This window comes from Bufo bufo, chromosome 4 (assembly GCF_905171765.1).
Source record: "Bufo bufo chromosome 4, aBufBuf1.1, whole genome shotgun sequence".
Lineage (NCBI taxonomy): Eukaryota > Metazoa > Chordata > Amphibia > Anura > Bufonidae > Bufo > Bufo bufo.
The window spans coordinates 399,831,651-400,110,990 of NC_053392.1; the positions used below are offsets into that span (position 1 = coordinate 399,831,651).

General features: G+C 44.8%; 1 protein-coding gene and 1 long non-coding RNA gene across 2 annotated transcripts; one reads left to right on the forward strand and one right to left on the reverse strand.

Annotated features, from left to right (window-relative positions):
- The first annotated feature begins 46,658 nt into the window (after positions 1 to 46,658).
- Positions 46,659 to 234,793, forward strand: MAP3K4 (mitogen-activated protein kinase kinase kinase 4). Its single transcript, XM_040429284.1, has 26 exons — positions 46,659 to 47,031; positions 115,164 to 115,354; positions 122,821 to 124,202; positions 128,561 to 128,815; positions 129,822 to 129,968; positions 148,660 to 148,817; positions 159,166 to 159,282; positions 164,631 to 164,730; positions 167,336 to 167,419; positions 171,522 to 171,788; positions 172,170 to 172,319; positions 172,655 to 172,816; positions 178,952 to 179,085; positions 183,642 to 183,720; positions 184,384 to 184,462; positions 194,229 to 194,325; positions 215,971 to 216,071; positions 216,850 to 216,930; positions 217,322 to 217,513; positions 217,681 to 217,751; positions 223,739 to 223,855; positions 225,717 to 225,876; positions 227,561 to 227,683; positions 228,224 to 228,330; positions 230,850 to 231,029; positions 234,122 to 234,793. Exons 1-26 carry the CDS (start codon positions 47,027 to 47,029, stop codon positions 234,140 to 234,142), a joined length of 4,560 nt encoding a protein of 1,519 aa, XP_040285218.1. The 5' UTR covers positions 46,659 to 47,026; the 3' UTR covers positions 234,143 to 234,793.
- Positions 215,247 to 229,036, reverse strand: LOC120998573. Its single transcript, XR_005778432.1, has 3 exons — positions 228,573 to 229,036; positions 226,103 to 226,108; positions 215,247 to 215,276 (listed from the first exon to the last, which is right to left on the reverse strand). It is a non-coding gene; the product is annotated as an uncharacterized LOC120998573 (long non-coding RNA).
- Positions 234,794 to 279,340: the final 44,547 nt, after the last annotated feature.

Consider the following 279,340-nt stretch of genomic DNA (forward strand, 5'->3'; position numbering starts at 1 on the left):
GGCCCACATTCCAAAGAGCACCTTTCGGATTTCACAGGTCATTTTTTACTGAATTTGATTTCAAACTCCTTACCACACATTTGGGCCCCTAGAATGCCAGGGCAGTATAACTACCCCACAAGTGACCCCATTTTGGAAAGAAGAGACCCCAAGGTATTCGCTGATGGGCATAGTGAGTTCATAGAACTTTTTATTTTTTGTCACAAGTTAGTGGAATATGAGACTTTGTAAGAAAAAAAAAAATAATAAAAAATCATCATTTTCCGCTAACTTGTGACAAAAAATAAAAAGTTCTATGAACTCACTATGCCCATCAGCGAATACCTTAGGGTGTGTACTTTCCGAAATGGGGTCATTTGTGGGGTGTTTGTACTGTCTGGGCATTTTAGAACCTCAGGAAACATGACAGGTGCTCAGAAAGTCAGAGCTGCTTCAAAAAGCGGAAATTCACATTTTTGTACCATAGTTTGTAAATGCTATAACTTTTACCCAAACCATTTTTTTTTTACCAAAATTTTTTTTTTTTTATCAAAGACATGTAGAACAATAAATTTAGAGCAAAATTTATATATGGATGTCGTTTTTTTTGCAAAATTTTACAACTGAAAGTGAAAAATGTAATTTTTTTGCAAAAAAATCGTTAAATTTCGATTAATAACAAAAAAAGTAAAAATGCCAGCAGCAAAGAAATACCACCAAATGAAAGCTCTATTAGTGAGAAGAAAAGGAGGTAAAATTCATTTGGGTGGTAAGTTGCATGACCGAGCAATAAACGGTGAAAGTAGTGTAGGTCAGAAGTGTAAAAAGTGGCCTGGTCTTTCAGGGTGTTTAAGCACTGGGGGCTGAGGTGGTTAAGACGTCCGTATGTGTTTTGCGGATCCACGGATCCGCAAAACACGGACACCGCGGGTCCTCAAAACACGGACACCGGCAATGTGCTTTCCGCATTTTGCGGATCTGCACATTGCCAGAACTATATAGAAAATGCCTTTTCTTGTTTGCAATTGCAGACAAGAATAGGACATGTTCTATAGGCTCTACAAAAAACGCAGTGTTCGTCCGATCAGGCCTGATCTTGTGCGCACACTTGCGTTCAGTCCGCCCCACCGCAGTGACAGAATTTTTTTTTTTCTGATCACTGCAAAAACACCGTAAAATCGCTGCGGCGCTATAAAGATCACTTTTGAGGGGCATGGCGAGTTCATAGAAGATACATTTTTTTTGCCACAAGTTTGCGGAAATTGATTTATTTTATTTTTCTTCTTACAAAGTCTCATATTCCACTAACTTGTGACAAAAAATAAAATCTCACATGAACTCACCATACCCCTCACGGAATCCAAATGCGTAAAAATTTTTAGACATTTATATTCCAGACTTTTTCTCACACTTTAGGTCCCCTAAAATGCCAGGGCAGTATAAATACCCCACAAGTGACCCCAAGGTATTTCGTGAGGGGCATGGCGAGTTCATGTAAAATTTTATTTTTCGTCACAAGTTAGTGGAAAATGAGACTGTAACGGGGTTCCGAAGGTGCACTCGGTCCCCCATTGCCCGCAGAATTGTTGCTTAGCTTTGGGAATGAGGATCTGTGTTTGACCTCATTCCCAGGGCGGCTTTACTGCTGGGTGGCTCCCTGCTCCTAAGTCTGCCTTGAGCGCTGAGCTGATCACTCGGTGCTCACTTGGTTGGTCTGTCAGTCATGTGACGCTGGCCACGTCACATGACCCTCACTCCCCACTATAAATACAGGCAGCCTGCTAGCCACAGGTTGCCTGTTAATTTCTAGGTTCCTGGCTATTTGTTGGACTACTGAATACTCACCTGATTCCGTTCCCTGACGATCCTTTGCCTGCTCCTCCTGTACTGCACATCCGTCCTGGTATTGTGACCTCAGCTCCCACCTGACTACTCTCTTAGGACTCCTCTTGTACTTCTCTACTCTCCTGGTATTTGACCCCGGCTTCTCCTGACCATTCTTTGCTTAACCCTTTGTACTGCGTAGCTCTCTTGGTTCTGACCCGGTCCGTTCATGTTCCGTATTTTGTCTTGTCTGTCTTCCCTGCACGTATCCTAAGTTAGGGACTGTCGTCCAGTTGTCCCCTGTCATCAGGACTCGTGAGGCAAGTAGGCAGGGCCAGGGGTGAGGGTGGAGCGCAGTGGTCACTATCCTTCCCCCTGTGTGTGTGTGTGGACGTGACAGTTACAGATTAACAGGCCCAATAACCACTGTATCATGAATCCTCTTACTACCCTGACTGACCATATCTCTAACTTGACACAGATGGTGCAGGAGCTAGGAGAGAAACTCCGTTCTTGTGAGTTAGGGCAAGGTTCTTCCACTCCTCTGTCCTCCAGTCCACATTTTGAACCCCAGATCAAGCTCCCAGAACCCTTTTCTGGAGACCGGAAGAGGTTTCTCTCCTTTAAGGAGAATTGCAAACTCTACTTCCGTTTGCGCCCCGTGTCCTCCGGTCCCGAGAGCCAACGCGTGGGGATTATCATTTCTCTACTACAGGGTGATCCCCAGGACTGGGCATTTTCGTTACCTCCTGGGGCCAGTTGTCTAACTTCTGTGGAGGTTTTTTTTCAGGCCCTGGGTACCCTCTATGACGAACCAGACAGGGCCCTGGAAGCCGAGACGGCTCTTAGGGCACTGGTTCAGGGCCATCTCCCTGCGGAGGAGTATTGCACCCAATTCAGACGGTGGTGTGTCCCCTCAGGATGGAATGAACCAGCCCTGAAGAGTCAGTTTAGGTCTGGTCTATCTGATAATTTAAAAGATCTATTAGTCAATTACCAAATTCCTGAGACCTTAGAGGAGATGATGACCCTAGTTGTCCGACTTGACAGACGAGTTAGAGAGAGACGACAAGAACGACAGTTCTGTTCTCAGATGGTGGTCCAGCCAGAGGCCTTTTCCAGGGACAACACTGAGGTCTCCACCGAGGGACCCATGCAGGTTGGCATGACCCGGGGTAATCTTCGTCGCAGACGCGGAGAGTGCTTCTACTGTGGAGATCCTGGCCATTGGATCAACAAGTGTCCTAAGAGGGTCCTCTCTGACAAGTCTCCTAAGGCAAGACAACCTAAAGACCAGGTACACCCTGATTTTTCTAAAGGTAAGCTTTTGGTACCCATAACAATTTCTCTGGGGGTTAATAAGTGGCCGGGTAAGGCCTTTATTGATTCCGGTTCAGCGGCCAGCTTTATTGACTTTGAGTTTGCTAGTAAATTGGGTATTCCTATGTTTGCTTTACCTACACCTATCCATGTCATGGCTATTGATGCTACTCCCCTGATTGGTGGTACGGTGAGGTCATGTACCTCTGAAATTTCTCTGTCCGTGGGTGTGTGCCACTCTGAGAGATGTTCTCTTCTAGTCCTGGAGAACCTACCGGTTGAGGTGGTACTAGGGTTGCCTTGGCTCCGTTTACATAACCCCACAATTGATTGGTCCAAAGGAGAGTTGGTAAAATGGGGACCTAAGTGTGACTCATGCTTGTCCGTGGTCCAGGCTGGGGTTTCAGTAAGGTCTAATACATTACCCTCTGTTATTAAGGAATATTCTAATGTGTTCTCGTCCCTTACTCCAGAGGTTCTACCCCCCCATAGACCTTATGATTGCGCCATAGAGCTAATTGAGGGTGCCGAATTTCCTAAAGGTCGAATTTATAATCTTTCAGGGCCCGAACGCAAGGCTATGGAAGATTATATTAAGGAGAGCCTTGCTAAAGGGCATATTAGACCTTCAGTCTCTCCTATGGGAGCAGGGTTTTTCTTTGTTAAAGGGTTTCTATCACTTTGTATCACATAATTAGCTGTCAGACACTAGCGATCTGCTAGTGTCTGCTCTGGCCAACCATCCTACTATAATCGCTTGTGGGGCAGCGGTTTTGCTAAAAAACGAACTTTTATAAATATGCTAATGAGCCTCTAGGTCTACCTTCATAAACAGCCGCCGCCCAGCGCGTCCCTCCAGCCCGCCCATGTCCTCCTCCGTGTGAAGCAGCGGACGAATGCGCATGCGCAAGAATTCGTCCGCTGCGTCACACGGAGGAGGACATGGGCGGGCTGGAGGGACGCGCTGGGCGGCGGCTGTTTATGAAGGTAGACGGAGCCTCTAGGTGCTAATGACGCCCACATAGCACCTAGAGGCTCATTAGCATATTTATAAAAGTTCGTTTTTTAGCAAAACCGCTGCCCCACAAGCGATTATAGTAGGATGGTTGGCCAGAGCAGACACTAGCAGATCGCTAGTGTCTGACAGTTAATTATGTGATACAAAGTGATAGAAACCCTTTAAAAAGAAGGATGGTGGTCTTAGGCCTTGTATTGATTACTGGAGATTGAATAAAATCACTGTCCAAAATAGATACTCTCTCCCATTGATTCCGGATTTATTTAACCAGGTTTTGGGGGCAACCTGGTTTTCCAAGATTGACCTGAAAGGGCCATACAATTTAATCCGAATCAAGGAGGGAGAGATAGGACACTTTGAATATCAGATGATGCCTTTTGGACTCAGAAATGCCCCAGCTGTGTTCCAAAACTTAATGAACGATATTCTTAGGGAGTTCTTAGGTAAATTTATTATTGTCTATCTTGACGACATTTTGATATTCTCTCCTGATTTCGAATCTCATGTGTCTCATGTCAAACAAGTATTAGAGGTGTTGAGGGAGAACCAGCTATCCGCTAAGCAAGAGAAATGTGTTTTTGGTGTACAGGAGATACTGTTTCTAGGGCATGTTTGGACTCCTCACGCCTTTTAAGATGGATCTTGGTAAGGTTTTAGCAATTAAGGAATGGGTAAGGCCTTCATCCTTAAAGGCTTTACAAAGGTTTTTGGGTTTCGCTAATTACTACCGTAAATTTATCATGAATTTTTCTGTAATTGCTAAGCCATTGACCGACCTTACTAAGAAAGGGGCGGATTTGGAGAATTGGTCTACCAAGGCCATTTCTTCATTTGAAACATTAAAAAAGGCATTCAGTAGCGCTCCCATTCTGATCCAGCCTGATCAGGAGAAACCTTTTATTGTGGAGGTGGATGCATCCGAGGACGGCGCAGGAGCAGTCCTTTCACAAGGTCCTGCTAGCCTCACTAACCTGAGACCGTGGGCCTTCTTCTCTAGGAAATTCTCTCCCACGGAGAGAAACTACGACATAGGGAATAGGGAGCTGCTGGCTATTAAATGGGCATTTGAGGAGTGGAGACATTTTTTGGAGGGGGCAAGGCATCGAGTAACGGTTGTCACTGATCATAAAAACCTAATGTTTCTCGAGTCTGCTAAGAGGTTGAATCCCCGACAAGCCCGATGGGCTCTGTTTTTTACCCGTTTTGATTTCTCCATTACGTTCAGGCCGGGAAGTAAAAATGTGAAGGCAGACAAATTATCTCGGAGCTTCCATGCTTTTCAACCCACTGAGACTCCGCCTGAATCCATCCTACCAGCAAACATCTTCTTAGCGGCTCTAACCCAGGATATCTCGGCTCGCATTAGGTCTGAACAACATCTGGCACCGGCATCCACCCCAACAGATAAGTTGTTTGTTCCTGTACAATCTCCAGCTGTTGGGTGAGTGTCATGATTCTGCCTTTTGTGGACATCCGGGTGTTGAGGGCACTAAGGATCTGGTTTCTAGATCTTATTGGTGGCCCACTCTGACCAGGGATGTCAAGTCCTACGTGTCAGCCTGTGAGGTTTGTGCCAGGTCTAAGACACCTAGGACTCGCCCTGCTGGTAACCCACGACCCCTACCCATTCCCAGTAGACCCTAGTCCCATATCTTGATGGACTTTATAACTGACCTACCGCTGGTGGAGGGTAAGACTGTGGTTTGGGTAGTGGTCGATAGGTTTAGCAAGATGGTTCATTTCATTCCCTTGTCTAAACTTCCGAATGCTAAAACCCTGGCGTCTATTTTTGTGAGAGAGATTGTTCGTTTACATGGCATCCCGGAAAATATTGTTTCGGACAGGGGTGTGCAGTTTGTGTCCAAATTCTGGAGGGCCTTCTGTCAAAGATGTAAAATTTTGTTGTCTTTTTCTTCCGCCTACCATCCTGAGAGTAATGGGAAGACTGAACGCCTTAATCAGTCTGTGGAACAATTCCTGAGGTTGTAAGTTGCTGATGACCAGCAATTATGGGTCAAATTCTTTCCGTTGGCTGAATTTGCTTTGAATAACCATGTCAATTCTTCTGCTGGGGTCTCCCCTTTCTTTTGTAACCATGGTTTTCATCCCCGTTTTCATTCTGGGTCGTCCGTCTCCTCCTCTAACCCTGAATCTGATAAACTCTCCTCCGAACTGTGCACAGTTTGGGCCCGGGTTCAATCGAACCTAGAAAAGGCTCAAAGTTCTCAAAAACTCAAGGCCGATAGGAGACGTTCAAGGGGGGTGAACTTTCAGGTTGGGGATAAAGTATGGTTGTCCTCCAAGAATCTATCTCTCAAGGTAGCTTCTAGAAAATTTGCTCCTCGTTTTATTGGACCATATAAGATCACGGAGGTGATTAACCCGGTATCATTTAGGTTGGAGCTGCCCGAGTCATTCCACATTCATAATGTGTTCCATAAATCTCTACTTAAAAAATATTTTGAACCGGTAGTACCATCAAAAGCCTCGCCTCCGCCGGTTCTTGTTAATTATGCTGTCGAGTATGTAGTGTCTAAAATAGTGGATGTCAGGAAGGTGCGTAACTCCTTGCAGTACCTGATTCACTGGAAGGGGTATGGACCCGAAGAGAGATCTTGGGTACCTGCCAGGGAGGTTCATGCTCCTAGACTGGTTCGTAAATTTCATTTAGAACACCCTGAAAAGCCATCGCTTGAAGTCTTGGGTGGCCCCTCGTAAAAGGGGGGGTACTGTAACGGGCTTCCGAAAGTGCACTCGGTCCCCCATTGCCCGCAGAACTGTTGCTTAGCTTTGGGAATGAGGATCTGTGTTTGACCTCATTCCCAGGGCGGCTTTACTGCTGGGTGGCTCCCTGCTCCTAAGTCTGCCTTGAGCGCCGAGCTGATCACTCGGTGCTCAACTGGTTGGTCTGTCGGTCATGTGACGCTGGCCATGTCACATGACCCTCACTCCCCACTATAAATACAGGCAGCCTGCTAGCCACAGGTTGCCTGGTAATTTCTAGGTTCCTGGCTATTTGTTGGACTACTGAATACTCACCTGATTCCGTTCCCTGACGATCCTTTGCCTGCTCCTCCTGTACTGCACATCCGTCCTGGTATTGTGACCTCAGCTCCCACCTGACTACTCTCTTAGGACTCCTCTTGTACTTCTCTACTCTCCTGGTATTTGACCCCGGCTTCTCCTGACCATTCTTTGCTTAACCCTTTGTACTGCGTAGCTCTCTTGGTTCTGACCCGGTCCGTTCATGTTCCGTATTTTGTCTTGTCTGTCTTCCCTGCACGTATCCTAAGTTAGAGACTGTGATCCAGTTGTCCCCTGTCATCAGGACTCGTGAGGCAAGTAGGCAGGGCCAGGGGTGAGGGTGGAGCGCAGTGGTCACTATCCTTCCCCCTGTGTGTGTGTGGACGTGACCGTTACAGAGACTTTGTAAGAGAAAAAATAAATAAAAGAATTTCCCCTAACTTGTGCCAAAAAAAAAATATTCTAGGAACTCGCCATGCCCCTCACGGAATACCTTGGGGTGTCTTCTTTCCAAAATGGAGTCACTTGTGGGGTATTTATACTGCCCTGGAATTTTAGGGGCCCTAAAGCGTGAGAAGTAGTTTGGAATCCAAATGCGTAAAAAATGCCCTGTGAAATTTTAAAGATACTCATTGGAATTTGGGCCCCTTTGTGCACCTAGGCTGCAAAAAAGTGTCACACATGTGGTATCGCCGTACTTAGGAGAAGTAGGGTAATGTGTTTTGGGGTGTATTTTTACATATACCCATACTGTGTGTGAGAAATATCTCTGTAAAATGACAACTTTGTATAAAAAAAATGGGAAAAGTTTTCTTTTACAGAGATATATCTCTCACCCAGAATGGGTATATGTAAAAATACACCTCAAAACACATTGCCCTACTTCTTCTGAGTACGGCGATACCACATGTGTGACACTTTTTTGCAGCCTAGGTGCGCAAAGGGGCCCAAATTCCAATGAGAATCTTTACGATTTCACAGGGCATTTTTTACGCATTTGGATTCCAAACTACTTATCACGCTTTAGGTCCCCTAAAATGCAACCACAGTATAAATACCCCAAAAGTGACCCCATTTTAGAAAGAAGGCACCCCTAGGTATTCCATGAGGGGTATGGTGAGTTCATGTAAAATTTTATTTTTGTCACAAGTTAGTGGAATATGAGACTTTGTAAGAAAAAAAAAATAATAATCATTTTCCGCTAACTTGTGACAAAAAATAAAAACTTCCATAAACTCACTATGCCCATCGGCGAATACCTTAGGGTGTCTACTTTCCGAAATGGGGTCATTTGTGGGGTGTTTCTACTGTCTGGGCATTGTAGAACCTCAGGAAACATGACAGGTGCTCAGAAAGTCAAAGTGCGTAAATTCACATTTTTGCACCATAGTTTGTAAACGCTATAACTTTTACCCAAACCAATAAATATACACTTATTGCATTTTTTTTTTATTAAAGACATGTACAACAATAAATTTAGAGAAAATTTTTATATAGAAATGTAGTTATATTTGAAAAACAGAAAGTGAAAAATGTCATTTTTTGCTAAAATTTCGGTCAATTTCGATTAATATTAAAAAAATGTTAAAATGTCAGCAGCAATGAAATACCACCAAATGAAAGCTCTATTAGTGAGAAGAAAAGGAGGTAAAATTCATTTGGGTGGTAAGTTGTATGACCGAGCAATAAACCATGAAAGTAGTGTAGTGCAGAATTGTAAAAAGTTGTCTGGTCATTAAGGGGGTTTAAGCTAGGGGAGCTGAGGTGGTTAAGGTAGGTATTGATGCCAGGATCTCTTCCCTTGGAGTCCCTGCCACCAGGTGTTCTTCAAGCTGTGTAAGGCTACTTTCACACTAGCGTTCGGAGCGGATCCGTCTGATGTTTCATCAGACGGATCCGCTCCGATAATGCAGACGTTTGCATCCGTTCAGAACGGATCCGTCTGCATTATAACTTAGAAAATTTTCTAAGTCTGAAAGTAGCCTGAGCGGATCCGTTCAGACTTTACATTGAAAGTCAATGGGGAACGGATCCGCTTGAAGATTGAGCCATATGGCGTCATCTTCAATCGGATCCGTCCCCATTGACTTCCATTATAAGTCTGGATGGATCCGCTCGCCTCCGCACGGCCAGGCGGACACCCGAACGCTGCAAGCAGCGTTCAGGTGTCCGCTCACTGAGCGGAGCGGAGGCTGAGCGCTGGCAGGCGGATGCATTCTCAGTGGATCCGCCTCCACTGAGAATGCATTGGGGCCGGACGGCTGCGTTCAGGACCGCTCGTGAGCCCCTTCAAACGGAGCTCACAAGCGGACACCTGAACGCAGGTGTGAAAGTAGCCTTAGCCATACTGACAAGGATCTTGACGTGCAGGTAGCGGCTATACTGGGCCTAAGCATGGCTGTGTTTGTCTCCCATGCACGTTTTAACAGACCCTCGCATTTCTTATCCATAGGATCTTTTAAAGGCCCATGTCTTCGAAAGGAAGAGAAGTTTTCTTAGATATCCTGGCGACAGGCGCATCAATCTTAGGCGTCTTGTCCCACAGAACTGAATCCTCCTCAGTAAATGGATATTTCCTTTTAAAGGAGGCAGGGATTAAATTATTTTTCTCTGGATCTTTCCATTCCTTTTTAATCAACATTTTAATGTTACTATGAACAGGAAAGACCTTCCTCTTCTTTTCTCCCAGCCCCTGGAACATTCTGTCCTGCACGGACTGAGGCTCCTTAGTCTCTTCTATTTTCATTGTAGCCCTAATGGTCCTTAACAGCCTTTCTATATCTTCTGGGCTACAAAGGGGTCTCCCTGATTCCTCATCAGAGGATTCAGTTTCCTCAAGGGATAATACTTCTCCCTCCTCAGAGTCAGGCTCCAGCTGACGGTCTGACAACTGAGATCTTTGAGAGGTAGAGGGCTGAGGAGAACACGGAGGGAGCCTTGTGTCAATTGCTGATTTAACCTCTTCCTTAATCATGTCTCGGATTGATTCAAGGAAAGAGGGCGATTCCTCTGAAACTATTTTGTCCGTACATTTTGGACATAGTGACTTCTTTGATTTAGAGGGCAGGGATTTTCTACATATTGCACATCTTTTCTTAGATAATGACTCCTCAGATCTTCTGGTGCTGGTGTCCTTGCCCTGTAAGATAATATTTGAATCTTTTCAGGGCTCTGTAATAGGGCTACACTATTAACACCAGCACCACACCAGTGAGGGAAATAGTAATGTGCTCCCCCCCCCCCCCCCAGCAGGGTCAGTATCAGACACGAAGGAGGCTTACCGGGCTCTGGGCGGCAGGATCCACAGGCTTACGGGACGCGGGAGCTTCCACAGGAGCCAACATGTCAACGGTCAGCGATGCAGGACGCCGAACTCCGCGCTCCCAGCCCTATATCCGCCAGTCCTCTGACGTCACCCGCCACCGGAAGTGACGCCGAGAACTGGCAACTTAACTTCCGGCCTGTGCGCACACGCACGATCCCTCGTTCCCGCAATGAGGCTGGGAACGGAAGCCCGGGGCTGCCGTCACCGAAGGACTTATGCCAAAGGAACGGGGACAGGACCTGTCAACTCCCGACCTCTGCACGACCCTCCCGGATGGGGCAACTTATCTAGGCCGTGCGTCGATGAACCCATGACGTAGCAGGAGCGGTTTCCACGCGATCCAGAGGACAGGAAACAACAAACTGAAGCAGGTAAGGGGAGGGGGCCTTTTAAGTCTGAGCTTCTACGTTGTTTCCTGTCCTGGGGAGGCGGAGACACCCTCCTGAAGTGCCGTTGTGGAGGCGCCGGGGAAAATGTTCTTAAAGCTTATGTCTTACCCAAGATCCTATACGTAATGCAAATGGTACCAATACATCTGCCAAACATTTTTCTTGATATCAGGAGGATGTTCTCTAGATATCTGTGGAACGGGAAGAGACCTCGAATCTCACATAACATTCTGGTTAGGCATAGGGAAAAGGGAGAACTGGGAGTCCCAGACGTGACCAGATACTACCAAGCAATACACTGCGTGCAGAATTATTAGGCAAATGAGTATTTTGACCACATCATCCTCTTTATGCATGTTGTCTTACTCCAAGCTGTATAGGCTCGAAAGCCTACTACCAATTAAGCATATTAGGTGATGTGCATCTCTGTAATGAGAAGGGGTGTGGTCTAATGACATCAACACCCTATATTAGGTGTGCATAATTATTAGGCAACTACCTTTCCTTTGGCAAAATGGGTCAAAAGAAGGACTTGACAGGCTCAGAAAAGTCAAAAATAGTGAGATATCTTGCAGAGGGGTGCAGCACTCTTAAAATTGCAAAGCTTCTGAAGCGTGATCATCGAACAATCAAGCGTTTCATTCAAAATAGTCAACAGGGTCGCAAGAAGCGTGTGGAAAAACCAAGGCGCAAAATAACTGCCCATGAACTGAGAAAAGTCAAGCGTGCAGCTGCCAAGATGCCACTTGCCACCAGTTTGGCCATATTTCAGAGCTGCAACATCACTGGAGTGCCCAAAAGCACAAGGTGTGCAATACCCAGAGACATGGCCAAGGTAAGAAAGGCTGAAAGACGACCACCACTGAACAAGACACACAAGCTGAAACGTCAAGACTGGGCCAAGAAATATCTCAAGACTGATTTTTCTAAGGTTTTATGGACTGATGAAATGAGAGTGAGTCTTGATGGGCCAGATGGATGGGCCCGTGGCTGGATTGGTAAAGGGCAGAGAGCTCCAGTCCGACTCAGACGCCAGCAAGGTGGAGGTGGAGTACTGGTTTGGGCTGGTATCATCAAAGATGAGCTTGTGGGGCCTTTTCGGGTTGAGGATGGAGTCAAGCTCAACTCCCAGTCCTACTGCCAGTTTCTGGAAGACACCTTCTTCAAGCAGTGGTACAGGAAGAAGTCTGCATCCTTCAAGAAAAACATGATTTTCATGCAGGACAATGCTCCATCACACGCGTCCAAGTACTCCACAGCGTGGCTGGCAAGAAAGGGTATAAAAGAAGAAAATCTAATGACATGGCCTCCTTGTTCACCTGATCTGAACCCCATTGAGAACCTGTGGTCCATCATCAAATGTGAGATTTACAAGGAGGGAAAACAGTACACCTCTCTGAACAGTGTCTGGGAGGCTGTGGTTGCTGCTGCACGCAATGTTGATGGTGAACAGATCAAAACACTGACAGAATCCATGGATGGCAGGCTTTTGAGTGTCCTTGCAAAGAAAGGTGGCTATATTGGTCACTGATTTGTTTTTGTTTTGTTTTTGAATGTCAGAAATGTATATTTGTGAATGTTGAGATGTTATATTGGTTTCACTGGTAAAAATAAATAATTGAAATGGGTATATATTTGTTTTTTGTTAAGTTGCCTAATAATTATGCACAGTAATAGTCACCTGCACACACAGATATCCCCCTAAAATAGCTAAAACTAAAAACAAACTAAAAACTACTTCCAAAAATATTCAGCTTTGATATTAATGAGTTTTTTGGGTTCATTGAGAACATGGTTGTTGTTCAATAATAAAATTAATCCTCAAAAATACAACTTGCCTAATAATTCTGCACTCCCTGTACAATTGAACAGATGGTTAGAGTTGGTTGACCCCAAAAGACAACCGGATGTAAAAGAGATATGCGAATACAGCGTAGTCCCCTCACTCCAAAGATACATATGGCTTCCTGATATAAGCTTAAATAAAAGCAAAGATCTAGATCCCATGTTAAAGGGGATACGAGAGACCTGGGTAGAATTCAGTAAAGAACTAGCCCCCGCCCCATCCCCCCTAATGCCTGCAAGTCTCATCCCTGATTATCTGGGAAACAACAGGGATATCTTCCCGGAGGTATGGTCTTCATTATCTCAGGCTAGAATTGAGGAATTAACTCCTGATATAGAATCCTCAATAATGGATAGGGTGCCCGAGCAAACAAAGAATTCCCCAGGTTTTTTCCTTAAAAGATCATATATTAGAGCTGTGTGCGGTGGGATGAAGGAGAAATGCAGTTCCCGGAGACCCTTGACAGATTCGAAAAGATAATACTATCTCCACTACCCAAACAAAGGAAAATTGCAGCATTATACCATCTGGTAGGAAGTGAGGGTGAGGCGAAAAAAGCACTATACTTTCGAGAATGGGAGACAGAGCTAAATATCGTTTTCACGGATCAGGAAACCAAAAAACTATTAGCATTCTCACATGGGTTCTCACCATGTGTTCGTCTCCAAGAAAACCACTTCAAACTTCTCTCCAGATAGTACAGAACCCCTGAGTTCCTTTTTAGAAGAGGACTGTCCCCTGATCGGCGGTGCTGGAGATGTAGAGAAGGAGTAGGCTCACTATCCCACATTTGGTGGACATGCCCCTTGATTATACCATACTGGGAGGGTGTAAATGCGGTAATAAATAAAGTATCAGCCTCTGAACTTAAAATCACAATAGAAGTGGTAGTCTTTTCTAAAGCAACTGACCTCTATCACCCGTCAAAGCGAAATCTAGTAACCCATCTTATCTCGGCTGCTAAAGCCATTATACCTCTTCACTGGCTTGAGGCTGATCCACCCTCAGTACAAGAATGGAAGGCGAAAGTAAGTGCAGCATACGGGTAGGTTACCCGACACTGCTATATCATAACGTGTATTTCCCTTTAAGAGAGTTAGGCCTGCAGCAGGCAATTCATATTTCAGCCAGCAGAGGGAGCCCCCTGGTTAGTATAAATAGGCTAGGGCCTAGCCTAGGAAGTTAGTTCAGAAGCTTCCAGAGTGAGTTCAGAAGTTTCTAGAGGCTGAGGAAGCTGAGAGGGAGACAGAGGCAAAGCGCAGAAAAGCAAGAGGTACTCAAGATAACAGAGGAGGTACTTTATAAAGAGAGAACCAAGGATATACGCCAGAGTTAAGGTATTGGGCCTTGGAGAAGATTTTCTATGTCCCAGGATCAGTCAGGAATAGAGTGCAAGCTCCTGTACTGCAAGTCCTGTGTTTCACACTCTGAAGTCACCTTGCTTAATCTGTATTGCCTGCATCGACCGTATTGAAAAATCAACTGTATGCAAAGGAACTGTGCTTCCGTTAGTGTCTCTATATGGAAACTACTAAAGTTGGAGTTTTGTTTTAACATCACGTGGTTCCTCAGTTATTCCTGCTATCAGCAAACGGCGTGCCACCGTTTAATTGGCACTGGCGTCACGAACATTTTCCTACCATCACCTGCCTATGCAGAGAGTCAGCCGTCTCAGGTTAGTGTCTATTGCACTACTACACCCAGGAACACATTTCTACACACAACTTGAGTACGCTGCACCTCTCTTTTGGCGTCACGAACAGGATACGCACGCTTTCTAGTGCAAGAAGCGTGAACTTTGTGCCTTATACAGTTGCCCTGTGACCAAAGTGACAAATTGCCTGTTTATTTAAAGTGGACTTTGTGGACTGAAAATCCTACCCAAAGTGTTCCTAAAATCTCCAAAACGCACTGTGCAGTGTTGCGCTATCAAGAGGAAGGAAATCGCCACACCGGAGTGTGGTTTTATGGACTTTTCAACAACCCTGCTTGCTGTCAGGGAATGGTGACCAAGATGGCCACCGGCCGCCTGGAGTAAAGTTTCCCGCGCTGCTGAGGACCTTCGTGGGCGGATCCCTGCAAAGACACAGAGAATCCCGCCCCTCGTCATCATCGCACCGCCGCGGCCCTGCTTCTTCTACGTCACCGCGTACTCAGGACGTCCGGAATCTCTCGAGACTTGGACTGCGCAAACCCGGCGATACCGGTAAGAACTTGTAACCGGAGGGAAGGGGATTGTTACGGCCCCTTTAGTCACCAGCGGCCACATCGCAATAAGCTACAATGTCAGAACCGGGAGTGCCTGAGCAGCCGGCCCCGGGAGAGCTTGCGGCTCCTAATCATCCTACAGCCCCCAGCATGATGCCCTTTACCATGCCTTACTATTTCGGGGCCCCATGGTTCCCCCGCTACAGAGGAGAGACCCATACCCTAAGGGACTTTAAAGAAAAGTTGCTGGCATTATTCAAACTGTACCCCATAAATGCCGACCAGCAAATGGAAATCCTGCTAGCGCAGCTGGAGGGAGCTGCCCGCAGGGAGGTATTATCCTGGCCTGCTACTGAGCGGAGTACTCTAGAACAGATATTCACCCGCCTCAGGGCCACTTTTGAAACTAGGACTGCCTCAGAGATAAAGATGCACTTCTTTGGCAAGAAACAGAAGTCCGGTGAGTCCCTCCGTGACTATGCCCTATCACTTCAGGAGGCTTTAGGGGCTGTAATTCAGATAGATCCCAAAGAGGCTGATAACCAGGACCAGACCCTGAGGGAACAATTTATCAACGGGGTGTCTAGTGAACAAATAAGGACCCAATTAAAGATGCTGTCCGCCCAGCACCCTAACAGTACCTTTCTGGACTTTAAAGAACTGGCTATAAAAATTCTGGGGTCCGCAGTATCTCCTGAGTTGAGCACCCCACCTGAGTCACCAGCCTGCAGGCCAAAACCGCTTATCACTAACCGAGCTGAGGCCGGCCAAGCTGTTCAAGTGTCAGCTACCGATACTATTGCCATGCTGACAGAGCAAGTAAATCACCTCACTAAAAGTCTAGAGAAAGTGTGCAGAAAAATAGAGGAATGGGAAAAACCCATAATGCTAGAAGAAGAATTCCTGTCACCTCCTAGGCCGTTCCTACCTCCTTACCAAGAGACTCACCCCAGGGATCCTGGGAGGCGTAATAGAGATCGCAATGCGGCCCGTGTGTACATACTGCAAAAAGCTGGGACACACAGAATCCACGTGCTGGCAGTTAAACGGGCAACCCCTGAGGCTGAGGACCACCCCTCGGGAGGTAGAACACTAGGTCCAGAGGATCCAAATTGGATGCCACGTTATGTAGGATCCCATCCTAAAATCAATATAGAGATCAACGGGGTCCCCTTTGAAGCCCTATTAGATACTGGGTCTCAGGTCACTACTATTCAGCTGCCTGCATTTGAAAAGTTCTGGGACACCAACCAGTTGACCCAACCGCCTGAATCCCGGGTGGAAATTATCGCCAGCAATGGCAAACCAGTAAAGATTCATGGATACTGGGAACCCACCCTGCAGGTGGGAGAAGTAACCCTGCCTCAACAGGGAGTGATCGTAGTACAGGCCGGTGACAGAGGAGGACATCCTGTCATTCTAGGCACCAATGTCTTCAAAAACTGTTATTCAGAAATACTTGCTGTATTACATCAGACTTTGCCCACTGCTTCCTCTGCATCCAGGAGGGTGATTCAAAAGACTATTACTGTGTTAAGTGCCCAACAGAGGTTTGCTAATGGGAAAGGAGAAATTTGTACTGCCAGGATTAGTGATATTAAGCCTGTGACTTTGCCTCCTAATTCTCAAACTCTTTTATGGTGTCGTGCTGTCCTGGGAGTCCAAGGCCGAGATTATCCAGCCCTGGTGGAACCAATCCAGATGGAGGATTACCCTTATGTGAGAGCTGCCAAGTGCTTGGTGAACGTCTCCCAAGGTAAAGTACCTGTCCGTCTGATTAACCTGAGTGATCATCCTGTTGCGCTTACTAAGCATTGCCGTGTTGCCCAGCTGTCCCAGGTGTCCTTCCAAGACATCATTCGTCTTCCAGTGACAGAAAAGCCGCCAGCTGCAGTCAGCGGACGTCCGTCGGTGACCCAGCCACAAGTGCCCTGGTGGGAAGAGCTCCATGTGGGGGACGAGACTACCCCCCAACATCAACAAGAAGGGATCCTACAGCTGGTCAAAGAGTACCACCAGGCGTTCAGTAAGCATGCTACTGATTATGGGGAGGTGAGTGCCATACAACACACCATACCTACTGGCTCTCATCCTCCTATCAAGGAGAGATACAGACCCTTACCACCTACTTCATATCAGACTGTAAAAGAAATGATCCAAGAGATGAAAGACTCTAATGTAATCCGGGACAGCCGTAGTCCGTGGGCTGCACCCCTGGTCCTTGTAAAGAAGAAGGATGGTGGTATCCGTTTCTGTGTGGATTATAGGAAAATTAATCAAATAACCCACAAAGATGCATACCCACTGCCCCGCATTGAGGAGTCACTAACTGCTCTGGGCTCCTCTGCCTATTTCTCCACATTGGACTTGACCAGTGGCTACTGGCAAGTACCCATGGCCCCTGCAGATAGGGAAAAGACTGCTTTCACTACTCCCATGGGCCTGTTCGAATTCAATTGTATGCCGTTCGGGCTATGTAATGCCCCAGGAACTTTTCAGAGACTAATGGAACGGTGTTTGGGTCACAAAAACTTCGAAACAGTGCTGCTGTATCTAGATGACGTCATTGTGTACTCAAAAACGTATGAAGACCATCTGAAACATTTGGCAGAAGTATTTGAAATCCTTAGGCCTGGGAGCTGTGTTAGCCCAAATCCAAGAGGGAAAAGAGAGAGTGATAGCATATGCAAGCCGCTCCCTGAAAGGAGCTGAGAAAAATGACCAGAATTATAGTTCCTTCAAACTAGAGTTCCTGGCATTAGTGTGGGCAGTGACAGAAAAATTCAAGGATTATCTAGCCGCCACCCCGTTCATTGCATTCACTGACAATAACCCTCTGGCACATCTAAATACAGCTAGGGGCCTCGGAGCAGAGATGGGCCTCTCGCCTCGCCAACTATGATTTCTCTGTAAAATATCGTGCTGGACGTACTAATGATAATGCTGATGCTTTATCCAGGCTTCCCACAGAGACAGCTCCTGATGATGTGCGAGATGCTTGGGAAGATGTAGAGATGCCGGCTTTCTATAACAAATTTGCTCAACAGGATCAGGCTCGAGCTACCAATGACAGAGCTGCAGTTCCTTCACCCTCCAGTAGGCCTGATCCTAAAGAAGAAAGGTGGGTGAAACTACAGTCTGAAAGTAGAGTGCTGGGTGAGTTGTTGGACTTCATTACTAGTGGCAGAGCCCCTGAGAGGATTCGGCGTAAGAGTGCAGATCCTGAGCTCATCAAACTGTGGAGACAGCGCCATCAACTCTTCATACAAAAGGGCCTATTGCTACGGAGAAGCCTAGACCCAGTGTCCAACGAGAGAGTGCACCAGATTCTCATACCCCGACGAGATGCAGGTATGGTGTTGGAGATGTACCACAATCAATCCGGTCACTTTGGGGTCCAAAAGACTGAGGCTACTATCCGCCAGCGGTTTTACTGGGTGGGCATGAGAGAAGACATGGAGAAGTGGTGTCGGGAGTGTGTAGCCTGTGCCTTAAAACAAAGTGAGCACCATGATCAGAGGGCACCACTGAGACCCATTGTAAGTACTCGTCCTCTTGAACTTGTCGCCATCGACCATGTGAAACTGGAGCCTAGTCGCTCAGGGTATGCTTATGCCATGACTATTATTGACCATTTCACTAAGTTTGTTGTAGCGGTGCCTGTGAGAGACCAGACAGCCAAGACTACCGCCGAACTGTTCTGGAAGCACTTCCTCCTGCCCTATGGATGTCCAGAAAAGATCCTCACCGACCAAGGACCTGCTTTTGAGTTCCATCTGTTCCATGAACTGTGCCGCTTACACAACTGTAAGAAGATCCGGACAACGGCCTACCATCCTCAAGGTAATGGATTATGTGAAAAAATGAATCAGACCTTGATAGAGATGCTGAGGGCCGTGCCTCCTGAAAACAGAGGAGATTGGCCTAATCTGTTGCCACAGCTCATGTTCACATACAATCATACCATACATTGTTCCACCGGGTATACCCCTTTTTACTTGATGTTTGGGCGCCAAGGGACATTGCCTGCTGATCATTCATTGGACATACACGTTCCTGATTGCATTAACCCATTACCTAACACCGACTGGGTTGCTGAACATCAAAGGCGATTGAATACAGCCAAAGCCATTGTTCAGGAACGTATGGACTATGCTAGGGACCGACAGCAGAGAGACTATGATCAAGCAGCCCATGCAGAACCCTTGACAATAGGGGCCGTGGTATGGTTAAAGAATAACCGCCGTACCAGTAAACTGGACAGTAAATGGGAGCGAAGTCCCTATGTTGTCACTGCAATCCCAAATGTTGGAACTTACACTTATGAGATCACCCGGGAAGACAAGGGATCCCAAATTGTACATCGAAACTGGTTGAAGCTCTGCCTGACACCAGAACCTAGTGCCGAGAGTTCTGGATCTGAATATCCTGTGTCAGAGTCAGCAATACCGCCCGAGGATCCTATGCTGGCTGTCAGTAATCTCAGGTATGACGCTGATCCCATGCATTGGCTTCTGACACCATGGTTGAACTTGCTGGTGCCTGCTCCGGCACCTACTGTAGCTTCACCTCCAGAAGAGCCGGTTCAAGATGCCCTGGATCCAGTTCCCCCTCTAGTGGATCTAGTTGTTCCTGTTGTTCCAGTTGTTCCTGTTGTTCCAGTTGTTCCTGACCAAGGTCTCCCTGATGGAGACCCTCCTGTTGCGCCTCTTTCTTCTACCTCGTTGCTAAGGGAAGAAGAGACCCCTATATTGAGAAGGTCTACCCGGATGACCAGGGGACGCCCGCCAGTCCGTTTAGGAGACTTTGACTATTCTGGTGGTGTCTCCTCCCAAACAGTTGCTACTGGTAATGCCTTGCTGGACATTTGTGCGCAAGAATGGACTCCTCCACGTGAGCCCTTGCCTGTGATACACCCACAGGATACTCCTGGGTAGTTCTGTTATTATACTGTCACCAAAGACAATGGACTAACCTGGTTCACCCTAAGTCCGCTGTGCCAGGTCAGCGGCCGTGCCTAAGAAGCAAGAAGACGCCCCTTTCCCTTGTGTCATTTGTTCATGAAGTTACTAATGTTATGTTTTTCTGTGTGAAACAATTATTTATTGTATTTGTAATGTAATGCATATGTTATGTACCATGTTATGCCGGTTCAGGAAGGTGTGTGAGTACGAGGCCTTACTCATGTTAAAGTCTGGGGGTGTGCAGCATACGGGTAGGTTACCCGACACTGCTATATCATAACGTGTATTTCCCTTTAAGAGAGTTAGGCCTGCAGCAGGCAATTCATATTTCAGCCAGCAGAGGGAGCCCCCTGGTTAGTATAAATAGGCTAGGGCCTAGCCTAGGAAGTTAGTTCAGAAGCTTCCAGAGTGAGTTCAGAAGTTTCTAGAGGCTGAGGAAGCTGAGAGGGAGACAGAGGCAAAGCGCAGAAAAGCAAGAGGTACTCAAGATAACAGAGGAGGTACTTTATAAAGAGAGAACCAAGGATATACGCCAGAGTTAAGGTATTGGGCCTTGGAGAAGATTTTCTATGTCCCAGGATCAGTCAGGAATAGAGTGCAAGCTCCTGTACTGCAAGTCCTGTGTTTCACACTCTGAAGTCACCTTGCTTAATCTGTATTGCCTGCATCGACCGTATTGAAAAATCAACTGTATGCAAAGGAACTGTGCTTCCGTTAATGTCTCTATATGGAAACTACTAAAGTTGGAGTTTTGTTTTAACATCACGTGGTTCCTCAGTTATTCCTGCTATCAGCAAACGGCGTGCCACCGTTTAATTGGCACTGGCGTCACGAACATTTTCCTACCATCACCTGACTATGCAGAGAGTCAGCCGTCTCAGGTTAGTGTCTATTGCACTACTACACCCAGGAACACATTTCTACACACAACTTGAGTACGCTGCATAAGTCAGATTTGCCAATTTGAAGAAATGACGAGCTGGATCAACAGGTGTCTCACAACAGATTCCTAAAAGTATGGCAACCTTGGAAGATAGAGGGCTTTAAATCAGATTGAGTGGCGGGCCGATAGTAGGCCTCATTGGCTGCGGCTTCTCAAGCACAGAATCTACCCCCCCCCCTCCTTTTCTTCTCTCTCTCTTTTTCCTTTATCTTTATGGGTCCAAAATTATGTTTAATAGTTTTTCTTGATCACTCCAGTATTGTGTATCCTGCGATAAATAATTGAGTTTATGGAGTGTCTGAGGAGACCTTACCTGTTGAAATGTCTGTGGCTTGTAAACAATAAAAGTTCTTCTATGTTATTTCTGATAACTTGTACAACTCCCTATATATTACTTCAGACTCTGGCCATCAGGCTCTTTTCAGTCTGTTTGAAAATTTGAAAATAAAGAATTAATAATACAAATCAAGTAGCAAAGTTATTCAACGAAGTGTTGCGTGAATTCGTGAATAATTAATCGCCTCATTTTAATGAAGCACAGATCTCCATACAGCATTAAAAAAAGTCTTAGCGAAGCGACTTCAGATGTAGCATCCCAAGCTTGCTTCACTCATCACAAGGTTTTTTTTTTGTGTTTTTGTAACATTTTGTTTTTTATGCATTTTTTGTGCTGTTTTTATTTAATTTTAATTGTTTTGTTAGGCAAAAAATGCCAGCTCCAGATATTACATGGAAGCCTATGGGAAGAATGAAATGCAGAACACACATGTGAGGAAAAGAATAAAGGCATCCATTTTGTATATGTATGTGATACAGTGAAGGGTCTGCTGGTAGACGGGAGGTATTTTCCTCCCAACTGATTGCAGCAAAGTAAGGTCAAGCACCAAACTGGATCTCACATGCCGATCCGGGCTTTGCACCGACACCCAACTGTCATAAAAGCCAGCTAAGAGTGTGGGCAAGGGTGTTGCTGTGTTAATGTGCTTCTGGCTGATCCCCCCATGCTGATAATTAATTTTCTTATCTCAAATTGAACATAGTAACTCAAAGCTTGTCTACACTTTGACACTTTTAATGCGTGTTTTTGTGTATAAATATGTGCACTGGTCATTATAATTAGAGATGAGCGAAGTTTTAAAAAATTCGATTCGGCCGGTTCGCCGACTATTTCGAAAAAATGCGGTATGATACAAATTTATTTGCGGCAAATCGCGTTAACAAACGGCTATTTACTGGCTGCAGAGAGCCTTTATAGTGGTTTAGAACACTGTGCCTTGCAGTAACACACATAGGGAGTCTGCTGTGGTAGTGAAATAATACTGTGAGTCAATATGACATGCAGATGACAGGCGTCGCTCTTAGAATCACTGCACACTTCACTTATTTGGGCAGTCATGGGACCGAAACTGACCAAATAACTCAAGTATGAACTCAGCCTTACAGGACGATGTAAGCGCCAAAAAGAAGCGCACTCCTTTTACACCGTCGTCAGCTGATTCCACATATGGATGTCTACAGAACCAGTTCTGTTAAACGCTTATACAAGTAGAGCCCCCCGACAGAGTGGAGAGACCGTCAGCAGTAAGTTTGTGTTGACGTTGCTGATTATTTTGCCCTTCCTCTGATCCGTATGAACAATAACCCCAAAAAAACGGATCAAATCACAAGCCAATTCTGATGGGACCATACAGGCCTTACAGCTGCTATACAGACAGGATCTGTTGTGCGTCTCATTTTTCCTTCCTTCTGACAGATCAAAAGAAGGGTCAAATAAATGATGATGTCAGCCAGGCTGAAAGGCAAAATAGTGGCCCAGTCATAAAGTGGGGAGGGTAGGAACAGCATGAGAAGTCCACAGAGTGACCCTATGACATAGTGGTGAGGAGGAAGCAGCATGAGGAGAGGCCACAGAGTGGCACAATGACAGAGTCTGGAGGTGGAAGTAGTATGAGGAGGCCACCGAGTGGCACAATGACAGAGTCTGGAGGTGGCAGCAGTATGAGGAGGCCACCGAGTGACACAATGACACAGTCTGGAGTTGGCAGCATCAAGAGAAGGCCACCGAGTGGCACAATGACAAGGTCTGGAGTTGGCAGCAGTATGAGGAATCCACCGAGTGGCACAATGACACAGTCTGGAGGTGGCAGCAGTATGAGGAGGCCACAGAGTGGCACAATGGCAGAGTCTGGAGGTGGCTCCACTAGCTGCTCTTGTTCCTTCTCTCCTGTCACCTGTGTGTAAAAAAACACCCATTTTGCTACACATTCCGTTTGCTCCAATGTCCTCCTCCTCCAGTTCAGCCCCCCAGGATTTGATTTCTTGATGAAGGACACAGAGCTGTTTCTCCCCTGTGTGACTCCGTTCACCCAGGCAAATAAGGTGTAGAACAGCGTGACACCGCCGTGCCCTGCACATGGGGTATGCTGGAGAAGCACTGTGAATTGTCCCTGCATTGGAGGCTGAGGACACGGTGGAGGATGAGGAGGTACAGGCAGACATTGTCGCAGGAACCAATGGCTGGGCAGGAACCACATCTACCCAGTGGGCCGTAAAGGAAATATATTGTCCTTGACCATAGTTACAGCTACTGACCAATTTTCCCCAAAAAAACTGTATCACAAACAAATTTCACCACTGAATGGCTAATCTATGCAATTCGGTTCATACAGAAGAAAGTCAACAATCACCCATCTATTTTCCCCATAAAGGCTGTTTCACAAAAAAATTTCACAAATGAATGACTAATTAACGTAATTCGGTTCATACAGAAGAAAGTCACCCATCAATTTTCCCGTATTCTTTTTTCTATTAATACACCCCAAAAAAATAAATATAACAATCACAATTCACCACAGAACGGCTAATAGGATGTATGTATCTATCCTATTAATACACCCTATAAATGGCTGTAGTACAATGGAACTTCACCGCTCAATGGCAAATATATATTTTTTTGCCACTAAAACACGCCAAAAAGGGCTTTAGAACATATAACTGCACCGCTGAACAGCAAATATATTTTCCTTTTTCCACTATTACACGCCAAAAAGGGCTTTAGAACATATAACTGCACAGGTGAACGGCAAATAGGCCCTTATTTTTTTCCACTTATACACACCACAAAAGGCTTTAGAATGTATAACTGCACCGATGAATGGCAAATATATTTTTCTTTTGCCACTAATAAACGACAAAAAGGGCTTTAGAACATATAACTGCACCGCTGAACGGCAAATATATTTTTCTTTTGCCACTAATACACACCAAAAAGGGTTGCAATTTTCGCACTTCACCACACAACGGCTAATAAGCCCTTTTTTCCACTAATACAAGCCAAAAAATGCTTTAGAACATATAAATGCACCGCACAAGGGCAAATAAGACGTAGAAATATTTCCTTGTAATAAACCCTGTTAATGGCTGTATCAAACAGCACTTGCACCCCAATAATAAGAATGGTTTTCTGGAATTACAGAGCTGTATAATGGTAATTTGGGTCCCCCAGTCAGTGCAGCAAGGTGTAATAGGATTATTCCTATTACCCAGGCTGTAACCTCCCCTACTGAACCATGTTCTACATAAATGCTGTGGAATGATTCCTCCCTATCCTTTCCGTACACCTTAAATAATAATCTTTCCCTGAACTTGTAAATAGCTTTTTTAGCACAATGACGTTTTTTTTTCTAGCACTGTCCCTAGCGCCTGCAGACGTCTCTCCCTGCACTAAGTACACTGGTAAATGGCAGAATCTAAGATGGCTGCCGCTATTTATAGGGCTGTGACATCACAGGGCTGGCTGGCTGCTGATTGGCTGCATGCATGGCTTTATGGGTGATCCCACCTTCCCAAAGTTCCTTGCTCCATGTCCTCACACATGCAGCAGCCATTTTACGAAAAAATGCAATTTGTTACCACGAAGCATGAGGAAATTCGGAGCAAATCAAATTTTTCCTGAAATTTGGATCGAATTCCACTTCGTCAACTTAGATTCACTCATCTCTAATTATATTAAAGGAAGGCATTACAAGGAACACATCTTGTATGTGTTTCTGTGTCGTGACCTCGAGTTGGCTCACTCAACTTCAGAACTATTAGGAGACCGCATCACATCAGAAGGTCGTTTTGCGACCACAGAAAATGGGGCCCAACGTGGGGCAGGACATAGGCCTAAACATAGTAATGTCAGTAGGGAATTGTTCATCTTGTTAGTGGGTTGCAGTGTGATAATAAGGTCAGGTAATTTATGAAGTAATTCTCGATTTGACTGAATATTGTTTCATGAGAATCTCTGAATGAGAAGGTTAAAGAGTGTGAGTGATCTATGAGGGACAAATGAATAAGTCCCTGATTGATGAGGGATTCCAGTAAGTGTTACGTCTTGCATGTGACAAGACGAGTCTGTCGCCCTTAGGCTACTTTCACACCTGCGTTAGGTGCGGATCCGTCTGGTATCTGGCACCTATAATGCAAACGCTTGTATCCGTTCAGAACGGATCCGTTTGAATTATTCTTTTAAATATAAGTCTAAGTCAAAACGGATCCGTCCTGACTTCCGCTGAAAGTCAATGGGGGACGGATCTGTTTTCAACTGCACCATATTGTGTCAGTTAAAACGGATCCGTCCCCATTGACTTACATTGTAAGTCAGGACGGATCCGTTTGGCTCCACGTCAGGCGGACACCAAAACGCTGCTTGCAGAGTTTTGGTGTCTGCATCAAGAGTGGAATGGAGGTGGAACGGAGCCAAACTGATGCATTATGGACGGATCCTTATCCATTCATGATTTGGGGCTGAACTGATCCGTTTTGAAAGGTTTGTGAGATGCCTGAAACGGATCTCACAAACGGAATTCAAAACGCCAGTGTGAAAGTAGCCTAAAGGAGACAGAAGAAAAGGGATGTATGTGAGGAATATACCCATCACGTTGCGTATGAATGAATGAAGCCAGGGGATCACATCATAGCAGTGACTTTTAAACAACAGTCAGGGAAAAGCCAAGGTAATTGGAGTCAAAGTGTGGTTGTCCCACATCTATTGGAGCCCAGCCGCGCCCATCGATCCGGAGCCCAGCACCGCCTACTACTTTATTCACTCCACTATCCCTGACGTCAATTCTTCTCAGTGCCGTAATCTCGTGCATGCACAGTTGACTCGTCGAAGCCGGTGCCAGTAGTCCGCACAAGCGCAGACTACAGTGTCCACTGCGCCTGTGGGAGATTACGGCACTGAGAAGAACTGACGTCAGGGATAGTAATAAGTGAATAAATTAAGTGGTAGGCGGTGCTGGGCTCCGGATCGATGGGCGCGGCTGGGCTCCAACAGATGTGGGGCAACCCCTTGGGCTCCTGACCAAGGTAATTTACATATCAATAAGATCGGTTTTTATAAGAATCTAACACACACAGAGCAGTAACAGTGGGATCATTTTAAACACTGCATGGAGACTAATGGGCACATATAAATATCGCTATAGCGTTAATCCTGGTGACAGAATCCCTTTAAGAAAATGTGAGAAAAATAGCTTGAAGAGCATGGTGGGGGAATACATTTTCATTTCTAAATCCAACAAACTGGTTTTGAAGTCTTGGCGGGTGGTTTATAGGAATTTTACATGATATAGTACAAGTAGTGATAGTTGTATTAAAAATAGGTTTTTAGGATCATGAGAAAATTGTGCAAGAAGAAAAGGAAAACTGTTACAATCAGATACTTCCAGCCAAATACATTTTGTATATGTATTATTTTCTATCTATGTATAACCTGCACTTAGATAGGAAGGGGATTTATTCTTGGAAGGAGTACAAATTCCACAGTGCCCCCCCTCCATGCTGATCATTTTCTTATCTCAAATTAAACATAGTAAATCAAAGCTTGTCTACACTATGAAACTTTTAATGAAGTGGGAGGAGCGTGACTGACTGAGTGATGTCACGCCCCGGCCGGACCGCTACATTCGTAGAGTGAGTACTGTTTCAGGCGATTAGGCTAGTTTATCAAAGGAGAGCGATTGCTTCAGCATTAAAGAAATAGACTTTACATACAAAGAGACTGCTGTGCTCAGAGTGTAATGGGACACATATCAATAAAGTAATGCTGTGAAACATAGGGCCATGAGGGAGACCAGCATAAGATGCTATATGTGTGTCATCCACACATATAGCATCTTATGCTGGTCCCCCTCATGGCCCTATGTGTCACAGCACACATCCCCCATAACAGTGCATTATCCACAGATCCCCCATAACAGTGTGTCATCCAGAGATCCCCATAACAGTGTGACATCCACAGATCCCCCATAACAGTTTGTCATCCACAGGTCCCCCATAACAGTGCGCCAGCCACAGGTCCCCCATAACAGTGCGTCAGCCACAGGTCCCCCATAACAGTGCGTCAGCCACAGGTCCCCCATAACAGTGCGTCAGCCACAGGTCCCCCATAACAGTGCGTCACCCACAGGTCCTCCATAACATTGTCATCCACAGATCCCCCATAACAGTGCGTTATCCACAGGTCCCCCATAACAATGTCATCCCCAGACCACCATTAGTTCAAAATTCACCAAAAGCACACCTTTTGGTTCAAAATATTTTTTTTCTTATTTTCCTCCTCAAAAACCTAGGTGCGTCTTATAAATCAGGTGCATCTTATAAAGCGAAAAATACAGTATTTTGCAAACGACTTTATTAAATTTTGAGCCCTTTTCTCTCTACAGCCTTGAGAGTTTTTTTGTATCATACTGTCTGTTTTCACTCTGTTCCGTCAAGCAGCTCAACTGACGGCTCCTTATCTCTGATCTCCTAAACACTCATTATAGCTCCATTCTTACCTTACTCAAAAGAATGTGGATTAGGGAGAAGGTGAGCTGTTTTTTTCTCCCTGGCTGTGACGCTCTCATGGGATAGCGCTACAGCCAGGGAGAAGGAGACTCCCATTGAGAAACAGGGCAGTCTTCTCCTCCCTGTACCGATGCTAAAATCAGAATACCAGGCGGGAGAATACAACGGGGGTCACAGCGGGCAAACGGAGTGGTGCCCAGAAAAATAGTAAGTGCAGTTAGATCTCTGCACTATGCCCTACATATCCTGATACTTAGTTTATAATGTCTGGACCCATGAAAGGTCCTCTTTAAATAAGTACCAGATAATAATAAATACCAGAAATCCATGCCGGGTTTCAGGTGGGTTTTTGATAGCCGGAATATAAAAAGAGTAGGGGGTAGTAGTACTCGCATTATAGCCACTGAGGAAGAGGGTGAACCCTCAAAACGCGTCTGGCTGGTCCTGCGAGTGATAACTACCCACCTGAACTCGAGAAAAGACCTACTAAATACAGTACGGGTCATTATAAGATAAGGATTTCCATACAGATCCAAGCGCAAGCAAAAGAGAATCTGGTTTGGTCTATCGCGAGACAATGCAAATTCTGCTGAGTGCTTCCTGGACGGTGACACGCAAAGAGGAAACCACGTAGAACGCCGAGAGACCAGAGAGCAGCGAGCAGAAAGAACCAAGTATCGGATCCCGTGTGTTACTTCGGGAGATACGAAGAATACTACAATCACAGGAGCAGTGACCCTAGTGAAGATAGTTACCGCAGTAGAAAATCTACCTCAAAGGGCAAGGTAAGAGGGTTTGCATTAGGGGGACGCCCCAACTGCAAAACCCGACCGTCTTTAATATCCACTACCTAACCCTTAGAGGCATATTAACTTTTAACTGTTACATTGCGGACTCTGAATTGAATTGAGACACAGAATATCAACAGAGAAGTCTCCTTGATCTGTATCATTTAAATCTATATGCACATCGCATACTGACTTATAATTTGCTACAACAGTGTCACGTTGGACGGATACATTGTGGATACTACATCTATTAATACTTCTTCATAAGAAATAGCTGTCACAAGTTTTTCTACAGGATTTTTTCTACAAGATATTTTCTTCACAGGATATTTGTTTGCACAGAACACTTTAATTTGAATAATAACTTGCACTCCTCGAAAAAGTTTTTTCGCACAGGATATTTGTATGAAAAAATTTTTTGCACACAAAATTTTCTCGCACAGGACACTTTAAATAGGTTAATAGGAATCCAGTATGAAATATACCTTATGATCCATCCTGATATCATAATATGCAGTGAGTGGGAATTGTTGAACATATACGTGTCATTTTAAGATATTGCAGCGCAGTGTATTTTATTTCATTATTGTATTTTATATAAATGTATATTTTATGTGTAATTTTACCATTATATTGAGTAAAGATACCAACCGCAAATATACCAGGTGGTGAGTGCCTGTTTCTATTTAGTATTGGATTACACTTGTTATATAGGATGAATAGGTGAATCATCCGAAAAACAGAGCACCTTAACCATATTAGAGATACGGGTGAGCAGCGATACACATACTCTTTAAATAAGTGTTTATGACCTTTTAGTAATGTAGAGATAAGGGTTATTAGATGACGGGCACAAAGTAAAAGTACAATTCTCACAGTTACACTATTAATTGGTTCCAGGATGACCATTGTATGTTGAAACCATTGTAAGTTGAGTCATTTATTCTAATGCCACAAAATGTCATCCAAGATAAGAGAAAATTAAGATTTAAGAAAAATAAGCAGATAACTAAGACATATAAAACAAGTCCTTACATATAAGTTAAGAATAGCTGCTAACTAGCAACTAATACAACAATTTTACCAGAGAAATGGACTTGATTGGTGGGATCTGAGTCTGAGAAATTGTATGTTGAGTCTAGTTTTGTCTCAGCCAGACAGCTGAGAAGCGCTCACAGGAGCTTCTCAGATCCTCCTCCTTGAATTTCTTTGTTTTGGTTTAGTTTCTCATCTCGTTAGTCTATCTCAGCTGTCATGCAGTTGGACTGATTGCTACCCTTTAAGTTCCTCCCCATAATGCAGTAGTGTGCGGCTGATACAACTTCCTGGAGTGTGTGTGCATGCTGTTCCCAGTTCCCAGTCCTCAGTCGTCTGCAAGATAAGTGCTGTTTATGTATTTATGATTTTGTCTTTTCTGGATCCAGGTGACCCTGACTCCCTCCGTGTCAGTGTAGGGAGCCGGTGGTCGTGTCCCTTCACTATTGTAGGGTCTTCAGGTAATAGTTAGCCGAGGAACGTGGATATGCGGCCATCCACCTTTGGGGTGTTCGCATAGGCTGAGCAGTGAGGGAGAGCGGCAGGTCTATTGCAGGGGTCTCCCTTTGTTCCTTAGTTGTGGATCCAGAGAGACATTGTTTATATGGTATTGTCTTGTTTCCTGTACACCATCCGTGACATTATCAGCCGCCAAAACCGTCTCAAGCATGGATCCGGTTTCACTTTTGGCTGAACGCTTTCAGGGTCTTTCTTTGGAGGTAGCTGATCTCCGTAAGACTTTTTCTCAGTTTCAAGTGACCGGTTCAGCTTGCGTTCATGGAGTTTGTGCTGAGCCTAAGATCTCGCTCCCGGATACGTTCTCCGGGGGTAGTGAGAATTTTGTGCGTTTTAGAGAGGCTTGCAAACTCCATTTTCGCCTTCTTCCCCATTCTTCTGGTGATGAAGAACGGAGGGTGGGGATCATTATATCGCTGCTCAGGGGTAACGCTCAGTCCTGGGCCTTTTCGCTGCCGGAGGGGGCACGGCCCCTTCGTTCAGTGGATGAATTATTTTTAGCCCTGGGTCAGATATATGATGATCCGGATCGTATTGCTCTGGCTGAGTCTAGACTACGTCTGTTATGCCAGGGTAAACAATCCGCAGAGATATACTGTTCAGAATTTCGGAGATGGGCAGCAGATACTGGTTGGAATGATGCTGCACTCCGAAGTCAATTTTGCTATGGTCTTTCAGAGGGATTGAAAGATGCATTTGCCTTTCATGAAAGACCTACCTCCTTGGATTCTGCTATGTCTCAGGCTGTTCGTATTGACAGGCGTCTTAGAGAGAGAGGAGAGATCTCTCCTTCCTGTCATACTCAGTTCCGGGACAGTGCAGCGGTCTCATTCTGTGCACAGGGGTCTCAGTCGCTGTCAGCCCCTTCTGAGCAGGAGTCCATGCAGCTGGGGTTGATTGCCTCTGACAATAGAAGATTCAGCCCGCAGGTGAGGGTTTGTTTTTGTTGTGGAGGTATAAATCATCTGGCAAATGTTTGTCCCTCTAGGAGATTCAGGCAGTTTTCTGGGAGTAATAAAGAGACAAAAAGGAAAAAATCTTTTAAAAATGTTCCGTCTGTTACTATTGGCAGGGTTGAGGCGGAAATTTAAGGTTTTCCGTTTGCTTGTAGTTCCCGTTTTGTCCTGCCTGCTAGGGTGGCGCTAGAGAGCAAGAGCATTTTTTGTGAGATTTTTGTGGATAGTGGAGCAGCTGTCAACCTCATTGATAATCAATTTGCAATAACTCATGGTTTCCAGGTATGCACTTTGGGAAAGGATATTCCTGTTTTTGCTATTGATTCAGCTCCACTTTCTCAGAAATCATTAAAGGGCATAGTTAACAATATCCGTTTAATTGTGAGTGATGCTCATGTTGAGGATGTGTCATGTTTCGTCCTTAGCGGTTTGCCTACTCCTCTAGTGTTGGGGCTACCCTGGCTCACTAAACATAACCCCACCATTGATTGGCAAGCGAGGCAAATAAATGGTTGGAGTAACTTTTGCAGAGAGAATTGCCTCATAACATCTGTTTCTGAGGTTTCTACTAAGACTGTACCACCTTTCCTCTCTGAATTTTTGGATGTCTTCTCTAAAAGTGGAGTTCAGGGTTTACCTCCGCACAGGGAGTATGATTGCCCTATTAATCTCATCCCAGGCGCCAAGCTGCCTAAATCTCGTTTATACAATCTCTCCCAACCTGAGAGGGTCGCTATGCGGGCTTATATCTCTGAGAGTCTGAGAAAAGGACACATACGACCCTCGAAGTCACCTGTTGCCGCTGGTTTTTTCTTTGTTAAGAAAAAAGATGGTTCTTTAAGACCTTGTCTGGATTTCAGGGAGCTGAACAGTATCACTATTCGTGATCCTTATCCGCTTCCTCTGATCCCGGACCTGTTTAACCAGGTTGTTGGGGCTAAAGTCTTTTCCAAATTAGACCTAAGAGGGGCATACAACCTGGTTAGGGTCAGCGAAGGAGACGAATGGAAGACGGCTTTCAATACCCCTGAGGGCCATTTTGAGAATTTGGTTATGCCTTTTGGTTTGATGAATGCCCCAGCCGTTTTTCAGCATTTCGTCAACAGCATTTTTTATCATTTAATGGGAAAATTTGTATTAGTGTATTTGGATGACATTTTGATTTTTTCTCCTGATTTCAAGACTCATAAGGAACACTTACGTCAGGTCTTGCTCATCCTGCGGGAGAATAAATTATACGCGAAACTGGAAAAATGTGTGTTTGCGGTTCCAGAAATCCAATTTCTGGGGTTTCTTGTCTTCGCTTCTGGTTTTCGCATGGACCCCGAGAAGGTCCGCGCTGTGCTTGAGTGGGAGCTTCCTGAGAATCAGAAGGCGCTGATGCGTTTTTTGGGCTTTGCCAATTATTACAGGAAATTTATTTTGAATTATTCCTCTGTTGTTAAACCACTCACTGATATGACCAGAAAGGGGGTAGATTTTTCTTCCTGGTCGGTCGAGGCGCGTAAGGCCTTTTCTAATATCAAGGAGAGTTTTGCTTCTGCTCCCATCCTAGTACAACCTGATATTTCGTTACCCTTCATAGTTGAGGTTGATGCTTCTGAGGTAGGGGTGGGTGCGGTCTTGTCTCAGGGTTCCTCTCCTGCCAAATGGCAACCGTGTGCCTTTTTCTCAAAGAAACTCTCCTCCACAGAGAGAAATTATGATGTGGGAGATAGGGAATTGTTGGCCATCAAGTTGGCTTTTGAGGAATGGCGCCATTGGCTAGAGGGAGCCAGACGCCCTATTACCGTGTTTACTGACCATAAAAATCTGGCCTACTTGGAGTCAGCCAAGCGTCTGAACCCGAGACAGGCCAGATGGTCTTTGTTCTTTTCAAGGTTTAATTTTGTTGTTACGTTCCGCCCTGGGGTTAAGAATGTGAAGGCAGATGCCCTGTCACGTTGTTTTCCAGGAGGTGGGAATTTTGAAGACCCGGGTCCCATTTTGGCTGAAGGTGTGGTGGTCTCTGCTCTTTTTCCTGAATTGGAGGCAGAGGTGCAGGCAGCCCAGTCAGAAGCTCCTGATCTTTGTCCTCCTGGGAGGTTGTTTGTGCCTCTCGCTTTGAGACACAAGATTTTTAAAGAACATCACGACACGGTCCTTGCTGGGCACCCGGGGGCAAGAGCCACACTGGATCTCATCGCTCGGAGATTCTGGTGGCCTGCGCTTCGTAAGTCGGTTGAGGGTTTTGTGGCAGCTTGCGAGACTTGCGCTCGTGCCAAGGTCCCTCATTCACGGCCATCAGGTCCTCTCCTTCCTTTGCCCATTCCTTCCCGTCCTTGGACACATCTGTCTATGGACTTCATAACGGACTTGCCTCGTTCCTCGGGGAAGTCTGTGATTCTGGTGGTGGTGGACAGTTTTAGCAAAATGGTGCATTTTATCCCTTTTCCTGGTTTGCCCAATGCTAAGACGCTGGCGCAGGCATTTATTGACCACATTGTCAAATTGCATGGGATTCCTTCAGACATAGTCTCTGATAGGGGCACGCAGTTTGTTTCCAGATTCTGGAAGGCTTTCTGTTCTCGCTTGGGGGTTCGGTTGTCATTCTCTTCTGCTTTCCATCCGCAGTCGAATGGCCAGACAGAGCGCGTCAATCAGAATCTGGAGACATATCTGCGCTGTTTTGTGGCGGAGAATCAGGAGGATTGGTGTTCTTTTTTGTCCCTTGCTGAGTTTGCTTTAAATAACCGTCGTCAGGAGTCCTCTGATAAGTCACCATTTTTTGGTGCATATGGGTTCCATCCGCAGTTTGGGACTTTCTCGGGAGAGGGCTCTTCTGGTTTGCCTGATGAGGACAGATTCTCCTTGTCTTTGTCATCTATTTGGCAAAAGATTCAGGATAATCTAAAGAGCATGAGTGAGAGATATAAGCGTGTGGCGGATAAGAGACGTGTGCCTGGTCCGGACCTGAATGTTGGTGATCTGGTGTGGTTGTCTACCAAGAATATCAAATTGAAGGTTCCCTCCTGGAAGTTGGGTCCTAGGTTTATTGGGCCTTACAAGATCCTGTCTGTCATCAATCCTGTTGCCTACCGTCTTGATCTTCCTCAGACTTGGAAGATCCATAATGTTTTTCATAAGTCCTTATTGAAACCTTATGTTCAACCTATTGTACCCTCGACTTTGCCTCCTCCTCCGATTATGGTTGATGGAAATCTTGAATTTCAGGTCTCTAGGATTGTGGATTCTCGTCTTGTCCACGGTTCCCTCCAGTACCTCGTTCATTGGGAGGGTTATGGTCCTGAGGAGAGGATGTGGGTCCCAGTGACGGACATTAAGGCCTCTCGTCTCATCAGGGCTTTCCATAGGTCCCATCCTGAGAAGGTGGGCTCACAGGAGCTTCTCAGATCCTCCTCCTTGAATTTCTTTGTTTTGGTTTAGTTTCTCATCTCGTTAGTCTATCTCAGCTGTCATGCAGTTGGACTGATTGCTACCCTTTAAGTTCCTCCCCATAATGCAGTAGTGTGCGGCTGATACAACTTCCTGGAGTGTGTGTGCATGCTGTTCCCAGTTCCCAGTCCTCAGTCGTCTGCAAGATAAGTGCTGTTTATGTATTTATGATTTTGTCTTTTCTGGATCCAGGTGACCCTGACTCCCTCCGTGTCAGTGTAGGGAGCCGGTGGTCGTGTCCCTTCACTATTGTAGGGTCTTCAGGTAATAAAATAGAATAGAACCGGCACTCAAACAGTTTGGAATACACGTAGGATTCAGATAAAATTATTTATTAAACAATCAAAGTCGTGTCCTGTGTGCACCAGGATAAAATCCTAAAATTCACATAAAACGTATATATAGCATATATATAAGCCAGAGATAGGTATCTCTAATATATCAAGTTCTGACCGCTAACCGCAGCAGGCTGCATCCGTGTCCCCTCCGTCAGGTAGGGCTATTGGATCGCAGTCGTCTGCGTAGCAAACAGAAACCGATATTTGCTGTGCTGAAAATAAATCCAATAATAGTTATCTGGTACAAATGTATTCAACACTTTGAGATGTTATATAGGCAAGAGATGGATATCTCTAATGTGTCAAATTCTGACTGCTGACCGCAGCAGGCTGCATCCTTGTCCCTCCTATCAGGTAGGGCTATTGGATCACAGTCATCTGCAGGGCAAACAGAAGCCGACAGATACTGTGTTGCAGATAAATCCAATAATACTTATCTGATACAAATATATCAACACTTCATATATGAAGGCACACAGTCCTAAATGTATCAATTGAGATCTTGTGACGTCTTCTAGAATACAAAATATTGAGTGGTCTAAGATGAAATGTTATTTGAGACCAGGAACAGATTGTCCATTATCTGTGGCGGTATCGGAGTCTCAGTACGTTAAATACACAGAGTTAATTATCCAGCACGTTTGGAATCTCAGTGCTGATACCGCTTTTCTTGTAGCGGTTCGGTATATTTCCACTTATCTTTAATGTTACTCACTGCGTCCTCTATGGGCTCACTCAGGTCTGCGGAAGGACTTCTGCCGTGGCGTCCCACGCTTCAGCCTTTCTCCGCTGCGCTTGTTCCGGGTCCGGTCTTTGCTGGAATCCCGTCTCAACTCTCGTGAGAGACCTGAATTGGCTGCTGCGCTTGCGTGAGTCTCCCAACACTCCGTTTATCTTTCGTGGGTAAGTGGATATCGTCTCCGTCCTTTAGTACATGGCCATGTACCGCTGTTATATTTTTCTTTCACAGGTAATACGCCCAGACGCGTTTCGAGATACCTTATCTCTTCCTCAGTGGGTATGACCTGTGAATGTTCGTCTCGTATCTTATATATTCTTTTCTCAATTAGCTAATTGGATACACCTGTTTCGAAGTTTCTGTGGGAGAGTGAGCCTCTTTGTTTTTCATTAACCTATTCTTTACCATATAGTGTTTCTATTTTATAACACAGCCTCTTTCAAAGGAAGGTTATAGTGCTTCCAGATATCTTATAATAGATATATATGCACTTATAATAGCCACATATTCGATTATAAATAATTACACAAGTTTATTACATAATATTTAAAACGTAAATATAAATATGGATCTAAAAAATAATAAAAATAATAGTATGTCGATCCCGACATATACCATTAATATTAAAAATATATTGGCAGACATTTGACACCCTATAATCCAGGGGGATATCTTTCTATCAATCTTCTAGAATGAAGAGCAGTCTACATGTTCCATTATATCTATACCAGGTCTCCAATTCTAAGGTATAACTATCCACAGTCATCTCATCAGAGATCTGTTGCATGTCAGTACTATGGGTTTGTATCGTTCACTGTCCTCTTGAGGGCTGATTATCTCAACTTTAAACAGCTGTGACGATCTTAACGATTTTCTTTCATATATATTTCTTTTACCGTAACTATTTTCTTAATTTCAATATGATTTGTATATGCAACTACTCCGCAATTTTTATACATATCGTATTTTAATTGCGGTTTTTTTCTGCGGTTTTTTTCTTACGGTTTTTTTTTAGATGCGGTTTTTTTTGGGATGCGTTTTTTTGAGAAAGATTATTCCAAAATTATTTTAAAAATTATTTTAAAAATTTTTTCAAAAAATAAATAAGTTCATTAGTTATCTTCTTTCAATATATTGGATATTTTTATATTCTATTTCTCTATTTTTCTTTTTCTCATTGTCCAGATCTTTATTAACTTTCCAACCTGTTTTATTATTTTTTATTTTTATCTATCCTCTTGAAGGGAAACTTCAACCTAACAGTTTAAATAAAACCAAAAATTTCCAAATCTGAATTTAGCCCTGCAGGGAGAAGACTGCCAAAATCGTAAATTCTTCTGGACTCAGCCCGCGACATCTTCATAATGTGATTCCCTCCCCTCCAGTGTACATCCACCTTTTCCAGGGCCACAAAAGAGAAACCCCTAGGGTCACTATTATGTGACACTTTAAAGTGTTTGGATAGAGAGTGGTTTTCATATCCTTTTCTGATATTATTTAGATGTTCCGTAATTCTCACTCTCAGGGGTCTCTTGGTTCTGCCAATGTACTGTTTTTGGCAGGGGCACTGGAAAAGGTAGATGACACTGGAGGAGTCACATGTCAGGCAACCCTTAATATCTAAAGTAAATTGATTTTGAGTAGATTGGACCCTATTCGTCTTTTTTGGGAATGTTGAGTTTTTACACCCCGAACACCTCCCACATCTATAGAAACCATCCATATTCAGCCATTTTTGAAGTGTGGGTGCTTCTTTTTTCTTTTGATTCTTTATTGAAGGTGCTATTTTTATACTTAAATTAGGTGCCTTGGTAAAGGTGATTAGTGGAGAAGTGTGTAACATAGGTCCAATGATCTTGTCCCTTAATAAAAAGTGCCAATGTTGATTAATAATGTGGCGTATTTGTTTAGATTGTGAATTATAGGGTAAAATTAATCTTAATTCACCCTCCTTGTTTGTGTTTTTGTGAGTATTTGGCTGAAAAAAGGTCTCTCTCTCTGTTCCTCTAATTTTCACTAGAGCATCTGTAAGGACTTTTTCGGGGTACCCTTTACATTCAAATTGTTCTTTCATTTTCAGGGCCTCAATTTCAAAATCGGCTTCCTCGGTACAGTTTCGCTTTATACGGCGAAACTGGCCAGAGGGGATATTCAACAGCCACTGAGGTAAGTGACAGCTCATGAATGGAATAAAGCTATTCTTTGCTGTTGGTTTGTAATAAGTGCTGCACTTATATTTCTCATCCCGCTGTACAATCTCGATGTCCAGGAACTCTATAGATGCTCCCTTGATTTTGGACAGAAAAATCAAATTTTTATCATTGTGATTCAGGGCCTTCAAGAATTCTTGCAGTTGGCTCTCATCTTTTGTCCATATAAATAAAACATCATCTATGTAGCGACGCCATAGGGCCAGGTCCGTCCCCAGTTTGGGGGTGATGGTTTCGTGCTCCCACTGTGCCAAAAACAAATTTGCATAACTGGGGGCGAACCTGGTCCCCATGGCCGTCCCACACAGCTGTAGATAATGGTCGCCTTCAAAATAAAAATGATTATGATGAAGTATGAATTGGATTCCTTCCATCAGGAATTCAATCTGCTTGGTACATAGGGTCCCATCCATTTCTAGTTGTAGTTTAACTGCTGCTATACCTTGGTCATGTCTTATACTGGTATAGAGGGACTGGACATCCAATGTCCCTATAATCCAGCCTGGTTCTACATCAAGACCTTCCAACGTCCCAATTATATCTGTAGTGTCTCGAATGTATGAGCCCGTCTTCCTCACCACAGGCTGTAATAATGTATCGATATACTGGGAGAGGTTTGAGGTCAATGACCCTATCCCAGATATTATGGGACGTCCAGGTGGTTGTTCTAAATTTTTGTGGATTTTGGGCAGGCAGTAGAAGACCGGAAGTCTTCCCTGCGTGCCCAAAATAAAGTTACGTTCCTGATCCGACAATATCTTATCCCTTACCCCTTCATCACAATATTTTGTAAGGCTTTTATTAAATTCTTGTCTTGGATCCACTTTTAATTTCTTGTATGTTGTGATGTCTCCCAATTGTCTGAGGCATTCATCAACATACTGAGTGGTATTCATGACCACTATAGCCCCCCCCTTGTCTGCGGGGCGTATTGTGATATTTTCCTGTTTTTGCAATTCTTTGATGGCCCGAATTTCCCCCCCTGTTAGGTTATTTCTCTGGCTATTCCTCTCCTTAATTTTTCTCAGATCGTTCTCAACTGATCTTTGGAATGTTGCCATATCATGACCAATCTCATTTCTTGGAAATTTTCGTGATTTATTCTTCAAGTTGGTATGTTGTATTCTATCCCTACTCTCATTACCATCTTGTATTGGAGGTTCCATTGTTATAGGGTTTTTTTGGAAATATTTCCTCAAACATAGCTTCCTCATAAATTTTTGAAGACCTATATAGGTATCAAATTTGTTGAGTTTGGATGTGGGTGCGAATTTCAGTCCTTTATCTAGAAGTCTCATCTGTGTGTTCGTGAGTGCTGTGGAACTTATATTTACTATGGAATCCAGTGCAATTGCTAATTTCTCCTTCTGTCTCTCCCCCTTCCTCCTCTGTCCTCTTCTTGTCTTTCTTTCTCTGATTTTGTGTATTGGTGTTGGTGATGGTGTCCCCTGTATGGTCGTTTGTATGATTGTTGATGATATATTGGAGATGGATTCCGCTGTCTCAGATTGTATGAGTGACCTGGTGGAGTTTGACGTGTATGGTTCCTTATTGGTGTCTGTGGGTATTGATTTGGTTTTGGTGAAAGTGATCTGTGTCTTATCCGTGGTTTGTGATGTGGTGGAGTCCTGTCTAAAAAATATTTGTCTTGTAAGGTTTCATATCTATTATGTGTTGATATGTTATAACCTTCCTGACTGTGGTTGTTATTCAGCCGCCCCTCCACTCCTCTCTCTTGTGCATATGGTTCTCTTTCTATATTTGATACCTCCACCTGTGTCTGTTGAGAATCAAAGTGAGGTTTAGGGTAATTCTTATATTTCTTTGTTTTTTTGTTCATTATTTCCAATTCTGTCCTATCAAGGCCTTTACACAATTTTTCTTCCCATTCATGAAATAGGCTGTCTTTGGGGAATTTTTCAAGCAGCTGTTTATATTTCGCTATTTCAAGGTTTAAATTCTCCAATATTTCCATTCTTCTTTTTATTATTAGGTGTATCAATGAAATGGAGTGTGAAAATAATAGGCTCTCCCATTCTTTATTGAAAGATTCACAGCAAAGGTCTTGTGCTGGAGTTTTATTGAGCATCAGCCCTCTAGGGATTTTCCCTTGTTCTATAAATTGTCTCAGTGATCGTACCTCCCAATATTGCCGTAGCTGCTTTTGTAATAGATATTCTAATTCCTTAAATGTGCCCACTACTGTGGGTTTGTTGGAATGTTCATTATTAGTATTTCCCTCAAAATTATAGGCTTCAGCCGTCTGTCGTTTTAGTTCCACGTGATTCCAAAAGTCCATGACTAAATCAGAGGGGCTCTAACTGCTTAGATGGGGGTATAAAGCAATATACAAGAAATTATAAGCAGGTGGCTCACTCTGATTTGTCACGTAGGTGCGCAGGTTCAAAAAACACCCCTAGGTTCTGGTAGATATAGTAAAATAGAATAGAACCGGCACTCAAACAGTTTGGAATACACGTAGGATTCAGATAAAATTATTTATTAAACAATCAAAGTCGTGTCCTGTGTGCACCAGGATAAAATCCTAAAATTCACATAAAACGTATATATAGCATATATATAAGCCAGAGATAGGTATCTCTAATATATCAAGTTCTGACCGCTAACCGCAGCAGGCTGCATCCGTGTCCCCTCCGTCAGGTAGGGCTATTGGATCGCAGTCGTCTGCGTAGCAAACAGAAACCGATATTTGCTGTGCTGAAAATAAATCCAATAATAGTTATCTGGTACAAATGTATTCAACACTTTGAGATGTTATATAGGCAAGAGATGGATATCTCTAATGTGTCAAATTCTGACTGCTGACCGCAGCAGGCTGCATCCGTGTCCCTCCTATCAGGTAGGGCTATTGGATCACAGTCATCTGCAGGGCAAACAGAAGCCGACAGATACTGTGTTGCAGATAAATCCAATAATACTTATCTGATACAAATATATCAACACTTCATATATGAAGGCACACAGTCCTAAATGTATCAATTGAGATCTTGTGACGTCTTCTAGAATACAAAATATTGAGTGGTCTAAGATGAAATGTTATTTGAGACCAGGAACAGATTGTCCATTATCTGTGGCGGTATCGGAGTCTCAGTACGTTAAATACACAGAGTTAATTATCCAGCACGTTTGGAATCTCAGTGCTGATACCGCTTTTCTTGTAGCGGTTCGGTATATTTCCACTTATCTTTAATGTTACTCACTGCGTCCTCTATGGGCTCACTCAGGTCTGCGGAAGGACTTCTGCCGTGGCGTCCCACGCTTCAGCCTTTCTCCGCTGCGCTTGTTCCGGGTCCGGTCTTTGCTGGAATCCCGTCTCAACTCTCGTGAGAGACCTGAATTGGCTGCTGCGCTTGCGTGAGTCTCCCAACACTCCGTTTATCTTTCGTGGGTAAGTGGATATCGTCTCCGTCCTTTAGTACATGGCCATGTACCGCTGTTATATTTTTCTTTCACAGGTAATACGCCCAGACGCGTTTCGAGATACCTTATCTCTTCCTCAGTGGGTATGACCTGTGAATGTTCGTCTCGTATCTTATATATTCTTTTCTCAATTAGCTAATTGGATACACCTGTTTCGAAGTTTCTGTGGGAGAGTGAGCCTCTTTGTTTTTCATTAACCTATTCTTTACCATATAGTGTTTCTATTTTATAACACAGCCTCTTTCAAAGGAAGGTTATAGTGCTTCCAGATATCTTATAATAGATATATATGCACTTATAATAGCCACATATTCGATTATAAATAATTACACAAGTTTATTACATAATATTTAAAACGTAAATATAAATATGGATCTAAAAAATAATAAAAATAATAAAAATAATAGTATGTCGACACGGATGCAGCCTGCTGCGGTTAGCGGTCAGAACTTGATATATTAGAGATACCTATCTCTGGCTTATATATATGCTATATATACGTTTTATGTGAATTTTAGGATTTTATCCTGGTGCACACAGGACACGACTTTGATTGTTTAATAAATAATTTTATCTGAATCCTACGTGTATTCCAAACTGTTTGAGTGCCGGTTCTATTCTATTTTACTATATCTACCAGAACCTAGGGGTGTTTTTTGAACCTGCGCACCTACGTGACAAATCAGAGTGAGCCACCTGCTTATAATTTCTTCAGGTAATAGTTAGCCGAGGAACGTGGATATGCGGCCATCCACCTTTGGGGTGTTCGCATAGGCTGAGCAGTGAGGGAGAGCGGCAGGTCTATTGCAGGGGTCTCCCTTTGTTCCTTAGTTGTGGATCCAGAGAGACACTGTTTATATGGTATTGTCTTGTTTCCTGTACACCATCCGTGACAAGTTTCAACTTACGATGGGTCAGAAACGACCATTGTATGTTGAAAATATTGTATCCTGAGGCCATTGTATCTTGAGGGATCACTGTATTTTAATAAAGACCAATTGAATAAACAGATTTTTAGCACCAAATGAGTAAAATTCAATCATAAAAAATTGCCCCCTTTAAATTGAAAAAATAGCAAAAAGTCATATTCCCACGACATATTTGATATCGCTATGTCCATGACGACCCGCACTACACAATTATCATGTCACTAAAAAAATATACACAAATTAATTTTTTTTCCTTGTCATAACTAAATATAATAAAAAGTGATCAAAAAGTGTTAGGGCTCTTTCACAATTGCGTTCTTTTCTTCCGGCATAGAGTTCCGTCGTCGGGGCTCTATGCCGGAAGAATCCTGATCAGGATTATCCCCATGAATTCTGAATGGAGAGAAATCCGTTCAGGATGCATCAGGATGCCTTCAGTTCCGGAACGAAACGTTTTTTGGCCGGAGAAAATACCGCAGCATGCTGCGCTTTTTGCTCCAGCCAAAAATCCAGAACACTTGCCGCAAGGCCGGATCCGGAATTAATGCCCATTGAAAGGCATTAATCCGGATCCGGCCTTAAGCTAAACGTCGTTTCGGCGCATTGCCGGATCCGACGTTTAGCTTTTTCTGAATGGTTACCATGGCTGCCAAGACGCTAAAGTCCTGGCAGCCATGGTAGAGTGTAGTGGGGAGCGGGGGAGCAGTATACTTACCGTCCGTGCGGCTCCCCGGGCGCTCCAGAGTGACGTCAGGGCGCCCCACGCTCATGGATGACGTGATCGCATGGACACGTCATCCATGCGCATGGGGCGCTCTGAAGTCATTCTGGAGCGCCCCGGGAGCCGCACGGACTGTAAGTATACTGCTCCCCCGCTCCCCACTACTACTATGGCAACCAGGACTTTAATAGCGTCCTGGGTGCCATAGTAACACTGAACGCATTTTGAAGACGGATCCGTCTTCAAATGCTTTCAGTTCACTTGCGTTTTTCCGGATCCGGCGTGTAATTCCGGCAAATGGAGTACACGCCGGATCCGGACAACGCAAGTGTGAAAGGGCCCTTAGTGGCGAGATCTCCAGCTTTGGTACGACTGCGCCTGGAGAGACGTGCTCATAAGCCACGCCCCCTGGAGATGCGACAGCATCCTTAGCAACAGTATGCAATGCTCTGTTTCTCCCCACAGCAGGCGTGTGCTGGAGGAGACTAGCAATGGGTTGATTGCTCAGATGCTCTGTTCCTGTGTGCTAGTGTTCTGACTAATGGAGCGCTGAGTCATGACCTATCAGGTTCTTATCCTGGGACTCGGTGCTCTACTTAAACCCCTTTCTGGCCTTATACCAGTGCCAGTGATAGTCTCTGACTCACTAGCTAAGTTCCTGTGCTTTTTGGATTGCTCGTTCCTCTGACCCCAGCTTGTCTTCTGACTACTCTCTTATTAATGCCAAAAAATGAACGCTGAAAAAAATAAAAGTTCATCATGAATGCCATAATGGAAAAAAAATAATAATGGAATAATGGAAAAAAAATTATTGGATTATGTGCTGTTTTTGGTAACCTCAAAATTGCGGGTGTTCCCGCAACGCACCCGCACATTTTCCCGCAACGCCCGTGTGAAACCAGCCTAATTGTATTGACCCACAAACATTTTTAGTGGAGACTGAACGCCATAAAAACAAAACCCAAAAACCTTCCAATTTCACCCCACAAAAATGTTTTCCCATTTTCCTATACAAGCTATGGCAAACTAAACGGTGCCATTTAAAAATACAATTAGTCCTGCAAAAAACATGCCCCTATATGGCTATGTGAACAGAAAACAAAAAAAATATGGCTCTTTGAAGGGCGAAGAAAAAATGAAAACAAAAAATAAAAATAGGTTGTTTTCGAAAAGGGTTAAGGACTTATACACTTGTACAATACACAGACAATATACAGTATGTATGCCCTCTGAGCACCGCCTTACAGGCTTAGGACGTATGCACAAGAACATATTGTTTGGGGGTTGGATGCAGACCCATTTACTTTAATGGGGGCCGCAAAAGATGCAGAAAGCTCACCATGTGCTGTCCGCATTTGTATGTCCGTTCCATGGCAAAAATATAGAACATGTCCTATTTCTATCCCCATTACGGAAAAGGATAGGACTGTTCTATTATGACCTGGACGTTCCATATGTTACGCAAAATGGGATGGTATTTGTGATTTGCAGATCCGCAATTTGTGGACCGCAAAACAGGCAATGGTTGTGTGCATGAGCCCTTTAGTCAGGTGCAGCATCTACAGACATATTTTCTTGCAGAAGCAAAGTTTTTTTTCTTTACCTGTGACACCAAAGAAAAAACTTTGTATATGTCTGTGAGTACAGCACAGGTCCAATGTACATCTTTGATGGTCCTCCCCTATGCACTGCCCTTTGCACAAGCCAAAAGTCCAGATTTTGTGCAGCACATAGCACTAATACCCATTGAAAAGGGTGAAATCTGCAGCTAAAACCGCAAACATAATTGTTGTGCTGCGGATTTGGAAAAAATCTACAAAGGGTGCATGAGATTTCTGTAACTTCCTACACTTTGCTGGTTCTGTAATACGATGCGGTTTGTCGGCACTGGAATCTGCACAGAAAAACTGCACATATTCAGCAACAGGTGCAGGTGGCTGCACACGGTGCAGACTTGTGTGCAGAAAATCTGCTCCAAAAGCACACAAAAAAAGCTAATAAATTCAGTTTTGCCACAGATCTCACCCTTCCATTAAAAAGGGTGAAATTGCAAAAACAATTGACATGCTTTGGATTTCAAAAACTGAACAAGACATTTGTCTAATCTCATACACAAAATCCACGTGTGTAATCTGCACCATGTGCAGGCACCCTTAGGCCTCTTTCACATGGGCGTCATGTTTTTAGCCCGGATAAGATGCGGGTGCGTCGCGGGAAAATGTGCGATTTGTGGAACGGGTGGCCAGATCCAGAAAAAAATGCAGATGTGTGCTTGGTCTCATAGGAAGATTTGGTTGTGTGCATGAGTCCTAAGGGCAGCTGCACACAGTGCAGATTTGTGTGCCGAAAATCTGCACCACAAAAAGCTGCACTATATATGGTGTGGTTTTTAGTCTGAATATGCTACAGATCTCTCCCTTCCACTGAAAAGGATGAAATCCACGCAAGAAAAATGCTACAATTAACATGGTGCAGATTTCTAAATCTTGTTGTAGTAATCTGATGCGTACCTCTGCTCTGCAAAAGACAGGTGAAATCCTATGTTTGGTCATATGTTGCAGACTGCGGACCCATTCAAGTTTACAGGCCACAATCCTGAGCCAGTACGCTTGTGGGCATGAGCCCTTAGGGTAGGTTCACAGAGTTTTCTACGTGCTGAAAAAGATGGATTTAGAATCTATTTCAGTATTTCTTGTGTTTTTTTTGGATGCATTTTGTGATTGCAAGTTTAGATATGAATTTGGAGTGGAATCTGCACCAAGAATTAACATGTAACTTTTTTTTTTTTTTTACACGCTACGTCTTTTAAAACCGTAAGGCCCAGTTCACACTTCAGTAATTTTATCAGTGGTTTCTATTAGTTATTGTGAGGCAAAATTAAAGGGATTCTGTCATGAGATTTTACCCCTCTAACCTAAACATATGCTCATGTCCGGAGTAATAAGAAGAATCCTAAGCTGGCCTTATTAAACCTCACTGTGGCTCTATTTGCCCAAAAAAATGGTTTTTATAACCTGTCAATCACTCACTTAAGGTGCCCAAGGGGAGGTCTGTTAATACAGGGTGCCCGGCCGCACCCCTCGCCGTCCGCTGCCCAACGCCGCCTTCCCTGTCTTCAGCGCCGCCTCCGCAATACTCCCCGTTCCTCTGCCAGATCAACTTTAATTATCTTTAGTAACATGATAAGCATCGCGGCCTTTATTAACCAACAAATATTTAATAAAGAATTTTGTTTTAACGATTCGATTGCGTTGTGGTTCATATAATACGAATTGGTTTATATAAATGGGGAATATGGCATCATTTGCGGATGCTGACCGCATTGGTCTGTCTGCAAGATCCATGTCTCTGCTCCGCAAAAGATAAGTGAAGTCCTATCTTATGTTCCAAATTGTGGCCCTATTTAAGTCAATGGGTCCGCATCCGCACCACAGCCGGTGTCCTTATATTGCAGACCGGTCGTTTAGGGTCCGCAATACACGCACTGAGCCGGTACGCTGGTGTGCATGAGCTCTTGTGGTTTCTGAGGAAGACGGGCACCATTCCAGTCATGCTATGGTGCCCCATAACCACACATTGGTAGGTAACAGAGGAGTCACTTTTTACTTCTCTCTCTATGGACTATTGCTCCATTTCACCTCTGGTTTTCAGAATGCGTGGACATGTTTATGCTGGTGAGGCCATTGTAGTGCAATTACAATGAGAGACACTTGAGGGCAATGTGTGTTTATGAGCCTTTATCTGCCTCAGCTCCACTGAGTCACAGCCGCCATGCAGGCCTCAGCGGAGTAATCTACCCGTGACCCGCCGCCGCACTCGGTGACATTATACAACCCTGCCGTCATCTCTGGAATGTAATGCGCCCTATCAACCTCATCCTGCACAGAACTGACCAAACTCTACCCTCCTTCATATGCAAACCAGTGCCTGCTACAGAGCCTCCCCTCTGCTCTGCAGCTGCCTAATAGTGAGCCAACGCTTGTGAATGGGGAAAGGCGCCTGCGCGGGAGGATCCGGCTCCCTTCCTGGCAAAAAGTGAGCCGCTCAGTACTTGTCGCTTGCAGCTTGCAGCTGGAAGGGGCGAGGGGGGCAAAAAGCCGCCGGAGCTGTGGATATACAGTGTGCATGTTGACTTGCTCGTGCATCCGGGCACTGTGGGCAAAATGCATGTGGCGCTAATCTCTATGGGCTCCCGTGGGATGCTGTAACCAGAAAAGACGTTGGCCGCGAATTGTGTTCCTATGAGGTAGGTGCCGTAAGTTGGTGAATGTGACCAGGGACGTAGTGCACCTCTGTAATGGAAACCTCCTATCCTGCTCGGAGGGTTCCCTCCTTGGATCCCGGGAGCTGCTGCTGATCCTCATCATCCCATGGATATAGCTGCTGATCTTCTTCCCCATAGACATGGCTTATAGCCTTCGCTGGCACTTGTGTAATGGGCAGCCACCAGGGAGGGCACTAGTTGGTTATAGTCATGTGTGAGGGAGATTTAGCAAAGCAGTTACGTCATGTTCTTGTGGCAGTGCCCTGAAGAAATCGGGCAGTATCATATGCCAGAACAAGGGGGCATGGTTGTCATGCCATGGTCTTCTTCTTTTCAAAGTGGGACGAGCCACTGTAGTGACTTGGTGCATCCTGGCATTCCTTGGCTGTCCCTGAAAACTGCACTTCTTGCTACTGGTTTGCACAGTGTCCATTGATGGCTGTGTGATGCTGTGGCACAATCTGGGCAGTGCAGTGTGGTATGTGCCTCCCTGGTTCATACAAGGATGCCAGCGACTTGGGACGCATCCTACTAGAATTGGTGCGGTAGCAGTAGTCCCTCTAGGACAGGGCTGGGCTGGCCAACCTGCGGCTCTCCAGCTGTTGCAGAGCTACAACTCCCAGTCTGCCTACAGCAGGGCATGGTGGGAGTTGTAGTTCTACAACAGCTGGAGAGCCGCAGGTTGGCCAGCCCTGCTCTAGGTGAACAGCCAGCTATCTTCTGGCCACCTGCACACGCTGCGGAATATGTGCGTATACATGCAAAAAAAACCAACCTGCAACGTATTACAGTATCAGCAAAGTGTATGAGGTTACACAAATCTCATATAGACTTTGCAGAAAAAGCCTTGCCGCGCGGATTTCAAAATAAACAGCGTGTCAATTATGTTTGTTGTTTTAGCTACCGAATTTTCAATGCAAGGGTGAGATGTGAGAAAAAAAAACGCATCAAATTTGCAAAAAAAAATAAAATAATCACAATTAGATATGCAGCAGAAATGCAAATAAGGCTACTTTCACACTAGCGTTCTGCTGTCCGCTCGTGAGCTCCGTTTGAAGGGGCTCACGAGCGGAGCAGAACGCTTCCGTCCAGCCCTGATGCAGTCTGAATGGATGCGGATCCGCTCAGACTGCATCAGTCTGGCGGCGTTCAGCCTCCGCTCCGCTCGCCTCCGCACGGCCAGGCGGACAGCTGAACGCTGCTTGCAGCGTTCGGGTGTCCGCCTGGCCGTGCGGAGGCGAGCGGATCCGTCCACACTTACAATGTAAGTCAATGGGGACGGATCCGCTTGAAGATGACACAATGTGGCTCAATCTTCAAGCGGATCCGTTCCCCATTGACTTTCAATGTAAAGTCTGAACGGATCCGCTCAGGCTACTTTCACACTTAGAACGCTCCGAACGCTAGTGTGAAAGTAGCCTAACTCCGTACAGAAAATCCAGCAGATCCTTCAAATATCAGGTGTCCCTCCACATGCTCCCTTGGTGCTTTGAAGTGGACACTTTGGATGAGACTGTCCACTGTTGCCTACTGGCTTTCTTTTCCAGATCGGCTCTCGTGAAAGGTGAAAGAAGCTTTTCACACACTTGGAAAGGATATACGGGAGGTTGCATCAACTGTTTCATTCTCTGCAGTTCTTGTGCATAACCTTCAGCATGACAGGAAGATGCGCATTAAGGAATTCAATGTATGGCTTGGTGAATGGTGTCTGAACCAAGGGTTTGGCTTTGTGTCTCATGTTAGCTCTTGTTGGAATGGAAAAGAACTGTACAAGGAAGATGGTTTGCATCTTTCTCTCAAAGGAACGAATGTCCTCGGTGAACAGTTCCAAGTATTTGCTAAGAAGCATTTAAACTAGGAAAGGGGGGCAAAAGAGTGATAATCCAGCAGTCCAACTGCCCCCCGGAACAATGCCAGAAGAGGCAAGTAGCACAAAGGTTAAGAAATGACAAGCTCAGAGTCTTGTCTACAAATGCTCGCAGTCTAGGGAATAAGATCAATGAACTTGAGGCTATAATGGCATCTGAGAATATAGATGTAGTGGCTGTTACTGAGACGTGGTTCAAGGGGAGTAATGACTGGGATATATCAATACCAGGGTTCTCTCTATACAGGAAAGACAGAGAAGGCAAGAAGAGGGGAGGGGTGGCCCTGTATGTGAAAGATAGCATAAAATCTAATTTGATACAAGTTAGCGAGAACAATTTAGAGTCAGTTTGGGTTACCGTGCAGCTTGATAATCATAAGGTAACTCGTGTAGGTGTGATATATAGACCACCTAGCCAAGTCAAAGAATTAGATGATCTACTAGTTGAGGAAATAGCTTAAATGACATTGAAGGGGGAAGTTATCATTATGGGAGACTTCAATCTTCCAGATGTAAACTGGAAAACCAAAATAGCTAGTTCTGTCAGGATATTCTAAATTCCCTACTGGGATTATCTCTACAGCAAGTAGTGGAGGAGCCAACCCGGAAGGAGGTCATTTTAGATTTACTATTGACAAATGGGAATTTGGTATCTGATATTACTGTAGAGGAAAGCTTGGGATCTAGTGATCACCAGTCAGTGTGGTTTACTATAAGTACAGTGACTGAGTCAGACCACACAAAAACAAAAGTTTTAGAAAAACCGACTTTTCTAAAATTAGATTAGTGGTATACGAGTCCCTATCAGACTGGAAACGTTTCATTGGAGTCCAGGAGAAATGGGACTACTTAAAAGTGGCACTATTGAAGGTAACAGAAAATTGCATTAGGCTTGTCAGTAAAAGCAATAAAAGGAAGAGACCACTGTGTGGTACTCAGCAGAAGTGGCCAAAATCATTAAAAACAAAAAGATAGCTTTTAGGAATTATATAAAAAAAAAAAAAAAAAACGAGGATGAAAGACAAATTTATAAGATTAGGCAGAGAGAGGCCAAACAAGTTATAAGAGCTTCCAAAGCACAGGCAGAAGAGAAATTAGCTCAGTCAGGGAAAAAAGGCGATAAGGCATCCTTCAGATACATAAATGAAAAAAGGAAACTAAAACAAGGAATTACAAAATTAAAAACTAAAGAAGGAAGGTATATGGAAGATGATAAAGAACTAGCTGACTGCCTCAATGAATACTTCTGTTCAGTTTTTACAAAGGAAAATGAAGGAGAAGGACCTCAGTTAGGAAAGAAGACTAATGAATCTTTTGATGCATGTGTCTTTACAGAGGAAGAGGTTCTAAGTCAGCTGTCTAAAATTAATACAAATAAGTCACAGGGGCCTGATGGGATACACCTAAAGCTATTAAAAGAGCTCAGCGGTGAACTAGCAAAACCATTAACAGATTTATTTAACCAATCACTGGCAACAGGAGTCGTCCCAGAAGATTGGAAATTAGCAAATGTTGTGCCCATTCACAAGAAAGGTAGTAGGGAGGAATCGGGCAACTATAGGCCAGTAAGGCCTCTTTCACACTTGCGTTGTTGGGATCCGGCATGCACTTCCGTTGCCGGAGGTGCCTGCCGGATCCGTAACAACGCAAGTGTACTGAAAGCATTTGAAGACGGAACCGTCTTCCAAATGCTTTCAGTGTTACTATGGCACCCAGGACGCTATTAAAGTCCTGGTTGCCATAGTAGGAGCGGGGAGCGGGGGAGCGGTATACTTACAGTCCGTGCGGCTCCCCGGGCGCTCCAGAATGACGTCAGAGCGCCCCATGCGCATGGATGACGTGATCCATGTGATCACGTGATCCATGCGCTTGGGGCGCCCTGACGTCACTCTGGAGCGCCCGGGGAGCCGCACGGACGGTAAGTATGCTGCTCCCCTGCTCCCCGCTACACTTACCATGGCTGTCAGGACTTTAGCGTCCCGGCAGCCATGGTAACTATTCAGAAAAAGCTAAACGTCGGATGCGGCAATGCGCCGAAACGACGTTTAGCTTAAGGCCGGATCCGGATCAATGCCTTTCAATGGGCATTGATCCCGGATCCGGCCTTGCGGCAAGTCTTCAGGATTTTTGGCCGGAGCAAAAAGCGCAGCATGCTGCGGTATTTTCTCCGGCCAAAAAACGTTCCGTACCGGAACTGAAGACATCCTGATGCATCCTGAACGGATTACTCTCCATTCAGAATGCATTAGGATAATCCTGATCAGTATTCTTCCGGCATAGAGTCCCGACGACGGAACTCTATGCCGGAAGACAAGAACGCAAGTGTGAAAGAGCCCTAAGCCTGACATCAATAGTGGGGAAATTAATGGATACCATACTTAAGGAGAGGATTGTGGAACATCTAAAATCCCATGGATTGAAAGATGAAAAACAGCATGGGTTTACTTCAGGGAGATTATGTCAAACTAATCTTATTGATTTTTTTGATTGGGTGACTAAAATAATAGATGGAGGAGGTGCAGTAGGCATCGCTTATCTAGACTTCAGTAAGGCTTTTGATACTGTCCCACACAGAAGGCTTATCAATAAATTGCAGTCTTTGGGCTTGGACTCCCATATTGTTGAATGGATTAGGCAGTGGCTGAGGGACAGGCAACAGAGGGTTGTAGTCAATGGAGTATATTCAGACCAAGGTCTTGTTACCAGTGGGGTACCTCAGGGATCTGTTCTGGGACCCATATTGTTTAATATCTTTATCAGCAAAATTGCAGAAGGCCTCGATGGTAAGGTGTGTCTTTTTGCTAAAGACACAAAGATTTGTAACAGGGTTAATGTTCCTGGAGGGATACACCAAATGGAAAAGGATTTAGGAAAACTAGAGGAATGGTCAAAAATCTGGCAACTAAAATTTAACCTGGGGCATAAAAACCCAAGGGCAGAATATAAAATCATTGATACAGTCCTAAAATCAGTATCTGAGGAAAGGGATTTAGGGGTCGTTATTTCAGAAGACTTAAAGGTAGGCAGACAATGTCATAGAGCAGCAGGAAATGCTAGCAGAATGCTTGGGTGTATAGGGAGAGGCATTACCAGTAGAAAGAGGGATGTAAGAGTAGTGGATGCATGGAATAGCCTTCCTGCCGAAGTGGTAGCTGCAAATACAGTGAAGGAGTTTAAGCATGCATGGGATAGGCATAAGGCCATCCTTCATATAAGATAGGGCCAGGGGCTATCCATAGTATTTAGTATATTGGGCAGACTAGATGGGCCAAATGGTTCTTATCTGCCGACACATTCTATGTTTCTATATGTAAGCATGGGTTTGCTTGGTACTGGAAACCACCTCAACTTTCCATTGCAGTAGTTCCGACTACATCTGTAATATGGCATCCAGTGGACAAGCAAAGACTTTTTTTTTTTTTTCTGTCAGATTTTGCATGGATGTGAGGAAAAAAAATCTGTCTTTGTGTGGATTGGTTGCATGTGGAGTTCCAATGTCGAGTTGTATGATTTTAAGTCAGGAACTTTAAAGGCTATGTACACCTTTTGGGAGCATTTTTTTAAATTATTGCATTGTTCTCATTTTGAGCTAAAATGATTTTTCCAATTGATCTTTATTACAAATATGGAACCTTTTTTTCCTGCACAGAGCTGAGATGCTCTAGCATGCCTCTGTATTTTCTCTCTTCCGTCAGTTGGGGAGCTGACAGGCTCCTTATCTCTGCTCTCTGACGTTATAAACTAGGGATCGACCGATATTGATTTTTTAGGGCCGATACCGATAATTTGTGAACTTTCAGGCCGATAGCCGATAATTTATACCGATATTCTGGGAATTTTCATTTTTGAGAAAAAAAAAAATTCCTACACAAATCTGCTGAAAATTAATATGTTTATTGTTAATGTGTATTTTTTTTTGTTTATAGTTAATGTGTATTTTTTTTTTATAAATCTTTTTCATTTATACTTAATATTTTTGTGTTTTTTTTTTACTAACTTTTAACCCCCTTAGGGACTAGAACCCTTGTCCTATTCCCCCTGATAGATCTCTATCAGGGTGAATAGGATCTCACACTGTCCCTGCTGCTCTGTGCTCTGTGCACACAGCAGCATGGAGCTGAACATGGCAGCCAGGGCTTCAATAGCGTCCTGGCTGCCATGGCAACCGATCGGAGCCCTAGGCTTACACAGCTGGGGCTCCGATCGGAGGAGCAGGGGAGAGGGGATCCTGTGGCCACTGCCACCAATGATTAATACTGGGGGGGGGGGGGGGGGCGCACTGCGCCACCAATGTTTTTACTATTGGCCGGGATGGGGGTGGGGGGCGCACTGCGCCACCAATGATTAATACTGGGGGGCTTGGGGGGGCGCACTGCGCCACCAATGAAGATAAGTCTATCGATCATTCATATACAGGAGGCGGGAGCTGGCTGCAGAATCACATAGCCGGCTCCCGACCTCTATCAGCGGTAGCTGCGATCCGCGGCACCTGAGGAGTTAACTACCGCGGACCGCAGCTATTGCTCATAGAGGTCGGGAGCCGGCTATGTGATTCTGCAGCCAGCTCCCGCCTCCTGTATATATGAATGAATGAAAGGCTTATCTTCATTGGTGGCGCAGCGGCCACAGCCCCGCCCCTCCTCTTATGTTCTATCCCCTCATTGGCGGCAGCGGCAGCAGCAGCACAGGGGGAGGAGACACGGCTTCCTTCTCCCCTGTGCTGTGGAGGGAACACAGAGAGCGCTGTCAGCAGCGCGTTCTGTGTTCCCCATACGTTATCGGTATATCGGCAAAATAGATGCCGATACCGATAACGTTCAAAATCCTCAATATCGGCCGATAATATCGGCCAAACCGATAATCGGTCGATCCCTATTATAAACACTAATTATAAGAATGTAGCTTAAGTAAGTGTGTCCGTATTTTGTGGATCCGTGGTTTGCGGTCTGCAATATGGACACGATTGTGTGCATTAGACCTTAGATCTCCTAAAAATCTGAATGTGTTAAACTTTTTTGCATTCTGATGCAGGTCCCTAACACAATCTACATATTTCATTGTCGCAGAAGGGATTGTCAGGGAACAGACTGGATGGAAAAGTAGTGCGTATAGCAAGTATGCCTGCCTGCCAGTTGGAAAGGATTATTCTTGCATATTATGTGAAAAGTGTCTGAACATGCTAATTCACTCGGACATACCATCTGGTGTAAAGCACAGAAACAAATATGTGGTTTTTGTACTGTATAGAACGGTCGTATTTAAGAATTTAAGACGCTGTGTCACAGGGCATGGCTGCTTAACTTGGGACATCTATAATGTGTCTTTATTGAGTTCACTCACACACAGCAGTGTTTTTTGGAAAAATTAATTTTATTTTTTTTTCCCCTTTTTATTATCAGCATAAAAATTCAGTTGTTTGCAGAAAGGGAATTGTGAAATATAAAATATAAAACGCCTACAATAAATGCTTTTTTTTTTGGCATTTTTATTATTTTTTTTCACTTCAGTATGTCAAGAAATGTTTGGAAAAACACGTGTGAACTTCTTAATTATTTTATTTTATAGAAGACAAAGCCACAAACACTGTCAAATTTACTAATCCTAAAAATGGCGTAAGCTCAGACAGGCTGTGTAGACCTGCACACAGATTTTTATGCCAGAATTGTGGTGCAATTTTGGCTCAAAATGGCGCATCTTAGGCCCCTTTCGCGCGGGTGCAATGCGTGAGGTGAACGCATTGCACCCGCGCTGAATCGACCCAATCATTTCTATGGGGCTGTGCACATGAGCGGTGATTTTCACGCATCACTTGTGCGTTGCGTGAAAATCGCAGCATGCTCCTCTGTGTGTTCTCCACGCAACGCAGGCCCCATAGAAGTGAATGGGGCTGCCTAAAAATCGCAAGCAAGTGCGGATGCGGTGCGATTTTTCATGCACGGTTGCTAGTAAACGATCATGGACCCAATCTTTATTATTTTCCCCCATGACATGGTTATAAGGGAAAATAATAGCATTCTTAATACATAATTGCATAGTACAATAGGGCTGGAGGGGTTAAAAAATAAAATAAAAAGATTTAACTCTCCTTAGTCCACTTGCTCGCGCAGCCTGGCTTCTCTTCTGTCTTCATCTTTGGCTACTTTCACACTGCTGTTTCTGGGTCCGCCTGTGAGATCCGTTTCAAGGCTCTCACAAGCGGCCCAAAACGGATCAGTTCAGCCCCAGTGCATTCTGAATGTAAAAGTTCAGAATGCATCAGTTTGGCTCCGTTCCGCCTCTATTCCGCTCTGGAGGCAGACACCAAAACTCTGCTTGCAGCGTTTTGATGTCCGCCTGACGATGTGGAGCCAAACGAATACAAGCGTTTGCATTATAGGTGTGGATCCGTCTGTGCAGATACCAGACGGATCCGCACCTAAACGCATGTGTGAAAGTAGCCTTTGCTGTACACAGGAAAAGGACCTGTGGTGATGTCACTGTGGTCATCACATGGTCCGTCACATGATCCATCACCATGGTGATGGACCATGTGATGAGCGCAGTGACGTCATCAAAGGTCCTATTCCTCGAAGAAGACAGATTATAATTTTTTTTTTAAATCATTGATTTTTATCCACCCTGCCATCAGATCTCCCTACCCGAGTGCGCACACGCGGACACATCATCTTGAGCAGTTTAGGGCTCTTTCACACCTGCGTTTTTGTCTTCCGGCATAGAGTTCCGTCGTCGGGGCTCTATGCCGGAAGAATCCTGATCAGGATTATCCTAATGCATTCTGAATGGAGAGAAATCCGTTCAGGATGCATCAGGATGCCTTCAGTTCCGGTACGGAACGTATTTTGGCTGGAGAAAATACCGCAGCATGCTGCGCTTTTTGCTCCGGCCAAAAATCCGGAACACTTGCCGCAAGGCCGGATCCGGGATTAATGCCCATTGAAAAGCATTGATCCGGATCCGGCCTTAAGCTAAACGTCGTTTCGGCGCATTGCCGGAGCCGACATTTAGCTTTTTCAGAGTGGTTACCATGGCTGCCGGGACGCTAAAGTCCTGGCAGCCATGGTAAAGTGTAGCGGGGAGCGGGGGAGCAGCATACTTACCGTCCGTGCGGCTCCCCGGGCGCTCCAGAGTGACGTCAGGGCGCCCCAAGCGCATGGATCATGTGATCGCATGGATCACGTCATCCATGCGCATGGGGCGCTCTGACGTCATTCTGGAGCGCCCCGGGAGCCGCACGGACTGTAAGTATACCGCTCCTCCGCTCCCCGCTCCTACTATGGCAACCAGGACCTTAATAGCGTCCTGGCTGCCATAGTAACACTGTAAGCATTTGGAAGACGGTTCCGTCTTCAAATGCTTTCAGTACACTTGCGTTTTTCCGGATCCGGAGTGTAATTCCGGCAAGTGGAGTACACGCCGTATCCGGACAACGCAAGTGTGAAAGAGGCCTTAGCCTCACCACATGGCAGAGCTGAGTGCAGGATATTGGGGACCCTACATAGCAGAGGTGATTGCAGGATATTGGGGACACCACATAGCAGAGCTGAGTGCAGGATATTGGGGTCACCCTGAGTGCGCACGCGCGGTGTACGGTTTCGCGCATACAAATGAAGTAGGTGCTTCTCCCACGGCGGTGCAATCATTTCTACGAATCCAGTGGATACACACACCCTCCTCCAGCTGATTCCAGTGCGGCTGCGTCACTTCCGGGTATAGTATTCTGCCAAGGTATAGGAATCTGGCAGAACACCATCACTGGCCTAGGGTGTTTTTTTTTTTGGCCTTTTTAAAAAAGCTAGAATAGCCACAGGTATTTTCTTGGCCACCTTATGTTTTTATGGCAATTTTTGCACTCAGTGGGGTTCATTTATCATAGACTGGTGTTTTACGCTGGTCTATGATAGCCCCTGCACTGCTGAAGGATGCTCCTAATCTCTCATATGCCTTGTCATCAATTAGGTGCATCTTCAGGCAATCCATATGCCTAGATTGAAAACTACTCCAGTCCCTGACTAGAGTAGTTTTCGATAGTCATTTTTGCTCATTTCCAGGTGTAAATGTTGGTGAATGGGGCAGAGTGATGACCCTGCCCAGGCTTGGCTCCTATGGTGTCCTGAAAAATGCCAAAAGCTCCAGCATGCTACATTTTTTTTAAATAAATGGGGGGAAAAAACAAAACAAAAAAATAACACCTAAGGAACAAACATGTCAGTAGCAAAAGAAAAAAAGTTTATGTCCTGCGTTTACAATAGTCCTGCAGCTGTGCTGGAGTTTTTACAGCAAAAGGTCTCATGCACATGACCGTTCCGTTTTTTGCAGTCCGCAAACTGCCGATCCGCAAAAAACGGAAGCCGCCCGTGTGTCTTCCGCAATTTGTAGAAATGCCTATTCTTTTCCGGAGTGCTGTCCGCATCTTTTGCGGCCCCATTGAAGTGAATGGGTCCGCATCCGAGCCGCAAAAACTGCAGCTCGGATGCGGACCAAAATAACGGTTGTGTGCATGAGGCCAAAGTAGGATGCTAAAGACACCGGTGCAAAAAATGCAACAGAAAACGCAAAAGTCCAGAAAAACGCCAGAGAAAATCTACGTGTAAAAGCAGCCTTGGGCTACATGCACACAAACGTTTTTCGTTTCCGTGTCCGTTGTGTTTTTTTTTTTTCTTTTAGCGGATAGGGTGTGGACCCATTCATTTCAATGGGTCCGCAAAAAAATGCGGACAACAGTGTCCTGTACGCATCAGTATGTCCGTTCCGTAGCCCTGCAAAAAAATATAGAACATGTCCTATTCTTGTCCGTTTTAGGCATTGTTACTATGGATCTGCAAAAAAAAAAATGGCATATGGATGTCATCCCCCTATTTATTTATTTTTAATTTTTTTCCATTTTGTATGGGAGCTGTCAAAAATGAAAGATGGAATCTGGTTGCTATGGGCAACTAAGCCAGTTCTACTTTCCACCAGTTTGATAAATGACCCCTTTATTCCTTACTTTTGACGAGGGTCCCTAATAAGGCCTGTTATGATATTGTTTACTGGCTGTACACATAACTATTGTCTGATGCCAGCTGCTGACGATCTTCTCTCACACTGCCGTAAACTTGTACGTTGAGCCAAGTGACCATGTTTATTGAGAAGCAGAGAGAAGACAATGGATTATCTAATGTATCCTGGCAGATTTTGGCAAGGCGGCAAATTTTCCACCTGCCAGTTATTTCCGCTGTATGAGAGACCACTGATTTAAAGGGTTGAGTGAGAGAATTAAAAATCTTGGACAAGCCCAAAAAAGGGGTTTAAAGGGGTATTCCGGTAGGTACAAGTTATCCCCTAACCCCTAGGGCAGTGGTGGCGAACCTATGGCACTGGTGCCGGAGGCGGCACTCAGAGCCCTCTCTGTGGGCACCTGCACCCTGGAAAAAGTCTATGGTGTACCAATATGCCTTAGGCTGAGTTCACACGGGCGAGTATTCTGCGCGGATGCGATGCGTGAGGTGAACGCATTGCACCCGCACTGAATCCGGACCCATTCACTTCTATGGGGCTGTGCACATGAGCGGTGATTTTCACGCATCACTTATGTGTTGTGTGAAAATCGCAGCATGCTCTATATTGTGCGTTTTCCATGCAAGGCAGGCCCCATACAAGTGAATGGGGCTGCGTGAAAATCGCAGGCATCCGCAATTAAGTATGGATGTGGTGTGATTTTTTCACGCATGGTTGCTAAGATAACAGTCTATTCACTGTATTATTTTCCCTTATAACATGGTTATAAGGGAAAATAATAGCATTCTTTAATACAGAATGGTTAGTAGGTGGTCAATTGAGGGTTAAAAAAATAATTAACTCACCTTCTCCTATTTGATCACGTAGCTGCCGGTCTCTTCTTACTTCTTTAATCATGAGCTGCCAGCTAAAGGACCTGTGGTGACATCACATCACATGGTCCAATACCGTGGTGATGGATCATGTAATTGGACCATGTGATCTGACGTCACCACAGGTCCTTTAGTCGGCAGCTCATGATTAAAGGGGTTCTGCACTTTCATTTAACTGATGATCTATCCTCTGGATAGATCATCAGCTTCTGATCGGCGGGGGTCCGACACCCGGGACCCCTGCCGACCAGCTGCTTGAGAAGGCATCGGCGCTCCAGCAGCGCCGCGGTCTTCTCACGGTTTACTGCCGGCCCAGTTACGTCACGACTAGTATCAACTAGCGTGGGCAGGGCTAAGCTCTGTTCACTTGAATGGAGCTTAGCCGCGCCCACGCTAGTTTATACTAGTCGTGACGTCAGTGGGCCGGTGGCCCGGCTGTAAACAGCGAGAAGCCCGCGGCGCTGCTGGAGTGCCGCTGCCTTCTGAAACAGCTGATCGGCGGGGGTCCTGGTTGTCGGACCCCCGCCGATCAGAAGCTGATGATCTATTCAGAGGATAGATCATCAGTTAAATGAAAGTGCAGAACCCCTTTAAAGAAGTAAGAAGAGACCGGCACCTACGCGATCAAGAGGAGAAGGGGAGTTAATTATTTATTCTTTTTTTAACCCTTAATTGACCACCTACTAAGCATTCTGTATTTAGAATGCTATTCTTTACCCTTATAACCATGTTATAAGGGAAAATAATAACATCTACACAACACCGAACCCAAACCTGAAACTCAGTGAAGAAGTTCGGGTCTGGGTACCACAGTCAGTTTTTTATCACGCGCGTGCAAAACGCATTGCACCCGCGCGATAAAAACTGAAAAACGGAACGCAATCGCAGTCAAAACTGACTGCAATTGGGTACCTACTCGCGCGGGTTTGCCGCAACGCATCCGGACCTTATCCGGACATGCTCATGTGAACTCAGCCTTAGACTTTTCCTGCCATTCATCATCGCAGGGCTCACTATGAACAGCAGGCAGCGCACTGAATGTAGGCAGGCTATTATAGCTAAATGATACAGTACATGGAAGATATACTATACTGGACTGTAGGATTCAGGTTTAACTGCCATGTTGGCACTTTGCGATAAAGAGCTGGGTTTTGGGTTGCAGTTTGGGCACTCGGTCTGTAAAAGGTTTGCCATCACTGCCCTAGGGGATATCTCCAAACTCCCATAGAAATGAATGGAGCGGCCTATCTTGCAGAACAGATGTACAGATGCAGAAAGCAAACTGATGACATCTCATTGCTTTCCGAATCCCTATGTCCATTCTTCAAAATTTAAACGGTGTCCTATACCCAATGAAGTCAATGGATGTGCAGAAAATACGGATGGCACACAGACCGTTTCCATATTTTGCAGATTCTCGGTTTGCAGACCTCAAAATGATTACGGTCGTGTGCTTGAGGCCTTTTAGTTTTAAAGGGAACCTGTCACTGGGATTTTGTGTATAGAGCTGAGGACATGGGTTGCTAGAAGGCCACTAGCACATCTGCAATATCCAGTCCCCATAGCTCTGTGTGCTTTTATTGTGTAAAAAAAAAAATCGATTTGATACATATGCAAATTAACCTGAGATGAGTCCTATACGTGAGATGAGTCAGTTTATTGTGTATCGTTTGTTTTTTTCCCACAATAAAAGCACACAGAGCTATGGGGACTGAGTATTGCGGATGTGCTAGCGGCCATCTAGCAACCCATGTCCTCAGCTCTATACACAAAATCCCGGTGACAGGTTCTCTTTAAGCCATTTTAGGGCCTGTCAAAGATTTTTAATGATCTCACACAACCCCTTTAAGCTTGTTAATGTATATGCTGTTCAGTTTATGTGAACCTGTGAAAAGTTCATAGACTAGCTTGCTGTCATATAAAAGGCTGCTCTGTGCTAGTAGTGCTGTTCCGTACAAAATAATTGATGCTTTTGTTAACATTCATTAAATACAAATAATACAGGATCGGTCTGGAGTACTAAGCTACAGTACAGGAATAACACATCTGCTGTTCTTAAAGGGGTTATGCAGTGCTACAACATTGATGACCTATCCTCAGGATAGGTCATCAATATCAGATTGGCGGGGGTCCAACACCCAGAACCCCCACAATCAGCTGTTTGATCGCTGCTTCTTCAAAATTACCTGTGCACCGTATTCTTTGTGGTGGTGCAGTGTAATCACAGCTGCTCGTCACCAAGCGCTACTATATTTTTAAACTGCTGATTGGCATGGGTGCGACCCCAGCTGATCTAAGATCCAGGGAATAGGTCCTCAATATTGTAGCACAGTATAACCCCTTTAACGGTCCATTCACACGTCCGTGGTGTATTGCGGATCCACAATACACCCGGTCGGCACCCCCCATAGAACTGCCTATTCTTGCCCACAATTGCGGATAACAATAGGACATGTTCTATTTTGTAGCGGAGAATGAGTGGAGCACCCGTTCCCGATATTGCGGACCCATTTGTGGACGTGTGAATGGACCCTAAAGCGGCTTTAAAGGGTTATCTGGGAATTTATATTGGATGACCTATCCTGTAGATAGCGCATCAATATCAGATCTGTTATGGGTCCGACACATAGCACCCCCGCCAATCAGCTGTTAGAAAAGGCTGGAGTTCTGTGAGAGAAGTGACTCCTTCCTAGGCCATGTCACATCACCACACATGGCCTAGTGGTGCTACGTTTGGCTAACGTGTATAAGCTCCTTTAGACCATTCTGCCCCATAGGTTTTGGCAGTAGGGCATGAGTTGTTAAAGGGTGTTCTGGTTTCAGCAAGTCAGTGATATTTTCTTTATAATGTTATACAGTTTACATTCCTCTTGCGGTTCAGGATCTCCATTTGCTACCGCAGGGCTCGACAAATTCCAGGCGCCAGGTCGCCACGGCGACCAGGAATTTGGTCCTGGCATTTGGGTATTTGTCAGCCCGTTTTCAAAGATGCACTCTCGGCGCGCACCATGGTTTCCTGAGCCAGCACAGTGGAGAAGGAGAGGAGTCCCTCCATCCCCACTGTGCTCGGCTGCCGCTGACCACCAATGAGAACAGAGTAGGAGGAGGAGGGGAGGGACTGTGGCCACTGCACCACCAATGAATGCCTGAATACCAATGTGCCGGCCATATCCCGGCCCCTATGACTGCACGCTGTGATCCGCGCGATTAACCCCTCAGTTGAGGGGTTAATCGCGCGGATCACAGCGTCCTGTCAGAGGTCGGGTGCCGGGAATGTTTGTCTGCATTGTCTGTAATGCTGGGGCTCCGATCGGTTACCATGGCAGCCAGCAGTCACGCTACTGAAGTCCTGGCTACGATAGTATGTTAGTGAGCAGCATTATACTCACGTGCGCCGTGGCCGCCGGGCGCTCCTTCTTCTGTCTGTGCGGCTCATTGCTAATGCTTATAGCATTAGCAATGCGCCGCACAGACCTATGAGAAGAAGGCGCTCCCGGCGATCACGGCGCACGTGAGTATAATGCTGCTCACTAACATACCATCGCAGCCAGGACTTCAGTAGCGTCCTGGCTGCCATGGTAACAGATCGGAGCCCCAGCATTACACTGCTGGGACTCCGATCGGAACTGCCCACTGCCACCAATGATGAGGAGGAGGAGGGGGACCCTGTGGCCACTGCCACCAATGATTAATACTGGGGAGGGAGGGGGAGTGGGTTTGTTACCAGAGGGGGCTGATAAGAGGGAGAGGCTGGAGGGGGCTGATCAGAGGCTGGAGGGGCACATGATAGGCTGGCTGCCATGGTCAGCTCCCCGCTGTTGTGTGCACAAAGCACAGGGCAGCAGGGAGAGTGTAAAGTCCTATTCACCCTAATAGAGCTCTATTAGGGTGAATATGACAAGGGTTCTAGCCCTTAAGGAGGCTAATAGTTATTAAATAAAAAGTAAAAAAAAAAAAAAGTTTAAACAGCGCCCCCCCCCCCAAATATAGAAAACAATATATCGCTATATAGATCGCATATCGCACATGCTTAAAAAGATATTGCAATATAGATTTTATGACGCGGCTCCACCTGGCTCCTAACTTTTTTAGCTGGCTCCTAGATTCCAAGGAAATTTGTCAAGCCCTGTGCTACCGTTCAATATAACCCTTTAATGTTTACCTTTAGCGGGCAAAACCTGTTCTGGTTGTGTGACGGACGAACGGGTGCAGAACCGGTTACTGTTGTGTGTTGCACTGAGGTGTCTAGAGCCCACCACTGTACAGCTATATGCAGATATTATCTGACTGCATTTCATAGTGACAGGTTCCCTTTATTGCTTAGGCTACTTTCACACTTGCAGCATAGTGATCCGGCAAGCAGTTCCATCGCCAGAACTGGTTGCCGGATCCTGAAATCTGCATGCAAACAGACAGCATTTGTAGACTGATCCGGATGTGGATCCGTCTTACAAATGCATTGCAAGAACAGATCCGTCTCTCCGGGTGTCATCCGGAGAAACGGATCAGTTATATATTTTTTCCACATTTTTACTGGTCTGCGCATGCATAGACCGGAAGGACAGATCCGACATTGCGGTATTTTTAATGCCTGATCCGGCACTAATACATTTCAATGTAAATTAATGCTGGATCCGGCATTCCGGCAACTGATCCGGAATTTTGGACAGAGTATTTCCTCCGTCCAAAACGCCGTTCAGTGGCTGAACTGAAGTCATCCTGAACGGATTGCTCTCCATTCAGAATGCATTAGGATAAAACTGATCAGTTCTTTTCCGGTATAGAGCCCCTGGGACGGAACTCTGTGCCGGAAAAGAAAAACGCAAGTGTGAAAGTACCCTTAGGCCTCTTTCAGACGTGCGTTGCAGAAAAATGTGCGGGTGCGTTGCGGGAACATGCACGATTTTTCCGTGCGAGTGCAAAACATTGTAATACGTTTTGCACTCGCGTGAGAAAAATCGCGCATGTTTGGTACCCGAACTTCTTCACAGAAGTTCGGGCTTGGGATCGGTGTTCTGTAGATTGTATTATTTTGCCTTATAACATGGTTATAATGGAAAATAATAGCATTCTGAATACAGAATGCATAGTAAAATAGCGCTGGAGGGGTTAAAAAAAAAAAAAATAACAATAATTTAACTCGCCTTAGTCCACTTGATCCTGAAGCCCGGCATCATCTTCTGTCTTCATCTTAGCTGTGTGCAGGAAAAGGACCTGTGGTGACATCACTCCGGTCATCACATTATCCATCACATGATCTTTTACCATGGTGATGGCCGGACTGATGTCACCACAGGTCCTGTTGCTGCACACAGCTAAGATAAAGACAGAAGGAGATGCCGGGCTTCGCGATCAAGTGAATTAAGGTGAGTTAAAAATTATTATTATTTTTTAACCCCTCCAGCGCTATTTTACTATGCATTCTGTATTCAGAATGCTATTATTTTCCATTTATAACCATGTTATAAGGGAAAATAATAATGACCGGGTCGCCATCCCGATCGTCTCCTAGCAACCGTGCGTGAAAATCGCACCGCATCCGCACTTGCTTGCGATTTTCACGCAACCCCATTCACTTCTATGGGGCCTGTGTTGCGTGAAAAACGCTGAATATAGAGCATGCTGCGATTTTCACGCAACGCACAAGTGATGCGTGAAAATCACCGCTCATGTGAACAGCCCCTTAGAAATGAATGGGTCGGGATTCAGTGCGGGTGCAATGCGTTCAACTCACGCATCGCATCCGCGCGGAATACTCGCCCGTGTGAAAGGGGCCTTAGTGTTGGGACGTTACACTGGGCAGACACAGTCCATGTGTCTCTTCCACCCCCTCTGGTATTGTACATGTGTGGTGCAAGGCGGGAGGAAACATGAAAACCTAGAATAAGGTGATCTTGTTAATAGCAGTGATGCATAGAACTGCTCACTATCACATAAATGTATGGAATAAATGCTGCGGCCGAGGAGGCGAGCGCTGAGCACACCTTATCTCTTTCATAAAGTGAGGCAACTTCGCAGTTGGTGTGTGATTCAGGTTTGACCTTTGGATGCAGACTGGATACAGGTTGGCTTCCCGGTATCTGCTGACGGCAAGCATCGGCGGGTGTGGCTTCATTACTGTGGAAAATTGTTCCCAGCAACTGGAAGTGCAGAGCACTGGGTGTTCCTCCAAACAGTCAACTCACATGAACCTTATCGTATAGTCAAGCTTTTCTCATTACATAATACAATGTACTTTACATGACTGTGGCTGCTTGCTCTGCTATTATGTAATGTCAGTTTTGTTTTAACTCTGCATTTATTTTTTTGAGTTCATTTTCTGTAATTTCAAAAATTATTTCACCTAAGCCATATTTACTGTCACAACTTGGAACTAGGTGTACTATTAACACCTTTTGTGCGTTATGCCTGGGGTTTTCCTCACTACATTGAGTATCTATTTGTCAGTGGGTTTGGTTGGCGTGTGGCGAGCTGCAATTTGAAACATACTGAACAGATTACAAGACCTTACAACTTGGCACCTGTCTTCCCCCATTTAGGTCTTGGAGCAGTTCACCTTGTGCTTGCATTCTGATATTTGCTAGCGTTACCCTGTTAATAGTTTATCAGTTAACAGCATGCAAAATGAATGAACAAAAGAGAAATCTAAATTAAATCAGTATTAGGTTTGACCACTTTCAAAAGGACCTAGAATGTTTTAAGTACACTTGCACACAGTGTTTGAAGGAATTCGGCAGGGAGATTGTTCCAGACATCTTGTAGAACTAACCACTAGGGTTGTTGCGATACCAAAATTTTTATTCGATTTCGATACCATAAAAAAGTATTGCGATTAGGGTTGTTTCGGGTATTGAATTTTTGATACCCAATTGATAATTTGATACGATACCGGGATTTACCTTTTATTGATACTAGGCTGTGCTACTGCTCTCAGCGCGGCCGTGTTCCCTCCGCAGCACGGGGAGAAGGAAGCAGTCTCTCTTTCCCCCCCTGTGCCGCTGCCACCAATGGGAACGAAGAGGAGGGGCTGTGGCCACTGCGCCACCAATAATAACTAACGTTCAATACATTACAGCCGGCAGAAACACATTGCCGGCACCCGACCTCTGACATGGCGCTGCGTCCGCGGCAATTAACCCCATCAGGTGCCGCATCTGAGGGGTTAACTGCTGCTGATCGAGCTCCCTGTCATAGAGGTCGGGTGCCGGCAATGTGTTTCTGCCGCTGGCTGTATTTGTATTAAACGTCAATTATCATTGGTGGCGCACTGTCCCCTCACCTCCTCTCATTGGCAGCAGTGGCAGCTTCTGATCAGAGCCCCAGCAGTGTAATCCTGGGGCTCCGATTGGTTACCATGGCAGCCAGGATGCTACTGAAGCCCTGGCTGCCATAGTCAGCTCCCTGCTGCTGTGTGCACTATGCACAGGGCGGCAGGGAGACTGTAAATCCTATTCTCCATAAGAGAGCTCTATAGGGTGAATAGGACATGGGATTAAAAGATCCCAGGTTCTAGCCCCTAAGTAAAAAAAAAAAACAAAAAAAAAACACACACATATCGCCACGTCCGAAAAGTCCAAACTATTAAAATATTAAAAAAATCTCCTATGCGGTGAACGCCGTAAAAGAAAAACCGCGCGATTCGCCATTTTTTTTTTTCACCTTGTCCACCCCCAAAAATAGAATAGGACTGTTCGATTATGGGCCGGACGTTCCATAAAATGCGGAATGTACGCAGCTTTTTTTGGCGGTTTTTATTTTTTTTGCGTGGAATAGAGTATCGCAATACTTTTTTATGGTATCGAAACCGAATCAAAATTTTGGTATCGAAACAACACTAATTGCGATACTCGATACCATTCTATACCACGCGAAAAAAAGCAGCCTGCTTTCCGCATTTTATGGAACGTCCGGCCCATAATCGAACAGTCCCATCCTATTTTCTGGGGGGACAAGGTGACAGAAAAATTGTGAATCACGCATTTATTTTTATTTTTTAATACAAATACAGGTGTGGCACCTGAGGGGTTAACTGCCGTGGATCGCAGCGCCCTATCATAGAGGTCGGGTGCCAGCTATATGATTCTGCAGCCGGCACCCGCCTCTTGTATTTGTATTAATGGTTTAGTTATCATCATTGGTGGCGCAGTGGCCAGAGCCCCTCCCCTCCTGCACCCCTCTCTTCTCATTGGTGGCAGCAGGGGCACAGGGGGGAGGGAGGGAGAGAGACTCCTTCTCCCCTGTGCTACTGAGGAGAACATGGAGCGTGCTGAGAGCAGCATGCGCCATGTTCTGTGATACTAGGCTGTGCAGTAGCGCAGCCTAGTATTGGTAAATGTAAAATCCCGGTATCGAATCGATACCGGTACAAAGGTATTGATAATTTGATACCCGCAAGTCCGCAACAACACTACTAACAACAGATCTGAAGGCTTGCTCGGATCCTTCAGTCTCTTCATGTAATCACAGACTGGATGGTGTTGAGGTCAGGGCTCTGTGGGTGCTAGACCATTACTTCCAAGACTCCTTGTTCTTTATGCTGCATATAGTTCAACAAGAAGCAAGGTAGTTATACTGCATTAGCAAGGTTTCTCCAAGGCAAAAATTTCAAGGTAGACTGGGGTGTCAAGATGTGTTGTTCAAGCTCTTTTGAAGAAGCACAAAGGAGCGGGCAACCTTGAGGACCATAGAGGCAATGATTGGCTAAGGAAACTTAGTGAAGCTAACTTTGCTTGTAAATCAGAAGATGCCCAGTAGTGCCACCAGATCTGAACTGACAGAAACCAGTGGGACCCAGGTATACCCATCTACTGTTAGAAGTGTGGCCAGAAGTAGTCTTCATGGAAGAATTGCATCCAAAAAGCCATGCTGTCTATATGGAAACAAGGCCATGCAGTATAACTTTGCAGGAATACATAGGAACTGGGGTGTAGAAAAATGGCAGCAGATGCTCTGGAGTCAAACTCTTAAAACATTTGCCTGCCATAGAAGGCAGTTGGTTTGCCGAAGGGCTGTTGAGCGGTACCATATTTTAATATCTGCACGCAACAGTGAAGCATGGTGGACATTCCTTGCAAGTTTGGGGCTATATTTCAGCAAATGGAGTTGGCATTTAGTCAGGTTTGATGGTTTTCTGCATGCTGAGAAATACAAGCAGATACTTTATATTATACTTTACCCAAAAGAAGGATTTGAGCAAGCTTACATCCACTGAAGATCTGTGGTTAGTTCTCCAAGATATTTGGAACAACCTCTGTGCTGAGTTCCTTTAAAAACTGTGTGAAAGTGTACCTAAAATAATTGATGCTGTTTTGAAGTCAATTGATTTCAATGGAGCTCCTCTGCCAGCAGGGAATTGAACACTTGCCCGGTTTTACTGCATGTTGTAGCTAATAGCTAGCATTTCTATGTGGGGGGAACCCTCATATCAGCTTATTGTCAATGGACGGTTTAGCAAAAAGGGATCTTCCAAAACCATCCTCCCTTTTAATGTTAGCGAAGTGTTTGGCTCCACAAACCTCCAGCTAGCTAAGTAGCTAATTTTTTAATTGGCTTTTGTGGCAGCATTTGCCCCCATAATACTGTTTTTCCAGCGATGACTTCACATTGTTGCTAGGGGTACATTCAGTACAAGTAGAGCATGCTGTATAGGTGTTCCTGGAATTACCTCAAGTACAGCGAATTCATCGACAATTCTCCTTGTGGGCTGCAAGGCCTACCCACATGAAGAATGCTCTGTTTCATCTTACGTTGGCATGTGATTACAGCAAGCATGTAAAAGGGTGATCTGAGATCAGCTCATGCTCCTCTGTCGTTTGGCACTTTGCAGTCCATAGATTACAGTAAGTAGAGACTATATAGGTACACGCCGTGTTGAATATTCTGGACTTATATCCCAGCTAAAGTACATGTGTATGCCGTATTTTTCACACATTTTACCGGAATTGTGTTACCTGTTGTTGGCTGAGATCACATGATAGCTGCAGTGGAACTCATCTTCTGTATGTGTGTATATGGCCGCATCCCTCATGCTGAAAGCTGTTCCAAACAACTACATCATTTTTTCTAACTAAATATTGCAGGAATATTCAACCACGCAAAGTACTCTGCTTAGACCGATGGAATCCTGACAGGGTCCCTCATGCCAGAGAGCTGTGTTTAACTCTGAAATGCCGGAAGAGGGGATTTATGAGGACACGATAGTCTTAGCAAAAGTCCACTGAAGACCTGTACTACAAATTGTCTAAACAATCAAAAGTTGCAGACGTCACAAATTAGGCATGGGGGATAATTTGTGACTTATATTTTGACCAGAGACATGCTGTCACGGCACGGTGTAGGTGGTAAACTCCACACCGAACACAGGGGGGAAGGCATGGAAACTAGGGAAACATCACCACCTAGTGAATCCCTAAACCAAACCCAACCCTGACTACTATCAGTATGAACAGACCTCGATGGTAGGAATGTTCATATTAGGGCTGCAGTAAACGATTATTTTAGTAATCAAGTATTTTATCGATAATTTTTTTTATGATTAATCGAGAGCCAGCAGCTCCCTCCCACCCCTGCTCCTCCTGACACCGGGAGTGCACAGCGTCATTGGTTGCTTTGACGCTGTGCACTCCGGGCGCCCAGCCTTAGTCGCACCAACTTACCTTTCCAGCAGGGGCGCTGCCGACACGCCATCGTTCCGCGCTGCTCTGCGTCTGCGTACGCCGTACTGCAAACGTGGGCCCATTGATTTGAAGCCGGAAGATACGGTCAAAGATAGGATATGTCTTATGTTTTGCAGTGCGGAGGCTCGGACCGGAAATCCCATGGAAGTTTTTTGTAATGTTTCCGTGGGCTCCTGATCTGTGCCTCCGCTCAGGAAAAGATAGGACATGTCCTATCTTTAGCAGTATCTTGCGGATCCTGGACCCATTCAAGTCAATCAGTCTGCATTCGCAGCATGGAGTGCACACGGCCAGTGCCTGTATATTGCAGACCTGTCGTTTGCAGTCTGCAATACGGGCACTTAACCTTTACATTCATCAGCATGAGCCCTTACAGGTGAAATAAAAAGCCAGAGCCACACTCATGTCTGTAAGGACCTAGTAATCAGTAATTTTGAGTGTCTCCCAAACCCTTTAACTCCTTCACGCCCAGCGTACATGTACAGCGCTGGGCGGGTGTTTAAAGATGGCGCCTGCCCGCTGCGGGCGCCATAGGCGCAGGTGGCCACCTGCTTCTTTTAGCAGACACCCGCGGCTCATGTCCATAACCTGCAGTAATGCCGATCGCGGACATTTAACCCCTCAGATGCCGTGGTCAATCCTGACCATGGCATCTGAGCGCGCGTGAAACCGAAAGTGCGCACTTTCGGTTATGCTCTGGCTCCCCTGTGTGGCGATCGGAGGAGCCGAAGTGTGTATGCAGTTACCCCTGTCTTTATGAATGACAGGAGGCTGCTGCATAGTATTTCTTATGGAACCCTTGCCTGTAATAGGGCTCCATAGGAAAGTAGTAAAATCATCATAGATTCCAATGCAAGTGCATTGGAGTGTATTATAATAGCAATCAGATAATTGATTGTTATAGTTCCCTATAGAAACTATAACAAAGTGTTAACAAAAAAAAGTAAAAAAATATCAAAATTCAAATCGCCCCCCTTTTCCCAAAATAAAAATAAAAGAACTAAAAAAATATAATCATGGGTGTCTCAATGGGCAAAACGGCCATAGTATAAATATATAAAAATATATTCCCCATGTGGCAAACGGCAAAACGGGGGAAAAAGCGTCCAAAAGGAAAAGTTCAGATCGCCCTGCAAAAAATAAGCCCCCATACAGCTCCGTACACATAATTACAAAAAAGTTATAGGGGTCAAAATATGCTGACACATTTTCATTTTTTTTTTAGCACTATCAAAACGCTAGAAAAACTATACATATCAGGGCTCCAGATGGCGACCAAAATGGCGACTTAGAATTGCTAAATGGCGACAAGACTTTGTAGTCTTGTCGCTATTTGCGCCTAGACCCGCTGCTGCTCTGCCGCTTTCACAAACTGACATGGCACGCACTGCTGTCAGCGTGTGCCATGTTCTCCTCAGCAGCACACGGGAGAAGGAGGCAGTCCCTCCCCTGCCACCAATGGGCTGATAGCGGGGAGGAGGGGCTGTGGCCACTGCACCACCAATGAATATAGTTTATGCTTAATACAAACGCAGGCTGCTCTGCGGGTGCCGGACATATCCCATACCCGGCACCCAGCCTCTATGACTGCTCGCTGCGATCTGCACCTGACGGGATGTGTCCGGCAACCGCAGCGCAGCCTGCGTTTGTATTAAGCATTAACACACCCCCCCCTCCCCACCCCAGTATTATAAAGTAGAATCATTGGTGGCGCCCCCACTTCCCCCCCCCCCCCTTTCCTCAAGTATTATAATTATTGGTGGCAGTGGCAGTTCCGATCGGAGCCCCAGCAGTGTACACCTGGGGCTCCAATCGGTTACCATGGCAGCCAGGACGCTACTGAAGCCCTGGCTGCCATAGTCTGCTCCCTGCTGCTGTGTGCACGAAGCACAGGGCAGCAGGGACAGTGTAATATCCTATTCACCCTGATAGAGATCTATCAGGGTGAATAGGACAGGGGATAAAGATCCCAGGTTCTAGCCCCTAAGGCCCCTTTCACACGAGCGAGTATTCCGCGCGGATGCGATGTGGGAGGTGAACGAATTGCACCCGCACTGAATACTGACCCATTCATTTCTATGGGGCTGTTCACATGAGCGGTGATTTTTCACGCATCACTTGTGCGTTGCGTGAAAATCGCAGCATGCTCCTCTTTGTGCGTTTTTCACGCAACGCAGGCCCCATAGAAGTGAATGGGGTTGCGTGAAAATCGCAAGCATCCGCAAGCAAGTGCAGATGCGGTGCGATTATCACGCACGGTTGCTAGGAGATGATCGGGATGGAGACCGATCATTATTATTTTCCCTTTTATAACATGGTTATAAGGGAAAATAATAGCATTCTGAATACAGAATGCATAGTAAAATAGCGCTGGAGGGGTTAAAAAAAATATATATATTTTTAACTCACCTTAGTCCACTTGATCGCGTAGCCCGGCATCTCCTTCTGTCTCGTTTGTTGAATAGGACCTGTGGTGAGCATTAAGTACAGTTACAGGACCTTTGATGACGTCACTCCGGTCATCACATGGTACGTCACATGATCTTTTACCATGGTGATGGATCATGTGATGACCGGAGTGACGTCATCAAAGGTCCTGGTATGAATGCTCACCACAGGTCCTGTTCAGCACAGAAGGAGACAGACGAGATGCCGGCAGCGCCAGCAAGTGGATTAAAGGGCTTCTGTCACCCCACTAAAGTGATTTTTTTTTTTGGGGCTAGTTAAATTAGTTATATAGCGATATATGAAAATATAATTGTGTTCCTTACTTTGATCCAGCAGTTTATTCAAAAAACGAAGTTTTATCATATGCAAATTCGGTCTCTACCAGCAAGTAGGGCGTCTACTTGCTGGTAGCTGCTGCAGAAATCCGCCCCCTCCTCTTGTTGATTGACAGGGCCAGCCGGGATCTCCTCCTCCGGCCAGCCCTGTCGGCGTTTCAAAAATCGCGCGCCTGTGTTGAATCGGCGCAGGCGCTCTGAGATGAGGAGGCTCGTCTCCTCAGAACTCCCTCAGTGCGCCTGCGCCGATGACATCACCGAAATGGAAGACGTCATCTGCGCAGGCGCACTGAGGGAGTTCTGAGGAGACGAGCCTCCTCATCTCAGAGCGCCTGCGCCGATTCAACACAGGCGCGCGATTTTTGAAACGCCGACAGGGCTGGCCGGAGGAGGAGATCCCGGCTGGCCCTGTCAATCAACAAGAGGAGGGGGCGGATTTCTGCAGCAGCTACCAGCAAGTAGACGCCCTACTTGCTGGTAGAGACCGAATTTGCATATGATAAAACTTCGTTTTTTGAATAAACTGCTGGATCAAAGTAAGGAACACAATTATATTTTCATATATCGCTATATAACTAATTTAACTAGCCCCAAAAAAAAAAATCACTTTAGTGGGGTGACAGAAGCCCTTTAAGGTGAGTTAAATTATTTTTCATATTTTTTTTTAACCCCTCCAGCGCTATTTTACTATGCATTCTGTATTCAGAATGCTATTATTTTCCCTTTATAACCATGTTATAAGGGAAAATAATTCAATCTACAGAACACCGATTTGGGTACCAAACATGCGCGATTTTTCTCACGTGAGTGCAAAACGCATTACAATGTTTTGCACTCGCGCGGAAAAATCGCGGGTGTTCCCGTAACGCACCCTCACATTTTCCCCCAACGCCCGTGTGAAAGAGTCCTAAGGGGGGAAATAGTTATTAAATAAAAAGTTAAAAAAAATAATTAATTACAAAAACAAACACCAAAATATTAAGTTTAAATCACCCCTTTGCCCAATTTTACATAGAAAATATATAAAACAGTGTCACACGTTTCTGTAACGAATCTGTGTGCACAACCCTAAATGTTCATTATTAAGTATGTTAATGACATTAGTTTAAAGGGAGTCAACATGAAATTCGCTGTTAAAGGGGTTGTCCGGGTTCAGAGCTGAACCCGGACATCCCTCCATTTTCACCCCGACAGCCCTCCTGACATGAGCATCGGAGCAGTTTATGCTCCGATGCTCTCCTTTGCCTTGCGCTAAATCGCGCAGGGCAAAGGCATTTTTAGAAGTTCCGGTGACGTACCGGGGCTCTCCATAAGGCTGACAGGAACCCCGGTGACGTCTCCGACACTGATGGGCGGGATTTAGCTCTGCCCTAGCCAGTAAAACGGCTAGGGCAGAGCTAAAGCCTGCCCCTCAGAGCCGGTGACGTCACCGAACACACTGCCGGGCGGAAGTTACCGCCCGGCAGTGTGTTATTGAAAACAAAAAAGCCTGTACCCTCCGTGATTTAGCGCAGGGCATGGGAGCGCATCGGAGCATGAGATGCTCCGATGCTAGCCTCAGGGGGGCTGTGTGGGTGAAAATAAGGTTATGTCCGGGTTCAGCTCTGAACCCGGACAACCCCTTTAAGTCAGGCACAATGCCTTGTAAGACTAACTCAGCTGAATGTAATGATACCTTTTTACTCAGTAATCCTTTGCTTTATTCTGGAAAAAATGATACTTGTAACGGATCTCCTGGCACTCCGACTGGGTACCTCTGTTGATGGATGCTCCTAGTGCTTCCTGAGGGCTCCAAACACTCCACTTGACACCGTAAGCACTGCAGACACCACGAACCGCCGCAGCTTGGTTGGGGTCTCGACCTCTCCTACCCACCCTGAACCTACGACAAGGCTCCAAGGTCCAGTGAGTGAACCTCTCTTCCTTCAGAGAGCGATGCAGGAACAAGCACTTAAAAGAGCTCAGTGATTATAGCCAGGGGAGTATACAGCATAAAAATCACATGCATTTAAAGTATTGAAACCTTCTCGGCAAATGTCCGCAACCCCCCCCCCCCCCCACCCCCTTTGTCTGTGACGCAATCAACACATTACAATGGGCATTGTCTGTGATGCAATCAACAAAATACAATGGGCATTGCCTGTGATACAATTACCAAACATAATGGGCTAACTTAATCGCTCACAGGCAGAAAACACACATTTTTCCCAAGACACAGAATTTGCTTAAAAAGCCCACATATCCCCATAATTTTATACATCCGTGGATAGCTCTGATCTGGGCGAACAACATATCCAAAAATCACCCAGATCCGAGCAAGGGGTTCCGGAATTTCATGGAAGTCACACATGGCTTTCCTGCCCAAAACAGTTCCACAGATTTAGGCTGTGCAGCTGGTCTATCTTCTGCTTCAACGTTGGTCTATGGGCCATAATCCTGAGGCAAGAGGCTGGCAAACAGGCCCCTCCAAAACCCAGTGGCAAGGTTAGTTTCGCCTCATGGCATATACGCCCATCAATTACGCAAACCCAAACATTTATAAATGGACACAAATAAATACACAGACTGGAGAGTGGAGGCAAAATTGGCCATGGCCTGTTTATTAAAACCAAACTTCAGTCAAAATTTTACTAAACCATTAATGAGCCTAGTCATAAACTCCGACTCAATTAAACCATAACCATACATCAGATTCCATCCCATCACGAGATGACTATCCTTAAACCACCCTTCACAAAACCCATGGCCAAATCCAACAAGAAAAAGGGGTGGGTGGGAGGGGGCACAACGTTTTCGGCTCCACGGGCAGGTGCAATCAAAAGGCAAACCAGCCCGCGGAGCTCGGACACTTATAGCTCGCTCACTAGACCACTCCACCAATTAGACCCTTGTTACCAGGATCCGGGTAACCCTACCCGGAACCCTGGGACACAATAGGTCATACCAGTTGACCAATTAAAGGAAATCACTGGGCAGGATCAGACTTCTGCCCAGTGATCCTGGCAGAAAGATGGAAAATTTTCCCTCCAAAACCTTAGGCTAAAAATAGCCTATCATCACTTGGCAGAAAACCTCTCACCCAGTGATAAACCCCTAGAGCTTAACAGGCAATGCAAATATTGCCATGTGTACCCCTCCTTAATGTCCGGGTTCCCTCCATTCACACATCAGTGTTCGTTCAGTGATTTCCATCAGTGATTCTAAGTCAAAACCCAGGTGCAGCTCTAAACACAGAACAGGTGCAGATCTTTCTCTTATACCTTATGTCTGTAGAGGCTCCAATCCTGGTTTTGGCTCACAATCACTGATGGAAATCACTGACTTGTGAATAAAGCTTTACTCTCTGAACCTTTGCTTCTCCTGATTCCTCTGCCAGACCTTCCTCTTCTTCTTGATTTAACTCGGCCCGGTGAACTGACCTTTTCGGAGCTTGACCCTGCCAATCGAGGAAAGAGGGGCTAGCAGAGAAAGCAATAGAATCAAGGGTACACAGAGTGGCTTGGACCCACCCCTGTGCACTTAACTGCTCATTTGCATATAGTTGAAACTTTTTTTTTTTTTTTTTAAACAGAAATCCTGACCCAATGCTGGATCCATCAAACAGCAGTCCAATTTACCTTTAATGGAGTCTGTCATTTTGATGTGAAGAATAGCACTGCAAGCTGCACTGTTATTTTTGTCCATTATGAGGGAATCTGCAACAGAGACTTACTGGGTTCTCCATAGGGACTGCTAGGCGGAGGCTTCCGCCCAGAAGTGAGCCCGGTGACGTCACCAGCACTGATAGGCGGGCTTTAGCGCTGCCCTGGCCTGTAAAGCAGCTAGGGTAGCGCTGAAGCCGGCTCATCAGAGCCCTTGATGTCATCGGGAATGCTGCTGGGCGGAAGCCTCCGCCTAGCAGTGTGCAGAGGTAAACAAACAAGCTCTTGCCCTGCGCTGGATCGGGCAGTGTAAGGTAGAGTATCCGAGAATGAAATGCTCTGATGCTCATATCGCAGGGGTTGCCAGGGTGAAAATGTGGGTATGTCCAGGTTCAGTCCTGAACCTGGATAACCCCTTTAACATATACATCACGTGTAGATGTTAATCACTAGATAAAATGTGGATGCAGTCTTGCTGAGTAATATACAGTGGCTCTTAAAAGTTTTGTGAACCCTTAGTTTTTTTCATAAATGTAACATAAAAATACATGAGATTTTCACACGAGCCCTAAAAGTAGATAGAGTCCAAATATTAGGCTTGGTCACTTTTTTTTATTTTTTGGAAAATTATCCATTATTACCTGTCGGGTGTTTACAACCTGTGGGATGACAATCGGGTGCGAGTGGGCGACCTGTTTTATTTAACCCCTTAAGGACTCGGCCCTATTTCACCAAACGCTTTGACTTATCCAGGCCATTCTGAGATAGTTTTTTCGTCACATATTGTACTTCATGACACTGGTAAAATTAAGTTAAAAAAAATCAAAATTGCAAATTTCCAAGTTTCAATTTCTCTACTTCTATAATACATAGTAATACCTCCAAAAATAGTTATTACTTTACATTCCCCATATGTCTACTTCATGTTTGGATCATTTTGGGAATGATATATTTTTTTTTTTTTGGGGATGTTACAAGGCTTAGAAGTTTAGAAGCAAATCTTGAAATTTTTTAGAAATTTTCAAAAACCCATTTTTAGGGACCAGTTCAGGTCTGAAGTCACTTTGCGAGGCTTACGTAATAGAAACCACCCAAAAATGACCCCATTCTATAAACTACACCCCTCAAGGTATTCAAAACTGATTTTACAAACTTTTTTAACCCTTTAGGTGTTCCACAAGAATTACGGAAAATAGAGATACAATTTCAAAATTTCACTTTTTTGGCAGATTTTCCATTTGAATATTTTTTTTTTCCAGTTACAAAGCAAGGGTTAACAGCCAAACCAAACTCAATATTTATGGCCCTGATTCTGTAGTTTACAGAAACACCCCATATATGGTCGTAAACTACTGTACGGGCACACGGCAGGGCGCAGAAGGAAAGGAATGCCATACGGTTTTTGGAAGGCCGATTTTGCCGACTGTTTTTTTTTGACACCATGTCCCATTTGAAGCCCCCCTGATGCGCCCCTAGAGTAGAAACTCCAAAAAAGTGGCCCCATTTTAGAAACTACGGGATAGGGTGGCAGTATTGTTGGTACTAGTTTAGGGTACATATGATTTTTGGTTGCTCTATATTACACTTTTTGTGAGGCAAGATAACAAGAAATAGCTGTTTTGGCACCGTTTTTATTTGTTATTTACAACATTCATCTGACAGGTTAGATCATGTGATATTTTTATAGACCAGGTTGTCACGGATGCGGCGATACCTAATATGTATACTTTTTCATTTATGTAAGTTTTACACAATGATTTCTTTTTTGAAGCAAAAAAATCATGTTTTAGTGTTTCCAGAGTCTGAGAGCCATAATTTTTTCAGTTTTTTGGCGATTACCTTAGGTAGGGTATGATTTTTGCGGGATGAGATGACGGTTTTATTGGCACTATTTTGGGGTGCGTGTGACTTTTTGATAGCTTGCTATTGCACTTTTTGTGATGTAAGGTGACAAAAGATGGTTTATTTAGCCGTTTTTATTTTTTACGGTGTTCATCTGAGGGGTTAGGTCGTGTGATATTTTTATAGAGCCAGTCGATACGGACGCGGCGATGCCTAATATGTATACTTTTTTTTTATATATGTAAGTTTTACACAATAACAGCTTTTTTAAAACAAAAAAGTGTCTCGATATTCTGAGCCATATTTTTTTTAATTTTTTGGGCGATTTGTCTCAGGTAGGGGCTCATTTTTTGCGGGATGAGGTGACGGTGAGATTGGTACTATTTTGGTGGGCAAACGCCTTTTTGATCGCTTGCTGTTGTACTTTTTGTGATGGAAGGTGACAAAAAAATGGTTTATTTAGCACAGTTTTTTTTTTTTTACGGTGTTCATCTGAGGGGTTAGGTCATGTGATATGTTTATAGAGCCGGTCGATACGGACGCGGCGATACCTAATATGTATACTTTTTTTTTTTTTTTATATATTTTTTTTTTCCTTTTTTGGATAAAATTACGTTTTTGTTGATTTTTTTTTTTTTTTTTTTACTTGAAACTTACATTTTTTGGGGGGGAAAACTTTATTTTTTCATATTTTTTTTCCCCACTATTTTTTGTCCCACTTAGCCCCATTTTTTGTCCCACTTTGGGACTTGAACTTTTGGGTGTCTAATCCTTTACAATGCATTCCATACTTCTGTATTGGAATGCATTGGCTGTATGAGTAATACTGTGTGTATTACTCGTACAGCTTCCGGCCTGTGAGATCCATGGGGGTGGATCTCACAGGCTTTTCACCGGAAGGCAGCGCGATGCCTCAGGAAGGCATCGGTGCTGCCTTCCATGCCATCGGGCCCCTTTCCCCCACAGCCCCATGGGGACCCGATGGTGCCGCCGCACCAGGTAAAAGCCACAAACCTGGTCTGATTTGAGCAGGCACTGGGTTCCGATCGCCGGGCGGCGGTGATCGGAACTATACATGACGTATCAGTACGTCATGGGTCCTAAAGGACTTGGGAACCATGCCGTACCGGTACGTCATGGGTCCCTAAGGGGTTAAAGAACAGGGATCTAGTCTGATCTTCACAAAACATGTTTGTTGAAGTGTATTATGGCTCAAACAAAGGAGATTTCTGAGGATCTTCGAAATGGAGTTGTTGATGGTCATCAGGCTGTAAGCGGTTACAAAACCATCTCTAAAGAGTTTGGACTTCACCAGTCCACAGTCAGACTGTGTACTAATAGAGGAAATTCATGATTACCCTCTCCAGGAGTGGTCAGCCGACAACGATCACACTGAGAACAAAGGTCTATGAGATGACAAAGGTATCCCAGGGTAACCTTAAAGCAGCTAAAGGCCTTTCTCATATTGCTGATGTTAATGTTCAAGTCCATCATCAGGAGGACATCGAACAGCAATGGTGTGTATGCCAGGATTTCAAAGATCACCTGGACAAGCCAGAAGGCTATTGGAACAATGTTTTGCGACAGATGCAGCTAAGGGCTCTTTCACACTTGCGTTCTTTTCTTCCGGCATAGAGTTCCGTCGTCGGGGCTCTATGCCGGAAGAATCCTGATCAGTTTTATCCTAATGCATTCTGAATGGAGAGAAATCCGTTCAGGTTGCATCAGGATGTCTTCAGTTCAGGACCGGAACGTTTTTTGGCCGGAGAAAATACTGCAGCATGCTGCGCTTTTTGCTTCGGCCAAAAATCCTGAACACTTGCCGCAAGGCCGGATCCGGAATTAATGCCCATTGAAAGGCGCATTGCCGTCATTTCGGCGCATTGCCGGATCCGACGTTTAGCTTTTTCTGAATGGTTACCATGGCTGCCAAGACGCTAAAGTCCTGGCAGCCATGGTAAAGTGTAGTGGGGAGCGGGGAGCAGTGTACTTACCGTCCGTGCGGCTCCCCGGGCGCTTCAGAATGACGTCAGGGCGCCCCACGCTCATGGATGACGTGATCGCATGGAACACGTCATCCATGCGCATGGGGCGCCCTGACGTCATTCTGGAGCGCCCCGGGAGCCGCACGGACTGTAAGTATACTGCTCCCCCGCTCCCCACTACTACTATGGCAACCAGGACTTTAATAGCGTCCTGGGTGCCATAGTAACACTGAACGCATTTTGAAGATGGATCCGTCTTCAAATGCTTTCAGTTCACTTGAGTTTTTCAGGATCCGGCGGGCACCACCGGCAAATGGAGTACACGCCGGATCCGGACAACGCAAGTGTGAAAGAGGCCTAAAATAGAACTTTTTGGTTTGAATGAGAAGTGTTCTGTTTGGAGACAGAAAAATGCTGCATTCCAGCACACAAACCTCATCCCATCTGTGAAACACAGTGGTGGTTTTATCATGGTTTGGACTTCTTTACTGCATTTGGGCTAGTACGGCTTGTCATCATTGATTAAAAAATGAATTCTCAGTTATACCAGCAATTTCTAAATGAATCTGTTCGAACATCTGTCTGCGAGCTGAATCTCAAGATGGGTCATGCAGCAAAATGACGAACCTAAGCATACAAATTTTTTCTACCAAAGAATGTTAGAAGAATAAAGTTTTGGAATGGCCATGTCAAAGTCCTGAGCTTAATCCTATAGGCATTTTATGGAAGGACCTGAAGCAGCCACAAACATAACAGAGCTGAAGCTGCTTTGTACGGAGGAATTGGCTAAACTTCTTGCTGATTAGTTCTGCTCATCGGCTTGCAATTATTGGACTGACTTTAGACTGCGTTCACATCTTCAGCAGCCTGATCCGATGCAAATGATGCCTGTTAGCCGGACAAAAAAACATTGCACGCAACAGTTTTTGCCTGGCTGAAACCCGGCATTTATGCCAGAAATCCAACGGATCACCGCTGCACGTCATTGCAGTCAATGGGGATCTGGTGGTGAAGGAGAGGATTCGGCAAGCTGCTCTTTGCTGGGACAGCCTGTTGGATCTCCAAAAGGAGATGTAAATGAGACCTCAGTTGTTGCTGGACAAGGAGGTTACACCAGATACTGAAAGCAAAGGTTCACCTACTATTGCCATTTCCTCAATAAATAAATGACCAAGTCAAATTTTTTTTATTTTATTAATTTGTTTGATTTGGTTATCTTTATCTACTGTTAAGAAAGTCTGATGTAGTTTTTGATCAAATTTATGCAGAAATAGGAAAAATTCTGAAGGTTTCACAAACTTTTAAACACAACTGTGTCTGGAATTGCAGGGTCAGCATTGTTTTAGCAATTAAATAAGGTTCTATTTTAGGTGTGTGAATATTTATGTCATTCTCTCAAGGGTTTCTTTCAGTTGCTTGGTTCCTAATTTTACTGCATGATGTCTTGTCAGAGCATGTTTGCACTGCGGTATTCCTTCAACACCCCTGTGTTTTGCAGTCTGTGCAAGTTCTTGCTTGGGGTAGATCATTTGACCTTAATTTGGTCTGAAGGAAATTACCTTTGCAACTGTCAGTAGCACCATGTGTTAAACCTGTTGGGACAGAGTCTTTGGCCAGTGATGAACATGCATTTTTCTTCACTGACACTGAATCCTAATTATGCTCTGTTAAAATGTCACTTGCTGGGGCCACTAGAATATGAAATTGCTTAGGTAGTTTCTGACAGTACTGGATGTAAATGGGACATGTAATTGCTGAATTCAAACAAATAAAAACCGAAAATACACTGGAACCAGCCTTTTATATATATATTTTTTTTTCTTCCAGAACTGAGATATTGATCTATCCTCAGGATAAGGGCTCATGCACACTAACGTATTTTCTTTCCGTGTCCGCTCCATTTTTTTTGTTTTTTTTGCGGACTGTATGCAGAACCATTCACTTCAATGGTTCAGCAGAAAAAAGTTACTCCGTGTGCATTCCGCTTCTGTATGTCCGTTTTTCCGTTCTGCAAAAAATAGAACATGTCCTATTATTGTCTGCATTACGGACAAGGATAGGACTGTTCTATTAGGGGCCAGCTGTTCAATTCCGCAAAATCCATATTTTTTGCAGATCCATTTTTTGCGCACTGCAAAATACATACGGTCGTGTGCATGAGCACTAAGGCTACATTCACACAACTTTATCCGTTTTGCGGTCAGCATATCGCGATTCGCAAAATAGATGCTGTCTGTGTACTTTTTGCAGGCCCTATTTTAAAAATGCCTATTCTTGTCTTCAAAATGGACAAGAAAAAAAACATGTTCTGTAATTTGCGGAACTGCCACACGGTTACGGACAGCACACAAATGACCAGAGTTCGGGAAAAGGTTTTTAACAGTAGAAATTCATTTTTGAAGTTATAAGGCTACTTTCACACTAGCGTTCGGGTGTCCGCTTGTGAGCTCCGTTTGAAGGGGCTCACAAGCGGCCCCGAACGCATCCGTACTGCCCTAATGCATTCTGAGTGAACTCGGATCCGCTCAGAATGCATCAGTCTGGCAGCGTTCAGCCTCCGCTCCGCTCAGCAAGCGGACACCTGAACGCTGCTTGCAGCGTTCGGGTGTCCGCCTGGCCGTGCGGAGGGAAGCGGATCCGTCCAGACTTACAATGTAAATCAATGGGGTCGGATCCGTTTGAAGATGACACTATATGGCTCAATTTCAAACGGATCCGTCCCCCATTGACTTTCAATGTAAAGTCTGGACGGATCCGTTCAGGCTACTTTCACACTTAGAATTTTTTTTAAACTATAATGCAGACGGATCCGTTCTGAACGGATCCAAACGTCTGCATTATAGGAGCGGATCCGTCTGTGCAGACAGCAGACGGATCCGCTCTGAACGCTAGTGTGAAAGTAGCCTTACCCGAAGTCTCGCGAGACTTTGCGAAGTAATAACTTTTGGCTCATCTGAGCCAATACATTGTAATACTGTACGGAGCGTACACAGTATAGCCTGGCAGTGATAGGCTTCATGCACACAACAGTTTTTCAGGTCCGCATCAGAGCCGCAGTTTTTGCTGCTCGGGTGCGGACCCATTCACTTCAATGGGGCCGCAAAAGATGCGGACAGCACTCCGTGTGCTTGACCGCCTCCGTTGCTCCATTCCGTGGCCCCGCTAAAAAAATTTAACATGTCCTATTCTTGTCCGTTTTGCGGACACAAATAGGCATTTCTACAATGGGCCGCCCGAAGGCCGAAGGCACACGGGCGTCTTCTGTTTTTTTGCGGATCCGCGGTTTGCGGACCGCAAAAAACAGAACGGTCGTGTGCATGAGGCCATACATTATGGGTGCTGACACACAGCGCAGTTTGACGCAGTCACTGCATTAACAAACATGCATTTTTAACACTTAGGATACCGGAAGTTTTTTGTTTTTGCGGTTTCATTTTTCTTCCCTATTTTCCTTGAGCCATAGCGCTTTTTATTTTTCCGCATACATACCTGTATGAGGGCTTATTTTTTTGCTGGTGAAGTTGTACTTTGTACAAGTCTATAATTAGGTACTAAACTGTCTAAATTCTATAACTGCATTGTGAATGCATGTTTGTTGGCGCAGTAACTGCATGCCGCTTTCACCTGCATCAGAACTGCGCTGTGTGCCAGCAACCTATTTGGCCATGCCACTGGCATGGTCTGTTAAGCAGGTACTGGTGGAAAGCTTAGGGCCTCTGTAAGACAAATGTACCCAGCAGCCATAGTAGTGTATCCAGTTATTGAGCAGTACCCACAAGATCGTCATTAAAGATATATCCATCATGGTGTGGGATCTAGAACCTGCCACTGACGAATATACTTTGTTGGGTTGTTAATGGGTTAAGTATTGACCTATCCTCATTATCTAAATGGTGATTGTCTGACTACCAGCACCCCCACTGATCAGCTGTTGTGCGGCTGATGAGCGATGCCGCCTCTTCATAGTGTACCAAGCACAACACTTTAAATTGTATAGCGGATGTGCTTGGTATTGCAGCTCAACCTCATTCATTCGTTTTAAAGAGACTGAGCTGCACAAAGGTCAATGGACATGACGTCACAGGGGGGAGAAGGCCGCAGCACTTTCAAGCATCAGACCCGGTGGGGTCCCAAGCATCAGACCCACACTGATTAGATTTTGATGATCTGTCCTTAGGATAGGTCATCAGCATTTAACCCCTTACTAACATCCAATGTACATGTACAGTAGAGTTTGGGTCTTTAAAAGATAGTGTCTGCTCAGAAGCGGAACAGGTGCCAGGTTTTCTTCCGTTTTGGGCCTTCTGCACACGACTGTATTTGTTTTGCAGTCTGCAGATCATGGATCCACAAAATACAGGTGTGGTCTGTGTGCATCCTGCAATTTTCACAGGACCCACTGTAAAAAAGCCTACTTTTGTCTGCAAAAAATAGGACGGGTTTTATGATCAAGTCAATGGATCCGCATCTCTATCACCGAGTTCACACTGCCAGTGCCTGTCTATTGCGGACCCACTGTTTGCGTTCTGCAACACGGGCGTGGCGACCATGAGGTTATGTAAATGAGCCCTTATTCACACGGTCAATGTTCGGTCAGTGTTTTCCATCAGTGATTTTGATCCAAAACCAGGTGCGGCTCTGAAAACAAAAGGGGTACAGATCTTTTCTTTATTCCTTATGTCTGTGGAGGCTCCAGTCCTGGTTTTGGCTCACAATCACTGATGGAACTTGCTGACCAAAACACTGACACTGTGAATAAGGCCTCATGCACGCGACCGTTGTTTTGGTCCGCATCCGAGCCGCAGTTTTTGCGGCTTGGATGCGGACCCATTCACTTCAATGGGGCTGAAAAGATGCGGCACAAAATATAACCTGTCCTCTTTTTGTCTGTTTTGCGGACAAGAATAGGCAGTTATATCAATGGCTGTCCGTGCCATTCCGCAATTTGTGGAATGCACACCGACTCCATCCGTGTTTTGCAGATCCGCAATTTGCGGACCACAAATCACACAATGGTCGTGTGCATGAGGCCTAATTATTATTACCTTATAGTGTGGCCCCCACTGATGTCTTGGCACTTTTTTCTTCTTCTAAAGAACCCACCCCCCCCCCCTTCTTCCGCTGTGGTTCCCGTATCTTTTGGTGCCTCATGCTAATGAGGCGACTTGGTAGTACTAGGCGTGGACTTGTATTTCTCCTGGGGACGGTTATCTTCTCCCTGGCTGCGAGCGCATCCAATCAGAGCACCCCCCTCTTAGCCAGGGAGAAGGAGCTCAAGTTCTTGCGGAGAAGGAGGTGCGATTCTCGCGAGAACTTGAGCTGTAAACCCTCCCCTGTCCCTCCTCCTGCTTTAATATTAGCCAGACATTCATTGGTGGCAGTAGTGCGGGCAGCTCCAGAGCCCGCTCATTTTATTGGGCTCTGTGACAGTTTCCGTCCCTCCCTCCTTCTCCACTGCCTCTGGCCACGGAACATGGCTGCGCGCGCCATCGCCATGTTTTCTCATAAGCGAGTAGCGCTGGACGCATTATTGGCATATCGGCAAGGTTAGATGCCGATACCGATAACTTAGAAAATCATGAATATCGGCCGATAATATCGGTAAATCCGATAATCGGTCGATCCTTATAAAATACAATATCTCCTTATTCGTGGACCATTTTTAGAAAGTTTTCATGGAGTTGTATAAAACTGTTGAAGCCTGATTTTGAGGTAATAATAAGTTTGACCTTTATTTCTAGGCCTCTCAGTCATGTACTTGTCAGTTTGTAGGGTCCGGCTGCATGATGACACTGGTCACGTGACAGCTGTTGCAGCCTGGAAAGTAGAGTAGCGGTGATCCCATAGAAATGAATAGGATCTCCACCTGTATCGCAAGAAAACCAACAGTCAGAGGTCGCGCTACATTTTTTCTGGAAGAGTAAAAATACTTCTCTTACCATTTTTGAGGAGTATTTTCAGCCGATGAGTACGAAAGTTACAGTAATTCAAATAATGTTATACAGGCCTTCGTATTAACTAAGGGGTTGCTATTTATGCAGGGAAACCATTACTAGTATCTAGAACTGTCTTCCATGCATAAATAGCAAATTTAGACAATTTTTAATTTAGCTGAGGTCACTGTTGGGCTGAGGGGGTCGGCACCACTAAGGACACTGTTGGGCTGAGGTGGTCGGCACCACTAAGGACACTGTTGGGCTGAGGTGGTCGGCACCACTAAGGACACTGTTGGGCTGAGGGGGTCGGCACCACTGAGGACACTGTTGGGCTGAGGGGGTCGGCACCACTAAGGACACTGTTGGGCTGAGGGGGTCGGCACCACTGAGGACACTGTTGGGCTGAGGGGGTCGGCACCACTGAGGACACTTTTAGGCTGAGGGGGTCGGCACCACTGAGGACGCTGTTAGGCTGAGGGGGTCGGCACCACTGAGGACGCTGTTGGGCTGAGGGGGTCGGCACCACTGAGGACGCTGTTGGGCTGAGGGGGTCGGCACCACGGAGGACGCTGTTGGGCTGAGGGGGTCGGCACCACGGAGGACGCTGTTGGGCTGAGGGGGTCGGCACCACGGAGGACGCTGTTGGGCTGAGGGGGTCGGCACCACGGAGGACGCTGTTGGGCTGAGGGGGTCGGCACCACGGAGGACGCTGTTGGGCTGAGGGGGTCGGCACCACTGAGGACGCTGTTGGGCTGAGGGGGTCGGCACCACTGAGGACGCTGTTGGGCTGAGGGGGTCGGCACCACTGAGGACGCTGTTGGGCTGAGGGGGTCGGCACCACTGAGGACGCTGTTGGGCTGAGGGGGTCGGCACCACTGAGGACGCTGTTGGGCTGAGGGGGTCGGCACCACTGAGGACGCTGTTGGGCTGAGGGGGTCGGCACCACTGAGGACGCTGTTGGGCTGAGGGGGTCGGCACCACTGAGGACGCTGTTGGGCTGAGGGGGTCGGCACCACTGAGGACGCTGTTGGGCTGAGGGGGTCGGCACCACTGAGGACGCTGTTGGGCTGAGGGGGTCGGCACCACTGAGGACGCTGTTGGGCTGAGGGGGTCGGCACCACTGAGGACGCTGTTGCAGTGATTTTATGAGGTTTAAAGGGTTTGTCCTAAGATCGATATTTAAAGAGGACCCCGCACCTCTCCGGATTTTTCTGTTTTGGAAACTACTTGCACCCCCCATTAAATAACAATCCTGGAGCATCTCTTCTTATGACTTTGTTGCACAATTCCTCTTATTTCTGCTATTAGTTATGAATGACTTGCTAGCAGTTTGCAGTGAAGGTCCAGATGGGGGTGTCACTGCACAGCCTGATATTCAATCAGTGCTGTCAACTGGTAACCCCCCGCTGGACCTTTATTGCAGACTACTCACAATTTGTTCATAAGTTCTAGTAGGAATAATAGAGGAATGGTACAATATAGAGTAACAAGAATTGATTCCCCAGAATTGTTATTGCATGGGAAATGCAAGTCGTTACTAAAACAGACCTGTCCCCTTCAAGTACATGATCGCTGGGGGCCCCACCTTGGTTACCATGTTCTAGTGTTCTCTGGGTCAAGTATGGATAGGTAAATAGTGTTGATCTTGGGACAATCCCTTAAATATTTGCTGCTGTTTGTGTCGCTGGTCACTGGAGTTTGCCATCCATCACGTGGCCATTGCTGCCCACCAAAGTTACATCCTTGTAGAGGAGCTCTCAGGTGGGTATGTCGGTGCCACCGGGGCTATTGGTAGACTCTGAAGAGACCTGAATCACTGGCAGAGCAGGACACAGGCACAATGGATGGTGGTGCATGCTGGTGCCAAGGACACAAGCGAAAGACCTGGGCACATACCTCTGGTGCCAGGTGATCGCACCGCCACAGTCACATGTTGTGGATCTGGATGATGACATCACGCAGTGATAACCACCAGACTTGCCTGTAGATCTAGGGAGCAGCAACCTTCGGCACTCCCAGCTGCTGTGAAACTACAACTCCCAGCATGCACACTTGCTCAGTTGTTCTTGTAACTCCTAAAGAAGTGAAAGGAGGATACTGGGAGTTGTAGTTTCAGCACAGCTGGAGTGGCGGAGGTTGCTGATCCCTGATCCAGAGGCTGTCATTTTGTGTTGTGCTTGATCTTGCTATGAAGAGGAGTTTGTCTTCCATGACCCATTGCATCTCATGGATTCATAGGAAAGCTGACAGGTGACCTAGGTAGAGGTCTACGGGTGACAGGTCGGTCCGTTATGGAGGTCTCTTGTTGGTGTATCCAGCGCTGGGACCCTCGCTGACTTCTATGAGCAGGAGTATGAAGCGCTCAGTCACTTTTCCTCACTGCTGAGCGCGGTAGTGAAGACGGTCCCCTAGACCTTCTATTGAGGCTGTCTTCAGTACTGCACTCAGCAGGGAGGAGAGACGGCGCTCGGCTGAGCGCTTCAGACTCATCACTATAGGGTAAAAACAAGGCGCTCAGACACCACTAAATTTCCCAGCAAGGCCACTTACCCCGTCAGTGAGGATCGCGCGCCTCCTTCCTCACTTAAGAGCGGTGTGCCATAAGCTCCGGCAGCCGCTCAAACTGACCAATAACAAAGCTCCTCACTGTAAGGAGCCTTGTTATTGGTTGTTTCAGGTAGCAGCAGAGATGTAAGATGGCTCACAAGGGTGGCTGCAATCCAGAGCAAAACCACAGAAACCCACACTTTAGGGTTCGTGCACTCCGTCATAGAATTACGTTATGGTCCGTGGTAACTGAATCCATAACGCAATTCTGCTTTTACCACCAAATGAAAGGCAAACTAATTTCAAAGTATGAAATTCGCTCATATCTAATGCCAATGCCCATGATGTTTTTTTTTTTTATTGATTTGGGGTAAAGGGGTGTGGTTTTCATATTTCTCTCTCTCTCTCTCTCTCTCTCTCTCTCTCTCTCTCTATATATATATATATATATATATATATATATATATATATATATATATATATATATATATATATATATATATAATTTACATATTTACTTAGGTCCCCAATTGGACCCCAACTTTTATTCTATACAAATCTGATGTTTGCATTTGCTCCATTAGGACTCATGCACACTAATATATATTTTTTCATGTCTGTTCCATTTTTTTTATTATAATTTTTCGGCCCATAACCATTCACTTCAATGGGGCTGCAAGAAAAAAAATGATTCCATGTGCATTCCGTTTCCATATGTCTGTTCCACAATTTTTTTTTTTTATAGTCCTATCCATGCAAAATACGGATGCAAACGCCAGTATCCATGTTTCGCGGATCCCAGATTTACAGACTGCAAAACATCCAATAGTTGTTTGCATGAGCCCTTATTCGGTACAGAAATCGGCCATATTACAGTTCAGTGCTGCCACCTGCTGGCCTGAACTGATTTATACAAGTAATGAGCCTGAAAGCCTAGTACAGGCTGAGGCTCATTACTGTAAAAATAAGATAATACTTTAATAGTCCCACGATTTCTGCCGGAGGAGGCGTTCCTTACCTGGAAGTGCATGATGTATGAAACAGCTGGCGCCCAGCTGCTATGGCACTTGCTCCGCAGGCTCCATCTTTAAAGACCCGACATCCGTCATACATGAACAGTGAATGTCATGAAGGGGTTAATCATACACTTTGCTGATACTGTATTTTACTGCATTTTTCTGCACGAAATCTGCACAGGAGACGCGCGTCATCTGCCTTGTGTGCACTTACACGCTGTGGATTGTGTTGCAGAAATCTCCTCAACTGAAAATGAGTTCCATTCACAAATCCATGTTCTCGCCACTCCATTCATATGCACTCTTACTGTAGTAGGCCTCATGCACACAGCTTTAAGTGCATTGTGGTCCGCAAAACACGTAAGCTGGCTGTGAGCATGCCGTCTTTTCTTGTCTCCCCCCCCCATCTACAGAAAAGTTCTATTCTTGTCTGCAAAACTGGGTTCAAAGGAGGGACATATGAATGCAGATAGCAACACGATGTGCTGTCCGCATCTTTTGCTGCCCCGTTGCAAAAAATCACGGTAATGTGCATGAGGCCTTTGTTCATAATTCTCTCCGCTCAGTACAGTGATGCCTCAGGATACAATATTCTGAACATACAATGGTATTTTCTGACCCATCGTAAGTTGAAACTAGATTCAGCATACAATGTCTCAGACTCAGATCCAACCATTTCTCTGGTAAAGCTATATTAGTTGCTAGTCATCAGCTATTCCTGTGCTGTTATATGTAAGGACTTGTATCTGTCTTGAGCCTCTTTCACACGGGCGAGATTTCCGCGCGGGTGCAATGCGTGAGGTGAACTCATTGCACTAGCACTAAATTCATACCTATTCATTTCTATGGGGCTATGCACATGAGCGGTGATTTTCACGCATCACTTGTGCGTTGCGTGACAATCGCAGCATGCTCTATATTCTGCGTTTTTCACGCAACGCAGGCGAAGTGAATGCGTCTGTGTGAAAATCGCAAGCAAGTGCGGATGCGGTGCGATTTTCAAGCACGGTTGCTAGGAGATGATCGGGATGGGGACCCGATCATTATTATTTTCCCTATAACATGGTTATAAGGGAAAATAATAGCATTCTTAATACAGAATGCTAAGTAAAATAGGGCTGGAGGGGTTAAAAATAAAATCTAAAATAATTTAACTCTCCTTAACCCACTTGTTCGCGCAGCCCGGCTTCTCTTCTCTTTGCTGTGCAGGAGGAAAAGGACCTGTGGTGACGTCACTGCGCTCATCACATGGTCCATCACATGATCCATCACCATGGTGATGGATCATGTGATGTCATCAAAGGTCTCTTACCCAGGTCCAAAGAAGAAAAGAGAAGCTGGGCTGCGTGAACAAGTGGATTAAGGTGAGTTAAATTATATATTTTTTTTTTTTTTTTTTTAACCCCTCCAGCCCTATTTTACTAAGCATTCTGTATTAAGAATGCTATTATTTTCCCTTTATAACCATGTTATAAGGGAAAATAATACAATCTACACAACACCTAACCCTGGGTACCAAACATGCATATTTTTCTCACGCGCGTGCAAAACGCATTAAAATGTTGTTTTGCACTCGCGTGGAAAAATTGCGCACCCGCATCTTATCCGGCCCAAATCAATGACGCCTTAGGGTACTTTCACACTTGCGGCAGGACGAATCCGACAGGCTGTTCACTATGTCGGATCCGTCCTTTCGCTATTTCGCCGGACCGCCGCTCCGTCCCCATTGACTGACTATAATGGGGACGGGGGCGGAGCTCCGGCGCAGCATGGCGGCGCACGGCGAGAGTCGCCGGACTAAAGAGTCGGACATGCAGGACTTTTAATTTGGCGGCCTTTCGCCGTGCACCACCATGCGGCGCCGGAGCTCCGCCCCCGTCCCCATTATAGTCAATGGGGACGGAGTGGCGGTCCGGCGGCAGGACGGATCCGACATGGTGAACAGCCTGTCGGATCCGTCCTGCCGCAAGTGTGAAAGTAGCCTTAGTTATCTGCTTATTTTTCTTAAAACTTCATTTTCTCTCATCTTGGATGACGTTTTGGGGCTTTGGAACTGATTACTCAACTTACAATGGTTTCAACATACAGGTGAAACTCAAAGAAATTTGAATATCGTGCAAAGTTCATTTATTTCAGTAATGCAACTTAAACGGTGAAACTAACATATGAGATAGACTAATCACATGCAAAGCAAGATATTTCAAGCCTTTGTTATAATTTGGAGGATTATGGTTTACAGCTTATGAAACCCCAAAGTCACAATTTCAGGTACCCTTTGCTTAGGGGCATGGATTAATTAGCGGACTAGAGTGTGACACTTTGAGCCTAGAATATTGAACCTTTTCACAATATTCTAATTTTAAGCTGCATTAATGCAATTCCTTTTAAGTTGCATTACTGAAATAAATGGACTTTTGCACAATATTAAAAAATTTTGAGTTTCACCTGTACAATGGTCATCCTGGAACCAATTAATATTGTAACTTGAGGGGCCACTGTATTTTAGTCAGTATGTGTACTTTATTATTTTCTGCAGATTTCTGAAATAACTTGACCATGCAGAATGTGTATTTCTATTCAGACCAGTATTATTACGTAATTACTTCCCTTTTACACTTACAAGTACGGGCGGCCATGTGAAAGTGAGGAGGTCTGGCTAAGTAGGAAATGGTTGTGAAAGATTTTGGTTTGTGTTCTCATCCCACTGAACTGATTCTACTTCTAACAAAATTAGTAAGGATGTAATCATTCTAAAAACATTTAGGCCTTATTCGCACAGTCAGTGTTTGGTCAGTGATTTCCATCAGTGATTTTGAGCCAAAACACAGAACAGGTGCAGATCTTTCCCTTCTACCTTATGTCTGTGTAGGATCCACTCCTGGTTTTGGCTCACAATCACTGATGGAAATCACTGACCAAACACTGACTGTGTGAATGAAGACTTACCAAGAGTTCTCCCTCAAGTGGTTTGGGAGTATGCTCAAATGTAAAAATCTCATGTGCTGATGTACAGTATACTGCACCTGAAGAAGACAACAAGGGGGGAATTTATCATCTGTTTTGCTTCAGTCTGCGTTGGAGAACTTTATGCCACGTTTCTCAAATGTCTGATGTTACTCGATAAATTTGTCTTATCCTTAGGGCTCATGCACAGGGCCGTATGTATTTTGTGGTCCGTACAAAATACACATGACTTCCGCCTGTGTTCTGTATTTTGCGGAACAGAACAGCTGGCCCCTAATAGAACAGTCCTATCCTTGTACATAATGCAGACAATTATAGAACATGTTCTATTTCTTTGCGGAACGGACATACGGAAACAGAATGCACACGGAGCAACTTACGTTTTTTTTTTTTTTTTTGGTGGACCCAATAAAATGAATGGTTCCACATACGGTCCGCAAAAACGGACACGGAAAGAAAATAAGTTTGTGTGCATAAGCCCTTAGGCCTAACACTTTTGTCTAGAGAAGCTACACCAGTTTTTCTACTCCACCCTCCTGAAGTGAGATTGTGACTTTTTTTTAAATTTTTTTTTTTTTTAAGTCTCAATGATAAATCTGGAGTTAAACTAGTTAACATGGCTAGCCACACCCACTTTTCCATCCACATTACAAAACTGAAGTGAGTGGTGTAAAGATACAAACAGTCACAATCGCTTAAATTTTGCTCAAGCAAGTGCCAAAAGTCACCAAAAGCCCTATTTTTTTACTCCAGAATTCTGGAGTGAAGGTATGATAAATCAGGGCCCATAGCTTTAAGAGCTTTTCTGTTAACCGACATACATGCCAAGATGCAGAATGTATTGGCCTTGGCTATATTCACCTTTGAACACAATTTCACAGTTTCTATATGAAACTTATTTGCATAAAAATTTGAGGAACTTTGTAAAAATCTTCAGTTCTGTGTTTCCACCACATGCGGATTTGGTGTCGAAACGGTCAACGCCACACATAATTTTAATTTTGAAATCCACACTCGTGTGCAGCCACCCTTAGGCCTCTTTCACACGGGCGTTGCGGGAAAATGTCCGGGTGTGTTGCGGGAACACCCACGATTTTTCCGCGCGAGTGCAAACATTGTAATGCGTTTTGCACTTGCGTGAGAAAAATCACGCATGTTTGGTACCCAAACTTCTTCACAGAAGTTCGGGCTTGGGATCGGTGTTCTGTAGATTGTATTATTTTCCCTTATAACATGGTTATAATGGAAAATAATAGCATTCTTAATACAGAATGCTTAGTAGGTGATCAATTGAGGGATAAAAAAATTAACTCACCTTCTCCTCTTGTTCGCGTAGTTCCCGGTCTCTTCTTTACTTCTTTAATGATGAGCTGTAGGCTATAAAGGACCTTTGGTGACGTTGGAGCATGTGATCTGACGTCACCAAAGGTCCTTTAGCCCACAGCTCATCATTAAAGAAGTAAAGAAGAGACCGGGAACTACGCGAACAAGAGGAGAAGGTGAATTAATTTTTTTTCTTTTTTTTTAACCCTCAATTGATCACCTACTAAGCATTCTGTATTCAGAATGCTGCTATTTTCCCTTATAACCATGTTATAAGGGAAAATAATACAGTGAATAGACTGTCACCTAGCAACCATGCGTGAAAATTGCACCGCATCCGCACTTGCTTGCGGATGCTTGCGATTTTCACGCAACCCCATTCACTTCTATGGGGCCTGCGTTGCGTGAAAAACGCAGAATATAGAGCATGCTGCGATTTTCATGCAATGCACAAGTGATGTGTGAAAATCACCGCTCATGTGAAAGGGGCCTAATGAGGCCAGCACTGCGTGTTCCTTCTGCATCCAACCAATGCATGAAGCTATACCCAGCAGTTGGCTGTAGGTGGCTTATATGGCCTCCTGTCAACAGAGGGCGCATTGCAGGAGTTCATGAGTGTCAGTACAGGGTGTTCACAGGTTGCTTGTTAGTACATAAAAGGGATTGGTTTGGAGGGGGTTGAGGTAGGTTTTTTGGCTGGGATTTCAGAAGGGGTTGCAGTCTTTGGTGAAGGGACAAGGCCAAATTCAGCGGTATACAGATATTACCAAATAATTAAATAAGAATGAATACGCTTTTATTTTTTTTGTTCTATCAAACGTGAAAACCAAAATAAGGCTAAGGCCCCTTTCACACGGGCGAGTATTCCGCGCGGATGCGATGCGCGAGTTGAACGCATTGCACCCGCACTGAATACCGACCCATTCATTTCTATGGGGCTGTTCACATGAGCAGTGATTTTCACGCATCACTTGTGCGTTGCGTGAAAATCGCAGCATGCTCTATATTCTGCAACGCAGGCCCCATAGAAGTGAATGGGGTTGTGTGAAAATCGCAAGCATCCGCAAGCAAGTGCGGATGCGGTGCGATTTTCACGCATGGTTGCTAGGTGACAGTCTATTCACTGTATTATTTTCCCTTATAACATGGTTATAAGGGAAAATAATAGCATTCTGAATACAGAATGGTTAGTAGGTGGTCAATTGAGGGTTAAAAAAAAATAAAAAAATTAACTCGCCTTCTCTTGTTCGCGTAGTTCCCGGTCTCTTCTTTACTTCTTAAAAGATGAAGTACCGGCTAGGACCTGTGGTGACGTTTTAAGAAGTAAAGAAGAGACCGGGAACTACGCGAACAAGAGGAGAAGGTGAGTTAATTATTTTTTTTTAACCTTCAATTGACCACCTACTAACCATTCTGTATTCAGAATGCTATTATTTTCCCTTCTAACCATGTTATAAGGGAAAATAATAACATCTACACAACACCTAACCCAAGCCCGAACTTCTGTGAAGAAGTTCGGGTTTGGGTACCAAACATGCGTGATTTTTCTCACGCGAGTGCAAAACGCATTACAATGTTTTGCACTCGCGCAGAAAAATCGCGGGTGTTCCCGCAACGCACCCGCACATTTTCCCGCAACGCCTGTGTGAAAGAGGCCTAAAATGCATAAGTATAAGAGGATTGTGGCAAGAGAAGATATGTACAATGTTTAAGTCCATCATCTGCACTTTCACTATGCTGGGTAACACCAGTACATTTGTGTATTTACAGGAGCTCTTTGATCTTAACCCGTACAGTAGCAGCACAGTACATGTACGGCGCTGGCTACTTTGTCCAAAATCCCAACTCCGTAGTACTACGGCGTGCTGATCGGGTGGGTGCAGGAGCTGCGCCCGCCTGATCAGCTGTAGGGGTCCGGCAGTCACTGGTAGCTGGACCCCAGCTGTATGCGCCGGCATCGGTGAAAACACAGATGCCGGGGCATTGACCCTAGATGTGTCGTGGTCAGAGCTGACCTCAGCATGTGCGCGGTATCCTGTCGGGTCGACCGTGTCCATCGGGTCCCCGTGCTGCTGTGACGGGGACCCAATGGCTGGGAAGGCAGCCTGATGCCTTCCTTAGGCATCATGACTGCCTTGCCTCTTAGCCTGTGAGATCCAGCCCCCTGGATCTCACAGGCAAGCTGGCTGAAGTGTATTACACAGTGTAATACACTTACAGCCAATGCATTACAATACAGAAGTATTGTGATGCATTGTAAAGGGGATCAGACCCCCAAAAGGTGAAGTCCCAGAGTGGGACAAAAAATAAAGTGAAAAAGAAGTTTAAAAAAATGAAGTTGTACAAAAATTAAGTTTCAAGTAAAAAAAACAAAAAAAAAGTCGTTTCCCAAAATTAATTAAAAAAATTATTTTTTTAAATAGGCAAAAGAAAAGTAGACATATTGGGTATCGCTGCGTCCGTATCGCTCTATAAAAATATCACATGATCCACTCTGAATGACGTAAAAAATAATCTGTGCCAAAACAGCCATTTTTCTGGTTACCTTGCCTTGCAAAAAGTGTAATACCAAGCGATCAAAAAGGCGTATTTAGGCCAAAATTTTACCAATCAAACCGTCATCTCATCCCTCAAAAAAGAGTCCCTACCTAAGACAATCGCCCACAAAATAATAAAAAATATGGCTCTCACATGACAATGAAAATGGCAACCTAAAAACCAGTTTATTCTGTTCAAAAAGGCTTTCACTGTGTAAAATAAAAATAATACACATTTGGTATCGCCGTGTCCATAGCAACCTCCTCTATAAAAATATCACATGAGATGGCCCCTCAGGTGAATGCTGTAATAAATAAAATAAAATGCTATAACAGCCATTTTTTTTGTCACCTTGCCTCAGAAAAAGTGCAACACCAAGCGATCAAAAAGTCATATATACCCCAAAATGGTACCAATGTAACAGTTACCTCATCTTGCAAAAAAATGAACCGCCACATAACGCAATTACTCAAAAAATAAAAACCAATGGCACCCGTAAACCAATCCATCAAAAGCAATATGGCTCTCCTGCAGTTTATGAATACATATGGGGTATTGCCATATTCAGGAGAAAATGGGTAACAAATTATGGGGTGCTTTTTCTCCTGTTACCCCTTGTGAAAATTAAAAAATTGGGGCTAAAGAAATCTTTTTTCGGAACAAAAGTGTTTCCAAATTCTGTAAAACGTTTAGGGGGTCAAAGTGCTCAGTAGTTTCCCAAATCGGGTCCCTTTTTGAGGGTTTCCACTGTAGGGATACGTCAGGGTCTCTTCAAATACAAAATTGTGCCTAAAAACCATTCTTGCAAAATCTGCCTCCAAAATCCATATGGCGCTCCTTTCCTTCTGACTACTGCAATGTGCCCATAGATTAGTTTACTACCACATATGGGGTATTTCTGTAAACTGCAGAATCAGATTAATGTATATTGAGGTTTATTTTGCTGTTAACCCTTGCTGTGTTGCAAGAAAAAATTGATTAACATGAAAAATCTGCAAAAAAATGAAATTTAGAAATTTCACCTCCATTTTCCTCTAATTCTTGTGGAACACCTCAAGGGTTAACAAAGTTTGTAACATCAGTTTTGAATAATTTGACGGGTGTAGTTTCTAAAATGGGGTTATTTTATAGTTGTTGCTAACTGTTTTATGAGATTTTACTATCTGTCTTAAGAGTAGAGATATTAAAATTTAGAAAATTGTGTGAATTTTTCCAAATTTTTTGTAAATTTTGGATTCCTTTATAAATATAGGTGAAATATGTCGACTCTAATTTACCACTGTCATGAAGTACAATGTGTCGCGAGAAAACAGTCTCTGAATGGCTTGGATAAGTAAAAGCGTACCAAAGTTATTACCAAATAAAGTGACACATGTCAGATTTGCAAAATTCGGCCTGGGATTTAAGGTGAAAAGTGGCTCTGTTAAAGAGGTTGTCCATGTTTAATAAAAATCCAGCTAGCAACAGTAAGTGTGATTTAAAAAAATAAATAAATTACCATTTTCTCCCCTGGTTCTCCTAGTATCTTAGGCTTCATTCACATCACCGTTCAGCCTTTCTGTTCTCCTGCTCCGTTTAGAACAAAAAAGGACGGAGAAGGCACATAATTGAGGCAAACGTAGCCCTAAGGACCCCATGCTCAACTTTTGTCTCCACTCCAAAGTAATCTTCTGAGCGGAAATATGACGGACCCCATTATAGTCTATGGGGTCCTTAGGCTCCGTTTGGCTCAGTTATGTGCCTTCTCCGTCCTTTCCGTTCTCCTGCTCCTAAACAGAGTAGGAGAACGGAAAGGCTGACCGGTGATGTGAACAAAGCCTTAGGCTGGTTTTGGAGTTCTTACATCATCTTCCTGGCTGCAGCAGTGTTGTCCCATTCACATCAGATCACTGTACAGTCAAACACTGGCCTCAGCAGTATACAGCACATAACTGCTGAGGCCGGTGATTGGCTACAGTGGTGACATGGTGTGTATGGGATGTCATCTCTGAAGCCAGGGAAGCAAATAATGATGGGTTAGGTCCCTGGAGAATGTTGGAGCAAGTGACGGAGAAGAAATATGGTAAGTATCACTTGTTATTCTGGAGAATCGTTTCTTATGACTGTGTTGTGGTGTTCTTTTATTCCTGCTAGAAATTTACGGGTAAAGGTACATATAGGTTGTACCAGGTAGGGGTTTGTCCCTTGCACAGTATGAAACTGGCAGCACTAATAAGAGAAGGATGGTAAAACCTAGAGTAATAAGAATAAATGCTGCAGAATCGTCACTTCATGTAGAATACATTTTATTTCATAAAACAGACTTGACAGGTCCTCTTTTTAACTTTGGCAACTCCATTTATGAGATTTAAAAATGCAGTATTTGGCCCAGAGTTTTTAAAGGTTTTATGCAACAAAGGTGGTGTAAATAAGTTGCAAATTAAGGCGCATGCCATGTTAGTGTTATCATTTGTGACTTTTTTAACTTTTTAAAATATCTTGTAGATTGTAAGTCCTCGCAGGCAGGGCCCTCTCTCATATCTGTACCATTTTATAACTTGTCTTGTTCATGCTTGGTGCAATTGTCTGTATTATGTATGTGCACCCCTTATTATATGTGCAGCGCTATGGAATGACGCTTTAATAATTAAATCCTGGAGTAAATTGTAGCTGAAATCAGGGTGGATTTGATTTAAATCAAACTGCTTTAAATCACTAGTCAGTAAGGCTTGATTTAAATCATCGTTTTCTACATAAAGACTAATTCTTGCTGGTATAACTTATAATATGCAAGTAGATGAAGATTGTAGAATAACAACTTTTCATATTAGTTTGATTAGGTTGATTCTGTATTCATAGGTTTGTAGAAGTTAGGATTAAGGTCTTTTTCTCAACTGTGTTCATGTTATAACATTTGTGCTGTGAAGAAGAGGCATGTGATCTCTGCTGAGTCAAATTCAGTTTTGAGAACTGCAAAAGTAAACCAAGCATCTGGAATAATATCTTGTAGGCAGAAAAACTGCCCAATAATCTTACAAAAACCTCTGTTAAGAGCATGACATTGTAAATGGACAAAGGGGGAAACTAACTCTTCTTAGGGAGAGAGCACCTTTATCAGTGAGGAGACTTTTAGGCCATACATGCTCCTCTGGAATTCTGGGAGGGAAGAAATGCAAATGAGCTCTTAACAAGCTTTGCCTCTAATGCCACCAGATGTAAGGCAGCTATCCTAGAAGTCAATATTCAGCTCTTAAAATAAGCCTTGAGACATGACTTGGATATTAAATAAGCCAGCACCTCATCTGCAGACAGCTGTTTCGGACACAGGCCTCCTACCCAGTTAAGCCAGTACTCTCTGCTCTGCACTGATGAGGGGCAATCGCCCCGAAACAGCTGTCTGCAGATGAGGTGCTGGCTTATTTAATATCCAAGTCATGTCTCAAGGCTTATTTTAAGAGCTGAATATTGACTTATAGGATAGCTGCCTTACATCTGGTGGCATTAGAGAGAGGCAAAGCTTGTTAAAAGCTCATTTGCATTTCTTCCCTCCCATTGTGAATGGATTAATGGAATTTATTTACCCAAAAAATTCAACATATACAGCCTTATTCTACATAATTAAAAAACGAATCTTTATTTCATGATGGAATAACCTTTGGATGGTAATATATTTTCCTCAAAAAGCATTTTAAATAAAAAAAATCTTTTTTTTTTTTTTTTTTTTTAATCATAGATTTATATCCAATTTATGTAATTTTCTGGCACACAGCCAGAAGTTGTGCAAAATTAGTTGAGGCAAATATGTGACACATCTAACTTCAGCTTTTCGATAAGACTCTCAGAAAAAATACTTGTCTTACTAAGGCCACCTGCACACAATGAGGATTACGCACGTTTTTTCCATGCAGATTCCAGTATGTAATACAGTACCAGTAAAGGGAATGAGATTAAACAAATCTCGCGTATGCTTTGCTTCTTTGGCCTCCTGCACACGAACATGTGCGCCCCGTGGCTGTGCTGTGGCCCGCAAAATGCGGGCCGCAATGCACAAACACCCACAGTGGGGCAGCTGCAGCGGATCGTGGACCCATTCATTTAATGAGTCCGCGATCCGGCCAGTCCACAAAAAGATAGGACATCTATCTTTTTGCAGAACGGAAGTACGGGACGAAACCCCATGGAAGCACTCCGTAATGCTTCCGTTCCGCACCATTCAGCATCTCCGGATTTGCGGACCTATTGAAGTGAATGGGTCCAAATCCGTGATGCAGAATGCACACTGTCTGCAATACGGCAGGAGGCCTTTCCATGCAGAAATTGACATGCTGTGCAAATTTAGAAATCTACAGCATGCCAATTCCGATGCACCCTGATTTTAGAGGAGAAAAATAAGAAAAAAATATTTTTCATCAGACTTCAGAATAGACCCCCATATCGGATTTCAGATCAGACCTCCATATTAGATCAGACCCCCATCAGAGAAAAAATAAATTCACTTACCTTTTCTGCTCTGCCACTACTATCCCCCAATTTTTTGGCCGAAAACCCCCCCACATCTTATAAAGCAGAAATTATAATTATGTTTGCGGATATTTTGTGCGGATTTCACAGTTTTGCAAGCTAGTGTAACATCTGTGGCAAAACCACATTAAATCTGCACCACATAAAATCTGCACCTTAAAGGGAACCTGTCACCAGTTTTATGGTGTCCTAACTAAGGGTAACATAAATAAGTGACTGATTCTCTTAGCAAAATGCTGGGTCACTTTCTTTAATTGACCCAGTCAATCTGCCAACATCTTGTATTGAAAAGCTCCAACTCATAATGATGAGTCCTGAATATTCATGAGCTCCTGGCTCTCCCTTTAAACTTCATCTATGTTCAACTTTTTTCCGGAGCAGAGGTTTGGACTGAAATCCTGCGAAAGCTCGTTATAGTGCTTCCAATCCGTGCCTCCGCCCCGTATCTTGAGGATTACGGACCCATTCAAGTCAGGGGTCTGCAAGGCTTGGAGCAGACACACTCATGCGCATGAGCCCTTATGTGAATGCTACATCACTCCTGATTAGGTAGCATCACTTTGCATGCCTCTGGTTTAGGAATCTGAGAGTCTGTGTGATCAACAGATACGTGTTTTTCTAGAGTAAGCGATTTCCTCTTGTGGTGGATCAGTATCTATGAGGTGGCTGGTAGACTTGCTGCTAGCAGTTTTATGAGAAAAGAATTGCTCAGGGTGGAGACATGGGTGACTCATTGGTGTAGGAAGTTTACTCCAAGATGAAACTGCTGTGTAAAAGGTGGCGCTGGAACACTTATTACTTTGCACATCTATGGCTGACATCACAAGCAAGAATTTGGAGCATCAGAAACCGTGTCTTCAGCTACGCTATGTATTGTGATCTATAGTAATGCATCATTCTGTTGATGGGAGTATTTTAGTTAGTCACCACCAATACGCCTTTTTACTGACTTAGGCCTCTTTCACACGACCGTTGTGTGCACCCGTGGCCGTTTTCCGTTTTTTTTCGCGGACCCCTTGACTTTCAATGGGTCCGTGGAAAAAACGGAAAATGCACCGTTTTGCAGCCGCATCCGAGATCCGTGTTTCCTGGCCGTGAAAAAAATATGACCTGTCCTATTTTTTTCACGGCCAACGGTTCACGGACCCATTCAAGTCAATGGGTCCGTGAAAGAACACGGATGCACACAAGATTGGCATCCGTGTCCGTGATCCGTGGCCGTAGGTTACTTTTTATACAGACGGATCCGAAGATCCGTCTGCATAAAAGCTTTTTCATAGCTGAGTTTTCACTTCGTGAAAACTCAGAACCGACAGTATATTCTAACACAGAGGCATCCCCATGGTGATGGGGACGCTTCTAGTTAGAATACACTACAAACTGTGTACAAGACTGCCCCCTGCTGCCTGGCAGCACCCGATCTCTTACAGGGGGCCGTGATCAGCACAATTAACCCCTTCAGGTGCGGCACCTGAAGGGGTCAATTGTACTATCATATCCGCCTGTAAGAGATCAGGGGTGCCAGGCAGCAGGGGGCAGACCCTCCCCCCCTCCCCAGTTTGAATATCATTGGTGGCCAGTGCGGCCCCCCCCTCTATTGTAATAATAGGTTGGTGGCCAGTGCGGCCCCCCCTCCCTCTATTGTAATTATTCGTTGGTGGCACAGTGTGCGCCACCCCCCCTCCCTCTATTGTAATAATTCGTTGGTGGCACAGTGTGCGCCACCCCCCTTCCCTCCCTCTATTGTAATAATTTGTTGGTGGCACAGTGTGCGCCCCCCATCGGCCCCCCCCTCCCTCTATAGCATTAACAACATTGGTGGCCAGTGTGCGGCCTCCCATCTCCCCCCCCCCATCATTGGTGGCAGCGGAGTTCCGATCGGAGTCCCAGTTTAATCGCTGGGGCTCCGATCGGTAACCATGGCAACCAGGACGCTACTACAGTCCTGGTTGCCATGGTTACTTAGCAATAGTACAATAGTAGAAGATTCATACTTACCTGCTGGTGGCTGCTGCGATGTTCGTGTCCGGCCGGGAGCTCCACCTACTGGTAAGTGACAGGTCTGTGCGGCGCATTGCTAAATGAACTGTCACTTACCAGTAGGAGGAGCTCCCGGCCGGACACAGACATCGCAGCTCCCAGGTAAGTATGAATCTTTTACTATTGTACTATTGCTAGTAACCCGCTGCCACCAATGATCGGAGGGGGGGGGGGGGGGGGGAAAGAGATGGAGGCCGCACACTGGCCACCAATGTTGTTAATGCTATAAAAGGAGGGGGGGCCGATGGGGGGCGCACACTGTGCCACCAACGATTTATTACAATAGAGGGAGGAAGGGGGGGGGGGCGCACACTGTGCCACCAACGAATTATTACAATAGAGGGAGGAAGGGGGAGGCGCACACTGTGCCACCAACAAATTATTACAATAGAGGGAGGAAGGGGGGGGGGGGGCGCACACTGTGCCACCAACAAATTATTACAATAGAGGGAGGAAGGGGGGGGGGGGGGCGCACACTGTGCCACCAACAAATTGTTACAATAGAGGGAGGAAGGGGGGGGGGGGGGCGCACACTGTGCCACCAACGAATAATTACAATAGAGGGAGGGGGGGGGGCCGCACTGGCCACCAATGATATTCAAACTGGGGAGGGGGGGGGTGTGGTCTGCCCCCTGCTGCCTGGCAGCCCTGATCTCTTACAGGGGGATATGATAGTACAAATAACCCCTTCAGGTGCGGCACCTGAGGGGTTAATTGTGCTGATCACGGCCCCCTGTAAGAGATCGGATGCTGCTAGGCAGCAGGGGGCGGTCATGTACACAGTTTGTAGTATATTCTAACTTGAAGCGTCCCCATCACCATGGGAACGCCTCTGTGTTAGAATATACTGTCGGAAATGAGGTTTCACGATCTAACTCATATCCGACAGTATATTCTAACATAGAGGCGTTCCCATGGTGATGGGGACGCTTCAAGTTAAAATATACCATCGGATTGGAGAAAACTCCGATCCGATGGTATAGGACTCCAGACTTTACATTGAAAGTCAATAGGGACGGATCCGTTTGAAATGGCACCATATTGTGTCAACGTCAAACGGATCCATCCCCATTGACTTGCATTGTAATTCAGGACGGATCCGTTTGGCTCCGCACGGCCAGGCGGACACCAAAACGACTTTTTTTTCATGTCCGTGGATCCTCCAAAAATCAAGGAAGACCCACGGACGAAAAAACGGTCACGGAAAAACGGGACCCCGTTTTGCGGACCGTGAAAATATACTGTCGTGTGCAATAAGCCTTAAACAAAGGAGGTTTAGACTAGACCCCTGGCTTTAATCAATGAGCATATGTAGTCAAAATGGTGCATTAAAAACTATAACTTGTCCTGCAAAAAAAAAAAACGTATGAAGCCCATGTTGTGGGCCGCAAATTGCGGTCCACAATGCACGGGCACCGGCTGTGGGGCAGGCCCATGGGGATCGCAGACCCATTCACTTGAATGGGTCTGCGATCCTTCCATACCGCAAAAAGAGAGATCTTTTTTTGCAGTGCGTAAACACTGAACGGAACCACAGAAAGCACTCCGTAGTGTTCCGTTCCGTTCTTCCGTTCCGCATCTCCAGATTTGCGGGCCCATTGAAATTAATGGGTCCGCATCCATGATGCGGAATGGCCACGGAATGGTGCACGTGTATTGCGGATACGCAAATGCGGTCTGCAATACGGCAACGGGCATCACACATGTGAACGAACCCTAAGACTGGTGTATCTGCACATTGTATGTGTGTGGTGCCTGTGTAGTAAGGGTATATTCACGCTGCATTTGCAGGGTATGTGGCAGTCAACCTCCAGGTGTATTAATCTTATCTATAGGCCCTAATTCACCCAATTTTTAGTACTCAGTACTTCTGTATGGAACAGGTATACTGATGTATACAGACCTGACGGGCCCGGTTGTGATCACGTTTACACTGCCTGGGTCTATCAATCAAAGTGCAGAGGCCGCGGCAGTTGCAGAGAGAGCAGAGCCTCCAGGAGTAACGGCAATGCCCCCATTGCTCCTAGATGCTCATTTGCATAGAACTTAAATTTGCATGTATGCGGGCACATATGAACATTGGACCAACACACATGCCTTTAGCTGCCAATCGCGCATGTAGCAGGTCAGCCAGTTTCATATGTCCAAATCTGCTGACAGATGCCCTTAGGCCCCTTTCACACAAACGAGTTTTCCATACAGGTACAATGTGTGAATTGAATCCTGGCCCATTAATTTTAATGGTTCTGTGTACATAAGCATTATTTTTCACGCATCATCTCTGCGTTACGTGAAAAATCTCAGCATGTTCTACAAACCGGATTCCAAAAAAGTTGGGACACTATACAAATCGTGAATAAAAACTGAATGCAATGATGTGGAGGTGCCAACTTCTAATATTTTATTCAGAATAGAACATAAATCACGGAACAAAAGTTTAAACTGAGAAAATGTACCATTTTAAGGGAAAAATATGTTGAATCTGAATTTCATGGTGTCAACAAATCCCCAAAAAGTTGGGACAAGGCCATTTTCACCACTGTGTGGCATCTCCCCTTCACTTACCAGTAGGAGGAGCTCCCGACCGGACGCAGAGATCGCAGCTCGCAGGTAAGTATAATGGTTCTACAAATTGCTAAGTAACCATGGCAACCGGGACTGGAGTGGCGTCCTGGTTGCCATGGTTACCTATCGGAGCCCCAGCGATTAAACTGGGACTCCGATCGGTACACTCCGCTGCCACCTATGATAGGGGGGGAGATTTTAATTAGGAGGGGGAGGGAGGGGAGAAGGCCCACTGGCCACCAACGAGTTAACTACAGGGGAGGGAGGGGGGCCGGCCGCACTGGCCACCAATGAGTTAACTACAGGGGAGGGAGGGGGGCCCACTGGCCACCAACGAGTTAACTACAGGGGAGGGAGGGGGGCCGGCCGCACTGGCCACCAATGAGTTAACTACAGGGGAGGGAGGGGGGCCCACTGGCCACCAACGAGTTAACTACAGGGGAGGGAGGGGGGCCCACTGGCCTCCAACGAGTTAACTACAGGGGAGGGGGGGGGCCCACTGGCCACCAATGTGTTAACTACAGGGGGAGGGCTGCCCCCTGCTGCCTGGCAGCACCTGCCAGGCAGCAGGGGGCAGTCATGTACACAGTTCTTTTAGTATATTCTAACCTGAAGCGTCCCCATCACCATGGGAACGCCTCTGTGTTAGAATATACTGTCGGTTCTGAGTTTTCACGAAGTGAAAACTCAGCTATGAAAAAGCTTTTATGCAGACGGATCTTCGGATCCGTCTGTATAAAAAGTAACCTACGGCCACGGATCACGGACACGGATGCCAATCTTGTGTGCATCCGTGTTCTTTCACTGACCCATTGACTTGAATGGGTCCGTGAACCGTTGGCCGTGAAAAAAATAGGACAGGTCATATTTTTTTTCACGGTCAGGAAACACGGATCACGGATGCGGCTGCAAAATGGTGCATTTTCCGTTTTTTCCACGGATCCGGAAAACGGCACAACGGCCACGGGTGCACACAACGGTCGTGTGCAGGAGGCCTTACTCGGATTAAACGTTTGATCTGTCATCTACGTTCTATTACAAATAAAATATTGACATTTGCCACCTCCACATCATTGCATTCAGTTTTTATTCACAATTTGTTTAGTGTCCCAACTTTTTTGGAATCCGGTTTGTAAGTTCTGCATTTTTCACGCATCCCTGGTCCCATAGAAGTGAATGGGGCTTCCATCAAAAATGCATTGCATACGGATGCAAAGTTTTTTTAACTGATGGTTGCTAGGAGATGTAGATTGTTCAGTTTTTTTTCATGCGCGTGAGAAATGTATCAAAACTGATAGCATCCGTGTTAAAATCGCAGTAAACACTGACTGCACTTTTGTGTTAAACTATGTGTTTATCACACGAACCCCATTCACTTCTATGGGACCAGGGCTGCGTGAAAATTGTAGAATACAGAACATGCTGTGATTTTTCCTGAATGCAGAAACGTTGCGTTAAAAACGACGCTCATATGCACAGACCCATTGAAATGAATAAGTCAAGATTCAGTCCGGATGCTATGCGTTTGCTTCACTCGTCGCACCCTGAAGGAAAACTCGCTCTTGTGAAAGAGTCCTTATGGCAAGCAGATACAGAGAGCTCCATACTGAAAGCATCTCCCAGGCTGGGTTCTAGGTGGAAGGGGTTTGTTCCTCTTTGTAGATGTTTCCAAATGTCAGTCCTGAAGCTCTACTCCCTAAAGTGTCCCAAATGTCAGTGTTCAAAGACCTTTAAAGGTAAATGAATACCTCTACTTCTGTCATAAGGCCCTTTAATTCTGAAATAGAACCTCTGTTGCAGTTAACATGAACAGCATTTAGTGATGCATGGGTTAATAAACCGGAAATAAATGCATAATTACAGAATGGCGAGATTGTGACACACTGAGACGCACTTCACCCTTTTTGTAGTAAAAGTTCTGTAGTGGATAGCAATTATTTTTAATAGAGGTAACTGAATATTTGATAGTAGCAGTCATTTGTGTATTTCTTCCATAAATAGATAATGGCATGTAATGGCAGCGTTCACTTTCTCCCTCTCACACGTTTCTCAGATGTTACACTCCAAGTCATCATAGGTGATGCCCTCCCCTTAAATTATGGTGTGTCTGATCCCCCAAATTCTTTTATCCAGAATGGCTGCTGGAGCCTTAAAGGCTGTGTACACTTTTGGGGGCATTCATTTTTTTAATTATTGCATTGTACTCCATTTGAGGTAAAACGTACTTTTCAATTTGTCTTTATTAAACATTTTAAACCGCTGTCTTTGTGCAGCCTCAAGTTTCTCTAGTAGCAGGATCTGAACTTTCACTCTGTTCCATCAGGCACCTCAGCTGACTGCTCCTTACCTCTGACCATAAACGCTCATTATAGCTCAGATCTTATCTTACTGATAAGAATGTGGCTTAAAAAAGTGTTTATGACCATTTAGTAATTTAGAGATAAGATTTATTAGATGACCGGCACAAAGTGAAAGTAAAAAGTACATTCACGCAGCTAGAAAAACTGTTAAAGGGGTCATCAAGCCCTTATAATGACCCCCCTCCCCAAATGCCCAGGCCCCTCACACACATTGTACTTACCTCTGTCAATGTGTAATAGAATGTTGGTAAAATTGCTGTTTACAGCAGTACAGTGACATAAGGGCACTAATAAAAAAAACTGGAATAAAGCTTCTGCAAATATAAAATATATTTAAAAAAAATTCCCATTTCTCATGAAAATGCCTGAAATATTAAAATATTTAATTGTTATAGAAGGAAAATCCTCAATGCCAGAATGAATATATATATATATATATATATATATATATATATATATATATATAATATATATATATATTTTTTTTTTTTTCCCCTGCATGCCTGCCCCAAAAAAATTTCGGATAAAAAGTCACATATCCCAAAATTGGTTTCAATAAAAAATAAAAAAAATACAGATTGCCCGGCAAGAAATGAGCCCTAATGCAACTGTCAGTAGGAAAAAAAAGATCTAGTTATCAGAACATGGTGACACAAAACTGTTTGAAAAAAATATATAAAAAATGCGGGCAGCACACCCTGTGCTGTCTGTGTCCGTACGTCTATTCCGCTTCTCCACAAAAAAGATAGAACATGTTCTGTTCTTGTCCATTATGGAGACAAGGATAGGCATTGTTACAACACGGACGTCACATGGATGTCATCTGTATTTTTTGCAGATCCGCATTTTGTGGAGTGCAAAATACATACGGTTGTGTGAATGTAGTCTAACCTTTTATTACAATGTGAACACCTTAAAAACGAAACCAAGTGCAATATACTTTTTAAATTGATCCATCTAATGGTTTATAAAGTACTACTCACATCGCAAAAATGTACTGGTAGGATTATAGTTCTGAGTCTTTGAAGGCAGGGTGCTCCAATGTATGCACAGTTCCTGTACAGATCTCATTCTGTGCTATCTGGACTATTATTCTGATGCAGCCATTCAATTACAAAAAGTGATCTGAAAGAGGTCTCAGGCTCCCTTAGGCCTCTTGCACACGAATGATACGGATTAGGGCCGGTGTGTTCCGGAACACTCGCACCATTTCGCAACCAAGTTCAGTCAGTTTGGTCTGCGATTGCGTCCAGTTCAGTATTTTTTCCGCGCGGATGAAATGCGCACTGATTGAGAATATAGAACAAGTGATGCGTAAAAAACAACGCCCAAGCACACAGACCCTTTGAAATGAATAAGTCCGGATTCAGTGCGGGCGCAATTTGTTCGCATCACGCATTGCACCCGTGCGAAAAACTCGCTCGTCTGAAAGGGGCCTTAGAGGCCTTTGTTGCAGACTTCTTAAAAAAAAAAAAAAAAAAAAAAAAAGGAAGACAGTCGTACTACATGTGTCAGTAAAATGAGACCCTTTATCCATTTGGTGCCATTGTTGTCCGATGTGTCAGATCCATTTTTGGCTTCATGTGACTAAGGCTACTTGCGGATCCGTCATGGATCTGCACAAACGCATCCGTTCAGAATGGATCCGTTTGTATTATCTTTAACCCCTTAAGGACTTAGGACGTATCGGTACGGCATGGGTCCCGAGTCCTTAAGGACCCATGACGTACCGGTACGTCATGAGTTTAAAATAGGATTGCGGCGCCCCGGGGGTTTATCAGAACGGGATGCCGGCTGGCATCCCGTAACAACGATCGCAGCAAACCGCAGGTCAATTCAGACCTGCAGTTTGCTGCGTTTTTAGCCGATTCTGATCGCGGGGATCAAACTTTAAAACGCCCAAAATTAAGTTTTATTAACCCCCCCTGCACCCCTGAATAATATTATGTGGGCGGGTGGTGCAGGGGGGGTGTCGCGGGAGGCGGGCGGTGCGGCAGGCGGGATCGCGATCCCCCGCCCGCCTCCCCTTGAATAATCGTTGGCTTCTAGTGGGTATACCAGGGTGCCAGCACATTGCTGGCACCCTGGTATAAACGGCTGACATCGGTGATGCGATGTCAACCGTTTAACCCTTTCCATACAGTGGTCTGTACGGACCGCTGTATGGAAAAGGTTAGCAGCTCAGGGAGCTCCCTCCCTCTCCATCGGGGGGCTGCTGTGCCTTTGCAGCCCCCCGATGGGAGAGGGAGAGAGCCCCCCGACACCCCCGTCCTTACCCTTCCCCGTGCGCTCAGTTCTGATCACTACTGAGCAGACTGGGAAGGTTCCCATGGCAACAGGACGCCTCTCAGGCGCCCTGCTGTCCATGGTGCTGAACAGATCTGAGCTAAAAGGCATAGATCTGTTCAGACAAGTGTAAAATACAGTACAGTTCAATATATATTGTACTGTACTGTATTATACAGACATCAGACCCACTGGATCTTCAAGAACCAAGTGGGTCTGGGTCAAAAAAATGAAGAAAAAAAAGTGAAAAAAGTTAAGATTAAAAAAAAAACCACATTTATCACTGAATAAAAAAAATACACTACACATATTAGGTATCGCCGCGTCCGTAACGACCTGATCTATAAAACGGTCATGTTACTTTCCCCGCACGGTGAACGCCAAAAAAATAAAAACTATGAGAAAATTTTAATTTTGCCCACCTTACTTCCCAAAAAAGGTAATAAAAGTGATCAAAAAAGTCGCATGTACGTCAAAATAGTACCAATCAAACCGTCATCTCATCCCGCAAAAATCATACCCTACCCAAGATAATCGCCCAAAAACTGAAAAAACTAGGGCTCTTAGACTATGGAAACACTAAAACATGATTTTTTTTTTGTTTCAAAAATGAAATCATTGTGTAAAACTTAAATAAATAAAAAAAAGTATACATATTAGGTATCGCCGCGTCCGTATGGACCGGCTCTATAAAAATATCACATGACCTAACCCCTCAGGTGACCACCGTAAAAAAATAAAAATAAAAACTGTGTAAAAAAAGCAATTTTTTGTCATCTTACGTCACAAAAGTGTAATAGCAAGCGATCAAAAAGTCATATGCACCCCAAAATAGTGGCAATCAAACCGTCATCTCATCCCGCAAAAAATGAGACCCTACTTAAGATAATCGCCCAAAAACTGAAAAAACTATGGCTCTTAGACTATGGAGACACTAAAACATTTTTTTTGTTTTAAAAATGAAATCATTGTGTAAAACTTACATAAATAAAAAAAATTGTATACATATTAGGTATCGCCGCGTCTGTGACATCCTGCTCTATAAAATTATCACATGTTCTAACCTGTCAGATGAATGTTGTAAATAACAAAAAATAAAAACGTGCCAAAAAATCTATTTCTTGTTACCTTGCCGCACAAAAAAGTGTAATATAGAGCAACCAAAAATCATATGTACCCTAAACTAGTACCAACAAAACTGCCACCCTATCCCGTAGTTTCTAAAATGGGGTCACTTTTTTGGAGTTTCTACTCTAGGGGTGCGTCAGGGGGGCTTCAAATGGGACATGGTGTCAAAATAACCAGTCCAGCTAAATCTGCCTTCCAAAAACCGTATGGCATTCCTTTCCTTCTGCGCCCTGCCGTGTGCCCGTACAGTAGTTTACGACCACATATGGGGTGTTTCTGTAAACTACAGAATCAGGGCCATAAATAATGAGTTTTGTTTGTCTGTTAACCCTTGCTTTGTAACTGGAAAAAAAATATTAAAATGGAAAATCTGCCAAAAAAGTGAAATTTTGAAATTGTATCTCTATTTTCCATTAAATCTTCTGCAACACCTAAAGGGTTAATAAAGTTTGTTAAATCAGTTTTGAATACCTTGAGGGGTGTAGTTTCTTAGATGGGGTCACTTTTATGGAGTTTCTACTCTAGGGGTGCATCAGGGGGGCTTCAAATGGGACATGGTGTCAAAAAACCAGTCCAGCAAAATCTGGCTTCCAAAAACCATACGGCGCACCTTTCCCTCTACGCCCTGCCGTGTGCCCGTACAGCAGTTTACGGCCACATATGGGGTGTTTCTGTAAACGGCAGAGTCAGGGCAATAAAGATACAGTCTTGTTTGGCTGTTAACCCTTGCTTTGTTAGTGGAAAAAATGGGTTAAAATGGAAAATTAGGCAAAAAAATGAAATTCTCAAATTTCATCCCCATTTGCCAATAACTCTTGTGCAACACCTAAAGGGTTAACGAAGTTTGTAAAATCAGTTTTGAATACCTTGAGGGGTGTAGTTTATAGAATGGGGTCATTTTTGGGTGGTTTCTATTATGTAAGCCTCGCAAAGTGACTTCAGACCTGGTCCCTAAAAATTGGGTTTTTGTAAATTTCTGAAAAATTTCAAGATTTGCTTCTAAACTTCTAAGCCTTGTAAAATCCCCCAAAAAATAAAATATCATTCCCAAAATGCTACAAACATGAAGTAGACATATGGGGAATGTAAAGTCATCACAATTTTTGGGGGTATTACTATGTATTACAGAAGTAGAGAAACTGAAACTTTGAAATTTGCACATTTTTCCAAATTTTTGGTAAATATGGTATTTTTTTTATGCAAAAAAAATTAACTTTTTTTGACCCAATTTTAGCAGTGTCATGAAGTACAATATGTGACGAAAAAACAATCTCAGAACGGCCTGGATAAGTCAAAGCGTTTTAAAGTTATCAGCACTTAAAGTGACACTGGTCAGATTTGCAAAAAATGGCCAAGTCCTTAAGGTGAAAAAGGGCTGAGTCCTTAAGGGGTTAAGATGGCCAAAACGGATCCGTCTTGAACACCATTGAAAGTCAATGGGGGACGGATCCATTTTCTATTGTGTCAGTGAAAACTGATCCGTCCGCATTGACTTACATTGTGTGTCAGAACGCATCTGTTTGGCTCCGTTTCATCAGATGGACAACAATACGCTGCAAGCAGAGTTTTGGTGTCCACCTCCAGAGCGGAATGGAGACGGATCGGAGCCAAACTGTTACATTTTGAGCGGATCCTTTTCCATTCAGAATGCATTAGAATGCAACCTGATCCGTTTTGGACCGCTTGCAAGAGCCCTGAACGGATCTCACAAACAGAAAGCCAAAACACCAGTGTGAAAGTAGCCTTAACAGAAGAACAAAGTGGATATGAATGAAGCCTACATGTGACATTTGTTTGCCTCTTCTGTCTTATTTCTTCTGTTTTGTATCTTTTTATTTTATTTAACCAAGAAACAAAACTAATATTCCACACTAGGGTGAGTTTACATGGATTCTGCACCCAAAATCCACACAGAAAACGCATGCATTTGTCCCCCTGCTTTTGAAATGGGAACTATCAAAAACCGCATGGAATTAAGGCTCTATTCACACGTCTGCAAATGGGTCCGCATCCGTTCCGCAAACGGACCCATTCATTCTCTATGGGGACGGAATGGATGCAAACAGCACACAGTGTGCTATCCGCATTTGCGGAGCGCGGCCCCGATCTCCGGGTCCGCAGCTCCGCAAAAGATAGAACATGTCCTATTCTTGTCTGCAGCGGCGGACAAGAATAGGCATTTCTATAGGGGTGCCGGGGCGGGTGTGTTGCGTATCCGCAATTTGCGGGTCCGCAACACACCACAGACGTGTGAATGGAGATGAAGAAGTAGTTTCCACAATGCTTTTTTCAGCACAGGTTCTGTGGAAACTCAGTGGGGGTTCTCCAGGATTTACCTATTGATGACCTATCCAGCAGGGGTCCTATACCCCACCCCCCGTCAATCTGCTATTTGGGGGTATCTCCGACACCATAACTACACAGTTCTGTCTCTTATGTACTGGATGGAGTTTGCTACTGCAGTGCTGCCCAAATTGAAGGTATGGCTGTGTTTTGGGGAAGCTACCCTACATGGCGGTATGCTTGTTTTGAAGATGTTTTTTTGAGGTGACAGACTCTCTTTAATATGTGCAGGGTTTAAGGCGGCAAAAACGTCATGGAAACTTAATAAAAGATGCGATAAAATCTGCACTTGTGAGTATACTGGTGATGTCATTGCAGGTCTACATGGAAGGGACCTCTTGCCTAGGTGTTCCACAAAGTGGCACTAGTGAGATGGCTCTCTTACCTTGGGAGATAACTGTGCATTTCCCCATGGAGCATTGCTAATAAGTCTCCATACAGAGCTGGTCTCTTTAAGGGGAGCCAGTACCCCATGTAAGTTGTAAGGATAATGTCCTTTCAGCATGACAATATTTTTGTGTGGAAAATATATTTTATTGTCAGACTCCTTGTTCTGATAGGAGCAGCGTGTCAGGCCTGGTAGATCTTTCCAAGAGCACTGGATACCAGTGAGTTTACAGTTACTGTATTGTCCAACCTGGGTTGACCCTTTCTTACTGCGGTGGGGGAGGTTACTTTTCAAGCATAACAGATGTTTCCAATGACAAAGGCTTGTGCTTTGGAAAGAACTAAAACAAAATTGGTTGATTAGCTTTGTGTTACAGGATTGATTTGGATCCTTGAAAGTTGTCTGCTCTGATAACAATTAGCCCCTAAAGCAACTTTAGAAGTTTGATTGTACATTTGAAATCAGAGACGAGTCCTCTACCACATGTGACCCCTGAGGGCACCGAGTGGCTGCAGTGATCAGGGCTCCGAGCCACTTTCGGTCTGAAGAGGAGCCGAAGCTGCTGGGAACAAGGCTGTGGCACAAGAACAAGGACTGCTGACAAGTTTTTCTTGTTATTTTGGGCACAAGTTCTGAGGTTTGGGTTGTTTGGCGCCCAGGCTTCCTTTGGGGTGGCTTCACACACAGCTTTTGGTTTACACTTCTTCTGTTGTTTTTTATTTATTTTTTACAGTAAAAACGCCAGCTCCAGGTTAAAGCCTATAGAAAATATAAAGTGCAGGACAAACAAATGTTTTTGTTAATTATTGACCCGCAAATATTTGTGTAGGGGTCGTAAATCTAACCTGGCTCACGTTTAGGTTTGTGGGAGCCATATTCTGCAGTACACAGAATGTATCCTGCTCTCTTCAACAGGCATCTGAGATTTTACAAGTATGTTCAAGGATGCTCTACTGAAAACCTGTGTATTAGAAAAACACGCCAAATAATTTGCGCTTCTGTCTTGTAAGAACGTAATTGGATAGGTACACCTTTTATAATGCATTTGCACGTTATAGCGAAATAGCTCATCTTTTAGAAGAGACATCTGGAGTTCAGCATGACACATCTGTCCTGATTCAGACTGGATTGATGTTTCCTAGCAGGTATGTTTTGTGTTGTGCTGACAGTAAACAGGTTGAATCCTCCTTTAGCTGTAAACCCTTTCATACACCTTTATGATTCAATGTCTGTTTACTACACTTATGTCAGGGTTAGACAATGTTGTCCAGCCTCTATGAGCTGTTCTGAAATCTCAAATGTATCAACAGGTTAATTGACAAAAAATATTTTCTTTAAAAAAAAAATCCTGCAATCAATAACTAAAGTCATACAGCAACGTTCTTACACAAAACAAACTCTAGGGAGCAGTTATGGTAAGGAGATGTATGACAAAAATGTGTTTAAGCTGACTGCTCTGCCCTTTTATACCTCTTCTTGCTTTATCAGTCCTATTTAAGTTGTCCTCCGTGTTTCAGGCACATGCGCAAAACAGAAAATGCCGCTGGAGACAGTCTGGGTTGTGAAGCTGATGAGTTTTCAGATGAAGCAAATGCCGAAACCTTCTATGGCACCTCTCCTCCCAGCACTCCCCGACAGATGAAACGTATGTCAACCAAACATCAGCGGAACGGCACGGGGAGGCAAGTCAATCGAACTTTATGTAAAGGTCAGTAATTCTAATAAAGCCCTACACTAATCTATTCTTCATGAAGCAGTTCACATAATAGCCACTGTAACTATCTAAGAATTATTAATACATGTGTTTTTCTTGCTCATTGCTCTCTCATTTTGAAATGTGCCTTTTTGGGGGTGAAACTTCCTTTGTAATACAATTTGCTTTCTTGTATCAATAAGGCCAGTTTAACATATGCATTTTGGCTTCCAGTTTTAACATACAGCAGAGGATCTCAAAACGTATCTGTTTTGATTTCACATCAGGATGCATCCGTTACGTTAGGATGAGGTTGTGTGAAATCAAAATGGACCAAACTGAAATGGACCAAACTGAATGGAAAGTCAATGGGTGACCCGTTTTTTTTTTAGGATCGCAGCTTGTAGCGGTTTTACGTCCAGACACAAAACAGAATGCTCACAAAATGGAAGGTATCCTGGTGGATTCTGAAGGATCTCTTTCCATTCAGAATGCATGGGGACAAAACAGAACCGTTTTGGCCTGGTTGCCAAAACGTAAAAGCAGCCTGAAGAGTGAACGACAGTGTCAGAAACATTACAGGAAAAAAGGCTCATGATTCAGAATTCATGGTGCAGCACTTATTTGAAGTCAGGGGCAGCATGAAAATTTTACTTCCCGATTCTGTTCATAGGGGGTGGCGGGAGGGGGAAGCTGCTAATGAAATCCAGAAAGATTACAGCCTCTTCAGAAATCCAGCGCCGTTCACAAGATTCGCTGCGCACGTCATTTCTCATTATGGGCAGAGGCACAAGGCCGGCTAGATGTACGGGCCGGCACATGCGCATTAAACGCTCTTGTGCCTCTGCCCATAATGAGGAATGAAGTGCGCAGGCGCTGGATTTCTGAAGAACCTAGGGCGGGTAGAGGGATGAAAGGGGAGGGGTGTCATATGAAAAGCGATAAGGGGCCCGGGCACCGGCCGCTTGCAGGCCGCCCCTAGGCACCTTCAGAACCTAATTTACATATTGAATAAAAATGTTTTTTAGTGAAAATAAGCGATGGACAGCTATACGGTAAGGAGCATTCCAATATGGGGACTATAATGCAGATCATGGGGTTAGTGTTCTATAATGGTCCGTTTAGGTGAAAGACTCCCTTGCTATGTGTATGTGATTGAAAGAGCGTGCAGTATTAGTGTCTTGTCTTTGTCAGCATTATGTGTAGTGCCAGATAAATAAGGTATATGGGAATAGCAGTATGGCTGTCCAACAGATTTTTAGTATTTTTTTTTATTTTTTTTAAACGGGGGCAGGGTGTAAGAATGGGATTAAACTAAACCAGTGGGGGGCCCAATAATTAAAAACAATGATTGGCTGGACAACCACTTTAAGGCTACATTCACACGTCAGTATTTTTCTATAATCCGATTTTCTGTCCGTTTTTTGCGGATCCGTTGTTCCTGAAAATGTTTCCGTATGTCATCCGTTTTTTGCGGATCCGCAAAAAACGGAAACATGTATAAATTTCAATAAGCAAATAAAGTTGTTTGGATTTCTTGAAAAAAATAAAATAAATTAAAATGTAATTTCCAGGAACGGATTCCGTATAAAACGTATGACATACGGAATGACATCCGTATGTCTTCCGTTTTTTGCGGATCCATTGACTTTGTATTGTACCAGGATCCGATTTTTCAGGAAAAGAATAGGACATGTTTTATATTTAAACGGACATGCAGAATGGAACAACGGAAACGGACAGCACACATTGTGCTGTCCGTTTTTTTCCAGGACCCATTGAAAATGAATGGGTCCAGATCTGTTCCAGAAAAAACGGAACAGATCAGGAAAGAAAAAACGGACGTGTGAATGGACCCTAAAGGGAACTTGTCAGCACCAAAATGGATCCTAAACTGCCAGCAGTACCTTAAAGGATAACTGTCACATTTAGACCCTAATTTCAATTTTCATATATGTAGTTACTAATAACATGATATTTCAGAATCAGTTACTATTAGACTGACTTACCCCATATTTAATAAGATTCAGCCCTTAGCAACCAGTCTGCATAAAACTGCAATCTCACTATTCAGTTAAGATGGCCGCCACTGCCCTCACCCTGAGGCTAATCCTGCCTGCCCTCACTAGCCAGTAACAATAGCCTCCCAAAAGTGTCAGTAACCAAAGCCCTCCCCCCTAAAGGGTTAATCTCCTGCAGCACAAAGGGGTCCTCTTACCACATGTTGCTTTCATTTATACACTGAGCAGATGGCAGATCTCCCTTCCCTGGTCTGCGCTGCTTCAACTCTGCATTCTCCAGCTCTGCTGAGTTAGGGAGCGTCTGCCAAGCGCAGGGACAGGGAGAAGTGCACACAGCCCAGGCACTGTTATCAGCTGCTGGGGAGGACCTGGCTTTAATCATTTACTTACAGTCTCTGGCTGTCAGTAATGTGACCTTACACGCAGCCTGCTTCTGCGTCCTCCGTCCTTCAACAGATAGACGGACCATACCTAGCAACCCTATTTTAAGCACAGGTAAAAGTAGGCAGTACAGGGAACAAAAATGTGGAATTAAGGGGTAATTGAATACACAGTGAAAAGTTGAAATAGGGCCACCAAGGAGATATTAGTCACCACAATCCATTACTCCAAAAAAAATAAAGAATACGACAGTTATACTTTAAAGCTGTTAACTTTAGGCTTCTATGTTTTTCTTTTTTTATTTATTCTGTTTTCTGTATGTAATTATGAGGGAATGAGGGAAGCCATCTTGTCTGAGCTGTTAACAGCATTTTCAGATATGCTTTACAGCAGGCACATGGGCCATAGACACAATAGTCTAGGGGGGACTTATTGACTTCTGTGTGAGAATTTTCTCGGCATGCTCTGTGACCTGTGCAGAGGTCATTGCTCAGGGAGGGAGTAGATAAGCCTCAGACAATCAACTATTGTGGTGGCTCCTGTGTTATCTATACTAGTTTTAGCTCATTGTGTTCCTTCCTGTGATGATAATGATTTGAATACCGAAAAGTGATCTGTACAGAACCGGAAGTGTCCGCTTATTAGGCCAGTGTGAAAACTGTTTTTTTATGTTTAACATAAAAACTTGATGTAAGCAATCATTTCATGATGACACGTTCCCTTTAATGTTGGAGTCAACCCAAGATATCCTGCAAAAATAGCTAAATATTAAACGTCATTCTCTTAACAAAGGTTCAACTTCAACATAGGTTGTTTTTTTTTCCATTGGTCATGTTTGTCATTAGTGGGTCATAAAATGTTAAGGGGGTAATTTGCTGCAGGGTGAGAATTTACAGCAACATATTATTCAGTTCTGTATGTGCTGATTCATTATGAGTTATAAATCAGTTATAAGCCGCTATGGAGCATGTCTTCCGCCCGCTAATGATCTCGTTGGGGCAGTTGCTTTTCCTGTATAATGTGTAATACTGTTGTTATATAGCAGCATTTTTCAAATCTGTATGTGTGAAATTTCCATTACCAAGGTGATATTTTTACACTTGTGAAATCTAATTTTGTTTTCCTGTTTTACATCTTAAATTCTCTTGCTAATAAGTCTTTATGAAAAATAGACTGCATGTTCATTCTTAGACAGTTCCCTGTTATGGCTGACAGATACAAATGGATGCAATCTTTAGGTTATGAACCATTCTGGGCTACTACAAACACCAGTTTGTATTGTAATTTCTATGGAACTCTAAGCAACACACAAAATGTTCTGTTTATTTGAGTCTCTTACCTTGCATAGCGCCATGTATGGTTAGCTTACTGGATGTAGCGCTATGGGCAGTGTCATTTCCTGTAGGAGAGTAGCGCAGTTTCTGAATTAAAGGACATCTGTCAGCAGATTTCTACCTAGGACACTGGCTGACCTGTTGTATGTGCACTTGGCAGCTGAAGGCATCTGTGTTGGTCCCATGTTCATAGCTGCCTGCATTGCTGAGAAAATCATGTTTTAACATGCAACTGAGCCTCTAGGATAGGGATGGCCAACCTGCAGCTCTCCAGCTGTTGCAAAACTACAACTCCCAGCATGCCCAGACTGCCTACAGCTATCAGCCTACAGCAGGGCATGGTGGGAGTTGTAGTTTTACAACAGCTGGAGGGTCACAGGTTGGCCATTTCTGCTCTAGGAGCAACCGGGGAGTTGTCATTACACCTAGAAGCTTCGCTTTGTCAGCCACTGCCGTGCCCTCTGTACTTGGACAGGGTCAGGGCCGCTGACAGGGCTAGTGCCTGGCCTTGTCAATGAAAGTGCAGATGGGGCGGCAGTTGCAGAGAGAGCAGAGCCTGTAGGACTAACTGCAACGCCCCCGTTGTTTTTCTCTGCAATGCCTTCAGCTGCCAAGCGCACATACAACAGATCAGCCAGTGTCATAGCTACAAATCTGCTGATAGATGTCCTTTTAAGGGCAAAAAAAAATTCTGAGGATTTCTGTAAATATGTATACCTCATGAAATAACAGGGCTGGAGCAACTGTGCATTGTGCCATCCTGCGTTATTCATCTTGTAAATGTAATAAATTGACATCTGGTTATTACCATTTCCCTTGATTATCGGTTTGTCTCTACACAGTCTGACACTGTCGGCAATAATTCCACAGAGCCGGGGGTTTATAGACCAATCCCATTGAATAGGGGAATAGTAATGCCTAGTGGCTTAGGGCTCTTTCACACCTGCGTTATTGTCTTCCGGCATAGAGTTCCGTCGTCGGGGCTCTATGCCGGAAGAATCCTGATCAGGATTATCCTAATGCATTCTGAATGGAGAGTAATCCGTTCAGGATGCATCAGGATGTCTTCAGTTCCGGTACGGAACGTTTGTTGGCCGGAGAAAATACCGCAGCATGCTGCGCTTTTTGCTCCGGCCAAAAATCCGGAACACTTGCCGCAAGGCCGGATCCGGAATTAATGCCCATTGGAAGGCATTGATCCGGATCCGGCCTTAAGCTAAACGTCGTTTCGGCGCATTGCCGGAGCCGACATTTAGCTTTTTCAGAGTGGTTACCATGGCTGCCGGGACGCTAAAGTCCTGGCAGCCATGGTAAAGTGTAGTGGGGAGCGGGGGAGCAGTATACTTACCGTCCGTGCGGCTCCCGGGGCGCTTCAGAGTGACGTCAGGGCGCCCCAAGCGCATGGATCATGTGATCACATGGCACGTCATCCATGCACATGGGGCGCTCTGGAGCGCCCCGGGAGCCGCACGGACTGTAAGTATACCGCTCCCCCGCTCCCCGCTCCTACTATGGCAACCAGGACTTTAATAGCGTCCTGGGTGCCATAGTAACACTGAACGCATTTGGAAGACGGTTCCGTCTTCAAATGCTTTCAGTACACTTGCGTTTTTCCGGATCCGGAGTGTAATTCCGGCAAGTGGAGTACACGCCGGATCCGGACAACGCAAGTGTGAAAGAGGCCTTACTCACACATTTCCAGGAGGAATAACAGCACAATGTGGAAATTTTAATTTCAGTGATTGAGTACTGTTATTTCATGACAAATTTAAGTATTTAATCAATAGAGCAGATGGATCCACTCAGATGGGATACATGAGGGTATCCTGCCTCTGCATTGTAACTGATACACACAGAGAGTGCAGGCTCATAACTGTTGGTGCTGTGTTGTGGGTTTGTAATCCATCTAAAATCCATGTACAGCATTGGTAGATTTAGGATGGGTTTATAGGTGTTCTGCTATGATTACAGATGTAAAAACGAAACCCCTGTTCCCAGTGACCTCTACATGTAGCCCATGATCATTTGGCAGAGAGATTTTATGGCAAATAGGAGAGATTTGCATAGGCTTCCTGCACACGAACGTGTTTTTTTTCCTGTTTACGTTCATTTTTTTTTTTTTGGGGGGGGGGAGGTATACGTATACGGAACCAATCGTTTCAATGGATCTGCCAAAAATAATCAAAAAGAAAACGGAAGGCATACTGACTACCTCTGTATTTCCGGTCAAACATAGAACATGTCCTATTATTGCCCGCAAATAACAATCCGTGGCTTCATTCATGTCAATGAATCCATATATCTTCCGTATCCGTTCCGTTTTTGCGGAGTCATCTATAGAAAATTTTATGCCCAGCCCAATTTTTTTAATGTACTGTTTTAAACATTATTGTATGCTTCCATTTTACATTTGCGATCCGCAAAAAAAAATGATCAAGAACGGAAGAGGAAACCCAAACAGAACAACGGATCCGTGAAAAACGGACCGCAAAATAGTGAAAAAGCCATACGGTCGTCTGCAGGAGGCCTTAGTCAAAAACTTTTTTCCACGTTCAAATGCTCAGGTAATCAGTATAATTTTGAGACATTTTGGCAGAAAAAAACTGAAATTACATGGTGTTAAAGCAGAATATTAAAGTTAATATTGAAAATAAGACCAGGCACTCAAATATGGAATCAGATGAGATATCTATTTAATGGAGGTTGTGCTCCCTAAAATGGCAGTATAAATAAATGAATAAAATAGCAAATATCATTAAATACACACAATAACAGCAATAAATAAAATCTCATTAATTACACAATAGCAGCAATGAATAAAGCATATAAGACCAAAATCAATTGATGTACGTCAGAAGGTCCAAATATGCTACAATGTAGAACCGCAATTCATAATTTGGTATATTACTTGCTGAAATCACCCTTTCAAATGGTTGCGTTCAGCTTCGATAAGGTGATCAGTCCCATATATTGCTCCTACCAGAGGTTTCAGGCAAACAGAGCGTAAACAAATAGTCACATGAACTTGGGGTATCAAACAGACACAGTGCGATAGTGTATCAAGGTGGTGTCCCACCTATTAACGCAGCTGTATCACTTTTACCTAAGTCCAGCCGGTGTCTTCTTATCCTTACGGGAACTTGGAATGTTCGCAACGAACCAGACGCCAACTGAATGTCCGCTCACGTGACTTATTAAAGCTCATATGACCGGAGCTTTTGGGCGGAGGTTCCTTCAGCGATCACTGGTCTCTAACATGGCCGTTGAGCTTTAAAATACAGGAAAACTACTATCCCAGCATGCCGGTACAAGGTATAAACCATACGCGTTTTTAATGACCCCTTCCTCAGTGGTAACCACGGAGGAAGGGGTCATTAAAAAAAAAAACGAAACGCGTATGGTTTATACCTTGTACCGGCATGCTGGGATAGTAGTTCCCCTGGATTTTAAAGCTCAACGGCCATGTTAGAGACCGGTGATCGCTGAAGGAACCTCCGCCCAAAAGCTCCAATCATATGAGCTTTAACAAGTCACGTGAGCGGACAACCTCCATTAAATAGATATCTCATCTGATTCCATATTTGAGTGCCGGGTCTTATTTTCAATAATATATTTCTTGCTTTCTGTGACTGGGTGGGTCACAAAGACCAAGAGCACCTTATCCTGATTACTCAGCTGTAGCGATCCACAGTCATTTTGTTTAGAATATTTAAGTTGCTGAGCCTCCTCTTTCTTTACATTTCAGAAAAGATGAGCACACCAAATCCGACACCTCCGAAAGAATCGACTAAAAATACTGATAATGTAGAGGATCACAGCTATCGTCAGGAAAAGAAGAACAGAGCAGCGCTCAGGACTACAGAAAGAGATCGCAAGAAAAACGTGCAATGCTCCTTTATGCTGGATCCAGGCTGTGGATCCTTGCCAAAAAAATCCATACCAGATGTTGACCTTAATAAGCCTTACCTCAGCCTTGGCTGCAGCAGTGCCAAGCTACCGGTGTCTGTGCCTGTTCCTATTGCCAGGACAACACGACAGACCTCAAGAACAGACTGCCCGGCTGACCGCTTAAAGTTTTTTGAGACTCTTCGTCTCCTGCTTAAGCTAACTTCAGTCTCAAAAAAAAAAGAAAGGGAACAGAGGGGTCAGGAAAACACCTCTTCTACCTGGTTTAATAGATCGCACGAACTCTTCTGGCTGGAGCTCCAAGCCTGGCATGCTGGCCGCAGTATTAATGACCAAGATTTGTATCTTTATACAGCTCGGCAGGCTATACCAGAAATTATTAATGAAATATTAACTTTTAAAGTAAACTATGGGAGACTGTCATCTGTCAGCAATGGGGGAGATCTCAACGGGACTTTCTCTGAGGGGACGTGTATCCATTCTCATGAAACTCTTGCAGGTGGTCACTCAAGCTATCATGACCACATCCAGAAACAGAGAGTCTCCTTTGAGCAAGTAAATCAGATAATGGAACTGCTAGAGTATATTGAGGCACTTTATCCATCTTTACAGGCTCTCCAGAGAGACTTTGAAAAATATGCTGCAAAAGACTTTCAGGCACGAGTGCAGGCACTCTGTTTATGGCTTAATATAACCAAGGACCTGAATCACAAGCTCAGGATTATGGGAACCGTTCTAGGGATCATAAATCTTTCTGACATTGGCTGGCCAGTGTTTGAAATATCGTCGCCACGTCCATCAAATGGTCCAGAAGAAGAGGGCAATGAAATGGAACAAGAAGGGGTTATGAGCACAGAAAGCTCAGGAACTTGTACAGAAGAAAGTGACGATGAAAAAGATGAGATGGACAACATGCTAGATGCCAGGCAGGACGTGGAGAATAATTTAAACAGCAAATTAAAGGTTCATTTTATAAAAGAGGACACCTTTCAGAAATTGGACAAGTTAATGTCGGAGGATGACTCCTGCTGGGTAACTTCAGAATGTAGCCATGACAATGGCTGTAGTAAGGATTGTTTGACTTCGATATACCGACCCTTTGTGGACAAGGCATTAAAGCAAATGGGGCTCCGAAAGTTGATTTTAAGGCTTCATAAATTAATGCATGGCTCACTTCAGAGGGCGCGCACAGCTTTGATAAAGGCCGAGCATAAACTGGAGGTTAGTGTTCATTAGCTTTAGCAGATAGAATATTCCAAACGCATTGTCACTTTTGAATATCTGAAAATAATGATGCTTCGCTATAGTCCCGTGCATTTTCAACCAGTGTCGATGAAGCATGTGACATTGCGTCTGATTTTGAGTAGGGCCTGTCAACTGTAGTAAATTCTTCAATGAAATAATAGTTCTGGATCATGTTGTGTTGATCCTCTATTATCCCAGACACTGGCGGCACTGGGTTGGACAACATCACTGTATAGCAACACACATCAACTAGTAACACCTAGTTACTGCGGCAGGACAGTGGGGGACATTTATTAAAGCCTTTACCCCACTATTGTGGGGTAAAAAAGTTGTAAATGAGTGTGAAGTCCACATTTAAGACTTTCACAGCTTCTTAAGTTTCTGATGCACTAAGTTCCAGAGATACAACTAATGTATTGGGAGGCATTTGCCTCTTAATACAGAGAGTAAATTGATTATGACTGGGGGTTTTATACAGCAATCTTAAGAGCACACTTCTGTCAAAAATGTTTTTCAATCACACATTAAGGGTCCATTCACACGTCCGTTTTTTCTTTCCTGATCTGTTCCGTTTTTTCTGGAACAGATCTGGACCAGATCAGGACCCATTCATTTTCAATGGGTCCTGGAAAAAAACGGACAGCACAATGTGTGCTGTCCGTTTCCGTTGTTCCGTTCCGCATGTCCGTTTAAATATAAAACATGTCCTATTCTTTTCCTGAAAAATCGGATCCTGGTACAATACAAAGTCAATGGATCCGCAAAAAACGGATGACATACGGATGTCATTCCGTATGTCATCCGTTTTATACGGAATCCGTTCCTGGAAATTACATTTAAATTTTTTTTTATTTTTTTTTAAAGAAATCCTAACAACTTTATTTGCTTATTGAAATTTATACATGTTTCCGTTTTTTGCGGATCCGCAAAAAACGGATGACATACGGAAACATTTTCAGGAACAACGGATCCGCAAAAAACGGACAGAAAATCGGATTATAGAAAAATACTGACGTGTGAATGTAGCCTAACAGCTTATTTGTGAATATAATGTAATTCTTTTTAAAAAATTTTTTTTTTACAAAAACGGATGTTTTCTGGATATAACTTTGGAAGTCGCTCAATATATTCTTCCTTTACCAGCTCTTTAATTTCCTCATTTGTTTAGACTTTAAGCACTGCAAACAGTTTTGCTTAATTTTGTGAGTTGGACCGTTCACTTCGATCAGTGAGGAAAGAGGATGGGTGGCTTAATTAGTGTATCACACATTACACTAATAAGTGCTCTTCTGTGGACATCTTTATCGAAGTCTATCTAGAGGACAATTGAGATGTCATATTGTTGTTCCAATTCTACATCTACTTTTACTAACGACTAGTGATGAGTGAATCGATTCGTACAAATTGAATTTATTAAAAAATCTGCCTCCTTGAGCAGTGAAGGGCTTGTCCCCTGCTAACTATGCTTGCACTGCTCACGTCTGGGTACAATCGAAAATGTATTGTCGCATGTACAGTCGGCATCTGCGCGGCAGCAGAGACTCTGCACTCGCTCTGCTAATTGGCTTAGCAGAGCAAGCGATTGATATCTGATACTTGTACTGGAATGGGTTGTATGAGATTAGAAAAAAATGATCTGACTTCCAAAGCTAGTTTAGCCACTTTTGTCCGTGAACGATATCTGGTATTTCAGCCCTTCCCATTAAATTGAATAGGGACGTGCCAGATGAAGCCAATGGATAAGAATGCATTCTTTAGTCAAAATAAGGCTACTTTCACACCTGCGTTAGGTGCGAATCCGTCTGGTATCCGCACCTATAATGCAAACGCTTGTATCCGTTCAGAACGGATCCGTTTGCATTACCATGAACAAAACAAAAATGCAAACGGATCCGTTTTGACTTACATTGAAAGTCAATGGGAGGCGGATCCGTTTTCAATTGCAGCATATTGTCAGTGAAAACGGATCCGTCCCCATTGACTTACATTGTAAGTCAGGACGGATCCGTTTGGCTCTGCATCGTCAGGCGGACATCAAAACGCTGCAAGCAGCGTTTTGGTGTCCGCCTCCAGAGCTGAATGGATGCTGAACGGAGGCAAACTGATGCATTCTGAACGGATCCTTATCCATTCAGAATGCATTGGGGCAAAACTGATCCGTTTTGGGCCGCTTGTGAGAGCCTTGAAACGGATCTCACAAGCGGACCCAGAAACGCCAGTGTGAAAGTAGCCTTAGCTGCAGCATTCTGTAAAGAGTGGAGAACATGGAATATCTCTTCAGCCTAAAAATCTTAGCAGCACCTGGATGCTGAAGAATAGATGAAAATCTGTAGTTTTCTGTTGAATTGTCTTGTTTTTTTTTAATGACACTTTATATCAAAGTGCACTTTCTGAAAATAGCTCTTTGCAAATATGTATGGATAACAGAAGAACTATTTTGTACCTTTGGGAAGTTACAGTCTGTACTTTTTGTAGCAGATAAACACTTCTGTAATATTAGGAGCACAAACCTTTTTGAGGTTTTGCTAAATTATTACAAGTAATTTCTGCCTCTGGAATATTTTGTTGAGCCAGAATTTTTCTCTTCAGAATAGAAGACAACTACTATAGCTACACATACAGTTGCAAGAAAAAGTATGTGAACCCTTTGGAATGATATGGATTTCTGCACAAATTGGTCATAAAATGTGATCTGATCTTCATCTAAGTCACAACAATAGACAATCACAGTCTGCTTAAACTAATAACATACAAAGAATTAAATGTTACCATGTTTTTAATGAACACACCATGTAAACATTCACAGTGCAGGTGGAAAAAGTATGTGAACCCTTGGATTTAATAACTGGTTGAACCTCCTTTGGCAGCAATAACTTCAACCAAACGTTTCCTGTAGTTGCAGATCAGACGTGCACAACGGTCAGGAGTAATTCTTGACCATTCCTCTTTACAGAACTGTTTCAGTTCAGCAATATTCTTGGGATGTCTGGTGCGAATAGCTTTCTTGAGGTCATGCCACAGCATCTCAATCGGGTTGAGGTCAGGACTCTGACTGGGCCACTCCAGAAGGCATATTTTCTTCTGTTTAAGCCATTCTGTTGTGGATTTACTTCTATGCTTTGGGTCGTTATCCTGTTGCAACACCCATCTTCTGTTGAGCTTCAGCTGGTGGACAGATGGCCTTAAGTTCTCCTGCAAAATGTCTTGATAAACTTGGGAATTAATTTTTCCTTCGATGATAGCAATCTGTCCAGGCCCTGACGCAGCAAAGCAGCCCCGAACCATGATGCCCCCACCACCATACTTCACAGTTGGGATGAGGTTTGATGTTGGTGTGCTGTGCCTCTTTTTCTCCACACATAGTGTTGTGTGTTTCTTCCAAACAACTCAACTTTGGTTTCATCTGTCCACAGAATATTTTGCCAGTACTGATGTGGAACATCCAGGTGCTCTTGTGCAAACTCTAAACGTGCAGCAATGTTTATATTGGACAGCAGTGGCTTCCTCTGTGGTATCCTCCCATGAAATCCATTCTTGTTTAGTGTTTTACGTATCGTAGATTCGCTAACAGGGATGTTAGCATATGCCAGAGACTTTTGTAAGCCTTTAGCTGACACTCTAGGATTCTTCTTTACATCATTGAGCAGTCTGCGCTGTGCTCTTGCAATCATCTTTACAGGGCGGCCACTCCTAGGAAGAGTAGCACCAGTGCTGAACTTTCTCCATTTATAGACCATTTGTCTTACCGTGGACTGATGAACAGCAAGGCTTTTGGAGATACTTTTATAACCCTTTCCAGCTTTATGCAAGTCAACAATTCTTAATCGTAGGTCTTCTGAGAGATCTTTTGTGCAAGGCATCATTCACATCAGGCAATGCTTCTTGTGAAAAGCAAACCCAGAACTGGTGTGTGTTTTTTATAGGGCAGGGCAGCTGTATCCAACACCTCCAATCTCATCTCATTGATTGGACCCCAGTTGGCTGACACCTCACTCCAATTAGCTCTTGGAGATGTCATTAGTCTAGGGGTTCACATACTTTTTCCACCTGCACTGTGAAGGTTTACATGGTGTGTTCAATAAAAACATGGTAACATTTAATTCTTTGTGTGTTATTAGTTTAAGCAGACTGTGATTGTCTATTGTTGTGACTTTTTTTTATTTTATTTTATGACCAATTTGTGCAGAAATCTATATCATTCCAAAGGGTTCACATACTTTTTCTTACAACTGTATACATGTTCAAATAATCTATCTTCAGCTCAATGACCTGCTATGGACTTACAATTATAGTATATTAACATTACTGTTGTCTTTGTGTTTCCCTGAGTACAGTCTTCAGAGTTCCCAGACCTCATGTTATGCTCAGATTATTTACCGGACCTACTGAAGCAATCTTCTAGTTCCATGCAGAACTTGAATCCATGGGAACCTATCTCATTAGAAGAGCTGAATGCCATGGACCTGCCATCTTTTGAGCCAGCCTTCCTAGTCCTTTGTCGTGTACTTTTAAATGTAATTCATGAATGTCTCAAATTGAGATTGGAGCAGAGGCCAGCTGGAGAACCATCACTCCTGAGCATTAAACAGGTTGGTACTGTTTGCTAGTGACTATTCATTTTAGGATATCAGTCTGACACCCTGCACTCCTACCGATCAACTGTTCCTGAGTGGAGTGGATTGATCTGGTTACTGCAGCGTTTCTCTCGTCCAAGTGAATGAGAGCAAAGCTGCAGTAACCAGCTAGATCTACTACACATTGGACAGAGTTGTGTAGAGCCACAGCTACTACCAAACAGCTCATCGGAAGGAATTTGTGGGTTGGTCAGACCCCTGCAGTTCTGATATTCAGGCCATTAATATAAAAATAATGGAAAACCCCTTCAAGTGCAATAAAGCACAGTCCCTTCAAGATCTACTGGTAGTTCTGTGACAAATGCCCATTATATCACCAATACCTGTGACTTCGGTCCAAAATGTTGTATCCTAAAGGGTATATTTGATCTGTTGTAGGAATTTTTACTACTGTCCCATTCATCCAAAAGGGGCTTGCGGAAATCCATGCACTTGGCACCTAAACAACCACATTTAGATGAATGGAACTGTTTTTCAGTTGCAGAAAATTCTGAGTTTAGCTTCCTTTTCCTCTACTTCACTGACCTCTTTGATGTACAATAGATGGGAAAAAAATTGGGATGTTACATCCGTGCAGTTGTGAGTGAAATAACACATTTTGGCTCTTTGTATTGGCTACGATGGGATCAGATCCTGTCATGTGTGTTCAGGAATTCCTAATTTTCTGCAACACAATCTCATTCTTGGCACTAGATGACCATATATTTGCCAAGAAGCCTTTTTTACAGCTGTGTGAAGGTGGCAGCATCTAGATTTAGCACTAATCCTGCCAAAGGGGTGCAACTAGTAAAAGGCGATCCACCCTGTGTAAGTGCACAGTGCCCTCAATACCCTCCAAATGTGGCCTCCTTCTATTTGAGCTTATAAAATATGGGTTGCATCCACAAGTGGTTACTCAAGCTTTGTGCATTTTACTTTATGCCCCATCAAAAAATAATGCAGTGATCTCTTTTCCTTGCAGTTAGTGAGAGAGTGCAAAGAAGTGCTGAAAGGTGGTCTGCTTATGAAGCAATACCATCAGTTCATGCTCCGAGAAGTACTAGACGATTTTCACAAGCCTGACTGTAACATTGATGCTTTTGAGGAAGACCTGCACAAAATGTTAATGGTAAACTTTTCTTTACTTTTTTCATTGGATACGTTTTCACATACCGTAATGTGTGTTTAACACCTTGGTGACATTTGCTGTACATTTACGCCATAATGGCTGATGGAGCAGGTTCAAGGGGCTAAGCGCGCTCCATACACGGTGGTTGCCAGCTTTGTTACACAGCTGACACCTATTCATAGTGATCAAGATGGGAGAGGACTCCAATCCCTGTTGTTTAATCCCTTAGATGCTGCGGCACTTAAAGGGGTTCTGCAGTTTTTTTTTAAACTGATGATCTATCCTCTGGATAGATCATCAGCATCTGATCGGCGGCGATCCGACACCTGGAACCCTTGCCAATCGGCTATTTGAGAAGGCAGCGGGGTTGGCAGTAGCGCTGCGGCCTTCTCGCCGTTTACCGCAGGCCCAGTGACGTCACGACTAGTTATCAATGGCCTGGGCGCGGCTAAGCTCTGTTCACTTGAATGGAGCTTAGCCCCGCCCAGGCCATTGATACTAGTCGTGACGTCACTGGGCCTGCGGTAAACAGCAAGAAGGCTGCGGCGCTACTGCCAGCGCCACTGCCTTCTCAAACAGCTGATCGGCAGAGGTCCCGGTTGTCAGACCCCTGCCGATCAGATGCTGATGATCTATCCAGGGGATAGATCATCAGTTTAAAAAAACTGCAAAACCCCTTTAAGTATCTAGGGGAACTAAAAATAAAACTAAAACAGTTTTCTTAAAAATACATATACAGTGCCTTGCAAAACTATTCACCCTCTTGACTTTTTTCATATTTTGGAGCCTCACAACCTGGAATTAACACTGATTGTTTGAAGATTTGCTTCATTTAATTTACAGAACATGCCCACAACTTTGAAGATGTGTTTTTTTTTTTTTTTTAATTGTGAAGCAAACAACAAATAGGACAAAATAACAGAAAGTCAATGTGCGTAACTATTCACCCCCCTAAAGTCAATACTTTGTAGAACCACCTTTTGCGGCAATCACAGCTCCAAGTCGCTTTGGATAAGGCCTCTTGCACACAAACTTTTTTTTTTTTCCGTTCCGTTTTTGCGGATTCCGTTTGTGGGTCGTATGCAGAATCATTCATTTCAATGGGTCCACAAAAACAATGGAAGGTACTCCGTATGCATCCCGTTTCCGTATTTTCGTTCCGTTCAAAGATAGAACATGTCCTGTTATTGCCTGCAAATCACGTCCCATGGCTCAATTTAAGACAATGGGTCCGCAAAAAAAACGGAATGCATCCGTATGTCTTCTGTTTCCGTTTTTGCGGAACCATCTATTGAAAATTTTATGCCCAGCCCAACTTTTTTATGAATGCACTGTTTAAACATTATTGTATGCTTCAGTTTCACTTTGCGACCCGCAAAAAACGGATCACAAACGGAACGGAAGCAGAAACACTACTGAAACAAATAAACGGATAAACTGATCCGTTAAAAACTAATCACAAAATACTGAAAAGGCCATATGGTCCTGTGCAAGAGGCCTAAGTCTCTATGAGCTTGCCACATCTTACCACTGGGATTTTTGCACATTCCTCCTTGCAAAACTGCTCCAGCTCCTTAAAGTTGGATGGTTTGCGCTTGTGAACCGCAATCTTTCTGACCACAGATTTTCTATTGGATTGAGATCTGGGATTTGACTAGGCAAGTGATGGGCAAACTGCGGCTCTCCAGCTTTTTTAAAACTACAAATCCCATCATGCCCTGCTGATGGCTGTAGACAGTCTGGGCATACTGGGAGTTGTAGTTTTACAACAGCTGGCGAGCCGCAGTTTGCCCATCACTGGACTAGGCCATTCCAACACATTTACACGTTTCCCCTTAAATCACTCAATTGATGCTTTCAGTGTGTTTGGGGTCATTGTCCCGCTGGAAGGTGAACCTCCGTCCTAGCCTCAAATCACGCACAGAGTGGTACAGGTCTTGCTAAAGAATATCCTTGTATTTAGCACCATCCATCTTTCCCTCAACTCTGACCAGTTTCCCAGTCCCGGCTGCTGAAAAATATCCCCACAGCATGCTGCTGCCACCTCCATGTCTCACTGTTGGGATGGTGTTCTTTGGGTGATGAGATGTGTTGGTTTTGCGCCAGACATAGTGTTTTCTTTGGCCGAAAAGTTCTGTTTTAGTCTCGTCAGAACAGGGCACCTTCCTCCATACATTTTGGGAGTCTCCCACATGCCTTTTCGCAAACTCACAACGTGCCTTTTTTTTTAATTTTTTTTTGCTGAAAGTAATGGCTTTCTTCTGGCCACTCTGCCATAAAACCCAACTCTATGGAGAGTACGGCTTATTGTCGTCCTATATACAGATACTCCAGTCTGTGCTGTTGAACTCTGCAGCTTCTCCAGGGTTACCTTAGGTCTCTGTTCTGCCTCTCTGATTAATGCCCTCCTTGCCCGTTCCGTGAGTTTTGGTGGGCGGCCATCTCTTGGCAGGTTTGCTGTTGTGCCATGTTCTTTCCATTTGGTTATGATAGATTTGATGGTGCTCCTGGGGATGATCAAAGATTTGGATATTTTTTATAACCTAACCCTTACTTATACTTCTCAACAACATTGTCCCTTACTTGTTTGGAGAGTTCCTTGGTCTTCATGGCAGTGTTTGGTTAGTGATGCCTCTTGCTTAGGTGTTGCAGCCTCTGGGGCCTTTCAAAAAAGGTGTGTATATGTAATGACAGATCATGTGACACTTAGATTGCACACAGGTGGACATCATTTCACTGATTATGTGACTTCTGAAGGTAATTGGTTGCCCCAGAGCTTTTTATTGGCTTCCTTTAAAAGGGGGTGAATACATCCGCACATGCCAATTTTCTGTTTTCTATTTCTAAACAAGTGTTTTATTTATATATTTTTCTCATTTCACTTCACCAACTTAGGCTACTTTCACACTAGCGTTTTTCTTTTCCGGCGCTGAGTTCCGTCCTAGGGGCTCAAATCCGGAAAAGAACTGATCAGTTTTATCCCCATGCATTCTGAATAGAGAGTAATCCGTTCAGGATGTCTTCAGTTCAGTCTTTTTGACTGATCAGGCTTTTCAGAAAACCGTAGCATGTTGTATTTTTACCTCCGGCCAAAAATGTGGAACACTTTGACTGAACACCGGATCTGGCCTTTTTCCCATTGACTTGCATTAACGCCGGATCCGGCGCCGTGTGTTCCGTCAAACCGGATCCGGCTTTTGCATGTTAAACCTGAAAAATGTGAAAAAAAAGTTAGTCCATAAATGGCGGATCCGTTTTTTCCAATGCATTTTTTTTCATTGTGATCTAAATCCTGATCAGGATTCAAATGTAAACAGTTTTCACTGGTTTTTCCGGATCCGGTGGGCAGTTCCGGTGACGGAATTGAACGCCGGATTCAAACAGCGCTAGTGTGAAAGTAGCCTTAGACTATTTTGTTCTGATCCATCACATAAAATTCAGATTAACAAAACATTGAACTTAAGGCTGTAATGTAACAAAACACGAAAAAAGTCAAGCGGGTGAATACTTTTGCAAGGCAATGTATATTGAAAAACAAAAGTATCACACATTGTAATTGCTCATATTTCCTGATTTTTATATATAAAAGTAAATAAACAACTGGACGACTACAATATGTATTTGTAACAGGCAAAAATTCAAGAAAAAGTGGTCAAAAAGACTTATGTCTAGGGCTGCAACGATTAATCATTCGATAACTGGATTCGTCACGTGAGTGACGTTACACCGCCGCCCGCTCTGCCTGTTACCGGAGCTTCATTGTATTTGATTTTGTAAGGTATTAAAGATCAATTCATAGCGCTGATTTAAAGTTTAAGTAAAAGTTACTGCAGGGTAACGGTTAAGGAATACTCTTTAGATATTGCTGTGAGCGGCAGGGCCGGTGTATTTGGACTCGGGAGACACTGTTATGGGGGGAGATCTGTGGATGACACGTATAGCATAAGATGCTATATAGTGTCATCAACAGATTCCTCCCCCCCCCCCCCCCCCCCCCATAGCAGTGTCATCCACAGATCCCCCTCCCCATAACAGTGCCACTGCCATCCACAGTTCCCCCTCCCCATAACAGTGCCACTGCCATCCACAGTTCCCCCTCCCCATAACAGTGCCACTGCCATCCACAGTTCCCCCTCCCCATAACAGTGCCACTGCCATCCACAGTTCCCCCTCCCCATAACAGTGCCACTGCCATCCACAGTTCCCCCTCCCCATAACAGTGCCACTGCCATCCACAGTTCCCCCTCCCCATAACAGTGCCACTGCCATCCACAGTTCCCCCTCCCCATAGCAGCGCCATCCACAGATCCTCTCCATAACAGCGTCATTCACAGATCCTCTCCATAACAGTGTGTCATCCACAGATCCCCCATAACAGCAGTGTGTCATCCACAGATCCCCCATAACAGCAGTGTGTCATCCACAGATCCCCCATAACAGCAGTGTGTCATCCACAGATCCCCCATAAAAGTTAAACTTGCATGATCATGCTTGTCTATCTCAAGTAAGGATCTGTCATGAGTAAGGATCTGTATGGAATGATCTGAAATGTGTAGATTTGGATGTACATGTTGGATTTTAAAGCACTGATTTATTAAAGTATAACACGTTGTTTGGAAGCTGGATTCTACTTTTCTATCCCAAGTACATCCACACCATTGGAACTCCTCTTCTCTGCTACAGGCAACATAGCATGTAAGATGAGAGCTAGCCTCCGCCCTGACCATGTGGACATGTTGTCTTTTTTACATTGTAATGCAAATTTTTTATAATTATGTAACTCCTAAATTTGTTTTAATATGGCCTTTGAACATAATTTTTCAAGTAAAATAATATATACCCCCTTTTTTTTTTTGTCATTTTGGTGTTTTTCCCGATTATTCGAAATTATCGACAACTAATCAATTATTCAAATAATCGTTAGCTGCAGCCCTACTTATGTCCCCTAAAATGCTACAAAGAAAAACGACAGCTCACCCCACAAAAAAACAAGAACTCGCAAAGCACTACAGAGGTGGATATAAAGAGAATATGAAAACATTACGTTACAGGTGTCAGAATATGGCTACACAAACCAATTCTTTCTCAAAATGGATTTTCTTTAAATGGAACCTGTCATCAACTTTATCCTGCCCATACTAACAGCAGTATAAAGTAGACACAGGTGAGTTGTTGATTTCAGCAGTTTGTCATTTAAGAGTTAAAAGTAAGTGGTTGCCGAAAACCAACATCACAATCATTGCAGACTAGGCCTGGAAAAGAGTCACGGCCACCTGAGAAGAGTCCTGGTGGTTATTCATGAATTCCTGCCCACCTGCTGATGACTGACAGTCTTCTACCTAGTTTTCTCCCTTTCTCTCTAGGAGAGAACTGCCAATCATCAGCAGATAGGTGAGAGCAGGAGATTATGGATAACCATGACTCTTTTCAAGTAGATTTGACTCTTTTCAAGGCCTGTGCTGCAATGATTATGATGCTGGTTTTCAGTAACCACTCACTTATAGCTCATGAGTGACACACCGCTGAAATCAGCATTTCTGTCACTACTTTATGCTGCCCTCAGTGAGGTCAGCATAAAGTTTGACAGGTTCCCTTTAAAGTACTAAATAATAAAATTTGGTTTATCACTGTAATTGCAGTAACCCGCACAGTAAAGTTAACCTGTCGGTTTCAGTGCTAGCCATGGACATTAATATGGAGTTGGTCACCTTTTTGAAGCTATAGTAGCCTCCATGCTGCAGGGATGACTTCCACAAGATTTTGGAAGGTGTCTGAGAGTTGGTGTCAGTTCAACAAGAAGGACATTTGGGAGGTCTCTAAAATAAAAAAGCAAGCACAACGTCATATGGCAGATTGTTTGCAATAACCGATATAGCTGATGCCAGAAGGCAATCTTTGATGCAGAATCTTCACCAAATTCAGAAGACAAAATACTCCATGTGGATGGCCACCTCGACTCAAAGAGTGTCTCGCCAGGAAATTCTGTTAAGGCCTCAGAAATACGACCGTATCAATTTTTGCTATCCGTAAATCCCGGATGTGCAATACACGGATACCGGCTGTGTGTGTGTGTTCCGCATTTTGACTAATAATAAACTTAAAAAGATTAAACAAATTTGTAAAATACGTCAGGTTCAAAATGGAAACAATAAGATCTATAATATACCTGTTAAAAGATGGAGTTTTTTTTTTTAGCATCAATAGACCTAAAAGATGCTTATTTCCATATTCCGGTTTGCGAAGAATCTCAAAAAAATTTCCGCATAGCGTTTTTTTTTTTCCTTAGGGAACATACTATGTCATTTCCAGTTTCAAGTACTCCCATTTGGAATTACCTCCGCCCTAAGGGTATTTACCAAGGTAATGCTGGAGGTAGTGGCTCACTTAAGAAGACGAAACATCTTGATTTTTCCCTACCTAGACTACCTGTTGATCGTAGGCAATTCAGATACAGCTCTCGAAAACAATCTGTTTCTGACTTGCCAGACACTATATCGAACAGGGTGGCTAATAAACTGGAAAAAGTCAAATCCCTGCCCATCTCAGAGTTTAACCTTCCTGGGGGTTCGTCTAGATACGATTCACCAAGAGACAGTTCTTACAACCCAGAAGGTGATGGGGATAAGCGAAAAGGTGACAAATTTCTAAAATCAATCCGTATGTACAATCAGGGAAGCAATGAAGCTGCTGGGCTCCCTGACCTCATGCATCCCGGCCGTAAGATGGGCACAGTTCCACTCCTGGATCCTGCAACAATGGATTTTAGAGATTCTCTAGAGATAAAAATTCAAATCCCTGCACCAGTGTTTCAGTCCCTGCAGTGGTGGAAATAGTCAGACCATCTGTCAAAGGGAGTTCATTGGAACTCCGAACATCTGATTGTTATCACGACAGACGCAAGCCTTTGTGGATGGGGACCGCATTGTTCTCATCTCTATTCCCAAGGAGAATGGTCCGTCACTCAAAAATCTCTGTCTTCAAATCAAAGAGAATTGACAGCAGTCTGGGAAGCAATAAAGGTGTTTGCCCATCTCATACAAAACAAAGACGTTCAGGTAAGAATGGACAATACAACAGTAGTTGCTTACCTAAACCATCAAGGCGGGACAAGAAGTTTAGCACTGTGCAAACTAACAGAAAAAATATTTTCCTGGGCGGCGGTTCACCTAAGATCCCTATTATTGATTTCATCTAAAAGGGTCCCTAAACATAAAAGCAGACTTTTTAAGCAGAACTTCCTTAAAATCAACAGAATGGAGCCTAGAAAAACATGTTTTTCTCCAAACACAAAACTAAAAAAGTTTTTTTTCCCCTGAATCCGTTCGACTTTCGGCAGGAAGGTGCTCCAGGCCATAGTCTGTCTCCCCTTCCCCTGAATAAGAGTATTAATCTGTTATATCTCATGGTATGCCGTCATGGAGGATGAAAGGGAAAAACAAAATTGCTTACCGGTAATTCCCTTTTCATGAATCCTCCATGACGGCACGGATTTCCCACCCTAAAGTACGTATATGGCTAAATATATGTAGGGATATGTATATAGAGACACACATATAGGCGAATAAATAGGTGAAGGAATGTGTGGGTGTGAATGCAAAAAAATAATAATAAACATTTTGTAGATATATAATAATCCTTTATATGTGAGGATAAGACTCTCTAGGCTGTCGGTCCAGAAAGGCACTGAGGAAGAGCTGAAGGAGGGTCAAATTTATATTTCCTGTCCCTACCTGGTTGGAGGCGGGTCCTCTCAAATGGTATGCCGTCATGGAGTATTCATGAAAAGGGAATTACCGGTAAGTAATTTGGTTTTCTTGGCGTGGGCATGGCTAGAAACTGTGTCCTCCCATTGAATAGACTAGAAATTGATTTTCACTGACTCCACCGATTCCCACGATAACGATATTGAGAAATTTATCGCAATAACGATGTCTATCGCGATAAATACCCATTTAAAAGAAAAAACCACTGGGCCACAAACAGATATTATACTGTATGGGGGCAGCCACAAGGAGACGTTATACTGTATTGGGGCAGCGTACATACATATGGGTGCGCGCTAAACTGGAATGGGGAGTTTTTTCACAAACAGGCAGTCTTCACAGAGATTTTGCAGCTTCACAGATGCATCCCTAGTATATGGTCTCGATATCAACCAGCGACTTCCTTTAAGAGGAACAGATCATAGTGCAATACCTGAATCTTCTTTAAAAGGTATAATTTATTGTGCTTACAATAAAACAACTTGCATATAGCGTGTAAAAATAGGGCATGTTTACACACTATATGCAAGTTGTTTTATTGTAAGTACAATAAATTATACCTTTTAAAGAAGATTCCAGTTTAGCGCGGACCCATATGTATGTACTCTTGATTTTACTGGAGAAAGGACTTACTCCGAATTTTGGGACAACATATCCAAAATTCACCCACATCCGTTCAGTAGTTTGGAAGATACAGTTTAATGCAGATTCCGCAGAACATATACAGGCTGTATAAAAAATAATTACTGTATAATGTGTCCCCTGTTGTATAGTTTAAAACTACTGCCCGATGTCTTTGTGCACCAAATACCGGCGAGATGAGACCGTGTAGAAAAGTTCAAATAGTGTCTGTGAGTTAAAATGGCCGCCATCCATTGTTCTCACCATGTGCCTCTGATACATGAAATGGTGGCCATCCAGTAACTCCACAGTATGTCCCCAGATGGTTCTTAAAGGGCCGTAATCCAGAGGCAGGAGGCGGGCAAACAGCCCCCTCCAAAACACAGTGGCGAAGTGGCTTTCGCCACATATCTTCCCATTCGGGGGGAGACTAACCAGGTAGCTGACCTCCTGTCGGTCAGTGCCTGAGTTAGTCGAGTCACCCACCCACAGTAAACTACAATCAACAAGGCAGCTCCCCCACAATAATATACAATCTACAGTGCAGTCCCCCCCCAACACTTGGTTACTGCACCCGGGGAATTTTGTAGCTTGTTTCGGTCCCATGGCTTCAACATGGCTGTGTTGGGCACTGGTCTCTTGGCTTTGTGGGTCGCTGAGTGAGCAGAGACCGGCGGTACTCTGCCCAGGTGCCAGCGCTTCAGCTGGGGGGACCTGCAGGTAGACAAGCCTGGGACAAGGGGACAAAGAAGGGCAGAGGCCCACTGTGCTCTGCCCAGTTGCCAGCTCTTCCGCTGGAGCAACCGGGGTATAGTCCTGCCCGGTGACAAAGGGAAAGTTAGGGCAGAGGCCAGCGGCGCTCTTCTGCTGGGAGGGGGTCAGAGGAAGCTAACAGCTCCTCTACTGACCTCAGTACCTCGGTAGGGGTTAGCTGTGGAGGGTAGGGATCGCTTACCTCCTCCTCCTGGTACTCACACTGCCGCTGGAGATCTGGGCCGACTGCCCAGCATCCCTGTAGGGCTGGTAGAGAGACTTCGGTCCCATCTCCCCCTGCCTGCTGGGAGTCCTCCCAGGACCAGTCTATGAGGTCCGCGACCTCCGATACTTCTGGTTCCTGTTGGGGGAGAGGACCGACTGTCTCTTATTCCATGAATACACACTGGCGCTGGGGAGTGAGGACGGCACCTTCAGCTCCCTGTAACTCACACTGCCGCTGGGGAGCAAGTACGGTACCTTCAGCTCCCTGGGACTCACTTTGCCTGCTGGGGAGAGAGACCCACTATCTCTGCTCCCTGCAGGACACACTGCCGCTGGGGAGGAAGGCCAGCACCTTCAGCTCCCTGTGGATCACTTGGCTGCTGTGGAGAGGGACCAACTGTCTCCTCTCCTAAGGGTACACACTGCCGCTGGAGAGAGAGACCGGTTGTCTCTGCTCCCAATACAATACTCGGCTGTTGGGGAGGTAGGACGGCACCTTCATCTACCTGTAACTCACACTGCCGCTGGGGAGCAAGGATGGCATCTTCAGCTCCCGGGAACTTGCTCGGCTGCTGGGGTATCTCCCCCCTGTTTACCGCTGCCATGGCCTGCAGGTACTCTCTGATCCTCCACTTCACGATCTGCACGAGGCCCTCCGCAGGGTTGGGTCCCAAGAGAGACAGCACCCCATTAACCTCTCTATCAAACTCCTGCTGAGTGTAGCAGGGCTCCATGCTTGCTCTGCTGATTTTGGTTCCTTTGTAGATAGGGGCGCTGTACGGGTACTAGCGTTGCCCTCAGTTTGTAATCCAGGAACTGGTATTGCCTTGTAGCTGTCCTTCTGGGCCGTGAGAATGATCCCGTTGCTTGCCACCAATTGTAGCGGACCGTTCAGCACACAACTCCGTTCCGACGATATTCTCCTTTCCATGCACAGGCAGCTACTGCAAGCACCAGTCTGCCGAACTGCAAACTACACGAATCCTGTAAACCGCGGAACAGGAAAAGCATACAATCGGCTTACACTCCTGGCAATCAGCATACAATCCAATTCCCCCAAGAACAAACAATCCACAAACATAGTACTGCCCACAGGGTTTTGAAATACAACCAATCAATCCGTACAATACACACAGACACTCCCACACAAAATCCTCCTCTCTGCCTGTGATATGATTACTGAACACAATGGCGAATATAATTATCAAAGGCAGAGAAATACAGTTTTATAAAACATATCACAGGAACCCCAAAACATGCAATAACCCCATAACAAGTATATCCTCGGAACCGGGGGATCTGGGTGAACAACATATCCAAAATTCACCCACATCCGTTCAGTAGTTTGGAAGATACAGTTTAATGCAGATTCCGCAGAACATATACAGGCTGTATAAAAAATAATTACTGTATAATGTGTCCCCTGTTGTACAGTTTAAAACTACTGCCCGATGTCTTTGTGCACCTAATACCGGCGAGATGAGACCGTGTAGAAAAGTCTAAATAGTGTCTGTGAGTTAAAATGGCCGCCATCCATTGTTCTCACCATGTGCCTCTGATACATGAAATGGTGGCCATCCAGTAACTCCACAGTATGTCCCCAGATGGTTCTTAAAGGGCCGTAATCCAGAGGCAGGAGGCGGGCAAACAGCCCCCTCCAAAACACAGTGGCGAAGTGGCTTTCGCCACAACGTTATACTATATGGGGGCAGCCACAAGGACGTTATACTGTATGGGGGCAGCCACAAACACGTTATACTGTATGGGGGCAGCCACAAACACGTTATACTGTATGGGGGCAGCCACAAGGTGACGTTATACTGTATGGGGGCAGCCACAAGGTGACGTTATACTGTATGGGGGCAGCCACAAGGTGACGTTATACTGACATATGGTGGCCCCAATAAAACACTGACTCGTGGCCACCATACAGTAATGTTTTCTTGTTGGTCATGTCATGTATGGGGGAGTGGGGAGGGACTCCTTATAACTCATTCCCTAATGCCTGCTATTTCAATGTGCAGTAGTGCGGTGCAGCTTGCAGGCAGGAAGGAGTAGGCCAGAGTCAGAGAGGGCCGCAGTAGAAGACCTATATGGTCACAGTCATAGGCAGACATTACACCTTTATTCACTCAGATTGGGGCCGGCTATAATATATATAAGGGTCTCCTCTCCACTCTCAGGCGAAGTTGTGAACTCTGTGGGGGTCGGTCTCGGAGTAACTGCGCTGCCCGGTTGCCTCGCTCATCATCTAAAACGAGCACTGTCCATAACGGGAAATCGTAGTCACACACTGAGCGTGATTTCCACACAGGACATGCTCGTCTGAAAGAGGTCTTAAGCCTTATTTCACATATCAATGTGTGTATGCGTCCAGTGATGGGCCTTGTCCAGTTTTTTTAGTGTGTAACGTCCTTAAATAACCTGCATTTTGTTTTCCAAGTAGACTATTTGGGACCTCAGGCTAAGAGCGTGTGCTACTCAGCAGCTGAGATTTGTCCTCAAGTTGTGGGAAATAACGATATTACGGCTCTTTGACTTCAGAACCTACATTTATGTGGTTTCAAACATGTTTACTTGTACTAAACAAACTTAATGACTCAATGCAAGTATGCTCTGGATCTGAGACCAAAAGAAAATTGGTGTTTACCTTAATCAGTGTTATTTCCTGTTTGTGACAGAATATCCATACTTTTGTAATTATTTCTGTCAAAATGACTCCTAATGAATTCTGCAAGGTAATCTTCTTTAATGGGGTTATCCCGGAAAAGGCAATGATGACTTATCCTCAGGATAGGTCATTATTATCACAACAGTGAGGGTCCAAGTCCCAGCATCTGCACTGATCAGCTGTTGAAGGCTCCTGGCAAGGACAGCTCCGTACATCGTATAGTGGTAGTACTTGGTATTGTAGCTCAGCCCCATTGACTTGATTTGAGGCTAAGGTGCAGCTAGGCGATGTGACCGATGTACAGTGATGTCACTGGCCTAGAAAAGGGGCTGTGGTGCTGAAGGTTTCTTCTAGCAGAATATCGGCAGGGATCCTGGGTGTTGCACCCCTGCAGATCTGATACTGATGACTTATCCTGAGGATAAGTTGTAAATATCTTTTCGTAAATAACCCCTCTAAAGTGCATAGGTTCGTAAGTGTATAATAAATACTCAGTCTATCCAGTACTTAAAGGGCTTTTGTTCCTTTTATTGTACTCTTGCTATATAAAATTCAATCACAGGCCTGCAATTCAAACAGGAACGCCAAGCTTTTCCTATCCCATCCTGCGTAACATTTTGGGGGTCAAATCCCTTTACTCATGCATATGAGTAAGAGGGTGTGCCCCCCCCCCCCCCCCAAATGGATGCAGTACCAGAAAGTGCTACATACAGGATGTAACCAAACCAGATTATCTGTTTAGATAGTGAAAAGGGTCAGGAGAGTCCAAAAATAAAAAATGGTGAAGATGTACATGAGGTGAACAACTACATGAGCAGGAGGGATTTTCCGGGATTACTACAGTCCCTTTTAACTAGTTTTAAATGGGTAGTTCCAATAAAGTAATGTCATATCGTTTATGACCTCCTGATCCTGAGCGTGACCCAACTGCATCCCTGATTCAGTGCTCTGGCCCCTTCAGGTTGCCACCACTAGTAGCGTAAATGTGGATTTGTGTAAGGATAAGGGTCCATTCACACGTCCACAAAATGGGTCCGCATCCATTCCACAATTTTGCGGAACGGGTGCAGACTCATTAATTTTCAATAAGGCCAGAATGTGCTCTCCGCATTTGCATTTGCGCATCCGTGCTTCCGTTTCCACAAAAAAAATAGAACATGTCCTATTCTTGTCTGCAATTGCGGACAAGATTAGGCATTTTCTATTATAGTGCTGGCGATGTGCGGTCCGCAAATTGCGGAATGCACATTGCCAGTGTACGGGTTTTGCTGATCCACAGAACACTTACGGACGTGTGAATGGACCCTAATCAGCATAATTTACAGTGCCAGTAGAGTGGATGGGATTTCAGAAATCCACACACTGTGGTGAAAAAAATAAATAAAAGTAATTTGCCTTGCATTGTCAGTTTAGGTTTCAGGTTTACCTGGAACACCCGATGTGATTCTGGCAATATCGAGCAGTTTTTGCAGCTGTAGGTTTCTGAGAAACTTGTTGTGTTTTAGTGATGGAAGTTTAGCAGTTTAGTCGATCCATGTGGACATACACTCACTGTTTTCCTGCGCATGAGCACTCCTGGCGTCCTATCCTGGAAATATGCCATCATATTTTGAGATCGGAATAGTCCTTTGATATACTTAGTATAACACTTGTAGTAAATTATTATGTAATACTTTACTGGTCTTTGTAATGTTTCAGGGGCTTCCACATGGAGACGTACTGCTGCTTTCATGTTTCATCATGTACTTTGAATTCATTCCCTTAAAGTGTCAGTACTACTGTAAAGACATTATGGAGGCAGTTAGGACATAATTCACACTAGAGTTTTTCCTGGATCCGGCAGGGTTCAGCAAAGAACGCTTCGGTTACTGATAATACAACCGCCTGCATATGTTATGAACTGATCCGTTTGTATTATCTTTAACATAGTCAAGACTGATCCGTCATGTACTCTATTGAAAGTCAATAAAGGACGGATCAGTTTTCTATTGTGTCAGAGAAAACGGATCCTTCCCCATTGACTTGCATTGTGGGTCATGACAGATTCCTCTTGCTCCGCATCCCATGACTGAAAGAAAACTGCAGCATGCTGTGGTTTGCTCTCTGGTATGGGGACGCAACCAAATGGAACAGAATGCATTCTGGAGCACTCCGTTCTGTTCAGTTACGTTTTGTCCCCATTGACAATTAATAGGGACAAAGTATTGAGACCCTATGACTGATCTCAATACCGGAAAATAGAAACGCTAGTGTGAAAGTAGCCTAATAAGTCCTTTTTATTACTCAGGTTCAGGTTTCTTGAAGAATCAGGATAAGGACGAGCCGCTTGAGTCATGTTTTCAGTTCATGTAAAGTTTGACAGAAAATCTGATGTAGCAAGCATCCGCTAAAATACTTTTTCTACAGCCCAGTGATGAAATGTGTATTGTAAAGTGATGTTCTTATATTGAGGAATAATGAGTGTGCATCTGCCAAAAGAGGACAAGTGTGGAATAAAAATAACTCTGCTGACGCATTTATGTAAAGTGTGATATAATGCAGGGGAAATCATGAATCCAATTTCTGAAGTTGGATTATTTTGCTAATGTGGCAAAAGATAGAAATTAGGGGCTACAGGCAGATTGAAACCCCAACTGCTGGAATTTCATGTTAATGGAGTGTTCCAATTTCAGACATTGGTGGCACATCTCGCATCTCTAGGATATGCCATGAATGTCAGATAGGTGCAGGTCCCATGTCGGGGACCCTTCTCTGGAGAAAGGTATGGGTCCCAAAGTGAAGGAGATGCAGAACATGCTATGAGAGTTCCTAAAATAGTGTTGAAGGGAGGGTGGACATTCTTGCGTGGCTGCCTTCCCTTCACTTTGGAGAGCCCTTTCTGAAGATAGGTGCCACCTCTGGGACCCCCTTCCATCTGAGACCTGTCCTAGCGATATGTCATCCGTGTCTGAGATGGGAATACCTTATTAAATAATCTGTCAGCAATGAGAATTCTGTACCTTGCTGTACTTGTTTGAGATATAAGTATCTTATCAGTCTTTATTATGCTAACATCCGATCTGTAGTAATCATATTATTCAGCTCAAGTGGAACTCTAGAAAAGTTTGTATTTGAAGTACATTATCGTGTTTGATAATAATGACCTGCTAATATTTTTCCTGTTGCTTATGTAGAGCTAATTGCGGTTTAATACTACAGTGTATCTAAAAGAAGGGGCTGAGGGATCTATTTAATTTAATTTTTGTGTGTGTCGTTAAAAGATATCGACAGTATCTCCCCATAATGTGACCTCCACAGCACCCCACCCCTTAACACTGGTCCCCCCCCACAGTGCCCCACCTACTTAAAATTTGACCTCCACAGCAGCCCATCCCCTTAACTTTGACTTTTACAGCACCCCGTCCCTTAACAGTGACCTCCATAGGGGACAGTACCCTTAACTGAGACCTCCACAGCGCCTGCCCCTTTAACAGTGACTGCCACAGTACTTCGCTCCCTTAACAGTGACTTCTACAGCAGCTGCCCCTTTATTTGTAGCCCCCACAATGCCCACCCCTTTGACAGTGACCTCCACAGCGGCCTGACAATCGTCCAATCAAATTCCTTTTCTTACAGGGCATTGTCTTTAATTGACAGTATATACAACCCCACAGAATTAGTATACACTTAAGGTCATGTGAGTTACTTCAGCCTCTACAACAGCATTGGCTAAGCGTCGCAATCGAAATCCTATTAACTCACACATAAGCTGTCTTTTACGAAGAGTGTCCTTCGTTGCCTATAGCAACCAATCAGAGCTCATATTAATGATCTGTAGCAAAATAGAAGCTGAGCTGTGATTGGTTGCTATATGCAACCTGATGAATATCCAGGCTAACTGCCACAACAGACTGACTCCTGTAATTTGGTGGTTAGGTTACTAAGTGTATTTTTTGGTAAATAATTGGAAAGAGCTAGGTGAAAATTTCCACTCAAAACGGTTTATGATGTTCCCCAAATCACAGGAGGCGGCTGTGGAAAATGTTGTGATTGTAAATGTGACGGTGCGGATTCCTTTAGTGGACATACATATGTACATACATAGACACAGCTTTATATATTAGACTAGCAGAAGGACCCGGCTTCACATGGGTATATTTCATCTATTTAATTTCATGTTTATGTGTGTCGTTAAAAGATATCGACAGTATCCCCTATAAGTGACCTCTACAGTACCCCACCCCCTTAGCAGTGACCTCCACAGCCCCCCCCCCTTTACTTTGACCTTCACAGCAGCCTGCCCCTTTACCAGCGAGTTCCACAGTGCCCTGCCTCTTAGAATGGGACCTGAACAGCAGCCTGCCCCTTTACCAGCGAGTTCCACAGCACCCCACCCCCTTGACAGTGACCTCCACAGGGGCCAGCCTTCTTAACAGTGACCTTTACAGCACCCGACCCTTAACGCTGATCATAGGTTACAGTCCCCTTAACTGTGACCTCCACCATTCCTGGACCCCTTAACAGAAACCTCCACAGCGACTGCCCCTTTAACAGTTACTGCCAAAGTTCCACGTTCCCTTAACAGTGACCTCCACTGTACCCCGCTGCCCCTTTTAATAGTGGTAACTACACCAAATAAACAAAGGGACACACATATAAAATAATCACAAATTAGATTATATAGTTGACATAACAAAAGACATTAAGAAAATAATGATAGCAGCAGCAATGCAGGCTAGCGCTGTGACAAGCAGCTCATTTGCCGGTATAAACAGTATGCCCGATCCCAATAATGGGGAGACTCCAAAAAACATGAATGCCGCACAAAGCGAGCAATATTCGGACAACCCCCAATAAGATGTAAATAAATCCTACTCAAATATACAAGGATTACACTGATATGAGTAAATATGAGGGCCAGATTCAATCCCCTTTATTGGGATCGGGCATACTGTTTATACCGGCAAATGAGCTGCTTGTCACAGCGCTAGCCTGCATTGCTGCTGCTATCATTATTTTCTTAATGTCTTTTGTTATGTCAACTATATAATAAAATTTGTGATTATTTTATATGTGTCCCTTTGTTTATTTGGTGTAGTTTTAACTTTTTGTCACACATCTGATTAAGGCTACTTTCACACTTGCGTTCAGAGAGGATCCGTCTGGTGTCTGCACAGACGGATCCTCTCCTATAATGCAGACGTTTGGATCCGTTCAGAACGGATCCGTCTGCATTATAGTTTAGAAAAAATTCTAAGTCTGAAAGTAGCTTCAGACGGATCCGTCCAGACATTACATTGAAAGTCAATGGGGGACGGATCAGTTTGAAAATTGAGCCATATTGTGTCATCTTCAAACGGATCCGACCCCATTGACTTACATTGTAAGTCTGGACGGATCCGTTTGCCTCCGCACGGCCAGGCGGACACCCGAACGCTGCAAGCTGCGTTCGGGTGTCCGCCTGCTGACCGGAGCGGAGGCTGAACGCTGCCAGACTGATGCATTCTGAGCGGATCCGCGTCCACTCAGAATGCATTGGTAGCTGGACGGATGCGTTCGGGGCCGCTTGTGAGACCCTTCAAACGGAGCTCACAAGCGGAGCCCCGACGTAGTGTGAAAGTAGCCTTATCTTGTTGATGATTAAGTAGGTTGTCCCTTTTAATAGTGGCCTCCACAGTCCCCTCCTCCCTTAAAGAGGACCTTTCATCTGTTTTACTTATAGGAGCTAAATACCTGTACTTGCGGGGTACCCCCTGCTGATGGTGCCACGAGTTGTTTTTTTTTTTAAACATAGCCCCTATGCCCCGCGGTGCCCGCCTGAAGTTCTCGCGCTCAGTATATGAATACTGAGCATTGGAACAGGGAGGAGGAGACGCAAGGGTTTCTCATTGGGCGTCTCCTTCTCCCTGGCCGTGCCGCGATCCAATCACATCGGAGAGCATCACAGCCAGGGAGGAAAAACACTGTCAGCACTGATTGGATGGTGTCACACTGCGCAGGGACCCACCCAACTTGTAACACCCACCTGGACCCTTATTGCAGATAGTTGGCAATTCATTCAGAATGCTCTAGAAGGAATCCAAAAGAAATGGCATAATAAAGTTACTTGAAAATGTGCTCCAGAAATTCTCTTTAGACATTGTTGCATATTTTCATAAGATTCCTCTGGTTCTTGTAAGCAATCCTCCTTTTTGTCTTACAGTCATGTAGTCTGTCTGAATGTGGTTTTGCTTTGTGCCCTCAGGAGGAACGTCATTTGGTTGATTCATGTACTGTTTGAGAATATGTCACTATGTCTGTTGAACTTGAATGATGATCCCTTAGACCGCTTCCCAGAATGCTCATCTATATCCTTACCCCTCTTGTTGATCTACAGTATTTCTAGGCTGTCCTTGCTATCACAGATTCTTCACCCATTCCAAATTCCATGCTTGTTATTTAATCCCTGTGTCCTGTCTTGTGTGCATTGTCATGTGGCATGTGTCTGTTTCTGCCCTTAGACACAATTAACCCTTTTTACTCTCACCGTACCTAATGTTATTGAAAGATTCTTACTGTTATAATCTTCTGTGGATTTGAAAGAATTTGTATATCATGGTCTGATGACAACACCTTGCTTATGTTATGCATGTAAAAAGCTGAGAATGTTTGATGCAGTGATGTCTTCTGTCGATGCTAGGTGTACTTTGACTACATGCGGAGCTGGATCCAGATGTTGCAGCAGTTACCTCAGGCATCTCACAGCCTGAAAAACCTTCTGGAGGAAGAATGGAATTTCACCAAAGAAATTACACCTTACATACGGGGAGGAGAAGCTCAGGCTGGGAAACTCTTCTGGTAGGAAAGTGATTTATGAATCCTCCAACATTCTCGGCATAAACCATTATTTTTAAAAAGACTTGCAGCTTTTAATTGTTGTCTGTAATTTGCAAGAGTATCACCTCTGAGAAAACTGATGTTAATGTTTCTGCTTGTGGTATCACCTGAGGAACAGCACTTTTACCCAGCAAACCGCAGTTTTGTGGTCACGTTAGAAGTACTTACACACTGCCTTTGTTAATAATGGTGGTCAAGATATTTAAAGCCTGTTTTTATTCCCAGTTTTCCATAGCAAACTGTAGCTACAGTCCCACTGAGTTCTGATTATTCCCATCAGCTAGTCTCCTTAGGACTCATTCACACAGTCCGTGTTCGGTCAGTGATAGTGAGCCAAAACCAGGATTGGAGCCTCCACAGAGAAGGTATAAGGGAAAGATCTGCTCCTGTTCTGTGTTCAGAGCCGCTCCTGGTTTTGGCTCAAAATCACTGATGGAAATCACTGACCGAACACTGATGTGTGAATGGGGCAGTAGGACTCGTTCACATCTATGTGGAGCTTTCCATTCTTCAGGTCTCTCAGAAGAACAGAAAAAGTGACAAAAAAATTGACCTGTTAAAAGGGCTCTATTTCGTTTGCATGTGTCATCAATTCTTATTTATGTAAAAAAACAAAAAAACAAAGCTTCATTCCATCATGTGCCCGTTATTTTTGGCAGAAAGAAAAATCCAGCAGACAGGACCTTTTCTCCCTCCAAAAATAGTGAATATGTGACGGAGCTGGCACTAACAGGATAACAGATTCAAACAAATGGACATTTTTTTTTCTTCCTTGAAATCTTCTGTTCTGACAGATCAGAAGAATGGAGACGTGAAAGAACCCTTAGGCATTTACACAATATTGACTAGTGACACAGTAAAAGTGCAATGAGCAAGAGAGAAATGCGCCTTGATTAATACAACATATAAATTCTTTGACATATCTGTTTTTTGTGTTTGTTTTTTTGCCACTGCAAAATATCTAATGGGCATCTCGTAGGACAGTGGTGGCGAACCTATGGCAGAGGCGGCACTCGGAGCCCTCTATGTGGGCACCCGCACCCTGGAAAAAGTCTATGGTGTACCAGTATCAGCGAAGGGCTCACTATGAACAGCACAGGCAGCGCACTGAATGTACGCAGGCTATTACATGGAAGATATACTATATTGGTATTCAGGTTACATTGCCGTGTTGGCACTTTGCAATAAATAAGTGGATTTTGGGTTGCCGTTTGGGCACCCTAGTCTCTATAAGGTTTGACATCAGTATAGGCAGTTATTTTTTTTTTTGCAGTCTATGGGACAATTCACATGGCTGTTTTTTTAAAGGTCACTGAATAGTGGCTGTCAAAAAATAGGATGCTCTATTTTTGTCTGCTTTCACGGCCAGATGGACCCCACAGAAGTCAATGGGACAGCTTAGACCGCAGTGCACCCCTCTAACGGCCGTTAAAAACTAGTACAATACGGCCTTTTAGGGTTTAAAAAAAAATTACCTAGTCTACTTGCATGCACAGAGGCAGTTGCTCCTCTCTTGATTCTGAATGACCTGCTGAAGGACCTGCGCTCAAGCATGATGACATCACAACATGGCAGGTCCTTTAGAATCAAGACATTACAGTTGAGGACCATTGTGGGGACGTTGGGGGCCACAATGGGGGACATTGTACCTAATGGGGCACATTTTTGTCGCTGGGGGATATTACTGTTTGGGGACAATATGGGGGACATTACTGCTGGGGGCCACCATGAGGGACATTACTACAGCTGGGGGCCACTATGGCAAATTTATTTTTTTACTGTCATGTGAATGTAGCCTTAGTATACTGTCAGATTTCACCACTTTTTTATCAAACTCTTGATTGAAAACCGTTTTGTTTGCACGATTACTATGCAAATCTATGCTTCTCCATGTTAACAGCCTACAAAGAAAACCGTGTGGTTGATTGTCAGTCATACTTCGTCCATCTGTTTGCTACTTTATGCTGACATACAGTACGTTATTTAACCTTTTCAGGACCCTGCCATTTTTCACCCTAAGGACCAGGCCATTTTTAGCAAATCTGACGTGTCACTTTATGTGGTGATAACTTTAAAACGCTTTTACTTATCCAGGCCATTCTGAGATTTTCTCATCACATATTGTACTTCATGACAGTGGTAAATTTGAGTCAAAATATTTCATTTTTATGTATAAGAAAATACCCAAATATTTATTTTTTGAAATGTTCAAATTTCTATTTCTTTACTTTTATAATAGTAATACCTTTACATTCCCCATATGTCTACTTCATGTTTGGATCATTTTGAAAATTACATTTAATTTTTTTGGGACATTAGAAGGCTTAGAAGTTTAGAAGCAAATCTCCAAAAACCATTTTTTTAAGGACCAGTTCAGTTATGAAGTCACTTTGTGGGGCTTACATATTAGAAACCACCCATAAATCACTTTAAAAAATACACCCCTCAAGCTATTAAAAACTGATTTAAAAAAACTTTGTTAACCCTTTAGGTGCCCCACGAGAATTAAAGGAAAATGGGAATAAAATTTCAAAATTTCACTTCTTTTAGCAGATTTAAAATTTTTATCTATTTTTTCTGCAACACGTCAAGGGTTAACAGCCAAACAAAACTCAATCTATTACTGTGAATCTGGAGTTTACAGAAACAACCCATATGTGCTCAAAAACTGATGTATGGGCGCACAGCATGGTTCAGAGTGGAAGGAGCACCATATGGCTTTTGGAGAGCGGATTTAGCTGGAATGGTATTTGGGAGCTATGTCGTATATGAAGACACCCTGAGGTGGCCCTACAGTGGAAATCCCCAAAAAGTGACCCCATTTTGGAAACTACGCCCCTCAAGGAATCTTTCAAGGTGTGTAGTGAGCACTTTGATCTAAAGGCGTTTCCTAGAATTAGTGAAAATAGACATTAAAATGAAAATGAAAAATTAGCATTTTTGCTTTACACCCACATTTTTCACTTTCCCAAAGAGTAACAGGACAAAATGCACCCCACATTTTGTTCCCCATTTCCCCCCCGAACACGGCAACACCCCATGTGTGCTCAAAAATTGATGTACGGGTGCACAGCAGGGCTCTACAGTCAAACAGCAAAATATGGGTTTTGCTGACCTGAATTGGCAGACATTGATTTTAGGTGCCATGTCGCATTTAAAAGATTCCTGGGGTTCCCAAAAATTAACACCATTTTGAAAGGGCCACCAATACATTTACAAAATCTTCAAAAAAGATGATTTTGAAAAAACATCTAGTTTAGTGAAGCCCGCACAGTCTATCTGTATTCCGGAGCTGCCCACAAAATCCGTAATTTGGGGATGATAATCGTCCATAGGCGTTAACTCTGCGGGGCTGCCTCCGCTGCTACCCTGGAGCGCCTTCTAGAGGGTCCCTCATCAGCGGATGATGATGATGTTGATGATGAGGGGGTACAGGAGTAGAGGAAAGTGGCACTGGCAGACTCGCTATCAGAGGTACGCATGGCGTATGCCTCTTCAGCTGAGTATACTCGATGGGACGGACGGGCCATTTTTATTTTATTGGTGTGTGACATGTGAAATGTGTAAACCTTTATTTAGTGTGAGGGGTGTGTATGTTTTTTTTTTTTCACACGTGAAGGGGTTTGTAATAAATTTGAAATAAAAAAAAAGTTAAAAAAAATAAAAATTCTGCACAAAAAGAAACTTGCAGTGCAAACTGAGTAGACGCGATCCGTAATGGACACTACTGATCGGTGCTCAATAGTTGCAAAATGCACGTACGCAGATGGTGCGTTCGTGCAAAAGCCTAAACTGACACTAACTGAAATAAATATATATAACTACCACTAACTGCAGGTCTTATTTCACACAAAAAATAAAAAAACAAAAAAATGTACAGATGTAAATGAGCACACTACTGATCGGTGCTTTGCAGCACACAGATGCATGCGTGCAAAAATTGAAGTATAAGAGCTGTTTCACATGAGCGGATGCCATGCGTGTCATCCGCAGCGTGAATGAGAGCCGAGCTGCGCTCTGGACAGCAGAGACACAAAGCATTAACATGATTGATAATGCTCCGTGCTTCTCTGTGATCCTTTTACTACAAAATCACGGTGACAACTTTATCTCACTGATTTTGTAGTAAAAATGCTCCGTGTCTCTGCTGTCCGGAGCAGGGCTTGGCTCTTATTTACGCTGCAGATGACGCGCACGGCATCCGCTCGTGTGAAACAGCCCTAAAAATTCACTACAGTGGTCTGCAAAATGCACACACGCAATTGGTGCGTTCGTGCAAAATTCTAAACTGACACTAACTTCCACTAACTGCAGTTCTTTTTTTCACACAAAAAATACCTAAAAAATTTGCAGATGTAAATGAGCACACTACTGATGCATGCACGCACACAGATTGTGCGTGTAAAAACTGTAGTATGAAAATTCACTACAGTGTTAAAAAAGTGAACACTGGCTAAAAATCAACATAATATATATATGTGTGTATGTATGTATGTGTGTGTATATATATGTGTATATATATGTATATGTTGGTAAGGCTGATTAGTCAGCCTGCATTTGTGGGAGGGGCGGAGGCTCTTCATATACGAGTCACAGCCTCACTCACAGGCGTGGGTTCTCACGTGCCCCACCCTCCCTCCCTTATCTTCTCATTTCCACAGGGTATGCCCACTTATAGGCCTACCCACGATCATGGCTTAGGGCACACAACAAGCCATTTAGTCAGGTTAGCTAAGACACGCCTAGCTGGGTTAGGTTGTTCCCGTTGTTTCTCTCCCTAGGGTTCTTCGGATATCTCTTGGCCGTAGCCATGACCACAAATATATATATGTATATATGGCCTAACTACAATTTTCTTATTTTTGAACCAAAAAAAGGAAAAAAATTGGCAAAAAAATCAACACCGTGCAAAAGCGCAAAGAATAATCCTCAGGTGCTGATCAGGCAGGTATGCATTGAACAGCACTTGGCGGTCACAGGTCGCACGCAAGAAAAAAAATGACCAAAAAAAGCGCACGGACCAAATGGCGTCCGTAAAAAAAAAAAAGGGGGGAGGGAGGGTGGTTTTGGGACCTGGAACTGTTACTAATGAAAAAAAAATCAGTGCAGCAATTTCAGATCTTCTACTTTTCTTCTTTCAGCAGGAAAAGTTGAAATGACAGTGGCTGTGCATCACAAGTCCCAGCAAGCCAACAAGCGGCACAGAAAAGCACAGAACCTCTCTGCATGCAGTCACCAGCTAGAATGGCTGCATGCAGGGAGGTTCAGCCCTTTCCTGTGCAGCTATAGCACTGCCATTGGCTGGAGCGTTGTTCCAGCCAATCACTGGTGTCCCCTGCCTCACCTCGGAGGAGACCGCTGCTGGTCCTTTAAGGCTACTTTCACACCTGCGTTCAGGTGTCCGCTTGTGAGCTCCGTTTGAAGGGGCTCACAAGCGGCCCTGAACGCAGCCGTCCGGCCCTAATGCATTCTCAGTGGAGGCGGATCCACTGAGAATGCATCCGCCTGCCAGCGTTCAGCCTCCGCTCTGCTCAGTGAGCGGACACCTGAACGCTGCTTGCTGCGTTCGGGTGTCCGCCTGGCCGTGCGGAGGCGAGCGGATCCGTCCAGACTTACAATGGAAGTCAATGGGGACGGATCCGCTTGAAGAGGACACCATATGGCTCAATCTTCAAGCGGATCCGTCCCCCATTGACTTTCAATGTAAAGTCTGAACGGATCCGCTCAGGCTACTTTCACACTTAGAAATTTTTCTAAGTTATAATGCAGACGGATCCGTTCTGAACGGATGCAAACGTCTGCATTATCGGAGCGGATCCGTCTGATGAAACATCAGACGGACCCGCTCCGAACGCTAGTGTGAAAGTAGCCTAAGTCACATCCAGCTGTGACGTACAAGTACGGCAAGGGTCCTTTTAAGGGGTTTTCTCACTTCAACGAAAGTTAATGCAAGGCGCTTTTTCCTATAGTGTGCAAGCACGGCCACTGCTGCCAGATTGCAGATTTTTGGTCATAACCATGGAAATGAGAAGTGTATAATGCAATGGAAAAATTAATCCAGCCAGCAAAGGAAGCAATCTGGACAATCGCAGTACATTACTACCTTGTATTAACTTTCTCTACGTGATGAATACCATTTGCTGAAGTGACACAACCCCTTTAAGTTGGCAAGAAGTAAGGGACAAATGGAAGAGAAGAGTATGCCTGCCGAATCAGACTGTAGTCTGTTAACATGGAGAAGCACAGGTCTGCATAGTGCTTTTGTGCCCCCCCCCAATCACCTCCGCACCTGCAGAGTGGAGCATACTCAACTGCTCTTTGCTGCTGGGTTTCTGCTCCTTTGTTCCCCCCACTGCTTGGCTTTTGTCCCTATGTCAAAAATCCTGTTTCTCGCTCATTCCATTGGGGGACACAGACCATGGGTATAGCTTAGTCCACCACTAGGAGGAGACACTATGCAATAAGAAAAAACAGCTCCTCCTCCACTGGCTATACCCCCATGCTCCAACAGGAGGACCTCAGTTTTAGCTTAGTGTCGGATAAGGAGGTGACACTCCTGCTCAGCAGGGTTGTCCCTGTAGTTTTATCTCTTCTCCTGTTTGTTTTTTTCTCTATAGAGACGCAGGGTCGCATGTGCGTCCCTGGTCTCTCAGGGAGCGAGCGTCGGGGTCGAATGGATGTCCTCGGCTACCTCACCTTCCCACCAGAAGATAAGTGGAACGGGGCTTGACCTGCAGCTCCGGTGGCCTACCAGATCCGGGGTCACCTACTCCAGCCACTCCTTGTGCCAGATGACTGAAGAGGTGACCCTACTGGTCCGGATCAGAGGGTGAAGACTGCGGGACTCAGATAAGTGCATCTGCTCTCCTGCATTCTCCCCCTCCCCCCGTACTGACTGTGATGTGGTGAGCCTGCTGGGTTGAGAGGGAGGAGGGATTCCTTCTTGGGGGTGTGACTAGTCGCAGTGTCTTGCGGCTGCTTCCTTTTGCGGAGGGCTTTTAACCCCTTCTTTCTGGCGGTGGACGCCATTTTCGGAGCCAGGGTCCTGCCTTTTTTTTTTTTTCCATATTTCCCGCGCGATCTGTGACGCGACTGGGGGGGCGGAGCCTATCTCGTCTGCTCTGGCGCTTCCGCTTTGCCTCACCGTTTCTACACGTTTGGCTGCTCCTCCAGCTCCTCACAGGTCGCGGTAGGACAGTTGCGTTTTGCAAAGCTTTGGAGACCCTGACTCCTGGATTGTCACCATCATGCCTAGACCTGGGACCCCCCAAAAATCTAAAGCTGCTACTCAGGTCCCGATCCTGTAATGTACGCTGCCTGCCACTTTCGGTTACTGGATCCTGTGACTCTTGCCTAGCCTCAGGACAGGATCATCATCATCCTCCTCCTCCTCCTCCTCCTCCTCCTCCCCCTCCCCCTCCACTAATCCAGCACAGTCCCTCCACCACTCCCTCGGAGCCTGCGGAACCCTCCTGGGCCTCTGCCATTTCTAGGGCGGCCGCGGACTTGGCTCAAGCTCCCGGTGCCCCCCACAGAGGACGCTCGACCATTAAGAGGCAGCGTACGCAGCAGCATCCCTCCTCGGATGACTCTGCTTTCCCCCCCTCGCCATCCTCTCCCACTCGCAGGGACTACCGGTCTGAAGGGGAAAGGTCCGGCTCGGATGAGGACACGGAGCCGGAACCATCGCCTAAGCTCTCCACCATGGTGGCAGACTTGGTCACGGCGGTCCGTGACACCTTTGACATCCAGGGGGAACCTCCTTCTACTAGTAGCCAGGAGTTCCCCCTTTTCCACTCCAGAAAACCAGAGGCAGTCACATTCCCCATTCATGGCAAGTTTGCCAAGGTTCTTTCCAAGTCTTGGGAGCGCCCTAATCACAGTTTTTCTGCCACAAGGCGCATGGATACTCTGTATCCTTTCCCGGCAGATAATGTGCAGCAGTGGTCTTCTCCTCCTAAGGTCGACCCGCCGGTAGCCAGATTGGCTAAGAATACGGCAATACCAGTCCTGGACGGGTCCTCCCTACAGGATCTCGGTTGACAGGCGTTTGGACTCTCTTTCCAAAGCCATCTTTACTCTGGCGGGCACAGGTCTGCGGCCCGCGTTCGCCTCAGCCTGGGTAGCCAGGGCGCTGTCGGTGTGTTTGCAACGCCATCATCAGAACATCGCGGAGCAGGATGCCTCTGCGGACACCCTGAACTTCGTCCTTCAGATGTCCCAAGGGACAACATTTCTCTGTGAGGCCTCATTGGACGTCGGCACTCTCTTTGCGCGGGTGTCGGCTCTCTCGGTCACGCAGCGCAGGGAGGTCTGGTTGAAGGTCTGGGACGCCGACGCTTCCTCCAAGCGCTCCCACACTAACCTCCCCTTTGCGGGCTCCAGACTCTTCGGTGCTAAGCTGGACGAGATTATCTGTGACGCTACGGGGGGCAAGAGTACACACCTGCCCTAATCTAGATCCAAGCGCGCCTTCAGAGCTCGCCCCTCTGGCTCTAGAAACCAGTCCTTTCGGCGCTTCTCCTCCTCCAGGTCTCCGGCAGCCCCCTCCTCCGGCGGCTCTCAGGACTCCCGCAAGAAGCCTTCCTTTAAGCCTCAACCTTCCCTGCGCCCGCCAGCTCAATTCCAGGGGAGTTCTGCACGCCCTGCGGCTCCCAAGCTGTCCTCCGCCTGAAGGGGCGCGGGCCGTCTGCTCTCCTTTCCTTTCAGCAGGTCTGGAGAGCTCACGTTCAAGACTCCTGGGCTCTGGAAATTTTAACTTCCGGGTACAAGATAGAATTTGTTTCCAGACCTCTGGAACGTTTCTTTCCTTCTCAGGTTCCGGGGGATCAAGCAGTCTCCTCCCTTCTGGCCCGGGGAGTAGTTGTTCCAGTCCCTCTGGAGGAACAGGGTGCAGGATTCTACTCAAATCTCTTTGTAGTGCCAAAGAAGGAGGGATCAGTGCGTTCGGTCTTATGTTGCTGCCACAGTGGGCAGCAGATAAGTATGCTTCCCGCCTCAGGTCCAGCAAAGAGGTGGGGTCAAGCACAAAGAACCCATGAAGGTGAACATCCCCTTTAAGGTCCTTTTCACTTGTACATATGAATTGTGCATAATATGCACCAAGCAGTTGCAGCTAGTCTTTCATTTTCTCTGCGCAGTTGTCCGGAGGATTTTGAATGAACTTTTCGTTCGTCCAATTGTTCATTCAGACCCCTCCTGTTGTGATTACTTTGTTGGCAGTATCTCCTCTCTTCGCACAGATCGGGAGATTCGGGAGATGTGCTGCCCACAAACGATCCTTTTTCTGCCCACATATACAGCGTTAAAGAAGTGCTTCTCGTCTATTGACTGATTATTTGGCTTGGTTAACCAGGGCACAAACATCAGGAACAGTCAATCATCGGCCCATGTAAAATAGCATTTAGTAAATGAGTAGGGTGGTTAAGGGATTATCTGCCTCTTTTGGATGGTGGCGTTGGCTGCTGATAGGGCGTACATGTTTATACTAATAATGAATAAGGGATATGAAAGGATATAGGCCCAAGCCCTTTCTATTGAACGAATTAGATGTCACAAGAAACCATAGGTAATATAGTGGCGCTAGTGTAGATGCGTGATAACACCCACAAGATAAAAGGGGGCGAGACTGAGGAAGAGAAAGGGGTCCACTATAGTCAGGAAGGAGTCAGATGAAAATGGAGTCTGCTTGTGGCAAGAGGACTAGTGTTTTCCCTGGGTGGCCAAGATAAATAATTTGTGTTGGGGTGTGACACATGTAAGTGACTATAGGCACTCAACACCGCACTGTTGATGGAATTTGGAGCTGTTCAAGTGAAAGTGCCTCTCCTTGGAGAAGTTAATAGAGAAAACGTTTTTTTGATAGCAACAGTATTCTCCTTGTATGTTTGCAATTTTACCTCATGCACATGTAGTTTTGGTCGACGTGGACTCATACAAATGGCTGTGTATTGCTCAAATCCGTGTGGCTGTTCCGCAAATTATAGAACATGTTCTGTTCTTGGCTTTGCAGACAAGAATAGCCATTTCTACTGATGTGTGTGAAATAATTGCGGCATGTACACAGTGATATCTGTTTTTTGCAGACTGCAAAATGGTTATGGTTGTGTGCATGAGGCCTAAGTATTGTAATTTGATTTTTCCTATCATCGCGTGGCCCTCCTCTGGCCTTTAAAAAAATAAATAAAAAAAGTGTTCTTCTGCCAATGCTTATGTGTGCAAAAACAACACTATTGGTGTATGTCAGGTGATGTGAAGAGAGCCTACCATGGATGGCGAATTATCCTAATCTGGTATCTTGTGTTTTTAGTGATATAGCAGGAATGCTGCTAAAGTCCACAGGGAAGTTCCTGGACTCTGGCTTACAGGACAGCTGTGATGAATTTTGGGCCAGCACAGATGATGGTAGTGTCTCTGATGAAATTAGGTAAGTATGGCATTGAAGAAAACATCCTATTATAGAAACAACAATTGCTTGTTTTATGTCAATCGCTTATGAATTCATGTTGAAATTCACATTGAAAGTCCAATTTATATATTATACACATTTATATATAATTTATTCATTTAAACCTCTGCTCAGTCTAGCGAGGCAACTAGAACCGCCCACCCGACTCCTAAGCATAGAAAGAGCAGAGTTTTAAATGAATAATATACAAGTTATACTGAATCTGTATGGACAGTATATTTTCAGCATAGCTGGGTTCCCTGATTCTTTCTAGATTGCTTCGGGAAAGCGCTGGGTATGTAGAGAGAGCATGCGCCCTGTCCCTATATTCATTCTATATGGGACTGTTGGAAATAACACAGTACAGTGCTTGGCTTTTCCCAACAGACCCGTGGAGAATTAATGAAGCAGCAGAGTGCATGCTCGATCATCTGCTCCATTCATTTCAGGGTATGGGGCCTGCTTGGTCATGATCAGATGAGTCCTGTTGGTCTCTGATCTAATAGTTATCCACTCTTTTATAACCAGAATATCTTATAGATAACTTTTTATAACCAGAGTATCCCTCTGATATACACTAATAATAAATGTGTTATAAGACATATACACCAGTATTTCTTCTATGCAGATTCAGTCAGAATTTTGTTTTTTAAATCACCCCCACCCCCCTTCCATATTTTCTACGTTTGTAATTTGTGAAGTACATTATAGGGGATTATAGATCCCTATTCCAAGACTCAGAATGGACATGATTAAAAGAGTTTTGCCAGTTGTACTACATCTTTATTTAAGGGAGGGGAGTAAACTGGGCATCCTCTAAGGGGCTCCCTGCCGCAGTGCTGCTGAACTTTGGAGTCGACCACAGGCATCTGATTAAGCATGAGGGAGTTGGGACTCCGGCGGCGTTCACTGTTTCTGTTTCGGTTTAGGAGTCCGTGCTCTGACTCCATATATGGCTTTGAGTTCCCTGCTCTACATAGTAACATAGCTTATAAGGCTGAAAAAAGACATCTGTCTATCCAGTTCAGCCTGTTATCCTGCAAGTTGATCCAGAGGAAGGTAAAAAAAAACTGTGAGGTAGAAGCCAATTTTCCTCACTTTAGGGGAAAAAAATCCTTCCCGACGCCAATCAGAATAACTCCCTGGATCAACAACCCATCTCTAGTAGCAATAGCCTGTAATATTATTACACTCTAGAAATAAATCCAGGCCCCTCTTGAACTCACAATCACCACCTCCTCAGGCAGAGAGCTCCATAGTCTCACTGCTCTTACAGTAAAGAATCCTCTTCTATGTTTGTGTACAAGCCTTCTTTCCTCCAGACGCAGAGGATGTCCCCTCGTCACAGTCCTGGGGATAAATAGATGATGGGAGAGATCTCTGTACTGACACCTGATATATCTATACATAGTTATTAGATCTCCCCTCAGTCGTCTTTTTTCTAAAGTGAATAACCCTAATTTTGATAATCTTTCAGGGTACGGTAGTCCACCCATTCCAGTTATTACTTTAGTTGCCCTCCTCTGGACCCTCTCCACCTCTGTCTGCATTGTTCACAGGAGCCCAGAACTGTACACAATGCTCCATGTGTGGTCTGACTAGTGATTTGTAAAGTGGCAGGACTGTGTTCTCATCCATGTCCATATATGGAGTCAGTGCTAATAAGATAAAGGGGGGTATCCCCTATAGGGATTCGAACTCGCAACCATCTACATTAAAGGCAACAACCTTAAACACTGAGCTATGGAGCTCAATGTTAAACCACTGCAGAGAAACCTCATTTGGTGTTTTCTGGGGGCCATGAGGGTGCAGATCTGTGTGAGGAGCTTTATGGTATGTAAATCTGTGATGGAGGGCTGGAATTGACAGACTGTATCTGTATTGTTAGTACATTATTACAAGATTTTGGGCCCCAGTTTTGATTTTGCTCAGGGCCACATTTTGTCGAAAATCGACCCTGTGGTTGCCATTCCATTTTTAGGTCCAAAGTTCAAGGCTGACTAATTTAACAATATACGTTCCTCAACATTGAAATGGCAGCACCAAGAAGGCCAAGCAGTAAGTTTATGCAAATTGAGGAATTAGTCATTAAGATCTGTAGATGATCCAACTTTCAAGCACCTAGCTTCAACCTTTGGCATGTGGGAGGGGCATAAAAAACTGATTGAAAGCAAAGTTGTTTTTTTTTAGCTACATGAAACCTCAAAAATCGCATCAAGTCACGTGGGATGATTGTGCGATGCCTCCTTTTAGCGGCAAAGTTAATGCCACTTGTCACAAACTGACTTCCCCTGATGAAGCCGTCTGGCGACACGCGTTGGTTAAGTGAGTGACACTGGTATGGCAGGGATATTTTTTGGCGGTACATGGTTCATTATTTACTTTCATCAGTAGATTCAGGCTATATATCTAACTATGATGTACTAATGCGTTACTATGGCACTGAGCCTTGATAAATAGAGCCTTATAGCTAGCCTCTTCCAGTGTTCCCTCATTTATGTAACTTCACCTTCTAATGTGGACTTAATGTATGTTTTAACTCTGGTATTTAATAAAGGATTTGATAATTTATGATTGTTTGGACTCCAAATGGTCTGGGTCCACGTGTTTATTGTAGGAGTTATATGAATATATATGTGGCCCTGGTAGGTCAGGTTTCATAGGTTTTACAAACTAAAAGGGACAGAATCCTTGAACTGAGAGACCTTGATTTATCACTGTGGCAGATCACTACGCGCTTAAGCCAAGGTTTCAGCAGTGTTCAACGTTGTCTGTCCTGGTGGCTGGGAGAACAGCAAAGAACTGTAATGACAGCAAGAGGTGCACAGAGGCGAACCTGTGCACAGATGGATTGTCTGATTAGAAGTATAACGAGTAGTGATCCATTCTGTACTACAAGTAAAATTGGAAGTCACATCACAAGCTTAGGGCAGCAAACTGCCCCCACAAACCATTAGGAGGTGTTTGTACAACATTGGGCTATGAGCCTGATGTCCATCTACAGCTGTTCCATTGACCTCATGCCACCGCTCTCAAAGGCTTTTATGGTGCACAGCAAGATGGCAGTGGAGGCTGGAATGTAAAGATCTGCTTTTGTCTTGGATGCAATGATAGCCACATTTTGGTCTGGAGACCATGTGGGCAAAACCATGAAGAAGCCTTTACAAGGAAACATCAAACCAGTCCTACTCTCGGGATTATGGTGTGGGGTGGCATAATGTACTGTTAGCTGGTCTTCATTTCAGGTACACTAACAGCTTGACATTACATTGATTTGTCATCTAACCAGTCATTCCTACAAAGTGTCCTAGGAACCATTTTTCAACAGGACAACACCAGGCCACATGTTGCTCATGCTACTGTGAGTAGGGTTGAGCGAATCGCGCTTTGAATCCAAGGTCCGAAGTTGATTTGTTCGCCAACTTCCTTTTAATGCTGTACAGAGACCTGTCTCCACACTGCATTAAAATGTATGCTCTGTGCAGAGGCAAAATTCATTAAGTTCAAAGAAGAAGACTTCGGGCTTACTAATTTTGTCTCCGTGCAGCACATATATTTTAATGCTGTACTGAGACACCAAAGTTGGGGAACAAATTAACTTTGGATCTTGTGCGGCATAAACATGCTACCATGGTCTGCAGCATCTCCGTACATGTCTCCCATCGAGCACATCATTAGTTGTCAATTGCAAAGGGAGCTGCCAGCAGTAGATCTTAATTATTTGTGTGCCCGAGTGCATTCAATGTGGCAAAACATTCCTTAGACAATCATAATCTCATTGATAACATGCCAAGGTGCATGTATTTCTACACATAGTGTTGATACTAGACATTGAATAAGTTAAGTCTTTTTGAATATATTGTTTCCATTTTTTTATCCTTTAATTATCATTAGCATGTCTATCAATCCTTTGATTTCCATAATTCCATGACTTTTCCTTCTTAAACATAGAAACATAGGGCCAGATTTATCATTACTCTGACAGCTCACTCCACTTTCACATATGGCTAACGTCGGTTTTAGCCAAGTCAGATTTATGAACGGCCCTTTAAGACTGTAATAAATGTGGTTTGACAGTAGCAGTTTATCCGTCTGTAAGCAGCTTTACAAAATTTGCACGTCTTTACGAAAAAGTTGCACGTTTTTATGAAAAAGTCGCATGTTCTATTAAAAAGTCTCATAAGATAAGCATGGTCCTCACTGGAGTGAAATTGCGCATTTTTTTTGCGACTTTTTAAATAGTCCCAATAGTAAATCTGTCTAGAGATTCATTTACATAAGAAAACACGCCCACTTTCAGAAAACTGGCGAGCATAGTGCAGAGCAGAAAAAAAGTGGCAAATTTGTGCGCAGTTTTAGCGTTTGCGCAATTTTTTGCGACTTTTTCACTCCATTATTCTGACTTGCTAATGATAAATCTGGCCCATAGAATGTGTCGGCAGATAAGAACCATTTGGCCCATCTAGTCTGCCCAATATACTAAATACTATGGATAGCCCCTGGCCCTATCTTATATGAAGAATGGCCTTATGCCTATCCCATGCATGCTTAAACTCCTCCACTGTATTTGTAGCTACCACTTCTGCAGGAAGGCTATTCCATGCATCCACTACTCTCTCAGTAAAGTAATACTTCCTGATATTGCTTTTAAACCTTTGCACCTCTAATTTAAAACTATGTCCTCTTGTAGCAGTTTTTCTTCTTTTAAATATTCTCTCCTCTTTTACCTTGTTGATTCCCTTTATGTATGATCATATCCCCTCTGTCTCGTCTTTCTTCCAAGCTATACATGTTAAGGTCCTTTAATCTTTCCTGGTAAGTTTTATCCTGCAATCCATGTACTAGTTTAGTAGCTCTTCTCTGAACTCTCTCCAAATTATCAATATCCTTCTGGAGATATGGTCTCCAGTACTGATCACAATACTCCAAATGAGGTCTCACTAGTGCTCTGTAGAGCGGCATGAGCACCTCCCTCTTTCTACTGGTAATGCCTCTCCCTATACACCCAAGCATTCTGCTAGCATTTCCTGCTGCTCTATGACATTTTCTGCCTACCTTGGTGTTGCAATTTCACTGTTGTGTATATGCTATGTACTATGAATCTCTGTCCTCTATTTATTCACTTGAATGGGAGTAGTTCTGCAGTAACTGGGCATGGGCACTACACAGTGGACATAGTCATGTTTGCTGGAGCTTGTGAATGAAGCTGATCTCTGGGGTTGTGCTGTTGATTTTGAGACTAATGCGTCCACTAAATGATGCAGCTCCTAATGCATGCTTTAGGACGGATATTGATAATCTCTTAACTTTCTTTGTGTGTTCCACAGGAGATCAGTTATAGAAACCAGCCGTGCCCTGAAAGAACTCTTTCATGAAGCCAGAGAGAGAGCATCGAAAGCTCTCGGATTTGCTAAAATAATAAGAAAGGTACTGTAGCTATATCTAGTAGAAATGTCCATCCTTTTAAAGATCTTTGAGAGATACTCTCTCAAGTTATTGCCATCTATTAAAAGTTTTTTTCCATATGCTAAAGTGATGGCATCTTGGTATGATATGTCCTCACTTTATGATCGGTGGTGGTCTGACTGCTGGGACCCCTGCTATTCCTTAGAGCACTAGGGTGCTTCTGTGTATGTGAAAATAGTGATGGAGCTGCAGCTGCAGTCGTGTTGGATTTCTCGCAACTGCTGCGGCGATCCCATTCATTTCTTTTGGATCACAGCTAATCACCGATCCTGGCCACGACAGGTGTAGCCCTAGACCATTGATGGCTAACCTCCGGCACTCCAGCTGTGGTGGAACTACAACTCACAGCATGCTCCATTCATTTCTGTGGAGTTCTGAAAACAGCTAAGCAATTTTGGGAGTTGTAGTTTTATCACAGCTGGCGTGCCAGAGGTTAGCCATGACAGCCCTAGCTTAAGACCACTTAAAACAGCTAGCTGAAGGGTGTGGATACTGAGTGTTGGACCCTAAGGCCCCTTTCACACGGGCGAGTATTCCGCGCGGATGCGATGCATGAGGTGAACGCATTGCACCCGCACTGAATACCGACCCATTCATTTCTATGGGGCTGTTCAGATGAGCGGTGATTTTCACGCATCACTTATGCGTTGCGTGAAAATCGCAGCATGCTCTATATTCTGCGTTTTTCACGCAACGCAGGCCCCATAGAAGTGAATGGGGTTGCGTGAAAATCGCAAGCAAGTGCGGATGCGGTGCGATTTTCACGCAAGGTTGCTAGGAGACGATCGGGATGGAGACCCGATCGTTATTATTTTCCCTTATAACATAGTTATAAGGGAAAATAATTGCATTCTGAATACAGAATGCAAAGTAAAACAGCGCTGGAGGGGTTAAAAAAAATAAAAAATAATTTAACTCACCTTAGTCCACTTGATTGCGTAGGCAGCATCTCCTTCTGTCTCCTTTGTTGAATAGGACCTGTGGTGAGCATTAAGTACAGTTACAGGACCTTTAATGACGTCACTCCGTTCATCACATGGTACGTCACATGATCTTTTACCATGGTGATGGATCATGTGATGACCGGAGTGACGTCATCAAAGGTCCTGTAACTGTACTTAATGCTCACCACAGGTCCTATTCAACAAAGGAGACTGAAGGAGATGCCGCCTACGCGATCAAGTGGACTAAGGTGAGTTAAATTTTTATTTTATTTTTTAACCCCTCCAGCGCTGTTTTATTTTGCATTCTGCATTCAGAATGTATTATTTTCCCTTATAACATGGTTATAAAGGAAAATAATAGCAATCTACAGAACACCGATCCCAAGCCCGAACTTCTGTGAAGAAGTTCGGGTACCAAACATGTGCGATTTTTCTCACGCGCGTGCAAAACGCATTACAACGTTTTGCACTCGCGCGGAAAAATTGCGGGTGTTCCCGCAACGCACCTGCACATTTTCCCGCAACGCCCGTGTGAAACCAGCCTAACTGATCTGATATTTATGGCCTCTACTAAGGAAAGATCATCAGTATCACAATCCCAGGGAAGCCCTTTAAAGCAGGGAAGCAAAATTCCCCTCAGCTCAAAAGCAACTACAGCCTCTTTCCATCTGTGTCTGCTGCATGCTAGGCATTACACTGGGTGCTCGAAGTGGCAACCTGTATTCCGCTGTCAGTCAGAGGTCCCCTATGTTGATAAAAATCCCATTTATTAGTTAGTGATTTGTTAATAGATTAAGAAAGGCTAAGGATATAATATCGGCCATTGTGGGCTGCCATGTATATAGAATATTAGCTGGAGCCCTGTGTATTTATATGGTTGGGCCAAGGGTAAATATAGCTATTCTGACAAGGGCACAATAAGTAATTAGGAAATTTATGCTATTGCAGTTGAATAATTTATTTGTGGAGGTTTGCTAAAATAAGTTTTAATAATCTTTTAAATGACAGCAGTACTGCTAAGGTTTACAATGACGAAATGGCAGGAATACATACGTTGAGATTAAAGGCGTTGTCCAAGTTATGTTTATTGATGACCTATCCTCAGGATAGGTCATCAATATCAGATCGGCTGGGGTCCGACACCCGGCACCCCCGCCGATTAGCTGTTTAAAGAGAAGGTGCGCGCCATGCCAGCGCTGCCTCCTCTTCATTGTTTACCTGCTCGCTGTTGCATCTGCAGCGGTGAGCAGGTGTAATTACACCCAAGCCGTCCCATTCATTTCAATGGTACCGATCCCTTCTATACACTTGTATGCGAGCAATCTGTACCATTGAAATGAATGGTACGGCTTGGGTGTAATTACACCTGCTCACCGCTGCAGGTAAACAATGAAGAGGAGGCAGAGCTAGCATGGCGCGCGCCTTCTCTTTAAACAGCTGATCGGCGGGTGTGCTGGGTGTCTGACCCCAGCCGATCTGATATTGATGACCTATCCTGAGGATAGGGTGACCGTACTATTGCCCCAATACTGTAGCCTCTGTAACGTAAAAGGTGTATTGATACATTTCTTTATGTTTTCGTGAACTACTATTTACATATTTTTTTATTTTTTTTACCCCAGGATTTGGAGATTGCTGCAGAGTTTACATTTTCTGCATCTGTGCAAGACCTGTTAGCTTACCTAAAAAGCAAGAATTATTCAAAGGTAAGCGGCAATATGTTTAGCTAGTACATGATTGTGTTACTTTGCTATAAAGTGTCACTTGAACATGTATGATTGTCCCAGTTATATCAGAAATTTTATTTATGTTGAAAAGGGCAGACAAAAATAATTCCACTGTAATATATTTTTCTCGCCCATTTTCCTTGCGGGACACAGGAGACCTTGGTATAGCTCAGCTCCCTAGGAGGGGTGACACTTAGTGAAAACTGTTAAGCCCCTCCTCCAGCAGCTATACCTTCAGCCTGGAGAGAGACTGCCAGTTTTTGCTTAGTGTCCAAGGAGGCAAGACACTCCCTGCTCTGCAGGGATGTTTTCTCCTTGTTTAGTTTTTGATTTTTACTTTTTTCTTTTTCTTCCAGACCATCAGGGACACAGAGACGCAATAGACCTCTCTGTTTCTCCCGGGGTCGAGCTGCGCCAGTGCCACAGAAGGCAAAGTGGACCAGGGCAGCCTAGCTCCCCTGCATCCCTTCAGTGCAAGGGCCGCCCGCACGCAAAGTCCCTCTTCCAACGTCCTGCCACTAAGGTGCCAATAGCTGAAGGGGCGACCCTGCTGGACCGGACCGAGGGTGAAGACGGCTGATGGTGAGAGAGTGGCTTCTCCAGCCCTACGTCCTCGTCCTACGGGGGGAAATGTACCTGGCAAACACTGCAGTCTGTAAGCGTGCAAAGGCCCGCCCCAAAAGGGGGTGATGCCCAAGGCCAGTACCGACTTCAGAGAAGTAGGACATACCATACTCCGCACAGAAGGGGGCCATGCACATGGCCGCACAGTATCTAGTTGGAACGCAGGAGGTCCGCCTAGTGAAAGTGGAACATGCATTAAGTGATGGTGCAATAATCCACCCAACACCGAATTTCGTGAGAGTGCAACTACTCCGCCAATGAAGGGGGACATGTACGAGTCCAGCAAAGCATGTACAAGGACAGCCGTGAGTCCCATGAGCGTGCAAAATTCCGCCCATGGAATGAGAGATGGTCATGCACCAGGCCAGCACCGTATCCAATGGGAGTGCAAGCATTCCACCCATGGAAGAGGGCCATGCTCATGGCCAGCAACGTATCCGGCGAGAAAACAACCACAGTCAGTGAGAGTGTACGTATGCCGCCCGAGGAAAGGAGGCATGCCCATGGCCGGCAGCGAATCCAGTGAGAGTGCAGCACACCGCCCATGGAAGGGGGCTCATGCACATCCCCGGCAGCGGATCCGGTGAGAGTGCAAGCATCCCGCCATGGAAGGGGGTCATGCACATGGCCAGCAACTTACCGGCGAGAGAACAACCCGTCAGTGAGAGTATGTATGCCGCCTGAGGGAAGGAGGCAAAATGCCCATGGCCGGCAGCGAATCCAGTGAGAGTGCAGCATACCGCATATGGAAGGGGGTCATGAACATGGCCGGCAGCGAATCCAGTGAGAGTGCAGCATTCCGCCTATGGAAGGAGTTCATGCATATGGCCGGCAGTGAATCCAGAGAGAGTGCATAATTCCGCCTACAGAAGGGGGTCATGAACATGGCCGGCAGCGAATCCAGCGAGAGTGCAGCTTTCCGCCTATGGAAGTGGGTCGTGCACATAGCCAGCACCGTATCCGGTGAGAGTGCAGTATTCCACTTAGGAAGGGGGTCATGCACATGGCCAGCACCATAACTGGAGAGGGGGACGAATTCTGCCTATAGAAAGGGCGGAAGGGGGCGCATGCACTTGGCCAGCGCCGTATCCCGGGAGAGGGCAAGGGTCCGCCTAGAAGGGGAACATGCACCTGGCCAGCACCGCTGTACTTGCTGTGCGCCCATTTACCGGGTCTACCGCGTTCTGTCCTCCCGCTTGGGTGCAGATTGCGTTTTCCATTCTGGGTGATTTGTCCTGCTGTAGACTTACCTTCTCGGTAACTTGGGAGGATTACCCTTCGGTCAAGATTGTCCTTAGAACTCCCACACCAGGACGGTAGATCCCCTTCCTCTGGTGGTAACATCGACATGGACTTTTTGCCTGTCTTGTCCTGGCATCTGTCGGATGCTGGGCGGACCATTTCGGTTCCTTCCGTCTGCCCTTCTGCTTCCCCACTCCAGGTGGATACGGGACGACGTTGCTCGGGGGTCGACGGGACCAGTTTTGCCAGACTATTCTGCCCGTGTTACTGGTCTGCGCCTGGTGACGTTGTTTTTTTTTCCGCTTGCCCAGGCGATTCCAGCCGGCGCGCTAGTGTTCGCTCCCGGCCGAGCTTCGTCCAGGATCTGTATCAGACTTAGAGTTCTTACCTGGGGTTCTGCAGGAAGCTGGGCATTCCCCCACTCTGCTTGGCGCTGTCCATCCTCTTCCAGCGTTCTCTGGCCCCTCTTGGGCCTCTCAAGACCTTCTTCCACGGAGTGGCTCATTGGTACCTCTGTACCGTCCCCCGGTACTGCCCTGGGGACTACATACTGTGCTCTCGGCGCTCCAAGCTTCCCCTTCGTCCTCCCCTTCCCACCCGGGAACGGAGACTTCACCGATTTGGACGTTATTCGGGCCTTGCAGTTTCTACCTGGAGATCACCGGCTCTTTCGCCCGCTTCATCAGAATGGTTATTGCTGAGGTTACAGCGCCAAGGGCAGGGTTCCAACTTCGGTGTCGCCGTTCATTCCACCAGAGCGGTCGGTGTCTCCTGGGCCGGAGACATTGGGCTTCGGCCGCGCAATTGTGCAAGGTGGCCACCGGTCTTCCTTGCACGCCTTACCAAGTTCTACAGGGTGCATACTCAGGCTTCGGCGGATGGTGCCTTGGACTGCCTGGTTTTGCAGGCGGCGGTTCCTTGATGCCTTCAGGTGCTTCGCCTTGGAGCTGTGGTTACCCCCCCCCTCTGCACTGCTCTCGAACGTCCCAAGGTCTCCTGTGTCCCCCAAGGAAAATGGGCGAGAAAATGAGATTTTTGTATAACTTAATAGTAAAATCTCTTTCTCGCTCTTCCTTGGGGGACAAAGCACCCACCCATTCATTGTTTTTTTTACACGGTTTCCGGACTTGGTTTACCCCGTTGGGTAGTTGGCTTGTTGGTTCCACTTGTTGGACATTGCCTTTTCTCACTACTTGGACACGCAACTGTCAGTCTCTCTCTCCAGGCTGAGGGTATAGCTGCTGGAGGAGGGGCTTAACAGTTTTCACTTGGTGTCACGCCTCCTAGGGAGCTGAGCTATACCAAGGTCTCCTGTGTCCCCCAAGGAAGAGCGAGAAAGAGATTTTACTGGTAAGTTTTACAAAAATCTCGTTATTAATAAATGGCCACTTCCGTTCCCCCTGTTTACCACAATATGACACTGATTAAAAGTTATGGGGTTGGAGCTGAAATAAAGGAAGGTGGTACTGGTCCATATTGAAATTGGGAAATTACAGCATGGGTGATTAAGTTTACACTTCCATGTATATGACCTGGTATTTTTTTTGGCATGCTTCAAGAGATCTTTACTTTTGTTCTAAATTAGAGTAGTTCTGACATGGGTGTTGCTAGGTATGAAATGGTTTTGTATTTGCTTATAGAAATTTAGGGGGCCATTTATCATGCTATTCATGGCACTATTGTGGTGCTAAAAGTTTTGCTGTGTAACTTGCAACTTTCCTCCTCTCCACTTCTCCAAAGGGTGGGATGGGGCAGGACTAGTACATTTATCTTAATAAACTACATTTTTCTAGTCTGTCTTCTAGATTTTTTGTCTGTTGCACAGCCTGTGGGAGGATGTGCCAAATATATGCTGCGCCACAGCCTAACTGTGTTTGGCAGATTGACGGAATAAAACCTTGATAGTTTGCCTTCTGTTTTATCTTGCAGAGTAACTGGGAAATGTGTAAGCTTTATATTGCTCAGTAGCATTTGCACTAGACTGCGAGGCGGCAGCGGCAGCACTAGACTGCGACTGAGTGGCGGCAGCACTAGACTGCGACTGAGTGGCGGCATCTGTTGCTCTAGACTGGCGGCATCTGTTGCTCTAGACTGGCGGCAGCGTTTGCACTGGACTGGCGGCAGCGTTTGCACTGGACTGGCGGCAGCGTTTGCACTCGACTTCCACTCGTGGAAGTGGACTAACAATGCTTTAATTTCTCCCATCTTTTCTTAGGTGCTAGTTCCCACCCTGGAAAATCTGCATGTGTTTGTTCCAGATAATTTTTCTAGAGGAAGAACTGTTATTTTGCAGCTACTAAATGCTGCAGCTGGTGTCGACTGTTCTAAGGACTGTGAAGACGTGGCATATGATGCCTTCTTGTTGATGACCAAGCACACTGAAGTGGACCAGCATTTGGCGGATGTCTGGAGTAGCTGGGAAGGGCAGACTGTGAAAATAGTGCCACCTGTAGAAACCGTTGATACGTTGAGAAGTATACAGGTATACCTTCATCAAATAACGGCGCACTATCATTTAGGGCCCATTCATATGGCCGTAGTGCTTTGCGGATCCGCAAAACACGGATACTGGCCGCGTGCGTTCCGCAACCATAATAGAAAATGCCTATTCTTGTCCGTGATTGCGGATAAGAAAAAAACATGTTCTATCTTTTTCACTGAGCTGAACCACAGATGTGCTGTCAGCATCTTTTGCGGCCCCATTGAAATGGATGGGACAGCACCGGACACATTCATACGGCCGTCTGAATGAGCCCTCATGCTTGCCATAAAGCACACTCCAATTGCCTTTTTGCCTTTATTCTTTGTTTCCAGTGTTGACAGCGTAGCCATATAACATCTGATTTTATTTTTCACCCATAAGGTTGACAATCTACTGCTTGTGGTAATGCAATCTGCCCATTTGTTGCGCAATAGAAAACATTTTCAGCACTCTGTTGAGGACATCTTGTCTCTGAAGCTTGAACAGACATCCAGCCATCCAGTAATCGCAGAAGCTTTGCATCAACTCAAGGTAAAAGGCTTCAACTGGATTGTCATTTTCAGATCAGTGTGTATGTAATTTAGTTCTTAAAGGGGGTTCTCCTTACTACCAAACCTTTTAAACACAACAACTTTTGATCTTAGGAGGGGATTACATTTTCCCAGTTTGTTTCCAGTATCGCATTCCATATAACCACCTGGGCTGGTGGTAGGAGATGGCTCTCGGCTGACAGCGATCATGTTTGTGCAGCCAACCTTAGGAGGCAAAACTCTCCAATTACCTGTATGTTTTGATGCTGTTAAGTCCCAAAATGACAGAATATGTTGAATTTGGCAGTCTACAACTCTTTTATTTTGCTGCAATAGAGCGACTCCTTAGACCTCTGCAGTAAGATCAACAGCGCCATAGACCGGGTGGATCAGCTGTACAGCTCCGAATTTGAAGCAGAGATGGATGAATCAGAATCCTCCACTTTGCAGCAGTATTATCGAGAAGCCATGATTCAAGCTTACAACTTTGGTTTTGAGGTATGTCCTACAAATTGTACTAAAACTGTGAAGCAGTTATAAGGATACATGGATCTGTGTAATTGAGTTAGACCAACACAAAACAATTATTAATCTATCCGTATGCCAGTGCTCCTCTGTGGGAAAGGTTTCACCAATTTCTGCATATTAATGATCACATGCACTTTTAATCTTCCCGCTGTATGGAAATGAGCCTGTTCAAGTCAAGGAGACCGGCGTTTTACTCCTCCGAGTCAGTTTCCCTGTCTAACCCCCACCTCTTGCATCTTGATTTGATGTTCTCCCAGACAGGGAATGTTATCATCAGGTCTCATTAGATCCCCTGCAGGCTCCGTCAATCAGGTTGCAGGAGGTAGAGAAACTTAGACTCAAGAGTAAAGGTGGATTTAGACGGGCCGATTGTCGGGAAGGAAGCTTTCCTTCCCAACAGTCGGCTGCTCTTTCTTTGAAGGAAACTGTGCATTTACATGCAGCGATCTCCTTCATTGTATGAGGTCGGGGGATTGAGATCCCTCATCCTGCTACAGAATCATGGCTTCTGAGCAGCAGATCGCTGTTTATACAGCACAATCTGCTGCTCAGAAGCCACGATCGGTGGTGCCTGTGCGAGCGACTGAATAACCCGATGAATGAGTGTTTCACTTGGTCATTGGGTGATTGGCGGCACATTTAGGCTGTCAGATTATCGGGAAGGGTCGTTTCTGATAATCTGGATGATTATTGGTGCGTCTAAATGCACTTTAAAACATTGGCCTCGTAGACTTAAACTGACTCATTTTCATATGCTACGTATGTCTACAGCCTTATATCATTATACCAGAACTGAAAAGACCAAAAATCTCTGTGTTGCAGATGATGGTAAACATGAGTCACATTGTTGCCAAATGTCCTTCCCTTAGTGGAGGGTGTGATGAGATGTATCACTGCTCATAGTCTCATCCCTAAGGCCACTTTCTACTCACTATTAGTATTTTTCATCATTGTTTGTCAGTCTTGGGTCCAAAACACAGAAGAGGCACAGATTTTTTTCATTATACTTTGCAGGTTCCACTCCTGGTTTTGGCTTACGAATACCGATGAAAAATATTGACCATATAAAATAGGGATCGACCGATATTGATTTTTTTAGAGCCGATAATCTGTGAACTTTCAGGCCGATACCCGATAATTTATACCGATATTTTATATATTATAATATATATTCTATTAGTTAGTAGTCACTGGGGTGGTGGAAATTTGCATTTGGCACTAGTATATTATAAATCTACGGTAAATTATAAATTAATAAAGCCCTTAGTTGGTAGCCAATTTATAATTTACATTTTTAATATACTAGTGCCAAATGCCAATTTCCACACTATATCCCCCCCCCTTCTCACTGACTTTATTTAACCCCATCAGACCTCAGATCAGACTTTATTTAACCCCTATCAGACCTCTCAGTTTCTGGCGTCTCGCTCCCCTGTGTTCTCCGGCCCGCTCTGCACTGTCACCTGACAGCATGCAGCATCAGGTCATATTGCGCGCACTACGTCCTGACGCTGTCAGGACAGTGCAGCGCGGGCCCCATCAAAGAAGACCAAGGAGGGTGAGTTTCGGAAGCTCTTGCTGCACTTCTTCCCTGCTCCCAGCACACGATGCATAATAGTGAGCGCTTTCATAAGCACTCACTAGTTTTCCCTTTATACGCATTATCGGCAAGGTTAGATGCCGATAACGATAATGTGCAAAATCCTCAATATCGGCCGATAATATCGGTACTTCTGATAATCGGTCGATCCCTAATATAAAAGTGTCCTTAATGGGGTTCTCCAGGCTACCATAGAAAGCATAGAAAAAGGACAGCACCACTTACTGATGTATGTTAGTCCATCATTTGGCGGCGGTGCTCGCGGTGTCAGGCCCCGGCCCAAGGGACCCCTCAATTACCGAAAAGGTTTGAAAAAAAACATAGCACTCCCAATCTTCATTCCAATCGTATATTTATTAGCACCGAACAGCTCTGTTCGGTGCTAATAAATATATGATTGGAATAAAGATTGGGAGTGCTACAGTTTTTTTCAAACCTTTTCGGTTCTCCAGGCTACAATATTGATTTCCTATCCTCCTGATAAGTTATAAATATTAGATTGGTGGGGATCGGATACCCCGCAGTGCTGGGGTCTATGCAGCGTACGGTGTCAGTATATGGCAGCTCAGCTCCTATTCGGTACGCTGCTAGTCACCGGTGCCATGACAGCCTGAAACGGGTGATCGGTGGGGTTGCCCTTTAATTCAGCGATCAGAGAGCACATACAGTAGGTGAACCCGATTTTGTGTCAATCTCGCTGTATTTCTCGGCGAGATTGAGCACATACGAGCCCCATCGCGGGAGCCAGCGCCGAGCTGGCTTGCCGCGATGGAGACAGAGCCGTCATAGAAGCGACGGGAGATCCGACTTGGATTCCCGCCAATTCTACACGTGTGCGGCGTTTGTTATGAATCCTGAGGGGGAAGTCCCCGCCGGATTTTAAATAAAAATCCGGCCTGGGTCCCGCCCTCAGGAGCATACCGGGCCCTTAGGTCTGTTATGGGTTGTAAGGAGAGCCCCCCCTACGCCGAAAAAAACGGCGTAGGGGGTCCCCCTACAATCCATACCAGACCCGTATCCAAAGCACGCTACCCGGCCAGCCAGGAAGGGAGTGGGGACGAGCGAGCGCCCCCCCCCCGCCCCCCCCCCCCCTCCTGAGCCGTACCAGGCTGCATGCCCTCAACATGGGGGGTTGGGTGCTCTGGGGCAGGGGGCGCACTGCGGCCCCCCCACCTCAGAGCACCCTGTCCCCATGTTGATGAGGACAGGGCCCCTTCCCGACAACCCTGGCCGTTGGTTGTCGGGGTATGCGGGCGGGAGGCTTATCGGAATCTGGGAGCCCCCTTTAATAAGGGGGCCCCCAGATACCGGCCCCCCACCCTAAGTGAATGAGTATGGGGTACATCGTACCCCTACCCATTCACCTGCAAGAAAAGTGGTAAAAACACAAATAAACCACACAGTGTATTAAAATATTTTATTTTTCTGCTCCGGAGGCCGCCCCCTGTCTTCTTTATTAGCTCTTTTACCAGGGGGGGGCTCTTCTTCTTCCGATATCCCGACGGGTCTTCTCCGCTATCCGGGGGGGTCTTCTCAACTCTCCGGGGTTCTCCTTCTGTCTTCTCCTTCTGTCTTGTTGTCTCCTTCTGTCTTCTGTCTCCGGGGTTCTCCTTCTGTCTTCTCCGCTATCCGGGGGGGTCTTCTCAACTCTCCGGGGTTCTCCTTCTGTCTTCTCCTTCTGTCTTGTTGTCTCCTTCTGTCTTCTCCTTCTGTCTTGTTGTCTCCTTCTGTCTTCTGTCTCCGGGGTTCTCCTTCTGTTTTCGCCTCTCTCTGTTGTTGACTCGGCGCACCCCGGTTCTTCGTCTCGCGAGACTCGGCGCACCCCGATTCTTCGTCTCGCGAGACGAAGAACCGGGGTGCGCCGAGTCAACAACAGAGAGAGGCGAAAACAGAAGGAGAACCCCGGAGACAGAAGACAGAAGGAGACAACAAGACAGAAGGAGAAGACAGAAGGAGACAACAAGACAGAAGGAGAAGACAGAAGGAGAACCCCGGAGAGTTGAGAAGACCCCCCCGGATAGCGGAGAAGACAGAAGGAGAACCCCGGAGACAGAAGACAGAAGGAGACAACAAGACAGAAGGAGAAGACAGAAGGAGAACCCCGGAGAGTTGAGAAGACCCCCCCGGATAGCGGAGAAGACCCGTCGGGATATCGGAAGAAGAAGAGCCCCCCCCTGGTAAAAGAGCTAATAAAGAAGACAGGGGGCGGCCTCCGGAGCAGAAAAATAAAATATTTTAATACACTGTGTGGTTTATTTGTGTTTTTACCACTTTTCTTGCAGGTGAATGGGTAGGGGTACGATGTACCCCATACTCATTCACTTAGGGTGGGGGGCCGGTATCTGGGGGCCCCCTTATTAAAGGGGGCTCCCAGATTCCGATAAGCCTCCCGCCCGCATACCCCGACAACCAACGGCCAGGGTTGTCGGGAAGGGGCCCTGTCCTCATCAACATGGGGACAGGGTGCTCTGAGGTGGGGGGGCCGCAGTGCGCCCCCTGCCCCAGAGCACCCAACCCCCCATGTTGAGGGCATGCAGCCTGGTACGGCTCAGGAGGGGGGGGGGGGGGGGGGGGGCGCTCGCTCGTCCCCACTCCCTTCCTGGCTGGCCGGGTAGCGTGCTTTGGATACGGGTCTGGTATGGATTGTAGGGGGACCCCCTACGCCGTTTTTTTCGGCGTAGGGGGGGCTCTCCTTACAACCCATAACAGACCTAAGGGCCCGGTATGCTCCTGAGGGCGGGACCCAGGCCGGATTTTTATTTAAAATCCGGCGGGGACTTCCCCCTCAGGATTCATAACAAACGCCGCACACGTGTAGAATTGGCGGGAATCCAAGTCGGATCTCCCGTCGCTTCTATGACGCGCTTGCTGGGATGTGCTGTCACTATCCCAGTGAGTGCGAGATCTCGGCACCATGTTGCCGAGTATCAGCGCGACGCTGTCGTGCTAAAAACACAATGTCAGAAACACCTACTGTATACTCTGTGATTGGTAAGTTGGGTAACATAAAGAAAAATTCCTGTGTTCCTCTACCCCAAGTATAGGGGTGCCTTTTTTTTTTTGCTCCCACCCCTCCCCTACACAGAAATAGTAATTAAATCTCACCAACTTCAGTTGAGTCGAGCACCGACCCGGTGAAATGATAGTGCTCTGATGAGTTGTTATGACAGTCTGGGTCCTCATGAAGGTTCCCAGGCTTGTCATAACTAGCTGCCTAAAAAGCAGTGCCTGAGGCACAGCCTGACAGAAATCCTGTAAAAGTCACATAGACTGAAATAGTATTCAATCGCAGTATATGGTACAGGCGATCAGAAGATCGCATATACAAGCCCCTTAAGGGGACTAAAAAGTACAATGCAAATTTATTTTTTATTTATTTTACACTAAAAATAAAAAATAAAAAGAATCATTGGTATCTCTGAAAATGTCTGAGCTAATGAAATATGAAAACATTTATCATGCGTGGAAAACACCATAATGGTGGAAAAAAATTAAAATAGCTATTTTGTTTGTTTTTTTTAGTCATGTTATCGGCCCCTCCCAAAAAAAAAAATGACCAAATGTTTATGTAACCTAAAATGGTACCAATAAACACTACAGCTCGCCCTGCAAAAAATAAGCACTCATACAGCTTGGAGTAACTTCCTTTTTTTGCGGACCCATTGAAATGAATGGTACTGCATATGGTCCGCAAAAAAAACGTTTCTGTGCATGAGCCCTTAACTGTAGCATTTAAAGGGGTTGTCTCAGGTAGATAAAGTTAATACAAGCCACTTACTAATGTACGGATGTAGTAGAGTTAACATGTCTCATAAATCATGAGTGTTATCTAAATGCGTTAAGCAAACACCTTCAATTGCTTTTCAATGGCTTTTGTCTCGAACGCGATGAGTTAAGAAATTTGAGTCAAAGAGGACCTTTCACCCATTATGACAATGTGAACTAAGTATACAGACATGGAGAGCGGCGCCCGGGGATCTCACTGCACTTACTATTATCCCTGGGCGCCGCTCCATTCTCCTGCTATGCCCTCCGGTATCTTCGCTCACTAAGTTAGTGAGATCCCCGGGCGCCGCTCTCCATGTCTGTATACTTAGTTCATAGTGTAATAATCGGTGAAAGGTCCTCTTTAAGAGCTTGAGTGCTATCACTGCTACATCTGTATTGTGATTGTCCATATTGCCTCCTTTACTAGCTGGATTCACTTTTCCATCTCATTATACATTTCTCGTTTCCATGGTTACGACCAACCTCAAACCATCAGCGGTGGCTGTGCTTGCACACTATAGGAAAAAGTTCTGGCCTCTCTGGTGAGACAACCCCTTTAAGTATAAAACAGTATAAGCAATGTTTTTGTAAAATTCATCCCATATGTTTTTTCTGAATTTCATTTGTATGCACATTATTCAAGACTATTTGCATTTTCGATTGAGAGAGTGTGGATTTGTACATTTAAAAGTATTAATTGAGGTAAAATTATTGACATTAAGTTTTTTGCCTTCAAGTACCACAAAGAAGTTGTTCGTCTGATGTCTGGGAAATTCAGAAAGATAATTGGGGACAAATATATCAGCTTTGCCAGAAAGTGGATGAACTATGTTCTGACCAAATGTGAAAGTGGTCGAGGAACCAGACCAAGGTAATAAATGCATTTTAATACACTGCAACTTCAAGTTCAGGCATTTCACTTGTGTTTTTTATAGAGTTAGAGAAGCAGATGTAATTTTGGCTAGTGAAGGTATAGTTAAAGGGGTTCACTGCGATCAGCCCAGGAAACACCCGTGTGTTGGACCGACAGCGGCTCCCCCGACCCAAACTACATCATAGAGTTGCAGTCAGTTCCTATCAGTTTGCTGGTCTATTGTTCTGTATTTACATGATGATGTGAATACAGTACATAAAAGTCCCTTTACACGGGACGATATTACAGCAGATAGCTGGGATGGAAGCATTGCTTCCCGACAGTCTGCTAATCGCTGGTGATCTTCTCAAGGGTGTGGACTCCAGCAGAAGATCGTGTTTACATCTGCTGCTTATAAACATTTTTGCAAGCACACAAACTATTGGATTACCCGATGGATGAGTGTTTCGCTTGTTAATCAGCGGCACATTTACACCACCAGATAATCGCTAACAAGCTTTACTATGAACACTTGTTAGTGATAATCTGTGCAAATTTCTGCCCGTGTAAAGGGCCTTTTAGACATGCGATCAGAGAGGAACTGGCTGCACCATAAATCTCTATAATGCAGTTAATCCAGGTCAGGGGAATCATGGTCAGTCTGTGAGATGCAGCCAACGTACAGTCTCGTTTTCCGGGCTAATCATGGTTGTGTGAATCAGCTCTGGCCACTACACAATGGATTGATCGGTGTAGTTAAGAATATCAGAATATGGTGACTCAAAGCAAACTTTTTTTCGAATAAGCAAGAAAAAAAGCTTTTACATTTTTAAAAGTAGTAAAACACAGGCTGACTGCTATGCTGTGGTCCTCACTGGGGGTCACTGTGGATGGCTGTGGAGGCGCAGTGGATGGCAATGGGAAAACTGGATGGCATTTGGGAGCACTGTGGATGGCACTAGGGGCAGTGTGGATGGCACTGGATGCCATTTGGCCACTGTTATGGGGGCACGATGGATGGCTCTGTTATGGGGGCTCGGTATGACTGTGATCAGCCCAGATATTCATATCACTGTTTGTGTCGGCCACATTTTCAAGGCTGACCGCGGCTTCCCTGACCAACACTGCCTGTATGATACTACCAATCTGTATCTGACCACGGGGCAGTTGTTGTGTAATCACCTCATCATATGTACATACGCCAAGATCAGATAAATACTGGCTGTATCATAAATTACTGTGATACAGTCAGTTGTGGTCAGGAGAGTGCGGTCGGCCTGGGAGATGCAGCCAACACACGGACCGTGTTCCCCAGGCTTATCATGGTCGTATCACACATGATAGGCCAAGATAAACATTTCAGCAGGCAGGACCAAAAAAAGATATAATAAGAACTCATGCACCTGACCGTATCGGTTTGTGGTTTGCAAGTTGCGCATCTGCTAAACAAGGATACTGTCCATGTGCGACCCTCATTTTTTTTGCAGAGCCATTGACTTCTATGGTTTTGAAGTCTGCATTTTGAGGACCATAATAGAACATGTTTTATGTTTTGAGAAACTGACATACGGATGTGAAAAACACATGGACGTCATCACCGTGTTTTCCACATCCATATGTCAGTTTCACAAAAGATAGAACGTGTTGTATTCTGGTCAACAAAATGCAGACCTCGAACCCATAACTCAATGGCTCTGCAAAAAAACATGCGGTTTGCACATGGACCGTATCCTTATTTAGTGGATCCGCAACTTGCAGACCGGCCATGTGCATGAGGATCTATATACAGACTTCAGCATGCAGTGTCATACAAGATGGGATTAGGTACACACTTCAGCAAGCAGGATCATACAAGATAGGATTAGATACACATCTCAGCAGGTAGGATCATACCAGTTAGGATTAGATGCATAGCTCAGAAGGAAGGATCATACAAGATAGGATTAGATACACAGCAGGCGGTATCTTACATGATATAGGATCAGATACACATGTGATTTGATGTGCTTGCTTATGCAAGCTGTTTATTACCCTCTGGAGATGGTTAGGGAAGAGCCTGTAGACTGATAGTGATGTGATTTCGACACTGAGTAAGAAATAGACTAGCAGGATTCCTGTATGGGTGTAGTAACATGGCCACATGTAGTGGGATTAGCTCCTGCAGACTGATCAGTGGGGGCGGGACCAGCCTGTGACTCACTCTTCAGTGCAGCCAAGCTTTAGCAATAAAGTTATCTATTCAACAAAACAGGTAACTAGTAAAGTAAACAGACCTGCCAGGATAGTCTAATGCCCAGACCTGATAAACGGCTATTGGGAACATATGTATGCATGGTGAGGGGTGTTAGAAGCACATAAAAAGAATTTAGATTTTGCGACCAGGCAACCACTTTCATTTATTTCAGTAATTTAAATTTAAAAGGTGAAACCCATGTATTATATTATATTCATTACACACAGAGTGATCTATTTAAAGTGTTTATTTATTTTAAAGTTGAGGATTGTGGCTTACAGCTAATGAAAACCCAACAGTCAGTATCTCAGAAAACTAGAATATTATATGGGACCGATTTAAAGAAAATATTTTTAATACAGAAATGTTGGCCTGCTAAAAAGTATATACAGTATATGTACTTGGTTGGGGCACTTTTTGCATGAATTACTGCATCAATGCAGTGTGGCATGGAGGTGATTAGCCTGTTACTGCTGAGGTGTTATGGAAGCCTATGTTTCTTTGATAGCGGCCTCCAGCTTGTGCATTGTTGGGTTTGGTGTCTCTCCTCCTCCTCTTGACAATACCCCATAGATTCTCTATTGGGTTTAGGTCAGGCAGGTTTGCTGGCCAATGAAGCATAGTGATACCGTGGTTATTAAACCAGGTATTGGTACTTGGAAGTGTGAGCAGGTGCCAAGTCCTGCTGGAAATAGAAACCAGCATCTCCATAAAGCTTGTCAGCAGAGGGAAGCTTGAAGTGCTGTAAAATTTCCTGGTCAGACAGCACTGACTTTGGACTTGATATAAGGGCTAGTTCACACAACCATTGCCCCTTCGTTGCCGTATTGCGGCCCGCATACGGCGGGTCCACAATACACGGGGCACTTGCCGTGTGCATTCCGCATCATGGATGCGGACCCATTCACCGGTGGGCTCCGCAAATCCGGAGAGGAGCGGAAGCACGGAACCGAACCCCACGGAAGCACTACGGAGTGCTTCCTGGGGTTTCGTTCCGTGCCTACGCACCGCAAAAAGATATAACTTGCTCTATCTTTTTGAGGAACGGACGGACGTAGACCCATTCAAGTGAATAGGTCCGCGATCCGCATGCGGCTGGCCCACGGTTTGTGCCCGTGCATTGCGGACCGCAATTTGCGGTCCACGGCACGGAGGGACCATGGTCGTGTGAACGAGCCCTAACACAGTGGACCGACACCAGCAGATGACATGGCTCCGTGATTGTGGCAATTTCACAGTGGACCTCAAGAAACTTGGATTGTGTGCCTCTCCACTCTTCTTACAGACTTTGGGACCTTGATTTCCAAATGAAATGCAAAATTTGCTTTCATCTAAAAACAGGACTTTGGACCACTGAGCACCTGTCCAATCCTTTTTCTCTTTAGCCCAGGTAAGATGCTTTTGACATTGTCTCTGGGTCATGAGTGGCTTGACGCAAGGAATGCGACAATCGTAGCTCATGTCCTCGTTCCTCTGTGTATGGTGGTTCTTGAAGCACTGACTCCAACTGCAGTCCGTTCCTTGTGAATCCCCTCAAATTCTTGAATGGCCTTTTTTTGAAAATCCTTTCAAGGCTGCGGGTATCCATGTTGCTTGTGCACCTTTTTCTACCACACTTTTTCCTTCCACTCAACTTTTCATGTGGAGGGTGTCAATGACTGTCTTCTGGACAACTTTGAAGTCAGCAGTCTTCCCCAAGATTGTGTAGCATACTGAACCAGACTGAGGGATCATTCAAAGTCTTAGGAGACCTTTGCAAGTGTTTTGTGTTGATTCGCTGATTAGAGTGTGACACCATGAGTCTACAATATTGAACTTTTTCACAATATTCTAATTTTGAGATACTAACTTTTAGGTTTGTTTTAGCTGCAAGCCGTAATAATCAACATTAAAAGAAATATAGGAGTTCTCCAGGCTTATCCTCAGGATAGGTCCTCAATATCAGATCGGTAGGGGTCATACACTCCACACCCGCGCCAATCAGCTGTATGAAGTGAGGGTGTGCACATGCATTCTCCCTTCTCTCTTCCTGCTACCTGTTGCTATTCCTATGGCAAGCAGGAAGATAGACGGGAGGCGGCACGGCACGCTCCTTCCCTTCATACAGCTGATCGGCAGGGGTGCCAGACCGATCTGATATTGATGGCCTATGCTGAGGCTAGGTCATCAATATTAAAAGCCCAGAGAACCCCTTTAAAATAGATCGCTCTGTATGTAATTAATCAATATAATGAGTTTCACTTTTTGAATTGAATTTCTGAAAAATTTTTACTTTTTAATGATATTCTAATTTATTTAAATGCACCTGTATGTACATGTATGAAAGTCTTCACTTTTGTAGATGGGCAACACAAGGATTTGACTATCTCCAAGCTATTGAACCAGCATTTATCTCAGCTCTTCCCGAGGATGACTTTCTGGTAAGGTTTGGTTATATTCACTGTTACAGTAGCGAACCGTCGTTTACATTATTCATTGGTGGATCTGTATGGTCTCCTTGCCAATTGCTGAGCTGCACCTGTAATTGTTGGCTGACACCTGTACATAATATTTGTATCCGGTAGCATGTACAAGTGCAGTGCAGCAAATGCAGGTTTAGGAAGTATATTTTATCAAGCGGAGTCTAAATACAGCAATCCAGTTAATTATAGCATTGCATACGATCGTACAAAGACTCACAGTGGAGGAAATGTAACAGAAGTAGTGCAAGGGAAAATAGGAGATGTCTATAACTGCGTACATTTTTTATTTGGTAAAGGGCCTTGGGAAAACGAAAGTAGCAATGATTGTAAATGATTCTTTTGTAACATAGTCTAGAGTTTGATATTCATTACGATGCTGACAACCTTTAAATATCTCATACTCCACTTTTAAGCTACAGGTAGTAGGTTTTATAATTTACACTGTTATTACAGGTCATTTATCTTTCAATCTGTGCACATGAACAAGCATAAGAATTGGTTACGGGCACTTACAATTTAGAAGTTTTTTTTTTTGGGTGGGGGGGGGGGGGGGGTTTGTGCCTGTTATGTTTTAGTCTATATACTATCTGTTATGTTAACTAGATTTTCTCATTTGTTTAGAGTTTGCAAGCACTCATGAATGAATGCATTGGCCACGTTATTGGAAAACCACATAGTCCTGTCACCGGCTTGTACTTGAGTAAGATATTAAGAATTTTCTTTTATTTTTTTCCATGGTTTTGTGTTTATTTTTATGTAGTAGACGTAAATGTTTAAGCAGATGTACAGCACAATCCTAACATCGTTGGTGCGTTACTGATGCTTACTATAGGAAGTGCAGGAAAAGTTGAAATCTATACAGCCGATTTTATATTTACCAGTATTGTGGTTTCCATACAGAATATTAAAGGGATTATCCAACTTTAAACTTTTACAGACCCCTTCAAAGTGTCCGGACCTCCAGTGGGGGTCAATATTACCTGTTCCCGTCACAGGATTCTGGTTCCATCGCTCCACGGCACCTCCGCAGGTACCGTGTCTTTTGGAATCAACATCCTGGTAACTGCACCACACATGACTGCTGCAGGCAATCACTGGCTGCAGTTGTGATATGTCACCCATGTGGTATGTCATTGGGTCACGTGTTTAAATTTGGAAAACTCATTCAAACCCTTAAAGAGCTGTATAAAAAAAAACATTTCTAGTTAAAAGGGGTTGTGCAAGGTTATCAACATCTTATGGATAGCTCATTAATATCAGATAAGTGGGTGGTTTGACTCCTGGCACCCCAGCGATCAGATAGTTAAGGCTACTTTCACACTAGCGTTCGGGGCTCCGCTTGTGAGTTCCGTTTGAAGGCTCTCACAAGCGGCCCCGAACGGATCCGTACTGCCCCAATGCAATCTGAGTGGCAGCGGAGAGTACCGATCGGAGTCCCAGTTTAAATCGCTGGGGCTCCGATCGGTTACCATGGCAGCCAAGACGCTATTGCAGTCTTGGCTGCCATGGTTACTTAGCAACAAATAGCAGCATTATACTTACCTGAAGAGCTGCGATCTATGTGACCGGCCGGGAGCTCCTCCTACTGGTAAGTGACAGGTCTATAGGCAATGCGCCGCACAGACCTGTCACTTTACCAGTAGGAGGAGCTCCCGGCCGGTCACATAGATCGCAGCTCTTCAGGTAAGTATAATGATTCTATTTGTTGCTAAGTAACCATGGCAGCCAAGACTGCAATAGCGTCTTGGCTGCCATGGTAACCGATCGGAGCCCCAGCGATTTAAACTGGGACTCCGATCGGTACTCTCCGCTGCCACCAATGATGGGGGGGGGGGGGGGGAGAGAGGGGAGGCCGCACTGATCACAATACTTTGAATCCGCACTGGCCACCAATGAATAGAGGGAGGGGGAGGCAGCACTGCTCATATTTAATACTGGGGAGGGAGGGAGGGGGAGACCGCACTGCTCATATTTAATACTGGGGAGGGAGGGGGAGACCGCACTGCTCATATTTAATACTGGGGAGGGAGGGAGGGGGAGACCGCACTGCTCATATTTAATACTGGGGAGGGAGGGAGGGGGAGACCGCACTGCTCATATTTAATACTGGGGAGGGAGGGGGAGACCGCACTGCTCATATTTAATACTGGGGAGGGAGGGAGGGGGAGGCCGCACTGCTCATATTTAATATTGGGGAGGGAGGGAGGGGGGAGACCGCACTGCTCATATTTAATACTGGGGAGGGAGGGGGGAGACCGCACTGCTCATATTTAATATCCGCACTGGCCACCGATGAATATAGAGGGAGGGGGGCCGCACTGGTTACAATTAATACTGGGGAGGGAGGGGGGGCCGCACTGGCCACCAATAAGTTAAATACAGGAGGGGGGGGGGGGGGGGTCTGCCCCCTGCTGCCTGGCAGCATCTGCCAGGCAGCAGGGGGCAGTCATGTACACAGTTCTCAGTATATTCTAACTTGAAGCGTCCCCATCACCATGGGAACGCTTCTGTGTTTAGAATATACTGTCGGATCTGAGTTTTCCGAAGTGAAAAATCAGATCTGAAATAAACTGTTATGCAAACGGATCCGTTCTGAACGGATGCAAGCGTTTGCATTATAGGAGCGGATCCGTCTGATGAAACATCAGACGGACCCGCTCGAACGCTAGTGTGAAAGTAGCCTAAATGTGTTGATGCACTCGTGCAAACACTGCATCCTTTTTTAATATTTACCTGCACACTGTCCACATTGTAGCAGCGGTGCAGTGTAAATACAACTGCTCGTCACATTTGAGTGCATCAACCCCTTCAAATAACTGATCGACTGTGATAGGAGTTGTACATGAGCTGCAGCGCTGGAACGGAGGATATCTGGAAAGGTGAGTGAGGGTTATGTTTAACACACTGCTGCAGGACATAAGTTCAATTAGGCCAGGCAACCTGTTTAAAAGTTCTATTTTGTCTTGTATTTTTATGGTGTGTACAAATTTTTTGCACTTTTGTTTTCTGTATATACTGTTTAGAATGCTGGGGGAGATCTATTAATACTGGTGCTCTGTGTGAGCGTTTTGCTAGCATCTCTCCCCTGTTCAGCTATTGCCTCATTTATCATCAAAGACCACTTTTCAAGTACAGTTGAAAATAAGTTTCCATACCAACTAAACATGTCACGACTACTGCTTTAGACTGGTAATTCTAATTTGATTACTATGGTAACTCATCCAGAAGTATTAGTTGCCCAGTTTTAATTTCGATCCATATTACTCATGCATGTTATGGGGCAGATGTAAGGGGAGATAAGTCGCAGATGTAAGGGGAGATAAGGATCAGGCATGTTGGAGTTAAACTGCCTGATCCTTTTGTTCTTTTGTATATACTAGACTTCTGCTGGAGAGGTCTGGCTGCAGCTTCCATTTCTTACTGAGATTACATGCTTGCTTGGCTGATCAGCCATGTGTATGATGGGATCAGAAGCAATAACTGTCGGTCAACAACTGTCCATGTATGGTCAGTCTAATGCACAACAGTTTCTACAAAGGTTTTGTGTAATTAAGGAACTTTGTTTAGTTTACCATGTAACTGTACGGGTGACTTTGTTACCTTTTATTTGCACACATTTTCTTCTAATCTTTAGAGGACTTGCCATGACGGATTTAAATTAGGCTTTGTTATGCCATATTGGAAACCATGATGAATAGCTGGATTCAGCACATGCTGACACACCATTATCTGGTTCTGCTGGGGTGTCTTGTTTTGAGGGGGGGGGGGGGGGAAGCAGATTGTCCCAACACTCTTACTTATCACAGCAGCTATGCAGGGGTTGATGATTCTAAAAGATGGTGACAGCCCCAGACGTAAAGAAAACACAAATCATTGGCCCAGATTTACTAATATGTCTGTACCTAAAATCGGTAAAGAAAAGTGGCGCAAATTAGGCGCAACTACAGGGTGGGCCATTTATATGGATACACCTTAATAAAATGGGAATGGTTGGTGATATTAACTTCCTGTTTGTGGTACATTAGTATATGTGAGGGGGGAAACTTTTCAAGATGGGTGGTGACCATGGTGGCCATTTTGAAGTCGGCCATTTTGAATTCAACTTTTGTTTTTTCAATAGGAAGAGGGTCATGTGACACATCAAACTTATTGGGAATTTCACAAGAAAAACAATGTGCTTGGTTTTAACGTAACTTTATTCTTTCATGAGTTATTTACAAGTTTCTGACCACTTATAAAATGTGTTTAATGTGCTGCCCATTGTGTTGGATTGTCAATGCAACCCTCTTCTCCCACTCTTCACACACTGATAGCAACACCGCAGGAGAAATGCTAGCACAGGCTTCCAGTATCCGTAGTTTTAGGTGCTGCACATCTCGTATCTTCACCGCATAGACAATTGCCTTCAGATGACCCCAAAGATAAAAGTCTAAGGGGGTCAGATCGGGAGACCTTGGGGGCCATTCAACTGGCCCACGACGACCAATCCACTTTCCAGGAAACTGTTCATCTAGGAATGCTCGGACCTGACACCCATAATGTGGTGGTGCACCATCTTGCTGGAAAAACTCAGGGAACGTGCCAGCCTCAGTGCATAAAGAGGGAAACACATCATCATGTAGAAATTTCGCATATCCAGTGGCTTTGAGGTTTCCATTGATGAAGAATGGCCCCACTATCTTTGTACCACATATACCACACCATACCATAAATTTTTTGGTTCCAACAGTCTTGGAGGGATCTATCCAATGTGGGTTAGTGTCAGACCAATAGCGGTGGTTTTGTTTGTTAACTTCACCATTCACATAAAAGTTTGCCTCATCACTGAACAAAATCTTCTGCGTAAACTAAGGGTCCTGTTCCAATTTTTGTTTTGCCCATTCTGCAAATTCAGTGCGCCGATCTGGGTCATCCTCGTTGAGATGCTGCAGTAGCTGGAGTTTGTAAGGGTGCCATTTGTGAGTAGCTAATATCCGCCGAAGGGATGTTCGACTAATGCCACTCTCCAGTGACATGCGGCGAGTGCTACGCTGTGGGCTCTTGCTGAATGAAGCTAGGATAGCCACTGATGTTTCTTCATTAGAGACAGATTTCATGCGTCCACATTTTGGCAAATCCAACACTGAACCAGTTTCACGAAACTTAGCAAGCAGTTTGCTAACTGTAGCATGGGAGATGGGTGGTCTCGTAGGGTGTCTTGCATTAAAATCTGCTGCAATGACCCGGTTACTGCGTTCACCAGACATCAACACAATTTCTATCCGCTCCTCATGTGTTAACCTCGGCGACATGTCAATGGCTGTAAACAAAGAGAAACTTGTAAATAACTAATGAAAGAATAAAGTTACGTTAAAACCAAGCACACCATTGTTTTTCGTGTGAAATTCCCAATAAGTTTGACGTGTCACACGACCCTCTTCCTATTGAAAAAACAAAAGTTGGATTCAAAATGGCCGAATTCAAAATGGCCGCCATGGTCACCACCCATCTTGAAAAGTTTCCCACATATACTAATGTGCCACAAACAGGAAGTTAATATCACCAACCATTCCCATTTTATTAAGGTGTATCCATATAAATGGACCACCCTGTATGTTTTCTTTTTACACTTTCTTGAAAAGTGGAATGGCTTAACTTGAAAGGGGGCAAGTCCTAAAATTGCACCACAATTCTGCCATACATTTCAGTTTCAAAGTAAACGGTTGGTATAGAGTTAGACAAAATGTCTGTTCCTGCCACACATTTACCTTCCAGCCTTAACCACTGTGTTAAATGTTATGCAGGTCTAGACAGCGTAAAGGTCCCTTTACATGGGACAATTCAGCAGGTGATTGTTGTAAAAAATATTAACCCCTTAAGAGTCGGGCTAATTTTCACCTTCAGGACCAGGCCATTTTTTGCAAATCTGACCAGTGTCACTTTATGTGGTGATAACTTTAAAACGCTTTGACTTATCCAGGCCATTCTGAGATTGTTTTTTCGTCGCATATTGTACTTCATGACACTGGTAAAATGGAGTAAAAAAAAAATCATTTTTATTTATAAAAAAAATACAAACTTTGCCAAAAATTTTGAAAAATTAGCAAATTTCCAAGTTTCAATTTCTCTACTTCTATAATACATATTAATACCTACAAAAATAGTTATTACTTTTACATTTCCCATATGTCTTCTTCATGTTAGGATCATTTTGGGAATGACATTTGATTTTGGGGGGACGTTACAAGGCTTAGAAGTTTAGAAGTAAATCTTGAAATTTCTCTGAAATTTTCAAAAACCAACTTTTTAAGGACCAGCTCAGGTCTGAAGTCACTTTGTGAAGTTTACATGATAGAAACCACCCAAAGTACACCCCTAGATAGAAAGTACACCCCTCAAGGTATTCAAAACAGATTTTACAAACGTTGTTAACCCTTTAGGTGTTCCACAAGAATTAATAGAAAAAAGAGATACAATTTCAAAATTTCACTTTTTTGGCAGATTTTCCATTTTAATATTTTTTTCCCAGTTACAAAGCAAGGGTTAACAGCCAAACAAAACTCATTATTTATGGCCCTGATTCTGTAGTTTACAGAAACACCCCATATGCGGTCGTAAACTGCTGTACGGGCACACGGCAGGGTACAGAAGGAAAGGAATGCCACACGGTTTTTGGAAGGCAGATTTTGCTAGACTGCTTTTTTGGACACCATTTCCCATATAAAGACCCCCTGATGCACCCCTAGAGTAGAAACTCTAAAAAAGTGACCCCATTTTAGAAACTACGGGATAGGGTGGAATTTTGTTGGTACTAGTTTAGGGTACATATGATTTTTGGTTGCTCTATATTACACTTTTTGTGAGGCAAGGTAACAAGAAATGGCTTTTTTGGCACAGTTTTTTTTTTTGTTGTTATTTACAACATTCATCTGACAGGTTAGATCATGTGGTATTTTTATAGAGCAGGTTGTCACGGACGCGGCGATACCTAATATGTATACAATTTTTTTATTTATGTAAGTTTTACACAATGATTTAATTTTTGAAACAAAAAATATCATGTTTTAGTGTTTCCATAGTCTAAGAGCCATAGTTTTTTCAGTTTTTATCTTGGGTAGGGTATGATTTTTGCGGGATGAGATGACGGTTTGATTGGCGCTATTTTGGGGTGCATATGACTTTTTGATCGCTTGCTATTACACTTTTTGTGATGTAAGGTGACAATTTTTTTTTAATTTAGCACAGTTTTTATTTTTTACGGTGTTCATCTGAGGGGTTACGTCATGTGATATTATTATTATAGAGTTGGTCGATACGGACGTGGCGATACCTAATATGTATACTTTTTTTTTTTTTTTTTTTTTTTATGTAAGTTTTACACAATAATATCATTTTTGAACCAAAAAAATCATGTTATAGTGTCTCCATAGTCTGAGACCCATAGTTTTTAATTTTTTGGGCCATTGTTTCTTGTAGGGGCTCATTTTTTGCGGGATGAGGTGAGGGTTTGATTGGTACTATTTTGGCGTACATGCTACTTTTTTGATCACTTTTATTACCATTTTTTGGGAAGTAAGGTGGGCAAAATTTCAATTTCCTCATAGTTTTTATTTTTTTATGGCGTTCACCGTGCGGGAAAAGTAACATGACCGTTTTATAGATCAGGTCGTTACGGACGCGGCGATACCTAATATGTGTAGTGTATTTTATTTTTTAAATTTTTATTCAGTGATGAATGTTTTTTTTATCTTTTACTTTTTTTCACCTTTTTTTTAAATTTTTTGATGTTTTTTGATGTTTGTATAATACAGTACAGTACACTATATAGTGTACTGCACTGTATTTCACTTACACTTTGTCTGAACAGATCTATGCCTTTAGCACAGATCTGTTCAGCACCATGGACAGCAGGATGCCTGAGAAGGCGTCCTGTTGCCATGGGAACCTTCCCCGTGTGCCACAACTGAGTAGACGGGGAAGGGGAAGGAGGGGGGCTCCCTCCCTCTGTGACACCATCCTGTCTGGGGGCTGCAAAGGCACAGCAGCCCCCCGATGGGAGAGGGAGGGAGCTCCCTGACTGTTAACCTTTTCCATACAGCGGTCCATACGACCCAGAACCCCCCCTGCGTTGTGACAAGATGATTTCAGCGGGCATCCTGTTCCGATTAACCCCCGCCGCGCTGCAATCGCGTTTTAAACCCATGACGTACCGGTACGTCATGTGTCCCTAAGGGGTTAAGGAAAATTGATCTCCTTAATGCTAATGACAAGAATAGAAAATTGAGCATATCCTTAAAGGGAACCAGTCACCTGGATTTTGGGTATAGAGCTGAGGACATGGGCTGCTAGATCGTCGCTAGCACATCCGCAATATCCATTCCCCATAGCTCTCTGTGCTTTTATTGTGTCAAAAAGTAAGAAGCACAAGGAGCTGTTACTAACGTTTCCGCAGCCCAGCCACGACCACTGTGAAGGAGCCCAGCACCGCCCCGCATACTCCGAATCTCCTCCTTGCTCCCCGACATCACAAAGCTAGAGCGCCGTAATCTCGCGATACGCGAGCTAGCACATGCGCAGTGTCGGCATAGCGTTCCTTCCCTGTGCTGGCATCAGCCTCATAGAACGAACTGCGCATGCGCTAGCTCGTTTAACGTGAGATTACGGCGCTCTAGCTTTGTGATGTCGGGGAGCAAGGAGGAGATTCGGAGGATGCGGGGCGGTGCTGGGCTCCTTCACAGTGGGTGTGGCCGCACTCAGAGTCAGAGAACGCTGGACTCCTCTCTGAGGCTGGGTTCACACTTGAGCGTTTTACAGCGCGTTCAAACGCGCTGTAAAACGCTCAACACATGAAAACCAATGCTTCCCTATGGCCCTGGTTCTCACTTGAGCGTTTTACAGCACTGAAAAACGCGCTGTAAAACGCCCTACGCTCAAACAAGTACTTGAGCTTCTTTGGGGCGTTTTGACGCGCGTTTGTGGCCATATGACATTGCAGTCAATCACACAAACGCGCGTCAAACGCGCGTTTACTATTGCAAAAATCGCTTGTCAAAAACGCGCGTTAAACGCGCATATCATAGACGCTCAGGTCTGAACCCAGCCTGAAGCATGGATGAGACAGGACTCCTCCAAGGTTCATTTACATACATGGCGGGAACATTTATTTCAGGTTTTGCTCTGAACTGATAGTTCATTTAGAATTGATTTTAATATCGTTATTAATGTATTAAAAAGTATTTTTAGAAAAGCGAGTGGATAAATAGGCTAAGGGCTCTTTCACACTTGCGTTGTTCTGTTCCGGCATAGAGTTCCGTCGTCGGGGCTCTATGCCGGAAGAATCCTGATCAGGATTATCCCCATGCATTCTGAATGGAGAGAAATCCATTCAGGATGTCTTCAGTTCCGGAACGGAACGTTTTTTGGCCGGAGAAAATACCGCAGCATGCTGCGCTTTTTGCTCCGGTCAAAAATCCTGAACACTTGCCGCAAGGCCGGATCCGGAATTAATGCCCATTGAAAAGCATTAATCGGATCCGGCCTTAAGCTAAACGTCGTTTCGGCGCATTACCGGATTTGACGTTTAGCTTTTTCTGAATGGTTACCATGGCTGCCAGGACACTAAAGTCCTGTTTGCCATGGTAAAGTGTAGTGGGGAGCGGGGGAGCAGTATACTTACCGTCCGTGCGGCTCCCGGGGCTCTTCAGAGTGACGTCAGGGCGCCCCACGCTCATGGATGACGTGATCGCATGGATCACGTCATCCATGCGCATGGGGCGCCCTGACGTCATTCTGGAGCGCCCCGGGAGCCGCACGGACTGTAAGTATACCGCTCCCCACTACTACTATGGCAACCAGGACTTCAAAATGCGTTCAGTGTTACTATGGCACCCAGGACGCTATTAAAGTCCTGGTTGCCATAGTAGTAGTGGGGAGCGGTATACTTACAGTCCGTGCGGCTCCCGGGGCGCTCCAGAATGATGTCAGGGCGCCCCACGCTCATGGATGACGTGATCGCATGGATCACGTCATCCATGCGCATGGGGCGCCCTGACGTCATTCTGGAGCGCCCCGGGAGCCGCACGGACTGTAAGTATACCGCTCCCCACTACTACTATGGCAACCAGGACTTTAATAGCGTCCTGGGTGCCATAGTAACACTGAACGCATTTTGAAGACGGATCCGTCTTCAAATGCTTTCAGTTCACTTGCGGTGTTACGGATCCGGCGGGCACCTCCGGCAAATGGAGTACACGCCGGATCCGGACAACGCAAGTGTGAAAGAGGCCTTAGAAAGTGATGACAGGTTTCCTTTAAATACATCATGCAAATACAAATATTCCCTGTGGCTTAGGTTGATTTTTTTCCGTAGTGGCCAATGTAGTAACTTAAGTCTTAGTAAATGCTAATTACTTCCATACTGTCAACCAGATTGTCGATTTGATTTGCTATTTTATTGACCTCATTTTAAACGTATTTTGTTTTATTAGTTACACATCGCAATAGTCCACGACCTGTAAAGGTGCCTCGATGTCATAGTGACCCACCAAATCCCCACCTGAACACTCCTGCTCCTGAAGGCTTTAGGTATTTGACAATTTCTATAAGTAATGCCTGTGATATTAGAGCATCATGTGTTTGGGGATGTATAATGAAATTGTTTGCATCTTTCTAGCTTCCTGGGATCATTAAGGAGTATTATGGTTTTGAATATATGTCAGCTAGAATGCGTATACTTAGTAATTATCTATATATACTGTGGTCAGTTTCTGAAACAAATGCTGTATTGCTGGCTGCACTAAAAACAGGTGTTTGCAAAACATTTAAAGTGAAATGGTACATTTTTTGGGGATCATTGTTAGGTGCAATTTCCAAAACATAGAAAGTCCTTTCTGAAAATGAGTGTTTTTGTCATTTTAAATTGTCCAGAACGATCAACCTTCATTGGCTAACCTTGCACAGCAAGTGTTTCAGAAAACATTCGTCTGAAATCTCAACTGTATGGCCAGCTTAAAGGTATTATGCAGCCTGCTTATATTAATGACGTATCCTCAGGATAGGTCATCAATACCTGATCGGCAGGGGTCTGACGTCCGGGACCCTTGTCGACAGCTGTAAGTGAAGGCGGCACCCCATACGAGAGATTTTTTTTTTCTTCATTATGCTGCCCGTCATCTCGAAAGTCTTGACGGTGCAGTGTAAATACAAATTTTAAGTGAATGGAGAGAGTACTTGTAATTACACCATTACAGGGGAAACTATGTGCAGTGTAATGAAGAGGAAGCGTTGCTCGCATGGAGTCCCGCTCACCTCTTCAAACAGATGTTTGGAAAATTTCTTAATATATCGTTACCGTGCTTTACGTCGTTACACAACTTTATTATTTATTTTAAAATGATGTTGTACATTTAAAAAAGTATGTCACATCAGTGGAATCAAGTACAAATACAGTATCTTTTAATTTTCCAGAGCTCCTTGGGAAAATGAAAGGTGGAATCTGATTAGTTGCTGCGGGCAAGCCAGTTTTCCTTTACACTAGTTTGATAAATCTCCCTTCATGCACTGAATTCAAAGTGGAATCTGGTTGCTAGGGGCAACTAAGTCTGTTTTTCCTTATATCAGTTTTAATAACACTCTCCCACAGAGTTAGCTTTTAAGCTCCCTCTAATGATGGCTGAAGGGAGGCAGAATATTGTGGTTTAAATTTACACCAGTCCTCCATAAAATAAATAACAGTACCTGAATAATATTTTGTAGGTCCCACTCGTACTGGGACCTACACTGCATATTGGGAACACCCCAGAAGATCTGCAGTTTTGGAGATGCTCTGCCCAGTCCAAATAGCTCAGATTATTTTGTTTGCCCATTTTTCCTGCTTCCAAAACCAATTTCAAGAATAATTTTTCACCTACTGCCTAATAGATCCCATCTCTTGAAAGGGACCATGTCACAAGATAATCAATGTTAGGGTGGGTTTAACATCACATTTTTGTCACCCGTTTAATGTATACCTTGGAAAACAAAAGGATATGAAAGCGGAGCACACCACTCTTTTGTATCATGCAGAGACTGGTAAAAAAGTATACATTAAAGGGAACCTGTCACCAGTTTTATGGTGTCCTAACTAAGGCCTCTTTCACACTTGCGTTGTCCGGATCCGGCGTGTACTCCACTTGCCGGAATTACACTCCGGATCCGGAAAAACGCAAGTGTACTGAAAGCATTTGAAGACGGAACCGTCTTCCAAATGCGTTCAGTGTTACTATGGCACCCAGGACGCTATTAAAGTCCTGGTTGCCATAGTAGTAGTGGGGAGCGGGGGAGCGGTATACTTACAGTCCGTGCGGCTCCCCGGGCGCTCCAGAATGACGTCAGAGCGCCCCATGCGCATGGATGACGTGATCCATGTGATCACATGATCCATGAGCTTGGGGCGCCCTGACGTCACTCTGGAGCGCCCGGGGAGCCGCACGGACGGTAAGTACACTGCTCCCCCGCTCCCCACTACACTTTACCATGGCTGCCAGGACTTTAGCGTCCCGGCAGCCATGGTAACCACTCTGAAAAAGCTAAATGTCGGATGCGGCAATGCGCCGAAACGACGTTTAGCTTAAGGCCGGATCCGGATCAATGCCTTTCAATGGGCATTAATTCCGGATCCGGCCTTGCGGCAAGTGTTCCGGATTTTTGGCCGGAGCAAAAAGCGCAGCATGCTGCGGTATTTTCTCCGGCCAAAAAACGTTCCGTTCCGGAACTGAAGACATCCTGATGCATCCTGAACGGATTTCTCTCCATTCAGAATGCATTAGGATAATCCTGATCAGGATTCTTCCGGCATAGAGCCCCGACGACGGAACTCTATGCCGGAACACAACAACGCAGGTGTGAAAGAGCCCTAAGGGCAACATAAATAAGTGACAGATTCTCTTAGCAAAATGCTGGGTCACTTTCTTTAATTGACCCAGTCAATCTGCCAACATCTTGTATTGAAAAGCTCCAGCTGATAATGATGAGTCCTGAATATTCATGAGCTCCTGACTCTCCCCGCCCACCTGCTGCTGAATGACAGTTTTTTTTCCATATGAATCAGCAGCAGGTGGGCAGGGGAGAGGCTATAGCTCTGTATTAAATATACGCTGGACTCAATGACATCACGCCGGACTCAAATCAGCTCATTAGCATGCGGCATGCAGCATCTTTGTATACCATTAGGTAACCATCTGTCACACCAGTAAGTGAATATATCTAAGGTACTTTTTAGTAGTTAATGATTGTATATAATTAGTTAGATTATATTCAAATATCCACATGACAGGTTCCCTTTAAGGCCTCTTTCACACGGGCGTTGCGGGAAAATGTGCGGGTGCGTTGCGGGAACACCCGCGATTTTTCCGCGCGAGTGCAAAACATTGTAATGCGTTTTGCACTCGCGTGAGAAAAATCACGCATGTTTGGTACCCAAACCCGAACTTCTTCACAGAAGTTCGGGCTTGGGTTAGGTGTTCTGTAGATTTTATTATTTTCCCTGGTTATAAGGAAAAATAGTAGCATTCTGAATACAGAATGCTTAGTAGGTGATCAATTGAGGGTTAAAAAAATAAATAAAAATTAACTCACCTTCTCCTCTTGTTCGCGTAGTTCCCGGTCTCTTCTTTACTTCTTTAATTATGAGCTGTGGGCTAAAGGACCTTTGGTGACGTCAGATCACATGCTCCAATCACATGGTACATCACCGTGGTGATGGACCATGTGATTGGAGCATGTGATCTGACGTCACCACAGGTCCTAGCCGATAGTTCATCTTTTGAGAAGTAAAGAAGAGACCGGGAGCTACGCGAACAAGAGGAGAAGGTGAGTTAATTTTTTATTTTATTTTTTAACCCTCAATTAATCACCTACTAAGCATTCTGTATTCAGAATGCTATTATTTTCCCTTTATAACCATGTTATAAGGGAAAATAATACAGTGAATAAACTGTCACCTAGCAACCATGCGTGAAAATCGCACCACATCCGCACTTGCTTGCGGATGCTTGCGATTTTCACACAACCCCATTCACTTCTATGGGGCCTGCGTTGAGTGAAAAACGCAGAATATAGAGCATGCTGCGATTTTCACGCAACGCACAAGTGATGCGTGAAAATCACCGCTCATGTGAACAGCCCCATAGAAATGAATGGGTCGGTATTCAGTGCGGGTGCAATGCGTTCACCTCACGCATCGCATCCGCACGGAATACTCGCCCGTGTGAAAGGAGCCTTACTCTATGGTGATGGATGCCACTGTATGGCATCTGTCTGAATCGTCCATTAACTTATGCGTTCTTTGCTTACATTAAACAGATGGCAAAAACGTTAGGCCTTATTCACGTCATCTGTCAGTACTAGAGCTCTGTATCAACATAAATTATGAACCGGTTTAGATAAAAAAAACTAAGTGGTGTTGAAGGATGGATATTCACTTTACGTCTCTTCTCCATTGCATACGGGCATGCTACTCATGTGACTAACTATATTGTAGTTACAACTAATAGTAGGGTCAAATGCAGTATAAGATTGGATCTTTCTATAATCTTATAATAGTCTTGACATTTTTAGGACCACTGATAGTAAAAGTGTAATAGTATTTTCATTTTATTTTTTACTTTACATGAAAGTTTCTTGGCCAATATTTTACATTTCTTTGTATCAACAGTCAATGACATTGGGTATAGAGAAAAGATATAGTGAAAGGTTGTCAAGGTCCTTATATGCTGCCCACATCTGTATGTCCATTAGGCTACATACACACGACCGTATGTGTTTTGCGGATCCGCCCCAAAAAAACAGATTACCTCCGTATGGCATCTGTTTTTTTTTTTTTGCGGATCCATTGTAACAATGCCTATCCGAATGCAGATAGCACACGGTGTGCTGTCCGCATCTTTTGCAAACCCATTGAAATGAATGGGTCCGCATCCTATGCGCATAAAAAATGGAACGGACACGGAAACAAAATACGTTTGTGTGCATGAGGCCTTAAACAGCCCCGGTGTTACTGCTAGTCTGACTTCTAAATAAATTGAATATTGGAATGCCTTAAAATGTATTCTTTAATTATACCTCTTAAAATAATAGGCCCAACAGTAATAGAAATAAACAGACCTCACTTGGAGGTTACAAACAACTGCCAACCAAAGATGAACTCGTAGGGAGAAAAAAATAACAGCCAGGAGGTGTGTTCACTGGCTGACTTCTCAGCACCAGGAGCAATCAGAATCTAATGTTTACCTAAAACTCCTGATGTAACATTACGTAATAGCGATGTGGAAACGCGTCGAGGTGCAGAAATGCAATGGGATATTGCAGGGCATACAAGGATATGATCCTGGAGAGATCACTAGCTATTACTAGGGAGAGAGAATGCAGTGTGTGCAGACTGTAGGCGTAGTGTGTGTGTGAAGTGCTTGCCAGCTAATGTGCTGATAGTTATGTGCAGGCAGGGGTAGGAGATCCACAATAGACACAGGACCACACTGACTGTAGGATATGGGGCAGCTCTATACCAACAGAATAATAACTGATCGGAGCACCGTAACAGCGATTATAATTATGTAGACACAGACGCCTGTTGATACAGACACTATAGGAGTCATATGCCCAATACCAAAGGGGCAGAGATATAATAATTATATACACACTGAAGCCCTAATACCCAGCGACCCCCTGCATTGCCTGAATGGATGAGATTTGTGGGCAAGCTAATACTTTGTTCTTTTTTAATGAATTTTTTTTTTTAGGGCTTTTTTGTCAGGCAAGTTAACCCCATTCAATGGCCATGCAAAAAAAAAAAAAAAAAAAGACAAGAATAGGCATTTGTAACATACCTGTGGAAAGCTTGGAGTAAGACAACATGCATAAAGAGGATGATGTGGTCAAAATACTCATTTGCCTAATAATTCTGCACGCAGTGTATTGTCCAAATGTGTGTTCAGCACAGCCAATGTGGATAAGCTCACGTTCAATAAAATGAACCAGGCATGTATCCCACAGGACTTGTCCGTACCTTGTGCAGAATAGACAAGTATACCGGCCGCATCCAGACATTGTTATACTCCAGCGCACTTTCTGTTTTCTTTTTTTTATATTTCCCAATGTTTTGGGGTCTTCCCAAATTTATATATAAAAAAAAATAAATACAAAAATAGTGTTAGCTACCTCCTCCTCCACCACCACCGCTTCCACCTACACCGCCATGTCCACGCCTCCTCAACCTCCTACTCCACTTTGACCTCCGCCTCCTAGTTCAAGATCATTATTTTTAACCTTTTTTTTTTTTTTAATTCTATGTTATTTGAATTCATTTCCCTATCCACATTTGTTTGCAGGGCAATTGTCCTCCTCTTACCCCTATTTCTCGCCCAGTTTCCTTGGGGGACACAGAAGACCTTGGGTATAGCTCATCTCCATAGGAGGCGTGACACTAAGTGAAGACTGTTAAGCCCCTCCTCCACAGCTATACCCTCAGCCTGGAGAGAGAGACTGCCAGTTTTTGCTTAGTGTCCAAGGAGGCAAGACACTCCCTGCTCTGCAGGGCTGTTTTTCTCCTTGTTTAAATTTTAGATTTTTACTTTTTTCTTTTCTTTTTGTTCCAGATCATCAGGGACAACAGAGACGCACTAGACCTCTCTGTTTCTCCCGGGGTTGAGCTGCGCCAGTGCCGGTCACCCGCACTGCTGCCTCCCCCACAGAAGGCAAGGTGGATCAGGGCAGCCCAGCTCCCCTACATCCCGCCAGCGCAAGGGTCGCCCGCACGCCAAGTCCCTCTTCCAGCGTCCTGCCACTACGGTGCCAGTAGCTGAAGGGGCGACCCTGCTGGAACGGACCGAGGGTGAAGACGGCTGTGGTAAGAGAGAGGCTTCTCCAGCCCTACGTTCCCCTCCCTGGCCTCCTGCGTGCTGGACCCCCATGCTGGTCCCGGCTGGACCTACGCTGGCCCCTGGGGTGCCGTAGGTGAACAGCCATGTTTCTGGCTCCAGGGCTGTCGCTCATATCTAGCTGTTGCCCAATAATTATATAGCCCCACACCACCACCATACTGGTGACCGCGGGGCGACAATACAATGCCCCTCCATAGGGGATTGCACAGGGGTGAGCATGGCATTGCTGTGGAGGAATATAGGGCTAGAGACCTGCTCCTAGCTGCCCCTAACACAGGGGTTATGCCGACCCTCCCCCTTACCGGTCGCAGATTCAGTACAGGGGGCCCGCGCTAGCTGCCCCTGTCTCTCCTCTACGGGTGCCTGTCCATTAGGGCAGGGGGTGCAGTGCTGGACTTCAGGGTCTCCCTCCTTACCGGTGTGCTAGGGCCAAGGGGCCGCTCCAGACGCTGCCGGACGCAAGGACCTCGCGGCCTGCATGTGGAACGCGATGCTCCAACAGGCCCCAGCCGACTGCTGATGCTTCCGGTCGGCCGGGTGCCGCAAACTTTGACCCAGGCTTTGGCCTGCTCGACCGCAATCCGGTCCTCTGTCTCTGCCGGCCCGCGGGGTGGGCACCCGCGGCCGTTGGTACATGCGTCAGCCGGCTCCCTCCAGGTCCCGGCTGACCGTCGTTGCCTCCTGGCCGGCCGGGCGCCGCAAAAATCTAGGCCCCGGCTTCGTGACCTACTAGGCCGCAAAATTCCGGCCTCGGTTGGAGGGGGCGGGAACGTCTTGCGGCGCGAATTCTTCCCGCCCGCAGGTCCCCCGCCCCCCAGGGGATCGCAGTGCCGCCCCCCAGGCCGGATCTTTGTTAACCTGTTGGGTACCGGCCATCTCCAAGGGCCGGCTCCCATCTAGAGGACCCCCTCTATGTTCTGGTGGGCTTCCTAATAAGTCTGTACGAGGCTGTGCCCCTGTATGGTGGCCCCTTTCTTGTCTTAAGAGTGGTTGTGTTTTTTAAAAAAAAAAAAAAAAAAAAAGGCTTCCATGGCGGAGTTAATAAATAACGGAATGGCTGCGCAGGACGCTGCAGCATGATACAGTAGTGCTGGCCGCACGCTATGCCCCCCTTCCGTAGGCGGCATGTCGCGCTCCCCGGCTGCAGTGCTGGCCAGCTGCATGTCTCCTTTTTAGGCGGACCCTTGCCATCTCCCGGGATACGGCGCTGGCCAAGTGTAGGCGCCCCTCTTCCGCCCGTTCTATGGCAGGACGTCACCGTTCCAGTTATGGTGCTGGCCATGGGCATGAACCCCTTCCTAAGTGGAATTCTGCACTCTCTGGCCGCAGGCTGGCCATGTGCATAACTCCCTTCTATAGGTGGAATACTACATTCACCGGATCGGTGCTGACCATGGCACGACACCCCCCTTCCTTAGGGGAACGCTGCACTCACTGGATTTAATGCTGGACAGGTGCATGACCCCCTTCTGGGGCGGAATAATTGCACTCTCACCGGATACAGTGCTGGCCATGTGCACGACCCCCCTCCTTAGGGGAACGCGGCACTCTCACTGGATTCCCTGCCGGCCATGTGTGTAACCCCCTTCTTAGGCGGTACGCTGCACTCTCACTGGGTTCGCTGTCGGCCATGTGTATGAAACCCTTCTATAAGAGGAACTCCGCACTCTCGCCAGATGCGGTGCTGGCCATGTGCACGTCCCCCTTCCATAAGCGGAACACTGCACTCTTACTGGATTCACTGACGGCCATGTGCATGACTCTCTTTCATAAGCGGAATGCTGCACTCTCATTGGTTTTGCTGCCGGCCTTGAGCATGCCTCCTTCTCTCAGGCGGCATACATACACTCTTACTGGCTGGGGTTGTTCTCTCGCGGTAGGTTGCTGGCCACGTGCCTGACCCTCTTCCATGGTTGGGTGCTTGCACTCTCACCGGATCCGCTGCCAGCTATATGCATGGCCCCCTTCCGTGGGTGGTGTTCCGCACTCTCGCTGGATTGCTGCCGGCATGGCCATGCCTCCTCTCCTCAGGCGACATTCATGCACTTTCACTGACTGGGTGTTATTGTGCCAGCACGTTGCCGGCCAGGTGCATGACCCCCATCCATGGCGGGATGCTCGTGCTCTCCTGGGATGCGATGCTGGCCATGTGCACCCCCCCCCCCTTCTGGGAGGATCACTGCACTTTCACCGAATACGTTGCGGGCCGTGAGCATGGCTCTAACAGGGGTGCGCTGCTTGCACTCCCTTTGGAAATGGTGCTGGCTTTGTGCATGACCACTTCTCATTCCATGGGCGGAAATTTGTACGCTCACGAGATTTACGGCTGTCCTTGTGTATGCTGTACTGGACGTTCCCCTTTCATGGGCGGAGTAGTTGCACTCTCACTAAATTCGGTGTTGGGTAGATTATTGCACAATCATTTAATGCTAGGATAATCCGGTGCATGCCCCCCTTTTTCACCAGGTCCTTTTGGTGCGGGCCTTTGCACTCTTGCCATCTGCAGAGTTTGCCAGGTACCTTCCCCCCTTTTTCCGGGCGGACTGCTTGCGTTCCATCGCATGCCGGTACTGGTCTTGTGCATAACTCCTTTTCAGGTTGCACTTTACACTTCCGTGGATACTGTGGGACGCTGTGGCTGTGCGCTCTGTGCGTTGTTTGGGCCGTGTATGCCTTCTCCTCCCGTGGGTGGGTTGGCCTTCTCGCTGCCTGCAGGGTTGCTAGTACGTATGCCTCCCTTCTTCCTGCGACATACTTTTTTCTCTTGGGGTGAGGTTGCTTGTCGCAAGCTTTGCACTCTTCTCTGAGGAGATCATTCTGTCCACCTGTATGAGCCTAAGGTGTTGTTGTCCAACACGCAACAATGAATGCTCAATGTATTCACAGCTGTATATCTTGTATATACGTAGACGAGCTCTGCTGGCTCGATACTGCACTGAGCTGAGTGGTACCCATTTTCTGGTGTGGTCCCGTTGTGTCGGCACCCACCATGTTCGTTGGCCTTTCCACCTGGGGAGTGTTCGGGGTTCCTTGATGCGTACCCATTCGTCATCCCGTGACATTGTTTCCCCACGCAACCGGTCGGGGTCGAGAGTGTTGTCTGCAGTGCCGCTCGACTTCTACGTTGGCTCTGGCGGGACTACGGTTCCCTCGCCTACTACCATTTCCTCCTCTCGGATGCAGTGTGGTATGGGTCCTTCCTATTGGCGCCCTTTGCGCTTCAGTCTGTTGCTACCAGGTTCAGACTGCTCCTCTCGGGTAGGTCACCCAACTCTTCTCGGGTGCTTGATTATCCAGGTCCTGGGGAACTCCACTTTTGGTTTCTTCAGGGTATTCACCTGCTGCGAGGCGGTGTGCAGGTCGTCTCACAGAGTAGCGGGGATTCGGCTCTGCTTTTCCTCGCCGGCTCGGTTTTTTTCGCTTCTGCTCTGGGTTTGTCGCTCCAATGTGGCTTCTGCCCCGGCCAGGCCTCAGAGGCTGTTCCGTCGTTGCCCCCCCCCCCCCTCTGGGGTGAGCATGGTTGTTCAATTGGATGGTTCCGGTGTTACTTGCGGTCTCGTACCATCTCCCTCGTTCTCGCTGGCAGTACTAGCTGTTTGCCGGGCCTACCGCGTTTTGTCCTCCCACTGGGTGCAGATTGCCTTTCCATTCTGGGCATATGGTCCTGCGGGACTTACTTTCTCGGTAACTTGGGAGGACTACCCTTCGGTCAAGATTGTCCTTGGATCTCCCACACCGGGACTGTAGAACTCCTTTCTTTGGTGGCTACATCGACTTGGACTTAGCCTGTCTTGTCTGGGCATCTGTCGGATGCTGGGCAGACCCTTCCGGTTTCTTCCGTCTGTCCTTCTGCTCCCCCACTCCGGTTGGATACGGGACTATGTTGTTCGGGGGCCGACAGGACCGTGTTTTTCCGATCCTTCGGCCGTGTTACTGGTCTGCGCCTGATCACATTGGGTTTTCTCCCGCTTGCTGGGTGATTCCTGCGAGCACGCTAGTGTTCGCTCCCGACTGTGCTTCGTCCAGGTTTGGTTGTCGGACTTAGGGTTCTTACCTGGGGTTTTGTGGGAAGCGGGGCATTCCCCCACTCTGCCTTTCTCTCCCTTGGTTTTGTCTTTCTCTAGTCCGGCCTGACCCTGGGACTGGGACTCTGTTACTTGAAGTGTTAAGTGTCTGCGCTGTCCTTCCCCTTCCAGCGTTTCCTGGCCCTCCTGGGCCTTGTCATGACCTTCTTCCACAGAGTGGCTCTTTGGTTCCTCTTTACCGTTTTCCTGGTTCCGCCCTGGGAACTACATACTGAGCTCTCGGCGCTCCAATCTTTCCCTTGGAGCCGTTGCAGAAGTTCTCCCTACTCCTTCTGTCCTGTACAGTTGTGTTTCTGTTGCCATCATGTCTGACGGGTGCCTGATTGGCGGCCCTTCGTGTCTGTGCCTTCTGTCCTTTTCCAGGACAGGGCTGTCCTGTCCCTTCCTTCCTTCTGAAGGTGGTATCTGCCTTCTTATCAACGAGGCTTTCGTCCTTTTCCTCCCATCCCCGGGAACGGACGCTTTACCGTTTGGAGGTTGTTGGGCCTTGCAGTTGTTTACTTGGAGATCTCCGACTCTGGTCGGCGTTCGGTCTCTTGTGTTTCCAGGAGGTCAGTGCAAAAGGTTGGTGGCCTCCAGGGTGGCTTCCTCCGCTTTCTCAGAGTGGCTTTTGCTGTGGTTATCGCACCAATGGCAGGGTTCTGCTTTCGGTGTCACCGTTCATTTCACCAGAGCGGTCGGTGCCTCCTGGGGTGGAGGCATTAGGTTTCGGCCATTCATTTGTGCAAGGCGGTCACTTCTTCCTTGCACACCTTACCGAGTTCTACAGGGTGCATACTCGGGCTTCGGCGTATGCTGCCTTGGGCCGCCTGGTCTGCAGGCGGTGGTTTCTTGATGCCTTCGGGTGCTTCGCCTTGGTGCTGTGGTCCCTCCCCTCTTGGACTGCTATTGAACGTCCCAAGGTCTTCTGTGTCCCCCAAGGAAACTGGGCGAGAAAACGAGATTTTTGTATAACTTACCAGTAAAATCTCTTTCTCGCTCTTTCCTTGGGGGACACAGCACCCACCCATTCTTGTTTTTTCTTTACACTGTTTCCGAATTTGTTTTACCCGTTGGGTAGTTGGCTTGTTGGTTCCACTTTTGGACTTTGCCTTTTCTCACTACTTGGACACGCAACTGGCAGTCTCTCTCTCCAGGCTGAGGGTATAGCTGTGGAGGAGGGGCTTAACAGTCTTCACTTAGTGTCACGCCTCCTATGGAGATGAGCTATACCCAAGGTCTTCTGTGTCCCCCAAGGAAAGAGCGAGAAAGAGATTTTACTGGTAAGTTATACAAAAATCTCGTTTTTGCTTCCTTTTGCAGCCCTCTAGCCCTTTCTATGACTCTTTTTGGAGCCATTTTAGTGCCCCAAAGTTCGGGTCCCCATTGACTTCAATGGGGTTCGGGGGTCAAGTTCGGGTCCCGAACCCAAACTTTCTAGGTGTTCGCTCAACCCTAAAAATAACTTGCTGTGCTCCTCCTGCTCCATTCCGGCTCTCTGGCTGCCTTAGTCTTCCTGTCCTATAAACTTCCAGATTGACCATAGCACATACACCAGTGCACTCAACAACTGGCTTTGGGTAATGATATGTCTGCAAGAGGCCCTTGACCCAGTAGTGTCTAGAACACCATTGAAGGGAGCCGGAACAGAGAGGGGAGCAGGTGAGTATGAGTTTTTCAACAGGTACAACAAATGCACTGCAGGGGTCTTAAAAAGTTCCTAAAGCTGGACAACTACTTTAACAATCTTACAGCTAGTTTCCGGGAAAGAAGATAAAGATCTTGGTGTTACTGTCAGCAATGGACATATGGAGAACAATCAGTCCTTGTCATTTTTGAAATACCACAAAAATGTTACCCCCTTTTTTTTACTCATCCTATCGATAAGTAAGAAAACCAAAAATTATATTTTGTACTTTGTTCCTTGTTGGTCAAACATAATAACTGTAGTATTTATCTAGCGGTGGTAATTCAAAGCTCAGTTTCTAAAACTAGTACAGGTGAAGTTAAACCATTTTGTCATCAATGGTTAAAGGTATACTTGTGGAAAAAATTTTTGACTGGAGAAAGCTGTGTTCAGATTTCTCATCCGTCTCATTGGGGGACACAGGCATTGACCATGGGTATAGCTGTTGCCGCTAGGAGGCGGACACTAAGCACACAACGTGTAAGCTCCTCCCTCTTCAGCTATATCCCTTCCTGCAGGGACCAAGCTAATCAGTTTTAGCTTAGTGTCTGTAGGAGGCAAACCTTCCTACGTTGCAGGTCTGCTCTTTTTTTCTAGTGGGAAGCTTCAGGCAGTCCGGGTAAAAACTGCTTGCACTCCCAGACCGGAGACCAGGGGGTCACCCAAATCCCCTGCTCATTCCCGCTCTCTAGAAGAAGAGGAGGACCAGAGGTCTCTGTAAAAACCTCTGTATCCTGCCAGCAAGTGCATCACCACTGCCGCCCCAGCGAAAGTCAGCTCTGTTTCTGGTGTAGCGTCCCTCACCAAGGGGCCGCACACCGAAGGTGGTGATCTGGCTGGAGCCAGGTGGGCAGAAGACTTTGGACAGGTGAATAGGAGACTGCCCACAGTGCCCCCCCCCTCCAGTACCCTCTCCTCCACCCATGTGATGGTCCCCATGTGGTCGCCCCGTACTATGGGCAGCAATGAGAGCCCGTTAAATGGCCCCAGGGGCCATCTGTCTTCCACGGCCAGCATGCAGGGCTGCTCCTGCTGTGTGGCCGCACACCGCGGCGCGGCTTCCTTGGTCCAGCGGCGTCTTCCTGAACGCCGGGGAAAATAGGGGGCGGAGTTACCCTCGTCTGCTTTGAGATCGCCGCTTCCACAAGGCAGCTGGTGCCATTTTTAATTGAGACCCCGGCTTCGATTGGGGGCGTCCGTTTCCACGGTGACGTTCTCCTGAACGCGCCTGGGAGAGGAGAGGGCGGAGTTTACTCCTCTGAGCGCCGCTTCCTGGTCGGTGTGTCAGCCGGGGCCATTGTTATTTTTCCCTGGCCGGCGTCTGGGTTCGGCCGGGGATGCTGGCGGGGGGAATTGATGGGTGGGCTATGAGAGCTGGCTTAATTTTGAGCGCGGGGCTTGTGTTTTCGCCCCGCCAGCAGCAGAGCAGAGGGTGAGTGGGATTTAAAGCACCTGGCAGGACGCTGACTGACTGGCTTGCTGCTTGAAGGGACACAGGCTGGGTAAGTGCTCTTTGTCTCTTCTTACAGGGCCTAACCTTCCCTCTTTCCTCATTGGGGTACCAGGGGTGTCATTATGTCTGAACCCAGGTCATGTCGCGCAAAATTTCCATGCCCTCAGTCAGACTCCCTCTGTTTTGCGTGTGCTGTGCCGCCATCAAGCGGCTCGGCTCCGGACCCATTGCTTCCCGCTGCCCAACCTACGGCAGAACCTGAATAGGCGCGTTCCCTGTCTAGGGTGGTACAGGATGTCTCCAATGCCAACAAAGCTATTGTGGATATATTGGGGCATTTGTCAGCAAGGCAGTCCTCTGACCGGTCCTGCTAGAGAGTCTCACTCCGACATGTCCTCAGCTGAAGAGGCATGTTCCGAGGAGAGATGGTCAGATGAGGATGTTGTCTCACTGGAGGGTCAGTCGCCCAAACTATCCTCCATGGTGGACAGCTCGGGTTTTTCCTTTTGAAAGGTCCAGTCGCTCGCACAAGTATTTCCCCAACCACCAGGAGTTTGATTCCTCTCTCTGCAAGGAGTGGAAAATTCCAGATAGACATTTTATGTTGCCAAAACGCTTTAATGCTTTATCCTTTTCCGGAGGATTTGACTAAGAAATGGTCGGCTCCACCTATAGTGGACCTGCCAGTTTCCCGCTTGGATAAACATACTACCTTTACAATGGCGGATGGGGCTACTTTTTCTGATAGCAAAGATAAGAAGCTGGAAGCGTTTGCAAAATCTACCTTTGAAGCAGTGGGCACAACGCTACATGGGGTGAGCAAGGCTATGGGGGAGTGGGCAAATAACTTACGTCAGGGTCTTGAGTCGGGAGTCCCCTCGGAGGAACTTGCAGATGTGGCCCTGCATCTCTCGCATGGCAGTGCATATATTTGTGAACCATCTTTGGACACGGCCAGGTTTATGGCTCACTCGTCAGCCCTGTTGGTGGCTATTCGCCGTACCCTATGGCTCTCATGCTGGGCGCAGGTAATGCTTCAAAGCAGCAGCAGACTTTTTGGTAAGCGCCTGGATGAGATCATTTTGGACGCTACAGGTGGTAAGAGCACCCATTTACTTCAGAACAGGGGGCGGTCTAATAAGGCAAAAAAGCGTAATGCTTTTTTCGTCCCTTTCAGATTTTTTTTCCGGCCCCAAGGGAGCGTCCGATAAGTCGGCCGCAGGACTTCCTTCAAGCCGTGGCATTCCCGTCAACAGGGCTCCAAATCCATTAACCCTAAGAGCTCCGCTGCATGATGGGCAGCTCCTGGCGCCCTCTGTTTGGGTGGGCGGCCGGCTTTCAGGCATTTTACATCAATCTCTTTGTGGTTCCCAAAAAAGAGGGGACGGTCCGTCCCATTCTAGACCTCAAGGCACTCAACCATTTTCTTTGCGTCCGCAGTTTCCGGATGGAGTCACTGAGGTCGATCATTGCGTCCATGGAACCGGGGGAGTACCTGTCCTTGATAGACATCAAGGACGCTTTTCTTCACGTGCCCATATACGTCAGTCATCAGGGGTTTCTCCGGTTCACAGTGGGTCTATTTCACTACCAATTTGTAGCCCTCCCATTCGGCCTGGCCACTGCTCCCAGGGTCTTTACGAAGGTTCTGGCGGCAGTCATGGCCCTGCTCCATGCCAGGGGGATCGTGGCGATCACTTACTTAGATGACATCCTGGTGAAGGGTCCGTCGTTCCAAGGGACGGCAGATAGCCTGAGCATAGTCCTGGACACCCAGGAGAGCTTCGGATGGATCATGAACAAACAGAAGTCTTGTCTTTATCCATTGCAGCGATTGACTTATCTGGGGATGGTACTGGACACTTGTCAGGCCAAGGTGTTCTTGCCTCCGGAAAAACTATCCGCTCTTCATCTTCAGATTCGCTCATTGTTGCGGCCAGCTCCGGTTCCCATTCGTCGCTGCATGCGGGCTCTGGGGCACATGGTTTCTGCCTTTGAAGCAGTTCCCTATGCTCAGTTCTATACCAGAGCGCTTCAGCGAGCCATTCTGTCCAGCTAGGATCGCTCCCCAGACTCCTTGGATCGGCTAATGCGTCTCCTTGCCCCAGTGCGCCGAGCCCTCAGATGGTGGATGGTTGATTTTGACATTGGGGCGTTAGTTTCTCCCTCTCCTTTGGAGGGTGTTAGCAACGGACGCAAGCCTCAGGGATTTGGGGGAGTGTTGAAAAAATCTCTAGGTCCAGGGGGTATGGTCACGCGAGGAGTGCTCCCTTCCAATCAATGTTCTGGAGTTGAGGGCGTTTCGTCTCTCTCTGCAACACTGGGCCGACTATCTCAGGGGTTATCCAGTGCGGGTGCAGTCCAACAACTCCGCGGCGGTGGCATACCTCAATCACCAGGGCGGCACCCGGAGTCCGACAGTCATGGAGGGGACGGCGCTGATTTTCAGCTGGGCGGAGAACCAGGTTCTGGCGCTATCGGCAGTTCACATTCCAGGCGTAGACAACTGGATCACAGACTTTCTCAGCCAGGAGCGTCTCGATCCCGGCAAGTGGGCTCTTCACCCGCAGGTCTTTCGGGACATCTGCGAGAGGTGGGATCAGACGGATGTGGATCTCATGGCCTCGCGGTTCAACAACAAGGTTGAGGACTTCGTCGCACGGTCCAGGGACCCCAGGGCCCTGGCATGCGTTGCACTGGTGATCCTGTGGAGTCTGTTCACGTTTCCTTACAAGTTCCCGCCTCTTCCTCTCATTCCGTGTCTTCTCTGGAAGATCAGGTCAGAGGGACTGCCCATCATTCTTGTGGCCCCAGATTGGTCGCGCGCGTCCCTAGTCGCCCTTCTCAACGACTAACCTTGGCGTCTTCCGCTCCGGGAGGACCTGCTGTCGCAGGGGTCGATCTTCCACCCGAATTTAGGGTTGCTACATTTAACAGCATGGCTGTTGAAGCTGCCGTACTGAAAGCACATGGGTTTGGGCCAGGAAGCCGTCGTCTTCCAGAATCTACCACCGGACCTGGAAGTCCTACTTTAGTTGGTGCGAGCGGGGACAGCTGTCTCCCATTCGTTTTTCTTTGCTTCCGACTTTTGGCTTTCCTGCAGTCGGGCATGGACTTGGGGCTGGCTCTCAGCTCTCTCAAAGGGCAAGTGTTGGCTCTCTCCATTCTTTTTCAGCAAAATTTAGCTTCGATTTCGGAGGTTCAGACTTTTCTACAGGGGGTGGCGCATGCTGCGCCCCCCCTTCCGTCCTCCATTGGATCCTTGGGATCTTAATCTAGTGCTCAACGCTCTCCAATCTATCTGTCCCAGACGGCATCTTTCAGGCGGACAGATACCCTGTTCGTGATTCCAGAGGGGCCGAGACGAGGGCTGGCAGCTTTAGACTTCTATTTCCAGATGGATTCGTTTGGCTATTGTGGAAGCGTACCGCCCTTCTGGGTGACTGCTCATTCGGCTAGGGCAGTTTGAGCCTCTTGGGCTATGCATCACGGGGCTTCACTCCTTCAGTTGTGCAAGGCGGCAACCTGGTCGTCTTTGCATACTTTTTCTAAGTTTTACAGGGTGCACACCTTTGCATCTTCTGACGGTTCTTTGGGGCTTAGTTTCGCAAACAGGGGTTCTCTGATTGGCAGGGGGGTTGTAGTTAAGCCCACCCCCAGGGACTGCTCTGGAACGTCCCATGGTCAATGCTTGTGTCTCCCAATAAGACACATGAGAAAACTAGATTTTTGTACCCACCGTAAAATCAGTTTCTCTCCCGTTCATTGGGGGGGACAGCTCCCACCCAGTTTTTTGTTTTTGGGCCTTTTCGGGCCTGTGTGGTTCTGGGTTTGAACATAATGTGATTTTTCTTTGTCTGGCTTCTTTTACTGCTTTTGCACTAAACTGATTAGCTTGGTCCCTGCAGGAAGGGATATAGCTGAAGAGGGAGGATCTTACACTTTGTGTGCTTAGTGTCCGCCTCCTAGCGGCAACAGCTATACTCATGGTCAATGCCTGTATCCCCCCAATGAACAGAAGAGAAACAGATTTTACGGTGAGTACAAAAATCTAGTTTTTAGTCCGCAAAATGCGGACACCTTCCGTGTGCAATCCACATTTTTCTCAGGCCTGTTACTAGAAATTACTATTCATGTCCACAATATGGGCAAGAATAGGACATATGCTATCATTTGTAGAACAGACATACGGATGACACCCGTAGTAATGAAATGAGTCTGTGTGCAATCCGCAGAAAAAGCAGATTGGACACTTATACAAAATACGGTTGTGTGCATGAAGCCTAAAGCAGATCTATCAGCTTAATATATAGCCCTGTGTAAGGGAAGGTACAGCCATCGGGGGTACTGGAAGCTACTTTATGAAAAAATACACTATACATGTAGTTTGAGTCCAATGTATTCATCAAGAGAGTGCTCTCCCAGCCCCTCTTTGTAGTGATGGACAGGCTGTTGTGTATACTGCACATGTGCACACAGCAGCCTGTTAGTCACCAACGTGAGAGGCAGAGGGAGCACTCTCCTTGTGAATAAACCCCAGACTCCTAAGCTATGGCCCACATTTAGTAAACTATTTTTAGGCTGAAACTGAGCCAAAATAGCAGTTTGCATAAATTGCACTTTTTGTTCCGTGCTTGCCAAAAGTTGGATAAATGGGCATTGTTTACAGGGAGGCAGAATGTCCACATACTTTTAGGCAGATCCATTAATGTTAAAGCTAATTGTGTGCTTATAGAAGGTGAAGAGTTAATTTTCTTTAGGACAATTCAAACAGGTGCCTTCTAATGAATTATTATTTTTATTTAATAAAAAAAAAAAATTGTAACGACATTTAAAATCAATCTGCAATGTATTCTTCCAGCGCTCTTACTAGCCAAGCAGCAAAATATTGCCGTTTTAGCTATTAGTATAGAAAAGTAGCAGTAAGGGTGGGTTCACATCGCATTTTTATGCCTCCGTTTAACGTATATGTTAGAGAAAAAAAAAAGAAACAAAAACGCAGCACACCAATTGGTAAAAAAAAAATATATAGGTTGTGTTTTTGGTTTTTTAACAATGGTAAAAAAAAGTTAACACTTTTTTTTTTTTTTCAATTAAACTCTATGGTGAATGGATGCCACTGTATGGCATCAGTCTGAGGCATCCATTTAATGTACCGTAAAAGTTTTTTGTATACTTTAAACGGATGGAAAAAACATGATGTGAACCCAGCCTTAAATGCTTCCTTTACATAGGGCAATAGGATGTACCACGACTTAGGCCTCTTTCACACGAACGTGTGCGCTCCGTGGCCGTATTGCGGATCCGCAATACACGGGCGCTGTTTTGTTGGCATTCAGCATCACGGATTCACTTGAATGGGTCCGCAAATCCGGAGATGTGGAATGGTTCGGCACGGAAGCATTACGGAGTGCTTCCGTGGGGTTTCGTCCCGTACTTGCGTTCCGCAAAAAGATAGAACATGTCCTATCTTTTTGCGGATCGTGGACCCATTAAAGTGGATGGGTCCACGATCCGCTGCGGCTGCCCCACTGTTGATGTTCGTGCATGGCCACGGGGCGCACACGTTCGTGTGAAAGAGGCCTTAGATAAATGAAAACCTTCTCACACGTATAATCAATAAGCGGCACAAGGTGCTTTTCATAGTTTCTCAGAAGCATGGGATTTCCTGTCTGTTCCTGACCTGCTAGAACTGTTCCTGATGTTTCTCTTTTTGTCGCAGCAGTCGTGTTTTCTCATGTGATGTGAAGAGCTCATCCAACACAGCTGCCGGTCGCCCCACTCCTCTTTGTAGTGATTCAGTTCTACAAAAATCTTTCAGCATTGCAAATGATATCAGGTAGTCCTACCGTGTCAGGTCATCTATTGTCTCAGGCTTCTGGATGCACGCTAATTTGTCTTGCTTTTTTATTTATCTTGGATACTTGAATTAGAGCCCTTACACCATTTAAATAGCCTTTGTCCATTTAACCCCTTCAGAACGCTGCTAACATTGGAATTTGTTTTATTTTTATTCTCTGCTCACCTTCCAAGGGCATTTTTCTGTTTACATAGCCATTTGAGCGGTTTTTTTTTTTTTGTTTGTTTTTTTAAGACAAGTTGTACATTTTTTGGCACCAGTTAAAGGTGTTTACAATAACACACTGCCGGGCGCAAACTTCCGCCCAGCAGTGTGTGTGATGACGTCACCAGCTCTGATGGGCGGGCTTTAGCGCTGTCCTAGCCGTTTTACTGGCTAGGGCAGCGCTAAATCCCGCCCATCAGTGCCGGTGACGTCACCGGGCTTCCTGGCAGCCCCATGGAGAGCCCCAGTACGTCACCGGATCTCCAAAAAATGCCTTTGCCCTGTGCGATTTAGCGCAGGGCAAAGGAGAGCATCGGAGCATGAACTGCTCCGATGCTCCTGTCATGGGGGCTGCCTGGGTGAAAATGGGGATATGTCCGGGTTCAGCTCTGAACCCGGACAACCCCTTTAATGTTCGATTTATAACGTATTGTGAAACTTTAAAAATTACGATAAGAAAAATGTCACTGTGTCTTATGGGGCGAATACTAATGAGTGCTTCCATCATGGAAGCTCTAATTAGCACCGGAGGACCGTGAAGCGGTGAAGGCTCTTTACTCAATGTCTCCTTGTCCTGGGTGCCCTGTGACCTCCCGATCTGCGCATTGGGTCACAGCACAGCCGCGGCAGGAAGAAGAGAGAGAGCGCTGGAGGTAAGCAGCAGTGGTGTCCGGAGCAGGAGAGGTAAGTGGATTTTTTATTTTTTTTATTTGCCCTGAGGCCAAAGGCTGATATGTGGTCGAGGGCTTTAGGCTGATATGTGGCTGGGGGGCTGATCTGAGGCAGGGCCGGTGCAAGGATTTTTGTCAACATAAGCGAATCTACATTTTGGGCCCCCCCCCCCCCCCCCCCCCATAATTTCACATTTCTGCCCCTCATGATTCATGTCCACTTCTTGACCCCCCACACAGGCTCAGCGGGGTAAATGTAAGTTGGCAAGTTCTCTGCGCCCTCAAGCAGCCGCTTGGGCTGCCTTATGATAGAGCCAGCCCTGATCTGAGGTCTGAATGGTGGGTCTTATTTATATTGGGGCTAGAATTGTTGCGATGCCAAATTTTTTATTCGATTTCGATACCATAGAAAAGTTTTGCGATACTCAATACCATTCGATACCACGCGGAAAAAAGAAAACACCGAAAAAGCCACGTGCATTCCGCATATTAAAAAAATGGTGAATCATGCAGTTTGTCCCATTCACCATTCAGCTGGCTGAATAACTTAGTGTGTAAAGGCACTCATACACACAGAGCAGAGTTGGCCAAATGTGCTAATTTGGGCGAGACTGCCTGACTGTTATGTCTACGGGGGTGTGCCAATCTTCATCCTGAGGATAAGCCATCAATATAAATATCTTTGACAACACCTTTAAACTGGTCTGTGATTTCTTATAATACTACCCATCCACTTTGTTCTTTAAACTTGTTATACTAATTGTGTTTATGTAATATTTCAAGTACTCATATTCATACTGTTATGTCATATTACAGGGCTATGAAACACTTACTACTGAGAAGGTATGTTCAGACTCGGTAGATTTGTTGCAATCACAAATCTCTTTATCAAATCTGCCAAGTTTGATCCACATCAGAAGGAGGCTCTAACACAGATCTATGGTTCACAGCCATCATTGTTATTAATTAATTTGCTTATCTAGCAAACTATATATAGTTGACCTATTCAGCAGTGCTTTAAAGACCTCATCACTTGCTGTCCCTATTAGGGGTCAACAATCTAAGTTCAACAATCAGTATGTCTTTGGAGGGTGGGAGGAAACCTTAGTACCCAAAGGAAACCCACACAAACCCAGAGAACACATACAATCTTCATGGAGATGTTTTCCTTGGTCAAATTCAAAACTGAAATCTCTGTGGTACAAGGCACCAGTTCTGACCACTGAGTCACCGTTCTGCTCAGTGATGTTTTTCCACCATTATTTTCCTTTACAGGATACCATTCTCTTTTTACCCCTCTCACTATGATACTTTGTGATATGTTGCCGATGGGAGAACCTCATTCCGATTGTACGTTATCACTCTGTCTTGTAGGGGCTCAAGTGTCCCAGAGAATGACAGACTGGCCTCCATAGCATCTGAGTTGCAGTTCAGATCCCTAAGTCGACATTCAAGCCCAACGGAGGAGAGAGAAGGTACTTCCCTACTCATTTAACGTCTCCATATATATGTTGTTGTTTTTTTATATTTTCTTTATTTTATCATTAAACAATAAATTATATTAAATTAAAAACAATAGCAGGATAATAATCCTCAATTTGTGTACATTAATAGATCAGCTGCTACTACACAACGTCTATATATTTGACCCTTGATGGTGGCATGTGATCTGTTACTTTCAATTTATTTTTTGTCACCATTTAGTTTTAGCATATCCTCCACGCTTTTTACAAACTTTCTCAGTTTATTACAAATAGATTCATTCACTGCTGTCTTATATATGGTTATTAATTGTGCAATTTCTGAATCAAAGTAATTTTATTTAAAAAAATGAAAAACATCTTTATTTAGTTTGCTTTTTATTAACAACATAATTGCTTTATATACGGTACTTAGAGTTGCAACAAATAAAAAATGGCTAGTAACATATCTATTTAATATGATACAATAACATAGTTTAAAAAAATATAAATTCATAAAATATAAATATATAAATTATAAATAATAGAAATATATATTATATATATATATATATATATATATATATATATATATAATTTTTTTTTTAAACTGTATGTTATTGTATCTTATTAAATAGATATGTTACTGTGAGCCAGCCATTTTGTTTTATTTGTTGCAACTCCATGTAATGTTCTCGGGTAGAAGACAGGCAGTGCTCCAGAATTGGAATTGTTTTAGTACCTGGTGAGTGCCCCTATTTAACTATTCTTTATTTTTTTTATATATACTTAGAGCCTACTTATCCGAAGGCGGAGCAAGGAAGTTCTACAAGGCGAAGTTGGGAGCTTCAGAACCTAATTAGTCAGACTCGAGGTAAACTAAAGTGGCAATTTTTACCAACGCACTACAACTACTAAGCAAGAATGGTCACCTACTGTATGTGCACCAGACAAGGGACGTTGGGAGTACACTAAATACATTGTAGTAAGAGAATATGTGGGGTTTAGCCCGCAGAGACGGTAGTAAAAACTTGGCTTGTACATTATTGGATGATAACAAAAACATTAGAAATTATTTTACATCCCATATTACTAACATATTCTACAATATTCCTACTAACAAGCTTATTGTCCTTAGGGGTTTCATCAACCAGAGAATTTATAATTAATTTGTATTTTCTGGCAAATTTTTTTATTTTTTTTTAAGAAAATAAACTGAAAACCTACATAGACTTTGGTAATGTATTTTTTCTTTTTTTATACAGACATTGCTGCCAGGCACCGACCTATGGGTGCTATTCAGAAATCAGTCATGGTATTCGAGGAGCAAAGATACCGAGAAATGAGGAGGAAAAACATAATTGGACAAGTCTGTGATACTCCTAAGTCCTATGATAACTTTATGCATGTTGGGTTGAGAAAAGTGACCTTCAAGTGGCAAAGAGGAAACAAAATTGGTAAGTTAGTTACATTGTGTGAAGATCAAAATAATTAAAGTTAATTTTAATTAAATTAATAAAGACTTGCACTTAAGCCATTAAATTGAGAATTGTGTAGCATTTACATTTACAGTGTACATATAACTGCTTGTGCAAAATCCCAATACCTCTCTATCTTTCCATAGGTGAAGGTCAGTATGGCAAGGTCTACACATGCATTAGTGTTGATACTGGAGAACTCATGGCAATGAAAGAAGTAAGTTGGATGGTGAATTAAGGTATTGTTAGACTCTCTTTTCTCTACCCCAATTCACCAAAGATCACAATGTATGCTGTCTGCATCACAACTAATGTAAGTTAATGGCATTGCCATGTGACCCACAAGTTACTGCAACATGGTAGTCTCAAGCAATCTAGCATGTTTGGATTTCTTATGGTAATCTGTGGGTCACAGCTTGAGCCATTCACTTTCATTAGTTGTGATGAAGGCACTCCTATCTTTGGAAACGCTGTCACCTTAGAGCCCTACCTGAACAGACCCGTGCATATTACTGTCTAGGTGTCATGCTGTTGCCACACACTGGCATCTATCCTCAGGTGAGGCTGGAGATCACAATTGAAGGTACACTTTTTAAAAGGGTTCTGCAGTTTGTTTTAACTGATGATCTATCCTCTGGATAGATCATCAGCATCTGAACGGCGGGGGTCCGAAACCCGGGTCCCCCGCCGATCAGCTGTTTGAGAAGGCAGCGGCGCTCCAGGAGCGTTGCGGTCTTCTCACTGTTTACCGCTGGCCCAGTGATGTCACGACTAGTATCACTGGCCTGGGTGCGCCTAAGCTCTGTTCACTTGAATGGTGCTTAGCCCCGCCCCGGCCAGTTGATACTAGTCGTGACTTCACTGGGCCAGCGGTAAACAGAAGGCTGTTGGCGCTGCTGCCTTCTCAAACAGCTGATCGGCGGGGGTCCCGGTGTCAGACCCCCGCCAGTCAGATGCTGATGATCTATCCAGAGGATAGATCATCAGTTAAAACAAACTGTAGAACCCCTTTAACATTGATGGCCTATCCTTAGGGTGTTTGGAATATCCTCTACAATAGAGCAGTAGTTTAATGATATACGTCACTAATAAAATGAAGGCATGTAGTACAAATGCAATTGCACGTTGACAATTGTAGACATCCATTACGGACTTCTAGAACCTGATACAACTAAGTTAATGACATCCACGGCTGGTGTTCTTCATTGAGTTATTTTTGCCTAGATGCAAAACAATTTATCCTGACCTACATTCAGAAGAATGAGTCAGTCCTTAAAGCAGTGAAAGCCTGTTCCCAAGATACTAACTAGCAACAATGTGAAAGCTTTGGATCTCCCTCTGCTCCGACTATAGTAGAGTAAGAGGCATCAGCTTTGTGAAGATTGGCAGCAGAAAAAAATTGGATTTCACTACTGACAATAATAGTAGAAATATTGCATTAGGTTACTTACCATTTTGAATTAAACTCAAATTTGGAAAACGTAACACTGTTGGTCCTATTTATTAAATCAAATGCAGAATAATCTTGCAGTGCATTTTCTTATTAAAAGCTTGAAACTCTGGGTTATTTGGGTATAGTGGCTCTTCAAGATGCAAAGCCCTCAAGATACAATATTTCGAGGTCTTCTCTGGGCCATCATAAGTTGAAACTATACTTAACATACATACAATGCCTCAAACTTCGATCTAACCAATCAACATGGCCATTTCTCTGGTAAAGCACTTGTATTGGTGTTTAGTAGCTCCTCTTTACAGTACAGTACGGTGCTACATGTCTTGTACTGTGCCGCCAATGTTTTTAATACTAGGGAGGGCGCACTGCGCCACCAATGATAGAATCACATAGCCGGCACCATGCCTCTGACAGGGAGCTGCGATCAGCGGCAGCAGTTAACCCCACAGGTGCCACTGATTGCAGCTTCTTGTCATATAGGCTGGGCACCACCTCCTGTATTTGTATTAGACGTTAATTATTATTGGTGGCGTAGAGCGCCCGCCCCTCCTCCCATCTCTCCTCATTGGCAGCGCGGCACAGGGGGGAGGGAGAGAGTGACTCCTTCTCCCCTGTGCTGCTGAGGGAACATGAGCACGCTGACAGCAGCGCATGAATGTTGGCCGATAATATCGGTAACTCCGATAATCGGTCGATCCCTACTGTAGAGGTCACTGTTAAGGGGGCGGGGTGTTGTGTAGGTCACATTTTAAGGGAACGGAGCTCTGTGGAGGTCACTGTTAAGGCGGGTTATTGTGGAGACTGGGTACTGTGTAGGTCACTAATAAAGGGGCGGCCACTCTGGAGGTCACTGTCGAGGGAGGAGGGGACTGTGGAGGCCACTATTATTAGGGGTACTGCGAGGTCACTGTTAAGGGAGCGGGGTACAGTGGAGGTCACTGATAAGGGAGCAGGGAACTCTGGCAGTCACTGTTAAAGGGGCAGTCGCTGTGGAGGTCTCTGTTAAGGGGGCCAGGAATGGTGGAGGTCAGTTAAAGGGATTCTGTCACCTCTTTTTACCCTATAGAGATGCGGACATGCACGGCTAGATCGCTGCTAGCATGTCCGCAATATACCTGTCCCATAGCTCTCAGTGGTTTTATTGAGTGTAAAAAATGATTTTATATATTTGTGAATCAGCCTGGTAAGGAGCCCGAGGGGCTGTACTAACCGTTCTGGAGCCCAGCCACGCCCTCTGTGAAGGAGCCCAGCACCGCCTGTATCCACGAATCTCCTCCTTGCTCACGAAGTCAGATCGCGTAATCTGTATCCAGGTGATTCCTGTATCCAGGCGGTGCTGGGCTCCTTCTCAGGGGTGTGGCTGGGCTCCAGAGCAGTTAGTGCAGTCCCTTGGGCTCCTTACCAGGCTGATTTACACATATATATATATATATATATATATATATATATATATATATATATATATAAAATAATTTTGTACACTCAATAAAACCACTCAGAGATATGGGACAGGTATATTGCGGACATGCTAGCGGTGATCTAGCCGTGCATGTCCGCATCTCTATAGGGTAAAAAGAGGTGACGGAATCCCTTTAAGTAACATAGTACATAAGGCCGAAAAAAGACATTTGTCCATCCAGTTCGGCCTGTTAACCTGCAAGTTGATCCAGAGGAAGGCAAAAAAAAACTAAAACCTGTGAGGTAGAAGCCAATTTTCCCCACTTTAGGGGAATAAAAAATTCCTTCCCGACTCCAATCAGGCAATCAGAATAACTGCCTGGATCTACGAGCCCTCTCTAGTAGCTATAGCCTGTAATATTATTACGCTCCAGAAATACATCCAGGTCCCTCTTGACTTCCTTTGTTGTACTCACCATCACCACCTCCTCAGGCAGAGAGTTCCATAGTCTCACTGCTCTTATTGTAAAGAATCCTCTTCTATGTTTGTGTACAAACCCTCTTTCCTCCAGACGCAGAGGATGTCCCCTCGTCACAGTCACAGTCCTGGGGATAAATAGCTGATGGGATAGATCTCTGTACTGACCCCTGATATATTTATACATATTAATTAGATCTCCCCTCAGTCGTCTTTTTTCTAAAGTGAATAACCCTAATTTTGATAATCTTTCAGTATTGTAGTTGCCCCATTCCAGTTATTACTTTAGTTGCCCTCCTCTGGACCTTCTCCAGCTCTGCTATGTCTGCCTTGTTTACAGGGGCCCAGAACTGTACACAGTACTCCATGTGTGGTCTGACTAGCGATTTGTAAAGTGGTAGGACTATGTTCTTATCACGGGCATCTATGCCCCTTCTGATGCAACCCATTATCTTATTGGCCTTGGCAGCAGCTGCCTGACACTGGTTTTTGCAGCTGTTTGCTGTTTATTAAAATTCCTAGATCCTTTTCCATGTCAGTGTTACCGAGTGTTTTACCATTTAGTATGTCCGGGTGACTTGCATTATTCCTTCCCATGTGCATAACTTTACATTTGTCAGTGTTAAACCTCATCTGCCACTTATCTGCCCAAGCCTCTAATCTATCCAGATCCCTCTGTAGTAGTATACTGTCCTCTTCAGTGTTAATTACTTTACACAGTTTAGTGTCATCTGCGAAAATTGATACTTTGCTATGCAAGCCTTCTACAAGATCATTAATAAATATATTGAAGAGAATAGGGCCCAATACTGACCCCTGAGGTACTCCACTAGTGACAGTGACCCAATCTGAGTATGTACCGTTAATAACCACCCTCTGTTTTCTATCATTGAGCCAGTTACTTACCCACTTACAGACGTTTTCTCCCAGTCCGAGCATTCTCATTTTATATACTAACCTTTTATGTGGTACAGTGTCAAATCCTTTGGAGATGTCCAGATATACGACATCCATTGATTCGCTGCTGTCAAGTCTAGAACTTACCTCCTCATAGAAACTGATTAAATTAGTAGTAAAAAGTACATTAGGAGGCAGATGATCATACGAGTGATGTGCTTATAAAAATTTCTTTCTGTGAATAAAGAGGTGTAAAACATATATGTATATATATACACACCTTAAAATACCCAGTAAAAACATGATATACTGAATTGGACCTCAATATGTTAATAATATTGAGGTCCAATTCAGTATATCATGTTTTTACTGGGTATTTTAAGGTGTTTATATATACATTTTACACCTCTTTATTCACAGAAAGAAATATTTATAAGCACATCACTCGTATGATCATCTGCCTCCTAATGTATTAGTTGACTCTTTGTCATACATGTACCTTCTCAGCGTCTGATTTATGGCAATGCCTGTGGATAATGGCAGTGTCAATTTTTTATACACATGGATCCAGTAGCCGATTACATCGGCTTTCTGCTTAATAATCTGCTCAGTAGATAAACCATATATAGATTGATGTGGGATATATGATGGCGCTTTCTTTTGGGGCATTGAATATAATGTTGTGGATTATACATTGGATTTACCATTGTGTCTTCTTCGGCGCTCCAGGACCTTTTGCGGGTCAGGTGACTGTCACATGATCTATGACGAGCTTGACATGTGTGTGACCATGAATAGCGTGTCTATTGGTTCACATGCGGCGCTTGTACATGGATGGGAGCGGCCTTCCGGCTGATAGTGGTGACGGCGCCCCGCCCATTCATGGACAGGATGACATCACAAACATGCGCAGTGTGCCCATGGAGACGCTGACAGGCATGGCCATTATGGTGATGCAGCTGGAGGTTGCCTAATGAATAACAGGTACATTTGACTTTGAAACAACATTCTCATTGGTAGCAGAGACTGTTTTAATTAAGACACAGGGGATATTAAGGTTCATTGGCTATATTTAGTCACATGGGGGGCTTAATAGGGTATTTATATGTTTAATGAATTTTGTACCAGTATACTTGAGAAAGGCTACAGTGTAGCCGAAACGTCGTGTATTTGTGTGTGCACTCTTGGTCCCCAATAAAAGTCACACTGGATATGCTGCTGTGAAACCTTCTTCTTAAGAATCCCTTTAAGGAGACTGTAACCTATGGTCAGTGTTGAGGGGCGGGTGCTGTAGAGGTCACTGTCAAGGGGGTGGGGTGCTGTGGAACTCAATGTTAAAGGGGCAGACTGCAATGAAGGTCAAAGTTAAGGGGGTGGGCTGCTGTGGAGGTCCCATTTTAAGGACATGGGGCATTGTGGGGGGGGGGGCAGTGTTAAGGGTGGGGGCAGTGGAGGTCATGATTAAGGGGCGGGGTACTGTAGATGTCAATGTTATAGTGGATACTGTTGATATCTTTTAACGACACACACAAACATTAAATGAAATGGATGAAATATACCCGAGCAAATAAATATATAATATATGTATGTGTATATATGTATGTGTGTGTGTGTGTATGTATATATATATATATATATATATATATATATATATATATATATATATATATATATATATATACGAAAAACAAGCAGCATTTCAGCTCTCTCCAACCACTCTCTATGGAGGAAATTTACAGATATAAAAAAAAGAAAAGCTTCATTTATGCTTTTGGGTCATGGCTTGACAGTATTTTTATACTACCGTAGATAACTGATCTCTGACTTCGAGGTATTAGGTGTATCCAACTAATTGATGGTTGATCAGAATTTTAACACCGGTAACACAAGACAAATAACTCAATCGTGACAGCAATTCAGTTGAAGTGAATTTTATTTAGCATTTTTCATTGTAATCAGATTATTATTTCTTTTATAGATCCGCTTTCAGCCAAACGACCATAAGACAATTAAGGAAACTGCAGATGAACTGAAAATTTTTGAAGGCATTAAACACCCTAACCTTGTTCGCTACTTTGGGGTGGAACTTCACAGAGTAAGCATACTAAAAAATATTGTTATGCTGCTTGGAGTAGGTAATAGTGCATATATTATACATTAGAAACTATGGGGAGATTTAACGCCACTTTTCTGGTGCAAACTAAATGAGGGAGGGAGGAATCAGCCTGTCAGTGCTCAGACTATACACCACATATTGCATCAAATTGGTCTGCATGGCTGTCATCCTAGAAGGAAGCCTCTTCTAAAGATGAAGCACAAGAAAGCCTGCAAGCAGTTTGCTGAAATCAAGCAGATTTAAGGACATGGATTACTGGAACCATGTCCTGTGTTCTGATGAGACAAAGATAAATTTATTTGGTTCAGATGGTGTCAAGCGTGTGTGGCGACAACCAGGTGAGGAGTACAAAGACAAGTGTGTCTTGCCTACAGTCAAGCATGGTGGTGGGAGCGTCATGGTTTGGGGCTGCATGAGTGCTGCCCGCTGTGGGGAGCTACAGTTCATTGTGGGAACCATGAATGCCGACATGTACTGTGACATACTGAAGCAGAGCATGGCAACTGGGCCGCAGGGCAGTATTCCAACACAATAATGACCCAAACACACCTCCAAGATCACCACTGCCTTGCTAAAGAAACTGAGGGTAAAGGTGCTGGACTGGCCAAGTATGTCTCCAGACCTAAACCTTATTGAGCATCTGTGGGGCATCCTCAAACAGAAGGTGGAAGAGCACAAGGTCTCTAAAATCCACCAGCTCTGTGATGTCATGGTGGAGTGAAAGAGTATTCCAGTGGCAACCTGTGAAGCTCTTATGTAGGACATAAAGCAGGGATCTAATAGCACTTACTATTTTTCCTGGGCGCCGCTCCGTTCGCCCGCTGTGCCCCTGTTAAATTCTCCCGCCTGGTATGCTAATTAATAGTATCGGAACAGGGAGGAGGAGACGCCAGGGTTTCTCAATGGGCGTATCCTTCTACCTGGCTGTAGCGCGGTCTAATCACAAAGGAGAGCGTCACAGCCAGGGAGAAAAAAAAATCACCTTCTCCCTGGCTGTGGCGCTCTCCTTTATGATTGGACCGCACTACAGCCAGGGAGGAGGAGATGCCCATTGAGAAACCCTGGCGTCTCCTCCTCCCTGTTCCGATACTATTAATTAGTATTCCAGGCGGGAGAATTGAATAGGGTCACAGCGGGCGAACGGCGCAGCGCCCAGGAAAAATAGTAAGCGCTATTAGATCCCTGCTTTATGCCTGACATATGTCTGGACCCATGAAAGATCCTCTTTAATGGCTGTGTGTTGAGTTATTTTGAGGGCACACCAAATTTACACTGTTGTACAAGCTATACACTGACTACATTTTATTGTATCAAAGTGTCAGATCTTCAGTGTTGTCCCATGGAAAGATATAATAAAATATTTACAAAAATGTGAGGGATGTACTCACTTTTGTGAGATAATGTATGTCCTATTTCTATATGTGCTGTATGGTAATGTTTCTGGAATGAAGTTCCTTGCTTTGCATTAAATGTGCTCCGAAAAGTAAGAAAGCACACGCAATGCCTTTTTCACCCTCTATAAAGCCGGTACTGTTATAGACGAACAATCTAATTTTAGCCAATTGTAAGTATATATGGCAAACATTTGGCAAAATGAAATGTGGCTTATTGGGTACAATTCTTATAGTTGTTTATTTCTTTAGTAGAGCTCTAGGTTATATTAATCATCCAGAGTAGGATCTAAATTATGTTTAGTAGGATTTTGTTTACCTTGTCTATTGGGATTTTGTACTTTTAGTTTTATGTCAACGATTATTTTGATTAGCTTTATTGTACTGACCACATTGAGATGCTTTATCTGCTTACATCTCACAATCCTGTTTATTTTCTGTCAATCCAGGAAGAAATGTATATTTTCATGGAATATTGTGATGAAGGTACTTTGGAGGAAGTCTCTAGACTTGGTCTTCAGGAGCATGTCATAAGGCTTTATACCAAGCAGATCACAATTGCAATAAATGTGCTCCATGAACATGGCATTGTTCATCGAGATATTAAAGGTAATGGAAAAGTATTATTTGCATGATTAATATTGTTTGTAATTGTTCTCTTGTAACAGAGGTTCTTTATATAAGAATTTAGACCACTTGCTATGACACTTGAAATTTATCTCCCGGGGGAACTCTCGTTTCTCTTGGCATAATTAAAGGGGTTCTACAGTTTGTTTTAACTAATGATCTGTCCTCTGGATAGATCATCAGCATCTGACCGCCGGGGATCCGACACCCGGGACTCCCGCCGATCAGCTATTTGAGAAGGCAGCGGCGCTCCAGCAGCGCCGCGGCCTTCTCACTGTTTACCGCTGGCCCAGTGACGTCACGACTAGTATCGACTGGCCTGGGCGGGGCTAAGCTCCATTCAAGTGAACGGAGCTTAGCCCCACCCAGGCCAGTTGATACTGGTTGGGCCAAAGGTTTACTAACAAGAGTATGCAGCCAAGGAGTAGCTTAGTGACAACTGTGTCAATGTACTTGAGTGGCCCAGCCAAAGCCCTGACTTGAACCCAATTGAACATTTCTGGAGAGACCTGAAAATGTCTGTCCACTGACGGTCCACATCCAAACTAACAGAGCTTGTGAAAAAAGTATAAAAGGCTTTCTGAATGCACTATACATTGACTCATCCTTTCCCTACTCTGCTCCTACTCAGAGTCAGGGGCAGATGTAAAGAATAGGTTTTTGCTCAGTTTTTTTAAATGAAACATTTGCAGACTATAAAAATATCATCTAGGACCAGGGAGATGTGTTTGAGGTAATCTCCATTTCACCAAGGTTCCTGTCTTATTCATTTTGAAAGCATCCATAGAGTGGGAAGTTGGGTGTTTCCCTACTCTATTTAGCCACTCCAGGTATTTGGGAAGTTTGTGGCTAATCACCAGCAGAGCTGAGATGTACTTGATCCTCATAACGCAAAATGAGATAAGCCCGCTCCATATGTGTCAGGTGCCAGCTGTGTAATATAACTGACTCCCGCTGGCAGACCCTCAGATACCGCAATTAATAGTGACTGCAGATCTGAGCAGTTAGAGGGAGGGGGCAGGGTTCTGATTGGTTACTATTGGGGATGAGCGAACTTCATGTTTTGAAGTTCGTGGTCGGGTTGGGGTATATGCTGAATTGCGTTATGGATTCAGTTACCACAGACCATAACACAATTCTATTACGGAATGCATAAAGGAATGCCTTTAGAGGCATTACGTTATTCATTCCATCATAATAAAAGTCTATGGCCTGCATAACTGATCAGTCTGGTTTCCGTTGTGCAGGAGAGGACTCCAGCATAACGAAAACCGGACGGATCCTCTAAAGGCATTCCGTTATGCATTCCGTCATGGAATTGCATTATGGTCCGTGGTAACGGAATCCATAACGCAATTCATCATGTACCCAAACAAGAAATTCAAAATGTATGAAGTTCACTGATCCCTAGTTACTATCTCAGCCTAAACCCCATAGTATTCTATTGCAGGCTATGGTATAAACTATCAGTAGAAACACATATTCAAGTCCTCTAAGGTGACTAAATGTTACAGTAAAAGGAGAATGTTTTTGAAAATATGGAAAAAATAAAAAAAAGAGAACAGATGCCCGACCCTCTAATCTAGGGAATAGAATTAGACAGGAATATGTCTCATCTCTCCCAGACCTAACACCAGTGCTATTTATGCCTTTAATCTGTCAATAGGAGCAAATATTTTCCTGACATCTTCCGGCCTAATAAAATTGGGAGACTTTGGATGCTCGGTGAAGCTGAAGAATAATGCCCAGACTATGCCTGGCGAAGTAAACAGCACAATGGGGACAGCAGGTAAAAGCAGCTATTGTTATCTTTGGCATTTTGGGTGCATTGTATACTGTCCCATATGCTTGACCTGCCTTTCAAACAAGTATCCTATTTAATAGCGGCTCTAAAGTTTTTCTGAAACATTTAGGACTGTGGTAGCAAACCTATGGCACGGGTGCCAGAGGCGGTACTCGGAGCCCTTTCTGTGGGCACCCGCACCCTGGAAAAAGTCTATGGTGTACCAGTATGCCTTAGACTTTTCCTGCCATTCATCAGCGCAGGGCTCACTATGAACAGCAGGCAGCGCACTGAATGTAGGCAGGCTATTATAGCTAAATGATAGAGCACATGGAAGATATACTATACTGGACTGTAGTATTCAAGTTAAATTCTGTGTTGGCACTTTGCGATAAATACGTGGATTTTGGGTTGTAGTTTGGGCACTCGGTCTCTAAAAGGTTCACCATCACTGATTTAGGCGATTGCTTGAGTCGTAGTAATAGATTATTCTGTAAATACTTTTTTTTTTTTTGTGACTAATGTAAACAAAATGTTTTAAAACAGCATACATGGCACCAGAGGTCATCACAAGAGCGAAAGGAGAAGGGCATGGCCGTGCAGCTGACATCTGGAGTCTGGGCTGCGTCCTCATTGAAATGGTTACTGGCAAGGTGAGAGGAATCCAGCACCAAATTGAACTATTTCTGGAAACGCCAGACAATGAGAATCTAATATAACGTTGAAAAGCAATTTCATTATACACTAGTGTTTTGGAAGAATTTTTACAGCCTAGTTAATCATATGAGCATTATATAGAAATATATGAACAATATAACATTGGGAATTTGTGTATAAATTTCCTTCTAATCCTGAGATATGACAGCTGAGGAGAATGTACTGTACATCCAATAACAAGTTATTAAAGGGGTTGTCCGGGATTGGGGACATTGCTCTAATAGTACAAGTGTGGCATACACATTACATACAAGCATGTAGTACCTTTGGCTCAGATTTCTGCAGCCCCATTTTCATCTTTGAAATTCATGGCCGGAAGTTACTGTTTTCTTCTCCTCATTGACGTACTAGGTCCCTTGCAGGCAAGCTAAGCTTCCTCTTCCGCTGCTCAGCGAGCCCGGTGTCGTCACTGGCAGCATAAGTAATTTATGCCGAGTGGATGGAGGGGCGGTAACTAGGCTGGCCGACATTGCGCTGAGCCCCGCCCCTCCAGTCCGGTGACGTCACCGGGCAAGGAGCTTTAGAATGAATGGAGGTAAATATTGATGAGGGGGCGGAGTTACAGCGGAGCAGAGAGACCGCTGTAACCACCTGATGCTGCGCTGCCCCAGGACCCACAAGGCAGTGCAGCCGAAACTTAAGGAAAGATAAACAGATATATAAACAATGAGTGGGGGACCGTTGGAGCCACATAGAAGTGGTGAAAATATATGGAGGTCCTTTATTTAGATGTACATTGTGAGTAAACGTGTTTTTTTTTTTTAAACATTTGGTCCCAGACAACCCCTTTAAGTACTGGTTTCTTAATGTTATTCGTAAAGAGGTCTTCCAGTGTTTAAATATTTATGACCTATCCTCAAGATAAGTATTCAATATGTGATAATGGAAGCGGTCATTGGCATTCACACTATAAGACAACTGCCATTTTTCCCCTCGCTTTTGGGGAAAAAAATGTGCATCTAAGGGTCTATTCAGACGTGCGTAGTGCATTGCGGATCCACAATACCCCTGGCCGGCACCTCCATAGAACTGCCTATTCTTGTCCGCAATTGCGGGCAAGAATAGGATATACAGATGCGGAGAGCACATAGCATCCATTCCGTCCCCATAGAGAATGAATGGGTTCGCACCTGTTCCGCAATACAATACAAGTCATACACCGAAAATAAGACATAGTTATGGGCGTGGCTAAGCGTACCGGCGAGGAACGGTAAAGAAGACGGGCAGCCATTCTCATCTGTCCCATCATGACAGCTGCTATCTCGGAGGTGACCTGAGAGGTGCGGGCAGCCGTATCAACAAGGTCGGCTCCCCCTGTCAGGTACCGGTCCTTCTGTGCGTGCTGCAAGCTGAGGCGTAGAGGGAGACATAGAAAATAAAAGTCTCCTCAGTGAAAGGAGGAGCAGGGAGTTCTGCTTTAGGTATTGTGTGTCCTCAGGGGGAAGAATAAAGCTGTGGCTGCTGTTTTACTCAGTATTATGGGTCTCTCTCACCTCCCCCTCCCCCCTCGCTCAAACGCCAGTAAAGCTGCTGCTCCCCAACACTGATCAGCAACAGTCTGTGGGTCTCTCTCACCCCACACAAACACCAGGGGAGATTGTTGTACCATACTTAATAAAAATAAGACATCCCCTGAAAATAAGCCATAGTGTGTCTTGAGGAAAAATAAATACAGGTATAAGAGTACACGGATATGTAATAATCTGTTCCTAGAGCTCCTCCTGCTCTATCCCATGCTGACTGGAGACATTGCACTGCGTTTTCATGGGGACAGGCTCCCTTTAAATGAATGAATGAGACTGAGCTGCTATACAATGTACGGTGCTGTGCTTGGTATATTATGAAGAGGACGAGCCTGCAGCAATTTCAAACAGCTGATCGGCAGAAGTTTGAACCCCCTTTTTAAAGGGGTTGTCTCATCAATAGGATATGCCCCCCATTGTCTTATAGGTGCGGGTCCCACCGCTGGGACCCACACCTATATAGAGAACGGATCCCCGCAAGTAAAGGATCTTCTATGAATGGCAGCGGGGGCCGTGCATGCTCGGCACGGTCCCATTCACTTCTATGGGGAGCCGGCTTGGTGGTGGCCAGTGCTCCGTTCTATATATATAGGTGCGGGTCCCGGCGGTGGGACCCGCACTGATAAGACAACCGGGGCATATCCTAGCGATATGCCCCCATTGTCCATGATGAGACAACCCCTTTAACGGGGAGGGGAGAAAGTTCTGCATGCAAGGAGACCTTGAACAAAGTTCCAACGCCGATGTGAACAAGCCCTGAATTGCAACTAGTATCTAGCTAACCTAATTCTAACCTCTGGCAGTAAATAATGTGAATCTTCAGGATGTTTACTGTAATATTTTTTTTCTTTTGTGTGTGTTTTCTTTTTTTTTTTTTATTGTAAAAGTAAACTATATGCTTAAAATGTTTCTTTTGTTTTCCTATGGAACAGAGGCCATGGCATGAATATGAACACAATTTCCAGATTATGTACAAAGTGGGTATGGGACACAAGCCTCCCATTCCAGATCGTTTGAGCCCAGAAGGTAAAGATTTCCTTTCTCACTGTATGGAAAGCGATCCAAAGAAGCGATGGACGGCTAGCCAACTACTGGACCATCCTTTTGTCAAGGTTTGTGATTGCATGGGGGATCTATGGTTACTTAAAGGGGTTTATCCCATGACGAAAGTAAAAAATAAAAATCAGACATCTTATAGGACATGACAATCTCTTTCTAACCAGCCCTGTACCTCACATGGATCCAGAGATCTCCCAAGTCATTGCTCTGCTAAATCAAGCTGACAGCTCAAGGGTAGTGTCTTTTTTGCTCAAGGGGAGTGTCTCAGCTCTTCCTATCACAGCTTAGGAGACAGTTGAAGGATAATACTGAGCATGTGCGGCCATCTCAGTAAGCAGGTAAAAGAAATAAGAAAAAAACAAACAGCAGGTGGCGCTATACAGATAAATTTTATTGAATAGCTCAGTGGCTATGCAACTTTTTTAATTACATGCAATTACAAAAGTATTCAGATCCAGATGCTGGTTTGAAAACTGTAGAATATTTTTCAAGGGACAACCCCTTTAACATGTCATTCATTTATCTGTCCTATAAAGGTTTTATTTAGATTTTCCACATGATATACTGGTTCCACACTTTCAGGTTAAACCTCATGAAACATTTTATGTCTACTGCTGTTTACATTTGGCAGATTTATTGTTTAAATTGCTGCAACTAAAAATTTTTATTTATCGGAATTTGATTGTTTCATAGGAAGTGTATGAACTACACTCATTGACAAAAAAAAAATAATGCACCGAGATGGAGTTGTTGAATTTAAAGGCCATCTGTCAGCAGATTTGTATCTGAAACTGGATGACCTGTTGTATGTACACTTGGCAGATGAAGACATCTGTGTTGGTCCCGTGTTCATATGTGCCTTCATTGATGGAAAAAATAAGTTTAAAAATATGCAAATGAGCCACTAGGAGCAACAGGGTCATTGCCATTACTCCTAGAGGCATCGCTCTTTCTGCAACTGCCGCACCCTCTCCACTTTAGTTGGAGAACCAGGCAGTAAAAACGACATAATACCTGGCCCTGTCAAAGTGCAAAGGGTGCAGCAGTTGCAGAGAGAGCTGAGCATCTAGGAGTAACGGCAACACCCCCTGTTGTTTCTAGAGCCTCATTTGCATATATTAAAACATAATTTTTCTACAGATGCCTTGAGCTGCCAATCGCACATGCAACAGGTCCGCCAGTTTCATAGCGACAAATCTGCTGACAGATGCCCTTTAAATGAGTCTTTATATGTGTAAATGTAATGAGGATATATGCAAATTATTACAATATTATAGTGAAAGGATATGTTCATTGGGGAAAACTGTACAATTGAAAGGAGGCCTTGGGCTGCCTCTGTACCAGTGAGATATGGTTGGGCATGGAAGCATAGAGATTCCATATGGTATCTTGCAGCTCATTTGATCACAGATGTTGCAGCTGGGCCTCGTAGATCTGACCTCCCACTTGGTTCCGTCAATGCTTGTTTGGCGGGCAGGCAAAGGAAGTGTTGCAATCTGGTGGAGACATTCTTGGAAAATGCTTGCTTTGGGTGGGCGAGCATTATTCTGATGAAAAATGCTACTTGGAAGCCCTGCTATGAGAGGCAACACATGTGGACGCAGGATGTCCTGCGCATATTGCTGAGCTGTGTCCCTCGTATCGCTACTAGATCTGTTGTATGCAATGGCTTCCTAGATCATCACTAGCAGTTGGGACAGTGTGTCGCTCCTCAGAAAAGGCATGATAGAAACACCCACCACCATGCAGTCTCCATACTCGAACCTACAGTTGATGCTAAAGATGATACGGTTCCATTTCATAGCAGTCCAGGTTTCTTGTTCACGACACCATTGCAAATAAAGGCGGCTGGCTGTCAATGGCAGGACATGTAATGGGTGCCGTGACACCACATTTCCTCCTTCTAAGCACCTGAAAATGGTTCGGGCAGAGACAGTGGTGTGTAATAAAGTTGCCACCTGTGTTTGTTATGGTAAACAATGAAGCTGTGAGAGCTGCTCATGGTTGTCAGCAGATCAAATGATCCTCTCTAGTGGTGGTCTGCCTGTATCGGCCTGTGCCTGTTCAGTGTGTGCATGCTCTCAATGCTCCTAACAGCTAGGTCAGAACAGCAATAAAGCCAAACAAAACCACCAACAGTTGTGTATGTTAATTATCAAGTACATCAGATCAAATAAACAATGGAAACCAGTGTCACTGTTCTCACCTATTGGGAAACAATGTGACCATGTAAATTATATATAGGTATGCCTTTGGCAACAAGTCATGCAGTTAAACCTTCAAAAATTGCCACTCTGCATAATTATCATGAAAAATGCATTACTAAGCAATACAAGGAAATATACAAACGCAAAATACAAATGTGATAGCACTCTGCAACCAGCACTCTGCCCTGCCTCTATGCTGGATGAGGAATTGGTGTACATTTTGGCCAAAGCGTAATAAGCCACTCACCACGTCAAGGTCGCCTCTATGGAGTGGTCCCTAACACTAGTTTCTATGTGTGGCCATGACAGCCACACAAAGTCCAGGGAATGCAGGTCAGCATGCACGCCAAACACACTGTGTGGCTGTCATGGCCCATAAACAGATAGGAACTAGTGTTAGGGACCACTCCATAGAGGCGACCTTGACGTGGTGAGTGGCTTATTACGCTTTGGCCAAAATGTACACCAATGCCTCATCCAGCATAGAGGCAGGGCAGAGTGCTGGTTGCAGAGTGCTATCACATTTGTATTTTGCGTTTGTATATGTATTTCGCCATAGTGATGTGCACCTACATACATGGTTGTGCTGACTCATTTACCCACATTTTTTCTCAATACAAGGAAATAATTAGAAGGATTTAAAAACAACAGTGCAGGTAAGATGGTGACATCACTGGAGAGGACCATGTGGGCAATATCGTATATCAGTAAATTATCAAAACGCCAGAAGTAAAGTGCAAGTGCAAATACTGGCTAAAGTGACATTGAAAAAACTATAGTGTTACCCATAGTGTGTCTCCTTCGAGGATGATGCCACCCCCGGACGAAGGATCGCCAAAACGCATGTCGAGGTTGAAAAGCTGCATTGAAATTTCGAAAAACATGCTAGGATTTTTAATGCAAACATCTTAATTGCCTCTTCTCCTTCTTGTGGACAGGTTTGCACAGATGAAGAATGATGCTGTCAAGAAGATATGGCCTAATAGATTTCAGCAAGTCATCTCTTAATAACTACTGTATGTAATATTTACATAAAGACTACGCTGAGGCACACAGTGCAACGTCATGTAATACCGTGACTTAAGACTGCACAGGTGGCAGCCGTCACTTCTGCTGCTGCTGCTCTCATACATGTTGTTTGGCACATTTTCTTCATATGACAATGTCCCGCACGTATTTTTTGTTTTTATAAAAGCTGCATGTTTCGGTGAAGTGCCATTACTACTGTATATGGACCATTGTGTTTTAATTTGTTCTCTGGCTTATTTCTCATATGAATGAGAACTGTAATAAACATAGTACTGTTTTCAACTTATCAAGCTCTGACGCAAGTTGTAGTATTACCATGCATTCTGGACCTTGTAAATGTTTCTACTTCCCGATTGTCGAGTGCACTGTGAACCTGTCATTCTATGGCCAGCTACAGATTTGTTATGCAAGAAAAGAAAAAAAAGTTCACTAAGTTGGAAAAACATTTTCTTAATAAATGGTTTATTTTAGGACATCTAAGTATTTTGTTGCTGCTTATCTGGAATGGGTTCATGGAGGGGAACAGGGTAAAGGAAACCTTAGTTTTAGTATTGATAAAAGCAACAACTGCACTAGCGCATTGTCTGCATGTACGACGGGCTGATCGGGCGGGTTATTTACTTTATTTTCCCCATATAAAGTGAATAAAAAATAGGGGGGAAAAAGGAAAGTAGACCTATTAGGTATCGCCACATCCATATCGACCGGCTCTATAAAAATATCACATGACCTATCCCCTCAGATGAACACCGTCAAAAAAATAAAATAAAAACTGTGCTAAAAAAAAACATCTCCATTACGCCCCATGACAGCACCTGTGAGAGGTCCTCCCCCTTCCGGACAGGAAACAGGAACTTCCCAGATCTTTAAATTGGTCCATTGCCTTCCACCACTCAGTTCTTTCCTGTTTCCTGTCCAGGGACAGGAGGATTTATTTTCAGGTCTATCTTGGGCTGCAGGACCTCTAGGGTGAAAATAATGGAAACCTAGTGGAGGTAACTGTCGGTGTAAGTCTCCACTAGGAGCCGCTGAGAAGCCCGGCGTTTTTTCCTTTCTTCAGAGCCATGGGGGGATGCCTGTAGCTGCCTCGTGGTCCCCGCCTAGCCGGCGAAGTTGCGGCGTGAGGGGGAGGTGGATCTTCTCCTCTCATTGAGGCAGGCCGAGTCTGGGCGTGGGCGTGCGCGTCGCACCGGCCGGAAGGGGAGGAGCTTAAACTAGGCAGGCGTTGCGCGGCCCATTTGAAAAAGGGAACGCCAGCCAGCATGGAGGGAGCAGCAGCAAGCAGATACCGACCGGACGGCCAGTTCTTCCCTCCATTTGCCCCCTTGAAGCAGCATCATCATGCAGGAAGAAGGGGAAGTACAACCGCGCACTGACAGGAGCAGCTTTCTGAATCCAGCTCGGTACTCCTGGGTGTAAGAGGGGTTAACCCCCACCATCTCCCTTTGGGGAGTTATTATTATGGTCAGATTTAGACTGATTAGGCTGTTTTATTAAATGCAGATTAAAGAAGCCCCAAAAAAAGCTACCCACAAAACAAGAGCTAAGGAGTGTGGAATTTGCAAGCCAAAATTGAGCCTGTCTTACCCCAAAACATGTTGCCAACCATGTCTGGATAAGTTAGTGGCAGATGAGTCGCCATCTTTATTACAAAGTATCCAAGAGTTAGTTAAAAATGAAGTTCGTTCTTCTGTGGAAGATTTAAAAAAATCCCTGCCTAGCTCATCCAGACATAGGAAGGCTCAGACGGTAGTGGAGGCAAAAAGGATTTTTTTTATAGATACTTTATTCATTTTTTAATTCCACTCACCATCTCATATATGTATATATATTTATTTATTTATTTATTCATCATTTATCATATACATCCATTCACCATTAGTTTCCCCCACTTGCCAGCCTCTCGGTTTCCCTTCTTTTTTCCCCTCCAATAGGCTCTCCGGTTTTATTTTAATTTTAACATCCCTTCACCCGACCAGTCGATCAGTGGTTTTCCTCACCCACGTGACGCCCGTACCGCTGTCTGCCTCCGGCCAATAGCTCCCTCCTCCACCATTATGTCCCTTCACACGGCCATCCTTTACCACTTCAAGCGCTCTTAGCCAGATGCAGGACCTTTCTCTCCCCGCCCCCCTCAGGAACACGTGACCGGACTCTGTCACGTGCCTTCTGGCACTTCACTTTCATTGGTTGTTCTTCCTCTCGTGTCCCCGGTATCCATGGGAATCGGCCTCGTGACCTCCGGCATCCCGATCACATGACCCTCCCTTCTAACTCATTCCAGCTCCGCCCTGGTCAGGTTTTCTACCCGATTTTCACCACATAGCACCTACAAATTAAAATTTTTATAATAAAGAGCTCTTTCACCCAGGGCCTTCTCCACTGTGCCCCCAGATTTATTCAGTTTTATTAAATGATTTTATGTGTACATACACAAAGCAGCATCTACCCACCCCTAGAGGCGGGCCCACATTTTGGTTCCCGCCCAGAGGTGCGGTTTTTTATCTTGTATTTAAAGGGTTTCTATCACTTCGTTTCACCTATTTAGCTTTCAGACACTAGCGATCCGCTAGTGTCTGCTTTATCTAACCATCCTAATATAAGAGCTTATTGTCCTGCCGTTTAGCTAAAAAAATAACTTATATAGATATGCAAATGAGCCTCTAGGTGCTATGGGGGCGTGATTAGCACCTAGAGGCTCCGTCTACCTTAACAAACTGCCGCCGCCCAGCGCGTCCCTCCAGCCCGCCCATCTCCTCCGGAATGCGATGCTCCTCGTATTCGGCGCATGCGCAGTGAATGTCTGATCGCTTCCCTGCTCAGACATCTCCACTGCGCCTGCGCCGATGACGTCATAGTGCTCCGAGGAACAGGCGCAGTGGAGATGTCTGAGCAGGGAAGCGATCAGACATTCACTGCGCATGCGCAGAACAGAGACGCGCACGGAGAGGATCGCTTCAGCTGGAGATGGGCGGGCTGGAGGGACGCGCTGGGCGGCGGCAGTTTGTTAAGGTAGACGGAGCCTCTAGGTGCTAATCACGCCCCCATAGCACCTAGAGGCTCATTTGCATATCTATATAAGTTATTTTTTTAGCTAAACGGCAGGACAATAAGCTCTTATATTAGGATGGTTAGATAAAGCAGACACTAGCGGATCGCTAGTGTCTGAAAGCTAAATAGGTGAAACAAAGTGATAGAAACCCTTTAAGTTTCTACTTCACTGTGAAAAATTTTTACTTTTAGAACCTGATGAAGGGGACCCAAGATTCCCCGAAATGCGTTTGTTTTCATGCATGTATTTTAATAAAATAAAGAAGTACTCTTACTGATAAGACCGGTTGAAGGTGGGTTTGAAACGCCGAAGCAGGATACTTTTTCTTTCTCCTCAAGCGACCCTCTGGAGGGACTGGACATCTCTTCTGAGGGACCCAGCAGCCTGCGGCAGCACACCCAGCAAACGGTTTTTGATTAATTAGCCCTCAATAGTGTTACGCCTATACTAGCGTAACCAGACAAGCCTTTACAATTGTTATATTGGTTTCCCAGTGTGAACCTACTACCCTATTGTGCGCCATCTTTATTAAACCCTAGGTACGTCCATCACTTTGAAAACATTTCCCAACTGAGACCGGCGCTATACAGAGGAAGCCAAGGATTAAGTGGCTGTGCAAATAAACTCTGCCTGATGAGGAAGCCAGGCAAGGGGAGTCGCACTGTATTGCTAGCCCCATACCCCAGCAGAGGAGGGGGCCACCGAATTCAGTGCTAGAAGAGTTCACCACCTGGCGAATGAACTGCAGAAGAACCAAAGTATGTAGTGGTGACGCAAATACCACTTCCACAGTAGTAGCCAGCGCTTGCCCCGTGAGCACAAAACTGAGGGGGAGGCCTGAGACTATCCGTAGAAGCCATGAACCATACTGCCCCAGTTAAGTATCGCTAACTTAAAAACTCTACCTTGATGGGTGCCAGGGTAGGACCCCCTAACTGAGGGGGATGTCCCACTGCAGCGACTACGAACTCAACCATTAGCGAAAAGGCTGCACCTGTGAGAGTGCCAGCATAACCACTTTCCCAGAGGAGGAGGAGGAGTGGTGGATAGAGATAACAGAGTCTGTGAAACACTCGACTCGCTGGAATGTACTCGCCAAATATGTGCAATGGTGTACGCACTAGGCATTGATGCGGACAATATCATGACTGACAGGAATGGTGGAGGCCCATGGAGATGGGGGGTCTCTGGGACACATACGTGATGCTAGGCAACCCTGAGAAGACACAGGATGTTATAAGCATGTCCAAAAATTCGCTCCAAAAGAAAGAAGGAATAGCCACCGAATCCACTGGCGGCACCCGTATACCACTAGAGCAGGCATGCTCAACCTGCGGCCCTCCAGCTTTTGCAAAACTACAACTCCCAGCATGCCAGAACAGCCTACAGCAGGGCATTATGGGAGTTGTAGTTTTACAACAGCTGGAGGGCCGCAGGTTGAGCATTCCTGCACTAGAGTAACGACTGTTGTCACGCCCCCTTGAAAGCAAAGGCACCTAGAGTCGTGGCGTAGTTGAATTGCAGCATCCCAAGATGTTTAGTTATTCCCCACTAGTGGATAACTTGCGGAAGGGGTTAATGCAACAGGAAGCATGTGAAGTGCAACACTCCGCCTATGGAAAGGGATAGCGCGACAGTCGGAACCGTATGCAATGGTAGTGCAATTAGTCTACCTATAGAAGGTGGAATCCATACGGCAAGTACTTAAGCCAGTGGTAGGGAAAATACTCCACCTATGAAGGGGTGTTAATGCCCACGGCGAGAACTAGTGCATATGGCGAGTCCTATACCGTGTGGGAGTGCAATTATGGCACCTAAGTAAGGGGGTAATGCATGCAGCGCACAATGTAACCAGTGATTTAATCGTGCCACCTATGGAAGGGGCTAATGCATACAGCAGGTACTGAACCCAGTGGAGATGCAATTCCACCTCCTACAGAAGGGGGAATGTATACGCCGGCACTGAAGTGTTCTTGTACTTAGTCCACCTATGGCAGGGGACAATGTATAAGGCAAGTTCTGTATCCCAAAGTAGTACAATTACTCCGCCCATGGAAGGGGCAATGCATACGACAAGTACTGCTGGCCACCGTAGACGCAATCCTGGGAGATTGCTTCGGATTCATGTCAGGGCTGAGGGCCTTATCAGTGATTTCCCAATCCCCCCCGCCCCCCGTCACAGACTGACCCTCTCTGGAGAGGGAGGGTGGGGGAGCGGAGATATTCGAGGAGAACGATGTCCTGCTGTGGTCCACTTGCCCGTAGGTCTACCCCTCAGAATCTTGCCCCTGGCAGTTGCGGACTGTGCAGGTGGGGACTTATCAACCAAACTACCCAGGGGGTGGAATGGGAACTTGTAGAGGTCCGTCTACCGGATTGCGCAGGCGGTGTATTATCAACCAAACAACCCCGGAGGGAGGATTGGGAAGTTCCAGAGGTCCTTCACTGGATTGTGCAGGTGGAGAATTATCAACCAAACGACCCAGAAGGGTGGATTGGGAAGTCAGAGGGTCCTGTATTGAATTGCATCGGTGGAAAATAATCAACCAACCGACCCAGAAGGGTGGATTGGGAATCCTTCATATCAACCAAATGACCCGGAAGGGTGGATTGGGAATGTCAGAGGTCCTCTATTGAATTGCGCAGGTGGAGAATTATCAACCAAATGACCCAGGAGAGTGGATTGGGAATGTCAGAGGTCCTCATTTGATTGCGCAGGTGGAGGATTGTCAGCCAACGGCCCCGGAAAGCGTATTGGGAATCCTTCAGGGTTCCCTGTATTGCGCAGATACATGCAGAATTATCAACCAAGCGGCTGTGTAGGGCGGATTGGGACAATGAGAGGTCCACCTGTGACCTGGACAGGGTACGGGCCCAGTCTGGTACTGCACGGTTATGATGTGTGCTGAGGGGGCGGGGGCCCGTAATAAATGCTCTATTTTTTTTAAATATTTTTTTTTATACGACTGGGGAAGTGGTATGAAAGGTTACTTCTTGAATATTAAGTAACTGCACTGTTTATCTAACCCCTTGATGACCCAGCGCCGGCCTAAAAGAAATGGCTGGCCAGGAAGGGTTAAAAGTGCCTAAGACCAGGGGCGGTGCTCAGCTGGCTTCTGGGGGAGGGGAACAGCTAGGTGGGAGCAATTTGCGCCAGCCTATCCTCCCCCCCCCCCCCCATGCACACACACCAGGGGATGAATTTGCGGCCTAGTCTGCCGCAAAGCCGGTCCCTAAGTTTTAATACACGGCCAACTGGGAACACTGCCGGACGGCTGGGGGAAAAGGGGGCCTGGAGCGGAGTATTTGTGCGCATCGCCCCCACCGGCCAGAGGTTCCCGCCCCCAGGAGGAAACAGACACTGCCGCTGGAACCCGGAGTCAGGCAGAGGTAGCCATCCCCGCAGCCGGAGTCCCCCATGCCCTAAAAATGTTCTGCGGTGCACAAGGCGTCCGCGATATGGTCTTGTCGTCATTAACCTTTTCAGAGCGGCGTGCTTGGCGCCCACTCCCGAAAGGGGCGGAATATGGTGCCTGATAGCGGCGCACTCCTCTCTCCCGCTGAGTGAGTCAGTGAGAGGGACTGTCTTAGGGGTCTTAGCTACGATAATAAGGGCCCTTGGCAGCCTTGTGCCTTGCTGTGTCCCTCTCGGTTAACCCTTGAGGGCACCAGGGGAGAACTATGCCAGGAGGGAGGGGGAAGAGGGTTAATACTTACCTAGTCCCATGTACTCACCTCATCTTCTGTCCTGCCGCAATCTTCACCCTTACGCTACTGGCACCGTAGTGGCAGGACGCTGGAAGAGGGACTTGGATGGGTGACCCTTCTGCTGGCGGGATGCAGGGGAGCGAGGCTGCCCTGGTCCACCTTGTCTTCTTGTGGGGGAGGCTAGAGACCACTGTTTCCCACCCGAAAGAAGGAAAAAATAAAATAAAAAATCTTCAGGCGCTACCCTGCAGAGCTGGAAGGTCTTGCCTCCTATTGACACTAGAAAAAACTGAAGCTCTCTCTCCAGGCTGGAGGGGGTATAGATGCCGTGGGAGGGGCTAACAGCTTTATCTAGTGTCAACGCCTCCTAGAGTACATAGCTATACCCACGGTTCCAGTGTCCCCCAATGAATATGGGCGAGAAAACAAGATTTTATTCTATTCAAAAATGATTTCACTGTGTAAAACTTACCCAATATGTCTATCATTTTTGTTATCGCATTATATGCCCCCTCAGGTGAATGCCATAAAAAAAAATAATAATAATTTCACCTTGCCTCACAAAAAGTTTAATACCAAGCGATGAAAAAGTCTTATGTACCCCAAAATGGTACCAGTCACCTCATCCCGCAAAAACTGAGCCTCCACATAAAAATCACTTAAAAAATAAAAACCAATGGCACCCATAAACATATTCATCAAAATCTGCGCTGCAAAAGCCATATTGCGCTCCTTCCTGAGTCCTGCCATGTTCCCCCACAGCAGTTCACCACCACATATGGGGTGTTGCCGTGTTCAGGAGAAAATGGGTAACAAATTTTGGGTGCTTTTTTTCGCCTGTTACCCCTTGTTAAAATGAAAAATGTTGGGCTAAAGCAACATTTTATTGGAAGAAACAAAGCTCTTCATTTTTACAGCCGTGTTTCTGAATTCCGTAAAATGCTTAGGGGGTCAAAGTGCTTAGTACCCCCCTTAATATATTCTTTAAGGAGTGTAGTTTCCAAAATGGGGTCACTTTTTGAGGGTTTCCACTGTAGGGGTATGTCAGGTTCTCTTCAAATACAAAATGGTGCCTAAAACCCATTCTAGCAAAATCTGCCTCCAAAATCCATATGGCCCTCCTTTCCTTCTGACCACTGCCACGTGTCCATAGAGCAGTTTGCCGCCACATATGGGGTATTTCTGTAAACTCACAGTAATATATATTGATGTTTATTTTGCTGTTAACCCTTGCTGTGTTGAAAGAAAATTTATAAATTTTACTTTCATTCTTGTGGAACACCTCAAGGGTTAACAAAGTTTGTAACATCAGTTTTGAATAAATTGAGTGTAGTTTCTAAAATGGGGTCATTTATAGGTGGTTTCCATTACCTAAGCCCCTCAACATCAATTTATAACTGAATTGGTGCTCAAAAATTAGTTTGGGAAATCTTGTTAAAAATTTTTTACTGATGTTTTACTTATCTAAGTCCCGGCAACGCCTTCAAAGATCCTGAACCAACTTTTTCCAACCAGCTATTTAACCTGTCGTCCGTTCCAAGCATCGCAGAGGGCCACTGCTGCAGGCCTGGACAACCGCCCACTGGTCGGGATTTTTAACCTGTTGGGGACACAGGGCGTACCTGTACCCCCTGATGTCCTGGTACTTAAGGACACAGGGTGTACAAGTACATCCTGTGTAGTTCCGATCACCGCGGCGGGCAGTAATCAGAACTGGGTTCCTGCTGAAATCAATCAGCAGGCACCCTGAGTCAATTCCGAGGGGTGTCCGTAGGGACCGCTGTATGGAAGGAGTTAACAGGGAGGGAGCTCCCTCCTTCTCCCATCGGGGGCTGCTGTGCCTTTTCAGTCCCCGATTCTTGACGGGATCACAGAGGGAGGGGGCCCCCCATCACTCGCTGCTCTGTTGTGGCAGTGAGTGATGGTTACCATGGCAACCGGACGACTTCACAGGCTTCCTGCTGTCCATGGTGCTGATCAGACTTCTGCTAAAGGCAGAAGTCTGATCAGACTTTGTAAAGTGAAAATACAGTACAGTACACTATATAGTGTACTGTATTATACAGACATCAGACCTACTGGATCTTCAAGAACCAAATGGGTCTGGGTCAAAAAAAATATATATATAAGTAAAAATAAAAAACACATTTGTCACTGATTAAAAAAAAAAAAAAAAAAATGCACTACACATATTAGGTATCGCCGCGTCATTAATAACCTGCTATTTGCCAGCCGTTTTACTTTTTCAAAAAATGCTGCACGACTAGCTTTATCACGAATGTCATGCAGGGAGCATGTGTTATCTAGCATGGCCACAATGTTTCGGCCATTGTTGCTAACCACTATGCCCAGTTGGAGTTGATGGGGAGACAGCCAGGGAGATGTTTGCTGCTTGATGCACTTTAGCAAGTGATTGATTGTGTGGCTACTCAACCCAGGCCTATCAGCTCTAACACCACATGACAAAGCTTCACTTTACACATATGATAGGAAGGAGTGAGAATGACGCTCTGCCCTGCTGCTGTTGGAGATGGGAGGATGTCCATTAAGGAGGATGTAGCGAAGTGTGGGAACCAAATGGACACAAACATGGAGGTGTCTATAGGACCTTGTCTTCTTGATGTGGTGCTACCTCGCAGTGAAATATATGTACTGTGCCTGCCCATAGCAGCTTCTCCATGCGTCCATGGTGGTGTAAACCTTGTTGCATAGTGGGAATCGCAAGTAGCGATCCCAGTTCTCTGCCACGTGAGAGTGCAAGGCTTTGTTGGATAAATAATGCCGGCTAGGTATTTTTCAGAGGGGCTGATATCACACCATCAGCTCTCTAAATGCAGCAGATTTCACTAAATAGTACGGCAGTGACTGCACCACCATCAACTTGGCTAGGTGGGCGTTAAGCTTGCATACCAGTGGATTGCTTGGTGTGTAGAGTTGTTTATAAGTTCGTTATCAATGGCTAATGATGGAGAGGAGGAGGAATCGGAGAGGGAGAAGCAGCAAGTGACCATGACAAGAACACTGTACTGCACCTGGATGCAGCCTGGTTGCTGCAAAGGAGACTTGAAGAAGAGGAACATATTTTTTGCACTGGCTGCTGGCCACTTCTGTTTTCCCTCAGTAACTGGTAATGCCGCGTCATGTTGTTCAGTAGAGTCGTCGTGTCTATGTTTGTGTTGGAATAGCAACGGCTTGTTTTAATCCTGCAGACCCACAACACGGTGATGCTTTTGTCTTCCGGCACTGTGGAGAAAAACTGCCAGATAGGAGATACTCGCACAGATCTAACAGCAACCAAGCTTGGTGTAGGTCTGGCAAATTTTAAACCTGCGCCCACAGTATCGGCAACATTACTAATTCATAAGCTAACCATAATAAAAGCCGGTCTGGCCCTGGTGTTTTTTTTGGGAGGTTCTTGCTGTGCATTGTCTCTGCTTTTTATTGCTGCCACCACCCTCCTCTTCTGATGTTACCTCCTCCTCAGCAGACTGATCCGGATCCTGTCAGACACAATCATCATCATAATCCTCACCCTCCCTGCCAGTTTTGTGACACTGTGATATGTCCTGTGGACTCCTTGTCCCCCGTCCCCATTCCCTGATGTGTAATTGCCCTGAGTTCCACTGTTGCTACCACTGCCCTTACCACCACCACTGTGGCTACAGGGGCCACTTCTAACAACAACACAGCTATGCATGGGGTCCCCCACATCCCTCTGAACCTCTTTCTCCTGGCAATCCAAATACTGACTGTTCTCACAGCTCAACAGTGAGACTCTCTTCAGTATCTTACGTAGATTATGTAGAGGTGTTTGTTGCATCATCTTAGGGGGGGAAAAAGGTGCCCCAGTAGGAGGGGCAGTTAAGACAGAGCATATGTAACAGACTAAAAGGATTTCACTGGGGTTGCGAGGAGGAGCAGGTGGAATGCTATGTCCCAGGCATGGCGCCAGACACAGAGATGACCACCACATCATCCTGTTGTGACTGAGATGAGGAGGAGCCATCTGATCCACAATATCATCTTCTTTTGCACTCTTCCATTTTCCGGACATTTTATTGTGAGGTCTATAAATGAAAAGCCACAGGTTTAAAGGGGTTGTCCAGGTTCAGAGGTGAACCCGAACATAAGCTCCCCTTCACTCATTTAGTCTGCATGAGTGGAGCATCGGAGACTTTCTTGCGCTGATGCTCCCCCTTGCGCTGCGCGATGCAAGGGCTTTTTCTTCACTACCGGTGACATACTGAGCTTCTCATGGGTATGCTAGGTGGAGGCTTCCGCCTAGCAGTGTGCCTGGTGACATCACCAGCACAAATGGGTGGTCTTTAGCGCTGCTCTAGGCTGTTTTACATGCTAGGGCAACACTAAAGACCGCTCATTAGTGCCTCTCCCTAGCATACTAATAAAAAGAAGAGTACGTCACTCTCAGTAAACAAACAGCCCTTGTCCTGCACTTTGCTGACCGCAAGCTACTGGAAACGTAATAAATCTAGTGGTTTCAATCCCTGTATTGTGTCGCTTCACCAGCTCGCTCCCCATTTTTTGATTAGTAGTGAGCAAGTACAAGCAGTGATCAATTGCGTGGGTGGAGACACGGATGGTGCTTTAAAGGGGTTATCCGACTTAAATAAATTTATTCTAATTACTCTTATTGTAGTCCAGTGAAAGTTTCTTCAAATCACTTTCATAACCTATCTTTCACTGTTTGGCCAGTTCAATTCTGGGTCATGTGACCCCCGACGTCAGCAAGCCGGCTCTGGTGGTGACGTCTCGTTTACAGGATTCTCCCCCTGCTTGAGGGAGTGGCCAGGCTCTGTAAACGAAACGTCAGAGCCTCTGGTGCCCGCCCCTCTCCAGCTCTTCTAACACTGCCTCGGCTGTGGTATGTGATCGCTCATGCGCAGTACATACCAGAGCCGAGGCGACCTCTTCTCCAGCAGCAGGGTATGTTTCTCCCTCCTGCACACGCTGGGGCTAGAGGTGCCAGTTTGTACACGTTCCCCTCTGCATCTGGGGATCCTTCTTACAGCCCTGTCCCCCCCCCCACTAGTACACATTGAACACCCCCTGGGAAAAATAAATAAATAATTGGCCATCATTTTATTTGATTCAGCTATATTTTTTTAACAAATTCTTGGTCCCCTAGGGGATTTTAACATACGATCATCTGATCGTTTCTCCCATAGAATACAATGGATTTACTATTGCAGCCTATGGGAGATTTACTGTGCTCCTATCAAGCGCTGCCAAAGACAGGACTTGAGAGGAACTTTGCTGTGACAGGCCTTAGAACATTTAGAAGGCCCAAAGCTGCCATAGCAACCGAACAGCTTTTGTGATCTTGCCACAAGGGAGCCTTTCAGGCATCGGAAGCACAGCACTACCCATAATTAAATGTTCAGATGCCATGGTCACAATTGACCTGGGCCTCTAAGTGGTTAAAAGTCTGTGATCCGCGTTATCGATGATCTGCCACCATGTGCCTGCTGCTAATGAGCAGGGGCCATCTCAAGACTTGAAATCCGCGGTACATGTACAGCAGATGTCAGGAAGGGGTTAAACCCTTAAAGGCCATGTACACCTTTTGTATGATTGCATTTTACTCATTTTGGGCTAAAAATCATTTTTTCAATTGGTCTTTATTAAAAATGTTCAGCCATTTCTGAGATACAAGGGTTAAAAATTAGTCTGTTTGCAAGCTGTCAAAGTCAGATGTCAGGATTCAAAGAAATCAGACGGCTCATGTCTAAGGCCTCTCTCACACGAGCGAGTTTTCCACGCGGGTGCAATGCATCCGTTCTGCGTTGCGTGAAAAACGCAGCATGTTCTATATTTTGTGTTTTCCACCAAGCCCTAGTCCCATAAAAGTGAATGGGGCTTCAGTGAAAAACGCATTGCATCCGGAAGCAAGTGTGGATGCAATGCATTTTTCACTGAAGGTTGCTAAGAGATGTTGTTTGTAAACCTTCAGGTTTTTTATCACGCGCATGAAAAAACGCATTGTACCCGCGCAGAAAAAACTAAACGCAATCGCAGACAAAACTGACTGAACTTGCTTGCAAAATGGTGCGAGTTTCACTGAACGCACCCTGAACGTATCCGGAGCCAATCCATCACGCTCGTGTGAAAGAGGCCTAACTCTTATCTCTGATTGCCCAACCTCATAAAAACATTATAGCTCAATTCTCATCAAAATGATACGCACTTATTTAAGCCATATTCTTATCAGGTCAGGAGATAAGAGCTTTACATGAGCTATTAGATGACAGGATCCAAAGAAAACAGAACGTTTTTTAACTCTTGTGTGGCGAAACCAACCTCGCCACTGGGTTTTGGAGAGGCCTGTTTATCAGCCTCTTGCCTCAGGATTATGGCCCATACTAACTTTTAAACCCCTGAACCTATTCAAGTGAATTTTGGATAGGTTTGTCCCCAAGTTATACTGTTTAAATTGATGTAAGTTATATGTATGGCCAATGTAAACTCACAAAGTTGTAACAATTTATAATAAGTGTAACTTGTCAGCTTGGGAGGAATATGCTGGGTGTGTTTATATTGTGCCATTGTCCCATTGTGTGTTTAAATGGTGATGTCTGTCCTGTTGTCTGCACATGTCTATTGGTGATTCCTCTTTGTCTTGAGAGATAATTGGATTACGCCTTGGGTGTCTCCAGGGCAGAGAGGAGGAAACCATGATGCATTGTGGGGATGTATTGTCTCTGTAAAACCTGCTTGAGCCAGATTGCCATGCTGCCAGCCAGGGCCCAAAAGATACTTTTACTAACTTTTCAACCCCTGGTCTGATTCATGCCATTTTGTAATATGTTGTTCCCCTGAATGGATTGATTGTGAATATGTAATTTTTATGTGAATGTGATGTATGGTTTTAGAGTTATGAAAGTTAGGTAGAAAGTATGTTTTAACTGTATGTGTAATTGAGTTTCCTCTCAGGATAAGGGGAGGGAATATGTGGGATGTAACTGATATGTGATTGGTTGTTTTATTCCTCCCTGTGGGCGGTCCTGTATTTGAAAAGACTGTAATAAAAACCAGGCTGGGTGTGCCAGCACCTCAGACCACTGCTTGACCCTCAACACGGAGCCTTGTCTCGTTATTGGGGGGATCCGCTGTATGCTGTTAGAGACTGATTGCCAGGAGGGTAAGCTGATTCCTGTTCGTCTGCTAGCAGCTATTCGTGAGGTTCCAGTTTGGAGTGCTACTTTGTATCCAGTTCGGGAGGTTGGTGTCCTGCAGTAGCTGGGCCTGTGTCTCAGAAAGGGGCATATCGCCTAAACGGATTTTAACCCCTTGTCTGCTGAAACGGTCTGTTACATCTTCTATCTCGGAAATGGCTGAACATTTTTAATAAAGACCAATTGGAAAAAAAAATATTTTTAGCCCAAAATGAGTAAAATGCAATAATAAATAAAAAAAATCCTTTGAATGTGTACATAGCCTTTAAAGTGTATCTGAGTTTTAAAAAAAAATGTTTGCACAATGGCTTTGCTTCTTTGTACAATCATAACTGTGAAGGACCGATGGTTTTTAGGCTTCCATAATGTCTTTCAGTCATATTCTGTCACGGCTGAGGATGGGGGAAATCCTCAGCCGTGTGGAGCCCGGTGATGTTTCGGCTGCTTGGCCATGAAGACAGGATTAGGGAGCAGGTCACCTCCTAAGGCATCCCTAACCTGACCCTAGCTCCTAGCTGCATGGGCCAACCTTGATGGTAGGAGGGCCCATGCTCCGGAACCTAAAAGTCCCTGCTAGCCCTCAAGATGACCCTCACCTAGGAGCTAAGTAAGACAAGCCCACTCCTCCTAGACACGGAGGAGCAGGAGTCTCAACGGCCAAGCTGCAGGAAAAGGGGAGACATAAACAGCTCTATGGATATGGCAGGTGAACAAAGAGTTCCACCTACCTGCCACAGCCTTGCTGACTGGATCCCTGTGTTAGCAGGGTGCAGATCACAATCGCATCCCCACACAGGGACCCAGATCCATAGCTGCACAAAATCACATATAAAACATCACACGGACATCACACATAACTGGAAATAACTAAAGCACAATATGGTTATGACATTAAGGTTTATGACCACAGGGGTGGCTCTTACTGGCAGGTAATAAATACATGAGGCTGCTCTCAGCTAAGCATGGCTGAAGCAACCTGAAGGCCTGCAAAAGCAGTGAGGCTTTATAGGCCAAGAAGCCACACCCCACAGTCGGACACACCCAGTGATCACACACACTAGGAAGGGGATTAACCCTTCCAACACCAGGGAAGGGAAAACACCACTTAAAGGGAACGTGCACACAATAACATAAAACACAGTGCACACATCCACACATCACACACAAAACCGCATGCGCAGCGTAGCGAGCTGCATGGCACAGCTCAGCCTGCTACGCTGCCACATACATACTGTTGCCAGCGGCAACCACAGGTGAGGCCAATACCACAGCCCTCACCTGTGATTGAACACCAATGAAAACCGCTGACAACCGCATGCGGTTCAGGAGTCACGGTCATAGCCATGGCCGTGACACTCCCACCCCTCAAAGCCCCCCCACCAAAAAAAGACACGTGAGGGACTCAGACAAGGGGATAGGAGAAGGGGACGTCCACTCTCAGTGCCGGTTCTAAAAAGGGGTCGCTGTCAGCTGCATCCTCTCCCGGCTCACACTAGCCAGTCCGACGAGGACTGCAGCCCGCACCAGCAACAAAGAGAAAAGAACCACTGAGAGATGGACGAGGGGACTCTCCACTCACGTCCCCACTCCAGTCGCTGCCAGCAGACACTCCTAACCAGCAAGCAGCCGGACCACCTACGGAGTGCTGCCAGCAAACGACCAGAGATGGGAACATGGAGAGGGACGAGGGATCCCCAACACGGACACGGAAGGAAAGGTGGCGGGGAATACGCCACCAACCGTGCCGTTAACGGAGAACCCCCAGGAACGCTCTCCCTCCGGAGAACGCGCATGCAGGCCACATGGATATGGCACTGCATGCTGCACCCTCTTTCGAAGGTGTGCAACTCGCACACCAAACAAACACCCTAGTGCTATAAAATCAGGGGGACGCCAAACGAGGCAACGGTGAAGGGAAGGCGGGGAAACGCCACTCACCGCGCCGTCAGAGGCGAAACCCCCAGAACGCTCTCCCTCCGAAGAGCGCGCATGTAACCCTTCCGCAGAGGGCGGTACATGCTACACCCTCTTTCGAGGGATTGCATACTCCCACCCCTCAAAGCCCCTCCCAACCACAAAAAGGGGAAAGTTGGTGAGGCATAAAAAACAGTGGGAGGGGGGGGAGGGGAAAGACAAACAAAAGGGGACACCAACACGGACAACGGTGAGCGAGGAATGGCGGGGAATGCCACTCACCGCGCCGTAGATGGTGAGCCCCATAACGCTCTCCCTCCGGAGAACGCGCATGCACCCCATCCGCAGATAGCGGTGCATGCTTTACCCTCTTTCGAGGGAACGCCACGTAAGAGCGACTGTGGTCATACTGTCACGGCTGGGGATGGGGGAAATCCTCAGCCGTGTGCAGCCCGGTGATGTTTCGGCTGCTTGGCCATGAAGACAGGATTAGGGAGCAGGTCACCTCCTAAGGCATCCCTAACCTGACCCTAGCTCCTAGCTGCATGGGCCAACCTTGATGGTAGGAGGGCCCATGCTCCGGAACCTAAAAGTCCCTGCTAGCCCTCAAGATGACCCTCACCTAGGAGCTAAGTAAGACAAGCCCACTCCTCCTAGACACGGAGGAGCAGGAGTCTCAACGGCCAAGCTGCAGGAAAAGGGGAGACATAAACAGCTCTATGGATATGGCAGGTGAACAAAGAGTTCCACCTACCTGCCACAGCCTTGCTGACTGGATCCCTGTGTTAGCAGGGTGCAGATCACAATCGCATCCCCACACAGGGACCCAGATCCATAGCTGCACAAAATCACATATAAAACATCACACGGACATCACACATAACTGGAAATAACTAAAGCACAATATGGTTATGACATTAAGGTTTATGACCACAGGGGTGGCTCTTACTGGCAGGTAATAAATACATGAGGCTGCTCTCAGCTAAGCATGGCTGAAGCAACCTGAAGGCCTGCAAAAGCAGTGAGGCTTTATAGGCCAAGAAGCCACACCCCACAGTCGGACACACCCAGTGATCACACACACTAGGAAGGGGATTAACCCTTCCAACACCAGGGAAGGGAAAACACCACTTAAAGGGAACGTGCACACAATAACATAAAACACAGTGCACACATCCACACATCACACACAAAACCGCATGCGCAGCGTAGCGAGCTGCATGGCACAGCTCAGCCTGCTACGCTGCCACATACATACTGTTGCCAGCGGCAACCACAGGTGAGGCCAATACCACAGCCCTCACCTGTGATTGAACACCAATGAAAACCGCTGACAACCGCATGCGGTTCAGGAGTCACGGTCATAGCCATGGCCGTGACATATTCCCTGTTTCAGCTGCATAGCTAGATGCATTTCACTCAGAAGCAAGGGGCACATCCATTCTGTGAAATCTGCCAGCACTGTACTTATGTGACGTTCTTTCCCTTACTTCCCCCTATGTCTGGAGTTCACAGAACAGTTAAGTTGGGGGAAATCACACTAAGGTCTCTTTCACATATGTAATATGGATTATATTCAGAAAAAAAATGATGGTTTTGCAAGCAAGTTCAATCAGTTTTGTCTGCAATTGCATTCAGTTTGTGCGTTTTTTTTCCATGTGGATGCAATCTGTTTTGATGCATTTTTCATGCACATTTAGGAAAACTGAATACCAATCTACATCTCCTAGCACCAATCATTAAAAACGCATTGCATCCAGATGCCTTTTGTTTTTCACGTAAGCCCGATTCACTTCTATGGAGCCAGGGCTGGATGAAAAAAATAAAATATATATAACGTGATTTTTCCTCAGCGCAGAGATGATGACACTCATGTACATAGACCCATTGAAATTAATGGTTCAGGATTCAGTACAGATGCTCTGCGTTCACAACACGAATCGCATCCGGATGGAAAACTCCCTTGTGTGAAAGATCGCTTTCAGACACATAGGAGGCTCCTATAATCTTCAAAAGCTGTGTTGAAGCACAGCTTTTTTTTTTATCAGTCATAAAGTGACGGAAAAATAAATCCCCCCTCCCCTCCCCCTAGTTGCAAACCCACTTCTCCAACCCCAACCACTCTGCTGCCCTACAAGTAAAAGACTCTTCTTATGCCATCTGCTTTTCTTCCTTTTCCACATAATCTAATATCAATAATGTCAATAGGAAAATCCAGCTCCTCCTCTCTCTGCATCTTGCTGATTCTTCTCAAACATGGAGACCGCAAATGATGATTTGGGATTAGTAAAGCCAGCAAAAGATGAGGGTGGTCATCATTGAGACCTGGTCCACCTAAGGGGTGGATATAAAAAGAATGAATTCCATATTCTACTACACACTAGTTCCATAGTAAACTACATGGAAAGGGAGGGACTGTAGTACCAGCAACTTGGCCAGGTGCACGTTCATCTTCTGCGCCATTGGATGAGTGCACCCATACTTTTTGCAATCACATCGGTGATCGATTGCCGTCGAAACAAGTGAAAAGGAGGAGCATCAGGAGCAATAGTCAACATTGAAGTCGATGGGAAGGAATGACAGCTTCCTTCTGCTGACGTTGACGAGCCCTGACTGCTGGAGAGGGGGTGCAGGCCGATGGGAGATGCAGGGGTTGGTGCATCAGGCTGATCAGACCTTATTGTGGATGCAATTAAGGGGTGACATGGTGTCATGACACCTGTTTAATTGCATGTGCAATTATCACAATTAATGTCGTTCTTACCTGCTAACAGATTCCAATGGTGCAGTCTGAAGTCCTCATGAAGGATACATCTTCATCTGATTGGAGGAAAGTCCGAGATGACCCCCCTCCCTCCCCTGTAGTTAACTCGTTGGTGGCCAGTGGGCCCTCTCCCCTCCCTCCCCCTCCTAATTAAAATCTCCCCCCCCTATCATTGGTGGCAGCGGAGAGTACCGATCGGAGTCCCAGTTTAATCGCTGGGGCTCGATCGGTAACAATGGCAACCAGGACGCTACTGCAGTCCCGGTTGCCATGGTTACTTAGCAATTTGTAGGAGCATTATACTTACCTGCGAGCTGCGATGTCTGTGTCCGGCCGGGAGCTCCTCCTACTGGTAAGTGACAGGTCATTAAGCAATGCGCCGCACAGACCTGTCACTTACCAGTAGGAGGAGCTCCCGGCCGGACACAGACCTCCAAAAATCAAGGAAGACCCACGGATGAAAAAACGGTCACGGATCACGGAAAAACAGAACCCGTTTTTGCGGACCGCAAAAAAATACGGTTGTGTGCATGAGGCCTTACAGAGCGGAATCCACAGGAGGGGAAGCGTGGCTGAGGAAGTGCCTAGATGTATCTTTTGAGGCCGATCCGGATCTACAATCAACTAATCTGGTCTGCGCTGCCTCTTCTACTAGGAGCGCTGAGCTGGCACCCCGCTCTGACATCATCGCAGAGCGACTTGACTGCGATGCTCCTCCCCCACCTCATCTGGTTCCTGCTAAACGTAGAAGGAAGGAGAAAAGAAGCTTTTCGCCCCAAAAATTGGCTAATAAACGCAGGAATACACAATTCGCTGCGCCACATAGCACGAGAGAAACTGGAAAGAAACAACATACTCAGCAATGGTCTCCTGTTGTAACCGCCAGGACCTCTGCAACAGTCACTCCAGCATCAGCACCAGGACCTGCAAATACAGGACATGGTGAGAATAATGATGCAATGACACACACTTTCATTTGTCACAGCAATCAAAAGAGAAAATATGGAAAAGGGGATATTTAGACGTATTTTCTTTGCTTTTGTCTTCTAAAGATACAGTGAAAAATGATAAAAAAGATGAGGAAGAAAGGAAAAGGAAAGGTTTTTTTAACTGACTGCAAGCATTTTGCATTTATGCGGCTGTGTTAGGTGAAAAATATCCACTACATTGTAGTGGATTATTCCAACACTTGGACAGTATTTTAGAGGACTACAAAAATTTTGGTGGTACGGCATGGATTAACTATGACGTATCCTTCAGGCAGAAATTAGCTGTATACCCTGAACTGAAATGGGGGTACAAAGACGTTGGTCTGTGGATAAATCTTATGTTACGACAGCGGAATAATCTTTTTAGTCAACAACCCGTTAAAAAATGTATCTGCTTTTCCTTCAATGAATCTAATTGTCGCTGGCAAACGAATTGTAGGTACAGACATGAATGCAGTTTCTGTACTGGCAACCACCGAGCTAGAAAGTGTTTTAAAAAAATTGGACACCCAACAAATAAAGAAACAAATAGAGGAAGTGACACCTATGAACCTTCCAAGGCTCATTTACTATTTAAAAATGTATCCAGACAAAATGAAGTCCCAATTACTAATTGATGGTTTTACTGTAGGGTTTTGTGTTCCCACTTTTGTTGGTTCTGGTTGTTTATTTGTTGTTGAGAACTCTAAATCTGTGACCTTTAAAAAAAATAAAAATTATAAAGAAATTGCTGATAGGAGAGTAGCTGGCCCCTTTTTAATCCCACCTTTTAACAATTTTAGAATTTCTCCATTAGGAAACAAGAGGTTAACTTTTATCGACTTATTCACAATTTATCTTTCCCTAAAGACAATTTTTTGAACGATATGATAGATAAGACTACTACCAGTGTACACTATGCTTAGTTTGATTTGGCATTGTCTCTACTCCGGAAAGCCGGAAGAAACGCTCTATTAGCGAAGAAAGACATTAAGTCCACCTATAGGCTCTTACATATAAATCCAGATGGATATAATTCGCTAGGATTCCATTTAGAAGGAAAATATTATTACGATAAGGTCCTTCCAAAGGGTTTTTCCTCAAATGTTACTATTTTGAGGCATTTGCTACCTTCCTCTATTGGATGGTAGAATGTCACTATAATTCAGGGTACATAATACATTACCACATTTTTTCTACATAATACATTACCTAGATGATGTTTTATTCATCGGTAATGAGAAATCACACGATTTTGTCAATTTAATGAATACCTTCAAAAATATCGCAGATTATTTTAATATTCCTTTGGCAGAGGAGAAAACAGTTTACCCCACAAGACATATAAAATTTTTAGGAATTTGTATTGACCCAGAGAGGGTGGAGTTCAAAATCACTGTTGAGAAGATAAATGCTACAAAAATTCAGTTACATAATCTACTGTTATCAAAAAAGTTTACATTGAAACATGTACAATCTGTTTTGGGTTCCCTAAACTTTATATCTAGGGTGATCCCGATGGGTAGGATTTTCTCTAAAAGGATGTACGCAGCTACTGCTGGTAAGAAACTTCCTCACGAGCATATCTGCATAACCAATCGATTAAAAGAAGACAACAATTTGGCAAGAATTTTTGGAAAATTTTAACGGTAGAACCATTTGGCAAGAATAGTTTATTGATTCCGACTCCCTTCAACTATTCACAGATGCAGCCGCATCTGTAGGTTATGGGGCAAGTTTCCAAAATCTATGGTCTGCCAAGAGATGGCCTAACACATGATTGGATAAATTATTCATAAAGAATATCAACCTTTTAGAACTTTTTCCGGTTCTAGTCTCTTTAGCAATTTGGCAGGACTATTTTAAAAATAAGAGAATTTTATTGTTTTCAGATAATAAAGGAGTAGTTTTTTCTATAAATTGCCTTTCTGCAAAATGTGATATGGTTATTAGCTTATTAAGACAAATTGTTTTAATTTGTTTACACAATAATATATTGTTAAAGGCTAAATACATAGAAGGTAAATCTAATTTAATAGCGGACTCTTTATCCCGACAGAATTTTTCTATGTTCAGAGCACTCGTCTCGGAAGTGGAAAGAAAAGGACTTCCATGTCCTTCAAGCTTGTGGAACTTTATTAAAAAATTTTGAGTAATCTATTATCTAATTCTATAGCACCATCTACATGGGCGGCCTATGCAGCCGCATGGTATAAATGGCGAGCATTTTGCTCGTCCAATAATTTCAATGAAAAAGAGTATAAATATTTACATTTGCTTCTCTTCATACAAAATCTATTGAAGTCAGTGAAAAAAGGAGATTACATAAAAAATATATAGTTGGTATGTCCTTTTTCTAGAAGATACTTAAAGGGAACCTGTCACTGGGATTTTGTGTATAGAGCTGAGGACATGGGTTGCTAGATAGCCGCTAGCACATCCGCAATACCCAGTCCCCATAGCTCTGTGTGCTTTTATTGTGTAAAAAAAACGATTTGATACATATGCAAATTAACCTGAGATGAGTCCTGTCTCTGACTCATCTCAGGGACAGGACTCATCTCAGGTTAATTTGCATATGTATCAAATATTTTTTTTTACAAAATAAAAGCACACAGAGCTATGGGGACTGGGTATTGCGGATGTGCTAGTGCCCATCTAGCAACCCATGTCCTCACTTAGCTCTATACACAAAATCCTGGTGACAGGTTCCCTTTAAGATCACTCCTTTTACTTCTAATTTTCTAGCTAAACAAATTATTAAAGGTTTGAAAAGAACTGTACAAAAATGTATTAGAACTAAACCTTTATTTTATGAGAATTTAGGTAAATTTTTAGACTACTTACCTAAAGTGTGTTCTTCTCATTATGAGTCTTCATTATTTAGAGCCGCATTCTTGCTTTCATTCTTCGGAACCAGTGGCGTAACTACCGGGGAAGCAGGGGAAGCGGCTGCTTCGGGGCCCAGGCTGACAAGGGGCCCGGCGCCCGACAGCGTGTCAGTCAAGTTTAATCTTTTTTATTTATATGCGAATTACCTTCCTAACGTGCCCAAGAGGTTGTCCCTCCGGCCGTTTGTGCCCAGCCGCGCCCATTATCGCCAAGCCCACCACCGCCCCGCTGTTAATTTTTCACTGTTGTCCTCGTCTTTTTTTTTTTCTAAGTGCGCCATAGTCTCGCGCATGCGCTGATGTTACTCACGTCCGGGCCTATGCGGTGTCCTGGCAGCAGCCTCAAGTAGTGTAATCACGCATGCGCCAGCTTTCTCCGCTTTCTGGCGCATGTGCGATTACATTACTTGAGGCTGCTGCCAGGACACCGCACGGGCCCGCATGTGAGTAACATCGGCGCATGCGCGAGACTACGGCACACTTAGAAAAAAAAAAAAGACGAGGACAGCAGTGAATAATTAATAGCGGGAAGGCGCTGGGCTTGGCGATAATGGACGCAGCTGGGCACAAACGGCCAGAGGGACAGCCCTTTGGATATAAATAAAAAAGATTTTTATCAAAAATAAAAAGGACAGGTGGGGGTAAAAATAGTATATAAAAATTGGGCGGGGGGCTGGGGGGGCCCATACAAAAATTTGCTGTGGGGCCCAGGCACTTCTAGTTACGCCCCTGTTCGGAACTCTACGCATTAGTGAGATTGCAGCTAATAATAAAACATCAGAGGCACCGTTATCTTTAGATGACTTAATTATACATGGGAATAGAGTCAATATTTTCATAAAAAGATCTAAAACTGATCAATTAGGTAAAGGTGCATGGCTACACCTGAGTAAATCTCACTCTTGTAAGTTGTGCCCTGTCCTAGCACTGAGAGAATGGACAATAGTTAGATCCAATGTTCCTGGTCCACTTTTTATACATCAAGACAATTCACCCTTGACTAAATTCCAATTTAATTTTGTCCTATCAAAATGTAAAGAACACTTCAATTTAAAAAATAAAAACTTTCTGCACATTCTTTCCAAATTGGGGCAGCCACCCACGCTTACAAATTAGGAATGAAAGAAAACACGATTAAGAGGATAGGCAGATGAAAATCCAATAGATATCGTTTATACGTCAGACCTGAACTTTTATCTTAATTATCTTGCAGAATTGAAGATCGTTTGGATTTTGGGAAACAAACTCATCACAGCAGCCTGCGAGAGGTTTACGATGAGGTTCAAATCTGACAATTTGGGTTTTGGGAATTCAATTATAATTTTCTGGAGAGGTATATCTTATCTTCGATTACAACACATTAATTCGATTTGTGTTTCTGCTTGAGATTTGGCCTAAACCGAACTTGGTAATATTAGGCCTCATGCACACGACAGTTAAAAAAAACATCAGTTAAAAACTGACACACTGTCAGTTTTTCATGGCCATTTTGCATCAGTGTGTGCATCCATTTTCTGGCCGTGTGTCCGCTTTTAATGTCCGTTTTGCATCAGTTTTTCACGTACGTTAAAAACGGACATGAAAAATTGATGAATTTGATTGGCAGTTATTTCTAGACCCACCCTTCTGAGAACACCCACAGGATGGTAGGCCCCCAGCTAAATAAATGTCCCCTACAGTGTATATAATTTTATTTTTCTGCCCCCAGCTTTAATAATGCCCCAATGTAGGCCCCCAGCTAAATAAATGTCCCCCATAGTGTATATCATTTTTTTTTTTGCTGCCCCCAGCTTTAATAATGCCCCCATGTAGGCCCCCAGCTAAATAAATGTCCCCCACCGTGTATATCATTTTTTTAACCGCCCCTAGCTTTAATAATGCCCCCAATGTAGAGCCCCATCTTAAATAATGTCCCCCATAGTGTGTTTATTTTTTTTTTTAGGGCCCCCAGCTTTATAATGCCCCCATAGTGTCCTGCAACAACAAAAAAAATCACCTTATCCACTTGCTCACGCTGCAGCAGTCACTTCTCTCTTCACAGAACGGGACCTGCCGAAGGTGCACGATGACGTCACTGCGTGCTCCCACGTGGTTACGTCCCCACGCAGATCGCAGGTCTTGCTCAATGAAGAGAGAATAGACTGTCGCACCGCGAGCAAGCGGATAAGGTGAGTTTTTTTTGTTTTTTTACCCCTAAATAGCCTGTGTACCCGTTTTTAACGGCCGTTAGACGGTGCACTGCTGTCAATCGCCCGTTAAAAACGGTCCTTCCGGCCATGAAAACGGCCCAAAATAGGACATGTCCTATTTTTGGACAGACGCTATTCACTGGCCATTAAAAGAACGGCCATATGAATAGCCCCATAGACTTTTACTGGTGTTAAAAATGGCCGTGTGACAGCCATTACTTAGACGGCCGTCCCACGGCAATTTTTCACTGTCGTGTGCATGTAGCCTTACACTTACCGTAGGTACTAACTATGTGGGAAGAATGAGCACACACTTATTCTTGAAAGAGCTAATAAAAATTGATATACAAACTTTTGCCTCATTCTAAATGAGCTTTTTCGGATATCATTCCCAAATGGGAATGTAATACTAGTCAGTTATCCTTCATGGAAAAGATAAGAAAATGTGTGAATAGAAACATGGAAAAATTCATGTCAAGTAATAACGACCTGTCTTGCAGGCATCAGGAATAGGAAGGATTCCTGGGGGGTCTATAGAACGACTCTATCCTTATCAGATATTGGTTTGGATATATTGAACATAGGTTCACAAAACTTAATAGAAAAAGGCTGCGGTATGTTTTAGCCATTTAGCTGTGCTATATGGCGGTGGGGAAATAGTCACTCTTTGAGTGGACTATGTGGTTGATTTATTAATCGGTTAATTGGTAGTTTGAGTATTGGATTTTACAGTTAATTGACTTATGGTAACATATATAACACCGTGGCCTAATTTATCCATTCAAAGATTAATTTAAATAAAGAGAGATGGAGTGTTTATGTGTAAGGATGGGTATCACAGAATGACCATTCTTCTAAAACATAACTTTTAATAATTGCTGTTAATATATTGGACCCTTTAAATAAAGAAATGAACATAAATAGGCAAAAAACAAAATAAGAATCTATATAGATCTGGTTTTATCAATGGCAGGATGGGTCACCAGATATGATATTAGTGGTGTAAAGGGGGAACTATCCCTGATACTGACCCTATTAAATGGGCCCTGCCTGTAAACGGAATAGCCGTCCTGGTAAGGGCGATCCCGTGTCTCGTACCTCCTGTTGTGCCCTGAAGGACCCTCAAGTAGGTGACAGACGAGATGATTCCTAAGGGAAACCGGATCTAATCTATGAGATTGCCAAAAAACAAAAAACAATAATGATAAGAATCCCCCCCCCCCCTTTTTATACTAATAATTACCACCAGATGGTGATACATGGACCACCTATAGACACATGGTGCAAAACAATTATAGAAGAATAATAATAGAATAAACAAGGTGATGTGCAGAGTAAGGGTAGAGTGCCTGTTCGCACTAATACCCAAAACGTCCCTACGCGTTTCGCCTGGTTGGTATACGGCTCCTCAGGGGACAAAAAAAGTGTTTATGTGTAAGGATGGAAAGAATGGATTCGACACATAACTTAGCCGAACGGAACCTAAGGGCCCCATAGACTATAATGGGGTCCGTTAGGTTTCCGCTCAGAAGCTTTTAGAGCGGAGACAAAAGTAGTGCATGCAGGACTTTTGTCTCCGCTTCAAAAATCTTCTTCTGAGCAGAAACCTAGCAGACCCCATTATAGTCTATGAGGTCCTTAGGTTCCGTTCGACTCAGTTATGTGCCGAACCCATCCTTTCCGTTTTCCTGCTCCTAAACGGAGCAAGAGAACGGAAAGGCTGAACAGTGATGTGAACGAAGCCTAACAAACTATGTTTATAGATTCATAGAAAGTCTATGCACTTTCTATAAATCCGTACACTGCTCACTCAGAGAGCTGAGCAGAGCACAGATACTGATCACCAATATGTCACTGATCAGCACTCAAGAGCAGCAAGAGACAGACAGGGAGATGGTGAGGGTTTTATTGCAACTTGGACATACAGTCCTGATCAAAAGTTTAAGACCACTTGAAAAATTGAAAAAAATCATATTTAGCATGGCTGGATCTTAACAAGGTTCCAAGTAGAGCTTCAACATGCAACAAGAAGAAATGGGAGTGAGACAAAACATTTTTTGAGCATACATTTTAATGAAAACAACAAAAAAACTGAAACAGGCTGTTTTTCAGCTGATCAAAAGTTTGGGACCACACCTCCAAAAAAAAAACATAAACCCCCCCAAAACAGAAATCCAACTTCCAAACATGAACTCAGTACTTATTAGTTCCGCCATTATTGTTTATCACTTCAAAAATTTGTTTCGGCATGCTTGATGCAAGCGTTTCCATGAGGTGAGTGGGAACATTTCTCCAAGTGGTGAAGACGGCCGCACGAAGGCCATCTACTGTCTGGAACTGTTGTCCATTTTTGTAAACTTCCCTTGCCATCCATCCCCAAAGGTTCTCAATTGGATTTAGATCAGAGGAACACGCAGGATGGGCCAAAAGAGTGATGTTATTCTCCTGGAAGAAGTCCCTTGTCCTGCGGGCAATGTGTACTGTAGCGTTGTCCTGTTGAAAAACCCAGTCATTACCACACAGACGAGGGCCCTCAGTCATGAGGAATGCTCTCTGCAACATCTGGACATAGCCAGCGGCTGTTTGACGCCCCTGCACTTCCTGAAGCTCCATTGTTCCACTGAAGGAAAAAGCACCCAGACCATTATGGTGCCCCCTCCACTGTGGCGCGTAGAAAACATTTCAGGTGGGATCTGCTTGTCATGCCATTAACGTTGGAAACCATCAGGACCATCAAGGTTAAATTTTTTGTCATCAGAGAATAAAACTTTCTTCCACCTTTGAATGTCCCATGTTTGGTGCTCTCCAAACGAGCAGTTCTGTGTCGTTCAAGGAGACGAGGTCTTTGAAGACGTTTTTGTTTTTGAAGTCTCAGATGCCATCTGATGGTTATGGGGCTGCAGTCAGCACCAGTAAGGGCCTTAATTTGTGTCGAGGATCGTCCAGTGTTTTGACGGACAGCCAATTGGATCCTCCGGCTCAGTGCTGATGAAATTTTTTTGGGTCTTCCACTTGACTTTTTTGTTCCATAACCTTCAGGATCATTTAAGAAATTATATGTAATTGATATGCTGAATACAAGCCTGCGTTTCTGAGTACAATAAAAGTTTTTTTTCCGATACACTTGGGGTATTGCACAATATGTTTTATCTTTATATAAGGATGCCTTGGTGACTGGAGATTACCGGTTGGAATCTGTGACGAGGTTGCTGGGAAAATGCCGAATTTGGATGTTATATTTCTACGTTCACGTGTCTATGGTGTGGTGAATAGCACGGACCTGAACTTTATTTCTTTTTATTGGAACTTGGAGGAAAATAGGACCTACTCTTTAATTCAGGACTGCAGCTAGGAAGAGAAAAAAAAACGTGAATACACACTTCAATTTTATATTGGTTATTTTGAAATGCCTGTACAGTCTGACCAGTCACATCATTCACTGACATGGGACCACCTTCTTCTTTTACCTCTGCACTTGGTAGTGTTTGGTACTTAACATTGGGAAGAAGTTAAAGAGGACCTTTCATGGATCCAGACATGATCAAATAAGTAGGGGGTTGTGAAGGGCATAGTGCAGGGATGTAAGATCATTTACTAGCTTATCTGTGCGGTGCTCCGTTACCCCACTGTGCCCCCTTTTACTTTTCTCGCCTGGTATGTAAATGAATATCATCGGTACAGGGAGGAGTAGACGGCTCTGTTCCTCAATGGGCGTCTCCTTCTCCTTGGCTGTAACGCGCAATTGCAGCGGAAAGCGTCACAGCCAGGGAGAAAAAAAAAAGCTCACCTTCTGCCTGGCTGCGACGCTCTCTGCTGCAATTGGACGATATTACAGTCAGGGAGAAAGAGACGCTCATTGAGAAACAGGGCCATCTCCTCCTCCCTGTACTGATGACATTCAGTTACGAACCAGGTGGGAAAAGTAAAACGGGGGGCACCACGGGCCACACAGATAAGCTAGTAAGTGATCTTCCATCCCTGCACTATCCCCTACGGCGTACGCAACCCTCTACTTATTCGATAATGTCTGGACCCATGAAAGGTCCTCTTTAAGCGGTAATGTGAAGAGAATACAAGCTATGTCTGTCTCTCAGCAAAATTCCTACATTTAATAACAACTTGCAAACAATTACAAACATTTAAAAACAATAGTATATATTAATATTAGTAAACACTGTCACTAGAGCTGCAGCTATTTACTATTTGTAATCCGGTATACTACCAATTAATCCAACGATTAATCTAGTACTTTAATAACAAAAAACTAATTAAAAGAATGTTTTTCTTTATAAAAACTCATCACATACCCCCCCCCCCCTCCCCCAGTGCCATCAGGCTAACCCCCAAGCCATGTCCCCAGCGCCAGTGAAATAAAATACTTACCTTTCCTGTAGGGGTGCCGCTCCACAACTCGTCCATTTCTTCTCCATGCACTGCACTGTCCTACTGATGTCACACAGCGTCAGGTCATAGTGTGCGCTTACATGCACCATATCCTTATCCTGTGCGGTGCGGGCTGGCGGGGGACCACCCATCTATAGCAAGCGCTTCTCTCACGCTCCATGGTCACATGACACAAGCGAATCCTCGATGCAAAAAATTTGCATCAAGTATTTTTTTGTGTTGAGTTACTCAATTTTATTTAGTCCAAAGAGACCCGATCTGGGTATAAGTGTATTTGCAAACAAAACCACAAGTAGCCACTCTTGGCTCTATACCAATCTTGACCCAGATCTACTATGAATATTAAGATATAACTTTTATTTGATCACTATAAAATGGGGTGTGAACCTCAAAAAGCGTTTTAAAAACAACTGTTTGCTGCATCAGCTGAATACATTAAATTGTTAGATGGGTGGAGGGGATGTGCACTCTCTCCCCCACACCACAGTAGTGATGCACAGTTATGTACCAGTCACCAGTGTAGTCGCTGCCTACTGGTGTGAGCTGAATGTAACTGACCAAGTCCAGCTAATTAACAGATACTGACATATATATGGGTTAACAATCCCAAATTATGTTCCAGCACAAAAATAACCCTTAAAACTAATATACTTCATTCCAATTACTTAAAAAAATTGGGAACCGATATCCCATATCCAAACAGACAGTTATCAGTGCAGGTGACACAGTGGTACATTAGCAAGCTGATATATCTGAACATATGTTTGAAACACTGACTAACTGATCGGTCATGCCATGAAACTGATGAATCCGATCACTATCTGACTAACAGCTGATGCAGGTAAACAAGTAGTTAAAACCACAGAACACTGTAGCGGGGCAATGTTCTGTGGTTTTAACTACTTGTTTACCTGCATCAGCTGTTAGTCAGATAGTGATCGGATTCATCAGTTTCATGGCATGACCGATCAGTTAGTCAGTGTTTCAAACATATGTTCAGATATATCAGCTTGCTAATGTACCACTGTGTCACCAGTCTATGTACAACCGGCCATGTAGCCAGCGTTCACATTTACCCACAGTGGTTTAGTGGAAGCACATAGAAATGCTGGTCAAGCAGTTATTGACCGGAATTTTAATAGCTCTTGTAGGTTGGTGGAGGACTGTCTGCCTAACGTGGCGGTCAGTTACATTCAGCTCACACCAGTAGGCAGCAACTACACTAATGCCTGGTACATAACTGTGCATCACTACTGTGGTGTGGGGGAGAGAGTGCACATCCCCTCCACCCATCTAACAATTTAATGTATTCAGCTGATGCAGCAAACAGTTGTTTTTAAAATGCTTTTTAAGGTTCACAGCCCATTTTATAGTGATCAAATAAAAGTTTTATCTTGATATTCATAGTAGATCTGGGTCAAGATTGGTATAGAGCCAAGAGTGGCTACTTTTGTTTTTGTGAGTTACTCAATTCCATCGAGTAATCGTTTTAGCCCTGTTACTCTCCCTGGTTGCTGCCTTAATGTGGAGTTCTCGCATATAGGACTATCATGTTTAGATTAATAATGATTTTATAGTTCTCATCAGTATGCAGAGTAGTGTCGCATTGATGCATTATTACCCTCAAATTTGTGCGTCACTTTGTGGTCATTAGCAGTGTACATGTATTGGATTGTACATCTATGGTAATATGGTTAAGTTACGTTACCTATTGCCACTTATAGATTGTTATATATGTGCCAAGATGTTAATCAATAGCTACAGTGGAATTGCGCACCAGCGCTTCTCACCCCTCCTCACAGTCTCCTGGCTTTGACTGGGACTTGCGGTATTTCCTCCTCTCATTGGTTCCTTTATGCAAACAGAGGTAACTAGGAGCAACACACTATATGTGCAGGATCTGCTCTCCTGAACGTAGATGCCCAACTGCATAGGTAGGTTAAGAGTAGGACCTGACTAACTGAGACCAACTTGACACTGGTAGGCGGGCACAGATGTGTTTTGATCAAAATATATTGGCTGAGAGTCTCAGATTTTATCATATCAGAGTGAGGGCTTAGTCCATATATAATGTTTGCATCAAAGGTATACACTCACAATTTACCCAAAAATCTTATCTAGAAGTTTTGATAAACAGTTTTTATTTGCAGACTAATATACAATGTAATTCACACAATAATATTCAGCAGTTTTATATAAATAGTGTATATCTGACTGGAACACATTATAGCTACCGAGAGTAAACTTATCTTGTGTCACCTCCATATGATTGAGAACACCAACAAACCTTCATAATGAAAAATTAAGTCTTGCTACAAATTCATATTTACTGACTGTCTAGTTCCCAACATGTACATTCAATACATTTCTACATTTACCTAATATGATCTCCTCCTCTAATAGGCTTAAAAGGGGTATTCCGGTTGGTACAAGTTATCCCCTATTCACAGGATAGGGGATAAATAAGATTGTGGGGGTCCTACCGCTGGGACCCCCACTGATCACGAGGACGGGGGCCCTGTGCCCCCTGCAGCTTCTCTGAAATAACCAGATCGGCCAGTCACATGTGTGTGGCCACTCCGGTCATTTTTATGGGAGTTCCTGAGATAGCCGAGTACAATGCTTGGCTATCTCCAGAATTCCCATAGAAATGAATGGAGCAGCCACATGCATGTGCGACCGGCCACTCCAGTCATTTTAGGAGAGCTGCAAGTGGTCTGCAGGAGGTACTGGGCTTTTCGTAAATTAGTGGGGGCCCCAACGGTAGGAGTCATCACCAACCTTAAAGTTATCCGCTATCCTGTGGATAGGAGATAACTTGCACCAACCCTTTAACTCCTTCAGGACCAAGCCATTTTTCATCTTAAGGACAGAGGTAAATTTAGCAAATCTGACATGTGTCACTAGTGAATTTAAGAAAAGCTACAAAAGATGCTGAGCAAATAAAAGCATTTTATAGACCAAAAATACAAAACTGTGTGCGACAACACCCCTTATCTGTCTTCAGAGCCTCATGCACACGACCATATGTATTTTACGGTTTGCACAGATGCGGACAACATATGAATGACATCTGTGCACTGCCTGCATTTTTTACGATCCCATAGAAACAGATGGGTCAGTGTGTGATCCGCAAAAAATGTGAATCGGAAGTGGACCCAAACAGTGGTCATGTGTATGAGACCTAAGATGAATTCTAATAAAAGAAGCTTTCATTTTCTATTTGGAGTGTGCAGAGGTTTATGTAAAAAAACTAAAACTGGTCTGGGTTGGAAAACTACCACAAGCCCTTTCTACTTTAACTGAAGAACTGTTATTTATTTGAAATCAGAATCGTATAGGTCTGACTCCTGCCACCCCCACCGACCAGCATCCCTTTCTTTTCTGGCACAGCTCCATACATTTAGTAGTGGTTGTGCCTGGTACTGTAATCAGTACAATTCACTTGCATGAATGAATCAAAGTTCTGTCAGACAATGAACCTGTCAGAATGGGTAGGCTGTCCTCTCTACTAAATTTACTATTTATTAGTTGCATATAATGTATAATTTGAGAGATGTGCACTAGAAGTCTGATATATTCATGAGCGCCGACTTCTTCAAAAAACTGTTCTGCCAGCATAGCTCATGAACACACCAGAGTCTTCGTTCTAATTTACCAAAACACTACATCAGGTGTCCACAAACTCCGGCACTATAGCTGTGGTGAAACAAACTCCCAGTGTGCTCCATTCATTTTTACAGCAGTTCTGAGAACAGCCATGTAAGGGTGCCTGCTGCGAGTTGTAGTTTCACCACAGTTGGAGTCCCAAACCTTGCCGTTCCCTGAACTACACAATTGTCTTATTACTGACACGCAACTAAAATCAGTCTTTCAACAGAAGGAAGAGGGAACACTTTATCAAGAGTGTACTGCAATGCTCGGGATTAAATCTACATCAGATTTGGTCTGACACTTTGCCAAATGATAACCCATGCTAATAGGGTGCTTTTCTGTTAGTGTTCAGAATACAGTACCGATCTAAACCTACTGCCCAAGTTATACTGTAAATGGTAAAAGGGATTCCAGAAATATGGCGCTTGCCTATATACACACACACACACTTTTTTTTTTTATACCGTTAGGGCTGAAAAGTGGCACTGAGCACTTAGACATGTAAATGCACTTTCGAATAACATTGTGGTCTATATAACTGCAATATACTGCTGGTACATTCAGTATCTAAAATAATTTCATGCTACTAAAAGTTGTACAGCAGCTACATCTTGTGGACATCTTCAGCAATTACAACATCCACAGTTCTACATAACAGAATTTTGAAAAGGCTTAAAGAGGACCTTTCATCAGATTTTTTCTCCCTGGCTGTGACGCTCTCTGATGTGATTGGATTACGGCACAGACAGGGAGAAATAGACGCCCATTGAGAAACCCTGGCGTCTCCTCCTCCATGTTCTGATGCTCAGTATTTACAAACTGAGCGCGAGAACTTCAGGCGGGCGCAGCGGGGCGTAGGGGCGATGTTTTAAAAAAACAAAACTGAGTGGCAGCATCAGCTGGGGGTACCCCGCTAGTACAGGTATTTAGCTCCTATAAGTAAAACAGATGAAAGGTCCTCTTTAAAAGGGGTTATCCTGGAAAAGATAATGATGACTTATCCTGAGGATAAGTCATCATTATCACATCCGCGGGGGTCCAAATCCCAGCATCCCCACTAATCAGCTGCAGCTGTCACCGCCAGTTCTGTGAGAAGGTCTGGCAGACGTTCTTCAGTACCTCTTGTATGATGTTCTTTGTTTTGGTTTCACTTTCTCATCTCCTTTCCTTCTGCCAGGTGTCACTTATTTAGACTAATAGTCTTCCTTTATATTCCCTCCCATACTGCCTCACTTTGCGGTTTATACTACTTCCTGGATGAAGTGTTCACTTCTGGAGGCTGCTTCTGCTGTTTGCTCAGATAAGTCCTTTACTTTATTGTGTTTCCTTGCTGGCTTGATTCTAGGTGACCCTGACTCCGTCCGTATTAAGTGCAGGGAGCCGGTGGTCGTGTCCCCTCACTATTATAGGGTTTTCAGGTGTCACACAGACTTAGGTACGTGGGCATGCAATCGTCTACCATCGAGACCCTTGCATGTGCATAGCAGTCAGGGAGAGCTCTTAGGGTTTTATAGGGCTCACCTATAAGCTCCTTAGTTTGGGATCAAGCCAGTCGCTCGTTTATTCATAAGTTCCAGCTATCTGCAAACTTCACCTGTGACATTATAAACCGCCATAACCGTCTTAAGCATGGATCCGGTTTCAGCCTTGATTGACCGCATGCAAGGTCTTTCGCTGGAGGTAGCAGATCTCCATAAAACTGTGTCTCAGGTGACCGGTTCTGCTGGCGTTCATGGAGTTTGTTCCGAGCCTAAGATCTCACTTCCGGATACGTTCTCCGGTGGTAGTGAGAATTTTGTTCCCTTTAGAGAGGCTTGCAAACTCCATTTTCGCCTACTTCCCCATTCCTCTGGTGATGAGGAGCAGAGGGTGGGGATCATCATCTCGCTGCTCAGGGATAATGCTCAGTCTTGGGCCTTTTCACTGCCGGTGGGGGCACGGCCCATCCGATCGGTGGATGAATTTTTTGTAGCCCTAGGGCAGATATATGATGACCCGGATCGTATTGCTCTGGCTGAATCTAAACTGCGTTTTTTATGCCAGGGTAAACACTCCGCAGAGATATATTGTTCTGAATTTTGGAGATGGGCAGCTGATACTGGTTGGAATGATGCTGCACTCCGTAGTCAATTTTGCCATGGTCTTTCGGAAAGATTCATTTGCTTTTCATGAGAGACCAGCGTCGTTAGAGTCAGCCATGTCTCTAGCTGTTCGTATTGACAGGCGTCTTAGAGAGAGAGAGGAGACTACTCTTTCCTGTCAAATTCAGCCCAAGGACAGTGGGGCTGTCTTATTTAGTGCGCAGGGGTCTCAGTCTGTCTCAATCCCCTCTGAGGAGGAGGCCATGCAGCTGGGTTTGCTTGCCTCTGATAGTAGAAGATTCAGCTCTCAGAGGAGGGTTTGTTTCTGTTGTGGGGGTATAAATCATTTAGCTAATGTTTGCCCCTCTAGGAGATTCATGAAGTTTTCTGAGGGTAATAAAAACAAAATAAAACAAAAAAAACTCTAAAACCTTTCCATTTGCTACTATTGGCAAGGTTGATGCGGAAATTGAAGGTTTGCCGTTTGCTTGTAGTTACCGTTTTCTCCTACCTACCAGGGTGGCGCTAGACAGCAAGAACATTGTTTGTGAGATTTTTGTAGATAGAGAAGCAGCTGTCAATCTCATTGATAATCAATTTGCAACAACGCATGGTTTCCAGGTATGCACTTTGAAAAAGGATATACCTGTTTTTGCTATCGATTCCGCTCCACTTTCTCAAAGATTGTTAAAGGGCATAGTTCACAATATCCATTTGACTGTGGGTGACGCTCATGTTGAGGATATGTCATGCTTCGTCTTAAGCGGATTACCTACTCCTCTAGTGTTGGGGCTACCTTGGCTCACTAAACATAACCCCACCATTGATTGGCAAGCAAGGCAAATAAATGGTTGGAGTGAGTTTTGCAGAGAGAATTGCTTCACGGCATCTCTTTCAGAGGTTTCTACCAAGACTGTGCCATCTTTTCTCTCTGAATTTTCGGATGTGTTTTCCGAGAGTGGTGTCCAGGAGTTGTCCCCTCACTGGGAGTGCGACTGCCCTATTAATCTCATCCCAGGCTCCAAGCTGCCAAAATCACGACTATACAATCTCTCCCAACCTGAAAGGGTCGCTATGCGTACTTACAGTCAGGTCCATAAATATTGGGACATCAACACAATTCTAACATTTTTGGCTCTATACACCACCACAAAGGATTTGAAATGAAACAAACAAGATGTGCTTTAACGGCAGACTGTCAGCTTTAATTTAAGGGTATTTAAATCCAAATCAGGTGAACGGTGTAGGAATTACAACAGTTTGCATATGTGCCTCCCACTTATTAGGGAACCAAAAGTAATGGGACAGAATAATAATCATAAATCAAACTTTCACTTTTAAATACTTGGTTGCAAATCCTTTGCAGTCAATTATAGCCTGAAGTCTGGAACGCATAGACATCACCAGACACTTGGTTTCATCCCTGGTGATTCTCTGGCAGGCCTCTACTGCAACTGTCTTCAGTTCCTGCTTGTTCTTGGGGCATTTTCCCTTCAGTTTTGTCTTCAGCAAGTGAAATGCATGCTCAATCGGATTCAGGTCAGGTGATTGACTTGGCCATTGCTTAACATTCCACTTCTCTCCCTTAAAAACTCTTTGGTTGCTTTTGCAGTATGCTTTGGGTCATTGTCCATTTGCACTGTGAAGCGCCTTCCAATGAGTTCTGAAGCATTTGGCTGAATATCAGCAGATAATATTGCCCGAAACACTTCAGAATTTATCCTGCTGCTTTTGTCAGCAGTCACATCATCAATAAATACAAGAGAACCAGTTCCATTGGCAGCCATACATGCCCACGCCATGACACTACCACCACCATGCTTCACTGATGAGGTGGTATGCTTAGGACCATAAGCAGTTCCTTTCCTTCTCCATACTCTTCTCTTCCCATCACTCTGGTACAAGTTGTTCTTGGTCTCATATGTCCATAGGATGTTGTTCTAGAACTGTGAAGGTTTTTTTAGATGTCGTTTGGCAAACTCTAATCTGGCCTTTCTGTTTTTGAGGCTCACCAATGGTTTACATCTTGTGGTGAACCCTCTGTATTCACTCTGGTGAAGTCTTCTCTTGATTTTTGACTTTGGCACACATACACCTACCTCCTGGTTTTTGATCTGGCTAACTGTTGTGAAGAGTGTTTTCTTCACCAGGGAAAGAATTCTTCGCTCCTCCACCACAGTTGTTTTCCGTGGTCTTCCGGGTCTTTTGGTGTTGCTGAGCTGAGTTCCTTCTTTTTAAGAATGTCCCAAACAGTTGTTTTGGCCCCGCCTAATGTTTTTGCTATCTGTCTGATGGGTTTGTTTTGTTTTTTCAGCCTAATGATGGCTTGCTTCACTGATAGTGCCAGCTCTTTGGATCTCATCTTGAGAGTTGACAGCAACAGATTCCAAATGCAAATAGCAGACTTGAAACTAACTCTGGACCTTTTATCTGCTCATTGTAATTGGGATAATGAGGGAATAAAACACTCCTGGCCATGGAACAGCTGAGAAGCCAATTGTCCCATTACTTTTGGTTCCTTAACAAGTGGAAGCACATATGCAAACTGTTGTAATTCCTACACCATTCACCATTCACTGGATGTAAATACCCTCAAATTAAAGCTGACAGTCCGCAGTTAAAGCACATCTTGTTTGTTTCATTTTAAATCCATTGTGGTGGTGGTAGAATTGTGTTGATGTCCCAATATTTATGGACCTGACTGTATATCTCTGAGAGCCTGAGAAAGGGACACATCCGACCCTCGAAGTCACCTGTTGCCGCTGTTTTTTTATTTTTAAGAAATTTTTTTACGAAAAAAGATGATTCTTTAAGACCTTGTCTGGATTTCAGGGAGCTGAACCGTATCACGATTCGTGACCCATATCCGCTTCCTCTGATTCCGGACCTGTTTAACCAGATTGTTGGGGCTAAAGTTTTATCTAAGTTGGATTTAATAGGGGCATACAACCTAGTCAGGGTCAGGGAAGGGGACGAATGGAAGACGGCCTTCAATACCCCTGAGGGTCATTTCGAGAATTTGGTTATGCCCTTTGGTTTGATGAATGCTCTGGCCGTCTTCCAACATTTTGTGAACAGCATTTTTTATCATTTAATGGGGAAATTTGTACTGGTGTATCTAGATGACATTTAGATTTTTTCTCCTGATTTCAAGACTCATCGGGACCACCTATGTCAGGTCTTGCTGATTCTGCGGGAGAATAAATTGTACGCTAAACTGGAAAAATGTGTTTGTGGTTCCGGAGATTCAATTTCTTGGTTTTTTTCTCTCTGCTTCTGGTTTTGGGATGGACCCTGAGAAGGTCCGCGCTGTGCTTGATTGGGAGCTTCCTGAGAATCAGAAGGCACTGATGCGGTTTTTGGGTTTTGCCAATTATTACGGAAAGTTCATTTTGAATTATTCCTCTGTTGTTAAGCCGCTCACTGATATGACTAAAAAGGGGGTGGATTTTTCCTCGTGGTCGGTAGATGCGCTTAAAGCCTTTTCTAGTATTAAAGAGAGTTTTGCTTTCGCTCCCATTTTGGTACAACCTGATGTCTCTCTACCTTTTATTGTTGAGGTGGATGCTTCTGAGGTGGGTGTGGGTGCGGTCTTATCTCAGGGTCCCTCTCCTGCCAAATGGCGACCGTATGCCTTTTTCTCAAGGAAACTATCCTCTGCAGAGAGAAATTACGATGTGGGAGATAGGGAGTTGTTGGCCATCAAATTAGCTTTTGAGGAATGGCGCCATTGGTTACAGGGAGCCAGACACCCTATTACTGTGTTTACCGACCATAAGAATCTGGCCTACTTGGAATCGGCTAAATGTCTGAACCCGAGACAGGCCTAATGGTCTTTGTTCTTTTCTAGGTTTAATTTTGTTGTTACGTTCCGCCCTGGGGTTAAAAATGTGAAGGCGGATGTCCTGTCATGTTGTTTTCCGGGAGGGGGGAACTTTGAAGACCCGGGTCCCATTTTGGCTGAAGGGGTGGTCGTCTCTGCTCTTTATCCTGATTTGGAGGCAGAGGTTCAGGCAGCCCAGGCAGATGCTCCTGATCTTTGTCCTCCTGGGAGGTTGTTTGTGCCTCTCGCTTTACGACACAAGGTTTTTAAGGAGCACCACGATACTGTCCTTGCTGGGCACCCGGGGAGTAGAGCCACAGTGGATCTCATTGCTCGGAGATTCTGGTGGCCGGCTCTTTGTAAGACGGTTGAGGGTTTTGTGGCAGCCTGCGAGACCTGCGCTCGTGCCAAGGTCCCTCATTCACAGCCATCGGGTTCTCTCCTCCCGTTACCCATTACTTCCCGTCCTTGGACGCATCTGTCCATGGACTTCATTACGGACCTGCCTCGTTCCTCGGGGAAGACTGTGATTCTGGTGGTAGTGGACCGTTTTAGCAAAATGGCACATTTCATTCCCTTTCCTGGGTTACCCAATGCGCAAGTGTTTGTTGATCATATTGTTAAATTGCATGGCATTCCTTCAGACATCGTTTCTGATAGGGGCACACAATTTGTTTCCAGATTCTGGAATGCCTTCTGTTCTCGCTTGGGGGTTCGGTTGTCGTTCTCTTCTGCTTTTCATCTGCAGTCGAATGGTCAGACCGAACGCGTCAATCAGAATCTGGAGACATATCTGCGCTGTTTTGTGGCGGAGAATCAGGAGGATTGGTATTCTTTTTTGTCCCTTGCTGAGTTTGCTTTAAATAACCGTCGCCAGGAGTCCTCTGATAAGTCACCATTTTTTGGTGCATATGGGTTTCATCCGCAGTTTGGGACATTCTCTGGAGAGGGGTCTTCTGGTTTACCTGATGAGGAGAGATTTTCCTCGTCTTTGTCATTTATTTGGCAAAAGATTCAGGGTAATCTGAAGAGGATGAGTGAGAGATATAAGCGTGTGGCGGATAAGAGACGTGTGCCTGGTCCGAACCTGAATGTGGGTGATCTGGTGTGGTTGTCTACAAAGAATATCAAACTGAAGGTTCCCTCCTGGAAGTTGGGTCCTAGGTTTATTGGGCCTTACAAGATCTTGTCCGTCATCAATCCCGTTGCCTTCCGTCTTGATCTTCCTCAGACTTGGAAGATCTAGAATGTTTTTCACAAGTCGCTATTAAAACCTTATGTCCAACCCACTGTACACTCCTCTTTGCCTCCTCCTCCGATTATTGTTGATGGCAATCTTGAATTTCAGGTCTCTAGGATTGTGGATTCTCGCATTATCCGTGGTTCTCTTCAGTACCTCGTTCATTGGGAGGGTTATGGTCCTGAGGAGAGGATGTGGTCCCAGTGGCGGACATTAAGGCCACTCGTCTCATCAGGGCTTTCCATAGGTCTCATCCTGAGAAGGTGGGCTCTGAGTGTCCGGAGTCCACCCGTAGAGGGAGGGGTACTGTCACCACCAGTTCTGTGAGAAGGTCTGGCAGACGTTCTTCTCTACCTCTTGTATGATGTTCTTTGTTTTGGTTTCACTTTCTCATCTCCTTTCCTTCTGCCAGGTGTCACTTATTTAGACTAATCGTCACTTTGCGGTTTATACTACTTCCTGGATGAAGTGTTCACTGCTGGAGGCTGCTTCTGCTGTTTGCTCAGATAAGTCCTTTACTTTATTGTGTTTCCTTGCTGGCTTGATTCTAGGTGACCCTGACTCCGTCCGTATTAAGTGCAGGGAGCCGGTGGTCGTGTCCCCTCACTATTATAGGGTTTTCAGGTGTCACACAGACTTAGGTACGTGGGCATGCAATCGTCTACCATCGAGACCCTTGCATGTGCATAGCAGTCAGGGAGAGCTCTTAGGGTTTTATAGGGCTCACCTATAAGCTCCTTAGTTTGGGATCAAGCCAGTCGCTCGTTTAATCATAAGTTCCAGCTATCTGCAAACTTCACCCGTGACAGCAGCTAGGGCATGTGACCGATGTACAGTGATGTCACTGGACTGGAAGAGGCTGCAGCGCTCAAGGCCTCTTCTAACAGCTGATCGGCGGGGGTCCCGGGTGTCGCACCCCTACAAATATGATACTGATGACCTATCCTGAGGAGTTCATAAATATCTTTTCCTGGATATAACCCAATCCAAAGACATAAGCGTGAAGACTCAAAACAGCATAAAAGAACATCATATAAGTAAGATTCTTATTTGGGCCTACCTTAGTAACATAGTACATAAGGCCGAAAAAAGACATTTGTCCATCCAGTTTGGCCTGTCATCCTGCAAGTTGATCCAGAGGAAGGCAAAAAAGTTCCCTTATTGAAGACACATGGGACCAATCGAAAGAGATAACCTTTAATTAAAGGGGGGGGGATAAAAAGGGCGCCAATCCAACTAGCGGGTCACCACTGAGGAAGGAGTCAGCCAAGACTCCGAAATGCGTCTGGTGAAAGACCCGCTTACAGAGGACACCGACCACCATTAGGAAGCGATTCCCTATCATCTTTCCAGCCGGCATATCCCTCACTACAGGATTCACTCACAACGGTCCTGAATCACGTGGGACGCCGCTCATCTCAGACCACGTGGTACGCAGATCACACATCACGTGAGACGTCAAGACCACGTGGGGCGTCAGAGTCCATTGTGCACTCCGCCCACAAGCCGGATACAAGGAGAACCCACCTACAGCACACAGACAAGGATCGGCAGCACTGACGGGATGCCGTAAAGGCACCAAAGGTAACAGCAGGCAGAGCAAGGCTTCTGTGTGGGACTCCACCGGAGACCTGTACACCTGACCTGCCTGCCACATAACCTTTTTTACTAACATTTTTACATACTCTCACCACCTGCGATCTTATTCATTAATCTTTGCTACTTAAACGCATCAACCTATTTTGGATGTAGCAACCGCTATTGACATTATACATTAATTTATACTACTAATACTATACATTTTTTGGACTACTATAACACTATCTCTATCCGGAATTTTGTACTATTTTTGCAATACGGTATTTTTGTGCTATTTTGTACGATTTTTTTGTACGATTTTTATACGATATATTTATTATTATCATCCAATTGTATACCCACCCTTATAGCTACACCTGGCATGTTACCGGTAAATGCCATTTTAGGTTAATAAATTACTTTTTGATACACTGATTCTCTCCGCCTCCCATTCTCCTTCCTTCACTGAACCCCAGAACTGTACACAGTACTCCATGTGTGGTTTGATTCAACCCATTATCCTATTGGCCTTGGCAGCAGCTGCCTGACACTGTTTTTTGCAGCTTAGTTTGCTGTTTATTAAAATTCCTAGATCCTTTTCCATGTCAGTGTTACCGAGTGTTTTACCATTTAGTAAGTTTCCAGGCTCTGTTTTTGGACCCTTTTTGAATATTGGCACCACATTTGCTATGCGCCAATCCTGTCAAACATTCCCTGTCAGTCCCGCAAATATCAGAAATAAGGGTCTGGCTATGACATTACTTCCCTTAGGATACGGGGTTGTATGCCATCCGATCCTGGCGATTTGTCTATTTTCAATCGCTGTTGTACTTCTTCCTGGGTCAGACAGGACACTTTTAATGGAGAATTTTTTACATTCAGCATTTCATCTGACAGTTTATTTTCCTAAGTGAATACATTAGAGAAAAAATATTTAACAGCTTTGCTTTCTCCTCGTTGCTCTCTGCAACTCCCCCCTCATTACTCTTTAAAGGACCGACACCTTCAGATTTATACTTTTTAACATTTATATAATTGAAAAACATTTTAGGGTTAGTTTTACTCTCTTTGGCAATTAATCTCTCGGTCTCGAGTTTGGCCGCTTTTATTTGTTTTTTACATGTTCTATTTTTTTACTTATAGTTTTTCAGTGCTTCCTCGCTACCCTCCTGTTTTAGTGATTTATATGCTTTCTTTTAGTCATTTATTGCTTTCTTTACATTTCTATTTATCCACATTGGTTTCTTTTTGTTCCTTAACCTTTTATTCCCATACGGTATGTACCTCTCACATTGAGATTTTAGGATGCTTTTAAAGATATCCCATTTTGTGGCTGTATTTTTATTTTTGAGGACTTTGTCCCAGTTAGTTAGGCCTATTGCCTCTCTTAGTTGGCTAAATTTAGCTTTTTTGAAGTTTGGTATTTTTGTTCCTCCCTGTAGAAATGCTCTTTGGAATGATAATTGGAAGGTTATTACTTTATGCTCACTATTTCCCAGGTGTCCCCCAACCTGCACGTCTGTTGCTCTGTCAGGCCTATTGGTTAATACTAAGTCCAGTATGGCCATCCCTCTAGTCGGGTCCTGAACCAGTTGGGAGAGGTAATTGTCTTTGGTTATTGCCAAGAACCTGTTTCCTTTATGGGATGTACATCTTTCAGTTTCCCAGTCTATATCTGGGTCGTTGAAGTCCCCCATAATAACCACCTCATTATGATTTGCCGCCTTGTCTATCTCGTTTAGTAGTAGATTTTCTGTGAACTCTGGTATATTAGGTGGTTTATAGTAAACTCCTATTAGTAATTTATTATTGTTTTTAGCTCCATGTATTTCTACCCACAGTGACTCCACATGTTCATGTCCTTCACTTATATCTTCTCGGAGTGTGGGCTTTAGACAGGACTTCACATAAAGGTAGACCCCTCCCCCTCTCCGGTTTTGACGATCCTTTCTAAACAGACTGTAACCTTGTACATTAACTGCCCAGTCATAGCTATCATCCAGCCATGTTTCCGTTATTCCCAGTATGTCATAGTCCTCCTCACACATCACTAATTCCAGTTACCCAGTTTTATTAGTCAAGCTTCTGGCATTAGTATACATACATTTGAGAGGTTTATGTATATTTTTTACCCTACACCTTGCCTTCTGAACAGTTCTAGTCCCTCCTTTTATTCCTCCCCCAGTCCCACTACCTTGCCCCTGGTCTATATGTTCACTATCTTCCCCTCCTATAATGTAAATTTCCCTCTCCCAGTCCCTAGTTTAAACACTCCTCCAACCTTCTAGCCATCTTTCTCCCCAACACAGCTGCCCCTTCCCCATTGAGGTGCAGCCCGTCCCTACGATAGAGCCTGAAGCTGATAGAGAAGTCGGCCCAGTTCTCCAGGAACCCAAACCCCTCCTTTCTACACCGGTTCTTGAGCCACTTGTTAATCTCCCTATTCTCCCACTGCCTTTCTTGTGTGGCCCGTGGTACAGGCAGTATTTCAGAAAATACTACCTTTGAGGTCCTTGCCCTAAACTTTTGACCCAAGTCCCTGAAATCATTTTTAAGGAATCTCCACCTACCTCTAACTTTGTCATTGGTTCCGATATGGACCTTGACTGCTGGATCTTCTCCAGCCCCTCCCAGTAATCTGTCAACCCGATCCGCGATGTGTCGAACTCTAGCGCCAGGAAGACAGCACACTGTTCACGGTCTTTATGACAGATTGCCCTATCTGTTCCCCTAATAATAGAGTCTCCCACTACCAGCACCTGTCTGCAGTGCCCTGCTCTCCTGGTCCCCTGCTTACTGGAGCTGATATTCCCCTGACTGGCAGAGGAAGTGTCCAGCTGCAGCAGTGCCGTCTCTGAACTGATGGCAGGACCTTCATGCTGTTGTCACAAACACGACCCGATTTAGAAACAGATGTAAATAAGTTTTATTCAAACAGTTTTGAAAGTAAATGTTAGCTGCAATTAGAAGATGCGACATCTAGCAATTACCATCCATTACAAGTTATTACTCTTACAGCACCAGGCTGGCTTTGGTGTTTTTGATTGTAAAGCGCTGTGGAATATGTTGGTGCTATATAAATAAAGATTATTATTATATATGCTAGCTTTTAGTGTTTATTATCTAAAATTTTGGATCAGGCAAATGAAACCACGATCTTGTTTTTCGTGCCTTTCTCATTCACATACAATAAGGTAGGAATTTATAGCACATGTTGTGATGGTTATGGGATACCAAATGTGGTGAGGTTATGTTAGTGTATATGTATTTTCAATAAAATGTATTTTACTTGTGTCATAAAAAAAATAAAAATAAAAAAGACAAATATATTTAACTTCTTTCCTAGTCCCATAAAAAGGCTTTTGTTTTTTCGTTTTTATTACAATACACTAGCACTGAGAAGGTGGCAGTACAGTTGTGCATTTCAGGCCTTCTCATGTAAGTGAACACATGGGCACATTAGTAATGCCCAAGTAATCACCTGGCGTAACAGTAGGTCAAGGTGCCTCAACTACCTAAGACCCTTGATGTCCTATTACATAAAGCTGTGCGAAGGGGTTACAGTGAAGAACAATTTACTAAAGAGCGTAGAGAGGGATAATATACAGATATAGCAGATTTTAAAGGTGCAGCAAACATAAAACTGACATCTAACACAACACATGCCAT

Bases quoted from the DNA above. Each gene is read 5' to 3' on its own strand.
- MAP3K4 (XM_040429284.1), top strand. The intron at 227,684-228,223 runs GTAAAAGCAGCT...GTTTTAAAACAG, and splicing joins CAGCACAATGGGGACAGCAG to CATACATGGCACCAGAGGTC. The intron at 231,030-234,121 runs GTTTGTGATTGC...TCTTGTGGACAG, and splicing joins TGGACCATCCTTTTGTCAAG to GTTTGCACAGATGAAGAATG.